Source organism: Aotus nancymaae, unplaced genomic scaffold (genome assembly GCF_030222135.1).
Source record: "Aotus nancymaae isolate 86718 unplaced genomic scaffold, 86718_ANA_hifiasm-v0.15.2.pri h1tg000020l, whole genome shotgun sequence".
Classification (NCBI taxonomy): Eukaryota; Metazoa; Chordata; class Mammalia; order Primates; family Aotidae; genus Aotus; species Aotus nancymaae.
The window spans coordinates 63,026,986-63,267,266 of NW_026988432.1; the positions used below are offsets into that span (position 1 = coordinate 63,026,986).

At 40.1% G+C, this 240,281-nt stretch overlaps 1 protein-coding gene and 2 long non-coding RNA genes across 6 annotated transcripts; 1 reads left to right on the plus strand and 2 right to left on the minus strand.

Annotated features, from left to right (window-relative positions):
- Positions 1-17,679: 17,679 nt before the first annotated feature.
- LOC110568623 (uncharacterized) lies at positions 17,680-18,541 on the minus strand. The gene is made up of 2 exons (XR_002478864.2): positions 18,399-18,541; positions 17,680-17,920 (listed from the first exon to the last, which is right to left on the minus strand). It is a non-coding gene; the product is annotated as an uncharacterized LOC110568623 (long non-coding RNA).
- An 8,588-nt stretch (positions 18,542-27,129) lies between these two features.
- On the plus strand, positions 27,130-200,430 carry ARHGAP28 (Rho GTPase activating protein 28). 4 transcript variants are annotated; one of them, XM_021672424.2, is made up of 18 exons: positions 27,130-27,181; positions 117,205-117,407; positions 126,811-127,028; positions 138,356-138,448; positions 147,457-147,546; positions 154,992-155,076; positions 157,430-157,572; positions 159,903-160,068; positions 160,177-160,268; positions 162,645-162,722; positions 168,151-168,313; positions 172,831-172,913; positions 175,626-175,823; positions 176,170-176,283; positions 180,426-180,482; positions 182,036-182,160; positions 194,958-195,022; positions 197,582-200,430. In XM_021672424.2, the coding sequence occupies exons 2-18, from the start codon at positions 117,239-117,241 to the stop codon at positions 197,674-197,676; spliced, it is 2,034 nt and encodes a 677-aa protein (XP_021528099.1). In that variant the 5' UTR covers positions 27,130-27,181; positions 117,205-117,238; the 3' UTR covers positions 197,677-200,430. The 4 variants fall into 4 exon arrangements, with proteins under 4 accessions (XP_021528099.1, XP_064235486.1, XP_021528097.1 ...); XM_064379416.1 differs by lacking the exon at positions 27,130-27,181 and adding an exon at positions 43,453-43,662; XM_021672422.2 differs by lacking the exon at positions 27,130-27,181 and adding an exon at positions 115,437-115,497.
- A 7,485-nt stretch (positions 200,431-207,915) lies between these two features.
- LOC105713190 (uncharacterized) lies at positions 207,916-211,150 on the minus strand. The gene is made up of 3 exons (XR_001106500.2): positions 211,061-211,150; positions 210,755-210,855; positions 207,916-210,220 (listed from the first exon to the last, which is right to left on the minus strand). It is a non-coding gene; the product is annotated as an uncharacterized LOC105713190 (long non-coding RNA).
- Between the last annotated feature and the right edge of the window lie 29,131 nt (positions 211,151-240,281).

The following is a 240,281-nucleotide window of genomic DNA, read 5'->3' on the forward strand; positions in this document are numbered from 1 at the left end:
CCATAGTTCTGAGGATATTAGAGAAGCTATAGTAAGATGTGTCTAATACAAGCATATAAATCATCTCTACCTTTGTTTTAATGCATTGGCCAGGACATCCAGTTAGATGTTGAATCTGTGTTTAATATCTCATTCAAAAAAATTAAGGCTGGGCATGGTGGCTCACACATGTAATCCCAACACTTTGGGAGGCCAAGGTGAGTGGATCACAAGGTCAGGAATTCGAGACCAACCTGGCCAACATGGTGAAACTCTGTCTCTACTAAAGCTACAAAAATTAGCCAGGGGTGGGTGCCTGTAATCCCAGCTACTTGGGAAGCTGAGGCAGGAGAATCGCTTGAACCTGGGAGGCAAAGGTTGCAGTGAGCCAAGATTGCGCCAGTGCACTCTAGCCAGGGTGATAGAGTGAGAGTTTGTCTAAAAAAAAAAAAAAACCCAAATTACTAATGAGTTAGTACATAGAAGAAGTGATCATTTCATGCCACCGTTTGGATCTTCCTCTTCATTCTGTTATTCGCCAACCCCCATTGCAACCCAGCACCCAATAAAATATGCATACTTAAGAATTTCTTTATATCACTTCAAAAGACAGTGTATAAAAGGAGATGAGATGAAGCTGATAAGTAATCACTGTCCAAGCTGGGGAGTGGGAAGGCTGGTGTGTTATACTAGTGATCTTGGTAATAAGGACCAATGGAAGGGCTTTTCCTGGTGGAGTGGCATGATGACTTGTGTTTTAGATATATTACTCTAGCAGAAATGTAGGGGTAGGATTTGGGGGAGCCAATACTGGTACCTAAGAAGACTAGTGTGAAGGCTTTTGTCCTATCTGCATCGGAACAGTGAGGCCTGCACTGGTAGAAGAGATGGAGACAGATAGATTTGAAAATGAGTCAACTATTATTGAATGGGGAATACAGGAAGAGGGAAAGTCAGTAACACCTTTCAGGTTTTTGGCTTGGAAGACTAGATGGGTGATAGTGCCCCTAACTGAGGCAAAGAACACTTCTAGACTCATTAAATGAAACGATGTTTTCAGCTTTCAAAGTTGGACATGAAGATTTGTTTTGTATAAAGCAGCTCTGTCCAATAGAAATATAATGCAAGCCACATACATAATTTTAAGTTTTCTAGAAACATTAAAATAAGTAAAAAGAAACTGGTGAAATTAATTTTAATATTTTATTCAACTCAATATATCTAAAATGTTATAATTTAAACTTCTAACCAATGGAAAATTATTAATGGGGCATTTTATGTTTTATTTTCAAATGAAATCTTCCACATCTGGCATGTGTTTTGACATTTACAGCATATCTCAATATGCACTAGTTACACGTCAAATGCTCAATAAACACGTGGCTGGTGGCTGCCATATTGCATTTTGGACAATACACCTGTAGTAGGAGAAAATATTCTTTCTTCTTCTTCTTTTTTTTTTTTTCTTTCTTAGAGAGAGAGACAGGGACTCTGTCACCCAGGCTGGAGTGTACTGGCACGATCATAGCTCACTGTGGCCTCAAACTCCTGGGCTCAAGCCATCCTCTTGCCTTGGCCTCCCAAGTAGCTGCAACTACAGGTATGCGCCACCAGGCCTGGCTGACTGTTTTACAGACAGGGTCTCACTATGTTACCCAGGCTGGTCTTGAACTGGCCTCAAGCAATCCTCCTGCTTTGGCTTCCCACAGCACTGGGATTACAGGCCACCGTGCTCTTGTGAAAAGTGCTTTCTTTTATGAAAAAGCATTCTTTTTCATAAAGAACCATATGGCTTCTGGAAATTGATTGACTAATTAACTAAGATATGTATTCAAGTATAATTCAAGTTCAGAAAGAAGCCATTTAACTTAACAATAGAATATATCACAGGAGATGTAACGTCTGCTTTGAATTTTAACAGGGAAGTTATGTAATCTCTGGTAAGTTAATTTTTTCTGCAACAGAGTGAATGACTCTAAGGTGAGGATTCTTTTCGGGTTTACTTTTACTAACTCTAGGTCAATGAATTCACTACTTTATGCAGATGCTGCAGCAGCAGCAATGGTAGTGGTGGCGGCAGTGATGGTAGCATAGAAGTCATGAAAATGGCAAACCTAGCCAGGTGCGGTGGCTCACGCCTGTAATCCCAGCACTTTGGGAGGCTGAGGCGGGTGGATCACGAGGTCAAGAGATCGAGAGCATCCCGGTCAACATGGTGAAACCCTGTCTCTACTTAAAAAAAAAATACAAAAATTAGCTGGGCATGGCGGCGTGTGCCTGTAATCCCAGCTACTCAGGAGGCTGAGGCAGGAGAATTGCCTGAACCCAGGAGGCAGAGGTTGCGGTGAGCTGAGATCATGCCATTACACTCCAGCCTGGGTAACAAGAGCAAAACTCTGTCTCAGGAAAAAAAAAAAAAAAAGAAAGAAAATGGCAAACCTTATACAGCACTCACCATTTGCCAAGCACTGTTTTAAATACTTTACATATATTAACCAGTCTAATTATCACAACAACTCAATGCAGTAGATTCAATTATGACGCTCATTTCACAGATGAGGAAACTAAGTGCAGAGAGGTTATCTAAACAACTAACAGAGCTGGTAGGTTGCAGTTTGCAGTTTTAAATGCAGGTACTCTGATTCTCCCATCTGTGCCCTTAACCACTGAGCTATATTGTTCTCTTAAAAAGTTAAAAAAAAAAAAAAGGTATTATTTTCTTGCAAACATCACAAACTTAAATCCTTTTCAAATGTGTGAAAATAATTTTAAACTCACTGCTAGTAAGTTTTGGATCAACACACTGATTTTCTTGATTAGCACAGATAATGCGATACGTGCATATTCATCCTTAAAAACACTTTCAATTGTAAAAAAATTAAAGTGATTATTACTGCTTTCTCTTTCCTGTAGCAGTCTTTAAGCTAAGCTCTCTTTAAACTATGAAAAGCAACAAAGGGCCAATAGGCAGAGTCCTGAAAGTACATATTTCTTCAACAAACAGATAAATGTCCTCTCTAAGAGTGAAAACAAACAGCTCTTCAGAGCCTGAATAACCCAGCTTCAGCACAGCACTGGCACAACTATGGGGAGTTTCTACGCTGACTTGCACAGGAGCAGTACGTGGAGGAAGCCACATACCCCAGCCTAGGTACATAGGAGATTCAGGACCACCATGAGATTGCACACTTGGAAAAATGATAGGGAACGGGAGTGTTAGAGGCATAAACATAGTCCATTTAGTGTACTCATCAAAAAGAGAAGAATCCTGCAAGTGCTTCCTTACCAGACATTTGATTTTAACAACCAGTCAGAATACATGCAGAGAGGGATATTTAACTTGGATTTTTATGGAAGCATCAAAAGCATTTATTGAGAATGACTAAACCCACACTCTATAATAAGATCTCCATATGATTTAGTACATGGAAAATTAACTATAAAGGAGGCAGAGCATGTTTTATGCAGGTGTCTGTTTCTTCTTCACTGAGGAAGTGATGACAATGCTTTATTCATTGTGATTTATTGCTGCCTCCAGCCACTTTTTCTGCTGCATGTCCCACATTGCTGCCATAACTCAGAATCTGCCCTGTCCTGAGACATCTGCTTCTTGGTTCAAAGTCCCTGGTACAAAATTAATCCATTTCTTAAACATTCACCCAAAGCCTACTCTGAGGCCTGAGCCTTGTCTGTCCAAGTTTGTGCGAGTTTGTAGCTCTTTGAGTCTTTTCTATGAAAGCTCCACGTGGACAGTTTCCCAATACTGTGGTTTCACTGGGGAATGAGTATTTTTCTACAATTGCATCCGGGTTCTCTCAGTATCTTGTTTTAAAATGTTTTGAAGGAAAACCTCATCTTGACTGATGTCTGTTCTGAAAACAGATGCCCTATTGCTGGGACATTTCTTGGGTAACACCAGTAAACAAAAACCCTGCCCACCCCCTAGCACGTACAATACATACACATACCTGGGATTGTGCCACTTCTGAAATCATGTGGGGTTTATTGGGTCAAAAAAAAAAAATTGGCACAACGAATCAAACCTCTGAGTCATCCAACTCACTTTTTAATTTTTCTCAAGTGGGATTGAATAATGGCTGATGACTCTTTTAATATATATTTTAACGGATAGAGTTCAATCTGTAGCCTGTTAAAATCTGCATTTCTCAATTGATTTATCGTCTTAATATTTCTTTTCATAAAGCCTCATTCTCCACTTAATTAGATTGCCCTTTACTGGGCTTTCATCCAACTCTATTCTGTTTTTCTCAATTGGCATCACATTTCTGAAGTAGGACATTAGCACCTCTGGCCCTAGGCTTCATCTATTTTCATTTCAGCCCCATAAGCCCAATTTACAAGCAGGAAATGTATTTATTCATTAAAATGTCAATACCAATCATAGGCAAAATTGTAATATAGAAAACTTCTGACTTCCATGGCCCCCCTTGTAACACACTGCTATATCTTATCCTTTTTAAAAATTTCTCTCATTTTATGTATCTTATTCATCTTCACCCAATAGGTTTTACCTTTCTAATAGAGTCACTAATCAGATATATAAAAAATATAGCTTTATTCATATATCCTTGAACTCAACTTAGCTCTGTGACTACCACTTCAAGGATGCTCAGTCTCTTCTGATTTAAAGCAGGCCTTTTCAGGAAGTCATTCAGTTTGCATTTAAGCTCATCAAAGTTCCAAGTTCCTATCATAGTTGTTCTCCCCTGTGATGAGTTCTTGTCTTCTACTCTATCTCGTGAGATTGTACCTGGGCACAGGGGACATTATGTTACATTGTGAAGATGATGCTGTCCTCCAAACTTTGCACATCTGCTTTAGCTTTTGGTGGGGTAGTAGGCTCTGTTCACATGGCCCCCACTGCTGGTGGAGCTCCTGTTCCCTCTATTAGCATAAGCAATGCTCCTTAGGAACCCCAACATTTCCCACTGCTCATTAGTCCCCACTAGGGATCTCCCATTGGCCTGGCTAGAACTACTCTTTGACTCCTGGCTTGGGCAATGAAACCCTGAGACCCTTGGCTACAAGGTCATTTCATCTTGGACAATAGTGATTCCTCAAAGAGTTTGTCAGTCAGTTCTTGCTGGCAATCATGGGAAATTCTGGATCCCGTCTGTATGTTTATAAAGGATTCCAGGAGGTGTAGGCCATCTTAAGGTCTCTGCAGGGTTGCCTCATCCCAGAGTTTCAGGTGGGGATGACACATAAGCTTCTCTAACCTCAGGCCCTCAAATCTATTGCTCAAGTGCTGAGCTCTGATCATTGAAAGCCTGATTTTCTTGACTAATGTTTCTGGAATGTTCTTCAAGAGCTAATCTCAGAAGTCGAAATCTGAACATCAAAGGTTTAGTCATTTCTCCATTCCACCTGTGACAACTTTATCAATTTCGATACCTGTAAATGTAAAATGTAACTACAGTCCTGTAGTTACTAGAAACTGAAACTATAGGACTGATATCGTACTATGGCTTTCTCAAAAAGTGTGAGGACTCAAAAGTCTTAGGAGAGCAGTGCCAGTGGGCTTCAAAACTAGAGAATGTGATGCTGTGTAACTTGTGCCCATGGATTTGTACAGTGCAGCCTGGTGAGAATGACTTTGAAGTCACGAGTGTAAGGCTAAATTGGCCTGTGGCTATAGTAATACAACTTCTGTTGGAGGGAAAGGACAATTCCGATTTGTGCTGTTACCTACTAGCCATGAGACCACATATATGTTTGGTCTTTATCTGATCTCTCCTTTTGGGGCATCACCCTGAGAGCCTTTATACAGGCACTGTCCTCAGGCTGTGTGGTTTGGATTGGGCAAACCCAGCCTTTCTGTCTCAGAGCTTATCACATGACCCAGACCTGGCCTGGCTTATAGCCTAGGTTCAGGAATGGGTAAGAGACCAAAGCTGGGCCACTTCCCTGGGACCTCTGCCATAACTTCATAACAAGAACTTTTTCTTTCTCTGTAAATATAATGCATTGCTGGGGCTGCAGGTGGCCACCTCGTGACCACACAGCCTATCTGATATATCTGGAAGCCAAGGGGAAATAAGGCTGAGATACTGGGGAAGTTCCTAAGAGCATCATTGGAACCTCTGTTGTAAAGCGTGTCTGAAGCAAATACTGCCGCCACCTCTTCTTTTGCTGCTTAAGCTAGTGTGAGTTGCATTCTCATTACTTGCCACCACGAGAATAATACCAATAGCTTAATGTGTGGCATTTTTAGGTGCCACTGTATTGTTTTAAGCACTTGACTCACCCAGTCCTCACAACAGCCTCATGAGGTAGGTCCCCTTATTACTGTCTTCTTACCATCCTCTCCACTTTGCACAGGGAAAATGGAAGCCCAGAGATGTTAGATTGCCCAAGGTTACAGTCCTAGAAAGAGCTATAGGTGGGATTCAGCCCAGGTAGTCTGGCACCAGAATCTAGGGACTTAACTACTCCAGGCTGCCTCTTTTTTTTTTTGAGACAGAGTTTCGCTCTTGTTACCCAGGCTGGAGTGCAATGGCGTGATCTCGGCTCACTGCAACCTCTGCCTCCTGGGTTCAGGCAATTCTCCTGCCTCAGCCTCCTGAGTAGCTGGGATTACAGGCACGCGCCACCATGCCCAGCTAATTTTTTGTATTTTTAGTAGAGACGGGGTTTCACCATGTTGACCAGGATGGTCTCGATCTCTTGACCTCGTGATCCACCCGCCTCGGGCTCCCAAAGTGCTGGCATTACAGGCGTGAGCCACCGCGCCTGGCCCAGGATGCCTCTTAATCCTCTAGACTAGTACTGTGAACCTGGACAGGTAACTTAACATCTCTGAGTCTCCAATGTAAGGAGTAAATGATATAATACTTACAGTGTTATATAATTTACTCCAATACTTATAGTGGATTCTCAGTAAATAGTTGTGATTGCAATATTTGTAATTATTACACAACTTCATCCCATCAGAATTCCTTCTGAGTGGTGCTTTGTAGGTGGGAATAAATGAGTTTATGTTCACAAACAGCTCTGAGGATTTGGAATGAAAGTTAGATACTAAGAATCATGATAGTTTGTTCCCTAAAAACAAGTAACACTTTGTTTCTTGACACAAAGAAATAATGAATCATTGTTTGGATCTGATGACTTGATTGTGTCTCTCTCTTTCATAATCATATGTAGGATTAAATGGTCACTTGAGGCTTCGCTGTTTCTAAAAAATTCTCTCAGTGACTGAAAAGAGGCTTAAGATGATGAGATACTTGAGAAAGAATTATTATACCCTTTACCACAGTACTTCAAATAATATAAAATCTCTTTGTTCTGAATTTATTTCAATAGCCAATGGTAGAAAGGGTACATTTCCTAAATTATATGAATACCTGTTATCTACAGATCACAAATCTGATCCAAATGAAATATAAATCAAAAAGTAATTTGATTGGTAGCAATTTACCTAGGGAACTTCAAATATTTAGAGTCTACTTCTTTCATGATTTTTTACTTCTGCACCTGACCCATTCTTTTGATTCTATTATCCTCTACAGACATGGGACAAACAAGTCAATTCCCCCTACTTTTCTAATTTTCACCTCCAGGTTCCCTGGCAAAGAGGAATGTGCTCCGTGCTGGGGCATTCCTGAGAAGAGTCATTTGGTTGCAGCCATTGAATGGAAAACCCACCCTAATTACTTCCCTAACTATAAAACTACAGTATTGGGGGTGGGGAGGATACTATATGCAGCTCTTTACCCATTGATTGATTGATTGATTGATTTACATATTAAACATAAGTTTATACATGATACAATTCTTGAGAGCACATATAACAGACACTATTATGGGTTCTTGGGATATAAATGCAGTGAAATAACATTACCAAGTTTACTCACATGCTTTCCTTTTTGTATTTCTTGATATTATATTATTCCTACTCACTCAGAGGTTAAATTGCTTTAATGTGAATTCCCCAAAAGAAGGGATTATGAACAGACAAATTTAGTGTATGATCTCTTGGCTAGCAGGTGCCAGAGCAGTGATCAGACTTGTCCTCTCCCTTCAACAGAAGTTTTATTACTACAGCAACTGTCTAATTTCGTCTTACACTCCTGTCTTCAAAGCCATTCCAATTGGCTGCACTGCACAACTCCAGGGGGCACAATTTACACATCATCACATTCTCTAGTTTTGAGGCCCATTAGCACGCTCTCCTGTGATTTTTGAGTTCTCATACATTTTGAGAAAGCCACAGTAAAGTATCAGTCCTGTACTTCCATTTTCTAGTATCAGTCCTGTAGTTTCATTTTCTAGTACCTACAGTATTGTACCTACAGTACTGTAGCTGCGTTTTACATTTACAGAGGTAGAAATCGAGGATTAAGTCAGAGAGGGCTCCTTCATTCATGAAGTGGTTATTTAAGCCTACTATGTACCAGATGCTATACTGCATGTGCCTGTAGCCTGCTCAGATCCCACCCAGAAATGCCTCATCTGGAATGCCAGTGCAGTGAGAGGAGACGTCCTCTTCAGGGCCGTGCCAATGTCCTAGTGACATTGAGACATTCAGGCTTTCCAGGACTTTTTTGAGCCGAATGATAGTCAGTAACAACTAGGTACATCACTGAATAATGTTTCAACTGACAAACAAACATCCTTTTCTGGTATCTACCTGATTCTGCTCAGTTTCAGAATAATGACTTATGCTAATACAGTCATGACTTTTTCCGTAGAAATATTTATAGTCTTTGGAGTGTATTAAAATATTTACTGGCTGACTAATGGTGGCTAGAATTTCTTGAATTCTCCTGGAATCTCTTCCAATAGGTATTGCTAACAAAGTAGAAGATAAAATAATAATGTCTTGAATGCATAGCATAATAAAAAGAACTTATGCTTGTTTAGCATTATATACACAGCAGTTTTACAACTTAGCCTTTTCAAATCATGGCCAACAACTCTGTGTGATAGGTATTACCATATCATTTTACAGATGAGAAAACTCAGGTTCCAGAGAGATTAAGTAACTGCTCACAGTCACACAGCACGACTCCTATATCTGTCCTGCTCCAAACCCTGCCTTTCACCATTTTAACCACCCTTGTATAAGCTTACTTTAAAATTGTACTTACAACATCTTCAGATCCAGGTGACTCAGTTCAGGTCACGTAAGTCTTATTGAATGATGCAGTCTGAGCCATATCTGAGGCCGGAGTTAGCTGATGTGGATTTGAACCTTCCTATTTTCATCATGAAATCCCAGGTCTGTTTGATTTATCAACTTTGTCAGGTAGTTACCCCTCCTTATTCAGGGCCATGTGGAGGCAAAACTGCAAAATAGGCATGTGTATTATCTCTCCCTGTGCATCACTTCATCGCATCCTCTAAGTACGTCTTCCCTTTCCAGATCTTGGAAATCTTTACCATCTATGTCCTGATTATGCCTTTTTTCAGTGCTTCCAGGTGAGCCCTGCCTCCCTGAGGCTTCACCAAATCCTGCTCTAATAAATACTGTTAATTTGCTGTCATCCATTCCTGCTATCTGAAATCTCCAAGGTGTCAACTTAGGGACTTTCTCCCTCATAGTATGTGATCTTGGGGCCCGTCTTATCGTTACAGCAGGCAATGCAGTCCCTGAAGACCACATCTCTTAAGATTCAGTGACTGCCAAGTGGAGGCCTAACCATAGACAATCTGATGCAATTCTGAAACCCCGTTTCCTGAGAAGAGGGAAGCAAGGATAGAAGAAAAAGTTAAAATTTGTTAAGTTTTTAGGAAGCACCCTGGCAAGATTGTGTTCTCATTCCTGCTCCAAGAGTTGTCTTTCAGCTTTAATCTTTAATCCTGTGCTATTCCTCAGATCTTTCTAAAACATTCTTCTTTGTTTTGGTTAATCAGAAATGTTTCTTTGGTTTACAACCCAAGAATTATCATAATAAACCTTCCCTCTGTGTTGGTAGACCTGCATACTGAATGTCCCCAAGCCTCTGACTGTCCTCTTCTTCCTTCACTGTCTCCTACTGTGTTCACCCCATCACTTGCCAGGTCAGGTGGTCTGTCCCTCCCCGGGTGACCCAGAACAAAACAGGCAGCTGCTATGAGATAATGAGCTAGTGACAGAGAGAGGGGATTGCCGGGGTCCTTTCCCCAGCTTCCCCTCTGAGAGACCTATGTGATTCTTTAAGCTACATTTATTTTCAACAACTATTTAAATTCCATTTATCCCATCTTGGACTTTGACTTAGGGTTCAATTTGGGACTTAGCATGTGGCCATTTATAGCCAGTTTTCTTCTGTCTCAGATTCTAGTGTATGCTCTTCTCCCAAAAAGGTTAGGAAGCCTAGGAGATGTAGGTCAGAAATGCTGAGTGAAGAAGATCAGGTGGTGCGGAGCCAGAAGGATACCTAAAAGCATAAGTTGATTCTAGTGCTACCTTGTTTGACACCTTCAGTGGATTCCCCATCTGAACTCTTGACAAAGTTTAAACTTCTTCAAGGCATTCAGATGCACCAAGGCCTGGCCTCTGCCTGTCTCCAGCTTTGTCTCCAGAGTTTACTCCCTTACACTTCACTCTTCAGCAAAGCTACACTAAAAAGTCTTCCCTGTACCTGCTTCATTTCCTTTCCTTCTCTGTGCCTTTTTTCAGTCTATTACCTGCCTCTGGAATGCCCTTCCTCACATAGCCTCAACCACCCATACCTACTTATGAGCTAGCCAACTGTCATTCATCTTTTAAGAGCATCTCTAACATAACCTCTTAGGGAATTGTGTTCTTTGGTGACCTTCTACACCAACCCCTTCCCCACTTGCAGAGACCCAGTTAGTCTGTGCTTTCATATTCCTATTCATCTTCATATTCCTGGTACTTAGCATTGTGAGTATGAGTAACAATTGTAAATTATTGGGGTAGGTTGGTGTGTGGATGGATGGATGGATACGTGGAAGAGTGAATGAATGAAGCCCTTATATAATTGCAAAACATGGCATTGCAGGAAATATTCCATAATTAAGTTTTATTTTTTAGACTAAAACTTTATGCTATGGTTGGTCTGTTCCTTTCCTCTACCCTGTTTGGGTCTATTAGTAGTGATTCATTTCCAATCAATAATGATTCAATTTATTTGGAGAAGTCACTTAAGTAACTCAGTTATGTCTACCACATAAATAACACAAGTCTTGACCTGGCTGGCTGGCTCTCGTGGTGACATAATCTACTTAACCCAATTACCAAATTGATCAAAGATCCCAAAACAGTTAATGAAGAAAAATAAGCGCTAATTTATCTTTAAAAATAGATGCTAAGAAAGCAAGAGGAAAATCAAAGTAGTCTAGAAATTCTGTCATCATCAGAGCACCCAGAAAATAAATTTGTTTAACTCAAGTAGTGTCAATACTCTGAAAAATATTTCAGGGTAGCAGATCAAGATTTACCAATTGACCTGACGATGAAAGATTTACACACTACCTTCTAAAATGCTTGTCTCATTAAAGTATTTTCTCTTTATATCAAATAAATGCAACTTTATATTCATTCCCTCTAATTCAAACCAGTCTTTCCATTTGAGGGCACTGATAGTGTATGTAAGACGGAGGTTTTTTCGTTTGTTTTGTTTGTTCTTTGAGACAGGATCTTGCTCTCTCTCCCTGGCTAGAGTGCAGTGTGCGATCACGGCTCATTGCAGCCTCAACCTCCCAGGCTCAAGCAATCTCCCCACTTCAGCCTCCTGTGTGGCTAGGACTAAGGGTACACACCAACACATCCAGCTAATTTTAAAATTTTTTTGTAGAGATGGGGGTCTCCATATGTTGCCCAGGCTGGTCTTGAACTCCTGGGCTCAAGTGATCCTCCTGCCACTGCCTCCCAAATTGCTGGGATTATAGACATGAGTCACCCCACCCTGGCAGGTGGATTTCTAAAAGCAGAATTACCGTGTTCTCTTTGGTGCGTAAGAATTGTGCCTTCATTTCCTGCAAGATAGGGCCAGTGACTATGTTCCCTCAAACCCTTTTGCTAAGAGAATGTCAGTCAGCGGCTGCGAGGACTCATGAGGCTGCAGCTGTTTTCCTGTTCTGGTATGAAATGATTATCCCAGCAGCAATTTTGCCAGATAAGCAGGCAAGGCCACAGGAGGCACTTTTCTTTTGTCCATATTAAAGTTTTGCATAAATGTTTTGTTTTCTTGCCTTTCCCGATGGGGTTGAATATGTTGGAATATCTCCATACTTCATAACCCATGCAGCTGGTAGCACCTGGGGGTCAGTGTTTGCAAGGCCTCCCCAGGTAGGTTTCATCATGTAAATTGAGTCTGACTCATCTCTCAGCAAAGGTTGTGAAACACCTTTGGAATTCCTGGGTCCAAATTCTTTACTCTTGAGGGCTGAACTCAAATCAGACTTCCAGAAGGGCTGAGACAGAGGATAGGTGACAGGGAAGAGTGAAAGAGAGAGAAGGGAACCAACATCTACTGAGCATCTAGGGTATGCTTAGTACTGGGGTAGGTGTCTTGAAGATGTGATTTCATTTTAACTTCCCATCAACTCTTTGAGAAGATATTATTGGTCTCTATTTTTCAAATTAGGAAGTGGAAACAGAGAAATCAAGGTGACACAGCCAGTGAGTGGTAAATCATAATCAAGCTCAAACTCAACTCTGCCTTACTCTCTTTTGGCCATCACTCTGCTTCCCGTTCATTTAGAAAGTGCAGTCTTTGTGCACTTGTGGTTACATATTTCGCTACTCTCTAATGCCTTATTTATGTGTATCCACTGACACATTTACAAGGCAGAATGAAAAACTGAATTATCCTTCAACACATTCTAAGAGTAGTTAATGACAATAATTATACACACATATATAAAGAGACAATAATTTTGGAACTGCCTTAGTAATTTTGAACTACCTTAGTATTGTGCCTTGAAAATACATGTGACTCCCTTCCCTATTATTGTCATGATCATCATTACATGCTAGTGATAGTTACCCTCCAATATGCCAAATAGGTTTATGAAAAGCTACCATAAAGAAACATAAATCAAATCCTGCCCATTTGATTACATTTTACAAGGGGGAATATATTTTGAATCTCATCAAACCTTTCATAAAAGACAAATATAATACTTAAGGGCCTAAATTCAGGAGCCAGATTCCCTGGTTTGAAGCCCAGCTTTGTCACATCCTAGCCTGGGTAACCTTGGGAAGTTACTACAGCCAGTTTCTTCAACTGTAACATGGAGCTGCCAGCAGTGATACTTATCTCACATCAGAGGCTGCTGCGAGCCTCTCATGAGTTGATGTTCTGATGTCTTAAACAGAACTAGGCACATGATCAGTATTCAATACATGTAGGCTGTTTTATTTCTTATACATGTGAAAAAACAGGTCTACAGTTCAGCTACTTTCTTGGGGTGTCATGTTGGTGGCAGAGTTGGTACTGCCATCCACGTCTCTCGATTCTCAGTCCAGTGCTGAGCACTGTATGGCATCCAAAGGTGGGCAGCACAGGAAACCATAAGTTTCCCTCTATCTTTGCCCTTACTCCAGATAAACTGAAAATGCTGTTTCTGTGCCCCGCATGTCCACTGTCCAGTGTTGGGAGCTTAGCTTCCCCAGGGCCACCACTGACTCCACTGCCTGGCCAGCTGTCACAGCCCTGTGCTGTCATCCCCTAACACAGTGGATCCCAGCATTGTTTGGAATGCTAAGAATGTTAACAGACTCTATTAAGTCTGAATGTTGAAATTCAGAAACTCTCAAATTTGATTCCCTTTTTTTATAACTCATTTGACTACAAATCCTATTAAGACCTGAACTTTTTCTGTGACAAAACATCTGAACTGACATGAGGCTATTTATAGTTTGCATTTGACCCTCATAGTGTGAGGGACACTGCCCTACATCCTGGGGCAGCAGGATGCATATCAATTAGGGTCTTGGCAGAAAGAGATGGGGCATTCAGCCCAGGTGAATAAAGAAAGTTTATTAAAGGGACTGTTCACCAAGGCATGGCTGGAGTGAAGGAATCCTTCATAAGGGATGCTGGAGGACAGCAGAAGGAGTGAGTACTACATGCACCAGGAGCTGTTACCACCCCTAGATCAGGAGGGCCAGGTAGAGGCAGGAGTTACCTTAATTTGGAGAAAGCAGCATAGCAGAGGGTTGCAGTCAGGAGTAGTAGGTGGAAGGATCTCACCTGTAGCAAAATAGGAAAGAAACCTGGGAAGTCAGTACCTAACCTTACTTCCCCCTCCCTCTAGATCTTCTGCTGGTGCCTCTCTTTAACGAACCCTCACCGAAACCAGAGGCAAGGGAGTTCACAGATGTAGACCACATGGCGAGCCACCCAGGGTACAAGCAGGGTAGTGATGTTGGCCAGTAGATCTGGAGGGCTAATGGAAATAGCTTGCACAGCATATTCTATAACGTCCAATGTGTGAACTCTACTGTCTTTCTAAAAGCCAAAACTCAAGAATGCTTAAAAGACTTGCATTTTATTAAGTCAACAGCATAAAGATTCATTGGAAAATATTAATATATACATGTCAACTTTTTTTTGGTTTGCAGTTTTAGTGCCATAGAGACTTATGAGTCATTTATAATAACGTTTTGATATTGGAGTTCAGAAAACACTAGCCCAAAATGAAGGTCTTAGGAGTAGTCTTGGAAGCAAAAGGTTTTTTTCTGACCTTTTTAGCTCCCAGTCTCTCAGTCTCATCTTCTAGCCATAGAAACTAGAATCTCTCTTTTGAAGGTGGGTCGTAGAAACCAGAACCTCTTTTCCCCAAAGACAGCCATAAACCGTGAAAACATTACCCCGCATTTTCCTCCAATGTTCTGTGTAAAAATTGGCCATAAAGAAGTTATCTGACATACTTGGTTTGACTGTAGATTATAAGACCCCCCCATTCCAGAGAGAGTCCTGCCCCATACCCTAAAGGAAAAAATGCATGCTCAGAGAGGCCAAGAATCAAGACAGACAGGCTTTGCTGGGTTTCTCCACTTAGTCTTTGGCATTAGATAATATTCTTTTTGTCCAATCACATTTCTGCATGGCTGTCCATACTGTGTTCAAACTAAGCATAGTTTCGACAATTTCCCCTATACTTTTGGGTCCTCATTCTGAAGGCTTCTGAGTTTACACACTAAATACATTTTTATGCCTTTTCTCCAATTAATCTACCTTTTGTGAGTTAAATTTTCAGAGAAACTTCAGAGGACAATGAAGTTTCCCTTTGACCCCTACACTTGGCCACTCTGCGAGGCTGAAACTACCACACTAAAAAGTATTATTTCATTCACTGATGCACTCATTGACTCATATGTTCATTCTTTCAAAAAATAATCCTTATTGAATGCCTGCTCTGCAAAACACTACAGGCTCTGGGCTATAAACGCAAAAACATGACACTAGCCCTTCCACTAGCTTACAATTTAGTAAAAGACACTAATTTGTTGGAAAATAGTAATACAATCTCGGGTAAGCAAGTAGTTTCATCTCAAAGCTATCTTGCTGGTTTGGGTTTCTATTTTGAGGTGGGTTTCATGGCCATATCTGGGCTCAGTGGAAAAAAGTATTAAGATCTATTAGCAATATCTGACATGGGTGCAGTCAGGGAAAATGCACACAGCACACTGATTGGCTGATCGTGCTTTAATTACGTGGCAGAAATTATTAAATGAAATTATTTATTATAATGAAAGTAAGAGCAATTTCCACAGAAGGGCAGAAGGAGGGATTACTTTGAATTAGGAACATCTGAGAGGCTTTACAGTGGTATATAGAGGGTTTTTCAGCATTTCCAGACAAGAAATAATAGGTAGGGGCAAAGACAAAGTAAGCACAGGACAGGCTGGTGTAAGTGGGCCACAGGCCTTGGGAGCGATGAAGTATTAGGTGATCAAAATAGATTAAAGAGAGGCCATACTAAGGCGTTTGGACTTCAATTTGTAGCAAGTGGGTTACAATCGAGGGCTTTTGAGAAGAGGATGTTCTGCATTTTAGGAAAATCACCCTGCTAGAATTTTGAAAGGAGGAGGGGCTTAAGAGGAAACTGATGGAAAGTAATCTTTGTGAAGGAAGGACTGCGGTCACCTGGTAAGGAGATGGTGACGAGAGGACAAAGACATTAGCAGTAGGAATTCACAGAATGGTGGGCAGACATTTTGAGGAAGAAATGACAGATTTGATCATCGATTGGAGGGAGGAGTCCCAAGTGAAGCCAGGGTGTCTACAAGGTGAATTCACAAGAGGAGGAGGGCTCTGTAACCGGCAGGATGGGGCACTACTGCAATGCGGGGCATCTAGAGTTCGTGTTATGGTCAAAATGTTTACAAGCAAAGATCCTGCAGGTATTTCATATTGTGAGTCTGTAGTTCAGAAAAATAAAAGAAGAATGTTCCACGCCCAGAAAAAGTTCCACTACTATAATTCCTTATGGTAATTCTAAAATTCTAAAAGATAAAAATTACAAGTTTTTACGAAGTTTGGTGCCCAAACTTATTAGGTGATAAACCTGACCTGAACAAATGTGAAGCTATCTATAGACTTTATCCTACTCAAAGTCAATATTCATTTATCTTTGTTGCAGAAATAATACATTTAAATATACAATACTGTCCCAAATTTACCGGGCTGAGGGTTTTTTTAATTAAATGGGGCATGCATCAAATTATCATTTAAAAATAAAAAGTAAATATAATTTTTGAAATGTATCTGTTCCCAAGATTTTAGATGAAGAAGTGTGGATATAGATCAATATCTACAGTGGTTTTTAAATTTCACATTTTAAGAAGATATTATCTTAGTTTTATGCATTGGCATAAAGCACAGTAAGTAAGCAGATACCTCTTTTTATCTGAAAATTTTGGAGAATAAGCATTCTTTGTATGTGTCTTTACCCCACACTCATGCTTAGTAAGTTCCTTTATCCATAAAATTGGGATGATAATACTACCTACCTCATAGAGTTGTTTAAAGAGCAGATGTACACCATCTAACACGTAGTATGTTAGCAAATTTAGTCATTATTATCTCACCCCTTTAATCAACAAAACATTTTTTAAAAAGCATTTGGGATGAAAAACTTATGTTTTCCCAAACTCTGAAAGTGCAATGAAAATAAACATGTCCCTTTTTGATGAATGTAAGGGGCAAAGAGTACCCCCACTCCTTGAGAACCTAACATATACTTGGTCCTTTCGTCCCACAAGATGTTATTTTCCCCGTTTCACAGATGTGGAAACAGAGAGATGTTAAGCAGCATGATCAAGTCGCCCTCCAGTAAGGGATTAGATTAACTCTTCTTTCCACTCCACCTAGTTCCCAGAGATGTATGGAAGAGACAGCAGATAAAACATATTGTCGGTGTGAGTAAAACATTCACGTGGGCCTCTTCCTAGGCATACTCCTGGTTTTTAATCAGCTGTAAGAACGTTGTTTTTCCATTTGTGTTATTAGTCCTATGTTGGTAAGGACACACTTCAGACTCAAGATTTCTAAATATGCCCCTTTTTATCTACTTTGCACCAGTACTTCTGGAAATAACAGCCATTTGGCCTATAATAATAAAGTCTAATTTTCAGACAAGCTGCAGACGGTATCTGTTAACTTGATCATGATTGAGAGGAGGAAAGGGATGTGAGAGTGAGGTAAGAGTCTAGTAGTGGCGTATTGTGGGTGTGGGAGGGAAGTGTTCCCTTGCTGTAAGAGGGAATTACTTGATCCGAAAGGAAATCAAGTTTACTGTAACTTGACTAAGTAAACAGCAATGTAATCCAGTACTTCAATTTTTAATGTGGATACTTAAAATGGGAGAGTGCCACATTTTCTCCTTTTCTTCCCCAGAGCACACATTTCGAACCCGGCCTCTCTCCTCAGCCTGAGGCATGGTTTCTCAGTCTCACTCCTCGCAGCCAGGCAGGAAATGTTCCCAGCCACAGGATAAGCCTCCTGTTGGAAGGGGGCTGGGAGGGGGAGTGAGAAAAGGAAAAAAAAGAAACAAAGAAAAACAAACTTTACTAGGCCGCTAGCAGGAGCCCCGAAGGATCCCAGCCGGTTTCCAGTTTCCTAGAAGCAGGGATCACGCCTCCCCACCGCACTCCCGACACCGGCGCGCACACGCACACACAGGCGCTCACACGGACACGCACAGGCGCACACACATACACACACAGTCACACACATACACAGGCACATCAACAGGCACTCATCCACACGCACACCCTGATACAGGCACACACGCACAGACGCGCGCGCACACACACACACAGGAACTCACACACAGGCACACACGCGCACTTACACACGCACACAACGCCCGCCCCCACTCCAGCCCGTGGGCGTGGTTCCCCGCGTCTGCGAATTCGCCGGCCGGGGGCGGGGCGGGGCGGGGCTGCCTGCCCCGGGGCCCTGACAGCCGCGGGAGAGAGCGGCTGGGCGCACCTCCGGCCCCGCCGCTTCGCTGCTGACAGCCTCCCGGCGCGCCGGTCCATGCTGGTCCCGGTCTTTGTTCTGGGGCCGGCGCCGAGACATGCGCTGCTGACGATGGAGGTGGAGGACTCGGGCGGCGTGGTGCTGACCGCCTACCACTCGTACGCCCGCGCCCAGCCCCCCAGCGCCGAGTCGCGCTGCGCGCCCCGGGCCGCCGCCAGCCACCCGCTCAGCAGGTACCCCGAGCCGCTCCCGCGAGGGCGGCGCAGTCGCGCTGGGCTTGGGGGGGTTCGCCGTGCAGCTGCGCCTTCTGCCGGGGCGCACCACCGCCGTCCCTTGGTTGTTTCAAGTTTTGGTGGACTAGATGAGTGAGCCTGGGGTTCTTTGCATTGTCTTTGACTGGAGGTGGAAAACGCTCGAAGGCTCCACCAGCCGGAGCTGAAGTCGTTGGCTAGCAGAGATTAGCAGCGGGATTGCATTCTTGATATGTTGAGGCTAGACATATATATATAGAGAGAGAGAGAGAGCCCTCATTTCGGCCAAAGTTGCCTATAAAATATCGGGAAATTAAAAAATATTCCAAATGAAACACAAGCAGCACCTTAAAAGAAAACATTGAAATACATAACCCTAAATCCTTAGAATACTCCTTTTGAGAGCCTGTTCAGTAATTGCATGCCTGAGTTAAAATGTAGGTTGAGAAATTCTCTAAAAAGTACACCTCAGTAGACTTTTAAAGACACTTACTTCTACATGTTAAAACCTTTCAATTGTATAGATGCATGGGTGTCATTTGATTACTGCTAATGTCAACTCCATGCTGTCAATGCAAATATATTTCCTTTTTGTCAAAAGAAGTCTGTAAGCACCTCATCTTGTACATTTCAGATTTACTCAGGGATCTATGTTAAATTACCCTATCTGATCATCCATTTGATACAAGATCAAGGCCAAAGAAACTTTCATTAACTAAAACAAAAATGTTTTCGTGGGTAGACAAAGGTATCATAAAAGTATTATAATATCAAATATTATTAAAATATTTGATACATATTTGGGGAAGTTTCATTTGTGTAAATGTGACTGATCCATCGATGAGTGCTTTTCTTTACAAGTGGGCAGTTTGAGTGGTGTGTTTTCATCATGATTATTTTTAATCATTTCTTTTTTTCTCATACTTTTAACTTTAGTTGTGTGATAATGATTACTTCTGTTTCCTGATTTAATTGATTTGTGAGGCTTTCAACAGACTGTAACTTTATTTCAGGGAATATCTTTTTGGCTAGTATCCATGAGAAAAACAAACTACATTGGCAAGAGATCTATGTTGGGCTTGGCTAACAAAGAAAATGTTGTTTCTTTCAAAAATAGCAGGTTGAATGAAATCTCATTTTTATATAAAGACAGTGAGAAAACAACATTGTTTCCAGCTTTAGGAGTTGTGCATATTATTTTAAAAGCTCCTTGAAGATATAAACTGGCATTTATCTTTGGGGTATTTTCTTTTCTGAACATAATCATTGACTGTAAGTACTCAGATTATGACTAACTAAATGTATATATGTGTGTGTATATATGTATGTGTGTGTTTTGATAAAAAGCATGGGCCAAGTTTGTTCATTTTTTAAACGGTTCTAGTGTAGCTGTCCTGTCTATAATTCCCAGCAGCTGTCTCAGAACGCCAGCCAGATTGTGCCATTTGGGCAATTTGAAACTACATCCGTTTCCAAAGCAAACTAGAAGCAGAAGTTCTATTAACTCAGCATGTGGTCTTGTGGAATGATAATACATAAGAGCAAGCGTTACATGTCAGAGCTAGTATTTTACCTTAGGGTTGCCAATTAGATTCCTGTTCCAAGTTTGCATTTTTGGTAACTGCCCTGCACTCTGTCTATGGGAGCTTTGGTACCATTGTCCCTCTGTTGCAGGATCCCCAGCCCCTTGCAACCCAGTCACAAGAGAATAGCTTAATTCCTTGGTTCCCAGTAAAAAGCAATCAAAAAGAGGTTCCTGTATTTACAAAGAGCCAGAGGACACCATTAATCATGAGTCTGATAACAGAAATAATCAGGCCCAAGTTATTAACCTTTGACTCACTAATGATCAATACTTCCTTTCAAGCCAAGAAGCAAGATCGTATTGTTCCACTTCTCAAGAAAGCACTCTCTCTTTCAAGAATACCCTTTCCTTTAAATTGCTTACACATTTGTAACATATTTGTGGAGCAGTGAACAGTATGGCACTAGAAAGCATGGACTTTTGTATCTAACTATCATATTTTTTAGCTCTTGGAGGCATTGGTTCAATTCAAAGCAATCTATTCTTTTTTATTTTCCAGACCTCCTCTACACCTGAGTTTATATGTTTTTAAGGGTTTTTTTTTTTTAACCTTCTGGCCTTTTCCCAGTAAAATGGAATAGAATTTTTCTGTATTTTGTTCATTTTTTCGACTGTTGTATCCCTTGAACAGTAACTGGTACATCGTAGTAGCCCAGTAAATATTTGTTGAATAAATTAATGAATTCCTGCCAGGATTACAAAATAGCCAAGATTAAATGGGATTTTTAACTGCCAACCTCAACCTGTTTGTACCTACTAGGTGCCAGCACCGTGCTAGGCATTTGGGTTACAAAGGTAAATGAGACACAGTCCCTGTCCCAAGAATGTGGCCCTTTACCTTTCAAACCATCAAGACTGCAAAAAAAGATGAAATAAGTGACAATAATTGTACATCAAGAGGCTTCAGATGTAAATCTGGACTTTTAGCTAACCATTAAAAAAAAAATTGTGGGCCGGGCGCGGTGGCTCAAGCCTGTAATCCCAGCACTTTGGGAGGCCGAGGCGGGTGGATCACGAGGTCGAGAGATCGAGACCATCCTGGTCAACATTGTGAAACCCCGTCTCTATTAATACAAAAAAATTAGCTGGGCACGGTGGCGCGTGCCTGTAATCCCAGCTACTCAGGAGGCTGAGGCAGGAGAATTGCCTGAACCCAGGAGGCGGAGGTTGCGGTGAGCCGAGATCGCGCCATTGCACTCCAGCCTGGGTAACAAGAGCGAGACTCCGTCTCAAAAAAAAAAAAAAAAAAAAAAAAAAAAAAAAAAAAAAATTGTGAAGGACCCAGCAGCTCAGGCCTGCTCTGCTGCCTACCATCCCACTGAGCCAAGGCTGCTCCATCACAGGGGCCACTATGCTACTGTGCCACACTCTCCCTGTTTCCCTTCAACACCGAAGAAATTTCTTTTAGGGCCTGCTCATTTTATTTTACTAAATTTATTTTGCTTTCCCAAATTAAGTAGCCAGTGAAATGTACTTATCAGTTTTTCAGGTTTGAGTTCAGACTGGCAGACCCTGACTCTACACCAATTACTACGATGTGGCCTTGGGCAATTTACTTCCACTGCTTAGGATATTGACTAACACAAAGGAAGCACCAGATACGTTAGCTGTATTCCTACTGTTACCACTTTTAATCAGGCGCTTTTGATGTACAGGGGAGAGTCAAACATTTTTGGTACTTGGATCACTATCAGAAGTAGACAAACAAAACAAGGTCAAGAAAAAAAAGGGGGCCATTTAAAACTCAAATATCTGAGTGTTATAGCTCTGATGTTGCAATTCAGAAGAATTAAAGGGATCACTCATTCTTACCTCGTTTTATAAATTAGTTAAAACTATGTATGAAACATAATAAATGAAACCACCTGAAGTCATATGTTGCACTGGCCTTTAGAGAGAGTTATGTGTACCTAAAAGATTCTAGCCTGGGATATATTGACAGTAAGTCATCCTCAGATTTAAGTTCTCTTTTTAAAATCAATATTCAGAATATATAAATTAGTATGTTGATCTTTAATATACATATTATCCTTTGTCCATCTTGTCCTGTTCTGTTTTTGCTCTTTGAATTTGCATAGGGAAATCTGCTGTGGCATTTAAAATACTGTTAGACATATTTCCTTTAGAGCCTTTGGGATTCCTTTCCACATCCCCCGTTTCTTTAAGAATTATTTCTTATTTTTTATACAATTTCTATCACCATATTCCTTGACTCTATTAATAGAGTATGGGGATGGATAGTCTTGGTTGTTAATTCTCATAATTAATTCTATTTTCTCAGGTTACTTTTATCTTTTAAAGTTTTCTTAGGAATTAATTTCAAGGACTCCACAAAGTCTACTTTGGCTATGACTTTTCTGTAGCATGGCATACTTGTAACATGAATTTCAATTTGTTTCTTTGGAGCTAAAAGGCAAGAAAATCATCAAGGTACAACATCCTCATGTCTCCAGTAGGCACACAAACTTTTCAGTAGTTTAAAGCAAGAGCATAATTCCCTCAGAGGAAGTTTTAGCAAACATATTTCAGTCTCACTTATGTTCCATTTTGGTCAACTGATTTGATATTACAACAAAAAAACATTCTCAGTTTGCATTTCTGGACAGTTTAGGCTTATTCCTGAAGAGGAACACCTATTACCTTCTGTGTTGACCACTTGTATATGCTCAACAGTGACAGGGAGTCCTAGTTGGTGTCTACAGTGCATCTTGCGATCGTGGGGAATTCAAACCACTACAGAATTTATTCATGCAGCAAAGAGACTCACAAGTCATAAGTATTTGTTGGGCGGAAGAGATGTAATTATTCATTTCACAAAATTGTATATCCACATCCTATTGTAAAGGAAGAAAGAATAAAATAACTATAAATTATCAGGCCTGTTATATGGTTGAAATTATCTTTAGAATCATGATTTTTACAGAGGCTAAGCTTCTATTCAGAATCCAGAGTGAGATTATTGACAAACATACAAAATAACATCACTGATAAAATGAAAGGTACTGAGGATAAAGCTAGATATTTTGTTTTTCAAGGATATCCTAAGTATATACAAATAATGAAGCAAAATTTTTTTAGTGAAGGTATAGTATAAAATGGTCATGATTATTTCTGATATTTATCTAGTTATTCCATAAACTTCCCAAGAGAGGACAAAAATAGAGGAGGGAAACAGGCAATTCTTCCTCAAAAACAAACACAAAAGCTAACCAAGGTTATTCTAGCAATTCTCATTCGACAGCAATGTTTAAACTTTTGTGAGGGGGCCATTATTTCTTAACTATTCTTTATAATAAGAATAATTTGATTAAAATGGAATTGATGATCAGAAAGACAGTATTTTATATTGAGGAAAAACTACATTTAGGAACTTTTAGTGATGGATTTATTGGTACCTTTCTGGACTGAAATTAATTCATTAAGAAGACATTTCTTTCCAGATGCTAACTCACAGTAAGCATTTATGTAGGTCTGTATGAGCTTATGTACAGATGCACAGGGACACCAAATTCTGGGGGATACTAGGTATACCTTCTTGAAAGGATTCAAAAATAGTAGTGGAAATAAGACTCTTACTAGACAATAGGTATTTATAGGCCATTCTTTATGTTATGGTTGAAAGCAGAGTTGGTGTCTCTGGTTTCCTTTTACAGTGGGATCCCTGCTGAGCGTAGGTGCCTCCATATGCAGAGCTGTTGGAAAACATCTGGTACATTTCCTTTGATGGTGTCATATGGCTAAACATTTGGCCAGTTGCTCTATCCATTTTTAAGCTGCTGACTTCTCCCTGATCATTAATCTCTACTGTATGCACAAAAAATTAGTGAATTTAGGGCATTATAGAATCACCTTCATGTGATGACTAAAAAGTCATAACTTTTAACTTTTTATTTTGATGTAATTTTGGGCTTAAGAAACTTGCAAAAGTAGTCCAGAAAGTTTCTGCGTAACCTTTATGCAGATTCCCCAAATGTTAACATCTTGCAAAACCAGAATACTATTGTGAAAACTAAAAAAAGTAATACTGGTACAATACCGTAAACTAAACTACAATCTGTGTTCTGATTTCACCAGTTTTTCCACTAGAATTGGAACTATCCTGCTATAGAATTGAATGTAGGAGTCCACACTGAATTTAGTTGTATCTCCCGAGTCTCCTCCAATCTGACAGTCTGTCCTTGTCTTTCATGACACTTTTTGAGAACTGGTTGGTGATTATAGGAAGTCCTTCAAATTGGGTTGGTCTGATGTTTTCTAATGATTAGATTAAGGTTATATATGGTGTTTTTGTTTGTTTGTTTGTTTGAGTCAAGGTCTTACACTGTCACCCAGGCTGGAGTGTAGTGGTCTAATTACGTCTCACTGTAACCTTGACCTCCTGGACCTAAGCAATCCTCCCATCTCAGCCTCCTGAGTCACTGAGGCTACAGGCACATGCCACCATGCCTGGCTAATTTTTGTATTTTTTGTAGAGATGGAGTTTTGCCATGTTGCTCAAGCTGGTCTCGAACTTCTGGGCTCAAGTGATCTGGCCACCTCGACCTCCTAAAGTGCTGGGATTACAGATGTGAGCCTTCACGTCTGATTAAGGTTATACATTTTTGGTGAGAAATCTGTGGAAGTAACGTTAGGTCCCTCTGAGGGCATCATACAATGGGTATGTGATGTTGACGTCTTAATAATGTTGGTGTTAGGTTTGATGACTTAGATAAGGTAGTGTCTGCCAGATTTCTCTACTATGAAGTTACTGTTTTCCTCTTTATAATTAATAGCTACCTTTGGAGAGATACTTTGAGACTATGCAAATATCCTGTTTCTCCTTAAACTTTCCTTTTGGTATTAACTGTGGATCTTGCCAGTAAAATTCACTACTGTGGTATTCTAAAGGTGACTTTTCTATTTCTCTCATTTCTACATTTGACTTATTTTACGTAGTGTGAAATAGACATTTAGTATTCTTGTGATTTTGTTTTTACCTCATTCCCTTTTAAAAAGTCAACCAAATATAAATATGCATCAACAGTCATTTAATCTACTGGTTTTACTTTTTTTCGTTGTGACACAAAGTATAAAAAATGGTTTAATTTTACCTGGTCTAAGTTTATGAAAGCTCTAAAGATATATTTTCTAATTTTTAAATTTCTGTGATTTTTTTGGAAGCAAATGTTTATTATAGGCTTAAAGAAAAAAAAAAATTGGCCAGGCACAGTGGCTCATGCCTGTAATCTCAGCATCCTGGGAGGCTGAGGCAGATGGATCACCTGAGGTCGAGAGTTCGAGACCAGCCCCACCAACATGGTGAAACCCCCATCTCTTCTTTAAAAAAAAATACAAAATTAGCTGGGTGTTGTGGCAGACGCCTATAATCCCAGCTACTCAGGAGGCTGAGGCAGGAGAATCACTTGAACCCAGGAGGAGGAGGTTGCGGTGAGCAGAGATCGAGCCATTACACTCCAGCCTTGGCAACAAGAGGGAAACTCCTCAAAAAAAGGAAAAAGAAAAAAATCAGAAAGTTGCTAAATTAAATGCTATGTTAAGAGAGTGTAGTTGTTCTTAAATCCCACTTTGCCTAGAGAGTATTACTGAGACTATCTTTAATTCTTTTAGAATTATCTTTGTACCTGATAGGAAACATTTTCCTCTTACCAGCATTCCGGAGATGTTATGTGAACATCTGCAATTGTATTTTAACTAAAGTAAACACTCTAATTTGCATGTAATCAGAATTTTTCTCATTCTGTCCTCAAACTAAACAATTTCATTTCTAAGGTAATCGCCATGTTCTTATTTCTCAACCATATGGTCTCTAGATATCAGTTCTAGCCAAGAATAAAAGTAAAATGTTATATAGCAAAGCAAAAGAGGTAAATGGTAAGTTTTTCAGGAGAAAATTTTGGAAATAAATTCCATCTATTTAAGCAATACACTTTGCTTTGTTTTTAAGCCTCTTTGGATGAAAATAAAAAGTCAGGCATACAAAGTCAGGCATACCTTTAAATAGTGTTAGCAATTAACCTTTTCTTAATGACTGTTGTCATTAAGACAGCATAATTGAATATGTTTACTAAAGAAAAGGTACTTACTGAGATATGTAAGTTTTCTTGCTTTAATAATAAATAGTCTTTATTGGTATATTGTTTTATTAACTATAAATTGAAATTATTACTTATTATTTCTTCAGGCAGCTCTGAAAGTCTCCAGCAATACTTTTATTTCTAATATCGTTACTTTTAACATGTTTTGTAATTACTTTTGATTAGATAATCAAGATAATCTGCTTGTTACAACTATGTAAAGGAAAGGCTGTTCAAAAGACTAAAGTGTATACTCTTTCATTAAAGAATTTGATAGCATTTATTTTGGTTTCTTTGAGAGTTTTTTTTTTTAGCTTGTTTGCTTTTTGTTTCTTGCTGTGCTCTGGTTGAGTTAGTGAGTTTTTCATAATGTATAATTCTTTATCATGTGAAGTTTCAGACATCATTTGTGATTACTGTAGGCTGTGCATCAAAAAAAAAAAAAAGTGTACAAAAACTTCAAGTTGCTTTAGTCTCTAAAGTGGGAAGTAAAGAAAGTAGATCGTTTTGCTATATATCCATCTTCTCAAATATCTTGGGTTTATGACACATTCTTTGAGTATCTATGTGTTATGTCACTCTTCAATAAACGAATAACATAGATAAACTGTCTATCTGACAGTTAGTACATGTAATTCCAAGGATGGGAGAACATATACAAAGTATCTCTCAGAGAACCAGCTGCCTGTCTCATGTTACTCTTAAAAACTAATTAAATCTATGCATTCCTTTTCTGATCCCTCAGATGAATAGATGATGACTGCATACAAACACACAATACAAAGAACAGGAAGGAGAAACTGGAAACCAAGGACAAAAGTAGTGGGTAGTATTTCTAAAACTGTCAAACACTTGAGATTTATTCGTGCTATTTTAGCAACGGTAAGTTTGGGTACTGATTATCTTTTATGTACCAGAGATAAATCTTTGGATCTTTGTTAAACTTTGTGGTTAGCCACAACATTTACTTATATACATTTATAATGCACAGGGAAAAGAATCCCTTTGAAATTTCCTATTGAATATTCTTTTATGAAAATCAATTTAGAAAATACTGATTATGCATTTGCCTTTAAAAAACCATTTATTAGTGTATTTATTTTTATATAAAAGTCCATTTTATGCTTTTGAAGATCAGTGGAGAAATCTGACAGTGGCTAGAAAAAATTTTCAACTTCCTAAAATGGCATTACAACTCATACTATGATATTTGATTTTTTTCCTTTTCTCTACACTTTTCCTCTCACCCTCACTACAACACAAAAATTTATGTAGTAGCCAAAGTTATGTGTAAGTGGTTGGGATGAAATCTATATTTAAGTGGCAAGAGACAAAAAGCAGAAAAGAGAGAAAATAAATAAATGCAGTCAAAGAAGTGAGGGCCAAACTTCTCTGAAGGTTTCCTTGACAACTGTAGCCAGAAGAGTTCTGATCTACCATAACAAGCTGCCATCTACCACCGTAATGCTCATTTGGTAATCAATCATGCACTAATCCTCCACTATGGTTCTGTGATGTTGATTCTTTAAAAATAAGTCCTAGCTTTAATCAGAGCTTACAAACGAGGCAAGCACTATGCCAAAAGCTTGACATGTATTATCCAGCTATTCTTCACAACTGTTCTATGACACAGGAAGAAACGGAAGCATAGAGAAGTAACCCAAAATCACACAGCAAGGAGAACCAAGATTCCAACCCAGTCTCTTCTAGAACTGGTGCTTTTAACCTGCTATTTAAATCTTGTAACATTATTAATATATTATGGATTTATTGTTTCTCTGCCTTAATACGGTTATTGAGAGCAGGGACAGTACTGGTGTAGCCCTCTTAGCAACCTACAAGAGCAACTTCCAAATAGTAGAGGTTATAAATATTAAGTTTTGATTTAGTCTTTCATTTTGCAAACATTTCTATTCTGTTTTAATGGAATAAGCATAGAAGTGGATATGAATGGATATATTAAATTGATTTAAATATAATAATGTATTTGAGAACTCTTGTTATCACTTGAAGGAAGTTCAATAATAGGATTTTTTTTTTCATTTATAATCTTACCCTTCACCTAGTCTTATTTAAGACTATATATAACAGTATTTACAACTAGACAAAATGTTCTAGAGAAAAGATTCAAATTGACTAAGAAGGTAAGATCTAGGCAATCAGTAACAGGAAATCTTCCTATGGGTCTTTTCATTCTGTCTCTCTCTCTTTCTTTCTTTTTGAGGAATGAAGGAGGGCAGGTTTTAATCCTTTAATCTTTAGGTTTATGTTCTTAGAAACTAGATCTTAAAATTTTTCACTTTACTTTTATTAATTGCTTTTTAACTACTAAAATAGATTTCTATGCTTAAAAATTTTTTTGCTTAATTCCTGGCAGTATGATTTATATCATAAGAATTCTTAATGAACATTGAGAAACAACACTCCATGAGAATGAATAGGTTCTTCCTCTATTCTCTCCCAATTTCCAGTCAAGTTTTCACCTTGTCTTGAGTTGAAGGCAACCAAGGGACTAAGTCAGGTCCTAGACTGTGACATTGTAGAGCTCAGTTCTGTTCTAAGTCTTGCTCAAAAATTTAGGATCAGATAAAGATAGGCTGTGGAAATTCAGACCCCTAAGCCATCCCGAGTCTCCTGTAAGCCTGAGTGCAGCCCTTGTCCATCGGTGATCTTGGAGCCATGGATGATGCCAATCTCAGATGGGCCTCAGATATTTCCATTTAGAAAATGAATCCTAGGCCCATCTGAGTCTGGACCTGAATCCTCCACAGAGGTCAGAATCAGAATGGCCCTCAGGCTCTGTGCCCTTGTGTTTATTTTTCAAGTTATTCATTTTAATAAACTTTAGTTCTTAGGACACCAGAACTACAGAGATAGAACAGTCGTTTTCATTATATATAAACAGTTGTCTGGGCTTTTCTGCTAACTGCCATGCCTTTAAGAGTGTCTTCTCAGTATTTTTAACCAGCTAGGGGAGTTCAGAGTATGTTGCTAATGAGAACTGTTTCATGAAGGCCAGTCCTGAGTAAGAACAGCCAGGAACAATGTCTGTGCTACAACTGGAAAGCAAAGTATGGAAACGCATCTTCCCTAGAGCCTCAGAGGGAATTACCAACCTGTTGAGCCAGGTTAGATCACCTGTTTCCCATCACCACAGCATTCGCTCAGGCCCACAACGTGGTCTCCTGGGTTCACGGAAGCAGGCAGGCCAACAGCAAGGAAAACACGGAGGAGGGGAGAACGTGCTCCCTGACTGGGTACGGAGCTAGAGAAAAGGTGGTGTCGATTATGAGAATGGCATTTCCTTAGCTTCCTTTCAAACTCTATTGCAACCACCCATGCACATTGTCTTAGTGAGTGTAACTTGGAGAGTTTTGAAAACATATTGCTGTGACTTTTCATTTGAATCTTAAAAAAGAAAAATTTACTGGTCTCAATAGAGTAAGCAATTAATGAGGAAAAGAGCTGACTATAAGTTTCCGCAGATTCTGCTTTGAAAAACAGAGGATGCTTGGCCCTGTGATTTTTAACATACCACAACTTGACTCCTCTCCCTCCTCATTTATAAGGCTCTGTGATTACAAGGTCGATTTGGCAACTGTTTTCATAAAATCTGAATTGTGCTTAGTTGCAGAAAGCTGCGGGCTAGAGGACTCCCACCTCTTCCAGCTGCTGTGTCATCCTTCATGAGGCAATGATCCCACACCAGCTAAAACAACATGAGTCATTGCTTATAAGAAGCCCAAGTGAAGCTGATTTCGATTATACCAATCCTAAACAAACACGATGCTCCTCTTATCCAGATGATAAAAAAGTTCTTATTGTGGGAGTTAAGAAAAAATTAGCACCAATTCTCTTTAGAGTTCACGGAAGTGCTTGGCCATTCAGTGGACTTTTAAAGTGTCTCTTCAACAGGAATTCTTCATTTAGCCAAATCTTACTCTAGGCTATTCTTGCTTTTGTGTCTTTCACTCCCCTATCCCCAACCCTGCCCACGTCCAGTTTGGCTTATTAGTATTTTAATCTGGTTTGAAAGCTACTGGATCAAAATTCATAAAATCAAAATTGTAATCTTGTAGCTCTTTACTTTTATTCTTTTCTGGGATCCCCCAATCGCTTTTTTCCTCTAGACTCTAAAAGATGGTTTTAAAGTAGACACAAAGAGCTGGAGAAAGGGTTTCGAAGGGTAATGAGGTAGCTCAAGTGAAGCTGATGAAGGCCTAGGCTGGAGCTGTGGGAATGTGGATGAAAGAGACTGAAGGATTCCATGGGGAAAACAAAGAAGTTGGTATGTTTTGGTGATGAAATGCATGCTGAGAACTAGGAACACATGACTTGGTTTTCTTTCTTTTAGATGGTGTTTTGCTCTTGTTTCCCAGGCTGGAGTGCAGTGGCATGATCTCGGCTCACTGCAACCTCTACTTCCTAGTTTCAAATGATTCTTCTGCCTCAGCCTCCTGAGTAACTGGGATTACAGGCACCCACCACCATGCCTGGCTAATTTTTTTGTTTGTTTTTTGTACTTTTACATAAAATGCATCATGTTGGCCAGGTTGGTTTCGAACTCCTGACCTTAGGTGATCTACCTGCTTCGGCCTCCCAAAGTGCAGGGATTACAAGCGTGAGTCACCGCACCCAACTATGACTTGGTTTTCTGTCTAGGAGGAGTGTTAGGAACTGAAGTTGGGAATTGTAGTGGATGAGCAGATTGTGGGTGGGGAGATAGTGAGTTTCACATGTGAAATTTCAATCTTTAGGTTCTTGTGGGATAAGCGTATACACTCAGCAGACAGGTGGCTATACAAGTTGGAAGCCTAGGAGGGAGATCAAGGCTGAAAGTTCTGAGCTATTTATTCATGGGAGTCTTCAGCATTTCAGGGATAGTTAAAACTGGGCTTGGATGAGATATGGCAGGAGAGAGTAAAGTCTCTACAGAGACAGCAGTGGAACAAGGATGGAAACTTGAGTAATGCCAGCTAGGGAAGGGCCTGGCTTGGGAGCCTGTGATGGAGACCAGCAGATGAGAGCATTCCCAGAAACAGAGATATCAGGCTCAGAATGATCAGACAGCCACATCAAGAGTAGCTAAATGACCAATATGGTAAAGAAAATCATCCACCAGATTAAGTAGTCTGGATATTAGTGATGATATTTGCTATTGTGGATTTAACGGAGATGTAGAGGTGGAAGCCAGTTTGCTGCAGGTTGAAGTGTGATTATGAGATAAGGAAATACAGGCAGAAAGTAGATATGATTCCTTCTAAAAGCTTAGCTTGTAAGAAGGAAGGAAGAGAGAGAAGAGGGAGACCGAAGAGGGGAGCTTTAAAAAAATGTATCCAGAAGAACTAAAATTCTGATAAAAGTCAAGAAGAAAACTAGCATTTCTAAAATGCAGGACTTAAAAACACATTTCTTATCAAAGGATTACTTAAAATCCTTTGATAACACATTTTTCTTATGGGATAAAACTTTAGTCTTAGCCTCAAAATAATATGGAAGCATTTCTAGAGCAAGAGGATTGTCTATTCTCTTCATTACTGGATCCTTAACTGCTTCCCCTCTCCCTCATCAGAGGGCCTGGCACTTAGTAGAGTCTTAACAAATGGTTAACAGTGGAGGCTGAAATGTGGAAATGTGACTTCTCCTTTGTTGGAAGCTACCAGGGAAATCTTCCAAAATCTGAGCATCTCTTCCTTTACAAAGTCTTCCCTGAGAGAGAAAATACACTAAATTAACCTTTATTCATAGGATGATATATACTATTGATAATATGCTATAGAAAGAAGAATAATGAATAAAAACCAAACTGGCAACAATTATAAATAATAATAGCTTCATACATAAAACTGAGTGCAGCATGGTTAGATAATTCATAGAAAGTAAATATAATTGTTTTAGAAGATTAAATTTTACTTGAGTCATTTCACTCATTAAAACAAGAAGAATTTAAGCTCTGATTTTTGCAATATAAAGTGAAATTGAACAACTATTTATTGAATCTCTCTATGCCGTATGTGATATTGAATGCTGGGGCTATAAAAATGGTTAATAGCTGGTCCTTAAGTGAGAAATGTGTTAATGATCAGTTTCAACTTTAACCAAAGTTCCGCTGCTTGAGGACAGAAAACTGTCTCTTATCTCTGCATCCTTAGCATTTTAGCCTACTGGCCAGAATTGACACTCAATATATGAATGGTTCAATGAATGAATGACTGAAAAAAATGCATAAGATACTCTGGGAGAGCAGAGAAGACGTAACTAACACTTAGGGCTCACTCGGGATTGATGAGAGAGGGGTTAAGGAAAACTTCTTGGAGGAGTTGATAACTCAATGAAGTCTGAAGAATGAGCATGAGTTAGTAAGGGGAATTTTAAGAGTTGGAAGAGTGTTTTTGGCCAAAGAACCAGAGTAAGGAAGAGGCATTGCAGCATGTAACCACAGATACTGGTATTGCTGAGATCATGAAATACGAGATAAGAGAGGGAGAGTAGAGACCATTTAATGTGCACTTTGAATGAAATGATTAGGGTCAGACTGTACTCAGTGCCATACCCAGTTTCTTCATTTGCATTATGAAGGGGTTCCATTAGTTGACCTCGAGGGTCTATTTTTCTCTATTATTAAGTTGGAAGTGAGGGTAATTAGATAATCCTAGATTTTTAACTAAAACATGGTTTTAGACCTGTGCTAATTTTATAACACCTTTCTCCCCTCTCGTTGAACTTTATTTAATTGATCTCTCAGGTACTTTTGCTGTCTATACAGTCACATGAATTGTTACCTAATTTTAGTACATTCAATTACTCAAAGTACAGCTTGGTTTATTTCAACTAAGCCGCCTTAGCCCAGATAATATATTAGTAAGATGCTTGTGTTTAAGATTTTCTTTGAAAAATATAGCTTATCCAATAAGCAGAACAGATTTTTGTTTTACAGATGATTGTAAATTGACAACTCAATTACTAGGAATGTTAGGTAGTGTTTAAGAATGCTGTGGCACTTTATTTTATTTATTTTTTGTTCAAAGTTAAGAGTATTCACTAATAACTTCTTTTTTGAAAGATATATTTTATTAATATTTTATGTGCTACATTTAATACTTCGATTATACTTTTTAATTTAATTTAACTATGTTTATATTTCATTTAATTAAAATATTTTAGTTTATACTCTTTTTTGGTACAAAATTAGAAAAATTTGATAGAATTTAAATTAAAATAGAGACTTCCAAGAAACATGGGAGCATATTGTTGAATATTTTCCCTGTGTTTTTAATCATTCAATAAAACACACATACATACAATTTAAGAAGAAAAATCTATTTTTTCCTCCCACCCCCACTTCCACTTCCACCCCCACCCCCAGTTTAAAAGGGAAAAAAAAAACTTTTATCCTCATTTTCCACTTTTGAGTGTCCTCTTCCGTGCTAGGTCCTAAAATTGATATCTGTTGACATATTGCAAGAATGTGCCTGGGAAGGAAATGGGCTTAGAGGCATGACAGGAATTTCCCTTCACCAAGGAACCCTTCTTCACCTTTCTATCTTCACTTCATCTTCTTGTCCATTACCATAGAGGGAAAATTATATAATGGTCATGAATCTAAAGACCTCCAGGATTTCTGACGCCATACCCACAAACAAATAAAAATAAATCCTTTATTTAGTGAGAACAGTCAGTTTAAAAATTGAGGTATATTTCCTCTACGGTTAAGTGTACTGTTTTCGATTTTCAGTTTCGTGATTTTTGACCCATGTAACTACCATCCAAAACAAGATATAGAAATCTCCCTCACCCCAGACATTTTCTTCATGCACTTTTTTTCCTTCAGTTACTCCTTCCTGCCAGGCAACCTGTTTCTGACTTCTATCACCACAGATTAGCATTGCCCGTTCGTGAAAGCCATCTATACAGAGCATCACAGAATATATGATTTGTGTCTGGTTCCTCTGCTCATTGTAATGGTTTCTGAGGTTCAGACACATTATTTCATTGGTACCTGAAAGTGTCAATAATATGTACAGACCATTTGGTGGTTTTATTCTATTATTGTACCTGACTGTCATCAAGCTGTCTGGCAGCTATTGGCTGTTGGGTTAAGAGGGGCTGGGCAAGGAAGCAGGTATAGAGTAAAACCCATCATCACACTGTGAGAAAACAGAACTCAAGATTCTGTTCTTGGGACACTGCATCTGATGACTCATTCCTCCATTGTAGACCCAACCAAGATTGGGATATAAGCAAGTTATTTCTGTGCCTGATCAATTTACTTTGGCTTCCTGGAGCCCTTCTGTTTCCCCTGTAGTGCTCCATGAAGGGATCATTTTGTTTGTGCTAAGGAACAGGCTTCTTAGCATTTAAGTTGTTTTATCTTCCCAAAGCATATATACATTTTTCAGACCTCTAGCAGTGAGACTTCACGTCTCATTCAGGGAATGGAATGTTCTTTAGGCAGGAAGTCACGCACCTCAATGCACATAATTTAGACTAGGGGTTGGCATAGTTTTTCTGCAAGGGTCAATATTTTAGGCTTTGCTGGTTTTATTTTCTCTGTGGGAACTCTACTGTTGTTATTGAGAAAGCAACCATCAACATTACATGAACCAATAGATTTGATTGTGTTCTAATAAAACTTTATTTAGAGAAACAGGTAGTAGCCCGGATTTGGCCTGTGGGCCATAGTTTCCGACTGCTGATTTAGACAGCTTTCTGCTCTGCCTACTCATGAGGCTTGAATAGCAAGCCTGTCCTAGCATAATACAGAGAATTAGTTTTCCAGAATACAGCAAGCTGAAAGGAACCTGAGGTTGCACCCGTTACAATCTCACATTTTTAAGTGAGGACACTGAATCTCAAAGTAGTAACTTTTCAAGGTCATAAGGAGTCAGTGAAGAGTCCAGACAATTCAGTCTCCTAAGTCTTTAACTGTTTGTGATGGATATATGAGTCACATTACTTCAAACATAATATCATGTCAACGTTTGGAGAAATTGTCTTAGCTAATGTATTTTAAAGGAATAAAAGAGAGAGAGAGAGAAGCTAATGTAGGAATTCGGGTGGTAGGGTTCTGAAAACTTAACCAGGGGTCAGCCAAGAAAGGATGAGAGTTATACATTTAGCAAGCAACTTGATTAATCAAACAAAAAACAGCACTGTATACTGAGCACTTTGTCCAAACCAATTTTATCTGTATGATGACTGAATAGTAAATACCTTTAACTGAGAAAATAGAGACCTCTAGATTCTCTGATATTCAGTTCATTCATCCATTTATTCTTTCTTTGGATTTTTTTTTTTTTTTTTTTTTTGAGACAGAGTCTCGTTCTGTTGCCCAGGCTGGAGTGAAATGGCATGATCTTGGCTCACTGCAACCTCCACCTCCCAGGTTCAAGTGATTCTCCTGCCTCAGCCTCCCAAGTAGCTGGGACTACGAGTACGTGCCACCATGCACGGCTAATTTTTTGTATTTTTAGTAGAGATGGGTTTCACTGTGTTAGCCAAGATGGTCTCGATCTCTTGACCTTGTGATCCAACCGTCTCTGCCTCCCAGAGTGCTGGGGTTACAGGCATGAGCCACTGCACCCGGCCTCTTGGATTTTTTTTAGCAAACATTCACCACATTTCTTCTCTTGAAGGCACCATGAAAGAGCAAAGCTAATCAAGATGGAGTTCCTGTGCTTGAGCAGCTTATACTGGAGCCCAGGAGAATTGGGAACCATTTCTTGTTTAGTACTGTAGCCTCTAAAGAGGAAAGAGGGTTTGCTTCATGGAGGACATGATATTTGAGTTGGGCATGTGGATATGGTGTGATGTGTGTATATTGGTGTATAGATGAAGGTAGAGGGTAGGGAGAGGGAATCAGTAATTCAGGTTGGATGTATTTATGGATTGGCAAGGGAAGTAGTGATCGTTTTTGTAGATATGTTTGGCAGGGTTTAATTTGTGAAGTGGGGTTGGCTCAACAGACCAGTCGTCAAAGAGACGTCATTTGTTTCAGCCAAAGCAATTAAAATAAGTTAATAAAAGTACCTCACTTTGGGAGGATGTCTTCAACTCTGTAGATGCCATATAGTCTATTGAAGTAATTAAAACATTGAATTTAATATTAAAACATTAATTTTGAAAGAATCAGACTCAAGCAAAAATTCTTTTAGAGCTGTTGCAGAGTTCATGCTTCCCCACACAAAAAAATTACCTAAATGACTGGTAGAAACTACACATTGGAAGTAGTAATAGCTGCTAATCATAAACATATGCTGGAATTGTAGTGGTTCAGCCAGAGTGCCAGTATTCAGACTTCACATTTGGTGGAGACATACATAGCTCTTACCCCCAGTGACTCATGCTTTCTGTGTTTACCTTGGCTGTGGCTGGATGACCCAGCTGAGTACCCAGTGTTGCGCACCAAAGGCACATGAGGCAAGCAGAGGGGGAAGGCTTTAACTCAACACTGATGAAACACTGGACTGCCTTAGGCATTTTGGTAATTATGTGAATACAAAAATATTACTAATAACAGAGCATATTTTGGAGGCCATCTCAAACCTGGTCAGCTGCAGTTAAGCCCATAGCCACTGGTGCTGTGGAATGCACCCCCGTTTGCTTTGAAAGTGGTGAAGGAGATCCAGTTAGAGATTTTCTGCCTTCCTGGAATGACACCACCCCTGGAATAGAATCTCCACATTCCCTAACAAGATTCAACCTAAATCAGCAAATACTCAATTCAGTGAACCAGTTACTGCATCAATACCTATTTTGGGAAACTTTTACATCCAGGATATCTTTACATTTATAGATACCATGACTATGTTATATACCTGGAGAGAGCTTTCACAGTATTAAGAGTGTTTCTCTAGTACCGGGAGATTAGCTTTGAACAAGTGTAGGGCAAGATCAATATAAAAATAGCACATGGCTGAAATAGGGCCCGCTCTAGTGACTGCTATGTTGGAGGCTGCCATCTGTGTTGTCTCCTTGAATCAGGACACTTATGGGCAGCATTGCCATGATGGGCAAGTCACTTCTGTGACTTGGATGTTTCTGGCTGAGGTGAGAAAGCTGCTGGAGCAGAGGCTGGGAGGACTCTGGGCATAGCAGAAAATACCATATGAATAGGGTGTTTTTGTTCTCAGAACTGGAAAATGTTGGCAATCAACATTTAACAAGGTCAGGGCTCAAGAAGGTACTGCATTCTAGTCATTTCTTAAGCAAGGTATAGAGGAAACAGAAGCTTTTCAGTATTTCCCACGTTTACTGGAAATTATACAAATTGTTGCCTAATAAGAAACAAGGGAAATTAATCCTTTTTTTTTTTTGACCTTCATACCCAGAGTTTGTGGCCCATTTCCTAACTGGGAGTTTGCTCTGTGTTTCTAGTGCTTTTCCTGCATTCCCATGTGGGTAGGTGATCTGCACAGGAGACCATCAGTTCCTAGTCTTGTGAGCCAAGATGGAGGCAAAACATATTTGTTTATGTAAATATTTATGCATGCAATTTGTTTATGCGTATTTGTTTATCCTCATTCTGAGGTTGGGGATAAAGCTTCTAGCACATCCCTGACAATATAATCATAACAACATTAGACAAAAATGTTTGAGCTAAAAGTCAAAATCATAACATTAGACAAAAATGTTTGAGCTAAAAGTCAATCAGTGCAAACAAGTGATCTGATCTGTTTGTATATTATCCGTTTAGTAGGCCATAGTATACTAAAAATAGAAATTCAAGAAAGGCCAGCTAAAGTTATAGATAGCAAAGTAGTAGCATGTATTTAAAGGAAAGTTAGAAATGCAAAAGGCAGATATTACTCTCTCTCCTACAAATATTCCTTGGTAGTATTGTCTGACAAAATGCTGAACTGGAGAGATATTTTTCTTTACCTAGGGTTTTATAGTCTGCTTTGATTGCATATAGCCTGTCTAGCAATCAGTTAGTTTATAGGACATGTGAGCCCCAAGGATCCTTAGAAAACATCTAACCTTATTTTTCAAATGAAGAAGCTGAGATGTTAATCAACTTAAGTCTCCAATGTTCTAACATTTCTGTACCCCTTTTTTTAGATGGAAGAACTCATCATCATGCTTTTTCATACTGTCTTCTTGTCATTCCTTCCTATATAATATGTGGCATCAGAGTATAGCATTACTCTGTCCACAGAGTGAAAGATAGCTTATATATAACCAAAAACTGATTTTGGGGGAATGTTGAGCATCCATAGATTCAGGACTGTACTCTTTCTCAGGCATTGGTATAGATGACATATTTAGAGTACTAATATAATCAGTCTGCCCTTTGAAAAGGAGTTTTTTAATGAAAATGAGTGTTTTATTTTAAAATTTAAAATTAAGACATAATTAACCTTCATTGACAGGTTTTTCTCAAGTAATAAAGTGTAGGTAGCTTCAAAAATATACCCTCAGTGCACATTGAAAGTTCAGTGAAGATTCCAGGAAGGAAAAAGGGATATCTTCAAAATGGCATTTGTGATTATCTCTAACTCAGTTTTCTTTTCTGGTTTCTTTCCTTCTGTCCATTGGACTTTTCCTTTTGGAGAAGGCAACTTAAACTCCCATGCCTTACTGGGTTCCTGGTCTCACATGTCTCTGGGTCTGTGTGCATGGTATTAGTTGCTAACATCTATTGAGTGCTTCCTAAAAAGCAAGCACTATTCCAAATGCTTTACATGTATTAAAGCCCCTAAGGTTTACTCCTATGAGGTGGGTATTTTTTTGCTTCTGATTTTACAGATTTAGAAATGGAGATAACAGGGTAACTAATTGGCCCAAGTATGGTAATGTCAGCCTAAAACCCATGCTGCTGCTGCTGCTGTTTTTAAAAATTGTGGTAAAATATACATTCCACAATACAGCTCATGCCTCTTAGCCATCACACTCTGTTCCCTTTTTATACATTCTACTTGCTTTGCCTGAAGATTCTTATCCCTAGTCTTCATATGATAAGTACTATAGTCCTTGGAGATTGGATCGTATGTTACTGTCTTAGTTTTCTGTTTCTATAAATGAATATCAAAGACTGGATACTGCATAAAGAAAATAAGTTTGCTCAGCTCATGGATATAGAGGCTGGGAAATCCAAGAACTTGGTGCTGCATATGGCCAGGGCCTTTGTGCTGTGTCACAGCATTGTAGAGGACATCACATGGTGAGAGGGAAAGAGTGTGCCAGCTCAGGTCTGTTTTCTTCTTATAAAGTCACCAGTGCCATCGTGGAGGCCCCACCCTGATTACCTTACCTAATCCTAGTTACCTTTCAAAGTCTCTATCTCCAAATATCCTCAGCATATGAACTTGGGGATTAACTTTTCAACATATAAAATTTGAGGGGCTTATTTAAAGCATAGTACTTACATTATCTAGAAAGCCTTCCTTAATACCTTTTCCTATTTTCTTCCAACTCGGGTATAGATTATTTCCTTTATGCTTTCAGTGAACAAATTCCAGTGAATAAATTTATGCAGCCATAAATTTATTATTTCCAAAGGTAATTATGATGTTACTTCTCTGTAGCTGACCCTTACCCCTGCACTGGACTACAGCCTTCCTGAGAGCAGAAGTCAGGGTTTATCTTTCTGATCTCAGTATCTAGCAACATGCCCTAGAAATATTTACGGATTGGAGCAAGGGAGGCAATGTGTGATTTTTTTTTTTTTTGAAAATTGAAAAAATAATTGAGTGGTTAAAATTTGGCAGAGAAGACAATTTTTTTAAATTTTGCAATGAGAAATAGAAAATGATAGACCAAAGAAACACACAGAAATGTTCATCTAGGTCAGGTTCCACATAGCCGGCTGCTTATATTTTCACTTTGTCAGATTTTATCTCTTGTAAAGAAAAAAAAAATCCCAGGAGGTGAAAGAGAAAGGAAATGCTTTTGTTTTTCAATTGTGAAACTGGAGTTTCCATGACCTCATTGTGAGGCCATCGCTCTTCTTGGAGGTATTAATAATTTGTCTCTTGTTAAAGTGCAGCATCTAATTTAGGGCTCAGTGACTTAGGATGATTCAGAATGGATCAGAAAACATAATTTTAAAGACTGGAAAATGATGGCCATGAGGAATATACATGAAAATTGAGATTGTTGGAGCTGGAGTATAGAAAGGCAAAATTTTCCATGCCAACTATGTCAATAAGAAGAAAATATTGTCCCACTGGTGGGCACACACGAACTGGGTTTCTATTGGGGTGTCTACCCATAGAGAGAACTGGCAGCCCCAGCAACAGCAGTTACGGCCCCTAGCAGCATCATAGATTACAAAATTAAAAAGTACTGTCTCTTTGTAATTGTGTAAGCCATACCATTTGCTAATAATTTTCTTTTCTGATTTTAGCTTGATTTTCTGTCCTTGAAATTTCCTAGGGTTATAAACATAATTGGCAGTTGCTAAGACAAAAAGCCAATTTTTCTATTGTAAGAAATAGCAAAGTACCTTCCTTTTTTGAAGCCTTGCTTACAAACTTACAAACAAAATTCCAGGCATCTGGGAAATTCAACATCATAAAATAATGTTTAATTAGAAAGAAAAGGAAGCCACATTTGTAGAACAGAGGAATTTGATTTTATTTTAACTTTTGAATAGCTTAATTTTCAAGGTGGTCATTCTTTATTCTATGAACTTAATTGACATTAGATTATATTAAGAATTTAATTTTAGCTCTCTTTACAAATTGACAAATGCCCATCCACCCTTGGTAGACTAATAAGGTTTCTACTGAGCCCTGTTTTTTTTTTGTTGATCATCATTACTACTCTCAGAGAAAAGACACCAGCAAAACCAAATGGAATTCTTTCCCCTATTGAGTTCTATAAACACAGTTTCTGGAGCTGTTTCAACAGAATGTGAGCGCTATCATAAATTATTGGGAACTCAGACCCAATCAAAACAATGAAGCAAAACAGACCTGCCTGCCTGTTCTGATTGCATCATTGGCGTCACAAGTCAATAAATGTCTAGTGCTTGACTTTAAAATTTCTTATGAACTTTTTCTTGGTCCTCTTTCTCTAACTTGGTCTGTCACAATCTTTTTGTGTCTACATTCGAGGCCATTTGTGTCTTCAGTGTAAACTTCATGCAGAATAACAAAGATTCCAGGCTCAGCAAAACCACCAAGTGCTAAATCCACCCCAGCCTCTGCGTGAGAAAGACCATGTCTAAGGACTGCTGTGAAATGGACTCTGGAAGCTTCTCGTGAGCTCAAAGTCAGTTCTTAGCCTGGGAGTGCTGTGTGGTGACACAGCAGGTTTTTCCTCCTCTCAGCTTAAGAGCATGGGCTGGTGACAGTGAGGCCTTTTGTTCCTCTCAGCACTCCCTGACCATCCCTGGTCACAGTTCAGGAATGCAGAAGTTAGACTTCTAAGAAATGAAGCTAGTATCATTGCACCAAGTTATGGGTTTATGTTTTTGCTTTCTATGTTCATAAGCATTTTATTTGCTTTAGTTTTTGACCTACTAATTGACAATACCTTTTTTCTTCTGTTGTTGCTATAAATACTATGTAGGGGTTTTAATGAAGTATTAATAGACCCTCAAGCTTTTCCTAATGAATCACTAGCTTTTGTGTCTTATAGAAATGTTGCTTAGTTGAGTGATTCTGGGTCTAGACTGTATGTCATTTGGGAGGAGAGAGAGAATAAAGGGATTTGTAATACTTAGGGGCCCAGTTTGAAATGGTACCAATAGATTTGTTTTTTGTTTTTTGGTTTTTTTAAGGGAGGAGTCCTTGAAAGAGACTATTAAATAATGTCTGCTTATTGTCAGGACAATACTGTAATTGCAAAAGCTTAAAGTAGGAAAATTAGTTTGAGATGAGTGCCACTGCTCTTGTCTAAAAAGAAATTTCTTCAAATTAGTCTTTAATTTTTTTTGATATTCCTATTTTATCAAATGCAAAGTGACAATAAGAACAGATAATGTGTTTTATAAAACCGAATTGGAGATCAACTATATTTTTTCTTCTTTGTCCCCTGTGTGTGTGATTCACGGAGTTAATGCAATCTTATAATTTACTCTGTAGCATACAAGAAAGTTTCAGTTTATTCTATAAATGAAGTCCACACTTTGAAGAACATAATATGTACAACCTCGCATAGTGCGAGGTTTGAGATTGATGTTTAGAGATTATTCCTAATAAAGTGGGTATTTTCCAAGGTAAATGAAAAGATAATATTTGGAGAAATTAGACTGAATTTGTTGCGGCATCTTATTTTTGCTGCTGTTCTTAAAGTTTGAGTTCTGATGGTCTTCCAGAGGCAGAGCGTGTTTGGATTCTCTAGTAGCGTTTCATCTTCAAACATTTTACCCCTAGCATACCAATTTTTGTCTTAGTAAATATTGTTTCTACCCATAAGAGATGGAAGAAGTTGCTGAAATTCTTAAAGGAATCTAATTGTAAAGCTGACACAGAGCCATGCTCACTTTTTGTGACTAGGATTTGGTCAAATTCTGGTCTACACTAGCACATCTGTTCTTCAGTATTACATCAGTAGCTCTAAAATATACAGTTGATCTCTGCAATGATTTCATTTGTTCTAGATGTCTGCTTATCTCAAATACAACCATTTGCATGAAAGAACAAGGTAGCAGGTAATTAGGGAGAATGACTGTTGATAACATTATCACAGAGTAGAATATGTAATATATTGTTGGCCATGTGACTCTGAAGCTGTAATTACTTTCCTTAAATCTTTAATGATATTTACTTCTTTCTATTAAGTGTGATCTTCAGTCCTTATTGCAGTTTCTTCCAAAAGGTACGACATATCCAACAACTTTTATAGCAAACCCATTAATGATACGTCATTATCATCATGAGAGTAAACTATATTTGGATAAGTAGGGCCATTTAATATTGCTAAATCACACTAGGAGAAGGAAGTAAGTACAGCTCTGTACTGGGTGTCATAAGCAGGACAAATTTAATTACTAAGATTTTAAGAGTGCTTGCTGGCTAAGAAAGGGAAAGCATTGTCAAAATTCTCAAATCACTGAGTGGGATAGAGTTGGCAGTTGTCTCCCTGATACTAATTCACCGATGGCATAGAGCAGCTTTCCAGGACTAGTGATCAACTGTGCCCTCCAACATCCATAATTTGGTGGACTGTGATAAGGGTAAAGGAATGAGACTTAATGCTTCAGGGCATATGTAAACTGTTCTTCTGCAGAGGTAGGACAGGAATTTTTCTCCCTTCTTTCTGCAGGTCAGTTTCCCAAAGATCTTCATAAGTAATATTGTGAAATGAAGCCCTGGAGCTGGGAACCTTAATTCGCCAGCTAAGTTTCCCAAGTTCGCCGGCTAAGTTTCCCAAGCAGACTGTATGTCTGAGTGAATACGTGAATTGATCCAAGGGTAAGGAGGTCAGGGGGGTTGTGTAAGGGGACTAAAAGAAAGTAAATTGGCTGCGCGTGGTGGCTCACACCTGTAATCCCAGCACTTTGAGAGGGCAAGGCGGGTGGATCACCTGAGGTCAGAAGTTTGAGACCAGCCTGGCCAACATGGTGAAACCTCATCTCTACCAAAAATACAAAAACATTAGCCAAGCCCTATGGTGCACATCTGTAGTCCCAGCTACTTGGGAAGCTGAGCCACTAGAATCACTTGAACCCAGGAGGCAGAGGCTGCCGTGAGCTGAGATTGCACCACTGCACTCCAGCCTGGGTGACAGAGTGAGACTCTGTCTCAAAGGAATAAAAGAAAATAAATTTTTGGAAGAATTTTAAGAGATATGGAAAAAACCTAGATCTCTTAAGGCAAGTGATGAGTCAAAGACAATATGGGAAACATAATGTGAGAGAGTGAAGTTGAGTAGTGGCGCCTTTCCAAAAAGTGATAATGGAATCCTTAAGGATAAAAATGCCATTGGGGGTTATAATAGACTGGAAGGCACCGAAGTAGGAGAGGCAGTGATCTGGCAAAAGAACTAGAAGGAAATGAAGAGTTTAAAGGCAGGAAGAGGCAGCAAAAAGAGAAACGGGGAAAAGCATTGTCGAGCTTATAATGGTAAGAGCAATTGATTTTAGGATGACGAAATGAAAGCATCGGAATTATTAAAAGCAAATGCAGCACTTGTCAGCTTTTATGCAGATATTGATTCTAAGAGGATGAATAAACATCATTTAAAATTCATGTAGTGATGTACCAAATCCTGTAAAATGCTTGAAAAGAAAAGGTCAGTTGACACTCCCTTTTTATGAGCGTTATCTGATTATAAACTGACATTTGTGGAGATAAGTTTATATAGGCTTGGGTGCACTGAAAGTTTTTCATTATTTACTTTTTAGGGTGGGGAGGGTAGGTGTTTGTTTTATTTTGATTTTTGCCATTTAGAAGTATTAGAGTTAATTAGTAGTCAAAAGGAATTTTATAGATAGAAAAAACAAAGTAAAAGGAAGGAACTGGGAAGTAGGAAGATTGGAGATGGGACCACCAAGAAAAATGCATGTGAATATAAGAATAAATGCTGAATAGACATTGATTGTTGTTGGCATAGACCAACGAATGGCTTCCGGAATGGCTGTGAAAAATGACCTGAAAAAGAGATTGGATCTCAAATCTTAGGCAATTTGACTTGTGCCAGTGGCACAGGTTGTGCCTAATTAAGTAAGAGAACTGCATATTTTATTATTCAAAATGAGACAGTTTTGAGAGTGAACTTAACAATTATGTCTGGACAGAAGGTATAACCTGGGATTTTCTGAGCAAACCAGAACATGTGGTTGTCTTATGCCTGAGTCCAAATACCATAAAATATAGTATTCCATGTTTTCTAATGAGTATTGTTGCTGACCAGCACTTGAGCAATTTCTTTTATATCAATCAACACCAAAAATATAAGTTAAATCAATATGTAGGTGTCAAATATTTTGGTTCATATATAGAATCACATAAGAATCAGGGCAATTTGGTTATAAGTCACTGTTAATTTCACTGTCAGTCTCATCGGTATTGAAATAATCCACTCTGTTAGCTTTGGAAGAAGCAAATCTATGGGGAAGGGTAGGAGTCCTTAGAGCCAGACTGTTGGATTGGGATCCTGGTTCTTCTACTGACTGTGGGAACTTGGGTAGGTTTTTAGCCTCAGTAGCTCAGTTTCCTCCCTGTGGATAGTAGTAAGTATTAATCTCACAGATTTATTGTGAGAATTAAAAACATTAAGTAAAGACCTTAGAAAGATGACTGCAACGTAGATCTATGGAAGAACTAATTATTCTTTTATTATATTCTCAGGATGTAGTGTTCTTTTTTTGCCACAGTCCTTTGAATAATCATTTCCTTTCCTATTTCTCTTCAGTCTCTTCCTGCTCCGTCTCCATTACTTTAAGGTGTTAAAAATTCAAATTGAATAAGGAAAATAACTCTCACAGAAATAATGTATCAGAAAATATCCTTTCTACTTCAGCTTATGTTAGAAGAATAAGATACCACATAGAAGGAGATCTTCCAAACCTAATAAGTGTATAGGTTGATTTCTTAATATACACATTATTGATCATGATGATTTAATCAAAACTGAAGGATTAATTTAAATTGAAAAATGTTCTTTACTTGGTGTATTAGTCAGGGTTCTCTAGAAGGACAGAACTAATAGGATATATGTATATGTGAAAGGGAGTTTATTAAGGAGAATTGACTCACACAATCACAAGGTGAAGTACCATGAGGATTAAGGAAGCCAGTAGTGGCTTAGTCTGAGCCCAAAATCTCAAAAGTAGGGAAGCCCACAGTGCAGCCTTCAGTCTGTGGCCAAAGGCCGGGAGCCACTGGTGTAAGTCCAAGAGTCCAAAAGCCAAAGAACGTGGAGTCTAACGTTTGTAGGCAGGATGCATCCCACGTGGGAGAAAGACGAAGACCACAAGACTCTGCAAGTCCACTGCTCCCACCTTCTTCTGCCTGCTTTATTCTAGCTGAGCTGGCAGTTGATTGGATGGCACCCACCCACGTTGAGGGTGGGTCTGCCTCTCCCAGTCCACTGACTCAAATGTTAATTTTCTTTGGCAACACCCTCACAGGCACACCAGGAAAAATACTTTGCATCCTTCAATCCAATCAAGTTGACATTTGATATTAACCATCACACTGGGTCTTGACAATAAAAAGCATTACTTAAAAGATCAAGAAAATATCCTTTCTAACCCTTCGCAACAAATATCTGCTTAATAGTTATCACAAATGGTAAATAGCAGTGTTTTTTGGAAACATGGAAACTGGTTAGTGAAATAAGCCATTCTTTCACATGGTGAAGTTCAGAAAACAGGAGAAAACCCAATTACACATTCATAGAGATCTGTAGGAAAATGGGGGACAGGGCAGTGTTTTAAAAGAAGGGAAATAAATGAAATAAAGCAAAAGAAGCAAAATGTCTCTAGAAAGATGGGTCAAAGGCAGAGACAAATGAGAACAGAAGCTTGATCAACTTTACATATTGGGAGGGCTATATCTGAAGTAGGAATTATAGGAACATACTGACGATTAATATAACGCCAGGATTTTATGGTCATTATGATGTTACTTTCTTAGGGAAATAAAATCCATACAGATTTGGAAAAAGGAGCATTTGAAGTCATGGTCAATGTTCTGTCTTACCTATCCTACTGAATTAAGAATTAAGCAATGACAAGTATATATATGTTTCTAAAATTTTGTGATCTTCTCCCTATGTCCTCCTCTCCATCATTGCAAAGTTAATGAGAGCTGTGACATCAAAGACACAGAAACAGACCAAATATCCAATGTTCTCAGCAACTTTGGTAAGTTCTTTAAAAATTGGTGAAGCCAAGGGTCTTTCCAGCATCCAGTAGAATAAAGCATTGAACACAGAATTGGTTGTTCAAGCCACACAACGAGTATGGATCAAGCTCACACAGCACTGTCCCAGAAGATAAATGAGCTCTGCCCTTAGATTATCTGCCAAGTTGGAAGACTTATCATGGGTTCCCTGGGACTTGACCTCAGCATTCCTAAGTCAAGGTATAAACTTTTGACTCTGAGAGGCATTTTCCAAGTACCACTGAGTCCTTTTTTTGTGCTGTATTAAATAGTTATTTACTAAGTTTATTGGGGAAGGGTTTGGGAAACAAACTGATGCCTGAGGAATTCTTCTTTTGATGTATGTCGCTGCTTGGAGTTGTAGGTTTGCCAGCAATATTATTTAGGATAATCAGAGTGAGAAATTCCTGTGGTGGACATACTATACTAAAACCATCAGATAAGCAATGGATGAGGGGCTGGAGAACTTATTAAAAGCCATAAAGCATAACTAAAGATTAGTTTTGCTTTGGCTTAGGGCATAGATTCTGCTTTGGAGTCTGGTGCTTGCTTTTTTTTTTTTTTTTTTTTTGAGACAAAGTCTTACTTTGTTGCCCAGGCTGGAGTGCAGTGGCACAATCTTGGCTCACTGCAACCTCCGCCTCCTGAATTCGTGATTCTCCTCTCTCAGCCTCCCGAGTAGCTGGGATTACAGGCACATGCCACCACGCCTGGCTAATTTTTGTATTTTTAGTAGAGATGGGGTTTCACCATGTTAGCCAGGCTGGTCTCAAACTCCTGACCTCAGGTGATCCGCCCACCTCGGCCTCCCAAAGTACTGGGATTACAGATGTGAGCCACCACGTTCAGCTGATTGCTCGTCTTTTAACATTGCACCAGAAAGCCAGAAGGGAAAGGATGAACAATACAGATTGTCCAGTTTTACTCCTAGCTGGTTGGTCTAGTTAAACATTTGTAGGTAGACAGACCTGAAAATAAGGTTTTATGGTTTTTATGATTTTTTCTCTATCTATTCACTTATTATCTCGGATAAATGAGAACTATGGTCTTCAATTAGGGAAGATCAAAGGCAAATCAGGAAATAGTGATTTATTTATTGTATTTATTGTAAGAGTCAGGTAAGGACATAGTACTGCTTTAGATGTGTTCTGAAACAATATGGAACTTGTTGCTCTATTAAATAAATTTTTATTAATGAGCTTTAGAAGTCATACTTAATTCACATATGATACAGTAAAATTAAGTTTGAATAAAATGGTTGAAATCAATTTAATATATGTATGGAGTGGGCTTTTCGTTTTAGATGCTTACTGTTTTTGCTTATAGTCATCATTTCACCAATGATACCTTACACATAATTTGAAAGGAGGCAAATTCAGATATACTGGCAGATGGGGATTTAGTTCCTAATTTCAAATCCTTTTAGACACAGTTACTCAAATTTCAGAATGTTTTATTGAAGAGTTGGTAGGAAAATTTGGGAAAAAATGAGGCTTTTCAAAAAGCAAAGTTTAAAAATTAAAGTCTGCTTTTCAGGTAGAACAGTCTATTAATGATCAATAAAAGCCTATGTTTAGATATAGTTTGTGTTATTTTATATCTTTTCTGTAGTATACAAAGTTACAGGGACTTACCTTAATTTTGGTGATCCTCTAATTTGTTTTTAAATGCTACTAATTTATTCAGAATTATGATGCATAAAATATGATTGGTTTGTTTTCAAATGTATATTTAGAGCTTGAGCCCTGCACCTAATAGGTTTAAAATTTTTAAATATGCTGGATATGTTTATGGAACATTAGTATTAAATGAGTGAAGAAACTGAAATCTACAACACATCTATATGGAAATTACAATAGCAAAAAAAAAAAGTAAATAGTAGCTAAAATTGGAACACGTTCAGATTCCTATCTTATCTTGAAAAAATATGAAAGAATAACAGAGAAACTAGTCTCCTGTACCCAGCTGTGGCGTTCCCCTGCTAAAGAACAACCTGACTTTAAATTTCACCCACAAGTCGCCACTTCCCACTGTGTTTAGAAACTGGGGTCACAGGTGGTTGATTCCTTTTTCAGAAGGTAATTCATTTAGATTGGTATCAGAATCTTGTTTGGCTCAACCAGAAGGCTATGTTAATTGTTGGCTATTTTCTTGGAGAGGGACATCAAACCGTAATCAGGAATTGTAGGAGTTTAAGAGAAACATGTTATCAAAACATTTTCCAGTAGGAGTTCAAACAAAGAATTCAATGTGCTAAAATAATGAAGGGAATCTTCTCTCTCATGGAATTATATCCTAACTATGCCTGCCTATGTAAGTTCAAACACACACACAAACTACATGTTTTGGAGAACTGCAGTGAACAGATAGTTTTTTTTCTTTCAGAAACATTGGGTCACTTTAAAAGTTTGGTGACAGTAAATTTGCAAATATGATTATTTTCATTTTCCAAGTAAAAAAAGAAACCGTAAGTTTTTAATGCTGTGATTTAAAGCAAAATAAGTGTAATTTGTAAGAGAACTCTTCAAAGTCAAGATCCTCTTAGCCTAAAAATAAGACTACAATCCCCATCATACCAAGAATTCTTAGGTCCAGGTAAGAAACAAACTCAGAATTCAGCAAGTACACTGTGAAATTATACAGTATAGTATAATGAACATACAGTAAAATAATGAAATTTAAATGCATGACTTCTGTGAAATTATTTTAAAAGAATTTCTAAACTAGTAGAAAAGTTTATTTTTTGCTGACAGTTCTGTTTTTGTACAACACATTCACAACACTTTCTACAGAAGCTTTTAGTTCCTTAGCAATGTAAAAGATTTCTCACTAAGAAAATGGATTGCTTTGATAAAGTAAAAATTAGCATCGATATCAAATTTATTATTATCCAAAGCTTATCTCAATTGAGCTATTGCAATAGAGCTTTCCCTTTAAAACCTCCGTCACCATTACTATTACTTTACATTCTGATCTTTAATTCATATGAAGGGATTTGTTACAGTTAGTCTGGGTCAGTGACTCAATCTCTCCAAGAGGACGCAACACCGAAATGGGCCTTGTACTATCCTGGATTCATTTCATGTTACTGATTTTACCTGGGTGTAATTCAGAATACAAATGTAGAAGTTGTATATATCCATATCAGGGGTCCTTCAAATATGGGAAGATGAGATAGTGGGCTTATAACTTAGATCTCTGTATACAACAACCTTTTTTATTTTTCCAAGTTAAATATCAGTCTTTAAAATACACATAAACATACACAAAACAGCATATATATAGTATGATTTCATTTCTATAGCGTACATAATAAGCAACACTAATTGGTGGTATCAGAAATAAGGTTAGTAATGTCCTAGAGATGGGGGTGGGGTGAGGGCAGGGACTGGTAGTAAGTGCAAGGGACATGGGGCGAGCTTCTGAGTTACTATTCTTTTCTTGATTTCAATGATGTTTCATAGGTGTATTCTGAATGTGAAAACTCATCAGGTGATCTCCTTATGGTTCATTCTGTTTTCTGCATGTATATTATATTAAAATGTTTTTAAAGGCATGTGCATTAGTAAACACGGAATTTTGGTTCCTCAGCTTGGGTCTTGGATATTACCCAAATACAAGTTGGAGAAGCTGCTTATGTGCTCATGTATCTCACAGATGTTGGAGTCCAACCCACAGTATAAAATAAAGGAAACAGTATTGATGGAGGCAGGTATTGCCATTGCTTAACGTGCAGCATGAATCTGAGCTCCTGGGCCCTACGCTTGGACCATCAGCCACCCAGCCATATTATAATCTGTTAACAGATGTGGATGAGGACCAAGGATCAGAATCAGGAAGGGCCGGTGGTCAGTGAGGGAACTGGGAAGTAAAGCCAGCAAGCTAAGCATTCTTTATGATTGACTGACCTCTAAATATGTACCTCCACCCAGCCTCCTTCCTGAATAGTGGTTTTCAGCTTGGGCTCTGCAGTTAGGAAGAGTCAATTCCTCTTTTAGCTTTGCCATTCTGTAGCTTTGAGCCTTTGGCCAAGTTATGTTATCTCATTAAGGTTGAGCTTCCTCATTTGTAAGAAGACGTATGATAATACAGAGTTGTTGGCACCCTGTGGTATATAGGAAAGTTTAAGAAGGGTAGTTACTGTCAATAACCAGTGGTCTATGGGCAGTTCCACAGGTTTCTCAATTTCAAGGGGTCCAGTTTTTACTTTGTCATCTCTGCTCACCGTTATCTACCCATTTGCTGGTAGCCTAGGAATCATTCTCCTTTTCTCCTGCCCTCTACCAATCACCCCATTGATTAGCTTTCCTGTGTGTCAGTTTCTTTCATCTCCATGGCATGACTCAAGCTGTCAGCCTTTCTAGCTTGTCTTACTTCAAATGCCTTCCAGGTGCACATCCCGCTCCAAAAGTTTCTTATAATGCAGACAGTGATTTTTCTAAAATGCAGGTTCAGCCATGCCACACACACACACCCTGCTTAAAATTCTACAATGGTTTTCATTTCCCTCAGGGTAACCTGAACTGCTTAATATTTTATACCACCTTGTAAGGCCTTACATGGCCTGATTTGCCGCCACTTTCCTCTCTAGCTTCAAATCTTGTTCTCTTTTTCAGTCTATACTGCAAAAGGATGTAATTTCATTCAGTTTCTCCTTCAACATGCTACGCATCCTCTTTCAATTCATGCATGCTGTTCCTTCTGTTAGAATAGTCCACTGTGCCCCCCATTGTTATGAAATGAACTGTGTGTCCCCAGAATCCATATGTTGAAGTCTAATCCACAGTACCTCAGAATGTGACCGTATTTAGAGATAGGGCCTTTAAAGAGTTAATTAAGTGAAAATAGGGCCTAATCTGGTATCCCGTACTGGTGTCCTTACATGAAGAGGACATTGGGACAGAGGGAAGACTGGGTGAGAATGCAGGGAGAAGACAGCCATCTGTGCAGCAACGAGAGAGGCCTCAGGAGAAACCAGCACCGTCAGTACCTTGATCTTAGACTTTTTACTTCCAGAAATGTGAGGAAAAAAATCTGCTTAAGCCATCCAGTCTGTGACATTTTGGTATGGCAGCTCGAGCAGGTAATATACCCACAATGAATTCACTTCCCTGCTTCAGGACTGAGTGTAGAAATAATGTTTTCTAGGGTACCCTCTGGGTTAGGCCAGGTGTCCTCTGATTGGCATAACAACACCAAAACTATATTGACCATGCACCACGCCTTGAGTCATCCCATTTAATTTTCACAATAACTTTATGAGAGAGATGGTTGATTGTTTGTATGTTTTGAAACAGAGTCTTGCTCTGTCTCCCAGGCTGGAGTGTAGTGGTGTGATCTCGGCTCACTGCAACCTCTGCCTCAAGCGATTCTCCTGCTTCAGCCGACCAAGTAGCTGGGATTTCAGGCAGGTGCCACCACACCCACCTAATTTTTGTATTTTTAGTAAAGATGAGGTTTCACCACATTGGACAGGCTGGTCTCAAACTCCTGATCTCAATTGATCAGCCTGCCTTGGCTTCCCAAAGTCCTGGGATTACAGGCATGAGCCACCACTCCTAGCCAAGACAGATGATTTTATCATCCTAAATTTACCAATTAGAAACCTGGGGAAAAGAGGAATTGCCAGACATGCACAGGTGACCCAATCTCTTTCCGTAGTTCTTGTCTGTCAGGGAAGACTATTCCTGCACACTTTTTAGAGTTTGACTCCAGACTAGCCTTATTACTGTGTCATAGCAGTCGTCCTACTTTACTGCAGACACTTGTTTAATTTTCCTCTCTGCTAGTCTTGAAGCTCCAGGAACGCAAAGCCTACGTTGTAAGGTATATTGCCGAGTTAAAATGAGGAAACTGAGGCCAGTGTGAGAAATGAGAATCCAATTTATTCAGCTCCTGGGCAAGGTTCTGTGGTCCGGGAAGGGGCCAGAGAAGTCACGCTGGGCTTCTCAGGGTGTGGGATTTTATAGGGAGTGGAGGTAATTGATTGGTCTTTAGGGAAACAAAGAGCAGACAGTTTCATTGGTGAGGAGGATTGATTGATTATTAGGGAAACAAAGAGAAGACAGTTTCATTGGTGAGTTTTATTGGTGAGGGGGTTTGATTGATTACTAGGGAAACAAAGAGCAGAGAGTTTCATTGGTGAGGGGAAGTCAAGGTGCTGATGGGGCAAGCTGCCATTGGTTGCCAGGCGGGACTACTGGTGGGCTGACCGGCTGGGGAGGTCAATGTTAAGCTGCTGTTGGACAAATCTTTGGTGGGCTTTTTAAATTTTGAAGGGGTTGAGTGAGGAATGCAGGAGTGGGTGTGTGGAGCCTGCATAGAGAGAACAGATAGGAGTGGGTGTGGGGAGCCAGCATAGAGACGCCAGCACGGGGAGAGATAAGTGTGTCCATTTAACTCCTGGTGAGGCAGCCGGCCTTACATACGTCTGGATTTTTTTTCGCTGACCTGTCAGCCAGTGTCCAGTACACTGTGTGTCTCACAAATAACGTGCTGGGTGCTTCCACCTCCAGTGCCAAGACAAGTGAGCCACCAGGAGCAGTCTCGTCTGGCCCGTGGCTGGGGAAGGAGACACAGTGTTCTGAGCTTCTCCCTCTTCTCTTTCCACGGTTTTTGCAGTTCTCTTTATTTGGGGTTAGAAAAATAAAGTATTAAAGCGGAGAAATAATTATCAAGAATATGCTATATTCAATCTTTATTCGTACAATCTAGTTGGCTGTTTTCTTCTTTCAAACTAAAGAAAAACAGCTTTCTTTAGAAATTTGGAATATGGATGATAAAATCTAATTCCACACACTTTAAGTCGTCTATGGAAGGAGTCCTCATAGACATGAAAGAATGACATAGTAATTTCAGTGAAATGAAGGGCAAATAGTTCAATTATTGAGTTGCTTGGTATTAGAAAAAGGAACATGAATTGGTACCTTTTCTAGAATTTCACAGGCACTTCCTGCACTCCAGGGTCCATGGATACTGGTGTACAAGCCCACATCCAAAGAGATCAAAGGAAATATTAGCATATCAACACTGTTTATACCACCTGCGCATTAGTCGCTTTAGTAGCTCTCTTGATGATCAGATTGAAAAACCATAGTGTACTCAGGGTTTGGCATTATCGAGGTTTCAGGCATCCCCTACGGGTCTTGGAGCTTGTCCCCTGAGGAAAAGGAGGGACCACCCCCTGTCTTAAGGGAGACTTAAAATGTGAGAGTTCAGAGGAAGATGGCTCCTTCCTAGAATCAGGGAAGACATCAGCCAGAGACTAAGTTGGCCCTGACATTATTATAGTAACCCCTCTTCAGGAGCTGAAATCCTGCCAGCCTCCCTGCAGCAGCAGTCAGTTATCTGACTGATTGGATCTGACCTGTATGTTAGGCCAGTGAACTAGCTAAGAGAGATTCCAGTTTTAAGCCTGCCTTAGAATTCAAATCAATCAAAACTCTTGTAAGGTTATTCTGCGTCTTATTCCTATGATTAATCAATTGAAGCCTGAAAACAATGACTGGACTTTCTGCATGTTATACTCTGACCTTGGTGCTAAAAATGCTAATGTTAGAAATTGTGGGCCGTTGCTGTGGACCAGCCATTTTATTGCATTACTTTACAATGTGCTTAACCAAAAAGGCCGATACCAAATGACCAATACAATTTAAGTGTTTATCTCTAACAGAGGACTTAGAGTAGAAAAAAAAAAAGACTCAACAGTAACTATTGCTACAGACTTTAGCAGTCGGACACAAGATGTTACCAGCTAGTACTAGATTTGATTTGCTAAGGTTTTGCTGAGAATTTCCATGTCTATGTTTGTAACATTGTTGGTCTGTGGGTTTTTGGCAGTGTCTTTGTACGAATGGTTTTGGTATCATTATAATCCTGCCTTCTTACAATGAATTGAGAAGAGTTCCTTTTACCTCTGTTTTCTGTGCAAGTTTGGTATTACTTCCTTAATGTCAGTGAAGCCACCTGGCTTTGTGGAAAGGTTTTAAATTATGAATTCAGTTTCTTTAATAAATATGGATAGATCACATTTCTTCTTCTCTCAGTTCTAATAAATTATCTTTCAAGGCATCTGTCCATTTCATATAAGCAGTTGAATTTCTTGGCATAGGATTCTTCATAATAGTCCCTTATTTTCTGTTTGCAATCTATAGGATTTTTGGGCACAATCTTCTTTTTTTCCTTTCCAGCACTGCTAATTTTTGACTTTTCCCCTCTAGCTGTATATCTATTAATATTAATTTATTCATTTTACTTATCTTTTCCAAACTCTGCTTTTTTAAACATTTATTTTTTTCTATTGTTTGCCTGCTTACTGTTTGCCTGATTTTTGCTCTTGTCTTAATTATTTCTTTGCTTCTGTTTAATTTTGACTTAATTTAATCCTCTTCTTTTAATAGCTTCCCTAAGGTGGAAGCTTAGATAATTGATTTTTTATCTCTCTTCTATTTTAATGTAACCATTTATTGCTATAAAATTCCCTCTGAGGATTGCTTTAGCTGCGTCCCACATATATTGGTTTGTTGTGGTTTTCTTACTATTCAGTTCAAAATATTTTCTAATTTCTCTTGGGATTTCTTCTTTGACTTTTCAGGTTATTTAAAAGCGTGTTGCTTAATTTCCAATCTTTGGGGATTTTCTAGGTATTAAAATATCAATTTCTAATTTAATTCCACTGTGGTCAAAGAACATACTGTGCATATGAAGTAAGTCCTTTAAAATTTCTTGAGACTTGTTTTATGGTTTGGCATATGCTTTATCTTGGGAATGTTCCCTGTGAATCTAAAAAGAATGTGTAGTCCACTCTTTAGTATGAAAGTAGTCTATAAAGCTCCATTACGTTAATTTGGCTGATGCTATTGGTTGTTTTCTTTATTTTTCCTGATTTTCTGTCTACTTGTTCTATCCCTTACTGAGGGGAGAGTGTTGAAATCTCTTAACTATAATTGCGCGTGTGTCTCTCTTTTCAGTTCTGAAGGGTTTTTACTTCAAATATTTTGAAGCGCTGTGTTTCAGGGCATACCCTTTAGGGTTGTTAGGTTTTCTTTATGAATGCAGTCATTCATCATAAATAAATATCCCTCTTTGTCCTTAATCCTAGTTCTTGTTCTGAAGTTGTAACAGCCTTGGAGTGGTGCTGCTAGATCTCCTTTCCAAAGAGTGGAATACTTAGCCCACAGCCTTGGTTTTCACACTTCAGGACCTGCCAGTCTTCCTGTAGTGGCTCTGCTCTCCACAAGATGCCACTGGCCCGTGACTGAGCACAGCATGGTACTAGACTGGGCTGATTCAGCCCAATGCCAACTCTTCTGTTGGCAGTTACTGCTGCGGGATCTCCGCAGGCCTGACTGAGACTTTTGGGGACCTACACCTCAGTCCCAGACTCTTCCTACTCAAGTCTTTTTCCCCTTCTCTGATCAAGGGTTTCAGATCTTCATTCATGTTTGAAGGCTTTTCTGTGCCCAGTCTGGCTCTCATTTACCTTAATCTTTCATGACTTTCTCCCAGTAAATCTCCTGAGCCTCTGACTCAGTATTGACATCTGCTTTATGAAGGACCCAAGCTGCCGTACAAGGCTACCTGTCTGAATGATGTGGCCATCCCAGCTTTCTTGTGATTAGCGTTTGCATGGCATACCTTGGTCCGTCCTATACTTTTCCTATGATATGTCTTTATGAAGTGTGTAGACAGCATATATGCTTGGGTTTTGCTCTATGTTTACTATTTATTCCATCCGCTTTCTTCCCTTCTTCTCACTCATTTCTGCCCCTCGTTTAGATTACTTGAGTTTTGCTTTTTTTTTAGAATTTTATTTTATCTCTACTCTTTTAGCTCTTTGTTCATTATTTTTAGGGATTGCTGCAGAGTTTATAACGACACTTTATCTTATCACATTCTACCTTTGAGTAATGTTATCATTTCATGTATAAGAGTCTTATGATTTTTGCTTTCATTTTTTTCTTCTCCTTTTTGCTGTTATTATCGTGTATTTTATTTATTACATATTTCATAAACCTTAAAATACATTACTAGTTTTGTTTTACACAGTCAATTTTATCTTAAGGAAATCAAAATAAGAAAATAGTTTCTTTTGTATGTACCCACATATTTACAGTTTCCCACATTTTTATTCTTTTGTAGAGGTCCAGATTTCCATCTGGCATTATTTTCTTTCTGCTTGAAAAACTTGTTCTAGTATTTTTTCTAGTGCAGATTGGCTGGCTCTGTGCTTTTGTTTGTCTAAAAAAGTATTTACCTAATCTTCCTTTATGAAGGATGACGTCACTGGATATGGAATTCTAGGTTGATCATGATTTTCTTTTAATGCTTTAAAGATGTTGCTCTACTGCTTTTAGCTTGTGTTGTTTCTGACAAGAAGTTTGCAGTTATTCTTATCTTTGTTCTTCTGTATGTAATATGTCTGTTTTTTTCTACTCTGCTGCTGTCAATATTTTCTCTTTATCTCTGTTTTTCAGCAATTACATCATTGTGTGCCTGTTTGTGGTTTTGTGTTATCTTTCTTGGAGTTCATTGAGTTTCTTGAATCTGTGATCTATAGTTTTCAACAACCTTGGAAAATTTTCAGCCACTATTTCTTTAAATCGATTCCCCCTCCCAATCCCCATCCTAGCACTCCAGTGGCACATATGCAGTATCATCGCACAGGCCACTCAGGCTCTATTCAGTTTTTCCAGACTTTTGTTCCCTGTGTGTTTCAGTTTGAGTATTTTCCGTATTTTGTCTCCAAATTTATTGGTCTCTTATTCTGCATTTAATTAATGTGCTGATAATTCTATCTGGTATGTTTTTCATTTCAGATATTTTGTTCATTTCCAGAAAGTTTGATTTTCTTATCTTCCATGTCTCCCCTCTTATTTTTCTTTTTAATTCCTAAAATTATTGAGCATAGTCATGATTTCTCTTTAATGTCCTTGTGTGCTAATTCCTCCACTCTCAACTCTGTAATTTCTGAGTCTATTTTGGTGTCTCATTTTCTGCTTCTTTGCAGATACGTAGTTTTTTAGTGAATGCCGGACTTGTTATTTTGTTATTGTTCAGTGCAAGGTTTTATTGTCTTTCTTTATAAGTTTCAGGTAGGTCTAGAGTAGCCTTTACTTGGGCTGATTTAGTTTCACTAAATTGAGAAACTTCTGGGGTTTTGACTAAAACCCCAGGTTCTCAACAAAGACTTTCTGTTCTGATTGGTCCCGAGTCAAATGCCTCCCAGCCCTTTGGGAGCTCTGCGAATTACTTAACTTATTGAAGATATTTTTTGGAGGGTGGGGGGCTGCTCTATGAAGTTGACCCTGCACATGAGTGACTTAATATTTAGCGAAAAACTCAAGGAGACCCCATATGGATTAATTGAGCTCTTTGTCTCTATAACTTCTTTCTGTCAGATACTTTTTCTACCAAATTCCATTTGCCGTAGCCTCCTTGAACTCTGTTCTATGTCCTCTTAAGTCGGTGAGACCCCCGTGTTCTTGGCTTACCCTTGCTGTACTGCTGGTCTGCACGGTTCATCCAGGTGGAAAGCTGGGGTGCCCGTAGGACCCACTCAGTGTTCCTTTTCTCTCAGGCATCACATCTTCTGTTGTGCTTCCTCTTACCTGATGTCTTATAAACAGTTTTTTATGTAGTTTATGCACTTTCCTAGTTGTTGATGGTGGCAAGGCTAATCTAATATCAGTTAATCCTTTGTGGCCAGAAACAATTTCAGCTTTTATAAATATTCTGTGTGTTTCCTCTTAGACATTAAGGTAGCCTTTTAGAGCCTCCTTAGAGTTGAGAAAGAAGCAACTTTTTGGTAGGGGGAGAAGAGACTCCAGGGCCACTGACTGTGCCCTGGACTGGCACAAGCTGATATTAGACACAGGACCATAGTTGGGCATCCCAGAAAGAAAGGGAGTCTGACAACTGGGAGACGAGGGGGTGCTGTGGCTCCGGCTCTTCCCAGGTCCTGTTTCCCAGTCACCTTTCACACATAAGGAATGTAAGTCAGGGACAGCCTGTACATCTAAACTATTCCAAGAAAGTGATTTCTTCACTGGGGCTTCATATCTATCATTTCATTTATGGATGTGAATTTTCCTTCTCCTTTGAATGTCCGTGGCAATTTAAATATTTCTTTAATCGTTTTCTTCTGCATCAATGCTATTTATTGAGGCCTTCCAAAAGCCAGGAACTCTGTTAAGGGATTTGCATTCATAAACTCACTTAATTTTCACTTGGACCCAATGAGATAGGTACTGGTGTGGTCTCTGTTTTATTCACGAGGAAAGCGAGACTTGGAAAGATTAAGAAATTTGCTGAAGATCATGCACCTGCAATGTGCCAAAGCCAGGATTTGCACCCATGTCCTTTTCATTTCATGCTCTGCATTCGTGATATTAGGCTATCTTTCTCTCTATACTACACACTACCTTTGTACTATAGTTGTTTCTGTGTCTGTCTTTGTAGTTTATAAATTGATTGAGAATAGGAACCCTGTACTTACATGTCTTGTGTTCTCATAGCATCTAGCAGGGTCCTTCCCCACAGCAATTGGAAGAGAGAAAAGGAGAAAGAAACGTCTCCTTTATTATTTACTTGGAAAACAAATAGTCCTAAACTCTTAGAATTAACTTGCCTTCAAAATATTTCTTTATCAAGAATATTTTCCTCTCAAGTTAACTTTGTCTTATTTATTTTATGCCACCTCTCAAGGTAACTTTGTCTTATTTATTTTATTCCTAACGAATCATAGTTACTGGAGTCAGCTGATAGAAAATTAGCTATCCTTCTATAAAACAACAAATGGCAACAAGGAAAGATGCATTTTTACTCTGTTGCAAAGTGTACTAAGCAGTAATTGCAGGCTTTGGGATAATGTGTTCTGTGATATTTGTTCCTTTTAGTTGTGGACGTAAATGATCTCTTACAAGATTGATCTTTGTGTTTTCTGTAGCATTAGATAAATATTTATTAAAATATGGGCTCAAATAAGGATAGAAATAGTACAATCAGTAATTAGAAGTTATCTTTTTATTTGTGAACCAAATATGTAGTGCTGTCTTGATTAAATCTGTCAGTAATCTGGGCAATAAAGCTATTCTACAGGAAAAAGCTGGCCCGAGCATTGACATCCCCAGGGTAGGATTTCAGAGCTTCTGGGTGCTTCCAAAGTGTTCTTACATTTGATGAAGAAAAAAGACTTGAATATTGGATGGCAGTTTCCACACTTCACTCCACCCTCCCCTGGGGTCAAACATGCTTGTCACAGGCAGCATTTAAGCCATATGTGATAACCTTCTAGAGTTTAGCTCTCCTGTTCCACATAGACTGATGTTTGTCAGGCCAGAGGCTACTTGTAAGTGAGAAAGCCTGGCTGCTGGAAACTGTTAAAAAATCAATACCAAACTTCTTTAGAATCTTTCATTATTCAATTAAAAGATGCCTCTAGACCTTGGGTGAGTGAGGGGAGAGGGAGGCGGAGGGAGGTGGGGAGCCACATTGCCCCAGTGTCTGAAACCTTGAATTCAGAAAAACTTAAAAGAAGAGTGGAGATTTGTGAAAGGCAGTCGATTTTGTTTTTATTTGACCACACTCTGTTCTTAGTGATTCTTTCTCGTTGGCCCAAACCTATAACTTTCAGATTCGATAATCATGAAATTCTTCTCTATATTTTGGAACTACAATGACTTCATTCAGAGTGAGCAACTTTAAATCTTTTTTGTGTGTGTGAGACAGAGTTTTGCTCTGTTGCCCAGGCTAGAGTGCAGCGGTGTGATCATGGCTCACTACAGCCTTGTTCTCCTGGGCTCAAGCAATCCTCCCGTCCCAGCCTCCTGGATAGCTGGGACTATGGGTGTGCACCACCACCACACCTGGCTAATTTTTAGATTTTTTGTAGAGATGAGGGGGATATCTCACTAGGTTGTCCAGACTGGTCTCAAACTCCTGATTTCAAGCAGTCTCCCTGCCTCAGCCTCCTAAAGTGCTGGGAATACAGGTATCAGCCACTGTGCCCAACCTAAGTCTTTATTTTCAATTATTAATGCTCACAAAAAGATCTGTAGTAAGATAGTTCTTGTCCTCTCTAAAGAGTGGGAGCCAAGAGACAGTAAAGAGGAAATGAAAAGAGATGGGGAGGTTTGTATTTCACAAGCAAAGCAAGAGAGCTCCTTAGAAGTGAGAGGGAATTATGTTTCACATGATCTTTTGAGATTCGGGATCTTTCATCTCTTGGTAATTTTATAAAATAGACAACCACTAAAGTCACTTTCTTCCTTAGACATAATCGATTCATGAACATTCATCAAGGAATTGATTTGTGGTCCCCGGTGAACTGAACCAGATTCAAGCAAGAATGTGAAGGCCCATCACTAAATGCCATATGATGTTTCTGATCCTTGAGACTCTCCTGTTGCCCAGTACAATGTTATGATTAGTAGTTGGATCATAAGAACCACAAGGGAACACACGTCATTTTCCTTGTCTGGGTAATGTTCTTTATGTAGTTAGATAAAAGATTAGGACTGTTAGGTAACAGCATATTAGGATGACTAGCTGGAAGAGAGGAAACATAGACATGATCAAATTCAAAGTAGTAGATACCTCAGATGCCCTGACCTGATCATTACACAGTCTATGCATGTAACCAGATATCACATGTACCCCATAAATATGTAAAATATTATATATCAGTAAAATATCCTCTCAAATCCGAAAAGCCCCACAGTACCATTAATGAATCCCACTGCCACCAAGCTAGGACTTAAAGGGTAATGGGGAGTTTTCACTTTTAAGAGAAACAAGCCCAAGAAAGGACTTTAGGTATACTCTAAACTAAGCTAAAATTTTTTCAGTGAATTAATTCATATTAAATATTGTACCTAATAGTCACACTCCATGAAGTTCATTTGTACATTAACCATCTTAATAGTATGTTTCAACTGGGTGCTCTAACAGAATATAAGTTCATATTTATTACACTTGTTTTCAGGAGTTACAACTTCAAGTGTACTACATTGCATTTTCCTCGGGATGTTTCTCTATAGAAAAACGGTACAGACGGTCCCTGGCTTAGGATGGTTCAACTTACGATCTTTTGGCTTTACAATAGTGCAAAACTGTATGTGTTCAGTAGAGATCGTACTTTGAGTACCCATTCAAGCATTCTGTTTTTCACTTTCAGTACAGTATTCAATACAGTTTCAGTACAGTATCAATACATTACATGAGATATTCAATATGTCTTATAAAATAAGTTTGTGTTAGAGGATTTTACCCAACTGTATGCTAATGTAAGTGTTCTGAGCACATTTATGGTAGACTGGGCTGAGCTGTGATGGTTGGTAGGTTGGGTGTATTAATTGCATTTTCGACTTATTTGACTTATTTCAGCAGTATTTTCAAATTGTGATGGTTTTTTGTTTGTTTGGTTGTTTGTTTCGTTTTTTTGAGACAGAGTCTTGCTCTGCTGCCCAAGCTGGAGTGCAATGGCATGATCTTGGCTTACTGCAAACTCTGCCTCCCAGGGCCAAGTGATTCTCCTGCCTCAGCCTCCTGAGTAGCTGGGATTATAGGTGTATGCCACCACACTCGGCTAAATTTTGTATTATTAGTAGACATGGGGTTTCATCACACTGGCCAGGCTGATCTCAAACTCCTGTTGTCAGGTGATCCACCCACTTTGGCCTCCCAAAGTACTGGGATTGTGATGGTTTTATCTGGACATAACTCCATCATAAGTAGAGAAGCATCTGTATTCATTGACTAATTAAATACATACTTGTTTGAGGTTCACTGTGTGTAGAATGCTATACTTGACTTTGTCTGAAATTATGCATTTATCCATTTATTCATTTAGCAAATATTTATTGTATGTTAATATATTCCAGGAACAGCTCTAGGCACTGGAAATGTTAAATCAGAATAGCAAATGAAATTTCTGTTCCACCTGCGACCTAGGGGCCAATGAGGAAGTCAGACAGTACACAAGCAACAGATGCATACATAATATAATTTTGGAAAGAAAACAGGAATTATATTAGCTCCTTTTAGTAATGTCTGATATTATGTGACAGCAGCTGGGAAATCAAATACTGCGATATAATGATAGCATGATCTGACTTTTATAGAGAGCCAAGTCTTTTACAGATATCTTATGTAGCTCTCATAATAGCTTTGTAAAGTACATATTATTAATGCCATTTATTCAGATGGAAAAACTGAGGCCCAAAGAGAATCTGTGAATTTCTGAAGGGCTCAAAGCTAGTAAATGGCAAAGTTTTTTTAATCGGACCCTTGCCTTCTGACCATAAGTTGCGTGATTTTTCTCTATATTGCTGCTTGATATATACTGAATTAATCATCCGTGAATTCTTTCCTTTCTACATTTCAGGTTAAAAAAATCTTTCAGGAATAGGAAAACTTTTTGCAATCACAGCAGTTATGGTTTTTGCTTTTGACTTTTGCATAAAGCTCCACGTTTGTTAAGTAGAGGAAAGAAGGAGGAGAAAACTGTAAAAATTGTCCTCACACACTGTGTGGGTTTCTGTTAATCTCAGCCTTCTTGAGGCTGATTACACTTTGCAGTCTTCCTTAGGAAATGGATGGAAGTTTGAGCTGAGACACAAACAGGAAGGCTCCAGGCAGCATTTGTCCCACAGGCACCACCTCCTTAAATAGCTACTGTGCGATGGAATTGGTTCTCCACTTAGAGAAGAAACTCCATTGCCCTTTGTTTCTGGCCCTGCAGGGCTAGAGGTGGTTAGCACTGTCCTGCCCTGGTTGAAGCAGATTTAATGGGTGTGAGGTGCTGAATGTGGACTAGGGATGGCTTCCCTGCCTTTGGGCCATGGGGAGACATCCTTGCAGAGGAGTTTTGTGGGTCTTCCTTAAGAACATCATAATCCCTGAGACTTTTAACCTGCTAAAAGGTAAGGTTTTAAGCACTTCTTAATAACTTCAGCCGCAGACTTCTTTCTGCAGACTGGTTCTTTCTTTGATTTAAAAGAGAAAGGAAGGCACAGATAGTCGTGATAGCTTTTTTTTTAAAAAAAATCTATTTTTAGGGGCTTATAGTTTTATTAGTAATTTATAGGTGCGTCAAATTGATAGCAAATTGCCATTTTTTAACCTTTCAAAGCAGATTTTTGTTGTGGTATGGATATGAGTTTTTAAAACTCAAATATAGAAGAGAAGTCCTATTGCCAATTTGAGAGGACTAGTTAAAATGTGTTTTTTATAGATGTGTAAAAATGAATGGCTTAAAAGTCTTTTCATTCCTATTGCTGTTTGTGTGCTGGAGACTTTAAACTATCTAACCCAATCTTTCCAGTTAATTACTTAATTTTAGAAAAATCTACTGAGGTAGATAGAGTTCGTTAGCCAAGCAAGCTATTCTATTCTTTAATGGAATTAATGCACGTCTGTGGTCAGGCGTATCAAGTCTTTCCTCTTGCTCTCAGCACTGGGACACAGGGCACCCACCAGAAGTGGCTGTGTGTTGCCCTGGTCCTACAGGAGAGAGGTGGGTGGGGAAGGAGTTCTGCAGGAAAGAGGTTTGCTGGCGGATTTTTGTGACCTGCATCTGTCCATTTCTTCTGATCTTTCCGTGGCCTCTGTCTACCCCTCCCTTAAGCACCTTCTTAGAGATTAATTAGTACCTGTGTTAGTGTAGTCTCAAAGCCAAGGACCTAATTAGTCTGATCAATAGCACGCAGAGGCTCTTCTTCGGGAAACACAAATGTGTGCTCCTCCCAGAAAGGCTTCCATGATATCGATTAACCTCTTTTCGTGTTTAATTTGTAAAACATTGTCGTGCACACAACTGCCTTGTCAAAGACTCCTTGGTTGTCTTTTATTTCATTTTTGTTCTTGTTCTCGTCCTTTGTTTTGGGTTTGGTTGGGGAAGAGGAGCATTAAGAGAGGTGGTCTTGCTGTTTATTTGAGTTTCCTTTTATTTAAAATTAGATTCCAGTCATCTGCATCAGAGCATTATGGATTCGTTTTACTTGAGCAGTGTCATCTTTATATTTACAAAGCTGTGTTTATAGTTTCCTTATTGTTCTAAGTGTTTTTACCAGAGCATTTTGTAATCAAAAAGTCAAGTCTTCTTTGACCCTATTGAGCTTGATTTTTAGATTGGTTTAGAGTGTGTAAAGGAAGCCTTCGATGAAATATTGCTTGTTTTTATAGTGTGTGGAGGAAGGGGTAAGAGTTTTTTGTTTGTTTTACCTTCGATTATAGGTAGTGTAAGCAAAACCAAGCAATGATAGGACCATTCCCTGGTGATGCTTTGGATATGGCATTTGCTGGATGTGTTCAGTTGTAAAAATAATAAAAGTTTACACATGCTTTGATGATGATGATTACTAAACAGAGAGTTTCCTTAACTTTAAATCTAAGTAATAATGAATTTGCATTATATTTAGAATTTGCAGTATATTTCACATTCTGTGGTGTCTTTCTAAGAGCCCCTATGTATGATTACCATACCCCTCCCCTGCCCACTTTGCACGTGTGCCTGTCTTTTACCAGCAAATGTTGTGAGGCTCCTGTTAAACTCTAAAGGGATTAATTGTGTATCAGTGGCACTAATTAAAGACAAGTTTAAGAAGATACGACTTATGTTTAGATTTGAAAATCTCAACAAAGGATTTCATTTTTATGATCTTAAAGCCAAAGTGGGGAAAACAGTGGGAAAATGAACAATACTTAGCCACCCAAGCTAGTAGAATCCTTTTACAGAAAAGGAATCCTGAAAACAATTGGCACAGTAATACAAGGTTCTAAGGACAAGTTTCTGGCTGAAATTTTAGGAAAAAAATAACAATATAGCCCCTGAGATGAGCTAAAAGGAAATCAGTGCCTTTCTACGATAAGTAGAATGACAAAGTGAAGTATGGATTTACTGGAAGGCCTCCTCCTGACTCCAGATGAGCTGAGTGCAGGAATGTGTTTTAATAATGCCTTTTTCAAACCCAGCAGTGGTGTTTTGACTCAGTGTTGCTGACGTAAACACAGACCGAATGTGGAAATTTTCCAAAAGTAGAGAGTGGAAACAGTGCAGCCAGGATGTACAGTATTAATACAGTAAAGGCTTGGAGCAGCAGCTGGCCACCGCCTTGAGTATCACAGCCATTCAACTCTCTCTGAAGGTTCAGTGCTGCTGGCATTTAAGACCATTCTTATATAGAAGATTGCACCAAGAAGATTGCAACAATCACCCCAGGCGCTCACCTAAACAGATGAAAGAAGAGACTGAGAATAAGGGAATTGTTTCTTAGTGATGTAGAAGCCTGTGGATTAAGAGAAAAAAAAGGGGCTGAGCGCAATGGCTCACGCCTGTATTCCCAGCACTTTGGGAGGCTGAGATGGGCAGATCACCTGAGGTCAGGAGTTCAAGACCAGCCTGGCCAACATGGTGAAACCCTATCTCTGCTAAAAATACTGGGGGTAGTGGTGCACACCTGTAATCCCAGCTACTCAGGAGGCTGAGGCAGGAGAATAGCTTGAACCCAGGAGGTAGAGGTTGCAGTGAGCTGAGATCGTGCCATTGTACTCCAGCCTGGGTGACAGAATGAGACTCCATCCCAAAAAACAAAAAAAGAGGAAAAAGGGTATTGAGGGGGGTGTTTGGGCAAGGTAAATGCTGATTAGATGGGTATTCATTGTTGGGAGACTTCAGTGACAAACAAATGATAGGGTTACAAAGCTCATTTGCCAAATAAACTCAGGGAAGTAAGCAGAGTAAACATAGGTGTCTCTGTTAGCTATGAAGATTAGCTTAAGCAATTCTCTACTTGTCAGATATATTTAAAAAAATGAACATGAAGGTGTAAACATTTTTTCTTTTTTATTTAATGAAGATACATGGTAAAATTGGGGCCAGACATGGAAAGGATATTTCTTGCTCAGCTACAAATCACACTAGCTTAGGCCTCCCGAGAGTCCAACTGAGCGCTGCACCAAAATCACCATTGGGATATGAACATCTTTGTTTTTCCTGCTTAAAAAGATGTCTAGAAGGCATACTATTTCAGTTATTTATATACTAAAGTGGTATTTAGCTATCTGGAACTTCCAGAGTAAGAAGATGGTGATCAAGGCTTTTTTGCCTTGTTTTTCTTGCTGCTCCACAGTTTGCAGAGCTCATTCCAAATAGTGCATCCATAAACTTGGAAAGGAATGCTGAAGATGTGGAGGCAGTAACCACATGGCAGTTTGCAGGAGAGCCCCCAAGAGCTGACCAGAGTCTGCAGAGCTTTGTAGAACATCTACAGTAACTTAGAAATAGTCAAGGCAGGTGCTTTAGAGCAAATGTAACTAAAATAGAGGCCCATAAGTGTGTTCATGTCGAACGACTCTTTAAAATATTAGCAAATTATGTATTGTCTTCCAGTTCATGCTTTGCCAATTATTCAAAAGGTATGAACCTTCTAGTATCTTTTTGTTAAAAAAATACTACAAGATTTATCATTTGTTCCATCTCTCATAGCTGCTGTTGCTTTTTTTTTTTTTTTTTTAAAAACAAAGCACCATAAAGCCTACTCTCTTTTTTAATTGGACGAGTCTGTGGATATCCTTTACCATTAAGAAGTTTCAGTTGCTTCACCCTGCTTTGTAATCTATAATACAGAAGTAAGCAGAAATCAACGTTATACAAAGGCAGCCAGGAGCGGTGGCTAATGCCTCTAATCCCAGCACTCTGGGAGGCTGAAGTGGGTGGATGGCATGAGCCCAGGAGTTCAAGACCAGCCTGGCAACATGGTGAAACCTCATCTCTACAAAAATATACAAAAATTAGCAACGCATGATGGTGTGCCACTGTGGTCCCAGCTACTCAAGAGGCTGAGGTGGGAAGATTACTTGAGCCTGGGAGGACGAGGATGCAGTGAGCCATTATCACACCACTGCACTCCATCCTGGGCAACAGCGTGAGACCCTGTCTCCAAAAAGAAGAGAGAGAGAGAGAAAGGAACAGCCATGATACAATTTTAAAAAATATTATACAAACCCATCTTAACACTTTTCAAGAAGTGATGTAATTTTCAAAGCATCAGAGGTGCCTGAGGTTTCAAGGCATCGATGACCGGAAAGCTATAGGTTTTTGCGGCAATGGTAGAAGTGGAATTATAAATGCTGGAGGTAAGACAGGACCTTCGGGATAAAACACTTAGTATGGGAGTTTTCTCACTTGACTCAGGGAAGCACAGGAGGTGGGGATGAGGGTTCTGGGTTAGAAGATGGAGGAGAATCCGAGTAACCTCTGGATCTCCATCCATGATTCAACCAGAGCTGCTCTGCATTTATCCCTCTGAAATCCTGGTCTTCCATTCACATTTTTCTTTGAACAAATGTCATAATTCAACCAAGTTTGAAACTGCTGAACAAATCCATTTGCTTGTACCTTGCTGGCTGTGCCTGAGAGCTGAAATCTTGGTCCCCTCCAAGGAAAGGAGGCCAGGCACGGTGGCTCACACCTGTAATCCTAGCACTTTGGGAGGCCAAGACGGGCAGATCACTTGAGGTCAGGAGTTCGAGACCAGCTGACCAATGCTTGATTACATTCATTTAGAGTCAGCTCCTGCCTTACTCACAAGGCAGAGCATGCATTTTGGGGCCCATTTCAAAATAAAGCATTCCTCTAGATATGTACCCTAAGTGCTGCTATTTATTCAACACCCTTCAGTGTGCAGACATTTTACAAATATAGCTTCATTCATCTTCAAAAAACTCCATGCAGAAGTGATTATCCATAACATACAGATGCGGAAACCGATGCACAGTGAGGTTAAGTGTTTTGCCCAAGTTTATACAGCTAAGCCTCAGGGCAAGAATGAGAACTAGAGTTTGTTTGACTCCAGGACCTGGGCACTTTCCCAGACAGTGCGAAATGAATGACAAAATGTGTTGTCTGTGTTTTTCAGTCAAGAGGTAGTAGAAAAACTCTGAGGTTTTGGTAGAAGTAGCTGCAGAACTTGGCACAGTCTAGGGAGGCTGTTTCTCCTCATTGATGGGGCTCTTGTGTGCTCTATTCTCAAAGGATATTTACTTCTTTTCGAACTTCTCTCTCAAAGGATAAGATGGTACTTACTCTTCTCTTCTACTAATATGTAAATATTGTGGGGGGAATGTGTGTGTGTGTGTGTGTGTGTGTTTGTGTGTGCTGGGTGCGTGCTGGGTGGACTGTAGTGATTAAAGAAAGGAAAGGAGGCCAGGCATGGTGGCTCACACCTGAAATCCCAGCACTTTGGGAGGCCAAGGCGGGTGGATCATCTGAGGTCAGGAGTTTGAGACCAGCCTGACCAATATGATGAAACACTGTCTCTACTAAAAATACAAAAATTAGCCAGGCATGGTGGCATGCATCTGTAATCTCAGCTACTCAGGAGGCTGAGACAGGAGAATCTCTTGAACCTGGGAGGGAGAGGTTGCAGTGAGCCGAGATCAGGCCATTGCACTCTAGCCTGGGTAACAAAAGCGAAACTCCCATCTCAAAAAGAAAAAAATAGCAAGGAAAGGAATCACACACATTACTTCTTATGAACTGCAAAGGTTTGAGAAAGAATGTATTATAGAGAATTATTGTATGTTCTTAAGACCTAAGTGGATTCCCAGTAATCTTGGCTTTGGCTTTTTGGCTGTTACATGACCACTTTGGATTTGTAAACTGATACATCTGTCAAAGTCCAGCTCAATTTCCACACCCCACCCCTTCCCTTAAAGCACTCTCACCACCCCTCACCCGAAAGACTACGTTGGCAATATGCTTCCTTTAATATTTGCACACTCCCATACTCAGCAAGGTGAGGATTCTTTTTAGATGCATTCTTCTGTCTCCTTGGCTAGCCTGTAGGCCCTATTGGGTAACATACCTCTAATAGAGAGCTGGCCTTTAGAATTAGTTGATTCATTCATTATGTTATCCTCCCATTGGTTCTATTTCTGAATTTTGAGCCTATATAGATTGTTCTTCCCCAAGATAGTTCTTGAAATATTTGAAGATAGTGATCATGCATCCCTGGAGCCTTCTAAATTTCTCCAGTGCTTTCAACATTTTCCCACATAGCATGGCTTCTTGACGGTCTGACTTTGACCATGCGCTCTGAAGTCATTCCTATTAACATTCTCCTTTACATGTGGTGCCTAGAGCTGAATTCCAGTTTTGCTGGATTTAGGACAATTGTCTCCCCTTTTTGTGTCATATACTTGTATACTTCTATGCCACTTACGATCCAATTAGTTTTATTGGCATTTATGTAATGCTATTGGCTTGTACTGACCTAGTTGGCCCAAATCTCTATTTCTTTTCAAATGACCTGTACTCGGGCCAGGAAAAAAAATCATCCTAAACATATACTGAAGTTTCTGCACTTCATACTTCTTCCTATTAAATTTCATCCTGCTAGTTTTAGTCCATTAGTTCTCCCAATTGAGAATTTCTTGATTTGTAGATTCATATCCATAGTAGTCTATTTGAATAGTAAGGAAAATGATCTGAGAAAAAAAATTTCTAAGGTTGTAGAAAAAATTTAATATTTCCAAAGAATGTACTCATGGTATCGTGTTGAGAAAGTTCAAGGGCATTTTACAACCTAGCGGTTAAGGTCCAAAAGCATTTCCCATGGCATCTGAAGAATCTATAGCTATATCTTCTCCTATATCGCTGGTTACATGAAACTCCTCATCCATTTCACCCCATTCTCTGACCTTCCCTGGCTGTGTAGCTTTGCTCGCCAAGGGCTTCTGCCTAGAATGCATGTCGTGCCTGTACCATCTCTGCCATTCAGAGTCCCGCCACTCTTCTCCTTGAGATCTTTCCTGAACCTCTAATAGAAAAACACTTTCTCCTTCCTTTGCATTGTCTAAAACTCTTAGCACTAATTGTATCCATAAGTGCTAAGCCTGTCTGTATAGTATCATGGTTGAGAGCAGAGATTCTGGAAATGGACAGCATCCATGAAAATTCTAGCTGTATCCCCTCATTATGGTATAATTGGGAGCAAGTGAATTTTTCTCTCCAAACTTCAGTTGTCATGTCTGTAAAATGGAATAGTAGCACCTACCTTATGGGGTCACTGTAAGGATTAAAAGAGTTAGTATGTGTAAGTGCTTAGAATTGTGGATGGCATGAGAAACTGCTAATAGTTGTTAGCTATATTTACAGGCGCTTAATAAATGTTTGTGAATCTTACTGAAGAAGCTGAGTAACTTTGGGTCATAATTTCTTAAATCCTCAAAGCTTGGCTATCAGAGGAAACATTTTCAAATTTATAGATACAGGCTATTGGATGGGAACAATATTTTCCCAAAGAGCCGTTGTGAGACGTTCTCCAACTAGAGGTCATACTCACAGACTTTTTCACTTGCAGTCAGCTGGGAAGGTAAATATTAGTCACATTTTTATAAGCACTGTGCATATCCATTGGTATCAACTAATGCAGGTAGTTTGGAGAAATAAGGCCTCTATGTTATGAACTGTGATTATTAACATTATAATTAAAATGCTTAATTGTTCTAAGACCACTTTTAACTTGTATGACCATGGTCTCATACTAATTTGCATTTTGTTTTGTGTAGCATGAGAAAAGAAATTGTAAAATGATTTTCCTTTTATAAAGTATAATCCTTATTCTTTAAAAAAAAAAAAAAGCATCACAATTAAAGAGCATCACAAACACATCCCTCTATCATTTGGCATTTATCTTGGGGATTAGCTGTCTTTAGGCTATTGACTGACTCTGACCTCAATATTTATTGAAGGTCTACCAAGAATCTTATGTTGGGCTAGGTAACATAGAGATGTTAAGAAGGATAAGGTTAAATTTCTGTACTCAAAAGCTTATTTGGAGATACAACACATAGTAACTAAAATAATAAAAGATATGTTATAAGAAAGTTCTGTAGTCCATTGATTACTAAGTCCCTGGTGTGTAATTGGGTACCATGAAAGCCTAAAAAAGACATTTCTTAATTGCTATACACCTGTTTCAATTGTATTCCTAAACTGTCATTTCAAGAAGTCCAGAGAGTAATGGATACAAGATTTGAGGATATTACCAAAACTAACAATAATAGATTTCTGTAAAACATTTCTTTCTTTCCTTTGTGTTTTTTCAGACAGGGTCTGGCTCTGTATCCCAGGATGGAGTGCAGCAATGTGATCTCAACTCACTGCAACCTCTGCCTCCCGGGCCCAAGCCATCCTCCCACCTCAGCCTCCCCAGTAGCTGGGACTACAGGCACACGTCACCAGGCCCAGCTAATTTTTTGTATTTTGTGTAGAGATGGGATTTCACCATGTTGCTTAGGCTGGTCTTGAGCTCAAGTTATCTGCCTGCCTCTGCCTTGGCCTCCCAAAGTGCTGGGATTATAGGCGTGGGCTGCCATGCCTGGCCCAAAAGTGTTTCTTTGACAATTTGCTCTATATTAAGTAGTGAATATAAGTACACCTGATGAGGAGATAATTATAATAGCTAATACATTTTATTTAGTTATGATGGTGACCTTTTGGAGACAAGGAGAAATTGGGTTTCAGAATGGTACATAGGTTACTCCATCAGTAAGTAGTAGATCAGGGATTCAATTCACATTGGTTTGACTGCAAAGCCCTCTTTCTTGACCGCTGTTGTATCTTGTCCCCATTGAGTCCTATTCAGCAGCCCAACTTAAAAGTTCCATGATTAGATCATTATGGATGAATTTTAGCATATATGATTGGAGTGGAGGATTGTGGTGGTTTGAAAAGGTAAGCTAAGGCAGGTTATGAAGAAATCCCTTTTATACAACCCAACAAGTTTGGAACATCCTCCCAACAATTGGAAAATATTCATCCAATGATTGTTAATAAGAGAATGACATAGAAAATTTTTGTTTTACCAACATGACTCTTGCAAGGATATTTAAAGTGTTAAAATGAGAGGAGTTGGGAGACCAGTGAGGTGGTGCAATAGTCTAGATATATTATAAACTTGCACACTGGATGTACAACAGAACAGAAAAAGATGTATTTGAGAGATAATGTTCAAGGGAGACTCACCTGGATTTGTGAATCTATCCAGTAGGGAGGGCAAAGAAGAGGGAGTAGTAAAAAATGACAAGTATATAGTGATGCCATTACTAAGACTGGGAAAAGGGATTGCAGTTAGGAGTGGGGTGAGCTTTGGACAAGATGGATTTCAAGTGAAGGAGAACATGCAGAACACAATTTGACATCCTGAGGAGTCAGAGCTCAAGAGCAATTAGCCCAAAGATTTGCAAGGCTGGGCACAGTGGCTCATGCCTGTAATCCCATCACTTTGGGAGGCTGAGGTGGGAGGATCACTTGAGATAAGGAGTTCAAGATTAGCCTGGGTAACACAGTAAGGCCTCATGTCAACAAAATTTTTTTAAAATTAGCAGGTCGGCTGGGCACAGTGGCTTATGCCTGTAATCCCAGCACTTTGGGAAGCCGAGGCGGGTGGATCACAAGGTCAAGAGATCAAGACCATCCTGGTCAACATGGTGAAACTCCATCTCTACTAAAAATACAAAAAATTAGCTGGGCATGGTGGCGTGTGCCTGTAATCCCAGCTACTCAGGAGGCTGAGGCAGGAGAACTGCCTGAACCCAGGAGGCGGAGGTTGCGGTGAGCCAAGATCGTGCCGTTGCACTCCAGCCTGGGTAACAAAAGCGAAACTCTGTCTCAAAAAAAAAAAAAAAAAAATTAGCAGGTCATGGTGGTGTTCACCTGTAGTTACAGTTGCTCAGAAAGCTGAGGTGGGAGAATCACTTGAGCCCAGGAGGTCAAGGCTACAGTGAGCTATGATTGCACTACTGCATTCCGGCCTGGGCAACAGAGCAAGACCCTGTCTAAATAAATAAAAGCCCTCAGCCTGTAAGTGAAGAGAATGGACAAGGTTGTGGCAACAGAACAAGACCCTGTCTAAATAAATAAATAAATAAGTTGTGAACCCTTAGCCTGTAAGTAAAGAGAAGAAGAGACTGGACAAGGATGTGGGGAGAAGCTAGGGCTGCGGCAAGTAGAAAGATATTGACAGAGTATGAAGGACAGTACCCAAGAAAGCCATCGGTTTTAGATCTCTGACCCTCCTTAGCATTTTTCCAATCTGGTGGCTACACTAGGAACTCTGATTGGACATAGGTATTTCCCAAGCCTTTGTCAATATGATTACCAGCCATTCTTTAGGGTGGTTCCCTTAGGCATTAGCTAAGTCATTAGCTCTCAGTTTTTCAAATATTCTCAGAAGATTAACTCTAAACTTGGGAAAGTTTTGCCCTTTAGAAATCGACTAAGGATTGGTGTAGTCTGGAAATGTGTATAACTCATTCATAATCATTTGTTTGATTAGATGTATCAACCTTTCTCTAAGATGTTTTCATGAAGTTGGCATGTTACATTTCTAGTTTTGAAATAAATTAGTGCAGTGATGAGTCCACATGAAATGATTGACAATTTCTTAATGAGCTGCAAGTTTCATGTAAAATCCCCTGGAAACTTTACTGGCAGCCTCCTATGTCCTAAAAATGTATGAGTTTCTTCATTCTCTTGTGGTGCCCTCTTTCAGTAATGAAGAGAAGAAATTGGTCATATTGTCCATTCATAAGCAGCTTTTTAGCAGTGGTCACTGCATCAGAAATAATACTGCATCAGAAACAATACTGCAAGTAGCTTATGGGAAAATACCCAAGGCACAGGGCAGAGTCCTGGCTCTGAATCTGACTGCCTGAGTTAGAATCCTAGCTCTTCCTCTTAATCAGCAATCTGTCTTCAGACCAGTGGCAAATGCTCTTTAAGCCTTTGTTTCCTTATCTATAAATAATGCCTATAGGATTTCTCATGGAATTGCTGAGGATTTCCTACAGGTATTTTACTTAACATTGGCCACTAGGGAGTGTTACATGTAACTAATGAGCATTAGTGCATCTTGATTAGAGTTGATTTTGCTCTTTTATTGTTCTTTAAATACCTTTATGAGTGACTGTCTGGAAATGTTTTTTCTTTTTCTCTTTTTTTTTTTCTGAGACGGAGTTTCGCTCTTGTTACCCAGGCTGGAGTGCAATAGCGCGATCACGGCTCACCGCAACCTCCGCCTCCTGAGTTCAGGCAATTCTCCTGCCTCAGCCTCCTGAGTAGCTGGGATTACAGGCACGCGCCACCGCGCCCAGCTAATTTTTTGTATTTTTAGTAGAGACGGGGTTTCACCATGTTGACCAGGATGGTCTCGATCTCATGACCTCGTGATCCACCCGCCTCAGCCTCCCAAAGTGCTGGGATTACAGGCGTAAGCCACCGCGCCCAGCCTGGAAATGTTTTTATCTGACTTTCCTGAATACCTAGGTGGTACTGTGAATAATAGATTATCTGATATTAGCAATTATTGGGCTATCACAGCATTTCATTCTATTGGATTTGGAAGACTATACTTTTTCAGGGTATTCCTCCCTTCCTCTTACAGAATCACCACTTCACATCTGTAAGCAGAGCACTGGCTAACTCTGTGGCTTAAGCAGGGGTCAGAACATCTGAAGTGAAATGCAGATATTCTGGTATGTTCATATTCTTTGTTCTCCAAACCAGGTCACAAGAATGCTTGCCTGAGTGAGTATTGTAGTAGAAGTGTTTACTTTAATGTCCATTACATAGACTCATGCAGAGCCTAGGCCTTTTTGTAGGCCGTTATACATATCAAACTTAGTTTGGATCCAGATATTATTGAAGGGTGCACTGTGTACTGCATATGAAAATAATCCTGGATCATGTTATCTGGAAAATTACCCCAAATTGCAGTACTAAGATAGATATTGAAGCTCTGCAAAGTAAGCAGTGAAATCTTACATCTGCTGATTAGGGTTGTGGAATTTACCTGGTAGAGAAAGGAATAATAAGCTGGGCAAAATAGACGTTATCAGGAACTGCATACGTTTATCACATTTCCTTGGGTGGAACAAAATTGCAGGAGACTTTATCATTGCATCTACTTGGCTTTCACAAACTGAATATGCAAACTGTTTATATTATAGGCTTTCCATTTTGTTTTCATCAGAATTCTATAAAGTTTCAATATATAGCTTCCAAGGTACAGGTATACCATGATCTCCTAAACAGCCATTGTATGACCACTGTCTGCCCGAGTTCTAGGGTGGAGGTCACATTCAAGTGCTTGCCCGTCCTTATAGACAGTAGAAACATCTGCCTATTTTTGTATAGCATTTTAAACATCTTCCTCATTATCAGAGAAGCTATATTAGGTAATGGTGCAAATTCATTTGTCAAGACTCACGCAGGCATCTGACAATTCCTTACTGCTTTAAAATTACTCTGACCTGCGTGCATCTTTCTAACAAGCTGCTGGCAGAAATTCAACCATCTTGCCACAAAAGTAAATCATCAACAACTCGAAATGTCACTAACTTTGAACCTGAGAGTCCCTAGCTTATATAAGAATGATCCCTATGAACTAGAACAGTTAGGAGAACTTCATGGGAAATACGAGGCTTGCAGCAGGACATTGGAAAGGAGAGGAGAGAGGAAGCCAGGTGCTTCCAGGCAGAGTTGCTGCTTGTTGAGCATGAGCTGGACCTACAGGGCCACCCCAGCTCAGTGACTAGGCCATATGGCTGCCCAGAAGCAGTTGGTGGTATGCAGAAGCCAGACTGCTGAGCTGCTGCTTCTGGATAGAATTGGATCTTAACCAAGCATTCCCATAAAGTCAGCCCTTGGTATCTGCAGGTTCTGCATGGGCAGATTCAACCAACCTTGGATCAAAAATATTGGGGATAAAAAAATATAATAATATGACAAAAACACAAATTAAAAAACCAATACAGTATTAACAACTCTTTACATAGTATTTATGTTGTGTTAGGTATTACAAGTGACCTAGAGATGACTTAAAGTGTTGGGAGGATGTGCTTAAGTTATATGCAAACACTACGCCATTTTATATAACGGACTTGAGCATTGGCGGAATTTGGTGTTAGCTGGGAGACGGCGGTATAGAACCAATCCCCCTCAGATGCTGAGGGATGCCTGTGTAATGTTTAAGCAATGGAAGCTGAGAAAAAAAAATCAATCAGTCTTGTAATACCCATGAATTTCACAGTCACCGAATGTACTTTTCTTTATTTCTGGTAATAAAATTTATATTCTAACTCTGAGCCCCTACTTCTGACAGCAGAAAAACTCCATCTAGTCACTTGATCCAATTTAGCACTCTTTAAGGTGCTTCTGGTTAAAATTCAGGAATATTCAGAGTATTTCCCCTTGATCCCCCTCCTTTCCTTGTATTGCTGCTGGAAGCCATTGCATCTGGAGAGGCAGTCAGGACAGTCAGGGGCACCTGTGTTCTTGACTCAGCCTTCCTCTGCTGTCTGAGCTTTGACCCCATGGGATTGGACAAGTGCTGCTGGGATGGAAATGTGGATCTGTGTGGTGCTCCTACTTGTCTCTCTGGTATGAGCTGAGCCTTCAGCCTGTTTAAGTTTCTGGAAGGAAGTGTTCACTCTGCAGCCCTTGCCATGGGGACCCTTATTTCCAGCCAGGCATGTCTGTCAGACTCTGAGAATCAATCAATCTCTGTCTGCTTCTTTTTCTCTCTCAGATAAAGTGGACACCCCTGAGGCTGTGCAGGGAACTCCTGAACCCATCACTCCCTAGCAGGAGCAGGAGCTGCTGTCTCTGCCCATTCTTCTTGCCCTAGTGACATGGGATGTGTCTCTGAGGCTGCTTCCTTAATCATAAAAGAAGGAAAGCCGGAAGCAAGTGGCTTTCTAGATCCTCCGAGACTTCGTGAGGAAGCCTGTGAGGGCCCCATTTCCCAGCTGACACATTGTGGCCTTGTTCTGGGGGCGGGGCACCGAACACATGGCCTCTGATTACTCATAATGATTTTTTCCTCTCCAAATCCTTTCCTTCTCCCTAGTTTGGATGGAGTGGTGAAAAAAACTTGTTTTGCCAGTTGATATCTCTTCAAAACTGTTTTTGTCTCTCATTTGAACTAGAGCCAAGATTCTGGAATCTGTTTGCTGTTTTTATTTTTCTTCCTGACAATTCTCCCTGGGGCAAGTGGTAAACTGGCCAGCCTATATCTCTTGGAATATGGGTTTAGGGATGGGGCAGGGCGCATATCAATCAACAAGCTATCGTTTTATCCTGACAGAGAGCACCCAGATCTGACTCATCAGTCAAGGCCCAAGCCAAGTTCTCACTTCCTGGAGATTCCAGCTGTTTTTTTTTTAGCTGCCTCCCCAGCCTTGGGAAAGTCTGCTGTGCTTAGCCACTGCAACCGATGAGGAGTAAAGCATGTCCTTGGTTGTGAGAGTCGGGGCTCGGGGGGGTGAGATAACCTTGTGTTGTTGTTGTTGTTGTTGTTTTTTGAGACAGAGTTTCGCTCTTGTTACCCAGGCTGGAGTGCAATGGCACAATCTTGGCTCACCGCAACCTCTGCCTCCTGGGTTCAGGCAATTTTCCTGCCTCAGCCTCCTGAATAGCTGGGATTACAGGCACGTGCCACCATGCCCAGCTAATTTTTTGTATTTTTAGTAGAGACGGGTTTCACCCTGTTGGCCAGGATGGTCTCGATCTCTTGACCTCGTGATCCACCGACCTCGTGATCCACCGGCCTCGGCCTCCCAAAGGATAACCTTGTTTTTCAGGGCAAATGGGTAAAAGAGTGTTCACTGTTTTTAACACATTGAAAATCAAAATAGGAGGATATTACTCTGCTAATGTTATTCCTAACAGCCTCAGTTAGAGTATTAACGAGGAATCCCTTGAAATATACATATATATCACTATCTGAGATTATATATCATATTTTATATACAATTATGTATTTGTATATAATGTGTGCCCATATAGATTTCTCAAACTTCTGATTTGATCTTTTTTAGGAGCTGGCTATTTGGTCTTGGTGCTTACTGTGTCTTATTTTCTTTGGGTCTACCTTTTTTTCCAAATCTTGGAAATCTACCAGTAACATTGTATCTAAATTCTAAAAAGGAGCAGGAGGGTTTCAGGTTAGGTGCCCCTGAGACCAGTGTGAAAGCTGGTCTTCCCACACTGCTGCAGCCAGCCCCAACCCGCCAGTCCTGTTTCTCCAAGAGAACCTGTTGAGGCCGCTATATTCTTCACTTCCTGAGCTGGGCTTTGGATGGCTTCCCAGCACTTTGCCTCAGGCATTCAGCTTTTTTATTTTTAAATCTTGAATGTTGCCCCTACTTACCTCCTCGGGGTTCTTTTCTTCCTAAAGATTACCTATAGAAATAAACAGGGGGAGGCCGAGGCGGGTGGATCACGAGGTCAAGAGATCGAGACCATACTGGTCAACATGGTGAAACCCCGTCTCTACTAAAAATACAAAAAATTAGCTGGGCATGGTGGCGCGTGCCTGTAATCCCAGCTACTCAGGAGGCTGAGGCAGGAGAATTGCCTGAACCAAGGAGGCGGAGGTTGCGGTGAGCCGAGATCGCGCTATTGCACTCCAGCCTGGGTAACAAGAGCGAAACTCTGTCTCAAAAAAAAAAAAGAAATAAACAGGGACTCTGTAGTTTTTGTTCATGTCGTCCCCTAGAGAAGTCCAGACTCTTTGTGTTTTAAAGGCATTTACTTTTAACCACAGGACATAATACATTGCTGAATTAGTCACAAGTTCACTGTGACTCTCCTCTACCTCTGTGCTCTGAGAGGCTCTGGGGAAGCCTATCCACAAGTCCCCTTGCCCACTGGTTCCCAGCTGGGTTTGGCCAATGGGAGGCCTAAGAGGCAGTGAGAGACTGGGAAGAGAGTGAAACTGGGCTGCTTATTCTCCTTTCCCAGCCCTAGGGAAGGCCTGTGTTCCTCTATTCTGTACCCAAGACCACAGCTCTTTTCATGACCCTGGCCTACTGCTCCTGTTCCAGCTTTAAAGCTCTTTGGTTCTGGCAACCACTTCCTCCCTTTGGGCTTCCAGTCTAGGGCTGGTGATGCCTCATCCTCCTGGTTGCTAACTGTTAAGTTCCTTAATTTTTTCTTCCCCTCATGCTGCTCAATTTTGCAAATAGCCAAGCAGACTCTTATTAAAGCCTCTTGAGTTAGTTACCTCTTTGAGTTTACTATCTACTTCCTCCCGGGACCCCAGTCAAATCCATGCAGTTGAAGATCCCTAGAGCACAGGTCCCTGGGGTGGCTTGCTCCTGGAGGTGTGTCAAAACTGTAGCCCAGCAGTATTTGTAACCCCTGGGAGCTTTATTGGAAATGCAGAATGTTAGATTCTGCCCCAGGCTTCTTGAATTAGAGTCTGCATTGTAACCAGACTGCCAGGTGATTTATATGCACCTAGATTAAGAAGAACTTCTTTAAGGAGCAAGTAGCCAGGAGCCTGGTTGAGTTTATGCGTTCTGAATGTAATCTCTTTCATTTCTGGGGAAAGCCCTCAACTATTCTTGCTTCTCCCACCCTGCCTCCAACTGCTTTCCTACCTCCTCACACACACACAGCGCAAAGCTCACGCTCCTCTTACCTCTTTTCTTATTTATTCCACAAAGTGTTATTGAATCCACGCAAAACTCCAGGCAAGGTGGTAGATGTTAGGGATACAAAGAATAAGAAAACATGTTCCTGCCCTCAATTTGATTTAGTGAAGGAATGAAGACATGATCGTAGTCAGTTTCAGCTCAGTAGGAAATACATAACAGAGATGGGAGCAAAATGAAGTGAAAACAAAGGTCAAAGTTATCTAAAGTTACTTTGCCTGATGAATGTTAAGTCCCTCTGTAAAATCCTTTGGAATGTGTTTTCTAATTTTAGTTACATGTGAAAATATTGAGTAAAGATATCTGGGTTTAATCTCCTGTCCTCAAGCTTTATTCAAATGTCACATTGGACAAATAGCAGTGTCTCTCCCAAGAACAGCTAGTAGTAGTCCATGGAGTCAGAGCTGTTTGTAGTGAGGCAGCTGCTGAGCAGCAAATGCCTGTGGGCAGCCAGAGCCTGAAGAAATTAAGGAACTGATTTTTTTTTCCCAAAAGGAAATTTGTGGAGAAAACACCAAATGATTCCCTCATAAGCTGTCTTTGGAATTAATTTCATATCTTGTTAAAACACCTAAATCCCTCTTTCAGAAGGGTTCTCCCGTGACTCCTTAATTGGGTCCTCTTCTTTTATCGCCTATAAGGAACACTCCCCATTCAAGGCCCTGCATAGTTCACATAAGTGAAATAACACAGATTCCAGATTACCTAAGCAAGAGTGGTGGAACGCTTTTTCATATCATTATAACTTTAAAAAAAGAAATATTGGCTTAGGGCTTTGAATACTGATTTAACCCATTCATTCATTCATTGAAGAGGACCAGGTGTGTCACCCAAAACTTAACTCTTTCCTCACCCCTTCCTGGCCCTATAACTCAGTGGTAAAGATAGGTCCATCACTCTGGGTTCCTGAACCTTCTTTCTACCTCCAATGCTTCCTTCTTTGGCCCAGCGATCTCTTAGACCAGCACAGTTGCTTCCTACTCTTTGCTTCCTTAGTTTGTAAGCACCTGAAACTTGGATTGGCATCTGTGCATACTTGCAGGAATTGATGCCCTGATTGTGGTCCTGCACCCCTGGTATGTTGTAACTCTTATTGTATGATAAATGACTAAACCAACCAGCAGGTTTTGAGAATTCCAAGGAAGTGGGTGCAGTTGAGAAACTGAGAACCGGATTCCCGTGCCTGTGATGTGTAAATGAGCTTCTATGTAGATGTGAGCATTAGACTGAGTGAGATGGACCTTTTCAGGCTTGGTTTTCCAGTGACAAATACCACCCAGTAATAGTGCATGAAATTAGTTTAGTTGGTCAGTATCTCCATTTGAAAAAATGAAAGAGAAAAGGAAATAGGTCAGAGTATATCACACATAATGAGATTGTTTCATGAAATTTTAGTTACATATAGGAGGTATGTGTATGTACTGGATAGAGATCTAAATTGTGTTTTTTAATATGGATTGACATTAAACATTTTTTGAAAAACACTCCCTGAGGAGATGTCTGTTTGAAATTAGGAGAAGTTTCACTGGGAGGAATAATTGGGAGGGAGGTTTATGTCTTTAAATGGGAGAAGAAATGTCATTTGAACAAAACAGTATTTTGACACGGAGTGACTAAGGTAGTGATTTCCAGAGTTATTAATTTGTACAAACTAAACTGCAACTAGACATTAGTCCTATTGGGTCATAAGCTTATATATTACACTTTTTCATTTTTTTTCTATTTTATTCCCCCCGCCTTTTTCTTAGCTTTTAGTAAAGAATTTTTTGACTCTGTCATATCTACTTTAAAAAAATTTAAGAGAATTTTCCTAACTATGCCAGTCTAAAAGGGATATAGGTGTACACCCAGATCAAGATAAGTTGGTGTCAGTGAGGATTAAAATGTGATAATCCGACGCAGAAGAGCAGTTCTCAGGAAGGAAAAGTTGGTGCCCAGTTTCTCTCACCACTAACTTCTCCCACCACTGGGGGACCCCACCATTGTCCCATTGTCACCTTCCAACCACACACCACCCAGCATGCCTTTTTGGGGTATACTGACCACTTCATTATTTGAAATTATTATTCCAATGTCCTTGCTATTTTGATAGGTGAATCCCTGAAAAAATGATAGAAGATTGTACCATTTAAAATTTGATTAAAAGGATCAAAACAAATTATCCTCACAACAAGAAATGCCATTCAAAGCATTTAAAGCTATTTGCTATGGCTATTGATATATAAATATTAATAGCTATGAAAGCTATTTTCTATGGCTATTGATATATAAATATTAATAGCTATGAAAGCTATTTGTTGTGGGAAAAACATCCCTAAAATAGCAAGTTTTCTTTTCAGAGCTCAGCTTCTTATGATCAAAGTTTTTTATTCTCTAGGCTTTTTCCTATGACCTAAAAATATTGAAATGTTCTCATGTGATCATTTATTCAGAATTGAAGTTGGGGTTGTGCGTGGTGGCTCATGCTTGTAATCCCAGCACTTTGGGAGGCCAACACGGGCGGATCACATGAGGTCAGGAGTTGGAGACCAGCTTGGCCAACGTGATGAAACCCGTCCCTACTAAAAACACAAAAATTAGCTGGGCATGGTGGTGGATACCTGTAATTTCAGCTACTGGGAAGGCTGAGGCAGGAGAATCGCTTGAACCCAGGAGGCAGAGGTTGCAGTGAATTGAGATCACACCACTGCACCCAAGCCTGGGTGACAAGAGCAATATTTCATATCAAAAAGAAAAAAAAAAGAATTGAAGTTGACCTTGTAAATGTATTTTGAGGATGGGAGAAAAAAAAAAACAGCTGAAATAAGAATCAGCATCTCTTGAATGAAGAAAGTTCTTTAAGCTACATTGTTATTATTTACTTTTCCTTTATACTAATAATATATCATTTGCTTTCATGTTTTAGGTAGAGATCATCAGTGAGAATGATTAAAGATATTTTTTTTTTTTTTCAAGGGATGTAGTTTGCAACTGGGGAAAACTTCTTTCATGTAGTTTGGTGGTTTCAACGATGGAAGGAATTTTAAAAAGTTACTTCTACCTGGGCCCCACCTCTTGAGATTCTGATTCTTTTTATCTAAGACAATATAACATAATGTCTGTGCACAGAGAGTAAGACTTTACAAAGTTGTGATGTGTGATGTGCAGGCAAAGTGATGGCACTTTGAATTTTAATCTGGTGGGTTAGCTTTCCATAGGTGTCCCCATGGGTGTTTGTTTCACTGTTCAAAAACACAGTTTTAACCAATGTTATCATTCCTTATTAAAAGTGTTAGACACAAATCTCAAAGACAACTTATTTTAAATATACAGGCACAAGAGATTTCTTAATGTAAAAGCATAATTCCAACTTTTTAAATAATCTAACTGCTATCTGTAATGGTTGGACTGACAGTTGATTACTCCGTCATTTGAGTAGTTCTGCTTTGTTCTGCATATTCTAGTTCATTCTGCCTTTTGTCTAGTCAGAAACTACAGCTTGGCTTCAGTTTCTCCTGGTCTTGCGGCATCTGCATGTCCATAGTTGATAAGGTCTGGATCTGTGTCCCTGCCCAAATCTCATGTTGAATTGTAATGCAGTGCTGGTGGTGGGACCTGGTGGGAGGTGATTAGATCTTGGAGGTAGAGTGCTCATGAATAGTTTAGCACCACCCTCCATGGTACTGTATAGTGAGTGAGCTCTCGCGAGATCTGGTTGTTCAGATGTGTGTAGCACCTCCCTCAGCCCCTTCCTCCTGGTCCGGGCAGGTGAAGTGCTGGCTCCCCCTTTGCCTTCTGCCATGATTGTAAGTTTCCTGAGGCCTCCCCAGAAGCCAAGCAGATGGCAGCATCATGCTTCCTGTACAGCCTGTGCAACTGTGAACAATTAAACCTCTTTATGTAATAAATTGCCCAGTCTCAGGCATTTCTTCAGAGCAATGCCAGAACGGTGTGTCAAACGATCAGAGACAAGCGATGCAAAGATGACCAAGATACAGTAGTTGCCTAGGAAGAATAATTCCTATGGCCACCTCTGTTTTATATCAAGAGATAAGTGTGAAACAGAGTGTCCACAACAGTGTTTGGGAAGACAGTGTGAGTGGTTCCCAACTCTACCAGCAAAGGCTTCAAAGGAGTAATGACATTTGAATTGAGTCTTAAAGGATAAATATATTACTTGGCCTGACAACACAGGGGAAAAGGACATTCTTGTCAAAGAAATCAGCCTTGTAAAAATGCCACAGTTCATGACTTGCACCAGTGAAGGTAGCAAGGTCTGTGTGTTAGTGAGGAATTTGAAGGGGTTGAGGCTGAAGAAACAGCCTTGGAAGAGAGGGTGTGAGACCTTTTTATGAAATGCATAGAGTTGGTACCTCAGCCTTTGCATGATAGGGAGCCAGCTGAAGGCTACCTCCATGAACAGATCTATGCTTTGAAAAGATGGGCCAGGTGCAGTGGCTCTCGCCTATAATCCCAGCACTTTGGGAGGCCTAGGAAGGCGGATCACTTGAGGTCAGGAGTTCGAGACCAGCCTGGCCAACACAGCGAGACTCCGTCTCTACCAAAAAACAAAAAAATTAGCCAGGAATGGTGGCACATAACTGTAATCCCAGCTACTTGGGAGGCTGAGGCAGGAGAATTGCTTGAACATGGGAGGTGAAGGTTGCAGTGAGCTGAGATCACACCACTGCACTCCAGTCTGGGTGACAGAGCAAGAATTTATCTCAAAATAAAAAGAAAGATACAACTAATGTATAGTCCTTTCACCAGACATCACCATCAGTAACAATTCATTCCCGTCATTTTTCCCTGCATGTTTTATATACATAGGAAAATTTTACATCCTGATTTTTAATTTAACACTATGAAAAGTATTTCTTATTATAATAAAAACGCTCTATTAGTATACTTTTGATGGCTTCAAAATTACTTTCGTATTGATGCAAAATTAAAATATCAAATGGTTTCATTTTTTTTTTTAGATGAAGTCTCACTCTGTCGCCCAGGCTAAAGTGCAGTAGCATGATCTCAGCTCACTGCAACCTCTTCCTCCCTGGTTAGAGTGATTCTTGTGCCTCAGCCTCCCCAATAGCTGGGACTATAGGTGCGTGCCACCACACCTGGCTAATTTTTTTGTATTTTTAATAGAGATGGGATTTCACCATGTTGGCCAGGCGGGTCTTGAACTCCTGACTTCAGCCCTCCTCGACCTCTCAAAGTGCTGGGATTACAGGTGTGAGCCACCATTCCTGCCCTCAGATTGTTTAATGATTGCTTCCAAATTTTCATAAATACCTTATTATGTAACATTTTTGGGCATAAATTTGTCTAAAATTATTATTTTTTTAGGCTAGATACCTCAAGTAGACTTAATGAGTTAAATCATACTTAACATTAAGACTTTAACGTTACCATATTGATTTTTAGTGAAAGCACAAAACTTGTGCTTTAGAGTTTAGAAATATTCAGGATATAGGATAGTTCTGTTTGATTTGGTGAAAACTTGCCCTAAGATAATAAAAAATGATGAGTTAGTCCAAAACATTCCAGTTTTCTAATTGAAACTGCAGACTTCGTAAATGGTATCATCACCAACCAAGAAAAACAAGATACAAGGAGAGCAGATTTTGCAGAGAAGATAAGGAGTTCTGTTTGTGACTTGCTGCCTTTGATATACTGCACTGGGAGAAAATCCAAGTAGAACAGAGTGGAGAAATGAAAATGTGCTATGGAATCAACCAAAGGGGTGGAGAGTCTACCTACCTCGACTTGAGAGCAATTTGGCAAATAGTTGTTAGTAAATGTCATAGAAATTCACGGGAGAGAAAAGTTGATAAGAACAGAGGAGTAGAGGATGCAACAGAGGAACACTGCCGCTTCTCAGGGTTGGGTACAAGAGGAGCCAGGGAAACAGACTAAGAAAGAGTGATCAGGGAAACCGGGAGATAGTGTTATCTCAGAAGCCTGGAGTGTGAGATTTTCCAGAAAAGAAAGAATGAACGGTCTGTAGATCTATTACTCAACACTATCAGACACTGTTCCCTTTTGCCATCCCATAATGAAATTTATAGATAATATAATCTCTTGTGCACACAATTTTAGAAATGAATATAATGCCCCAACTATAATATAAAGTGAATTGGAGTTCTCTAGAGGGTCAGAACTAATAGGAGATATATATAGAGAGATATATCTATATGTATATCTATCTAGCTAGCTAGCTATCTGGGAGTTTATTAAGTATTAACTTACAGGATTACATGGTCCCACAATAAGCTGCCTGCAAGCTGAGGAGCAAGGAGAGTCATCTGAGTCTCAGCACTGAAAAACCTGGAGTCTGATGTTCGAGAGCAGGGAAAATCTAGCACAGGAGAAAGATGTAGGCTGGGAGGCTAGGCCAGTCTCTCCACTTCACATTTTACTTCCTGCTTTATATTACCTGGCAGCTGATTAGACTGTGCCCACCTGATTAAGGGTGGATCTGCCTTCCCCAGCCCACTGACTCAAATATTAATCTCTATTGGCAACACTCTTACAGAGACACCCAGGATCAATACGTTGTATCCCCAGTCCAATCAAGTTGACCCTCAATATTAACCATCACATAAAGGAAAAAATCAGAGAAAAATATATTTTATATAATAAGTACTTAAATATGTAAACATTGGGACATGACTAAAACTGACTGAACACATTGAAAAAGTCAAGTGGTTGATTGATCCGATGTGTAGCATTACCGTGCGTACTACAAATGGAGAGGGGTCTATGTGAGCTGTATTGCTGTGATGCTGCAGATGACTTGAATTTCCAAAATGGTGAGTGCTCGAACACAACAAAGTATAGTTTTCCCTCAAATTACACTATGGTTGTACTGCTGGAAAATTCTATGTATAAAAACATATTTTATGAGTACTTATTGTATGATTCCAGTTATTTGGAATTCTATAAAATGCAAGGTTTTTTTTTTCTTCTTTGAAATGAAATCTCACTCTGTCACCCAAGCTGGATTCTCCTGCCTCAGCCTCCAGAGGAGCTGGGATTACAGGCACCCACCACCACGCCCAGCTAACTTTTGTATTTTTAGTAGAGACGAGATTTCGCCATGTTGGCCAGACTGGTCTTGAACTCCTGACCTCAGATAATCAGCCCGCCTCTGCCTCCCAAAGTACTGGGATTATAGGTGTGAGCCACTTGGCCTGGCCTAAAGTGTAAATTAATTTGTAGTTTCAGAAAACAAGTCATGGTTACCTGGAGATGGATGTAGAGGAAGGGATGGAATTACAAGTGGGCATGAGAAGACTTGGGGCTGATAGAAGTGTATGTGTCCTCGATTGTCATGATGGTTTCATGAGTGCATACAAACATCAAAACTCATCAGATTGTGCATTTAATACATGTGCAGTTTGTTGTTCATCAGCTATGTTCAATAATTTTTTAATAATGTTTAATAAAACTGAGCAAAAAAAAAGAAAACATCATATATCTGTCTAAAACGGAATTAAGCTCTGATGGTTATAAACAGGTTTTTCTCCTGTCGTGAATGTCCAGCAGGGATTTGAAAGTCCTATGTGACACAGGACTTTCTTATGCAGGACTGTCCATGCATTTTAGGACTCCTAGCATTCCTGGCCCTGCCAGTTAAATGCTACTCATTGCAACAATCAGAAAGCTCTCCCACAGCATTCCAGAACACTCCCTATGGAGTGATACAGTCCAAGGGGGAAGCAAGGGTTCACAGCATCAAGTGCCCTCCTTCACTCTTAGAGTTCTGGCTAAGCAAGAAATTGGGGAAAATAACACAATGGTGTGGTAATCATGACCTCTGTGGAACTCTGTAGTTCTCCCTGCTGTCAGTTGATATGGTTGTTCCACTGTGTCTACATAAATTGCTCATCCAGCTGGTTTCCAACCCACTTACAAATGAAATCTGTTCCTAAAGCTACTTCCAGCCTGAGGCTCACATTTACCTGGTTCAAACTGTGTTTCAAACATTAAGCAAAACATAGTGAAATCCTTGAAAGAAACACTTTTATTGTTCTGCATGATTTGTTGTGGTTTTTATACCAGTTACATTGGGTCCAAAAGTTTTCTACATTTCTTCCCAAAAGACTATTTTACTTTAAGTCAGGACTTGGGCAAGTGATTTGACATCTACAGCTTCTATTTCTATTATGAAATTAACACACTTATGAGACACGATGAATATGGAACCCTAAAATACTGTACAAGTATAAGATCCATCATTGCAATGGGACTTAATTGACTACAAGAGGCCTTGGTATATAACAGTAAGTAAGGTTTTTTAATGCTCGAAATAAGGACAGATGAGAAACATTACTCCTCTAATAATTCTCTGACCTGTTGGTTAAGGATTCAGGCCATCGATGCTCCTCTTATATATACCTCATACCTCTATTTTGTTTCATGTTTATTCTTTCTTCTGCTGCATTCTGTCTTCCCACAGCCAAAGGGAGTGGACAGCTTTGAGGTGGACAGAGAAAGGGTGGAAGAGGAGAGTTAAATTTAGGGCTCTAAGGTTCTAAGTGGAAGAGAACTAAATAATTACAATTGATTTTCAGGAAACTGTTTGAATGTCTTTCCCTATTCACCCTTTTCCCTCCACCTTTATACATATGTAAAGACATAACGCAAATTATAAAGTGTTTCTTGATAGTGACATTTAAAAGATTGTTGGTTACTCTCTGCGTTTGTCAGTAATAGATGTATATTGGCTTCCAATATGCTGAGGACTTGATTTAGATTTGTCATTCATTCAGAGGGACCGAGAAGGCTAAGGGTAGTCAAAAGGGATACTAGATGATTTGCAATGTAAATGGAAAAGATTCTACTCAAACTCATTTATCAATGTGGGAGTATGCTAGATTACTTGCCAAAGGCTCTGTTAGATCATTCATGCAGTGGGTATGAGGAGGAGAGAGAGGTTATACTTTGTAAATTCTATATGTTAATAAAACGAGTGCTTTATTCATTTTCAATCAGAAAAAAATAAAAATGTTAGATAACAAACACTGTTAAACGTTTTTCCCATTTAAAACAAATAATATTTCTCGTTAAGAAAAAGTGTATGGCGTGCAGTTCAAGACTTACGGTGTTGCAAAATAGATGCACAGAAAATCGATTGTGCTTAAAATAACTGCCAGATTTGTTCAGTTTTCTACTACATACCTCACTAAACATGATAAATCCTTCTTTCCCAATCCCTTCCGATCCTCCCCACAAGTTAAGTTTCATAATAGACTACCAAATTTTGTTCTAGTTCACATTCTTTTTTCTTTCCTTCATAATGCAATAAGTAAGTTGTAGTGGCTTTGATTTATGTTTTTGCCTGACTTCAAAAAGAGAAACTGTCAGTTCTTTTTTTTAGACGGAGTTTCGCTCTTGTTACCCAGACTGGAGTGCAATGGCACGATCTCGGCTCACCGCAACCTCCGCCTCCTGGGTTCAGGCAATTCTCCTGCCCCAGCCTCCTGAGTAGCTGGGATTACAGGCACATGCCACCATGCCCAGCTAATTTTTTTTATTTTTAGTAGAGACTGGGTTTCACCGTGTTGACCAGGATGGTCTCGATCTCTTGACCTTGTGGAGAAACTGTCGGTTCTAAAAATGGGCTCACGGATCTTGAGTATGTAACAGGAAAATGGGGCGACAGTCCTATGAATGGTAGAGGAACCTTGGAACTGCCCGTCCTCACCAGGAGGAACTGGGCCTCCGCTGGCAGGTAACCATGTGGTTACTGCTCTACCCCTCGCAGAACACTGCATTGTCTCCCTTGATCTGTGATTTTAAAAACTCCCAGTGGTTTTCAGTTTTTCTTATAAATTCTTTTATATTTGCTTTTAGGGTCTAAACCATTTATTTCTGGTCTTGCCTTTTGTTTGCTCAATAGAACTTGAGCTTCTGAATTCTAAACTCACATGATCAATTTAATTTTTTTAAATGTTTGAGACAGGGTCTTGCTTGTTGTCCAGGCTGCAGTGCAGTGGCACAGATCATAGCTCACTGCAGCCTCAAGTTCCTGGGCTCAAGCAATCCTCCCACCTCAGCCTCCAAAATAGCTGGGATGACAGGCGCAAGCCACTAATCCTGGCTAATTTTTAAATTTTTTGTAGAGACAGGGTTTCACCATGTTGTTGGTCTCGAACTCCTGGTCTCAAGTGATCCATGTGCCTTGGCCTCCCAAAGTGTTGAGATTACAGGTGTAAGCCACCATGCCTGGCCCAAATTTTCAATTGCAATTTTTCTTAGATGCATGAAGAAAAATTAAACAGATTTAAGCAGAGTTTCTGGAGAAATCAACTGAAGCACTGAAGTTTTATTTTCACAGATTATCGTTAGAGTATTTTCCTGGGTATTCATTTTATTCAACACTAACTTTCTAAATCCAGAGCGGATCTTAGAGCGGTTTCTCTCTGAGGGAGTGGATCTTTACACAAAGATTCAGAATCAGAGTATGAAAACCCATGTTTTCATTGATTCTCCTATTCTGCCTGAGATCCAGCAAGGAAGAGAATGGAAGAGCTCCCCGTGAGAAAGAAGACTGCTCCAGGAGGGCACAGACTGTGTTGGTGGTGACAAGATGGGAGGGTGTTCTCATAGTCACCGGTCCTCGGGGAATAGAGTATTCCCCTAGGCTGGGGAAGAGAGAGGATTTCTGTGTGTGTCCCAGGCAGGCACACAGCTGCAGCCTGGGTCCCACACACCTTCTTTTGCTCTAAGCCAGGGATTGGCAAACTTTTTCTGTAAAAGGCCAGATGTAACTATTTTCTGTTTTGCAGGCCGTATGATTTCCGTTGTAACTACTAACTCTACACTGGCAGCAGGCATGCAGCCACGGACTATACATAAGCAAGTAGGAGGAGCTCTATGTCACTATGGCTGTTTTCAGAGAGCCTGCAGCACTCCAGATTTATCTATGGGTTGTAGTTCACTGATCCCTGCTCTAAGTTATACTTGACATTCTCACTGGGCTAGCTGAGTATAGCCCCTATGTGAATAGCCAAGTTCCCATTCACAGAAAGAGTCACCAAATATTTAGAGGCTGGGCTTCCTTAAGTGCCTGTGTTATCTAGGATATGGCCTGGGACATCCCAATTAAGTTTTAAAACATACAGCCAGGTAGGAGGTAGATTCTTGCATTTCATATGTAGCATTGGAGCCTAAATTCAAACTACAGCATAAGACAAAAGCCAGACCATCATATCTAAAGCCTACAAGGCTTCTTCTGCGTTTAAGCAAGTCTGGCCAATGGATGGATGAATGAACGTGCTTAACAAAATGTATAGTAACGTACAGGGGTAATATTCCAAATATTTAGTAACTCTTAAGAAGGCCCAGGTACCTACCAAGAGAAACAGGCCTTAGCGGTAGACAACCAGCATGATTTCTGTACTGGTGAGCACTCGCTGAAAAGTGGTTGTCAATAAATGGTAGCAGAGTGCATGCACACACACATTCGTGTATTTATAAACATATATACACATACATACATAAATACATTTTTTTCAGAGCATATTGAGACCACTTGAGCTCCTCAACATGCATTTGTACATTACAGATCTTCAACTTCTCTCCCCTGCCTCCCCCAGCAGCCTTGCTAGACTCCCCCTCCTTCCCACACATCAACTTCTCCATTTCTACAAGCTTCCTTACCCCTGGCTTCAAAGATGCCCAGATCTTCTTCATTCTATATCAATAGCCATTTTATTGAATACACGATTTTCTATTTGACGTGTAGGCTATTTTCTTCAGAAAAAGTGGATTATCATGCAGGCTATAAGATTCGGTAACCAATAAACTGCAGTCATTCTAAAGTTAATCTCGCTCTCTTTTCTTTTTCCTCTGAATTGTAAGTTCAGCTTTGTTGTTACTTTCCAAAAATACATTATTGCAACATCCTATAAGTCTTATAACTAATGAGATTGGCAAGTGAACCTATCTGGCAAATTCCCATAGGACCTTTGGTGATTTAAAAGAGCAAGATTCCCTATTAGTCTAAAATGACCTACTTGTTTTTCTTTCTCTTCTTTTGTGTGTATACACACACACACACACACACACACACACACACACTTCTGTGGTTTTATATTTTATTCAAAAATAATTGAAAAATTTTAAATGATTCTTAAATTAAGAAATAACAAGTGGAAAATTAGAAGCAGACATTAGCCAGGTGTCTGGTAGGAGGAGGGGTCTATAGACTGGGGATGGCAATGAAATTAGGTTAATGTAGACAAACTTCAGAACTCACTAGAGGGAGAAATTTATATGTATATAACCAATAAATATTTATTGAAAGTCAATAGACTTTGGAGCCCTATTTGTTTCCTACCTGTTCTTGTCATCAGTTGTTTTATAAGGTTAACTTTCTGGAGTCAGGTATATCCACTTACAAAACCTGCCCTGGCTTGTGGAAGAGTGTTTTTTTGTTGTTGTTTGTGTGTTTGTTTTTTAATTTATTTTTTGTGTGTGTGGTATCAGTAACTCCCCACCTGAAGTAAGACTTCCGAAATGGAAAAACCCTGGATCACTTTGTTGCTTTTGGAGTTTTTTCCTCTGTCACTTGGAGACTGGAAAAGACTAGATGGCTGCCAACTCAAGGGTTTCTGCCTTCTGGAGGCCGCGTAGCCGGACATCTGTCTTGGCTTCAGAACATTGTCTGAGGCTAGAATTGTCCCGGCAGTTGTCTCTTGGACAATACTTACAACTTAAGGACTCTAGATTTTCATGAAACTCTATATGATGTTTCTCCACCACCTCCCTCTGCCCAGTCTTCTGTTTCCTTTTCTCTTCTGTAATAGCAGAGCTTTGTTATCTTCTTAGAACTAGCAGAGCCTGGAACAGGTTTCTACAATTTGGAAGCCCATGAGAAGGGAAACTAGAGAACAGTGATTAACTTTAGATGATGTTTTTAGAAACACATTTTTTAAAACACTTAGTTTAAAGGAAAAGCATACATTTTAAAAGAAGATTTATTTTAGTAAAATTCAATTTTTTCGAATGCTAATGATAAAAATAGGAAATAAAAAGGAAAAGATTCTTTTCATTAAATAGAGTGGAACAACTGGAGATTCATATGCACACACACAAAAAAGCCATCCATCCACATGTAATCAGAAAAGGAAACAAATTATAAAAGAGTGTGTGTGTGTGTGTGTGTGTGTGTGTGTGTTTGACATGGAGTTTTGTTCTTATCGCCCAGGCCGTAGTGCAATGGCTCAGTCTCAGCCCACTGCAACCTCTGCCTCTCAGGTTCAAGTGATTCTCCCTGCCTCAGCCTCCCAAGTAGCTGGGATTATAAGCACCTGCCATCATGCCTGGCTAATTTTTGTATTTGTAGTAGAGATGGGGTTTATCCATGTTGGCCAGGCTGGTCTCGAACTCCTGACCTCAGGCGATCCACCCACCTCGGCCTCCCAAAGTGCTGGAATTACAGGTTTGAGCCACCGCACCCGGCTTATAAATTACTAAACTTATAAAATAACTTTCTGAAATATGTTTCTTCAATACAGCATTTACTTTAAAGAGCTCATTATTCTAAGTGAAGTAACTCAGGAATGGAAAACCAAATACTGTACTTTCTCACTGGGAGCTAAGCAATGAGGATGCAAAAACATACGGAGTAATATAATGGACTTTGGGGACTCCGAGGGAGGGTAAGGAATAAAAGACTAGATATCTGGTACAGTGCTCACTGCTTAGTTGACCAGTACACTAAAATCTCAGAATTCACCACTATGGAATTCAGCCGTGTAACAAAAACCACTCATACCCCCAAAGCGATTGAAATGAAAATAAAAAGCATTTCCATATATACCTACACTTCTTCAGTGTTTGTGCATTTAATATTTATTCATGTGAAGCATGCATCATGCTAGATCCTGTGACAGACTGAGGGACATCAGAATTAATCTAATGTCATTTCTAATTCCATGTAGTTTAAAATGGAATAGTTGCGATGAGTCATGTCCAGTGAACTACAAGGTGACAAGTGGTATGTGTTGGCAGATTCTTTTTATCTGGTAGGATCAGGGACGATATCCTAGAGAAAGTACTACTGACTTGAGTTCTTGGTTTATAACAATGCCTCATTTTTCTCTTAACAATGTATTTACTTCTTTGGTGACTTGTCTGTTCAAATCGTTAACCCATTAAAAAATACAGTGATTTTATTACTACAGAGTTTTGAAAGTTCTTTATGTATTCTGGATACAAGTACTTTATCAGATATATGATTTGCCAGTATTTTCTTGAAGTGTGTGGCTTATCTTTTCATTCTTTTATCAATGTCTTTCGAAGAGCAGAAGAATTGTAAGTCATGGATCGTGCTTTTCATGTCCTATCTTTGAAATATGCCTAAACCAAGGTCACAAAGGTTTTTATTTTCTTTTATGTTTTCTTCTAGAAGTTTTAAGAAGTTCTAGATTTTACATTTAGGTCCATGATCCATTTTGTGTTAATTTTTGTATATGTTGTAGTATGAGGTATGGATGGAAGGCCTTTAAATTTTTTTTTGCATGTGACTGTCTAGTTGTTCCAGTACTATTTATTGAAAAGATGATCTTTTCCCCAGTGAGCTGCCCTTGCACCTTTGTTGAAAATTAATTAACAACATATGTGTTAGTGTATTTTTGGACTTTATTCTGTTCTAATCTGAGTCTATTTGATGGTAACACCACATTGCTTTCTTACTGTAGTTTTATAACAAGTCTTGATGCAGATAGTATAAGTGTGCTGACTTTCTTCTTTTTCACAGTAATTTTGGCTAGTTCAGGTTCTTTGCATTTTCCATATGAGCTTTAGAAAGCTCATCAATTTCTTTGAAGAAAGCCTGCTGGGATTTTGGTTGGGATTGCATTTGAATCATTGAATGTATTGATCAACTTGGGAAAAATTGACATCTTTTTTTTAATGTGAGTTTTTAAACATTGTAACATAATAGATGTACATATTTTGGGAGTACATAAAATAATTTAATACATTCATGTAATTTGTAAAGATCAACTCAGTGTAATTGAGATATCTATAACCTTAAATATTTTTCTTTTCTTTATTCCAGAAACATTCAAATTATTCCCTTCTCAGTTATATTGAAATGTATGATAAATTATTATAAATAGACCACTGGTCACCTTACTGATCTATCAATGAACACTAGATCTTATTTCCTCTAACTGTAAATTTGTACCCATTAATTAACCTCTGTCCATCCTCTACCCTTTCCAGCCTCTGGTAACTACCAATCTACATTTTATCATAATGAGATTCATGGTTTTAGTTCCCACATCTGAGTGAAAACATGAGACATTTGTCTTTCTGTGCGTGGTTTATTTCATTTAATATGACCTCCAGTTCCATCCATGTTGCTGCAAATGACCAGCTTTCATTCTTTTTTTATGGCTGAGTAATACTCCGTTGCGTGGGTATACCATATTTTCTTTATCCATTTATCCATCCATTGATGGGCATTTAGGTTGATTTCCATATTTTGGCTATTGTGCTACAATAAATATGAGAGAATTACAATAAACATGAGAGTGCAGATATCTCTTTGATATACTGATTTTGTCTTATTATGTGCAGTAGCAGAATTGCTGGATCATATGGCAGTTCTTTTTTTTTCTTTTTTTTTTGAGACAGAGTCTCGCTCTGTCACCGAGGCTGGAGTCCAGCAGCGTGATCTCAGCTCACTGCAACCTCTCCCTCCTGGATTCAAGCAATTCTCCTGTCTTGGCCTCCAGAGTAGCTGGGATTACAGGTGCCTGCTGCTCTGTCTGGCTAATTTTTGTATTTTTAGTAGAGATGGGGTTTCATCATGTTGGCCAAGCTGCTTTCGAATTCCTGACCTCAAGTGATCCACACGTCTTGACCTCCCAAAGTGCTAGAATTACAGGCTATGGCCACTGCACCTGGCCTATTTTTTGTTTTATGAGGAACTTCATATATTTTTTCATAGTTACTGTTCTAATTTATATCACATCTTAAAATACTAAATCTTCTAATCTATGAACAAGTTATATCTCTTCAATAATTTAGATCTTCCTTAATTTCTTAGCAAAGTTTGCAGGGTTCAGTGTACAGATCTTGCACGTCTTTTGTTAGAATATTTTACGCTGTTGTAAATGGAATTGTTTTTAAAGTTTTCTAATTGCTCACTGTTAATATACAGAAATGCAGTTGCTGTTTGTATATTACTAATGTATCATAACTTTGCTAAATTCGCTTATTAATTTCAGTTGCTTTTAATGTATTCAATAAGATTTTCTAAATATGAATTTTTCATGATATCTACATATAAAGATAGTTTATTTCTTTCTTTCCAATCTGGATACCTTTTCTGTCTTTTTCTTGCCTGATTGCATTGGTTAGAACTTTTAGTACAATGTTGAATAGAAGTGGTGAGAGCAATTACGCAGGTGTTATTTTTGACCCTAGGAAGAAAACATTTAGTCTTTCATCATTAAATATTACTGTTTTTTCTAGATTTCCTTTACAGGTTGAGGTAGTGCCCTTTTATTCCTAATTTGCTAAGAATTTTTTTTACAGGAATGGATGCTAGATTTTATCAAGTACTTTTTTCCCATATATTGCAACGGATCATGTGGTTTTTATTTTTTCATCTGTTGATATGATGAATTCCACTGATTATTTTTCAAATGTTAAATCATCCTGTAGTCTCAGGATGAACTTCATTTGGTTATGATGTATTATCATTTTTTATATATAATTAGATTCATTTGCTAAAATTTTGTTAATAGTACTTGTGTCTATGTGCATGGGGGACATTGGCTGATGGCTTCCTTTTCATGTTACATCTGTTTTGTTTGGTGTTTGGATAATGCTGGTCTCATAGAATGAGTTAGTGCGTGTTCCCTCCTTTTCCATTGTCTGAAAGAGTTTGTGAAGAACTTATTTTTTTAGAAGAAAAGTAATAAATTATTTTTTTCTTAAATGTTTGTTGGAATTCTCTGATGAAGCCATCTGGACTTGGAGTTTTCTTGGTAGAAAAGTTTTAAATTACAAATTGAATTTCTTTATAGATAAAGGGATATTGAGGTTATCTGTTTCTTCACAAGTGAGCTTTGGTAGATTGTGTTTTACAAGGAATTTATCTTTTACACTAAGTTGGTGAGCTTATTGGCATAAAGTTATTTGTAATATACCAATATTTTACATTTAATATCAGTACAATTTATAATCATGTCACCTCTCTCATTCCTGAGATTGCTAATTTGTGTCTTCTCTTTTTCCTGATCCATCTGGATAAAGGTTTATTGATTTTATTGATATTTTCTAAAAACAAGCATTTGGTTTCATTGGTTTATTCTTTTTTTCTGTTTTCTGCTTCATTGTTTTTGGTCTGGTACTTGTTATTTCCTATTTTTTCTGCTTATTTGGGGTTTAATTTGCTGTTTTTCTCTTTAAGATCAAAACTGAAGTCATTGCTTGGACATTATAGTTGTTCAATGTTACAAATTTCCCTCCAACTTTAACTGTGTACCACAAATTTTGTTATACTACATTTTTAATACTTTTATGCTTTCCGATATTTTTATTTCTCTTTTGACCCATTGGGTAATTAGAAGTATGTTATTTAGTTTCAAAATATTCCAGGATTTTCCAGATATCTTTCTATTATAGATTTGTAATTTAATTTGATTGTAGTCAAAAAACTTTTTTTTTTTGAGATGGAGTTTCACTCTTGTTGCCCAGGCTGGAGTGCAATGGCACAATCTTGGCTCACCACAACCTCCGCCTCCCAGGTTCACGCAATTCTCCTGTCTCAGCCTCCTGAGAAGCTGGGATTACAGGCATGTGCCACCACGCCCAGCTAATTTTGTATTTCTAGTGTAGATGGGGTTTCTCCATGTTGGTGAGGCTGGTCTCGAACTCTCAACCTCAGGTGACCCTCCCACCTTGGCCTCCCAAAGTGCTGGGATTACAGGCATAAGCCACTATGCCCAGCCCAAAGTACATATTTCTATGCTATGGATCCTTTTAAATTTATTGACACTTTTTGTATAGACTAAATAGTATCTATATTGGTAAATGTTCTATGTGTACTTGAAAAGAATGTGTATTCTGCTATTAATGGGTGAAATGTTTTATAAATGTCAAATAAGTTGTCTTTTATGTACTTATTGATTTAGTATCTACTTGTTCTATAGATTATTGAAAGAGGGTTTTTTAGAAAACTTTATTTATTTATTTATTTATTTAGAGACATGGTCTTGCTATGTTGCCCAGGCTGGCCTTGAACCTCTGGGCTAACACTGTCTTCCTGTCTCAGACTCCTGAATAGCCAGAACTACATGCCACCATGCCCAGCTGAAAGAGGGGTTTTGAAATCTTTTACAGTAAAAGATTTTTGTGGTTTTTATCTATTTTTCCTTGCTGTTCTCGGAGTTATTTGCCGTATTTGTTTTGCAGCTCTCGTTAGTTGGTATGTAAACTTTGAAGATTGTTATTTCTTCTTTGTTGATCATATTGATTATCATAAAATGATTGGCTTAATCTACCTTAGTCTTTTTGCTCTGTAATAAAATTTTTCTTCTATTAATATAGCCACTACAACTTTCATTTGATTTGTTTTGGCATGGTATCTTTTTAACCTTTAATTTTAAGCTATTTGTGTCTTTATATTTAAAGTGGGTTTCTTGTCAGCAGCATATAGTTGTGTCTTGCTTTTTTATCTTTTCTGATAACTTTTGCCTTTTTTTTTTTTTTTTTGAGATGGAGTTTTACTCTTGTTGTCCAGGCTGGAGTGCAGTGGCACGATCTCGGCTCACTGCAACCTTCGTCTCCCGGGTTCAAGTGATTCTCCTTCTCAGCCTCCTCAGCATCTGAGACTACAGGTGCCCACCACCATGTCTGGCTAATTTTTGTATTTTTAGTAGAGATGGGGTTTCATCTCTACTAAAGATGAAACCATGTGGGCCAGGCTGGTCTTGAACTCTTGACCTTAGGTGATCCATCTGCCTTGGCCTCTCAAAGTGCTGGGATTATAGGCATGAGCCACTGCACCTGGCCACCTGTTCTTTTTAAGATAAATTTAAACCATTTATATTTTAATGTGATTACTGATATGGTTATGTTTAAGTATTGTTTGTGTTTGCTTTATATTTTTCCTTTTTTCATTCTTTGTTTTCTTTTTTTGGCTTCTTTTGGTTTGAGTATTATTTGCTTGACATCTCTTTGTAGTGAGAACACAAACTATTCCTGGCCCTTAGTGACTACTAGGATCCTGTTATCTGATTTTTCCAGTGACTTTTCCCTGACTGAGTGTAGTTTCCATATATGAATTTGCTGATTTTACTCAGCTGAAGACTAGAAAGGGCCCCTCTGAGGAGCTCCAGAGTTCTCTATCTTTGGTGATCTCTCTTCACCAGTATCCTGTTCTGTGAGCTCCAGGGCTTCTTTGATTCCCAGCTTCGTTTCCTAAACTCAGACCATGAGGCTCAGCTGGGTTCCCTGCTTCTGCACCATGGCCTGGAAGCTCTCCCTAAGCAATAAACTGGGGCTATTGTAGGGCTCAACTTGTTTATTCCCTGTCCTTCCAGGATCACTGTTCTTAGCTTCCTGACATTCAATATCTTGAGAATCATATATTTTGTGTATGTATGTGTGTGGTTTTTTTTTTTATTTCAAGTAGGAAGTAAGTCTGGTTCCTGTTACTCAATCTTGGCTGGAAGCTGACACATTTATGAGGCCATCTGACATCCTCTTATTGGTCACAGGGGCTCTGTTTATTTATTTTTTCACTCTTTTTTTCTCTGTGTCTTTCTGTTTATGTTACTTTGAATGTTTTTTCACCAGTATCTAATCTATTGTCAATTCCATTCATTGGAGGTTTTACTTCACATATTGTATTTTTTATGCATAGAAATTTCATCATTTATGTCTTCTTTTACCCTATTATATTCGTGTTGTATTTTAAAGCTTTAAATGTTTTGAGTATTTTTATTACAGCCGTTCTAACATTTTTTCTGCTAACTCCATCATCTCTGTGTCTTTCTATTGACTGGTTTTTCTTCTCATTATTTGTTGCTTTTCCTTTCTTCTTCATTTATTAAGTAATTTTCATTGGATTTTGGAAGTTGTTAATTTCAAGTGGTTGAGTATTGGATTTTGTTCTATTTCCTTAAAGAGTATACAGCTGTATTTGGGCAGCTAGCTCAGTTTCTTGTGGATATTTTTTTCAGGGGTTACATTCTAGAGCAGCCTCTAGCTAGGGCAAATTTAGCCTTCTTAGTAAGGCATGAGACTTCTAAGGTTTCCACTGTATATCTTGTGTATCTGACCATGTTTCTTTACTCTGGCAGGTGTGAAGTCAGGTGTGAAGTCTGTTACTCTGTCATGGTTGAAAACAGAAGTCCACTTCGTATATCTATTTTTAGTATACACACCAGTGTACTTACATTTTCCAACTCTGTGCGAGCACTGGGAACTTTTGGATTATAGCTCCCTGGTTCTTTGTGTAGAAGTTAATTTTTGCCTATCTTGAGAAGGTTCAACTAATGCAGCACAGATGAGCATTCAGCCAGAGTCAAGGGGACCCCCACGCCAATTCCTGAAGCAATGTCTTTTCATTGATTGTACTTTTCTGGTGCTCCGACCAGCAGATTCTAGCTGACTCAGCCTTCGTGAGCTTCCATCTCTGCTCCTTCACCTCAGTGAGACTGCTGGGCTCTGTGCAGGAACTCCTTCCCTGTGCTCTAATTTGGAAATTCCTCCAAGTAGAAAACCACGTTGATTGGAAGGCTCACTTAATTTGTTTCCTTTCTCCCTGGCATCATAGTCTTGTCTTGCCTCTTGTCAAATCTTAAAACAGTTGCATCCTCTATTTGTCCAGTTTCTAGTTGTTTACAGTGGGAGAGTAATTTCGATCCCCATTGCTCTGTCATGGTTGGAAATGGAAGTTCACTTGATATATTTTTAACCTACTACCTGCACAAATGACCATGTAAAGTATTTATTTTGGCTCTATTTGCCTTTAATAGAATGAAAGCTTAATGAGGGTGTATTAGTCTGTTCTCTCATTGCTATAAAGACATATCTGAGACTGGGTAATTTATAAAGGAAAAAAGTTTAACCACCCCATGGTTCTGTGGGCTGTACAGGCTTCTGCTTCTGGGGAGGCCTCATGAAACCACAATCATGGCAGAAGGTGATTGGGAAACAGGCAGATATTTACATGGCCGGCAGGAGAGAGAGAAAGAGAAAACAAGCAAGCAAAGCGGGAGGTGCTACATACTTTTAACCACCAGATCTTATGAGAACTCTGCCATGAAACAGCACCAGGGGGACGGTGCTGAGCCATTAGAAACCACCCCCATGATCCAATCACCTTCCACCAGGCCCCACGTCCAATACTGGGGATTACAATTCAACATGAGATTTGAGTGGGCCCACAGAGCCAAACTGTATAAGAGGGCTAGGCCTTTTTGTTCACTGCTAGATTTGCAGTACCTAGAACAATGTCTGGCATCTTGTACCTAATATTTTTAGATAGTAAGTGTTTGTTAAACTAATCATTGCCATTATCATATTATAGTCAGTAAATTTCTTCAGAAATAAATTTTTAGTCTTCACATGTGTTTCCTAACTCACCTTCACCTCTAAATTAGTGGATACTTTGCAGAACTCTAATTTTTTCTTTTTTGCTACCAAGCCAAAATTTTAGCTGATTATTGAGAAAGTTTGATCTAGGTTTCTGCCTTTATCTCTATATGAATTCCAGAGCATCTACATACATATTATTTTTACTTTTTTTATGAGATACCAGTAAATGTATTAATAGAAAGTATGTTTAGAATTTCATCAGCCCATGTATAGAGGAATGCAGGATGGGTTTGAGAAGTTCTTTCCTTCAGGAAAGGGCACCTAAAATGAAACTTAAATTAAGTCAGATAGCAGTGGGAGGAAAGATTCCAAGCCCAGGGAAAGCACGAACAAAGGCACCCAGTCATCAGTCTGTAGGATGTATGGTTGAGTGACTACATGCCATTGTCTTGAGCCGTCTCACTGCTACATCCAGATAAAGATGTCCAGTGGGCTTTTTTTTTTCCTTTTTGTAGAGACAGGGTTTCACCATGTTGCCCAGGTTGGTCTCAAACTCTGGTACTCAAGAAATCATCCCACCTTGACCTCCCAAAGTATTGGGATTACAGGCATGGTCCCAGACCAGTGGGTTACTAGGTGTGAGTCTGAGGGAGTAGTTAAGGATGGGGTTAAAGCCTGGAAAGGTACCAGCATGTAGGTTAAAGCTAAACTCTAAGGTAGGAAAAGCTTTGGGGAGAGGGTGTTATACAGAGTATAACTGTGTGCTAGAGGCAGAACTTTATGAGGCACCAATAGATAAAGATTGGTAGATAAAGAGCTTTTGGAAAGTAGACAGAGGGGCCGGGCACCGTGGCTCCTGCCTGTAATCCCAGCACTTTGAGAGGCCAAGGCGGGCGGATCACCTGAGATTGGGAGTTCAAGACCAGCCTAACCAACATGGAGAAACCTCGTCTCTACTAAAAATACAAAAAATTAGCCAGGTGTGGTGGCACATGTAATCCCAGCTACTCGAGAGACTGAGGCAGGAGAATTGCTTGAACCTGGGAGGTGGTGGTCGCAATGAGCCGAGAATGTGCCATTGCACTCCAGGCTAGGCAACAAAAGAAAAACTCCATCTCAAAAACAAAAAGAAAGAAAGAAAGAAAGTAGACAGAGGAGCACTATTCAGAGAGTTTTAGAGAATCAGGAGAGAATGTTCTCCTGCTAGGAGACAGATTTGTGTTTCTCGAAGTCTGACTCACAAATAAGGGGCACTAGCATTGCATAGTGGTCGTGGGAGTGGAGTGCTAATAAAAATACATTTATTTTGGCCTCTCCCCACATCTTCTGAATTGAAATTTCTGTGTGATTAGGGCCCAAAGATCTGTGTTTTACAAAGTTCTATGAGAAATTTTTAGCAAAATAAATACTCTGAGCCACCGTACCAGAGTTTAAAGAAGGAGGGCCTATCAGCTGAGTCAAATATAGAATAGAGTTCTAGTCCAATTGACTGTAAAAGTATCTACAGTATCTGGCCATTTGGAGGATATTCCTGGATTCTTAATCTTCTTGCTGCTGCAACTGGGGTCACCATTGCCAAGTTTATACAAACTTATTGATATGTTAATATAATAAATGTCCATTGACTAAAAGTATTGATGTGAACATTATTAATAAGTAATTTGGTAGAGTAGACAGAAGAAAAGGCTGAAGGACAAGAATTGTCATCGAACCAGCATTGAATTTGCTGATTGTCATGCATTCACTTTTCAAAGTTGGAAATGGACCTAGCCACTCTTCCTTTTCAAAGTCTGTTCACTTCTTTCAGTAAACAGTTTGAGGGTTTGCTATGTATAAGTTACCTATTATGCGTCTATTAAGTACAATCAAACATACTTCCAAGTACAATGGCCCTTAACTAGTTGTGTTCACTATGTTCAGAAGTGCAGAGGGCTGAGGGAAGGCTCTAGAACTTTTGCTTACCTTCCTCCTGGAGTTTTTAACAGTGCACATCTTTTTTTTTAATATACAACAATGTATTTATTTTTGTGCCTCCTTCAGAGAAATACGTAGTGCTGCTTTTTCTTTTCTTTTATTCTTCTTGGGATAATAAAACAAAAAATTGTTTGTAAAAGAACATATTTCTCAAAAGTTTGCTCAAATAGCCATAACTAATATTCACAATCTTTCCCATTAATTATTCATTTTCATCAGTGAATTAATATCAATCCACATTTATTATTCATTTAATAAAACTTTTTTTCTGAACTATATGATTCTAAAAGTTTGGCTAGAGACAGACATTTTTCTAGAAGAATTCTATAATGGAAATAAATGGGAAACTATGAGTCACTGAGCAGAATTCAGGGTGAATGAATAGTTTCCCAGGTTGTTTTCTGACTAAGAATGCAGCCTTCCTCCAATAGCCAGACCATATTTTCCCACAGAGGCTAGTCTTTATTTAATTCATACAGAGAAGCTGTTTAGACTAGCAGGAGCCTTGGTAGAATTTTGTTTTACAACTCTACTGAAATATGGATATTCTATTAAGCAGCATATGGATAATTTTTGTTTTAAAGAAGGAGCTTTAGAATGGCAAAGGGAAGCAAAAAGGGAAACCCTTTTCCAACATCACTTGGCTATCCATCAAAACCAAAATATTACAAGGCAGCTTCTGTTTTAAATAATTGGAAGTGAATGGAGTGAAATGCAAGACCTTACTTCTCTATGTCATTAATGTTTTTTAAAAACTGGATGGGCCAGGCTCGGTGGCTCATGCCTGTAATCCCAGTACTTTGGGAGGCCAAAGCCGGTAGATCACCTGAGGTCCAGAGAAACCCCGTCTCTACTAAAAATACAAAATTAGCTGAGCGTGGTGGCACATGCCTGTAATCCCAGCTACATAGGAGATCGAAGCAGGAGAATCGCTTGAACCTGGGAGGCGAAGGTTGTGGTGAGCGAGGTCACGCCATTGCACTCCAGCCTGGGCAACAAGAGCGGAACTCCATCTCAAAAAAAAAAGAAAGAGCTTCACCTGACTAAGATGTCAGAAAATAAATTACTCTCCATCCCTGTGACATCACCTATTGATCCAGGGATTTATAGTTTTCTGTCTGCTGTCAGGGATTAGATACTGAGCTCCTTAAAATCATTCACCTTGACTGTGGAAGAGCTTCAGAAATATTGATGACAGAACCCCCACCACGCTAAGTGTCAGCCAGCATAAAATTATTTATTTGATTCTCTTTTGATGGAAATTGCAGCTCTTGTCTTTCTAATGTTCATGTTGACCATGGGCATTCAGATGACTGATCTGCGCCTTTCTTTGTCATGCAGTCAGAGGGATTTTGAGGCCCCTAATTCTGACTGTTGTTTTCATGGCATTTTTAGAGAGCATGAGGTGCTCTGACTGCGGGCTTTGTGGTTTTCTCAAGGAATTTATATGATCTACAGTGTTTTGTGTGAACTGGAGGGGGTGAGGTAGAGAACTAATGTCAGATGCTTTCAGTTGGATAACAATGATTATTATCAATGATGTCAATAATCAGAATGTGGATTTAGAATTTATTATGTTTTAACCTGGTATGATACTTTGGGAATGTCTCTACCTATCACAGGGAAAGCTGAGTAAAATGGAAGTCTTAGCTTCTTCTTTCTTGCATGATTTTACAATAGAAGACATGAATTATTGACACTATTTCGAGAATCTCCCATGCATTCTAATAGGTCAACCAATGGGTAAATTTAAAATGCTATTAATGTTTAATAGTGAATAGTGCTGATACATTCCTTATAGAGCATATATACAGCAGTTGCTTTTTAATGTGTAGTATTTCTCTGTATACAACTTACATATCCAGTGTATTTGGTCTGCTACACCTGCCAATTTTATTGGTTCACTTTCAGATTTTTAGAGAGCTTTATATATATTTTTAAATAGCCGTATCTTTTATGATACTTTTTCTATAGCTCTCTTTGATCTTTAGTAAAACTTTTGACTGGGGATATATTTCTTAACATATTTTTTGGTAAAAAATATACTCAATTTGATAACTTTATTTTGTCATATGCTTTTCAGAAATACATTAAGGGAACAGAGAGGATAATCTCTAATATAAATGTGTGAAGCCTCATATTTTTTAAGTGAGCGAAGAATATAAAGCATAAATAGGCAGGAGATGGGTGATGGGGGAAAGAGCATGGAATTAGGCACCAGGAGACCAAATCTGTAGTTCCATTTCTCAATAATTAGTTATGTGATTTTGGACAACTTACCACCCCTCTGTGCTTCATTTTTCATATTTATAAAATGTGGTGGTTTATTCTGAAATTTCCTCTCAATCAGAGAATCTCCCTCTCCAACAGAGCTAGGATCCTCTGTTTCATTGGAAACCCTAGTTATGGCTTTCCCATTCAGAGCTGTCTACGTGGAACTTAGGAAGCAGCCTTCTCAAAGTCAGCCAGTGACAACTGATGGAGCACAGGATGGTTATCCTCAAGGGGACTCTACAGAGTTAAAACCAGCATGGAGTGAGTCTATGTGTGAAAAAAGCATACTGTGAAAGAGGAAAAATAAGGAAGGTTGATATACCTTTATTCAAATTGTCAACTCACCCCTCATAGAATTTAATAAGTTGTATTTGTGTTTCACTGTGGACTTTGTACAGAATAGTTGGAAGCTGAGCTGAAGTGAGTGCCCATGAGGAGGAAAGCCAGTCCCATTCAGGGAAAGCCTTGTGAAGGTGGACCAAGCTCTGTAAAGCCCATCCACCCAAGAATACCCACATGGGACCCCAAGCAGGTAGAGAGATTGCCGGATAATACCCTTGACCTTGTGATTCTGTTCTGCTATTATTCAATTTTTGGAGCTGAAGAGAGAAACAGATAAACTGAAAAGCAATACAAGGATGCAATCAAGCAGAGTTTACACATTTTCTGACAGAACGTTAATGACTAGGTAACAACGGCACTAAATGGAAACCAGAGATTTAGAAGAAACAGAGGCTAAGTGGCTGCATTCTGGCAAATATATACAGTGTCAGAGAGGCAGAGGGGGAGCTAGAAAGTCAAGGTAAATTCTTAGATGATGCTGGAACAGGGGACTCATCTTTTAAGTGCTCTGAAAGCCATACATAGTAGTGCTAGCTGCAGCAGACCCCTTAAAACTACATAATCAAAATACATACTGCAATTTGGCATTAATCAATAGAGAGAATATGTAACTTACTTTTGAAATTAAAAGGCAATTTTTAAAAAGATGTTTATCCAAATTTCTTGGTGATGTATAATGTCAGAAGCACATATCACTGAATGGACAACGGGTGGAATGTTGGTGAAGAGCCATAGAAAGCTTCTTTTTGCTCATACTCTGTTTTATGGATTCCTTCCTGAGTAGCCCCTAATTGGATAAAAAATACGAGCCTCTGAGCAATGATTAGATGGCACCAAACTAGTTCTGTACTCATAACCTCAATTTATCTTTGAGGATAACGTGTTAAGAGTCACTTGTGGGATTGACTGAGCGTTACCAAAATCAATATATATGTCAAGTTTATAAATTGCATATTACTTTTAACGCAGAACATAAAACGTTCACATTTAGTGATTTACTTTGCCTGCAAAGCAGACATTTTAGCCTGTCTTTATGTAGATGATTATTAACTCAGCCATTTCCTACCTGTGACTGTTATCCTTTGCTAAAGGCAACCTGTAAGTAACCTTTCATAGAAGTGTCTAAATCTTTCTCAACCCATGTCCTTTTTTGAAAATTTTGTTTCTTTTTGCCTTTTCTTAAAAATATTTGAAATCTCAAAGCACTTTTAATTATCAAAATGAAAAAAATTAATGCAGGGATAATTCTCATGCATTTTAAAATTGAGATATAATTCATATTTTATAACATAAAATCTGCCCATTTAAAGTGTACAATTCAGTGGTTTTTAGTATATTCACAAAGTTGGGATATCACCACTGACTAACATTAGAACATAGTTATCACCCTTCTAGCTATTAGCAGTCATTCTCCATCTCTCCCTCCCTCCCTTAGATAAAGATGGGGAAATGTAAGAAACAGATTATATTTCATTTTGTCGTATATAACACATGCACACACACACACACACACACACACACACACACACATGTACAGGCATACCTCAATGTATTGGATTTGGTTTCAGACCTCTGCAATAAAGCTAATGTCACAATAAAGCATATCATGTGAATTTTTGGTTTGAAGTTGTTCATTCTTCCATTGCCACCATTCCCATTCCTAACGTAGTGCTGTACCCGGAGGTGATCCATGAATGCCTAACAACTTAATTACTGATGTGAATGTCATTGGTTTAAAAAAAATCCAACCCTTCATATTCCCTGCTGTGTAAGTAAAGATTTGTTTGCTGTTTTAAGCCTTCCCAACCTACAAACACATTTTTCTGTATCCTTTGCTGTCGACAGAGGTTCAGGCAGACCTGTTTACCTCCTGATGAATAACTTTGTTGGCTTTCTTCTTTTTCTCCTAAGAGGAATGAGGCCAGCCAGGCAAGTAACAGACAGACAAAAACTGATGGGATGGTAGAATGATAGAGAAAGAGAGTTGGGGAGCCTGAGAAAGAAAGCAGAAACCTCCTCTGTGTTCTTGGTCCTGTTAGTCTCAAACTGTGGCTTCTTTTGATCATTATTGCCTTTCAAATGCTTTTGCGCAGGACATCCAAGTTAAGTTGTTTATAAACATGTTAGAATCCAAAGATTACTGAGAAGCCAGAACATAAGAAACAAGGGATTTGTCCTCTTACTCTATCTGAATGGCCGCCTGAGGAAGCTAAGAGGGCAGACAGCTATGGAACTGGACTATGCCAGGGTCTATTCCAGAGAGTCAGTGGTTTCTTTTGCAAGAGCCCTGTTGCGAAGGCTCACTGCAGTCAGTATCCACGGGAATTTCTCTAGATGTCCACACTGTGCTGCCACCAGCATCCTTCAACAGCAGTGACGAATAATGGAGAGCTCAGTCCTCCTCTACTAGAGATGAGGCAGAATCTTAGGTTTTAGTATATTCTTCCTGGAACTCTTGGAATCTGTTCAGTTTGAGAGCAATGTGAAGATATTCCCTGTACATGTGGGTGGGGATATTTTCAGCAGGAAGTTTAACTTCATCATGTAGTGATCAAAGCCAAACCAAGACACGGGGTTAGGCTGATAATTTGGTAGCCCTTACAATTGACAATCATTGTGTGAAGGCCAGGTGTGGTGGCTCACACTTGTAATCCCAACACTTTGGGAGGGCAAGGCTGGAGAATCGCTTGAGCTTGGGAGTTCAAGATTAGTCTTGGTAACGTAACAAGACCTCATCTGTACTAAAAACAAAAAAATTAGCCAGGCATGGTGGTGCACACCTGTAGTCTCAGCTACTTGGGAGGCCAAGGTGGGAGGATCGCTTGAGTCCGGGAGATTGAGGCTGCAGAGAGCTATGATTATATCACTGTACTCTAGCCTGGGTGACAGAGACCCTGCCTCCAGAAAAAAAAAAAAAAAACAGAAACAAAACGAGAGAGAATTGTTATTAGGTACCACCCACCTTCCTTAGGAAGCAGGTTGTGTTGGCTGTAAATTGTTACTTGAATATTCCCCTTAGTGGGGTACAGAGGGTGCCTCACCTCACCCCACCCAAATGACTTGTTAGAAGATTCCTTCCAATTATCAGTTTAAAGTTATTTTGGCTGCAAATAGCAAACACAACAAAGTCAAGAGTCATTTTTAAAAATAGGCATTTCTATTTCTCACATTTCTGGAAGTCCAGAGATAGGCCGCATCTGGTGGTGTTTCCAAAACTCAGAAGTATCCAGGCCAACTGCTACCATTTCTTGGCTTTTCTCTCATATTGGGCAAGGTGGCTGCTGCAGCACCAGTCATCTTGTCCACATTCCAAGGAGGGAGAAGGAGAAAGAGAAAGGGGTGGAACCTATATCAGGAAAACAAAGGATTTCACTGAAACCCTGGATAAGACTTTTACTTATGTGACTTTGGCCAGAATTGTGCCAGTTGCCACTTCTGGACCAAGAGAGTTGAGACAACAGGGTTGGAATGGAATTGGGACAGAGAGCAATTTTTTTTTATTGCATTTTAGGTTTTGGGGTACATGTGAAGAACATGCAAGATTGTTGCATAGGTACACACATGGCAGTGTGATTTGCTGCCTTCCTCCCCATCACCTATATCTGGCATTTCTCCCCATGCTGTCTCTCCTCAACTCCCCACCCCCCGCTGTTCCTCCCCTATTTCCACCCAACAGACCCCAGTGTGTGATGTTCACCTCCCTGTATCCATGTGTTCTCATTGTTCAACACCCGCCTGTGAGTGAGAACATGCGGTGTTTGATTTTGTGTTCTTGTGTCAGTTTGCTGAGAATGATGGTTTCCAGGTTCATCCATGTCCCTATAAAGGATGCGAACTCATCATTTTTGATGGCTGCATAATATTCCATGGTGTATATGTGCCACATTTTCCCTGTCCACCCTATCATCGATGGGCATTTGGGTTGGTTCCAGGTCTTTGCTATTGTAAACAGTGCTGCAATGAACATTCATATGCATGGGACAGAGAGCAATTCTGATAAATACAGGTTTATTTATCTCATAATATTTCTAAGGATATTTTTGTGTAACTGTTATATTTTGGCACCCATCATAGTCAGACCCTAAATCTAGCTCTGAACACACTATCAAATTATTGGAATTGCAGCAGTCACTAACACATGGGTTGACTATGTGCCAGGGATTTTACGTATATTAACTCACTCCTCATAACAGCCCCTTGAAGTGCATATGATTAGTACCCCCCTTTTGTGATTAGGAAACAGAGGCACAGAGGTTCAGTAGTTTGTTGAAGATTATAGAACTGTAGCCTGCATTCAAACCTGTGCTAGCTGGCTTGAGCGTTTTTGTCTAAATCACCACACCCTATCACTTCTCTGCTATAAAAATATTTACAGCTATAAGCAGTTACCTGAGGGGGCTTTTGAAATTAAAAACAATTACAGGAGGCAGAGTGTTTGGAAAGGATGGGGAAAGGTTGAATTCCTGTTCTGGCTCCACTGATGCTAGTCATTCATTCGGCAAACATTTCTACGTTATTTCCCTTTGCCACACACTGTGTTAATAAGACAAACATGGTTCCTCTATTCTGTAGTAGAGAACATAGACCCCAAAAAACAGAGTGAGCCAATGAATACATGAAGTGTTGATTATTGATGAATAAGAAGCAGGGAACACCAAGCGCTGAGAACGTGAATAATAACTGAAGGAATACTACATTAGAGTGGCCCGGAAAGGGATCCCCCAAGAGGTGGCATTTACGTCGAGAGCTGAATTTTGAGACGTATCTTGCTGCAGAAATTGCTAGGGGAGAAAGAAGGTTCCAGGAAGAAAGAGCAGAAAGGAAATTTCCTAAGGGAAGAAAGAACTTGGCTTTTTAGAGAAACTGAGGAAAGATGAGCATGCCCAGTGCTTATGCCATGGGAGAGTGATGTAAGGTAAGACTAGCAAAGAAGTCTGAGGACAGAAGGTACTGAGCCTTGAAGTCATAGAACAGAATTTACATTTACTTATAACTGCAAAAGAAAGCTGTGTGTTCCCACTTTACTCTCAGTAACTCTTTCTATTGCTGTGCAATGAGACATACAATAGTGGCTCTAGTTACATCGTGGGGTACATATCAAATGATGTAATGTGTGTGATAGTAACTCATTGTGTATAAACCTCTCCATAAAATAACAGATAATAAAGGCCCACAGAGTATTTCATAGTAAGAAGTATGTCTTTTGAAATTTTTTTTGAGATTTATTCAACAACGAAACTTGTGGTTACGCAAAGCAAGCTGTGCATAAACAAATGCAATTTCTAAAAATATCTGTTAATGTTTACAGTGTTTTGTGGGAGTTCCACTACCAGTTAGGGTGTGAACTAATTTGTGACAGACTATCATTCCCACTGTAGCAGCTAGAGGAAAAAATATATATATATAAATCTATATATTTAAAAACTATATTTTAAAGAGCTGTGGATACAAAGAAGTCTAAAGGAGCCAAGTTCCAGGGAAGAAGAACTTTTGTGACATGAGCAGAGCCCAGTGGTCATTACTGCCCTGGGCATGTCTGCTCCCTGAGTTTTTGCACTTCTGGGCCGAAGGTCACACCTGTCTAGGTGGAGGGACTCCACTGGGGTGAGAAGAACTATGGAGCTGTTAATGGCTGCCTGCACTAGCACAAGAAATTGGAATTTGTAGAAGCTCCAAATGCAGAGCTAGTTCTCTCTCCACTCAACAACTCTCCCCCTTGGGATTTTTGCTGGGAGCCCTGGCAATACAGGATCCCAGCAACACAGGGTGTCAGGCTGTAAAGCAGAGAGAGATCTCTGTAGTCCCATGGTGTTTCTCCCAAATCCCTTTTAGCAGGAAGGACCCATAGTACACACAGGACAGATTTCCCCCTTGAAGCATTTGAAACCAGAGATAAATGAAAACTAATGTAAATTGCAACCCAGCCGAGACCCAGCTCAACTCCTGATTGGATTGACGTGATCTGCCCCTCACTCCATCTACTAGATAAAGGAAAAGCCTTGCCCTTTCTGGGGGAAACCTTTATTTACTTCAGTTTCAAGAGTTCTTTTAAAAACAACATCTGCTATATAATAAAAAGTTATGAAATATGTGAAGAAAAAGGAAAATGTGACCTATAAGCAATTGGTTGTTTTAAAATCAGTTAACTCATTATGTTAATTGATTAATTAAGATGTTGATTGATTGATTGATTAATTAATGTGTTAAACACATTAACAGCACAGATATTGGCCTTAAGAGATCTTTCAAATAACAATTACAATATGTTACAGAAATTAGAGGACAGATGGACAAAAATGGATAAAAACATGGATAATGTCAACAGAGAAATTGAATCTCTAAAAAGAAATAATTGGATATTTTGATATAAAAAAATACAGTATTGGAAGTGCAGCATTCATTGGAAGACTTAGCACACTGAACACAGTAGAAGTAAGGAAAAATGAAGACGGGCGGTAAAAATTTTGTAACTGAAGCACAGAGAGAGTTGGAGAGGGAAGCAAAGCAGATTGTGAAGGACATTTGGGGCAACATCAAACAGCCCGACAGCCATGTTATTGGAGTTCCAGGAGAAGAGAGAGGAAATGTAACAGAAGAAATATTGGAAGAAAAATGGATACGGATATTCCAAAGTTGATAAAAAACATTAGCCCACAGATTGAAGCTCAGTAAACCTCAATCAGAATTGAGAACTACACTCAATTTTTTGCTAAAAGCAAAAGATAAAGATATAATCTATTATGAACAGATAGAGAAAACAGATACTATATTTAAAAGAACATCAATAAGAATTGTAACTGACTTTCATCAGAATCAGTAGACTCAATAAGACAATGGAATGACCTCTTTGAAAGAATTTAAACAAAAACTGCCAGCCTAGAGGTCTATGCCCAGTAAAAAATATTTGTCAAAAATGAAAATAAATTAAAGAGATATTCAGAAATAAAGCTGAGGAAAGTTTTTGTCAGCAGATCCACAGTACAAGAAATCTAAGGAACGAGAGAAAAATGCTCAAGGAAGTTCTCAAAACTGAAGAGAAAGGACCTGTTGTGGAAACACAGATATGTAGGGAGGAGTGAAAAACTCTAGAAAAGATAAATCTAAAAGACCATGCATTTAGTTTTTTAAAAAACTTACTATTTTAAAGCAACAACAATAAGTATTGGGGGGTGTAAACACGTGAGGAAGCAGCATAGATGACAACAGAAACATAAAGGGTAGAGGGAGAATTATATTCTGTAAGATATGTACACTGCTGTGAAGTTGTAAAATACTAATTTCATCTCAATAGAAATAAAGATCTCTCCTATCTACTAAAACACAGTATAAGTTATGACTAAGAAGACAATAGAAGAAAGAATAATAAAATCTTTCCTTTTCTTATTGCCACTTTGAATTTATGGTAATTATCATACACTTAAAATTTAATTTTAAACCTAGTGGTGCTTTTACAACAAAAGTTTCTGTGTAACACAATTGCGTTCAATTTGTCATGTAATATTTTCCTGGTACTATTTGGGAATAAAAAGGCACAAACAGCTGATGAAGCCTAAACTCCATTTTCTCCTAATATGGTGAGGTATGAAGCTGCCCATTAAGGCTCATCAAACTGTTGGATGGGCCTGAGGATCAAAAATTACATAATGTTTCAAGAGTGGAAGTTCATGGTTTCTACTCCACCCTGGGGTGAAGGAGAAATATTTGTATATCTACCAAAAATGTGAGAGCTCTTCCAAGTGCTCTTATCCCCAAAAATGCTGTCTAACTTCTTTGCCAAAAAAAAAAAGTTGATCATTGCGATTAAAGGATTCTTGGGTGAATTGTTTCAGAGGGAACCAGTGTGTTACTCAGCTGCTCATGACCAATAATATTTCACATCTGTTCTCCCTGCCCCCAGCAGAGTTTTATGAATGTCTCTTCCCTGAGATTCCATTAGTATATCCTTTGCATGAATAAGAAACTACGTCCCATAATTGAAATGTTATTAGCCCTAAATATATCTTCCCCTTGTCTTCTGTGATTTACCTATTGTTTCCCAAATTTCTTACTTCTTCAAATATTTTCAGTGTTTGGGTATATCTGTTTGTTTGCTTAATTTCTAAGATCAGTTATAATATACAGGTGCAGCCATTGAGGTTGTATTACTGTATTGGCATGAAAAAAATGTCTATGCATGTTTTTGAGTCAGGAAGACAAAGCAGTTTATAGAACAATATTGGTGTGATACAGATGGGAGGAAAAGACTTTCCATTTTTGCTTTATGCAATTTTATATTGGACATATACACTTACACTGCATTATAATTTTTAAAATATGGTCCATATTTACTGTTAAGCCTTTTATATTTTTAAAAGTCAAGCATATTTATTTTTTAAAGGAATTAATGTAAAAATCTAGAACTCAAAAAAGTCTTAGATATCCATATACTCTGAGTCTTGTACATGGAGGGCAGGAGGCTGTGTGAGCAGTGGTAATTGATTTCAGTTTTAAAAGAAGTAGATGTTGGCTGGGCGCAGTGGCTCACACTTGTAATCTCAGCACTTTGTGAAGCTGAGGCGCGTGGATCACCTGAGTCAGGAGCTCAAGACCAGCCTGGCCAACTTGGCAAAATCCCACCTCTACTATAAATACAAAAATTAGCCGGACGTGGTGGCTCATGCCTGTAATCCCAGCTACTCTGGCGGCTGAGGCAGGAGAATTGCTGAGATCGCGCCATTGCACTTCGGCCTGGGCAACAAGAGAGAAACTCCATCTCAAAAACAAAAAGTAGATGTTTATATACTAGTATTCTAAGAATTTGTTAGTGGTTTTCAATATTAGTCTTATTGCAAAAGGAAAAAAGCCTTCAAAGCCTAAAAATAATAAAGTTAGTAATAACTGTCTTAATATCTTGTCAATTTCATAGGCATTTCAACTGGTAGAATGTGTTGAACTATAAAGAATTCAGTGAGAATTATCACTCAGTTATCAAACAAAACTGCCTAAAATTCTTATCATACAACACATAAAAATAAAGTAGATATTTTATATTTTCCTGAAATGTTTTTGGTTTAAAAAAATAAATTGACTAGCTTGCTGTCAATTAATGTTCAGAACTAGAACTACATACAGGCAGATACTATGAAAAGATCAAAGATAAAATTCCAGAAATCTCTACTAAAATTAGATGCGATTTAGAAATCCAGGAGGATTCTTAGGTGTGTACAGCATATGAGCAAATGGAAACTTTTTGATCTTGTTATGGGAACATTATTTTGCCTCTCTTTACGTATTCTCATGAATATAATGTGCTTTACACTAGCCATGGCTAAATTTGGTAACAATCTGCTGCTGCTCTACATGTGAAGATGAAATTGTCCCAAGTCGTTATAAAACCCACAGTGGACACTACTGTGCCATTGGTCCAGTTACGTTTTTCCACCTGGGAGCTCTTGTTTGAGTGAAACAGCTCAGACCATACATTGCTTAAGAGTTAGTCTTTTTGTCCAGTTCCACCTGAACCAAAGGAGAAGAAGGCAAGCTTGGAGAAGGTTCTTTGAAGGGAGTTGCAAACCCATACCAACACGCACTCCTCATTCCTCCCCACTCCATCCCACTCCTATGCCTTGGAAATAGCCATTCCACTTTCTGTCTATGAATTTGACTACCCAGCACCACAAATAAATGGAATCATATAGTATTTGTCATTTTGTGAGTGGCTTTTTCACTCAAGTTTTGTCCATATTGATTCTTGTGTCAGAATTTCCTTCCTTTTTAAGGGTGGATACTATTTCATTGTATAAAGATACCACATTTTGCTTGTCCATTCATCCCTTGATAGCACTTGAGTTGCTTCTGACTTTTGACTATTGTAAATAGCCGATAGCCAAAAGCTATTGCATGGATGCTGTTAGCATGGATGTACAAACATTACTTTGAGTCCCTGCTCTCAATTCTTTTGCGTATACACCCAGAAGTGGAATTGCTGGGTCTTATGGTGTTCTATTTTTAATTTTTTGAGGAACTGCCATACTGTTTTCCATAGACTGTCTCATTTTGCATTTCTGCCAACAGTGCACAAGGGTTGCAGTTTCTCTACATGCTCACCAACACTTGTTATTTTCTGTTTATTTATTTGTTTTCTTAATAGTAACCACCCTAATGGGTGTAAGCAGCAACTCTTATGCCCTTCTCTGCTGTCACCATAGATAGTTTACAGAAACAGACTTTTACTATGCATATTTTGACTACTATAAGTAACTTTGCATTTTACAAGTTCTTGAAAATTATTAAAAACATTTTCATGTGAATTCCTATATGGCCACAGAGTCATTAAGTACAGAGAATTTTTTAGCCAGGCGTGGTGGTTCACACGTAATCCCAGCACTTTGGGAGGCTGAAGCGGGTGGATCACAAGGTCAGAAGTTTAATTTTGTGACTTTATAACATAAAAACATAACCAGTGTTTATTCATCAATACTATTCTTTTCTCAGAAAATCCATTCCTCACTGCCGAAGAATTAACAGGATGCTCTCCAACGAATCCCTCCACCCTCCTGCCTTCAGCCGCTCCAACTCAGAAGCCTCCGTAGACAGCGCCTCCATGGAGGATTTCTGGCGGGAAATAGAAAGTATTAAAGAAAGCAGCATGGGAGGGCAAGAAGAGCCACCGCCAGCTGAGGTCACACCTGTGGATGGTAAGATGCTGGATTTGTCTTCTTGTGTGCTGACTGGCTTTCTTTCTCTGCCCTCTCTTACTCTGTTCATAGGCAGAAATCATCCCACCAGTAGTGAATCAGTAGAATCTGACATATTAATGACCTACTCCCACTGATTGATTTATATCTACTGGCTCCGGGTGGCTTTTATCCAAGGTGACATGACCTGAGGAGGGCTGGACCTCAACAAAAGTACAAATTGATGCCCTACAGTCCGCTACTTAGGATGCTGTGCCTATCTATTGGTTCGATTCATTATCATCAAGCAGATTGAGTATTGTAATTCTGACAGCCTTTTTATTTGTCTACTTACTTATTATTAGAGTAATTAATACTTAACTATTAGTTACTACTAATTAGAGAGAGAGAGAAATTTTAGCAGTGTAATTTTGAAGAAGAAAAATTTGAATTTAAAGCATTTACTGGTATTACTATATTAGATTATCTTGTATTCCACCAAATAAAAACCATGTTGCTGTTGTTTTTTCCAGCTTTTATTTTACATATACAAGGGGTACATGTGCAGGTTTCTTACATGGGTATAGTGCACTCAGGTAGTGAGCACAGTACCCTGTAGGTAGTTTCTGACCCACTCCCCTCTCCATGCTTCCCCGCTCTCGTAGTCCGCAGTGTGTGTTGTTCCCATGTTTGTGTTCGTGGATGCTTAGTGTTTAGCTCCCACTTGTAAATGAGAACATGCAGTGTTTGATTTTCTCTTTCTGTGTTAATTTGTTTAGAATTATGGCCTCTAGCTGCATTCTCATTGCTGCAAAGGACCTGATTTTATTCTTTTTATGGCTGCATAGTATCCCATCTTATATATGTACCCCATTTTCTTTATCTAGTCCTCCAGTGATGGGCAGCTAGGTTGATTCCATGTCTTTGCAGTTGTGAATAGCATGGCATGTGTCTTTTTAGTATAATAACTTATTTTGCTTTGGGTTTATACCCAGTAATGGGATTGCTGGGTTAAATGGTAGCTCTGCTTTAAGTTCTTGGAGACATCTCCAAACTGCTTTCCACAGTGGCTGAACTAATTTACACTCCCACCAACAAAAGTACCTAAGCATTCTCTTTTCTCTGCAGCATTTCCAGTGTCTGTTTTTTTTGTTTTTTGTGTTTTTTCTTTGACTTTTTGATAGTAGTTATTCTGACTGGTGTGAGACGATATCTCATTATGATTTTGATTTGCATTTCTCTGATAATTAGTGATGATGAGCATTTTTCATATATTTGTTATTTGTTGTCTGTCTATATGTCTTTTTGTTGAAAAGTATATGTTCATATCCTTTGCCCATTTTTTAATGGAGTTATTTGCTTTTTGCTTGTTGATTTCTTTAAATTTCTTATAGATTCTGGATATTAGGCCTTTGTTAGATGCATAGTTTGTGAGTATTTTCTCCCATTTCTAGGTTGTCTGTTTACTCTGTTAATGGTTTCTTTTGCTGTGTAGAAGCTCTTTAGTTTAATTAGGTCCCACTTGTCAATTTTTGTTTTTGTTTTTATAGAACTTGCTTTTGGGGACTTGGCCAAAAAATGTGCCAAGACTGATGTCAGGAAGGATATTTCCTAGCTTTCCTTCTAGCGTTTTTATAGTTTGAGGTCTTACATTTAAATTTTTAATCCACTCTGAGTTAACTTTTGTATATGGTGAAAGGTGAGGGTCCTGTTTCATTCTTCTGCATATGATTAGTCAGTCATCCCAGCACCATTTATTGAATGGGGAGTCTTTTACCCATTGCTTGTGAAACTAAACAGAAAAAGATGGAAGAGTGGGGGAAAAGCACCAATAAACAGTATAATTGTCCTTAGTTCTCAAAAAGAGCAAAACTACTCTCAGTGATTAAAAGCATAGGTCAGTCATCTCGTCCAGGCCCTAACTGTCTATCAGCAAGCAAAGATGTAGGACATCTAAGAAAGACTAAAGGTAGTTTAGTAAAGTATACACCTTAGAGTGTGTTCATTAGCCAGTGATTAACCTCAAGACAACTGCCAGGATAAACTGAAACTTCAGAAAGTATTTTCATTCTTCATTCCCATTTCTATGAGTCTGTTTCTCAGAACTAAGAAATCATTGAGATGTACCACCATTAACATCCATCTGATATTACTTGAAATAAAAAGCCTTGCCACACATTTAATGAGAATCCATTCAAGGGAACCATCCTCCACAGTGAAATGTATTCTTATTCCTATTACTTGTTTGCTTAGATTTTTGCCTTTTCAGATCCAGAAAGACAGGAAGACACATAAAGGAAAATACCTATTATCCCCTACCCGTTTTTCTTTCTATCTACCCAGCTAGTTCATGTTCAACACCAAGAGTTCACAATGACAACCTCCAGTTTCAATCCAGCACCACAAGGCTTGTTGCTATCTTCCCTTTTTCTGTATTTTTAACTCTCTTCTCCAGTAAACCTGGCTCCCACTCTGTACTATGTATTTACTCATTTGCTCAAACCTAGAATACAGGAAATATTTTCAGGTTTGCTAACCTAACTGCTACAAAAGCAGACCTACTAACTACAGTTTGTTATTTATTTGCAGATTTTCTTCCTTGAAGCATTTGCACAGATCTTAAATGTATAATTCAAAGAGCTTTGACAAAGGCATGCCCTCTTGTAATCTTATGCCAATCAAGATAGATAACATTTCAATCAACTCAGAAAATTTCCTCATGCTTTTTCCCAGTCAGTCTCATGCCTCCCAGTGACTTGCCATCCCTGGCCAGAGACAACCGTGGTTCCCATGTTTTTGCATCATAGATTACTTTGGGGTTTGGCTTCTTTCACTAAGCAAGTTTTTGAGATTCATCTAGGATATCAGTAGTTTTTCTTTTTACTAGGGCTGCTGTAATAAAGTACCACAAAACTTGTGACTTAAAACAGCAGGACTAGCAGCCAAGGTGTCAAGCTGGCTCATGCTGTCTTGAAAAGTTCTAGGGGAGAATGCGTTCCATGTCTTTCTCTTAGCTTCTGGTGTTGCTGGCAATCCTGGCTGTTCCTTGGCTGTTGATACCACCGTGTGCCACTCTCTGTCTCCGTAGTCCGTAGCATACTCCCTATTTTTGTCTGTGTTTCTTCTCCTCTTCTTACAAAGCTACCAGTTACGTTGGATTAAGGGCCTACCCTACTCTAGTGTGACCTCATCTCAATTTATATCTTAATTACATCTGCAAAAGCTTTGTTTCCAAATAAGGTTATATTCATAGATACCAGGATTTAAGACTTCAACATATCTTTTTGGGAGATATAATTCAACCCATAACAGTAATATTCCATTGTATAAATATGCCACAATTTGTTTATCCATCTACTTTTAAATTTGAGCATTGTTTACAATTTTGCTTATGATGAATAATGCTGTTATGGGCAATCTTGTGAAAGTCTTTTTGGGTAAATATGTTTTTATTTCTCTTGGATATATGCAGTTTTCATAGAGTGTTTAACCACGTAAGAAACTGCCAGCATTTTTCCAAAGTAGCTGTACTATTTTACGCCCCTTCCAGCAATGTATGAAGACAGTTCCATTTCACACCATTGCAACACCTGATGCTTTCAGTCTTCGTGTTATGAGTGATTCTAGTGGATGTGTGGAGTATCTCATTATGGTTGTAATTACGTTTCGCTGATGACTAACAGTGTTGAACATTTTCTCCTGTGCTTGTTGTCTTTTCATATCTCTTGCTTTGTGAAAACTTTTGACTGATTTTTAAAACTTTTTATTACTTTTTATTAAAACTTTTTATTACTATATATTCTTGATACAAGTCCCTTGTTAAATATATGTATTGTAAATATTTTCTCACTGCCTGTGACTTGTCTATTCATATTCTTAATGGGGTCTTTTAATTGGGTTTGTAAAATCTGTCTTTTCAGTTGTTTATTGCTGGCATATAGAAATACAGTTGATTTTTGCATCTTGTTGTTATATATCATTACCTTCCTAAATTCATTTTCTACTAGTTGTCTACTAGATTTCTTAGGATTATATATGTAAGCAAAGAGGTCATCTATGAGTAGAGACAATTTTCCTTTCGGATTTTTTGTGCTTTAATTTTTGATCTTGCCTTATTGTACTGGCTAGGGCCTCTAGTACAAGTTGAATGGAAGTGGTGACAGCACATACATATCCTTGTTATGTTCCCAGTCTTACATTCGGACTTTCTTAGGGTTATAAGGTTATTCTTTGCAAGATTTATCTTTTTTCATCCTCTTACTCTCTACCTGTCTGTTGTTGTTTTTTTTTTTCACTATTTTCTATGCTTACATTTCAGCTATATCACTTTAATTTGTTTAGTTGCTGTTCAGGCATTTTAATCTTCATCCCTAACTTATCACAGTCTACTTAGATAAATACCATGCTTCACTATATCAAATATAAGAACCTTGCAGCACTTTAATTCCATTCTTCTTCCTGCCCGGTGCTTTGTACCATTGTCTTACGTATAGCATCTGCATACGTTGTACATACATCAATGCAGTGTTGTCATTTTTGCTTTAAGTTGTCATATGTACCCATATATTTTTTATTTTGAAATAATTCCAAACATATAGAGAAGCCACAAGTGTGATTTTAAAGACTGGTTTTTTTCAGGGACCATTTGAGTGCAATTGCCAGCCTGATGTTCTATCACTCCCAAGTACGTTAGGTGTTGTATGTATTTGTACATACACGTCTATAGAGCGAGAAAGCCATTCCCTGTATAATCACAGCATACTATGAAAATGAACACGTTATTTTTAATATATTACTATCATCTAGTCCTCAGACTGCTATCATTTCTATATTACCTTTTATGACAAAAGAAAAACACTCCAATTTAGAATCACTTGTTATGTTTAACTGAAAAACGTGCTTCTCTTTCTCTCTCCCCGCCCCACCTTTTTTTTTTTTTTTTTTTTTACAGTCTGGAAGAGTTTCTTAGCCTTTCTCAGATTTTTATGACCTTGACACTTGAAAATTATAGGTAATTTTATAGAATGTTTCTCTACATCAGACGACTTGGGATTGTCTGATGTTTCCCAATGACTTAGATTCAGGTTATACGTCTTGGGCAAGTTGTGATGTTGTGTTCTTCTCATGGCATCCTGTCAGGTGGCTCACAATTTTCATTTGTTTCTGTCACTGATGTCCACTTTAATCACTTACTTAAGCGGGTATATGCAAGGTTTCTCCACTGTGAAGTTAGTCATTTCATTTTTCTAATTACTGTTTTCTTGGGAGGTACCGTCAAACTGTATAAACATCCCACTGTACACCAAATTATTTATTTATATCAGAATAGACTCCTGGTTTATTTAGTGGGTTTATCTTTTACTATCATTTATTTTGATGCTCAGATTGCCCCACATTTCATTTGGGAGTCAGCTAAGGAATATATATGGAGACCCCAAGCATCCTATTTGAAAACAACTGCTGAAGGCTGTTTTTAACCAACCAAGATTACAGATGTTGCACAGAGTGGGGCAAACAGTGGAAGGCATGAGTCCAGTCAAGGTAACTGCAGGAACTAAAATGAACTCCCTTAAGAGCAGGATAAGGAATACAGTGTCTCTAATAGAACACTCTGGCAGGTGTTGGTATTAGAGTTATAAAAAAAAAAAAGCAGATATGTTTCTTTCTCTTCCACGAGAGTTGATAATCTAGTGGAAGAGAAGGTAATTAATGAAATCATATAAATAGATATATTTGGAGGAGAGAATTATTTGAAGGAAGAAGAAACAGCAGTGTTAGGATTCATAGCAGTAGGACATGACCTTATCTGATGGGTTCAGGGAAAAAGAGACTTTCCTAAGAAAGGGATGTAGAAACTGAGACCGGAAAGATGGGTGGTCAGTAATTATGAGGTCACGCAGAAGGACTGGCATGTCCAAAGACCTTGTGACAAAATAGAATGTTGGGTTTTTGAGGAATCCAAAGTAGGCCAGTATTGCCCAAAAACAGGAGAGGAGGAGAGCATGGTATAAGCGTGTCCAGAAATGTAAGCGGTTGTTGACTTACATTTAACATCTTGTTGGCTATGGTAAGGGTTTTCTTAATCATAAGAGCAAAGACAAACTGTAGAATTATTTTTGTTTTCATTTGAAAGGGCTCATTTAGTTATAATATGGATAGTAGATTAGAAGGGGATCAAGAATGGCCTAGGAAGAACTGTCGGGAGTCTATCACAGCAGTCCATGTGAGAGGATGTAGCACTGACCAGGGTCATGGCAGGAGAGATAAAGGAAGGTGGACATTTTGAGCAATAATGAGGTAACATGAAAAGACCTTGGGGATGTGTCGCAGTTGATATGTGAAAGAGAGGGAGAGGTCAAGAATGCCTCTTGGGTTACTTTCTTGCCTAATTACATGGGAGGGTGGGTTTCATTTGTTGAAATATGGAATCCTGAAAAAGGCCTAGAGTTGGGAGTGAGAAATATGAGTTTAGGTTTGAACACAGTGAATATGACATATGAGTGACAGAACCAAGTAGATATTGAATAGGCAGTCAGATATATGGAACTGAAATTCACAGGAGTGCTCTGTTGAAGTTCTACATTTGGCAGCTGGAGTGAACAGCCAACAGGAGTAACACTGATACCTGCCCTGGACATTTCTTACCCATGGAAAACGTATATTCTACTTACGCTGCAGTTTAAGGACTTAGACCATCCTCACCCTTGATTTATGTCAACTCCAGTCCTACCAAGTACTCTTTCCTCCACTCTTTCATTATTCCTTACATAGGTGGAGGGGGGAAATTCAACTTTAAAAATTTTTTAATTTTTAAAAATTATTTATTTATTTATTTTGAGATGGAGTCTCGCTCTGTCACCAGGCTGGAATGCAGAGGCGAGATCTTGGCTCACTGCAACCTCTGCTTCCAGGGTTCAAGCGATTCTCCTGCCTCAGCCTCCTAAGTAGCTGGGACTACAGGCACGTGCCACCGTGCCCAGCTAATTTTTGTAGTTTTAGTAGAGCCAGGGTTTCACCATGTTGGCCAGGATGGTCTTGATCCGCCCAACTCAGCCTCCCAAAGTGCTGGGATTGTAAATGTGAGCTACCTACCACACCCGACCTAAAATTGTAATATTAAAATATTAAATTGTAAATTGTAAATTTTGTCTTCAGAAATTAAAATCTTATCCATAACTTAAGGAAGAGTTCCACGTCGTAACTCACTAACTTAAAAGGCTTATTATTTAGGTTAGGGCTACCAATCGTAAATTTGCCTTTCATTTTTCGTTAAAGGGACAGTTTACAAAGCACATGAACAATTAAAATAAGATAGCAAATTAAATATTCACCTAGCTAAGAAACTGGGCCTGTAAGACACGTCAAAGGCTTTGTTTGTACACCAGTGACGCAATAATGTAAGCAGAATCCAGGACTCCTAGACTAATGCTTTGGCATGCTAATCTGCTCTTTAAACAACCCTCATTTGGGTAATGCCTCTTTGGCATAGTTCCCAGAAACATACATTTAGTAGATTTTCTGTTACAGGACACTGTTATTCTGATTTCCTTAGATTTCTATATATTGAGGAATTACAGGTTTTTGAATTTTTTTCTGAGAAAAGAGGTTAATGTTCAGAATAAGGAGAAAGGTAGTAGAATAAACATCAATTGAATACTGACTTTGTTCCAGATTGTTTGCTACCTGTCACAAATACATTGATTAAAAAAAAAAATCCTCACAGGCACCTAATCCCTTGTGGTTACTACCCTCACTGTTGTATTTTTCTCTAATTCAGTCTTGAGGTCTCTCTCTGGTGAGTGGCTCTAAACTAACCCTGCTCTGATGGAGCTACAGGGGATTTGGTCACTGATGTTTGCCTTTCACAGGATACCTCCTTATCCTGGTGGGTGGCCTAATACCTTCTCGTTCAACCCATGACCTGGTGTCCCTCTCACAGGAAACTCGTTTGTACTGGCAGATGCTATAGAAGAGCCCTGACTGGAAAGAAGCTAGGTTCAGGTGTGTTGGCCAGGTGAGACGCAGAGGAGGCAACTCAGCAAAACACAAGAAATAAGAGAAAGGACAGATCCCAGGGAGAAGATGGCAGCTCCTCTCCGAGGGCCATTGGGAAGGGGCAGCCGTCTGGGACACTTACAATCAACAGGCAGGCAGGGAACAGGAAAGAGAGAGTGACTGAGGGACCTGGGGACCACAGCCTCAATTAGGATCCAAGCATTGCCGAAGCAGATTTCTTACCGGGAGTCCTAATCGGCGGGTTTAGAGTCCTAATAGGCGGGCATGAGTTCCAGGGAGTCGCACTGTGAGAGGTGGTCACTGCACTGTATCTGCGCAGTTCATGTAGGGGGTGTGGGTTGGTGGGATGAGTATGGCAGGTTGTATCCAGCTGTCTCATAGGAAGTCATCACCAAGAGGTGATTGTATAAGGTAGATAACAGGATCCATCATATTGAGGAATTGGGAGGAGGCAGACACCTAGAAACCACATCAAGCGTGACTAAGCCCTGCCTCTGGTGTGAGAAAGTTAAACCCATATTCAAAAGGGATACCAAGACAATATAAAATTATTCTTATAATAATCCATAATCCCAGCCCATTCTTATAATTCTTTCCCATAGTTATTGTAGAAAAAAATACAAATATTCATTTCACCATACTCATTTTGCCAAGAGGACACTGAGGCCTCGAGGTATCTTAAGACTTAGGAATCAGGCAGCTGGTGAATGGTGGCCCTGGCATTTGAACCTCCACATGAGTGATTGAAAAACCGATTTGTATTTCATTAAATCATGGTTTTTTCTATTATAGTTTTAATTTAAATATTCATATTTTATCACTTTCTGAAATTAGTAGGCCAGATATGGCTCATATTTAACTCTCTAGCAGGAAAATTTACCTTACCAAGTCTGCCAATTACCTTACTTCATTAGAAAATACTTCAAAATTTGACTTATTTTTAAAATACAATGCAGACATTCATTCATTCTTATAGGTTTTTTTTGGAGGTGTAGTCTTGCTCTGTCACCAGTCTTGAGTGCAGTGGCATGATCTCAGCTCACTGCAACCTCTGCCTCCCAGGTTCAAGCGATTCTCCTGCCTCAGCCTCCCAAGTAGCTAGGACTACAGGCGTGTACCACTATGCCCAGCTAATTTTTGTATTTTTAGTAGAGACAGGGTTTCACCATGTTGGCCAGGATGGTCTCAATCTCTTGACCTCATGATCTGCCCGCCTCGGCCTCCCAAAGTGCTGGATTACGGGCGAGAGCCACCACACCCAGCCCATTCTTATAATTCTTTCTCATAATTGCTGTAGAAAAAAAATACAAATATTATATTATTTACTGATACTTCTTGTCTGATATTCACATGGCATCCAATCATCCAGAAAAAGTTCTAACCTTCTCTTGGTAATGTTCTTTTACAGAAGGAGAACTTGAAGCAGAATGGCTGCAAGATGTGGGTTTATCAACTCTGATCTCAGGTGATGAAGAGGAAGATGGTAAAGCCTTGCTCTCTACATTGACTCGAACCCAAGCAGCTGCAGTGAAAAAAAGATACAATACCTATACCCAAACCATGAGGAAAAGGAATAAGCAGTCTGTCAGGGATGTCAGAGACATTTTTGGAGTCAGTGAATCTCCTGTAAGTAATAGCTCAAACATGGCTCAAAAGGTGCTTGGTTTGATTGGGAATGGGGATAGGGTGGGGCTGGGGTAGAAAAAATATCAGAAATGTTGGTTGAGTGGTTCCTTTGTAACTTTTCGAGAAAACTAAAGCAGACAACACCGTGCAAATTTTTACAAGTCTGAACTTAAGTGATCATTTCTTGTCTCCTGTACTGCAATCTCCCTCAATACTAAATTTATTCCCTTCTTTGTTGAAATCAGAAAGTGACTTTTTCAGCAGTGGAACAAGTCTTTATGGGTAGGATCCACCGACCCTTTACTTAAATTTAAGCACTGAATAGAAACTCTGTGGTTGGGCAAAGGAGTACCAGGGAAGTGGCCTTCAGTGTTGTAAGCAAGACTAGGTGGTTTGATTTGGATAGGGGTTGGCGATGAGAGATTCGGTAGGGTGCCCTTTATGTTCTGATAAATTTAAATGGTCAAAAAATGAAAGATACTAGAGTTAATTAAGTGGGTGAGAAAATGATTCAGAAAACCATAAGGGAAGCACCACATGTTTTATGAGAAATGGCTGGTTGAAGTTCTAGCTCACCCTTAGCAATTTTATGTCCACAATTTTACATCTAAGGCTGTTACTCATGTTCTCCTATGTATACATGTGTTTTACAGCTAGCTCTGTCTTATAGCTTACTTGTTCATTGATTCACTGCACAATCATAATGTTACATTGCAATTATTGCCTCACAGATGTGACAAATGCTTACTGAATACATTATCTGTGCAAGATTCTAGGTTAGGTTCTATGCAGATGGGATTCTTGAAACATTTGGGATAATTAGTATATAGAAAAAAGGAAATTTGATATTCAGCTGCAGTTAGAGATAAGTTGCCTGGGCGAGTTAATCACTCTGATTTAGGTTTCTTCTCCAATTAATTATAGTATTAATAATGGCATACATTAAAACTTCAGGGGTATTGAGTAGCAATCATGGTTTAAGACAGTCTCCAACTTGAATTGCTTAAGGTTGTCTGTAAGTCGTATCTTCTCTTAAAGTAATCACATTGGATAGTTGCCAAGACAGCTCATACAGGCCCAGTTAACCTTTGTATTTGTGCTAACAGTGTCCTAGAACGGCACTATCCTTTAGAACTTTCTGTAGTGATAGAAATGTTCTACTTCTGTCCAGTACGGTAGCTCTAGTTACGTATGACTGCCAACACTTTAAATGTGGCTAGTGTGAGTAACAAATTGAATTTTTAATTTTTCTTAATCTTAATTGATTTAAATATGAACAGTCACATGTAGCTTGTAGCTTATGTATTGAATAACATAGTTCTAGAATCTTCTGCCATATATAATGATATAACTTATGGTAAGTGCATTTTGAGTTCTGAGCTATTTGGATTTTCAACCTAGTGTAAACCTGTGTCATTCTGGATGGTGGGATATTCTACAGCTGTAACTGAGTAAAGGTGAATTCCACAATGTGAGGCAAGAACATTAGCTATAGGTGTCCTGACCAAGATGCCTACTGTAGTAAAGGTTTGCCTTGCTGGCTTTAATTCCTTGGGCTTGACATTTTGGCATTTTTTATCTGACTATACATATCAGATGTCCGTCTTCAGACATCACCCAACAGCATCTTGGTTTATGATCAGAAACTGTGATCCTTAATGTCTAGTGGCACTTAGAGTCCTTTATGCTATGATATTGCAGCAGTACCAGGGGACTATTTTTTTAAATTTATTTTTATTTTCGAACAATAGAGATGGGGTGTCACCATGTTGGCCAGGCTGGTCTTGAACTCCTGACCTCAGGTGATCCACCCATCTCGGCCTCCCAACATGCTGGGATTACAGGCATGAGCCACTGTGCCCGGTTAATTGTTTTTAGAGATGGGGTTTCACCACGTTGGCCAGCTGGTATTGAACTCCTGACCTCAGGTGATCCACCCACCTCAGCCTCCCAAAATGCTGGGATTATAGGCGAGCCACCATGCCCAGCCTCCAAGGGATGATTTTATGGGAAATTGGGATAGACTCCATAACAACAACCTAATAAATGAAGAACAAGTAACCTGTCTTGCAGGATTTGAAAAGGTTATTATACTTCCTAACAATTTTTTTTTCAGGGACTTTCTACTTGAAAGTACTGAGAAGCAGTATTCAAATGCTTTGTTTTAGTTAGATTCACATTAACCAATGTAATTTTTTTAGATTAAGAGTGAATGTAAGTTTCTAAGTCAGTCTCACCCATCACTTGCATTCTATTTGGTGTTTGAAGAAAGGAAAGAGGAAAGCAGTTATGAATTGTACTATTTGTACTAAATCTTCGGGATTTATTGGCAAATTTGTTTCAGGTGATGTATTAGAAAAAGGAAAACTCCGTCTCCTAGGCTGAAGGTCTGATTGATTAATACATTTGATTTATGATGGCTGTTCATGTTCATTTGACTTATGATGTTACATTTGACTTATGACCATTCATGTTCATTTGAAATTCATCTTTCAAATGAATTTTCTTTCAAAATAAATGAAGAGCATCTCTCCTTTCCTCTTTTGAGCATTCAAGTATGGCAATCTCAGATGTTCTGCTGGGTTCCAGCTGGAACAGGGGGATGCCCTTTGGTTCTGTTGATGTCTTTCTTCCTTTCTTGTATCCAGCAAAGTAGATCCCAAAGATATACAGTACCTAGTTGATTCCAGCTGATGGGAGACTAGAAAAATTACAAGTGGGTGATTTGCTATTACTGTAAATAAAAAGAGGGCCTGAGCCTGGGAATTCTTCTTAAAAAAAAAAAATTCCCTGGGCCATTTTTCAGTTGTCACCAGGATCATCTTGAGAGGGTCTTAAAATCTTTGCATCCATGATGTCTTTCTCACTTCTATTGCCAGATACTCCAGACTTTGAATTTTGCTTTTCCCTAGGAAACTGCGAAATTAAAAAGGCTTTCTAGGCTTTTCCCAAATCCTCCATTTACTCAAATATCTAGAGTATGCATAACTATTCTCTTCAGATTTCCATAACTATTCTCTTCAGATTTCCATAACTATTCTCTTCAGATTTCCTAAGACTTTGGACTTCTAGTAATGTAAAAACAGCAAGATAAAGTGTAGTTTTTGTGCTTTCTTCTTCTTTCTTTAGACCCCAAAAGGAAAGATAAAGTGCTCACTTCCTCAAAATAAAATGTCTTTGTTTTCACTGAGACAGGCAAATGGTCTCAGTGAATAATAAACTGGTGTCTAACTCTTGGAAAGACCAAAAAAGGGCCTATGAGGGTGCATTTGTGGTGGGGAGTGAGGAATGGCCCAGAGCTCTTCCTTCTGTCTGCCTTCCTCTTTCTCTCCTGCCAGTCCTGCTGCGGAAGCCTCAGTTCTAGAGAGAATTCAGAATGGGGACTAAGGAAGTGGGTGGGCACAGGAGAAAGAAAGACCATATATTCTAGGGAGTCAAAAGGTCTTGTGCTATCTTAGGAAATAGGACAGTCAATGAAATGAAATCAGTATAAGCTTGGCATTGTATGAGCTATTTAAAAAATTCAGATCGTTCCTTATCAGAGATATAAAAAGCTGTATAAACCTAGCCTTTTAAAAAATATTCATAATATATATGGCCTAAGAAATATTGTCACAGATTTTTTTTCTAAAAAATTCAGTATCTGTTTCTGCAAGAAATTTGGAAGCTTCTAGAAAATGTGTCTGAACTTTTTCAGTTTTCTATTTGAATGTGACAACATAAACACCAATTCCTCTGTTCCTTCTTCTCCTGTTGTGTGTCTCTGGGGTCCTTTCTCTCTCTCTCTCTCTCTCTCTCTCTCTCCCTCTCTCCCCCCCCACCTTTCCCCTCCACCCTGTCTCTCCTCTTCCCTCCCCTCCCCCCACTGTCTGTCTCTCTCCCTATCCCGTACTCTTTCTTTGGCATCATTTACCTACATTGATTGAATAATTAACTAAAATTTTCCATTTTACTTTCTTAGTGAAGTCTTATAATCAGTTTCATAAGGAGATTTTACATTAATCTTAAATATATAAATTTGACCCAGTATGCTTAACTAGTAAGGATATAAGTAAGATAGGTAAGTATAAGATAAATACTTATATCTTTATATTGTACAAAATACTTAAAAAGATATAAGGATTTATCTTATACTTACCTATAAATTCAATAATTTAGAAAATAAATATATAGGTTATACTGGCTCTTCTCTCAATTTTTTTTTTTCACATAGAATTCCATGTTCAAAATCACTTGACTTCAGAGTTTGGAAGATATGTGTCCATTATCTTTTCTCATATTCTATTCCTATGGGGAAGTACAATGTCTGCGTCAATCCCATTCCTTTACATAACAGATGGGGAAGCTTTTGAAATTTATTTTTATTGCTGGAAACTTGAAATTTCACCAGTTTTATCTTTTTAAAAAAATCATCCTGGTCAGTACTAAGTGAGTCCTTACAATCTGAGAACTAGTTCATTCTTCAGGTTCTACATATTTTCATCTAGCATTTAAAACAAGTGTTTGTTCATTTTATTTTCTCAATTATCTCCTTCTGAAACTCCAGTTAGATGATTGTGGCACTGTGTGAATTGAACCTCTGTGTCTCTTAAATGTTACTTTTTCCAAGCTTATTTTGCCCACGGTGGTTTTAACACTTATGCCTTTCATTATTCTTTTTTAAAATTTGGCCAGGCATGGTGGCTGACACCTGTAATTCCAGCACTTTGGGAGGCCAAGGCAAGAGGATGCCTTGAGCCCAGAAGTTTGAGACCAACCTGTGCAGCATATCGAGAAAAAAAATTTTTTTTAATTAGCCGGTTGTGATGGCACACACCTGCTGTCCCAGCCTGTTGTTTCAGCTACTCAGCAGGCTGAGGTGGGAGAATCACTTGAGCCTGGGGGTCAAGGCTGCAGTGAGCCATGATTGGGCCACTTAACTCCAGCCTGGAAGACAGAGTGATAGATCCTGTCTCAAAAAGAAAAAAAAATTAATGGACATACTGCTAATTTACCGAAGCCCCTCCCCTTGCTCTGAGTTCTCTTTCGTTATAGCATCTGTTCTTGTTTCTTGACTGCAGTAGCCTCTCAGCACTCTGCAGGTAATAATCGAATTAAACCTTAAATTTCAGAATTCTCTTCCTTTCCTTGAATTTTCTGCTTCCTTCAGAGTCATGTGTTTATTTTAGCATCATTGTTTTTCTCTTCCATTGTTGTTGCTCAGTTGACTTTGATCCTTGGGTGTTGATTTGTATTTACTAAGAAAGGACTAGATTGATTGATTGATTAGTATAGGTAATGGGAGTTGTATGGTCCTCTTTTCTCCCAGAACTCTCCTGTGAATAGGAGTTTGGGCCTTTGTGAATGGTGAAGTGTGTTGATTGTCATCCTTCATTTAAGACACATACATATGGGATTATTACGCCTTGTATGTCTGAATCAAAATATCCCATATACTCCGTAAATATATATACCTACTATGTACCCACAAAAATTAGAAATTAAAAAATAACAATACATAACATTTGACATGTGCTCATTTTACATTTGTATGAATCATATTTTTAAGTTTAAAAATTCTATGGTGACAATATAAAAATTAAAAATATGTAAAATATATTTTTTAAAGACACATACATAATGGCATCAGTGCCAAAGTCATGAGAGTCCTGAAGAACTGTAATTTATTTCCTTTTCAGGAAACAGAACTTCTCTATACTCCTGTCCATATTCTTTTAGAAGGCTCCAAGTGAAATGCAATTCAGCCTTGTGTCTACAACCACCACACCCCGCCACTGCCACTGAGGCAGGTGTCACTTGTCACTGAGAGATAGCTACTGCCTGCTCTTCAGTGTCTGGGAGGGAAGGGTCTGCCTGGCCTCTTTGTTCAGAAAACTAATTTGCAGTTACTTTGGTCCTTCTGAGTTAGGGGTGCCTCCCTGATCTTTTTATTTTGGTTCTGGAAATGAGCTTTTTCTGAATCAGCCTTTACCTTCTACGCATTTTTCTCTTGTGCCTTTTTACAGGCTGAGGTTTTTCCTCTACTCCTATCAAACCATTCCTGCCTGATTTTTATCTGCCAGGAACTTCCAACAATTTCTGTTCTGATAATGGAAATGTTCAGTAGTTTTTAGAACTACAGGTTTAAAAAGACTATCTTTTGACACTTGGAGTAATTTGCAGGGACAGGATAAAGTAGTCTGTGCGTTTTGCTATCTTGATTGAATTTTCTTGTAATATTTTTCAGTAGTATTTATTCAGTAGTATTTTTTATTCAGTATTTTAATTTTATATTTTATTCAGTATTTTTACTTTATATTTATATTCAGCTGATTTTTCAGTAGTATTTATTCCTTTCAAAAAATAAACATTTTTTTTCTTACTATGAAAGTAATACACAATTGTTATGGGAAACTTAGAAAGTATGAACAGGCAAGGTGAAGAATTACAATTTCTATGAGTCCAAAGAAATTTCATTATTTCACTAAATAGCTATCAAATTTAGTTTTTCAATGGAGTTTTCATAACAAAGGAATAGGCATTTAACCCTTGTTTTAGTAAAGCCATCGTATAGTAAATCAAAATGTTAAATCAGTCTCCAGATACATCATGCATTGTTTACAGTCCTGTTCATCATGAGCAGAATTCCAGTACCTAAATACAGTTTCCAACATTCAGAAGATCTGAATTAAATATTCCTTTCAGTAACACATTTAATTGGGCAAAATAGTCAATCTAATTTATCTCCAACTTTATAATTGATAAGCAACTAGCTAAAAGTGGGATTGATTTACAATTGACTATGCAAATATACGGTATACTGTAAAAAATGATTCTATAACTTATGTATATACATTTGGCTGCATGTAACAGAAAACGCAAGAAATCATGTGTTATACAAATATGAGTTTGTTTTTCTCTCTGAAGAAAACAACGTAGGTGGTGTTTTTCCCTACCATCAATCCAGTTTCCTTTTGACTTTATTTTTTGTCTTTCATAAAAACAATCAGGAAACTTAAGGAAGACAGCAGACTGGATTTGGGGTGTATAGTTGATGGAGTCTTCCACCAAGAATAGTGTCTATTAATGTGCCTGGCATTTAGTGATCACTCAGTATGGGTTGATAAATTGCTAAATGCAGTGACCATTGCATAGGTAATCATAGCTATGGTTATCTCCACAAATTTGTATGAAGCTACACATATTGTACATAACAAGTGATTTATTACACAATTAAATTTGGGAAACTACAAATAAAATAAAATGCACTTTAATTTTTCTCAATAGAGGATTTTTTGTATCCCAACTCCTCTTTGGATGTGACCCTGGATAAAGAAGAGGTATTATCAATTCTGTGTAGAAATAGTCAACGGGTAAGATAAAGCAAGGGAAGCTGAGTGTAAGGAGGTTAGAAAAAATAATCATTTCAAGACAGTTAGAAAAACTCATGGAAAAAATGCCCACTTACATTGAAACCATGAAGAAAGAAAGGAGACTCTTGAAAATAAACTCAGGAATAAATAATTAAATAGCTAAATTGACAAATAACTATATGCCCTACCTATAATAACAAAAATAACAACACCCGCGGCAATAGCTGCAGCCAGAAGTCAAAATGTGTCTCATACCACACAGACACCCCCGCCCCTAACTAGGAATTCTCATTATTCTGGGCTTATTTTATTTTTCTCTTGTATGTTTTTTATCCTTATGTTCCATCTTTTACCTTCTTCCAAACTAGAGGAAAAATATAGTGAGTTTTCACAGACCTTCTTCTCTCTCAGTATATTACAGAGGGACTTCTATTTTAGAAAGGTTTGTTGCGACCTCTATGAGTACATTTTTAAATTGAACTGCAGACATTGCATCAGGCAAGCAGAGGCCGATAAGGTTTGAAAAATGTATTTCTTATCTTTTCCAAATCTAACCATGTGAAGCAGAAGATAACAATGTAGATAACGATGAAAGGATGAGTGTGTGTGTGTGTGTGTGTGTGTGTGTAGGTTACACAAGTGCTAGTCTTCAAACACCTATATATGGAATTGTAAAATATATTAGTTTAAATATCAAAATATATATTCTGGGTGAGGGGTTCCCAAGACCATGTCCAGGGTCAGTGATTCAGAAGGACTCACAGGATGCAACAAATAGTCCTACCCATGGCTGGAATTCTTACTGCAAAGGAATACAGAGCAAAATCTCCAAAGAGAAAGGTGCATGAATCGAAGTCCAGGGAATCTATTCAAGCTTCCAGGAGTCCTCTCTTAGGGGAGGGACATAGGACAAGATTAATTCCTCCCCCAACAAACTGCTGTCTGCCAGGAAAGTTCATTTACACCAACGAGCCCCAGGTTTTTACCGGAAGTTGATCACATAGGCACCCTCTACCTAGTACGCAGCGGAATTCCAGACTCCCAGAAGGAAAGCATGTATTCAGTATAAGCCGTATTGTTTGCACAAACAGTTTAGGATCCATGAGCCAGTCCTAACATTTAGGAAACAGTGAGAACCTCCTGAAACGCAGGTTCTCAATTGCCAGCCAAGGGGCCTGCCTTGCAAAACAGGCCTTTCTAGTGTGTCAGGCCTGCTATGGTGACTCTTTTCTCGAGAGTGCTCAATATAATATATTTCTAGGTGTATGGGGAGTAAAACTTCTTTCATTTGCCTTTATCCTCTCTTCTTCCCTTAAAAAGTGATAATCAGAGTCAGGTTTGTAGGGTAATCACAATGAAGCAATAGTAGGTATCTAGTGAACACTCACTAAATGCCTAACACTCTAGACAACAGCAGTAAAATAGGGAGACATGGTCCCTGCACACAGGATTTTTATATGTTAGCTTAGAAATGAAGGTAGAGTGCGAACGAAAGCAGTGGCGATGGTTAGAAGATGAGACACGGTAATTCACAGTCACCAGGTAGGATAACAGTTGGCCTTTGGATGGAATGTTTATGAAATGATTTTACATCGGCCAAAGGGGAACACGAACCCACCCTGTGTTTGTCTCTCTTTGGCTGCCACCCACCCCAACCCAGCCAAGCTATGCCAACCCCACTGGCTGTCACTTTGGGGTAAGTGAAACCGTTCTGTCTTGAGCTCCATGTGAAAGAGTGAATAATCAAAGTGCCAAAAGGATCTCAGGCATCCTTGGGATGTGCAGATAGAAGCAGAATTACAGCGGCCTCCTCTGTCCCTCTCCTTCCCAGTCTCCCCACGACCAAAACAGTCTCTCATTTGGCTTTCTCTAAGCCTTTTGTTTCAAATCATTGAAGGTCTTATCACCTTTGAAAGATTCATCAGGGCCAGGTGTGGTGGCTCACACCTGTAATCCTAGCATTTAGGGAGGCCAAGGCAGGAAGATCTCTTGATCCCAGGAGTTTGAGACCAGCCTGGACAACAAAGCCAGACCCCGTCTCTACAAAAATAAAATAAAATAAAAATTAACCAGATGCAATGGCATGTTCCTATAGTCCCAGCTGTTCAGGAGGATCCCTTGAGCCCAGATGTTCAAGGTTGCAGTGAGCTAGGATCTCACTACTACATTCCAGACTGGATGACAGAGCAAGACCCTGTCTCAAAAGAAAGAAAGAAAAGTTAACCAGGGTAAGCATGGTGCCAAACACATGAAGAAACTTCTCACTGAGATGGAAGAGAAGGTTGAAGTTATTCTAGCCATACCCATGAGCTGCTGGGCAGTTTATGGAATGAGGTGGCAGGCATTGTCCCCGTCCTGCCGGAGGATGATGAAGGAGAGCATAATGAAATGACTACGTAGAACAGTAAAAATACCAACTTACATAATCTCATACATTACAGAACGTTACATCTTCTTAGCAGATTGTGCCTTTTACTCTTTGAGCAAATCTGGCAAGAAATGCCTCTGGATACTAAATTTTTATAATCCAAAAAACTTAAATCCTAAATTGGTGAGTATCAAGATGCTAGGCCCTAAATCGGTTTCCTGCAGTAATGTATTGCTATTGGCCCATCTGCTTTTTCATACTGTGTTATTGTTGAGAAGTCTGATGCCTCTCTAAAACTTATTCCTTTATTTATATCCTGCTTTCATTTTTATATTTCTGGAAACTTTGTAGGTGTAGTTTTATTGTTGGGGAACTGAATATCATTGGGATATGAAATCCTTTTTTTTCATCATCAGCACTCAGCTTTTTGTTTCTCATAACTCTTCCTTTCCTTTGAATTCTAAACATTCTCTTCCCAGTATTTCTGTAATTATTTCTTTCTTGTCATTTTTTCTCTTCTTCTTTTCCCTGCTTGAATTAACTCGCATACATTAAATTGTCACTTATTTTCCATATCTTTTTTCTGTTTAGTCTGTATGCTGGTATTTTTTGTCTGCATTATTCTTGTAGAGACTTAATTTTAATTTTTGCCATGAGTAATTGTAACTTGGCACCTGTTGAATTTATAATTCAACAAATATACTGTTAATTTACGAGAATGTCTCTTTTTTCACCGATTCCTCTTTATTGTTATACTTAGCTTCTGACTTATTGTTGCAACTACCTCTCAAATCTCTCTAAAATTATTAAATAATTATAAGTGTTCTTCTCTTTCCTCAATTATCTGCTTTTTGTAGAATGTTTGTCACTGTATTTCTTTTTTCTGTTGTTGGTTTTCTCTTGATATTGGTTTACAAACCATTGCCAAATACAATCACAAAGTCTGGCTTTAAAATAGCATGGTTTTATTAGTAAGTATCAGCATAGATAATTAAGAGGTTTACTTTTCTTACAACAAGAAGCTTAAGGAGGAAGGCCAAGGCTGGTATGGCTACCCTGGCATGGATCTATCAATTTTTTCATCTTTCCATTCTGCTTCCCTTAGTGTGGGGGCCGATCGTTAATACTTACAGGATGTCCAGACATCACAGGCTCCATGTCCTCACTTCTGAAAGAAGCACTGGTCAGCTGACTTCATCCACTTTCACAAGAAAACTTTAGCTTTCCTGGACACTCCACCAAGTAGAATTACATTTATATCTTACTGGATGTAACCATCACGTGATCACACTCAGTCTTTTTAGTTAGACACACAGCATCTTGAAGCAAAATCATGATATTTATAAGTTAAGAAAGAAAAGAAAGTGGGTTTTGGCAGGAAGCTAGCAGAGTCTGCTTCTGAGACCAATTCTGTTACAGTGCATGGCATTTATGAGGATCAATATAATTATGAATGAATTGGTAAGTGCTGCCATCAATGCCCTGTTAGTCACTAATTGTATAAATCTCCAGGCAGCAGTACATATATATAAAAACTCTAGTGTAATGCATATGTGAATATGCAATCACATTTGGAAAGTAAACGTGGCTTTCATTTCTTCTATTAGCCACGCGAGACCTGTGACAACCACACTAATCAGTTGGATGGCACCCAGGAAGAAAGAGAGCTTCCAAGAGTTATCAAGACAAGTGGTTCCATGGTAAGTTATAGTTGCGGGGGGATGGTGGTAGGCATGAAACAAGCTGTTTCTTCAAGATGGTTGAGCAAAACTTGAAAAAAGTGCAACATAATTAAGACATTTGGACAACCACAGATTTCAACATACTTATCTACCTTTAAATAATTTTTAAGAAAAATATTCAACAGTAAATGAGCTCAAGTTGAATAGGTAAGCTCATTAAAAGGTGCTCAATATTGTTAATGAATATGGAAATGCAAAGAAAGCCACGATAAGCTATTTCTAGATACCCTGTAGATGGCTAAAAGTAAAACGACTGACCGTACCAACCAGTGCCAAAGATTCAGCGCAATTAGAACTTTCCCATGTTGTTAGGAGTGTAAAATGTTTTATCCACTTGGCAGCATCTTAAAATATTAAAGATAATACCTCCTATGAGACCCAGCCATTCTACTCATAAGTAATATATATACACTACAAACACTTATCCACAATGTTTATAGCAGCTTTATTTGTAATAGCCCTAAACTAAAAATATCCAGATTTGCAGGTAAACAGATTAAAAAATTGTAGTATATCCACAAAATAGAATATTACTCAGCAATAAAAAGCAACAAACTGTTTATACACATAACACAGTTAGATTTCAAAATAATTATACTGTGTGGAAGAAGCCAGACCTAAATATATGTGATTCATACAAAATGATAGAAAATGTAAACTAACCTATAGTGGGGGGAAGATGATCAGTGATTTCCTCCTGGGGACAAGAGGGAGGGCAAGGAGGGGAGGAAGCAAGAGATTCAAAAAAAGCATGAGGCCATTTTTAGGGGCTCCTTGTTTTGTTCATTATCTTGACTGTGGTGATGGTTTCATAAGTCTATATAGTTGTCAAAACTCATCAAATTGTATGTTGTATATACTTTATTTACAGTTAATTACATGTATGCTGTATCTCAATAAACCTGTTTTTAAAAGTCCATTGAATGTTATATAATCTAATTAATAGCCAACATACTTATTTTTCAGTAAGCTACTTACAATCAACAGTCTATTCATGTATTACATATGAATGACCCTTGACTCTACACATGCCACTAAACCCAAGCGCTTGCAAAATGTTTGCAATCCAATCTACAATAATCGGAAACCTACCTTACAAATCAATTCCTATATAAAAAGACATTTTCCTTATGTGTAGTCAACATAAATGAAATAATCTGTCAAGATTATTGTTAGTTTATTGAAAATGTAAAGTAATCCTTCTAATTTATTTCCAGTGTCTTAAATGATAACCAAATAGCTATAGTTGCTATTGATTCATAATTTACTGTAAAATCCAATCGTACCATTTGTTAAAAATCATGAGTTGTATGTGTTTTCTTCATATAAAAGAAAATCAAAGGAACTTAAATTTAAGCAAGTAGAAAGGTTGCTTGTTTGTTTTGAGACTGAGTCTTGCTCTGTCACCCAGGCTGGCGTGCAGTGGCACCATCTCGGCTCACTGCAACCTCCACCTCCTGGGTTCAAGGGATTCCCCTGCCTCAGCCTCCGGAGTAGCTGGGAATACGGGTGCATGCCACCATGCCTAGCTAGTTTTTTGTATTTTAGTAGAGACGGGGTTTCACCATGTTAGCCAGGATGGACTCGATCTCCTGACCTCGGGTTTTTTTAAATCACAAAACTAAGAAATTAATAGGGAGTTAACCAAGGCTGGTACAGCTGCAAAACAATGTAGTAGTAACCTTAGCATGGACTAACAACCTTTTCCTTTCGTGTTGCTGCCTTAGCTTGTGCACTTAATCCTCATACTTACAGGATGCTTAGGAGGCTCCGATACCTTGTTGTTATCCGTTAATGTCACCAAACCAAACTGGGTCAGTTTGTCCATGCAAAACGAAAAACCAAACTGAAGCACCAAGTTTTGCAGTGGAAAGGTTTATTTCAATTTGAATGGCAGGGAGACAGGAGGAAATGCTCAAATCTGTCTCCCTGAGCTGGGAGTTGGAGCAAGTTTTGTAGTCAGAGGGTAATGAGGTGTGATCTGATTGGATCTTGAAGTAGGTGATGCCAGGAGGCCTGCTCTGACTGGATCCTGCCATGGGGTGATGCCAGGGCTCAATCTGATTGGATCCTAGATCCTGCCATATGATGTCTGCTTCTTACTTCAGTCCCTGTTCCTCAGTCTGAGCACTTAGGTTCCACCTATGGTTGTATGCTTGGTTCATCAGGTCATGCTCAGGTTGTGTGACCTTCAACCTGAGGCCGAGGGTCCGTGGCGTAAACCAAACATAAAACTCTAAGGTCTCCAACTATCTGAATGGACCCCTTCTTTTGGCCAAGGGTATTCCGGAGTAATCTGAAAATCTAGTTCAGGCCATGATGGAAGAGGGAGTTGGGCATGCCTCATTTTACCTGCTAACATTAACAACAACACAGACCTGAAGTCTGATAAACATTTACATTCTATTATCCTAAGGCCTGCTACTCAGAGGCTTCATCTGCTTGACAGAACCTAGGTCTCTGCAACCTCATTTTAACTCAGACATTCCTTTCTACTAATAACTCCACGAATTGCCAATCAAAAAAAAATTTTTTTTAGTGGGGGGATGGACTTTCACTCTTGTTACACAGGCTGGAGTGCAATGGCACAATCTCGGCTCACTGCACCCTCCGCCTCCCAGGTTCAAGCAATTCTCCTGAATCAGCTTCCCAAGTAGCTGCGATTACAGGCATGTGCCACCATGCCTGGCTAATTTTTTTGTATTTTTAGTAGAGACAGGGTTTCACTATGTTGGTCAGGCTGGTCTCAGACTACTGATCTCAGGTGATCTGCCCACCTCAGCCTCCCAATGTACCAGAATTATAGGCATGAGCCGCCACGCCCACCCCATTCAGAAAATTTTTAAATCTACCCGTGACCTGAAAGCCCCTGCTTCAAGTTGTTCCACATTTCCGGATCGAACCAATGTAAACTTTACATGTATTGATTGATGTATTATGTCTGTCTAAATGTATAAAAGCAGGCTATATCCTGACCACCTTGGGCACATGTTGCCAGGTCCCCCTGAGGCTGTATCATGGGTACGTCCTTACCCTTGGCAAAATAAGCTTTCTAAACTGCCTGAGACCTGTCTCAGATACTTTGGGTTCACAATGACAACTGAAAAACAACTCGCCACTTGGTTACAGGAAAGTTGAGCCAGATTGGTCTGGGTGTGGGGGGTTATATTAGGCACATGTTACAACTGACTATTTTTAACAGCAAACCCTCACTATCCTGGAAAACCTGTACAGTAGAATATCTCTCTCTCTCTCTCTCTCTCTCTCTCTCTCTCTCTCTCTCTCTCTCTCTTCTCTTATTTATTTACTTATTTGACAAACTGTTAAACCCTTAGTGTCACAGTATGTTTTTTTTCTTCTTCTTTTAGTTGCCTGGACCCTCATTCCCTTATAAATAAACATCTCTAGGTTTTTGTGTTTGTTCTCTCTGCAACGTTTTAAATTTTACAAATTTTGAATTTATTTTGAACTTATTGCTGGAATTCTGAACTTTCACAAAGATCTTCTTTCTATTTTATTCATCCTGGTCAGCACTTAGTGAGTCTTTTCTAAGATCAGTTTTCTTTCTTCAGTTGCTGGACATTTTCTTCTATTATGCCTTAAATTCTTTTTCTACCCATTCCCACCTTCCAAGAGCACATATTAGATGCTTTGCTTCAGTTGAATTTGCATAGCTCCTAAATTTTATTTAAGGCAGTAGTGGCTCCTCTGGAGCTGCCGCTGTAAAGACGCCAGCTGCAGCAAGGGAGGTGTAGCCAGGGTTGTGCCCTCCACGGGGCCAGCAGGAGCCAGGAGCAGGCAGGAACCCTGCCCTCTACTGAGTTGGGAGGGCTGGAACCCTATGCTTCCAGGCACAGCTGCAGCCGCCCACCAACAGCTCAGCACACAGGCATCCCTGCACTCTCAGGGGCCTGAGAAACCCCTCCTCTCACAGGCTTGGAAGTGCCTGCCCACGCTTCCTGGCCTCTCTTCACTCCTGGTGCCTGCTCAATGTGGAGCAAAGTTGTGGCCCAGCCCAGGCACTGTTGAAACTCCACCAGGTGTGCACAAGCTCAGGGCAGTGCTTACACTCCAGCACTCCTGCCACCTTGGCCCCCTCTGAACTTTAGGCACCCACAAGCATGGGAGGGAGGCCAAGGTGGGTGCTGAGGGCAGCTCAGCACAGGCCTGCAGGTGTCCCTCAGCAGCAACAGCCTGGGCACTGTGGATGGCATGTTGCTGGTGGGAGGCAGATAGGTGATTGAGCAGAAAGGGGCAGGTACCCAGTAAAACCCCTCCTTCAAGCCAGGAACAGCCTGAAGCCTGGGGACTGGGCTGCCATTTCTGGGTGAAGTCTGCTGACTGGAGTGGGGACTTCATTGAAGACCATTCGGCCAATTGGACAGTGCTTTTTCCAGGCCCACCCATGGCCACCCATGGACAACTCAGCATGCACTTCCTCCCTTCTGGGCCCATAAAAGCCCCTGGACTCAGCCAGACACACAGAAGTCAGGGGCTACCAACTGGAGGAAAGAGCTACCCATTTCATTTCAGGTCTCCTTAGGATGACTTGCCTGCAAAAGGGGCTACCCACTGCAGGTCTCCTGAGAGCTGTCTGTCACTCAGTGAAGCGCCACTCTGCCTTGCTCACCCTCCAGTTGTCCGTGTACCTCATTCTTCCTGGACGTGGGACTAGAACTTGGAACCCACCGAATGGTGGGACTGAAAGAGCTGTAACACAAACAGGACTGAAACACGCTTCCCACTTGCCACATTGTGGGGGATGAGAAGGAGAGAAGAGCTGTGGCCCTTTGGGGACCTCAGACCTGGGGGATCTCTGAGCCATGGCTGTGACACCCTCTTTTGGGCTCTGCAGTTCCTGGTATCTCTAAGCTTCCAGGCACCACCACATTCCCTGGTGTCCACAGTGGAAGCCCATGGAAGCCACCTTTGGTACACCTGGTCCAGCCATAGCCTCGCACAGAGCTAGTGCCTGTACTGGCACCTGGAGCTGCCTGCCCCACTGCAGCTGGCATGCCTGGCTGTGTGCAGTGGCTGGACCCTGTGCTTGCTCACACACCCCTTGCCCTTCCACACCTGGCTTACCCTTGGCAGGGGTGGGACCTGGGCCAGTAGCATGAGCGGAATACATGCTGGGCCAAGTGGGTGGAATGAACCCAGTGGGCTCGAGCAAAACTCAGACAAAGGCACCACCAGTTACACACATTTCCAGCTAGAAAAGTAACACCCTAAGGATTCTGTGGAATTCTCTCATATTACTTTGCTTGCTCTGCTTTCTAGGTTTCTTCAACTTTATGCTCCAGATTTGAAAATTTTTCTTGGTCATTTTTGCATTTTTATTTAGCTTGTCTCACTCTTTTAATAAATTTTGGGAAACATATTCTTATTTCCCAAAGCAATTTTTTAATCTCTAATGTGCCCATTATTACAGCAATATAAACTCAATTCAAAGCAGCAATGGCCCTTTTAAGTTTCTCAGAAGGTAAGAATCACATTATTTTTAGGGAATCAAATAATTTTTATGTTTTCTTAAATTGAGGTATAACTTACAAACTATAATTGCTTTCATTTTAGTTGTATAATTCAATAGTTTGGGTTGTGTGTTTGGCTTTGGATTTCTACAGACAGGGTCCCAGTCTGTTGCCCAGCCTGGAGAGCACTGGCGCAATCCTAGCTCACTGCAGCCTTGAACTCCTGGGCTCCAGTGATCCTCCCTCCTCAGCCTCTCAAGTAGCTGGGACTACAGGTGTGCACCACCACACTCAGCTTCAGTTATTTTTAACAAATGTTATCACCCATGTAATTACAGCTAATCAAAATGTAGAACATCTCCATCACCCAGAAGTTTGTCCCGGGTCCTTTCAATCAGCAGTCCCTCCTCCTAGAAAAGCAAGACCAGCCGTGATTTCTCACACCTTAGCTTGGTTTCCCGTTTCACAGAAGTCTAATTATAGTATGTTCTTTTATGTCTGGCTTCTTTAATTTATAATACATTTTGAGATTCATCCATTTGTTGCATGTTTTAGGAATCTGGTCCATTACTAAATAATATTCCATTGTGTAAATATAGCACTATTGATATTCACCCAATGATGGACATTTGGATTGTGTACAGTTTGGATTTATGAATAATGCTGCCCAGAACATTTATGAGTACAAATGTAGAATAAAGGATATGGATTCTCACTTCCCTTAGGTAAAGATGCTACATAATTCAGATTGTCAGCAAACGCAGCCACACCTCTCTATCACCCATAGCTCTTAAACTTAGTAAGGAATAATTTAATAGGTAAATCTAAAATAACTAAATTCTATCATTAAAAAAGATCTACAGGCAGAAACAGCAACAAAAAATCATTTTCTATTACGTATCCTGTGTGGAGGATGTTGTCAATGAAAGCTAGGACTTCATGGGTGAACTCACACAGAAAAAATAACAGACTGTTGTATAAATATTTTTTTCAGTATCAACATAGATATAAACGCTTAGTTTTTTCCAGTTACTTTGGAAATGTAAACATCGCGTGTAGAGAACGCGTTAGCTTTTGGAATATGTGGCCATCCGTGATGCGCGGTGAACTGTCTCCCCTGAGTGTGAGTACCATCTGGTCAGGGAACTGCACACCTCCCTCTGGACGGCAGCGAGTGTTTCCAGGTTTTAGGTTGTGCCTCCGGTGGAGGGAGAGCTTTCCACCATGGCTATCAATCCAAGGTGTTTTTTCCTGTCCTCCTCCCCAGCCACTCCCCCAGCCCTGTCTATCAGAATCTATTACAGCAGGAGGGCGATAGGATATACCCTACGCCTTCACCTAAGGACACATAGTGTGAAAGGCGTTCTGCAAGGCAGAAGCTATCGGCACATTGCAGATAGAAGGAACTACAGCTCTCTGGGCCTCTAAAGTGTTCCGCAGAGGCATAGAGAGGGACATTATTGATTTTCCAATTGATTTGTGTAGGAAATTGTTGTATATTTCCTTTGCAGTTGAGTAGATCTGTTTTCCAGAACGGCCAAAATTGTTGATTGTGTGTTCGTGTGAGTAGGGCATGCTTAACTTTAACGTGTGTAAAGGGGATAGGCTGGTTAGTATGCATGCTCCCCAAATGCAAAACCAAACCAATGAAGGAGATAAAGAACTTTATTATTTCCAGGCAAAGCTGATTTCATTTCTTGTTCTCCCCTCCATGTCTTCTGTTGTGGCATCTGGAGTTCCTTCTCCCTCAGGCTTCTATATCAAACTAGAAACTCATCCCCAAGGCAATAAGTTCATTTAATTTAGTTTGCGTTTTTTGGTGTTTTTTGTGGGGTTATGTTTAGGAGCTGTCTACTTATTTACAGCAAAAGAGGTCTACTTGGCTCCTACTTTTCTAAACATGTCTTTTATATTTGTCTGCAACACTTTCTTACTCTTTGTTCATTCCACATTATTTGTTTTTCTCTTCCCTTCCTAGAAATTTTATTTGATGCTGCTTTTAGGAAGAGGTTTTTATCTTACCGAACCAGTCCCACTGGCTTTACACCTACAAATTTCTCGTTTGGCCTGCTGTGGAATTCTTTGCTGTTTTCCAGTGCTATTCAAAATCTGTTCCTTTAAAAAATATGTATGTTTTTCTGCCATTTGTAGTTATTTGGGTAGCAAGGGAAGTAGATTGTCAGTTCACCATCTTGACTTAAATTTCCTTTTTCTTTCTTTTCTTTCTTTCTTTTTTTTTTTTTTGAGACAGACTTTTGCTCTTGCCACCCAGTCTGGAGTGCAATGGCACGATCTCGGCTCACTGCAACCTCCGCCTCCTGTGTTCAAGCAATTCTTCTGCCTCAGCTTCCCGAGTAGCTGGGATTATAGGCGCACACCACCATGCCCAACTAAATTTGTACTTTTAGTAGAGATGGAATTTTGCCGTGTTGGCCAAGTTGGTCTCATATTTCTGATCTCAGGTGATCCTCCCGCCTCAGCCTCCCAAAGTGCTGGGATTACAGGCGTGAGCCACCATGCCTGGCCGACTAAATTTCTTGTTCTAGTTCTTGTTTTTTATTTGCTTCTTTAAAAAAAAATCTTTGCTCATTTTGTAAAGCAATGTATACTGTCTCCAGAAAGTTGAGAAAATACAGTCAAGCAAAATAAAGAATGGCATTTCATCAAATGCATTAAATTTTGCAATAAGTTTCCTTTGCTAAGTAATATTCGCATCTTAATTTCAGTGGCATCATATTACACTACAGCAAAAATCTCTTAGTTTCAGCTTTATGAATAAAAAATAAAAACTTCATACTGTTGCTAGTAAATTCTATTCACTACAAAAAACAGTCATTGGATCTGCTAAAAAAAATTATGAGATTAGTCCAGTTAAGTTTGTGTTTGGATGCATATAATCAAAAAGTTAGAGTTGTTTTGCTTCACATGGAGACCCTTCAGATGGATGGCCCAACTCTGATAGAGCAGCTGCATGGACACGGCCAGGCTCGCTCTTCTGTCCCTGACTTCTTCCTGGTGCCCATTGTCCTCATTTGTACTAGACACCTGGCAGCTTCACACTGTCATCTACGGCCCTGTCATGAGCATGTATCGGCTGAACCTATTCTTTTTCTTAGTAAATATACTTGGTAAAATTTCACGTACACCTTGTTGGCCACACTTGTCACATGACCCCTCTTAACTTACAAATGAGCCTGGAAATCAGGTTTTTTGATTTACTCTAATTCCCTGGAAGAAAACCAAGATACTGTTAAGGCAAATGGAGTTTGTAGCAATCACATCAGCATCTGCCACAGGCCCGTGTCCTGAGAGGGCTGGGCACTTAAGTGGCTCATAGTAATGCTGCACTACCAGTTGGATGTAGTTGTCCATGCACAGGCAGTCATAATTGCATATATTGCCACACATATCTCAGTATGAACACAGAGCAGAATACACAAGCACATTGGAAAGTGTTTCCCTGAATAAGAACGGTACTTTTATTTCTCCATTTAGCCAGATGATGCTTCCCCCAGCAGTACTACCCTGTCTGACGCATCCCAGGATAAAGAAGGGAGTTTTGCAGTTCCCAGAAGTGACTCTGTGGTAAGTCATCACATGTCAGCACAGTTACATGTCAAGGTACAGTTGGAAGTCAAAGCAACTAACGTAGGAAGGTAAGAAGAAGCAATTCTTTAAAACGTTAAAAAAATACTTGAACTAAGATTGCAAGGAAGCCACTGCTGGTAGAAGTAGCCGCTGGTGGAACTACTAACTTTGTAAAAATTAGGAAGTAACAGGCTCAAAATAAAAGAGGACTCCATGAATTAATATCACTGCAGCCGGAAATCAAAGGATGTTTTTTATGTGTATCAATTTGGAGGCATTTCTTACCTTTGGTCTTCTCAGCTGAGTTCACTCAGACAAATCGTGGCTTAACTGTCATCTTAACCCAGAAGTTCCTTTTACCCACAGGATAAATTCAAAACCTGCATCTTGATATTGAAGGCTCTCTACTGTACCTACATTTCCAGACTGAGTTCTCAAGACTCACTCATGTAAACTCTGTCTTCAGATGAATTTATCACTTGGTCTTAAGTAACAGAACTTGTACTTTTGTTTGGTCAAAAATTTTGGTCATTCCCCCTCCTGTCACCCCCACTGCGACTCCCCACTCAGTGTCTCTGAGCAGGTGCTCTGCAGGGAGTGATGTGATGGACCCTCCAAGAAGAGAGTGAGAGACCCCATTAGATGAGGCAATGGTTTTCCAGTGGCAGGTTGATGGAAGGCAGCAGTTAGCACAATAGCCTCTCAGATGGAGCTGGCACGTTCAAAGATTGTGCTGGGGCAGTTGTTTCTCAGTCCCTGTCCATTTCCAGAAGCAAGTTAGCTGGTGACATCTGCATGCATGACACATTCCCAGAAATTCCTACTGTTTAGGAAGATAATGCTGTTAGCCCCATATAAATTAGCTTTGCTGTTGTGTTTTTAGATTTTTGTTTGTAGTATCATTTTGTTTTGTTTCTCAGTGATCATGTAAGAGGAATAAAATAATGTGAATGACTTTTATCATTGATTAACTTACTGATAACTCTGTAGGTTATGGCATAAATAGGCTGAGGGATATCCACAATATGTGACCCACTGACTGTAAATCAGCTGTTACTTTCCCATTCAAGACCAGGCACTGGAGTGCAAATGAGTGACAGTGTCTCTATTTTAGACATCATCTCAAATTCACCCCACTTAATAATGAAAACGAAGTCTGGTGACTGTTGGAATAAGGAGTGACCTGCAGTAGCTCTTACACAGTTGTGCTGTTCCCTTGTGACTGGGGACTCGGGCTCTGAGGACTTGCCCAGGATCCTTTATCTTCCATCGCAGTTTGTGGCACCCATGTCCCCTAGAGTCACGTCTGCGTGGCACCCTCAACTCTGCCTACCTTCTCCCCTCTTCATGCCCATCTCTGAGACATGTGAATTTCATCACGTGAATGCTTGTAAAATCTTTCTGCTCTCCTGTCTTAGTACAGAAACTTATTGTCATCTTCTGTACTGCCGAAGTAGCCTCCTAAGTGATCTCCAGACTTCAGCTTTATTCCCTTCAAATCCATCCCTCCCACAAGTCATTGGTTTAAAATACAAGTTGCTTAAACCCTGCGGTGGTTCTCCAACACTTTCTTGTTAACATGGAAGCTCCTGACATGGTCGGACCCCAAGTTGGCCTCTCTAGTTGGCTTTGACAACCCCCGCATTTTGTACAAGCAGCAACACAGGACTGCGTGTGGTTCCATGCACACACCAGCAGAACTAGAAGGAGAATGATTGTATGAATGAGTTGCCAAGGAAGAGGATGGAAGACATGCCTTCCTTTCTAGGTGTTTCCATGACAGTTTCATGGCCCCAGTTTTATTTCTGATAAGACTGCTGGTCGTGTTTTTCTGTTTCTTTATTCTTCGCTGCTAACTTCTTCACATCATTGGTTCATTCAGTCATTTACTCAGCAAATTCTTATTGAGCACATGTTGTCTACAAATAGGGTTCTTGAAAGTTTGAGGGCATAAGAGAAAGAAAATGTTCTTGTGTGGCAGTTATAGAGCTGTCCAGGGTAAGTTAATCACCCAGATTTTGTTTTTATTTTCAAATTGAATGCCGGTAATGACATAAATAAAAGTTTCAGCAGTATTGGATCTAAAAAAGACCCAACTGGCCTTCAACTTATGTTGGATTGTTTGTTACTCAGAGTATCTTTATTTAGAAAATTTAAACAACATGGTTATTTGCTAGAGTGGCTCACAGATCCCAAGTGAGTGCTTTGGTAACTACATTTCGAGTCCTGTGCTTTTTGGTTATAAGGAACTACAGGCACTCAGTTTGGTTTCCCAGTCTCTTCTAGATGGAGGGATATCCAGTAATCAAGTGAAGCAGGGGCCAGGGCCTCAGGGGTCCTATCTGTGACACCTGTAAAAATAAACCTATCCTGCCAGGCTAACTTCCCAGGGGCAATTTACTGTCATCCCCAAGACTTCGGGGGCCCCAACAACTTGGCCTACTGGAATGTATGTTGTAAAATGGTATAAAGAAGGTAACCTAAATTTATCTTTTCCAAAAGATAGCCAGGACCAAGTCGTATCTTTCCCCCAGTCTTTCATCTTTTCTGCATGTTTGAAATGCCAACTTTGTGATAAGTAAAACTGCCAGGTTTGCAGATGTTTGTCTCTATGCTTTGTTTTTGAAACCTGATAGGGTAAGTTCCCTCTCATCAAAGTCTACATTAAAATTTCCTTTTGCCCTTCTTAAAAATTTTTTCTTCCAGATGAACGTACAAAAAGGCTATGACTACCCCACCAAAAATCTTGTTATGCCTTTATTAAGAATTTCATTAAATTTAAAGATTAATGGAAAGAGAATTCACATCTTAAAACATTGAGTCTTTCCATTGAGGAATAATAATTATGTCTTTCCATTTTTCTATTCTTCAGTGAGGTTTTATAATTTATTCCTTTAAGTCTTACATGCATTTTCACACATATTAGTTAGCACTGGTATTGTAAATTGTATAATTTTTGATGACATTTTCTAACTTGTTTTGCAGATATATCAGGAAAGGTTTTTGTTTCTTATAACAGTGTCTCCCTTAGCTTCCTTCCTGAAGCTTTTTTACTTCTAAAATTTTTCATTTAATGTTATAATTTTCCTCAGAAATCATCTGCATATGCTGAATATTTTATTGACTCAATATGTAAAATAATTATTCATCTCATTCTTTTCCCTGTGTTAGAAGACTGACCACCATCACTTATAACACTGATTAATAATTATGGGAATCCTTTGATAAGTTCTTGATTTTTCTTATGAATTCTTCTAATGTTTCATCATTAAGGAGAGTATTTATTCTAGGGTTCTGAACCTCATAAATTTAATCAGTAATGGAGTTTGAATTATATCAAATGATTGTCCAACATCTCTTAAGATGAATGTATTTTTTTCCTTCTTTAATCAATTACTTTAGAAATTACACTGATAGGTTTTTCTTATATTAAACTATAATTATATTTCTTGTCTGAACCCAACTTACCATATTGTTATTCTTTTATTACACTGTAGAATTTGATTCGCTACTATTTTAGCATTTTAACCTCTATTCTAGTAAATGGGATTAGTCCACGTATATAATTTATTAAAATTTGTTTACCAGGGTTATGCTAATCTTTGTACAAATACATCGAAAACTCTGGATATTTTTCAGTATCTTGGAGCCATTTATTGAACTGTGATGTAAACATATATAAATCTACACATATTTATAATTTATATATATAATTGATATATTTAATTATTTGTTTATGAAACCTCCAAAGCCTGGTATCATTATAGGCGTAAAGCTTTGTTTAATTGTTTAATGGATATAATTTAAGGGTTAGATTATTTTCTTTCCCAATTTGTATGAATTTTGTCTTAGCAAGATATACAATTTATTTTGAATTTCAAGATACGTTGTTATAAATTTATTTTGTGTGTGTGTATATATATGTATACACACAAACATTTATTAACATTATAATTTTTAAATTGTCTGTGATGGTAAATACTATTCACTTTTTGTTTCTAAAATTTGTGTCTTATATCTTAATCAGACTGTAGATAGTTGCCCATATCAGCAATATATTTTAAATTCATAAACTTTATTATTGATTTATTTATTCATTTATTTATTTATTTTTGAGAGAAAGTCTTGCTCTGTCACTCAGGCTAGAGTGCAATGGCGTGATCATGGCTCACTGCAGCCTTGAACAAGTGGGCTCAAGCTGTCTGCCTACTTCAGCCTCCTGAGTAACTGGGATTACAGGTGTGCACCACCATGCCCAGCTATTTTTATTTTTTACTAGAGATGAGGTCTTTCTATGTTGCCCAGACTGAGTGAGCTTTGTTTTTTAGAGCAGTTTTAAGTTCACAGCAAAATTGAGTGGAAAACTACAGCGATTTCCCACATACCCTCATTCCCATGCATGCCTAATCTTTCCAGCAGCAATATTTTTAAAGAAATAGCTAACTTTATTTAATTGTGCCTATTTTTTTCCTATTACAGTAATTTATTCAAACCTTATTTTTTTTACATTGTTTTTTAGCTCTACTTGGATAATTTTTTCTCGTCTCTTAGAGTATGAAGATATTTCACTTAATTTTAGTCATTTGCATTAAAGTTAAGAATCTCTGAATAATACTTTGGCTATTCTCATGGATATTTGGTATTTAATATTCTCATTGTCTTGATATTTAGGTTATAATTACAGATGTGAATTATATTTTAATTCAAGATATCATCAGAATACCTTTCAATTCATGTTGAATAGATTTTGCAAGTGTTATATCTTCTACTTTAAAATGATATTGCATATTTGTCAGTGAATGTGGCTTCCTTAAGTTGGTCTCTGGGGAATTTGACACAGTGTTTTCAAGTTGTAGATTTGTCCGTTCTGGTCTTGGTTGCAGAACAAGAAGATGAGGAACCTTACTGTCTTCATTTAATCAAGCTCAGGTGGCTTTAGTACGTGGAGTCATATAGCACAGAAACTCCAACCATGGGCAGGAATCAAACAGCCTGTCAGAGAGATCAGAAACATCTTCTGAGTCAATGAATTTTAAGTAGTGAACAGAGCATTGAGAATGTTTTGTATGGTGTTTATTGAATATGGAGGACATACCAGATAATGTTAGTCAAAGCCTAGTTTTAAGATAAAACTACAACAGATAGCACCAGGCTCCTACAATTTAAAATTTAACAACATAACCCCTCATACTCTACTTTCCAATCCTAGATTAGTGTAACTAGGGCAGCAGAGCAACCTTCAGCAGAGGGAAAGCACCTGTCGTGATTGACCTGTTGTGATTCTGTCACTTCCCTTAGCAGTAAAAGCCCTGATGAGAAACACGTGTGCTTGGGCATATTAGGGAAATGTTGTGCTCAGTTATGAAGAAGCCAGGGAAGGTTGCTTTAAAATGGGGGTTGCCTTTGTATTTAAAATACGTTAAAATCACTAGTACAAATAAAAAACGATGCTAGTCATAATATGATCCTTAATGAGGAATGGATGTTTTAAAATGATATATGTTAAGCGTCTCGCCTTCCTGCTAAACCTACATCCCAACTCAGGTACCATTTATTGGCTGCCACTGTTCCTTCATCTCGCTCATGAATCATTCTCTGGCTGTAACACAAAGATGAGCATTTGTTTGTCTTGCTCTGTTCTGTTTCTAACCCCATAGAATTCTAAGTCTCAACTCCTTGACCTGGCTTTCAAAACCTTCCATAATTTGTACTGATTCTCCCAATGAATTTATTTCTTATGTTTCTGTAATATCATGACATGACTCCTGGTACCCCAGTCTCTTCATGGTCCCTGGTGCTGAAATGCTTCAGATACTTCCATGCCTGAAATTTCTGCTTCCATCTCTGTCTGGCCTGAATGCTTCACCTCTGCCTTTGGAAGTCCTGTTCATTATTCCTTAAGTTCCAGCTCAAGTCCAACCACCTTAGCAGTGAGAACCTTCTGGATGGCACCTCTTCGCTCTAGATTGCTCTCCAATAACACTTGCAGTTGGTATTACAGAAATTAGCTCTTGACGGTGGCTTGTCTTTTCATAATGCTTCATAAGTGTTATTCTTTTCTCTTCATTGTAAGTAGCTCAAGAGCAGGAATTATGACTCAAATTTCTGCTTCCCCCAAGAAAGTCCCACAACTATTTACATTTCAAAGAGCAGGCACTCCTTAAGTAAAATTAAGAGGCTAGAGGCCAGTTTAACCGGCAGAGAAAATTAAGAAAATGACATTCACTAGGTTTAAGTATCCTAAACCATCAGTTTCAAGCCCTAAATAAACAAAAAAGTGTTATCAATTTTCAAGAGCCTTCTCTCCCATAAGTAAGTTATTTCAAAGTCTGAGAAAGCATTTCTTTGTTGGAAAACTTAAGGAAAGGGAAAGTTGTCCATATCTCTTTAAGGATTTGAGTGTGTGGGTGATCTTTATTCTGTAGTGTTACTTGTGGAGCCACCAAAGATCTGCCAGACAATGAACCTACATGACCCTAGACCTTTATTGAGTTTGTCATTCCTCCACCAATTACAGTAATTGGGCATCTATGTTTTAATAATTGGACATCAATTCATACATCATTTACACAATTATAATTGTGTCAACTTTTTCAAAATAAATGGGAATAAAAGGAGATCATGAGGCTCAGAATTCAAGACTCCTTTGTGCAACTTGTAGTACATGATAAAAGTTCTTTCATGAAGCAGGTGTTCAGTTATTGCTAAATAAATACAAGAATAGAAAAAATAAGGCTCTGGGGGAAAACATTTTATGTGTGAATAGCATATAAAAGATTCTTGATGGAGTAGCAGATTTCACTATCACACATATTCACAGACAACTCTCATATTACAATTTGTAGGATCCAGACCTAGGCAGTAGCTTGCTTCACAGGCCTTTGCAAGAATAGATTCTCAACTTCTGATAATACTGCAGGGGAGTTCAGTGCTCTGGCAGGATTCAATTTAAAAAGTACCAAATTAATTAAGAGGGGAAATTGAATTAGAAAAGATACTTAATATTTTGTTAGTTACTATCGCTCTGTATTTTGCTGTGAGGGGAATTGATATGTTAATGTTATATTAACATAATATAATTAATATAAGTAAGGCCAAAATGCATGAAGATTAATTAACAAGTGATATTATAATTATCAAATTATGTGACATCAGGCATCATAATTTCTACCTCTTAGCAAAGGTATAAGCAGCAAATATTTGAGAGCTAAGAAAGCAGTTATGTGGACCTTACATTGTACCCTTTTGTGAAACCAGTGTAAGCTGCACACGTCTGAACTGAATGCAGAAACAGGCAATCAGATGCAGGACCTTTGCCAAATCAAGAATGACTTTTTTGTGAATATAACTCTTGTATACTGCAGCACATAAGTTAGACTGAAATGTGGGGTGGACTGTATTTATGGTAAAATGTTTTGTGTTCATCTTCCTTGGCTTGGCAGGCTCTACTTGAGACCATTCCGGACCTACCAGTTCATTCCAATGGATCACCGGAGCCTGGACAGCCAGTTCAGAATGCGATGAATGGTGAGCGGCATGCCTCCCGTTGAACTTCAGCTGTGTCTTCTCACTTTTGTTCTGGCATTCAGTACAGTTAGCAGTGAATTTCTAAAAGCAAAATAGAAGTGTGCTTTTCTCCCCATTGTGATTCTGTCACTTCCAACACTCACTCCTCCCACCCACCTCCAAACACTCCATTCTGTCACACAAGACAAAATTAATTGAGCCAGATTGGAAGCAGAATCTTTTCCTCCTTCACGACCACCTCATCATTTAGAAACTCCTCACGTGGGTAGTGTCTCTGCTTTAAAGGCTCTTTCGCAAGTGATGTGGTCTGCTCCACCATTTCAGGTAGGCCAGGAAGTAGGCACTTCTGAGGATCCCTAATTACTGCTCAGGCCTAGGCAGCACCAGAGCGGGTTGCCCCTGACACGGCTGCCAGGGAGGCTTTTACCTGGACCTCTTCCATTTGAGACATGAGCTCCCTAGATGGGCTCAGTATGGAATCTTGGATCCTCCTGGTAGGAAATAGGCCCCCTTTTGGACATACTTTTGTGATTTCTCAGTTTTTCCCAAAATATGTGCATTCTTTCTGTAAATAATGGATCCTGTGCTTTTTTCAGCATTGGCTTCAAAAATCAAAGATGTTGAGGTGCTGAAAATGTTCTAAAATTGATCATTATGATGGTTGTACCATTCTGAACGTGCTAAAAACCATTGGCAGGTATACTTTAAATGGGTGAATCGAATGACATGTGAAGTGTATCTCAATAAAACTGATAAGAAAAAAATAAAAATAAAAGTGAAGGGACTTGCTAGACAGTAGTATTCTACATCATTCTATTGGCTGCCATACTGTGACTTAGTTGAAATCACGCCACGAAGAGCTAGCCATCTACGAGGAGTGGTCCTGCGGTTGGAGCATTGGCCTATTTAATTGCTGCTCTCCAAAGAGTCTCTTCATAGATCCTTAGGAAGTTAGAGTTCTATTTGTGTCTTCCTCTGTTTTGAATGCAAGCCCCTGTATAACAAGTGAGCATCATAGCTCTCCCTTTGCCATTTTCTTTTTTTTTTTTTTTTTTTTTTGAGACAGAGTTTCACTCTCATCACTCAAGCTGGAGTGCAGTGGTGTGATCTCAGCTCACTGCAACCTCTGCCTCCCAGGTACAAGTGATTCTCCTGCCTCAGCCTCTCCAGTAGCTGGAATTACAGGTGCCTGCTCCCACGCCCAGCTAATTTTTGTATTTTTAGTAGAGATAGGGTTTCTTCATGTTGGCCAGGCTGGTCTCGAACTCCTGACCTCAGGTGATCTGCCTCCCTCAGCTTCCCAAAGTGTTGGGATTACAGGCGTGAGCCCCGGCACCTGGCTCCCCTTTGCCATTTTCTAAGTTCTTGCTGCACTCATTTATTACTGTGTTTTCAATTAGCATCACTACTCGGAATTTTTATATCTGTTGAGTTATAAATTTTCCCACCTAATTTTAATGTAAAATTAACTAAGTTTTCTTTATTCTGCCTTTTGTTCCTTTTGTTCCACTTGGTAGTCCTCTAGTCAGTGCCTACCGCAGAGGGCAAAAGAGAATGAGTTCATTTTATAATAAAATAATTATTCACTTAGCATATGAACAGTTTTGCCAGGCAATGAAAGCAGATGACAGGCTGAACTCTTAATCAGAAATCAGGTTAGGATTGCTCAAATGATTTATGGATTCACTTGTTTTTACTCAATGAATCTTTTGTCTTAAATTTCAAATTAGCTTGAGAAAAGCATTTTTAAGGGGTACTACTTATAACGCATTCAGCCTTTTTCTTAATGTATGTCATACAAAGTCAGGTAACCAATATTAAATAACAGAAATTCTAATTAATTCGCCTAAACACATTTAGCTGTGAAATACAAATTGAATTTGAACAAACCTCAATAGGCAGATATTCCACGGGTGAGGAGAGAAATAAGAGGAGTAAAAGTAGAGAAGAATTCTAGCACTTTCCACCCTTTCTTCCTCTTCCTCTCCTTTAAGCTTCTGGTTACCTGTAACAGTGACATTGGGTCTAGATGAGCTTAATTTTAATATCATAAGAATATGCATAAATACCCTATTTTGGACTTCTTAAAATAATCCTCAGCAACTTTCATGAGACGTACAAATCTAAAATTTGAAAACTCCTATTAAGTAGTTTGTTTGGACAATGATGATAGACATGTGTCCATATGGAGGTCTGTGATGCTACATTATTGTTTAACTGAACTCATCGGGGTGAGTCTGCTGCTTTATCTTGCATATAAACACTCTAACATGCTTATGGGTTTACTTGTAAATATTTTGAATTTATTTTATAGCAAATAGTATTGATTGATTAAATGGCATTTTATCTTTAGATGATGATTATCTGGTAAAGAACATTCCGCCAGAGGCTGAAGAGCTGTCATTTGAAGTGTCTTATTCGGAAATGGTTACAGAGGCTCTAAAAAGAAAGAAACTCAAGAAAACAGAGATTAAGAAAGAAGACTATGTTTTAACTGTAAGCAGAACCTTTCATGATTATTCCAGGAATTTCCTGTGACTTCTTCATGGGACAAAACTAAGATTTTGCTTTTTAAATATCTCTGTATGTGCACAGGGGTTTCGGGAGGCCAGGCATCAGTGTTCATACCACCATTTGGGGTATCATTTGGGCACCATTTGTTGTGCAGTGCACAGCCTGCCTGGCTGTACCTGGCACCCCTGTGTTGAGGAAGAGTTGTGAGGCTGTGTGCTTGAATACTACTTTACAAATGAAATAGGATTCTACCTGGCTTGTGAGTTTTCTTGCACTTGATATTCTTTCTTTACTTATGCATCAATGCAGACCCTAACTTTACACACTTCTGCTTCTATAAGCCACATATCAGAAAAGGGTACTGCAAAAAGTCACAGTCATAAGAAGTGAAAGCTCATGGGACAGACAACAAAAACATATCAAAACCAATTCAAGACTTCTATTATTACACGATGGGCAAAGACAGCTGCATACTTTGTTACCCTCAAAGTCTTTTTATTTACATCCAGAATGCTATATCTAGGAAGCCTGATAGAGAACTAAGTTACATTGGTCTATTTGCCATTCAACTACTGCATGTGAAAAAGTTCATCATGTGGAGTCCCAAATACTCTGTGCTGATCAGGGTCGGAGGCATGATGAGCAGGGCCCAGGCAGTTTCAGAGCTAAAGGAATGAGTCATCCGGAAACAGACTTTTTGTACCAGGTGACTTGGAACATTCCCAAACAGCCATCCCATGACAGAGGAGAGAAAGAGGAAGGGAAGAACTCTAGGACTCACTGAGTGCCTTCTGTGGGCCTGACACTGTACTAGGTATTCTATTAATAATGTAAGGTAGACCCTGGTGATTATACAGCTGAGGAAAGAGGCCCAGAGAAGCTAAGTAACATGTCCAAAGCCCACAGCTAGTGGGAAGCAGAAATAAGATTTGAAAGTAAATGTGTCCTACTTCACAACCCTTCCTGGTCCCCAAGCAATCTCCAGGTTAGAGAGCAACTTGTAGTGATCTAGGGAAAAGAGAAGCCTACAGGACTCTGGTTTCACAGGGAGCCCCTCCTTATCTTAAAGAGAGGCAGCCAAGAGAGGATGCTGGCTCAGCATCTCCTCATCGAAGCCAGCTCCTTCTGAGGTTTGGCTCTTCCCATGATGAACTTTGCATAGGATTTAGCACATAGTAGTTGCTCAATTTTTGTTTATATTGTTGTTGTGTGTTACTGTTATATGAGGACTTAGCCTCAGAAAGAAGGTAAACTAGCTAAGCATTTAATAGCACAAGGCATTCATCAAACCACATCCTACATTTTGTCTTATTTTTAAATATTTGGGGTTCCAAGGAGCAATTATTGAATGAATAATGAATGAATGAGTAGATTGTTTGAATACCCCAAGGAAGCTTCAATTTAGGCAATTCTTATGGAAAATGTGAACTTAAAGCTTTATAATTTAAATTTAAGTGTTTATAATTTGACCTATGGGATTTTTTGTTTTACTTTGGCATTTTTTCAATACCACTGTTTCTGAGGGCAAAGTGAACCTGTGGATATTATATAAGAACAATCTTTTGCTTCTAAAAGGTCTTGCTGCTTACATTCCTCACGGTATTTCTGGATTGTTAAAGGATTTGCTGCTGTTGTTGTTTTAGTGTCTTTTGTTTCTTAGTGTGAAAATAGAGAATGTGTCATTATCTCTGTGTTCAAAATGATAGTAGAATTATTTGCACTTTCTCTGAATTTTGCTTTAAGAATTTGGAATCATTTAAATTTGATTTTTATGGTAGAATAACTGTTGTCTCAGCAAGCAGGTGTAATCATTTAAACTGGGAGATTACTAAGAATCTCTTAAGTGTGCAGTATGGGATAGATAAACCCTGATTTAAAGATTGACTTTCCAAGAAGAAAAAGAAAACATACGTTTAGAGCTCTCCTGGAATATACCCAGGTGTACTGCCTGGTATGTGTGTGTCACATGTAATTCCAATTAAGGGCCATGGTGTGTGCATTCCATGTGGTGCCTGACATGTATGTTGCTTGACAATATCGGGTGTTCCTTATAAAGAAGGCAGTTTCCACAGTTGCAATAGCAATGTTATCATATACTTTAGACAGCTGTTTTGTTTCTAATTAGCATAGTAGTGTTCTGCAAATGTTCTGAATCACATATTCATATTTCCAGGATGCAGCATGCTCCTTAGAGATGTTTTGCAAATAACATGTTCTGCTGCATAGATTTAGAGTGTCCAGGTGGCATTTGAGTGAAGGTATAATAATTTTCCTTTGCCATAAAAAATAAATATCTTCACTGTATGTTTTAGAAATTCATTGTTCAGAAAACCAGATTTGGCTTAACTGAAGCAGGAGATCTGTCTGCTGAAGACATGAAGAAAATCCGCCATCTCTCTCTGATTGAATTGACTGCCTTTTTTGATGCCTTTGGAATTCAACTGAAAAGAAACAAAACAGAGAAAGTAAAAGGACGAGGTAACTAACAAGACCGATTGCTTCTGGCTTTAACACGTTGACACAGTGGAATAAGACAGTGCTTTGCTGATTCTTTTTTATTTTCCCCTTTACTGTCTCACCATGAAGACAATGGGATTTTTGGAGTTCCGCTTGCAGTCCTCCTGGACAGTGACCGAAAGAAAGACCCTGGAGTGAAAGTTCCCCTGGTGTTACAAAAAGTGAGTAGCAGGCAAATGAAAGGAGGATTCACAGAGCCTCGTGCTTATGGTTTGGTACTTTGTAAGCACACAAATGCATTTTCTTTTAGATTTAAAGACACTAATGCTTTATTAGGACTCAGGCCCCTGGTGATTTTCAGCTTTATTCCATGTACCGCACAACGGCCCACGGTGCCTGGACTGTGGTGATGGACACAGATACTCTGACCCAAGGCACAAACAGTTACATTTTTTCCAATATTTTTTCAAATGTTATTTGTGCATATGAATGTGTTTGTGTATTTATTTGATTATTCTGTCTAAAGTTGAGCATTAATTATTAACGATGCATATATAAATATAAAAGTATTTTTTGAAATATAGGCTGGGTTTTAAACACATGTATGTGTGTAATTATTTTATCAATTTTCCAAACAAAGTTTAATAAAGTCTAAAAACCAGCATGTTCTGGTCACTTTCCATTGTGACTAGGCAGATAGGATACATTTAGACAAAGAGCATAATTTTGTGGAAGGGGTTTTGGAAATGCTATTATCTGAACTATAAAATGCTGATATCTCTGTGACTATTGTTGCTGAATACCTGATTTGCTTTTAAGTCGTGTTGCTTTATGGCCAACAATTTACACCGGTTTTTACCTGAGTGTGCATTTATTCAACAGTGACATCCAGTGGCACAATTAAAATTCCTAGTCCCTAACACAAATCTTGTTGAATTTTAAATCAAGGTTTTTTTTTTTTTGAGACGGAGTTTTGCTCTTGTTACCCAGGCTGGAGTTAAACCAAGTTTTTAAATGATATTTTAAAATATTGTCTAAGGAAACACGTATTTACCTGACACTGACAATTGTACATCATTTGTTGAGCTTCCTATATTTTACTACCAGTGCCTCAAATTGAGATACTTCTTGAGTCAGGTGACTGACTGGAGATAGGAGCTGGGAGGATGGCATCCAGATGGCCAGAGGATACAGGCAGCACCTTTGTGCACAGGGGCCCTCTGTGGGTGACTTCCCTAGGCAGGGCTGTGCCGGTCCTGTCCACGGAGTATCACCTCTACTCAGCACTGAGCAGCCCAAGGAGGCTGGTGTTACCATCGCCCTTTTACTGATGAGGCAGCTGAGGAATAGAAGAGTGAGATAACTTACCCAAGACACACAGTCAGCAAGAGGTGGAGTGGGAAAAGGAGCACAGCATATAGCAAAGTCCAGAGTCCGTGGCGACTCTGAGATGCTCTTTCCTTCATTGAGTTAAAACCAGAATTTTCTTTGTCCTGTATGTAAAAGATAGAGTTTGAAATATTCATCAAAATCAAAGACAGACATTTCGGCACATAGGTTTATAATACTGTGTAAGTACAAAAATTTAGCATAGAACTTAGCACATAGGAAGTACTCAATAAATGCTAGTTAAACTAGATCTGGATTTCTATCATGTTAGCAGCATGTTAGCTGTAGTACTACTGGATGTTAAGTGTTCCTCATTATAACACCTCAAGATACTGTTCTCCCACTCCTGCAAGAGAGGCTTTTCTTACAGACATGTTTCTTCTTCCTAAATCTATTTATCTTCATATCTAAAAGAATTACCTTAGTTCCAGGCACCATCCACCGTCATTTCTTGAAAGGAAAATAGCAGAGATGCTGGATCCCCTTCTTACTGGGCAAACTTGGCCAAGTTATTATCCTTTCCAGAGATGCACTATGAGCTGCTTTCTTACAGTGAATTGAACTGTTTCACTTAGTCTCCTCAGCGGTAGAATAAGGGTAATGATCCTACCTATTTCATAGGGTTATTGTGATGATTAAATGAGTTAATGTAGGTAAAGGACTGAGAATAGGATTTTACACATAATAAATGCACAATAAATGATAGTGTTTATTACTTTTTTTAACACCCATCCCCATCGCAAGAACTCATAAAAGCCATTAATCATTACCTCAATTAAACTCTTTGGTCAGACATCTAGAATTCCTATAGTTTCCTAGTCAGAGTGATTACAACCAATGACAGTAGATTTAGAATATTTTGTTACTGATCAATCTGCAGAAAGAGTTATAGGAATCAGATCTTAAAGATGGTTAAGAGGCATATATAATTTTAGAGCTGTTAACAGCATGAACTTGAGTTGTTGCCATTACTTACGAAGCTGATCTTAAGAGAGCTGCATAACTACTATAAATCTGTATTTTCTCATTTGCATATTGGAGAATAATGTTGACATCATAGGATGCCTGTGAACATTTAACAAAGCATTCAAGTGCCAGGCACATATATATGCTTGGTAACTTATCGATTCATGTCATCGTTGTTATTATTTTAGATGTTTGTAATCACATAGAGGTACTTACTCTTGTATTATATCATTGCTTTCTAGTTTTTTGAGAAAGTCGAGGAATCGGGTCTGGAATCTGAAGGAATTTTTCGACTTTCGGGATGTACTGCTAAAGTCAAGGTATTGAACATGTCGTCTCTTCCTAGGCAGCGTTCTAAGCTAGCTAGATCCAGTTCGCACAAGCACTGGGCATCCAGCGCTTTGTTGTTGTTTATTAGATATTATCGCTTGGTCCTTCCTAGTATTCCTTGGTACCTGTGGTAAAACGTTTGTTCCAGAGTTTTTTCATGATCCAGAATTTAAAAAATCCAAACAGCAACATTAAAAAACCAAAAACAACAATGAAGCAGCACATCAATTCACCTCCAGAAACCGCTGCTTGTCTTTAGTTTGGAAAAGTTGAACCGTCTCCCCGCTGTTCTGCAGGTTAAACACGTTAGTTTGTTGTGTCCTCTCAGTCATGGAATTCACTAAGCCAGTGTTATATGAGCCTTTATTTCCATCATTCGTTGCTTTAAACATTGTTTGGCTGTCCCTTTAGTGAAGGTTGTTACAGTAATTTGTAGCAATGGCTATAACCACTAGATTACTCACTCAGCAGTTCCAAAACCCAGTTCCACTTATGATAATGTTCACATCCGCATCTAAAACCAGCTGTTCAGTGTGAATCTTGTTCCTCTGCTTTCTTAATTCCATGAGGTGGCAAACTCTACAGTACAATAAAGAATTATTAGAGAAGACAAGCTTTTGTCATAAAAATGCACCTAAACATCACACTGTGCCTGCGGGTAGGCGTACACCATGGAGTTCATTCCTGCAGTTGGATCACTCCCTGGCTTACAGACCTGAAAACCTGAGCAGTTTTAAAAGATGGATCCCTGAGCAAATAATCTCAGGGGAAGGGGAAAACAAATGTGGTAATGTTTATCAGAAGGAAATTTTTAGAGGCAAAGCAGCATCTCTTCATTAATTCATTTTAGTACATGTTTTGGGAAATTCTATTTGTATCAGTCTCGGAGTTTTTATATAGAGGTGTGATGAGAGGTTTTTCTAAAAGGAAACTGAGAATAGATAGGCTACGTCTATTGGACTCTCCAGAAAGCTGATGTTGAGATGGGTGAGGAGCAGAGGTGGGTCATGGCAGTAGTGCTTCTGAAGGATGAAAGGGGCAGGAATCAGAATTGACCAGGGTGAGGCCCCGACCACAGTGCAGGTCTGACAATTCCTCACCATGGAGGAGCCACGTGCTGTGCAGAATCGGCCAGGCCCCAATACCCCTGCTTCACCCCATCCTAGGCTGGGGCATCCTGTGGAAAATACGGCTGTGCCACAGCCAGAAGGGGCCAGCAGCTGCGAGAGTCCGCTACCTGGGCTTTTGCAGAAGAGGGCAAGGTTTCCCATGAAGGGAGTCAGAGCAGGGCACAGGGCGTCAGGGCTCTGGGCATGCTGAGGAGTTACAACTTCCCTGAGAGTGGAGTTGGCTGAATGCTGGCACAAGCTCTTGTGGAAGGCAGGGAAATGCCCAACGATTCCTTAAGGTTTACGCTTTCTAAATTCAGTCTGCCTTTTATCTCCGTTTCTCATGTGTTTGGTTCTTACATACACTTCTAAACAAGAAACAAATGTCTACTACATCTAAGGATGAAAACCATTACTTATTTTGGTTAAATCTTTGGTTATATCTAAAGAGTCAGAGAACCAAAATGAAAGAAACAAATTTCCTAAACAGAAACAGATTCCATCTCTTGAAACCTCCCTCCATGTTTGGGAAACTGTATTTGCACATATTCTTACTGGTTCCTCTGTGTGTGTGTGTGCACGTGTGTGCATGCATGCGTGTGCATGCAGGTGCACACATGTGCATGGGTGTATAAAATGCATAATGGATATGATTTAAATGTCCTATTTTTAAATCACCCAAAGGAGAAAACATTACAGGACATTTCTTGTGTGCACAGAGTTTAACATTATAGCAGCAGTTACTTTTCTTTGGCTAATACTCCACTGAAAAATGCTTCTCAAAGGCAAATCATTCCTTCAGAATGTTCTTATAGGCACATGCATTTCTGAACCACATATAGGTCAAAGCCTTTTCTCCCCTAACCAGTTTTATGTAGTTTCAGTCTATTTATTCCATCACCTATTAGTGGAAAATGTAATCCAGATGTTTTCACAGTTTGAGCCCCAGGAAGGTCAATGTGAAAGAAATCTGGGCAAGTGAACAGAAACTGGGCAACACTGCCATTAGAAAGGCATTGAAATGTGATGCATTAAAGTGATCTTCATTCCTCTCCTTTATTCAAACTTTTTATTTAAACTACCTCCTTTTTTGTAATTCATCCACTGAACTACTAAAAACTCCATGATAATTATCCTCGAATTGGGCCAAGTTGATGATACCAGCCCTGTGGTCTGCTAGTGTATCATTACTGTGAACAGTCTGGCCTGGCTTTGTGCTTTAAACACTCGGGGAGGCTGACGGGGGAAGCAGCCTGGAGGAAGCTGCTGGTTTCAGCCAAACAGGGAACACGCAGCTGCAGAGCCAAGTCCCAGACTTGAGGCCTCGGCTCATTTGGAACCAATTTAATGCTTTGGTTGGTGTTTGCAATGATTTTCTTTTCAAAAATGACAGAAATTTGAGCCAAACACCAGGGAATATATTTTATGGAAAGAGGCAGACCGTTTGACATGCGAGATTTTCTTTTTTGACTAGTTTGAATCATTCCAAGGCTGTTCTAAATGTTTTATAATTACCTCACCTGGCTTATTTAGGCTGGTTATTTGCATTTGTATAAAACTACCTCAGATGTAGAAGCAGGTTGCATTTTTGCTGAAGAGAGATTTAATGACAAGACTTCTTACCCTTGCCTAGTGCTCTCAGTAACAGGGGTCAGAAAAACCTGACTTCTGAACCTCTAAGTGCTCCCTGTCTTCTCCAAGGTAAAGTCACACCTGGTTGACTTGGCTTCACATTGGGACCACCACTGAAATGTCAGCTCTGTTCAGAACCAAAAAAAGACATTCTTTCTCTCAGTGTTGCTTTATACCAGCCATCCAGACAAGATGACACGGTATTATTCCCCAAATAGTCACACCGCATTCGTGTAGGGTTCCCATAGCAATGACAGTGCAGGTTAGAATAGACCTGAGAGTGGGGGAGGGGCAAGCAGCCCGTGCGGTGTTTATTGAGTGCTGTCAGCATGGCAGGCCCTGTCCTGTGAGCTCTACGTGATATTATTTGTTTTGATCTTGGGAATGTCATTTCAACACTCCATTGTACAGTGAGAAGCTTGAGGCACAGACCATATATCCTAGTCAGTTGCGGAGTTGTGATAAAAGCCTAAAGGACCTCGTTGTGGCACCTCCTCTTGACCCTGGTGCCCTGTTGCCCCTTAGGTGACTGGGAACCACTCACATGTTAGGACGGCCACATTCCTGATTCAGATAGATCCCTTTGGCAGAGGTATGTGGAAAACAAATTTGAATTCTTCTCCTCTTGCTGGGGCTTCCTGTGCATTTGGAAAACAATGTCTCCTTTGCTTTACTGCAGTAGTACCAGGCAATTGATGGGAAATGCTTACTCCTCCTCCTGTATTTTTCCTATTAACAGCACTGCCATCTGCCCATTACAAATGAGTGGAAATCATCTTGGATGATTATTTCTCCCTCTGAGTCTCATGTTCAATCCGTCACTGACTCTTGAGAATTTTCCCTCCTGGGCGTTTCTTAAATGCCTCCTCTCCTTTCTATCCTGCAACTGTTTATCCAGATTAGTCCCTAGTTATCTGTCCCTGGAAATGGTGCCATGGCCTGATAACTGGGTTCTTTGCCCATCACTTGCTTCCACCCACCCGACCTGTGCCAAGCTCCACACTCCCCCAAATCATTTTTCCATCTGGCTGTCAGAAAAGATCAATCTACCCTTGCCATTCCCTTGCTTAGAGATGTTCCAAGCTCCCTCACTGCCTACAGGGTGAAGGCTGGTCCCCTTAGCGCTGGCGGTGGCTGCTCTCCAGTCTCATTCCTTGCTCTAGATGTGCCAGCAACACTGAATGAACTGGAGTTTCCCAGACATACTGGATCTGCTGGCATTTGTATCACTGCTTGAGCAGGATGCCCTTCTATTTCCTCTTCCCTGTAACCCTCAAGACTTGGCCCTAGCAGAGTTTGACTTCTCTCTTTCCTGGCTACATAGCACCAATACGTGACTTTTTTTATAGCATGTACACTCTGAATTAGTAGTACCAACTCATGCAATAGTCCCACCCACTAGACTACAGGACACCTGAAGGCAAAGAATGGATCTCATGCATCCTCCTCTTTCCAGAGCCCCCTCTATCTCTTTCATTCTAGGAGGAAGTTTATGCTTAAGATTTTGTGAAGTGTATTTATTACCAAAGGGTTTCTTCATTAGCTGAAGTATTCCTGTAAGATTGAAAGCTTCTCCAGGAAAAGAAGAAAATCTCCTTTTGATGTTATCAGTAGGGGTGAGAGGGTACATCAGAATCACATATGTCTCTGTAAGAAACTTGTGCTGCCAGGGTCCTCCAGTTTGCAGGCTCTGGGAGCCGAGAGAGTGATTATCTGGCTGGTTAATGAGCTGATCCTTGTTAGGAAAAGGTCAGATGTGCACACTGACTCTGGCTGTGTATGCTCAAGGCCAGAAGAATTAGGCTTCTCATGAGAATAAAGCAGAGGCCTTAAAGAAACAGAGCTTTTAGAGTTCCCTTTCTAAGTATCCTTTCTGGAGCAGTTAGTGTCAGCCGGGAGACTGACTGTAACTGGCTGGCATTATAGGTAAACCTTGTAGTTCAAAGGAGCCATAAAAAATGAGTTTGCCTGTGAAAAGAATCACGAAGCCTGAGTGGCATTGATAATCAGATGAGTTAATAATGTAAAATTTGTAAGTCAAGTAGAACTTATGGAGGCTTAGAGATTTTTTAAAAGGTATTTGTACAGTGTTCCAAACCTTACGAAGGACTGGGCAAGCATGCAAACATGTGGAAGACATGTGTCTGTCTTGGAATAAAGCTTTGCTGTCACTGCTCCAGGAAGATGTCATAGGTTTGCATGTTGCAGCAAGGTCAGAGTTACTTTATTGGGTTATTTCTCATTCTGTATGTGAAGCGGCTGAGAGGCAAACCTTCTTGATCTAATTTAGAGATGGAAGAGAAGATGGCAGAAGGGATTATGAAAAGAGGGGGAACGGAGGCTTTGTCAGAATCTAGCAATGCATTTATCATGTGGCAATAGTGGTATTCTGCCAAAACCACAGAAATGAAACTGTGATCAGAGTAGAGAACTTCTATATTTGTGTAGAATTAGAAAATTATTTCAAGATTAACAGTATTTTAGAAATATTTTAGAAAATGTTTTTAAAAATTCATCCTCAACTAGCTATTTCCCTTAATCATGTTGAAAAAAATGACTCTTAGTAGACATTACCTTACCAGTCTGTTTACAAAAATAGAAGAACAGTTTTTGAAGGGGAAAATGGGATCGGGTGGTAAAAATGCATTGCATACTGACTGTTTTCCTTGATTTACAGCAATACCGTGAAGAACTTGATGCCAAGTTTAATGCTGATAAATTTAAATGGGACAAAATGTGCCATAGAGAAGCTGCAGTAATGTTGAAAGCATTTTTCAGAGAACTACCCACCTCTCTCTTCCCTGTGGAATACATACCTGCCTTCATCAGTCTAATGGAAAGTAGGTAGAAGATTTTAAATGTGAATGCACTAAGATATAAGGTCAATAATGTGAGAGCAGAAGAGAGATGCTGAATCAAATGTGCTCATGCATAGATTTGCTGTGCCCTGACAGTGCTTGGTGAAATATTAAGTTTGATGGTAAACAGTCATCTACTTACATACTTATATACTGAAGCCTGGTTTAGAGGGTTTTATCATCATTAAAAGGCAGAGGGGTTTGCAGAAAGACCAGGCTCTTGAGATTTAAATTCCTGTGCAACCATCTGTTAGCCATGCAGTCAAACCTTCTGAGGCTCAGTTACTACATCTGTAAATTGCAGATAATAATTACTTGTCAGTGTTGCCGTGGGTATTGAATGAAGTCATTTAGAATAGAGCCTGGTGTGTGATAATCCATTAAAAATACGAGATCACTTCTTTTCTTAAATCTGAGGTTCTGGGACTGATGATGCAGCATGCAATAAATACTACACAGAAGATAATCTGTCTCTGAAAATTACAACGTCACATCATGTTTCTGAAAATTACTAAGTCATATAGATTAGGTCTTTAAGTGAAGTATATGGGTAAAAGCACAAAAACTGTAAAGTGTGTGTTGTAATTGACAGGGAATTATTTGGCATGGTTTGAGCATAAAGGTTGAATATTGTGGAGGATGTAACAAGAGAAAAGTTTGGAAAAGTAGAATGGGGGTACATAGTGGGGGCTTTAACTATTAACCTGGGGAGTTCAGGGGTCACAAGTCTAAATATCTATCAGCCTGCTAAGTAAACGTTGATTCTACGTGGACCAAAAAGGGCTGTGTCCAAACCGAGAGGACGTAGCCCATCTAGAGACATTGGCCACTGCTTGGTTCTCGATAATGATTGCTGTGCCAGATTGAGAGCGAAATCCAGGCTTTCATGGGGAAACTCTTAATGTGAGAATGTCAACCACTGTTTTGTTGTTGTTGTTGTTGTTGTTTTCAGACAGAGTCTTGCACTGTTGCCCGGGCTGGAGTGCAGTGGTGCAATCTTGGCTCACTGTAACCTCTGCCCCCAGGGTTCAAGCTGTTCTCCTGACTCAGCCTCCCAAGTAACGGAATTACAGGCGCCTGCCACCACGCCTGGCTGATTTTTGTACTTTTAGTAGAGACGGGGTTTCACCATGTTGGCCAGGCTGGTCTCAAACTCCTACCGTCGAGTTATCTGCCCACCTCAGCCTCCCAAAGTGCTATGACTACAGGTGTGAGCCACCACGATCGGCCCAGACACTAATTTAAATTTTAAAATGTTGTGTGAACTTAACAAGTTATGTCTGTATCTGCCAATTTACAACCTTCTGCAGGTTGGCCAGAACTACAAAATCATAAAAATTACAATGAAAGAAAATAATAGATCCTAACTTGTAAGACAAAATTTGTCCTAAAAATTATGTAGGTTATAAATCTTTGAATTTTCTCACTAAACCAGATTCATAAAATAATCTTTCATGTCTTAAGAGAATATGGCAGGCAAGGCTGTCGTTTCCTGAGCTTTAATGCACATGCTGTCCACTACCAGTATCTCTTTTCTTCGTAAGATTACTGTTTTTATGTTATGAGAAAAACTTGCTGAGAAAGAGAGAAGAGCTACTAATCTCCTTCGTCCTTTTTTTATTTTAGATATTGTATTTTTTTCAGTTCTAGAATTTTCAATTGGTGCTTTTAAAATACTTTCTGTTTTTCTGTTGAAGTGACCTATCTTTTCATTCATTATATTTTTCTTCACATCATTGAGCACCGTTACAACAGCTGCTTCAATATCCCTGCTGGCTAGTTCAAACATCTGGGTTATCTCAGGGTTGGGCTCTGTCTTCTTTGAGAATGGATTACACTTTCATGTTACTTTGTATGTCAAGTAAGTTTAAAGCCTATTCTGAACATTATGAATATAGTGTTTGGAGACTGTGGATTCTGAAATATTTCTCCAAAAAATGTTGTTTGGTTTCTTTTCCAATTGTTGCTCTTTTAAACAGGTAGTTTGCTTGGCTGGACTCGAATTGCCAGTGGTCTTTTGGGCAGGAGCTCAACTCTCTGTTGAGTTGTTCAGTCCTTTGCTGTGTTATCCTACTCACGCATGGGGGAGTTAGTGGGTCACCCAGAGATTTGAGTGTTTATACCAGAATTAGGGCCTTTTATCTCTGGATCACTCATTTGTTTTTTTTTGTTTTTTGTTTTGCTTTGTTTTTTTGGTATTCTGAATTATGCAAGGACGATTCAAACCTCTAATTCCAGATCTATTCAGAGAATCATATTTAAGAAAGATAAATAAATGTATTAGTTTTCATCCTCTGAAATATTCAGTCCTTATGTTCAAACCATGCCAAATGATTCCCTGTCAGTTACAAAATACACTTTATGGTTTTTTTGTGCTTTTACCCAAATACTTCACTTAAGACCTAATCTGTATAACTTTGTAACTTTCAAAAGCACTGTGTGACGTAATTTTCAGAGACAAATTATCTTCTGCGTAGCATTTACTGCATGCGGGATCATCATTGCTGCCTATCTGACTGCAGCCAGTACATTTCACTGAAGGGAGAGGTTCTGAGAAATATCCTGAAAGGGTTCACAAAGGAGTCCACATTTCTTCATATGACTTTGAAAGTGAAAAATACTATAGTGCAGGTAGTTGATTTGATACCAGCGAACCCTGCAGGAAGCCCAAAGTTCTGGCCTGCTACCAGCAGGCAATAATGGCCTTTTTTGCCACCTAAGTAAGCTCTAGTTGTAACAAGATTTTCTGAAGGGGAGGATTGTGAATGTGTGTGTGTGTGTGTGTGTGTGTGTGTGTGTGTTTTAAGCTGTCCCTCTCAATACCCTCAAATGGAGCTCGGAACACAGAGCTTTTTCCATTAATATCATTACTTTCTCTTTTCAAACTTGGCCCCAAACTTGCCCATAAAATTAAAGGACTAGTAGTTCATCAATCAAGCCTCAGATGCTTTCATTACATGCTTAATAACTTTCTGGGGGAAGTAATGACCTGAGGAGAGAGAATACTCTTGACTGGGATGTATTAAATGAATTAACTACAAAACTATTAACCACAAAACAGTGTTGGGCCAGGCTTCCTAAGTAAAATGAAAATGGATTATTTGCCAAATTAAACTTAATCTTAAAGGAGCTTCATAGTTTCTCTGAAGTTAATGGAAACACAGTAGTCTCAATCCTACAACTGCATCTCTTGGTTTTTTCCCCAGAAGTTTTTTTGTTTTTTTAAATTGCATTGGAAAATTAGAGACAGTCCTCAGCCTGCAGTTTATGCACTAACATAATGTCTTATCTGCCCCTAAATGCTTTGCACCAAGACTTGCTCTTAAAGTTTCTATTATTCAGGCAAACCCACATCAATGTATATTTGCCATTTTCAGTAACATTCTGGACCTGTGTTATTATAAATTTGAAACAAGCATCTACAAATCCACACGTGGATTTTGCTTCAACAATATGATCCTCTCTCTCCCCCCATATTACTTGGTTGTATACACTTGTCATTGGTAACCTAGTAGCTTGTCACAAGTGTTTCCACTGCTGAACAGCTCAGTTAACTTCACCGGCAGCTGACTGCCTTCCAGCCATTGAATAGACATAGATAGATTTTCCTTCAACTTGAGAACTCCCCAGGGATTCCAGAACATAATGCTTTCCTCCAGGAACTCCCCACCAAGACACCATTTTCAAGAGAATACAGAGAGCCAAAGGAGAGCCTAGATTCCCTGGTGTACTCTAAATTTTCAGCACAGCTGGTCGTGGATTATCCAGCTGTGGATGGAATCCCTGAGTCTAAATGCCAACCCTCTGGCGCCATCTTGTGTCACTATTGAGGAGTAAAGTCACCTTCCCTAAGTGTCCATGGAAGATCCAGCCTAAGTGTCATAGATCATAAAAACAAGAGCAAACATGCAGAAAGATAACTATGTACAGGTACTGATTTAAACACTCTACATATATTAACTCACTTAATCCTCATAACAGCCTGTGAGTAAGTACGATGGCTATTCTCATTCTACAGTTAATAAAGTAAATGTGGCAGGGATTAAATAACCTGCCCAAGGTCACATGGCAACTAAATGGTAGACGAGGATTGGAACCTTGTTCTAAATCTGTGTTCCTAATACTTATACTCTTCTACCTTATTTTATGGAAGCAAGGTTTATTTTCTCTTGTATTGAGCTTAACTTCTATTTGTAGTATTAAAGGAAGGGAAGGTCTGCTAAAGTACTTTGAAAGGGAAGTGCTATACAAATCCAGAATTATTCAGAGGCTCTCCTGGGCCACCTGCCTCGACATTGGCATCGTGGGATGGGAAAAGAGAGTTGATGGACGGAGGCTCCTGTCCAAGTGAACAAATTTACATTGCTGGGCACAAAACCTGAGTCTTTACCAACAAAAGCTGTCAGGAGCCCTCCTGCGTTGCCAGATGCTAGCAAGAAATGCTGTCAGGATGCATCAGTGTTATTGAAGATGTATGACTATTTCTGTTTTCTTGTTAGGAGGGACTCATGTCAAAGTACAGTTTCAAGCCTTACACCTCATGGTCATGGCGCTGCCTGATGCCAACAGAGATACAGCTCAGGTACGTCCCGTCCACCTCCCGGTCTGTCATGAGGCTCTTATTGCTCAGAGGACATGGGTCATATAGGAAAATGAAAATGGAGATGACAGCTCACTGAGCCACTGGAGTGTGCTGCAAACACACGGCCTTTCTGTGTCTCTGCTGCCTTTCTCCTAAAGAAGACAAGAAGGAGTGGGGATCTTGGTATTTCTTTTTCTTTTCTTTTCTTTTTTGAGAGACAGAGTTTTGCTTTGTCACCAGGCTAGAGTGCAATGGCATGATTACAACTCACTGCAGCATTGACTTCCCAGGGCCAGGTGATTCTCCCATCTCAGCCTTCCAAGTAGCTGGAACTACAGGCATGTGCCACCATACTCAGCTGATTTTTTGTAGAGACAGGCTTTCGCCATGTTGCTCAGGCTGGTCTCAAACTCCAGGGCTCAAGTGATCCTCCTGCCTCAGCCTCCCAAAGTACTGGGATTACAAGTGTGAGCCACCATGCCTGGGTGGTATATTCTTAAACATTTAAGTTTCATTCACTCTTCATCCCAGAGATATTGACTATCTTGTGTCAGGCACTGGGCAAGGTGTTAGGAGTAGGAGAAGAGGCAAAGATGAAGGCTTGAATGGAACAGTGTCAGAAGTCAATAAGACCATTATGTAACTTGTAAAATAGACTCTATAATTGCTGGTCCTCAGCTACTCATGTTAGTCTGGTGTACTGAAGTGGAAAGAAAACTCTGATGAGTGTCCTGGGGGAGGAATTTGAAATCACTGGTTTAAATTATATTTCCAACATGTTCACATTTTTAAATTTGTGAAAGTAATTCAATTTAAATAGTTCTACAATTTCAGAATTTTAGAGATCATCTGATAGAATTTGGTCATTTTACATATTAGGAAAATGAAACTCAGAAAAGTGATTTCTCCACTAATATATAATAGAACATTTGATAGAATCGTATTCTATACTTCCTCATCCCCATTTTTTCTCCTTTTATTTCACATTCATCCTTTGCTGTATTTTGGTAAAAATCAAAGTTTCTCTTGCTCTCTGGACAATCATTCTACATACAATAGAAATTTGTTTTAAGCACAACAGGTATTTGGAATCTTTGAAATGAAATTGAGATAATGATGAGTTGAAAAGAGACTGCAGTTTGAGGCCAGTAAACATAATTCTGAAAACAAAGATGGTTCTTAGTGCTGCCTCTCATCAGGCATTTCAGCATGGTGAGAACCTTCCTCCTACACAGTGAAAATATCTATGTCAGTCATATTACATCCTCAAGGCAAGGAGGGGGATCAGCTTTGACATAAAAATGTCCTTTTCTAATATAATTTGGTAATTTTTCAAAAGCTGAAAAATTTATTAGCTTTTTTTTTGGTTTTGTCTACACAGTGTTCTTTTATTAGAAAAATCCATCTGGTATCAAATATCTGAGTCAAAATGTCCTCTACCCTTTCATACAACTGAGGATACAGCAATTATCAAATAATTCAACACATTTCTAACAAAAGGTTCCCCCAGAACATGGACATGAGGATGTTATACACATGTGTCATCTCTCTCTCTCTCCTCTCACTCTCTCTCTCTCTCTCTCTCTCTCACACACACACACACACACACACTCTCCTCCTCCTCCTTCTCTTCTCTCATTTTTTATTCTAAATTGTGACTGGAACTAAGATTGTAGCTGGTGCGGGTTAGAGGTCAAAAACTCTAGCTGAAGAATTGGTTCCCTTGGTTCAGATCCTGGCTCTGCTACTTAATTAACTGATGCTGGGCAAAGCTGCTCAGCCCCTCTCCACCTCCATCCCTTCATCTGTAAAATAATAATAGTACCTACCTCACAGGATTTGGAATGATGACAAGTGAATATATATAAAGTACTAAGTATAACGCCTGGATCACAGCAAACCCTCAAATGAATGTTAACTATTATTACTATTCAGTGCTGTTTTTCTCATTGCAAATACTGTATAGTGGAATTCAAACTTAGAAAACCGAAGAGCACTTCTTTTGGGGATTTCAGTTGTCTTGGTGAATTTCAGAAGGTTCTGATAAGTATTTATACTTTGGTAGCTCAGCAAATTAAGTTTTATCAATTCTTTATTTTTTTAATGCTTAAAAGAACTGCACACAAACATTTACTTTTGGACAGCTGAATATTTCAAAGCTGAAAAGCAATAGAAAAATAGCACCCAAAAAGTAAATGGTTTTTTTTTATTTTTCACTTGAGTTTACATTTGGGCTGAGGAATGAGATACTCATGTTGTTTAAGTGGGTTTTCCTTTCCCTAGGAAATGGAAAATAGTTTTCAACAGCAATGCTTTAAGTTAAGGATATTTTTCAGAATTGCTTTTCTTCCTTCACAACAAAACTACCTTTTGTGTGAACTGCCGCATTTTCTCTTCCTGGTTTATACTTAATTTTAACATTTTTCAAACTCATTTAGGATAAAAGAAAAGAAAATGCAAACCATAGTTACAGAAACTGCAATATAAATCCATTAAAATGGAGCTATTTTTATGAAGCAGACAGTTGAATATACTGGTCACATTTCTTCTCAGTACTTTTAACCAATTACAGGGGAAACATGGTACATTTAACCATTCTATGCTTCCAACAGTTCTCTGGCAGCCAAGTGAATGGGAATAGAGTGAATGACAGCAATCGGGGGCACCTTTTCACAGTTTACAATTGTGTGACACAATGCTGTTTCTTCTTAGGCCCTCATGACATTCTTCAATAAAGTGATCGCCAATGAATCAAAAAACCGAATGAGTATGTGGAATATTTCTACGGTGATGGCACCAAACCTTTTCTTTAGTAGAAGCAAGCACTCTGATTATGAAGAATTACTGTTAGCAAATACCGCAGCCCACATCATCCGCCTAATGCTTAAATACCAGAAAATTCTGTGGAAGGTGAGTGACGTTGTGATGACAGGTCCCCCTCGGAAGTCCATGACCGCAGGAAACATAAAGGCTCCATGACTGGGTGACTCCCTTGGTCGTAGGGAAGAAATATGAGAAGATAAGCCCAGGTTGCTGTGACATCCTTACACCTTCTGGAAGGGCTGCTCTTTAACATGATTTCCCTTTGAAACAAGGATCCACATAACTTTTTCTAAACTTTATAAGGACGGTGCCACCATTCCTGGCTCCAAGATACCAAGTGACTGGGAGGAGTTGCCATACCTGAAGACAGAATCTGCCGGGGAGGTTGAATTCAAGTGTTTTTCATCCAGTCCAAGCTATTTTTCTTCTCCAGGTTCCATCTTTCTTAATCACTCAAGTAAGAAGAATGAATGAAGCCACGATGCTGTTGAAGAAGCAGCTCCCAAGTGTCAGGAAGCTGCTCAGGAGGAAGACCCTCGAGCGGGAGGTAAGACCAGAAACGAGGCTCTGCGATTGTCCACTGCCTAGGTTTGTACTCCTTTAAGGAAGGCACAAAGTAGCTTGTCATTTAGAACCAAGTGTTTTATATTCTCTAGGACCAAGGAGTGTGGTAACTATAAATGTCGTGGAAAGAGGGTCTGTAACAGAGTACCGTGGTCTTTGCATCGTGTTGAGTTATGTGCTTTTTGGTTAAAGTTCTTTAAATATCTCACTTGGGAAGGTTGTTTGATATCCCACCAGAAGGGCTAGAATGGTTCTTGCAAAAGCTGAAAGTCAACATTATAGTCCCTGTCAACTCGATGTAAGGGCAATCCAGTATTCGAATGTCTAATACTTGGGAAAAGAGATTTCTTCATTGATTGGATAGTTAATGAATAGCTAATCCTCAAATTATTTTGTGTAAATTCTTTGCATTCCAAGGAATTTGGAGTTTTAACACAGTTATTTGTATGGAGGCATGTAATGGCAACAAGTTTTAGAAGAATTATTTTTATTGCTTTTATTTAACTTGAGGGTGATCACGAGTAGCAGATACTGCATTTAACCTTGAGAAGGATGTGAAGATACTTGAAATTTACTTTGCCCTTAGAAGAACGTATACCTAATGTGGGAAACAAATGTATATGAGAGCCCCAAGGGCCCAGCTGTACCAGGGCCGTGCAGAGGACCAGGAAATGTGCTCTAGTGTGGGAGACTGGATGGTGCCACAGAGGATGCAGCATTGCAGCTACATTTCTTTTTCTTTCTTTTCTTTTTTTTTGAGATAGAGTCTTGCTTTGTCACCCAGGCTGGAGTGCAGTGATACGATCTCGGCTCACTACAACTGCAACCTCTGCCTCCCGAATTCAAGTGATTTTCCTACCTCAGCCTCCTGAATAGCTGGGATTACAGGCATGCACCACCACACCCAGCTAATTTTTGTATTTTTAGTAGAGTAAGGGTTTCACCATGTTGGCCAGGCTGATCTCAAACTCCTGACCTCAGGTGATCCACCTGCCTCAGCCTCCCAAAGTGCTAAGATTACAGGCCCGGGCCCCTGTGCCCTGCCTGGAGCTACACTTCTTTTTATAGATTTGGAGTCTTGCTCTGTCATCCAGGCTGGAGTGCAATGGCACCATCATTGCTCTCACTGCAACCTCGAACTCCTGGGCTCAAGTGATCCTCCTGCCTCAGCCTCTCCAGTAGCTAGGACTACAGGTGTATATCACCACACCTGGCTAATTTTTTAAAAAAATTGTAGAGACAGGGTCTTGCTACATTGCCTAGGCTGGTCTTGAACTCCCTGTCTCAAACGACCCTCCCGCATAGGCCTCCCAAATTGCTAGGATTACAGATGTGAGCCACTGTGCCCGGCTGGAGTTGGATCTTGAAGGATGGATATCACTGTGAAAGGAGAAAGGAGAGAAGCTTCATCCAGGGAAAAGGACAGTAAATGCCAAGGCAGTGGGGTGGGAGGGAGTGTTGTTAATTGGTTTATCATAATCGTGATGAAAAACTGTATTCGCTGACTGATGATAGGCAAAGTGACTTCATATCAAGTAGAACCAGTACTTTTATTTAGAAATGAAATTTAAAAAAACTTGTTTTGAATAAATAATCACATAATTAAAATTCATGATTCTAAGCATTTTAAATTGTGCCAATTCAATGTATTTTAGTATATTCATAAAGTCCTTCAACCATCACAGTAGACATGGTTTTCATTCACTCTTTGAACATATTTAAAATAGCTTCTTTGAAGCCTTTCTCTTCTTTCTGGTTTTGGGATGGAGTTGCATTCTTGTTGCCCAGACTGGAGTACAATGGCATGATCTCGGCTCACTGCAACCTCCACTTCCCGGGCTCAAGCAATTCTCCTGCCTCAGCCTCCTGAGTAGCTGGGACTGCAGGTGCCCACCACCATGCCCGGCTAATTTTTTTAATATATTTTTTGTAGAGACAGGGTTTCACAATGTTGGCCAGCCTGGTTTCAACCTCCTGACCCTCAAGTGATCTGCCTGCCTCGGCCTCCCAAAGCGTTAGGATTACAGGCGTGAGCCACCACACCCAGCCTGAAGACTTTTTCTAGTAAGTCCAATGTCTGGACTTCCTTAGACAGTTTCTTTAGAAACTATTGTTTTTTCTCCTTGTGTATGAGCAATATTTCCCTGACTTTTTTACCTAACAGCTGTTTGTTAAAGACTGGACATTTTGAATACTGTAATGCGTCAGCTTTGGAAATCAGATTCTTCTCCCTCCTCAGGGTTTGTTACTTCTGCTCTTTTACCTGTTGTTTGTTTGCTTCATGACTTTTCTCCTGAACTGATTTCGTAAAGTCTGTATTCTTTGTTTTGTGTGGTTATGGAAGTCTATGTTCCGCTAGGTCAATGATAACTAATGATTAGACAGAGATTCTCTTAAATGTCTGGAACTAAAAAGCTTCCTACTCTTTGCAGATGAGCAGTGTGTGTGCTGGGGCACACCTTTAGCACTCAGCCAAGCAGTTTCTTCTAACTCTGCCTGAGCCCTCGCTTCCTGCTTGCACAGAGCCTGAGGATCAGCCAGAAGTTTATGTTTTCAGCTCTTTCTCTATCATATGGCCTTCTATATTCTCAGGATTACGTTAAAACTTTTTATAGCCTTTATTTTCCAGAGCTTCTCAACCTCCGGCCTTGCCTCCCAAGCTTGTTCATTATCTCTTGTTTTCCTCAACTCCGATCCACTGCATCAAGCAGCTGTGACAAAAACATTTGCCTGTAAACGTTTTTGACATTACGCCCCTTTAGTACCCATCAAGTTCCAAGTTAGGCAAGGTAAGGGCAAGCCTTTTGAGCCAGTCCTCAAGGGAGCCACCAGACAGATGAGAACAAGTCATTCTTGAGTGAGGTCCATTCTGCTCCCTGCAGTACCCGGGCCAGAAATGCAGGCTGTTATTTTCAAGGCTATCCCTGAACTGGAGAGCAGGGATGGAAAAGCGTAAGTTAAAATGACATACAGCTTTCTCTTACTTAAGCACTCCCCGAGTTGATGCCTTTGAATTTGTATCCAGAATTCTAAAAGAGTCAATACTGACAGTTTTTGCCAGTTCGTCCATTACTTTTATGGAGGGGCAGACTTTTTGAGTTTGTCACTGCCATTTTCACTCTGGAAAACCATAACAGTATAATTAAATGTGTGGAACAGAGGTCAGGTCAGGCCTTGCCAGTTACTACCCATATGAGCCTGGACAAACGACATTCTTTCTTTGAGCCTCAATGTTCTTATCTTATAAATTGGAGGAAGAGCAGAAATGATCTATGTGTTTCACAGAGCTGTCATCAGGATGGACTCACATGATGTGTATGTGTGTGTGTAAACTGTACATTGCTATACAAATGTCACTTTAATATTGTAAATAGAACCAAGATAGAATATAAAGATTATAAATACCATAGAAGCAAACACTTAAAGACACAGTCTTTCTTTCATATTATTGTACTATATTGTGTCTTTAATTCTTAATTTTGATTGGAATGGACAGTTCATTAACAAGTTATAAATTTAGAAATCAGGGAAGACCATAGAATAAAAATTAGTCACCTCTGACTTCCCCTCCTGGAGACAAATAGTATCACCAATGGCAGGGGGTGTGCGCAGGAAGATGCAGGTATATAAACCTTCTGAGATGCTGTATCCGCTTACCAGCAAATGTGAATGTATGTTCCTTCCCCTTTAACAGGAATGTGGCTTACGGGAAACACTGTCCTGCGTCCTGCTTTACTGACTTAACAAATCATGGGGGATTATTTTATATCAGTCCACAAAGCCCGCACCTTTGCCTCTCTGCTTCTTTTGCGTGCTATTCCACAGATACACAATAAGTTATTTCAGTAATCTCATATTGGTAAACAGTTTGTGTCTACTCTTCTGCTGTTACAATCTGTGCATCAGAGAACAAACATCTATATACATCATTGTTCACAAATGAGGTATATTTATAGGATAAATGTGTAGCTGTGGAATTGTTGGATTAAAGTGCATGTACATTTTTTTAATTTTATAAATATTGCCAAAATGTTTTCCATAAAGATTGTACCAGTTTACACTTCCAAAAGCAGCATATGCTTGTTTTCTCAACATTACTCATATAAAGACTGTGCTTCCTCTTAGACTACAAGCCCCAAGACTTCAAAGGTACTGCAAAAATCGCCTTCAGCAAGAAGAATGGTAAGCAAAATAATTTCCCTTCTCTTCCATTAAATCCCTATATAGTCTTCTGTGGCTACATGCACCATGTTTGTGTCTAATTTTGGTCATGATCTATCCTTCAAATTTGACATTCTTAATGTGCCACATAAAGGAATCATAGAGGGACCTGACTAGCTGATGATTCAGAATGCATGCCTGGGTCTCCTATAGACAGCTACAATGCTGTGGAAAGTTATAGGAGGAATGAGATTATCATGATCATTGGTCAATAATGTCAGAGGGTGCAATGTATTGTCTGGGGAGCTGGATGAAATAGGACATAGAAGATCAAGGCGTTCTTTAGGAGTACAGTCTTGGCTGCAGTGAGCCTGGGACTTTGCCCCCACCCAGATCCAAAGCCCTCAGCACCTTTTCCTGTACTGCTGCTCTCTTGGTCCTTGCTGATAATATTAGGAGAATTCTGTAAGGACTGACTCTGTTCTAAAATATTTTGTGTTAGTTCCCTAGGGCTACCAAGGTACCACAAATGAGGTGGCATAAAACAGTAGACATGTATGATTCTTTCACAGTTCTTGAGGCTGAAAGTCCAAAATCAAGGTGTCAGCAAGCTTGGCGCCTTCTGAGGGCTGTAAGAGAAGCACCTGCTTCTTGCCCCTCTTCTTCGCTTTTGGGATGCCCATCTCATCCGGTCTCAGCCTCCATCTTCACATGGCATTCTTTCTTGCGTCTCCATGTCTCTTCTCCTCTTATAAGGATGCCAGTCACTTGGATTAAGGACACATCCTACTGCAGTTTAGACCTCATATGTAATGGCCTCATCTTAACTAATTACATCTGCAATGACCTATTTCCAAGTAAGGCCATGTTTTGAGGTACCAGGGGGTTAGGGCTTCAATTTTTCTTTTGGGGAGACACAATTCAACCCATAGCATATTTATTCTAGGGTATCAATAGAATATTGATAGAATATGAGTCTAGGGAGTCCATTTATATAAACCTTCTACATCAACAGCACCATCCTTTGAGAAGGTACAGATTTAAGAGACTCCATCTTTCCCATTGCCATCTACACTGCTCTGCACAGTGTTTTCAGCACACTTTGAGGGGTCCCATTTCAAATGCCCACAGGGAATTGAATTTGGGCCAGCCATTCATGGCTGCTAACTAAAGAAAGAGAGTATTGGAGAAGCCATATTTTTAAATTGACTCTTAAATTTTTCAGAAGGTTGATATTCTTAAAATATATTCAAGTACAGAATTCTGCTTAAAGCAGGGTCAGTTAGGACTTTGTTCAAGAAATGCATTGATAGAAATGTTTGATTTTTGTCATAACCCAGTTTTTCCCCCTCATGATTTGAAGGCATTATAGCAAGACCTGACCAGGTACAGTAAAAATAAAATACCAGTTTAGTCATGAGTGAGTCTCCAGGTGAGAAAGAAGGCAGAGTTCCATTCTCGTTACGTGTTTTCCTAATTCAGAGTAGCACTGACTTTCATATATCTTAAGTACATCATTGAGCTGATATTCATCCCAGTTTGACAGAATGTACTGAATTTCTCCTCCTTGGCAGTCTGACGTGCCGGAAGGAGTCATACGAGTCCATGCTCCACTTCTCTCCAAGGTGTCCATGGCCATTCAACTCAACAATCAAACCAAAGCCAAAGACATATTGGCAAAATTTCAATATGAAAACAGGTGAGTCAACGTGAGTGAAAGTCTCTGCACGAAAAGGAAAACCTTTATCAGATGAATAACTTTCTAGGCATTTACAAATTTGACCTTTCGTAAAATATAGAATCTGTTGCTTTAGGGAGTTTACCAGTGGATTACTAGAATAAAAAGCAGAGAATGAAGTTAGTAGACATAGGATTGCTAACAACAAAAGTTGTTTTTCTTTTTTTTTCTTTTTTTTTGAGACAGAGTCTCACTCTGTCACCCAGGCTGGAGTACAATGTCACAATCTTGACTCCCTTCAACCTCCACCTCCCGGGTTCAAGTGATTTTCCTGCCTCAGCCTCCCAACTAGCTGGGACTACAGGCATACACCACCACGCCCAGCTGATTTTTGTATTTTTAGTAGAGATAGGGTTTCACCATGTTGCCCAGAATGGTCTCAATCTCTTGACCTTAGGATCCACCTGCTTTGGCCTCCCAAAGTGCTGGGATTACAGGTATGAGCCACTGTGCCCAGTGAAAGTTGTTTTTCATAGGAATTTCTACAAATGGAATTCTTAATAAGTATTGTCTATCTTGGAAGCTTCATTTATTCAGTGAGTTTTTACCTTTTATTTATTTATTTTTTTGATAGAGTTTCGCTCTTTTTGCCCAGGCTGGAGTGCAATCCTGTGATCTTGGCTCACTGCAGCCTCTGCCTCCTGGGTTCAACTCAGGAGGCTGCATGCCTCCCAAGTAGCTGGGATTATAGGCACGCGCCACCAGAACTGGCTAATTTTTTTTTTTTTTTTTTTTGCATTTTTATTAGAGACAAGGTTTCACCATGTTGGCCAGGCTGGTCTTGAACTCCTGACCTCAGGTGATCCGCCCACCACGGCCTTCCAAACTGCTGGGATTACAGTTGTGAGTCACTGCGCCTGACCGAGTTTTACCTTTTATTAGAATGAAAATATAGCAAGTTAGTTTTGTAGATAACTTGATAGTCCTTCAGGAATAACATTTTCCTAGGCCTGCATTGGCTTTAACATGCCTCTATCAGATAGAGTTTATGTAGTTAAGTGGATACCATAGCTATTACTTTCCTTAAAACATACTACTAATAATTCTTAGAATCAGAATAATACTTACAAAAATTCTTTTTGCAAATCTGCCATGGTCACCTTAAAGGGGCACACAGATGATGATAATTTTTGTCTGGACATGCTTACTCAAGAATAAACATTTGTCTTGTGGTTTTTGAAGGGTGAGAAACACTCGTTTATCCATTGTAGAGCATGTATGATTTGCTGCCTTAAAATGAAGCATTCCAATCGTGTTGAAAAGAAGTGGCCTTGTTGAGCAAAAAAGCCAATTGTAAAAGTTCACATACTGCATGATTCCATTTATTTAACATTTTTGAGATTAAATTTTACTGATGGAGGATAGATTAGTTGCCAGCGGTTGGGAGGGATGATTTGGAAGGGAGACGGTTTTGGTTATTAAAGGTCAACATGAAGGACCCTTGGTGTTGGAACTTGTGGTGTTGGGATCTTGACTGTGGTGAGGGATAACTGACCCTCTATAAAATTCTATTGAAATTAATACACACACACACACACACACACACACACACGAGTACAAGTAAAACTGGGAAATCTAAATAAGATAGGTAGATTGTATCAATATCAGTATCCTGATTGTGGCATTATGCTGTAGTTCTGTGAAGTGTTACCATTGGGAAAAATGACAGAATACAAAGAATCGCTCTGTATTATGTCTTACAACCACACGTGAATCTACAGTTATCTCAATAAAAATTTAAATTAAAAGAAAAACAAGTAGCTAGTAAAAGTCATCTACGGTGTGAGGTCAGGATGGTAGTTTTTCTACCATCAGGGGTAACAAAAAGCAGGGTCTGGTGGAAGGCATAGTGACTGGTAAGCCATGCTGATGACCTCCAGAAGTTTTTTTTTTTCTTTTGGTACTGGCGCAGACTATATAATGTGTTAGTTTTGTGAACATTCATCAAGTTGTATACTTATGACTTGTGTATTTTATGTATAATATATACACACACATGAACTCGTTTCCCACTTGCCCTAAGAGTACTGCACTGGCAGTTAGCTCTACTTTCTTTCCTAAATGGAAAATGGGTTGAAAAAGAAAAAGAAAAGTAGACAGAGGCCAACAGGAGCCCCAAACATGTATTCCTCTTTGCTATTGGACTGGACACCTCCATGTAGGCAGTCATACAGAGACTTGAAATATCATTCAATGGATTTGGACACCCAATAGACTTCTAGTTACATATATTACAAAACTGACTTTTACTCCCAAGTAGACCTTTTGTAGAGAGAAAATATTTCTAATAAAAATAAATTAGAACCAATAACTCAAATCTTTTATAACAACTTCTTCAAAAAATCTTGGTAACTCAGGAATGGGAAACCAAATATCATATGCTCTCACTCATAGCTCATAGCTAAGCTATGAGGATGCAAAGGCATAAGAATGACACAGTGGACTTTGGGGACGTGGGGGAAATGGGGAAGGGGTGAAGGATAAAAGACTACAAATTGGGTTCAGTGTATACTTCTCAGGAGATGGGCTTACCAAAATCTCAGGGATTACCACTAAAGAAATTTACCACTAAAGAATTTACTCATGTAACCAAATACCTTTTCCCAAAAAAACCTATGGCAATAAAAAAACTTTAAAAATAATAATAATTTTTTAAAAATCTTGCCCTATCCATTCTCTTTGCTTGTTAGAACTATGGCCTACTTCAGTTTAAGTGTTGTAAACTGGCCCTGATTTTGCACCTTTCACTAGAGGCTCATTTCTGACTGCCTACTCACAGCCCTGTGTGTTTAAGTTAAAAAAGGAAGGAGAAGTCCCATTCCTTCCAGGTACTCTCCCTTACAACTGGAACACCTTGGATAGTAACACAACAAAAAGCAGAGAAAGACTCTGAAAGGTGGAGAGAAGAGGCCTTGAGAAATGACACGGTGAGTTCTGGGAGTTTCCTTGTTACCTCCCACGTATCCAGACAGGGCACTGCGGAAACTTCCAACCAGGAACTGACAACAGGCACAGGCAAAAAAGAGCGCTAAGAAAAGCCTAGCCAAAGGATTAGCGAAAGGGGTGGCCTAACCACAGAAAACCTTTCTCGCAGTGTCTGCCCTACTCCAACCAAACACCAGTAGGAAAAACACGGCACCACCCCCATGGTTTCAGTGGATGCAAGCAGGGCATGGATCTGCCATCCACCACCTGCCACCTAACAGCCTGATGGGTGGTCTGATTCCAAACCAGGGTCATGTCTGCAGAGTCCTGCAGTGAGCTAAGCTTCCGCCTTCACCCAGCAGCAATCAAACTTAGCAGCAGCAAAGCAGTGCAAGGCAGACCATTTAGCACAAGTGTCAGTAAGGCCCTGTGGGAGCTAAGCCTCTTCCCCAACCATATGAACAAAACTGAACAAGGCAGGCACAGCAGAGCTTCCCTTGTACCCTTACTAGTATCATCAGGCCCAGTGGGGAAATGAGCCTCCACCTGACACCTGGTGGAAAAGGGTAAGATGCTGGAACAGTTGACACTCTGCTTCCTCTCCTCCTCTTTTCTGGGGTCATTGGGACCCAGTGAGGAGCTGAGCTTCACCCTCAGCCTGCAGCAACAAGGCGGTGTTAGCTTCTATTTCCCCCACCCTGGTGGCAGCAGTGCCCAGGAGGAAGCTGATCCTATACTCCCAATGGGAGGCAATGGGGCAGAGCCGGTTGGTGTCCCGCTTTCAGTGGGGTCCAACAAGAAGCTGAACATACATGCCCACCCTGGCCTTGTGCTAAACCTCAGCAGGAAGGCTACATGCCAAAAAGGGAAGATTAAGTAAGCCCTGGAGTCTCATAATATCATATCCAAAATGTTCACAATACAACCCACAATCACTCATTAAAGCAAAATCACATGAATGAGAAAAAACAAGCCATGATATCAACACTAAACTCAATCAAATATTAGAATTTTCTGACAAGAATTTTGTAACAACTATCACAAAAAATACTTCCACAAGCAATTATAAATTCTCCTGAAACAAACAAAAAAATAGAAAACAGCAAAGAAATACAACAACAAATGGAAATTACAGAACTGGAAAATGCAAAAACTGAGGTAAAAAAACTTGCTGAGTGGGCTCAGTAGTAGGGTGAAGATAACAGAGGATAGAATTAGCAAACTTGAGGATATATCAATAGAGTTTATTGATTATGAACAACAGAGAGGAAATAAACCGGAAAAAAAAATCAACATGGAAGTCTAACAAATGAGCTAAATGTCATACAATCAAAGTCCCAAAAGGAGAGGAAACACAGAGTGAGACTGAAAGAATATTTGAATGAATAAATGACAAAATACATCCCCAATTAGGAAAAGACAGAAAACTACCTCTTTGAGAAACTGAGTGAAACCAAATGGGATAAACCAAATAAATCTAAGCCAAAATAGTATGATTAAACTTGTAAAAATCAAAGACAAAGAAAAATTCTTGAAAGCATCCAGCGAGAAATGATGTTTTTAATATGAGGACACCAATTCAAATTACAGGAGATTTCTCATCTGAAGCCATGAAGGCTGGAAGGAAGTGACATAACATTTGACAAGTACTTAAAGGCAAGAACTGTCAACTATGAATTTCATATTCACCAAAAATGTCCTTCTGGAAATGAGAGAGAAATAAAGACACTCTCAGATGAAGGAAAACTAAAAGATTCGTTGCTAACAAACTGACAAAGGATGGCTGAAGGAAGTTCTTTAAACAGAAAGGAAATTATAACAAATTATAACAAGGCTTAGAACATCAAAAAGGCTAGGAGAACATCGAATGGGTAAAAACAGGGCTATAAACTATCCTACTTCTTATGCATTTTTAAAATCACATTTGGTGATAGAAGCAAAAATTACATCACCTGATACATTGCTCAGTGTATGTAGAGGACACACTTAAGACAATTACATTTTAAAATGGTGGCACACCCCCACTCCCTAAATGTGGTCTGTGCAGAATGACTTCCTTCCAAGAAAATACAGTGTGTAAACAGGGAAAAGGCAACTTTACAGTCAAGAAATCTGACCTCAATTAGGTGATCAGGTTAACATTAACAGTGATGAGTCATGTTGATAGTATGTTGATAGCATCAAGGTACACCGTTGATAAGATACGATAAAAACATCCTTTTATCTCTGTGGTCTTTCTCCCAAGAACACATAATTCCAATCTGAACATGAGAAAAACATCAGAAAAATCCTAATTGAGGAACATTCTACAAAATGCCTGAGCAGTACTCCTTGAAACTGTTCAGGTCATCAAAACTAAGGCAACTATGAGAAACTATTAGAGCAGTCAAAGGACACAAGACTACTATATTAGTTTCCCAGTGCTGCCATAACAAATCACCACAAATCAGTAGCTTAAAAGGTGGAAATGTATTCTCTCACAGTTCAGGAGTCCAGAAGTCTGAAATAAAGATGTCAGCAGGGTTAATTCCTTCTAAAAGCTCAGGGGGAGAAACTCTTGCCATGCCTCCCTCATGACTTTGGTAGTTGCCAGCAATCTTGGAATTCCATGGCTTCAGACACATCATTTCCATCTCTTCTCCCATCGTCACATCATCTTTACTCATTTTAGGTGCCCCTAAATCCAGGATGATTTAATCTCACAATCTTTAACTAATTACATCTGCAAATACCCTATTTCCAAATAAGGTCAAATTATGAACTTGAGGGTGGGCATGAATTTTGGGGGACACTGTTCAATCCCCCCATAGTTACTAAATGTAATGTGAAATTCTGGATAGGATCCTTGAACAGAAAATGAACATTAGGTTAAAATGAAGGTAATCTGAATAAAGTATGGACTTTTGTTAATAATAAGGTATCAATATTGGTTCATTAATTGTAACAAATATACTATATTAATATTAGATGTTTATAACGGGGCCATAACATCTTCATAGTTTTTCTGCAAATCTAAAAGAGTTCTAAAATTAAATATTTATTTTAAAATTGTTTCCAGGATTCTACCAGTTTTTTAAAAGCTACCACTTTTCAATGGTAAAGTCATTTCAGAGTAAAATGGGTAAAATTTAGTTGTGCCAGAATATCAGGATTATCTTCTATTTTAAAAATGAAATCTGTGCATGCATCAGTGGGCCTCCTTTAACTTAGGTGATTTTGAATTCAAATAACTGACAATGAATAGAATTATCACACTCATTTGAATGGCTACTATCTTAAAAAAAAAAAAAAAGAAAGAAAGAAAACTGCTGGTAAGGATGGGAAGAAACTGGAAATTTTGTGCACCACTGGTGGGAATATTAAGTGGTACAGCCACTGTAGAAAACAGTATGATGACTGCTCAAAAAATTACAAATAGAATTACCATATGATCCAGCAATTCCACCTCTGAGTTCATGGCCAAAAAATTGAAAGCAGGAGCTCATGGAGACATTTGACTCTCATGTTCACAGCATTACTCACAATAGTTAAGACATGGAAGCAACCCAAGTTGCTATCCAACAGATGAATGAATAAGCAAAATATGGTATATACATATAATGAAATATGATTCAGCCATAAAAAGAAAATAAATTTTGACATATGCTTCAAAATGGATGAGCCTCAAGAACACTATGCTGATGAAATAAGCCAATCACAGAAGGATAAACACTATGTGATTCCACTTAAGTTATGGTCAGAATCATAGAGATAGAATAGAATGGTGGTTACTAGGGGCTAAGAGGAAGAGGAAAATGGGGAATTATTGTTTAATAGGCATATAGTTTCAGTTTTACAGATGAAAAGTTCTGAAAACAGATGCTGGTTATAGTTGTACAACATTACAAATATATTTAATATCACTGAACTATACATCTAAAAATTGCTAATATGATACATTTTATGTTGTATGTATTTTGCCATGATAGAAATATAAAAACTTTTAAAGGAATAAATCTAATTAATGTTTTCAGTGTAGGATTAAGGGAACTAATGAAAGTATGCATCATTTATTGGTAAAACATCAATACCAGTAAACTGCAATAAGTTACACGTGTATTGTAATATTCAGAGAAACCACACGCAAAAGGCATACAAAGCAATATACTAAAAAATTGTATAAATAAAACAAAATAGAATCCAGAAAGATGGATCAAATCGTGGGCCATAAAACAAATCTCAATAAATTTAAAATAATTGAAATCATACAAAGCGTCTTCTCTGACTATAAAGGTATCATAAACTAGATATCAGTAACAGGAAGAGAACATGAAAACCTCTAAACACTTTAAAACTAAATCAAACACTTCTAAACAATCTGCAGGTCAAAGAGGAAGTCTTAAGCAAAATTTAAAAAAAATACCTAGAATGAAAGTAAAACTGGTAACGTAAAGTCATGTGGTGGCCAGGCACGGTGGCTCACACCTGTAATCCTGCACTTTGGGAGACCAAGGAGGGCAGATCACCTGAGGTCAGGGGTTCAAGACCAGCCTGATCAACATGGCGAAACCAATCTCCACTTAAAATACAAAAATTAGCCAAGCATCGTGGCATGCACCTGTAATCTCAGCTTCTCAGGAGGCTGAGGCAGGAGATCACTTGAACCTGGGAGGTGGAGATTGCAGTGTGTTGAAACCATGCCACTACACTCTAGCCTGAGTGACAGTGTGAGTCTCCATTTCAAAAGTAAATTAATTAATTTATTTATTAAATTTAAAAAGTAAAATTATGTGGGATACAGCTAAAGCAGTGCTGAGAGAAAAAGTTTTAGCAATAAATGCTTATGATAGAAATGAAAGATCTCAAATCAACTCTTCAAGTTCCTACCTCTAAAAACTACAAAAATAGGAGCAAAATAATCCTAAAGCAAGCAGAAGGACAAATTAATAAAGATAAGCAGAAATAAATGAAATTTAAAACAGGAAAATGATAAAGAAGATCAGTGAAACAAAAAATTGGTTCTTTTAAAAAGCATTAAGATTGATAAACTCCTAGGAAGACTAACTAAGATAAAATGAGAGATGACACAAATCAAGAATATCAAAAATAAAATGAGGTATCACTAGTATAGTACTTCCATTAAAGGGATCAAAAGGATTACTGTAACAACTTTATAGCTCATAAATTCAAAAACTTAGCATGGACCAATTCCTCAAAAACCACTAATTACCAAAATACAGCCAAAATGAAATTAACTAGCCAGATAGTGCTATAGCCATTAAAGAAATTGAATCTATAATTTTAAAGTTTTTAAAAGCTCTCCAAGCCCAGATGGTTTTGCTGGAGAATTCTAGTATTTAAAGAATTAACACTAATCTAGAACAATCTTTTCCAGAAAATAGAATAGGGAAAAACACTCCCTAACTCATTTTATGAAGCTTGTATTAATACCCCGATACCAAGAAAAAAAACCCTCAAAGATTTTATAAAAAAACAAACGAAAGCCCTACAGACCAGTATCTCATAAATGCAGAATTTTAAAATTATCATCAAAATAGCAAATCTAACAGCATTTATTAAAAGAATTATACACCATAAACCAACTGGGATTTTTTTTGGGCATGCAAGGGTGACTTAACATTAAAAAATCAGTCAGTGTAATTAGCCATGTCAACAGGAGAAAAATCATACAGTCATCTCAATTGATACAGAAAAAAGCCTTTGACAAAATCCAACAACAAGTCATGATAAAAACTTTCAGAAAACTAGGAAAAGAGGAGAACTTACTCAACTTGATAAAAATTATCTACAAAACCTACAGCTAACATCATGCTTTAACAATGAAGGATTGAATGCTTTCCCTCTAAGAGCAAGAATAAGGATGTCCACTTTCATTAGTCTCATTCACCATACTACTGGCAGATTAAGTCACTGTAGTAAGGCAAAGAGAAGAAATAAGAGGCATACAGATTATAAAGGAAGAAAGAAAACTCTATTTGCAGATAACCTAATTGTCTACATACAAAATTTTTTAAAATAAAAATTTGAAAAAGACCTAGAACTAACAAGTTAGTTCAGTAAGATCACAGGATACAAGATTAATACACAAGAGTCAATCACATTGGAACATGTGGAAACCAAATTTAAATCCAGAAGTAAAAACGCAATACCCTTTACAGTCACTCCAAAATAAATACTTAAGTATAAACCTAAGTAAACCTTTACAGGATCTGTGTGCTGAAAATTACAAAATGCTGGTGAAAGAAAGTAAAGAAGACCTAAAGAAATGGAGAGACATATCATTTTCATGGATTGGAAGACAACACAGTAAAGATGTCAATTCTTCACAAATTGACCTATGAGTTTAATGCAATTCCTGTCAAAATCCCAGCAAGATACTTTATGAACATGCACAAGCTTATTCTAAAAATATATCTGGAAAAGCACAGGCCCTAGGATAACTAAAATCATCTTGAAAAAGAATAATAAAGTAGGAGGAATCACTTTACTAGATATCAAGGCTGGCTATATAAAAGCTAGAGTAATCAAGATAGTATGGTATTGGTACAGGGATAGACACTTGGATCAATGGAATAGAGAACCCAGAAACTGACCCACACAAATATGCCCATCTGATTTTAAAAAAGATTTTTATTATAAACTGTACATAACATAAAAGTATGTTTTAGACCAGGTGCAGTGGCTCACACCTGTAATCCTAGCACTTTGGGAGGCCGAGGTGGGCAGATTACCTGAGCTCAGGAGTTTGAGGCCAGCCTGGGCAACATGGTGAAACCCTGTCTCTATTAAAATACAAAAAATTATCCAGGTGTGGTGGCGTACACCTCTAGTCCCAGCTATCCCAGAGACTGAGGCAGGAGAATTGCTTGAACCCAGGAAGCGGAGGTTGCAGGGAGCTGAGATCGTTCCATTGCACTGCAGCCTGGGCAACAGAGTGAGACTCCATCTCAAGGAAAAAAAAAAAAAGTATGTTTTAACCATTTCAAGGGGACAGTTCAGTGGCACTAAATACATTCACATTGTTGTATGACCATCACCATCATTCATACCAAGAATGTTTTTCTCATCCCACGCTGAAACTCTATACCTATTCTCACTGTCTTCAGCCACTGGTAACCATTCTTCTCCTTTCTGTCTCTATGAATTTGACTATTCTAGCAACTGATTTTAAGAAAAGTACAAAAGCAATTCGCTGGAAAAAGCATTTTCAGTAAATGGTGTTGTAGCAATGGATGTCCGTAGTGTCCATAGGCAAAAGTAAATAAATAAACCTTGATCTAAACCTCACAGCTATTCAAAAACTAACTCAAACTAGATCACAGACTTAGGTGTGTAGTGTAACACCATAAACCCCTTAGAAAATAATGTAGGAGAAAATCTTTGTGATCTAAAACTAAAGAGTTCTTCGACATCAAAAGTGTGACCTATAAGAAATAAAACTGATAAATTAGACCTCATCAAAATGGAAAACTTATATTGTAAAAGACCCTGTGAATAGGATGAAAAGAGAAACTAAGGACTGGGCTAAAATATTTGCAAAGGACCAGTATCTAGAATATATAAAGAAAACACTCAAAAAAAAAAAATCCAATTTGAAACAATCCAATTTGAAAGTGGGCAAAAGACATGAACAGACATTTTACCAAAGAGATAGAGATTACATTTCATCAGAGAGATAAACAATTGCAAATATGCCCATGGAAAGATATTCAACATTGGCCTTTATCGAAATGCTAATTAAAACCACAGTTACATGTTACTACACACCTGTGAGAATGGCTAAACTAAAAAATACTGCCAAAGATACAGAGAAACGGGATCACTCATGCGTTTCTCATGGGAATGTCGATAGTGCAGTCACTCCATAAAATAGTTTGGCAGTTTCTTAAAAGACTAAATCTCCAACTGCTATGTGACCCAGCATTCACACTCCTGGGCATTTATCCCAAAGAAATGAAGATGATGTTCACACAAAAACCTGTACACAAATGCTTATAGCGCTTTATTTATACAGTCAAAAACTGGAAGGAAAAAAAAACCAAGGTGTCCTTCAACAGGTGAATGACTAAAGAAACTGGTTAATATATACCATGGAATACTACTCAGCATTGAAAGTGTAGCAACAGGCCGGGCATGGTAGCTCACACCTGTAATTGCAGCACTTTGGGAGGCCAAGGTGGGCACATCACCTGAGGTCAGGATATCGAGACCATTCTGGCCAACATGGTAAAACCCCATCTCTACTAAAAATACAAAAATTATCTGGGCGTGGTGGCGCGTGCCTTAATCCCAGCTACTCAGGAGGCTGCGACAGGAGAGTCACTTGAACCAGGGAGTCAGAGGTTGCAGTGAGCCAAGATCGCGCCACTGCACTCCAGCCTGGCAACAGAGCAAGACTCTGTCTCAAAAAGAAAAAAAAGTGCAGCAACCTGGGTGGATCTCTAGGGATTTATGCCAAGTGGGAGAAAAAGCCAATACAAAACTGTTTCATACGATATGTTTCCATTTGTTTAACCTTTATGAAATGACAAATTTATAGAAGCATAGAATAGGGTAGTGCTGCTGGGGTAAGGGATGTGGCTAGGGTAGGATGGGGGAAGGAGTGAATGTGAATAAAGGGACAACAGGAGGTTCCTTGTGGGACTGGAAATGTTCTGCATCTTCCCTAGATCAGTGTCAACATTCTGGTCATGATACTGCACTAGAGTTTTGTGAGATGTTACTATCGAGAGAAACCCGTATAGGGTGCACAGGATCCGCATGTATTATTTCTTACAACTACATGTGAATCTACAGCCTCTCAAATGAAAGTTCAATTAAACCAAAAAAAAAAAAGAGGACACACATGCATCTTCCTCACAGTGGAGAGGCCAGGACAATCATTTGAAGTAACCAAGCTGAAGGTCACTCCTAGATAGGGATGGAGGTCAGCGATGGTCATTCAGACGCTTCTAACCCAGCATTCTAGTCTGGGGTGGAAAAATTAAATTGGGCAATAGTTTCTTGTGATTTGCTTTTATTTTATTTTATTTCATTTTATTTTTGAGACGGAGTTTTACTCTGTCGTCCAGGAGTGCAGTGGTGCAATCTCTGCCCACGGCAACTTCCGCCTCCCAGGTTCAAGCAATTCTCCTGCCTCAGCCTCCCAGATAGCTGGAACTACAGGCATGCATCACCACACCCGGCTAATTTTTTGTATTTCTAGTAGAGATGAGATTTCGCCATGTTAGCTAGGCTGGTCTCAAACTCCTGACCTCAGGTGATCCACCCACCTCAGCCTCCCAAACTGCTGGGATTACCGGCGTGAGCCACCGCACCCCAGCCATTACTTGCTTTTATTAAGGGGCAGAGACTTGCAATATAGTCAGTCTTAGACACCTTGCAAAGCATGAGTCAAACTGAGAAATGTGACTTGGGCTGAGAATTCCATTTAATTTTTTGGCAAATGCAGAAATGAAACCTGACTTCTTTTGGATTGAGAGTAATGTGGCCAACGACAAGGCAGTATTAAACATGCAGCTGCTCCGTGGCCAGCCTTGATGTGTCAGTAACAGTAACTACCCTAACATGGAGCTAGCAGCTGTGGCCTAAATGGGCTGTATGTGGTGCAGCGCGGCGGCTTCCCATCCTGCTGGGGAGCAGTCCTGTCCTCTCTGGGCCTCGGCTTCTTGTCTGTATCAGACAGAAGAACAAGTGTTCTTATCATAACTTCTGTCATAATAGTTTTGTGGGCCATATTTCATTAAGGCAGAATGAATTATTTGTTGCTTAGTTGTTTAACATGCATTCTTAGATCAGGAAAGAGTATTAAATTACTTTCTCATTTTTTTCAGTCATGGTTCATCAGAATGTATTAAGATTCAGAACCAAAGGTTATATGAAATTGGAGGAAATATAGGTAAGCATTCTTTAATAATTTCTACTGCTAAGTTCTCTGATTACTCTAAAAGAAATATGTTGCTATTATCATAAAGGTATATTTTATAAATTTCTCAGATAAAAACTAAAAATCATTAGGTTTCCGATATTTTTATATCATGTAAGAAAAGTTGCACAGCTTTTCTAAAATATTTTCAAAATTTAAATGAGAATATTTTAGTGTTGATATGGAGTAGACTTGGGTCTTTTTTGTTTGTTTGTTTTTTTGAGACGGAATCTCGCTGTGTCACCCAGGCTGCAGTGCAGTGGTGAAATCTCGGCTACTACAACCTCCACCTCCCAGGTTCAAGCAATTCTCCTGCCTCAGCCTTCCTAGTAACTGGGATTATAGATGCCTGCCACCATACCCAGCCAATTATTTTATTTTTAGTAGAGACGAGGTTTCACCTTGTTGGCCAGGGTGGTCTCAAACTGTGACCTCAAGTAATCCGCCTGCCTCGGCCTCCCAAAGGCTGGGATTACAGGCTTGAGCCATCACGCCTAGGTGGCTTGGGTCTTCTCAGTGTGACTTAAAGTTGGAAAGTCTCTCTGGAGACTCAGTGCAAAATAAAGCAGACAATACTGTAAGAACTTTCAGAAGCATGGCACCGTTCTGATTAACTTCCCTATTTTCTCTCTCCTCCCAAATTCATTCTGTTTCCCTGGGGGAACAGGCGAGGAATTAACAGAACTTCTCCCCTTGGTCTGTGAATGCCCTCACAGCCCTGTGCGCGCTCCGTGCTCCTGCTAAGGGCAGCGCCTCGCCTCGCCAGCACCCTCCACTCTCCCACACCATCAGCCTTTCCCTCCCAACTGCAGCATTTTCCATCTGCATTTAAAAAATCGGCAGTTTCTCTCATCTTTACAAAATTCTTTCTTGATTCCCTTTAAGTCCACTCCCATTTCTCTGTTCTACTTTACAGCAAAAACTTCTTGAATCACTGTCTACACTCCAATTTCTTCCTCCTTGTTTTCTCTTGAAGCCACTCCAGGCACGCTCTGCCCCTCAGCACTTCGCCAGAATCACCCTCTTGTCATGGCCACCAGACAGCTCGTCCATTTTTAGAACTGCCAGAGTTGATCTTTCCCTCCTTTGAAGAACCCTTTCTTCACCTGACTTCAAGGACACACTAAGCTTCTGACTTTCTTCCCACTCTTCCTGGCTGCTCTGCTGGAGTCCCCGTGCCCCTCACTTCTTGTCCTCTCAGCCTCTCAAAGTTGGAGAGCCGTAGGGTTCAGTCCTCGGAACTCTCCTTTATTTCGACTTACCCTCCTTGGCGAGCTCAATCCATCTCACCACGTTAAAAATACACCTGTATATGGATGCCCCTGAAGTTGTTATCCCAGGTGTCCCTTTAAACACTGAACCTGTCAATCCAGTCACCCGGCAGGTTTGGATCTGGGGCCTCTGCATTTGCTCTGACTTTTCCCCAGATGCTCTCCCTCCAGACAGCCTAATTTCTCACTCCCTCGCCTCCGCCAGGCCTTTGCCAATAAATCACCTTCTGGGCGAGACCCTCCTTCCTCGCACCCTCCCAAACATGCCTTCCATGCTTGGTCTTTCTCTCATGTTCTCACCACCAGTGGACTTACTTGATACTATATCTGTTTGTTTGTTGCCTTGTGTTGCTGTTAGAATGTTTTTGACTGCTACATGGCTGTAACCCCAGCTCCTGGAATAGTGCCTGGCACATAATGACTTAAATATTTGATAAGTGAATGCATCAAGCAACGGAGCACGCAGGCAGTTCTTGGTGCTTTTGTTTGAGACTTCAGCATACATTTGAAGTGCACTGCACATAAAGGCTTTCAAATATATTGGCCCCAGGGAATGATCTTTCAGTTGTTACCATTTTTGGATTTCCTGCCTATAGGCTTTACATCCATAGTAAAGAAACAAAATGACCATTCCTAAAATGGACTTGACTTGAATCATCCCTAGCTCTGGTCAAGTACCTAATAAATCCATTAGAGGACATGTATTAGCATGTAAATGATGAATTTATACTTGAAACAAGTTCTTGTTATATTTTTCTTTGCTTTGCTTTGGTTTGCTTTTTTTTTTTGAGACAGGGTCTCACTCTGTCACTCAGGCTGGAGTACAGTGGCATGATCTTGGTTCACTGCAATCTCACTTCCCAAGATCAAGTGATTCTCCTGCCTCAGCCTCCCAAGTAGCTGGGATTACATGTGCCTGCCACCACACCCGGCTAATTTTTGTATTTTTAGTAGACACAGGGTTCCACCATGTTGGCCAGGCTGGTCTCCCTCAAGTGATCTGCCCGCCTCAGCTTCCCAAAGTGCTGGGATTACAAGCCTAAGCCACCACACCCAGCCCTTGCCATATTTTTCTAATCGATGCCATGAAGCAAGGGAACAATTTGCCTGTGGTGGTATGTCTGCTTTCTTCCACAATTTCATGTGAGATTTGTTTGAAGTACCCATACTTCATAGTCTTAAAGAAAGAAAAAAAAAAGGAAGGGAGAGAGGGAGAAGACATACATGTACACTAATTCTTTGATCTTTCTATTTCTTTTAGGAGAGCATTGCTTGGATCCAGATGCTTATATATTGGATGTATATCATATAAATCCTCAAGCAGAATGGGTGATTAAACCCCAACAAAGTTCTTAAAATATCCTCAAGATAGCTGCTATCATGCATTATATGCCAAAAAGATCCTACATTTTGGTAGGGAAAAACCACACTCTTTGACATGTTTGTTCCTATGGCCTTCTCAGTATTTCTGGCCTTCAGCAGCGGGCATTGTCTATGCATGAACTACGGAAGAGGCGCTGGTTCACCAATTCAACTGAAGCTTTCTCGTGACTTTTTTTTTTTTTAAAAGCAAAGGAAAGATGATATGGTCCTTCCAGAAGAAAGACCAATTTAGAATATGGAACTCTAATTACTTCTAGTATTTCAACTTCCTAGCAGAAATGAACTTGGCCCTAGACCTGGGGATAAGCAACAGTTCGTTATGTTGCCAACGCTGCCAAACAGAAGAGGGGGAAGAGACCCTTTTTTATACTTAATGTACATATATTGACTTTTTGAGCAAGAATGCCAGAAATAGCCTTCATTTCTACCCTGCAAAATCATCCTGATCTGCTTTCCAAAGAGAATAAGTTTCTGAAGTGAAACGTACAATATTTATGCTCTGACTCCCTCCTGAATTGGAGGAGGAAGAACTTCATCTAAAGAAAACTGTATTGTTATGTACATCAGACTGTGTATTGTGACTATCAGCATTCTGGTGCAAATGAACTTTTCTCTATCATCGACTGTGGAAAACTGATACTTTTAAAGCCTATTCTGTGAGCACAGGTCCTCCTAGTGAAGCTTAGTTTGACAAAGGGTGTCTTATGCTTTCCTAACCTTATTTGTAGTTAACATCCACAGAGCGTCTATTTTCTCATTATGGTTATGGTGCTCAGTATCTTTCCAAGTAACAGGCACAGGCTTCCTTTTCTCATCAAACACACCATTTGTTATATTTCACAACTATACACAGTCACTTTTCCAGTCCCAATTTAAAAATGCAGAACTGCTTTATCCAAGAATGCTGAAAAATACTGTTATGTCCAGGGTTTTTAAACTATAAAAGCAGATTATGCTTTTGTTTGTTATTCACAGGCATGGCCGAGCCCTGTGGATTAATTAGCCTGAGGCTTAAAATCAGGTGCGTGTCTGGTAAGATGAACACTCTCACTATCAAGAGCCTGCAGAGCCATTTTACAGACCTGCAATTGGCCAGAACACAGTCTCCACATTTCTAACTCGGAGCAGATCTAAAATGTGCTGAGGGATTAGACAACTCTGCCTCTCTGCTTGAGATTGTGGATATAGCCCTTCTGGGGTTAGCTGGAAAGGGAGCAGAGTTCTCATGTATCCCAGATGTATACTTTGGCTTGGGATCTACAGATTGAGATTTTAATGAATTATATTGGATTTTAATGAGGTCCAAATGACTGACTCTCTCTGACAATTCAAGCAGTAGACAAAGTTGCTCACAAATGCAGGAAACATCTTTTTGTCTACTTAGCAAAACGTGATAGTATTTTAAACCTATTTGTAGAAGAAATCTCAAAACATGATAATATTTTAAGCCCATTTGTAGAAGAAATCTTTTATACGATATACCTTGATGTCTATGCAAAACATTGCTTATATTAAACATGTAGATAACATTTCTGGCATTTGGGATTCTGTTATATTTTTATAGAAAACACAAGATCCATTCATTTGATTTGTTCATTTGAGAATTTTCATTTCCTTTGCCTGAAAACCCACTAAAAGGAAACATGCCTTCTATATAAGTTTATATTTATTCCTACATTTTATTCATTTTTAATGTATGTGTAATTCGTGGCATGTGACTTTACATAATGAATTTCTAGAGTCTGAAAAAAATGCTTCATCATTTTTGCAATTCAGACAAGGATAAACATTTTGCTTTATGTAATTGCTGAATCCCAAGACATAAAATGGCAGTGATTTATGACCACATATGGAAGAAATTCTTCAAATAGCTACCTTAGGTTTCTGCATTATATGTGAAAACTGAGTGATATTTCTCAGTGTATTTCCTCTCATTCAAATAGTTCAATTCTGTTGTTTTTATATAGAAAATTCACAAATCTGTTCATTTAATTTTTTATTTGACAATTTGTATTTCTTTTGACTGAAATACATTAGAACCTATGGGTAAATTCTGAAGGTTTTAAGATTTACTTCAGCTTGTCACCAGTTTCAAATAAATGCCTAATAGATAACAAGTAAAATACAATTTCTTATCCACTTTCATGTGGTTTAAAATGGCAGAGACTTAGCTGAGTCAATAACTGTAATCACTCTAGTTTATTCAAGGATATTCAACTTCCATATATATATATATATGGAAGGCCATGTCAATACTAGTATCATTGAATATAACTTTTATTCTTAATCAGAGGTCTAATTGATTAGAGAAGAATTTTTAATAGATACACAGACCAATATTTGTGTGGTTAAAGAGGTTTTTTTGACCAATTTTATTCTTAAGAATAAACAAACCCCTACAGTTAAAATGCAAAGATGCCTGTCATCTAAGTATTGAAAGAATTCTTGCCTTATCAAGATTTGTTTTTAAAAAGTTTAATGAATTCATATAAACGAATCAATCCTTGCAAACAAAAAAAGAGCAGATACTGGGCTTCTGTGTGCTATCCCTAAGAGCTTCTCATCTCCACCCATTCCTAGAGCTCTTGATATACGCCTGGGAAAACAATGTCCTCCAGGAGAAAGCACTAGAGGGAACTAACATTTTAGGACCGCTTATTCAGAAAAAAACCCGAGAGTCGATTCATTTCTTCCCTCTGTCCTGCAAAAGAAGATCCCTTTGTTAAGCAGCTCATTTGGGAATGTGATTCTTGGAGTCAGTGATCTTTAACTGGATTATCAATTATTTACAACGTCTATACAGTATAAACTACCTCACTTGCCTTTCATAGGAAAAACAATGAGTGGACTTTAACCATTGTTGTTACAAAACTGTGCCTGAATCTTGTTATTTAAATCACTTCAGTTAGCTTTTAGTATGTGTTTAATAATATACATTTAATGATGCAAAAAAATTTCAGCAAAGCTTTAAAACCAGAAATACTCTGTAACTGTGATCTATGTGGGTATATGCTGAGAGAATTCCTGTGCCCTGGTCAGGGTCTTGTGTTTCTAACCATGTGCAGATACAAGTGTTCAGGAGTAGGAATTAATGTCCTTCTTTTCTTTCAGGCATTTTCATCTGTTGTCCACGTATTTCACTTGACTGAAAGGTCGCATGAGTTAAAATGGGCCTTTTTCTTAGAGAGCATATTTTAACTGTTCTTCATAAACATTTATTTGCCTTAAAAGACTTTATGTTAAGGGATTAAATAGTTTCTCTGACAGGCAGTTTTTAACTGTTTTCCATAAATAAAAATAATATGACATGGAATTAAAATGTTTGTTTTCAAGCATTTGTAACAGTTTTACACACTTACATACACCTTAAATATTTTTTCTGTCAGGCATTTACCAACTTTTCTAAAACGAATTTGATTGACAAATCGTGACACTAGAAAATGCCAATGTTTTATGTCTTTGCCCATCTCAAAAGTTAATGTTGATTCTTCTGTTCCATCAGCTTTCATTGTTAAGTAGAATATGTATGTTGCATTTTATCCATAAGAAATAAAGAGAAAAAAACTAAAAACATTGTATGAGAATTCTTCTACTTGACTTGTTCAAGGGCACAGTGACTCTAGGAATGATTTTGCCTTAAGGAAATATTTGGCAATACCTGGAAACAGATGTTGTTTCCAAATGATCTTCACCCGCCAAGGCGGGTGGATCATGAGGTCAGGAAATCAAGACTATCTGGGTCAACATGGTGAAACCCCATCTCTTCTAAAAATACAGAAAAATTAGCTGGGCGTGGCGGTGCACGCCTGTAGTCCCACCTACTCGGGAGGCTGAGGCAGGAGTATTGCTTGAACCCAGGAGGCAGAGATTGCAGTGAGCCGAGATTGTGCCACTGCACTACAGCCTGGGCAACAGTGGGAGACTCTTAAAAAAAAAAAAAAAGACAGTGCTGTGATTCCTGGGTGTGATGCTTAGGTGTCAACTTGACTGGATTGAGGAATGCCTAGATGCTTGGTGAAACATTGTCTCTGGGTGTTTCTGTTAGGCTGTTTCTAGAGGAGACTGGCCTGTGAGGCAGTGGACTGAGAGAAGCCCCCCAATATGGGTGGGCACCACTCAGTGGACTGGGGGATTGGCTGGGACTAACAGGCAGAAGAAGGGAATTCCCTGCTCTCTGTTCTCTCTCCCTTCTGGAGACGGATGCCTTTTTTCCTTCTGCCCTTAGATAACAGATTCCAGGTTCTTCAGCTTTGGACTCTGGGAGTCTTGCATCACAAGACTCCTGAGGGGCTCTCAGACTTTAGGTTTCAGACTGGGGGCTGCTTCCAGAATGAGCCACGCTATGGGTTTCTTTGGTCTTCAGCTTGCAGACCCCCTATGGCAGGAATTTTCCACCTCTCCTTGATTTTGTGAGCTAATTCCCCCTAATAAATCATTTCCCATATATCTGATTGGTTCTCTCTGGAGAACTCTAATACACCGAGACACCCCTTTGGGACAAAAATATGATGAACCTTGACTTCTATTTCACAAAAGTACAAAATATGCAAGTTAGATCACAGAGGTTAATGTGAAAGCTAAAAGTAGTCTTCCAGAACACTTTGGGAAGGTTATCTTTATGACTTTGGAGTAAGTAATATTCCTCAGACAACGTTGCAAGACACCTTCTCAATTCCAAAGTTCTCTTCAAAATATTATCTCTTTGACGAAAACACGTACAGTCATGGAAGAGAATCAGGAGTTGGGGCAATGCAGGGCTCCCTGTGAATGTTTCTTTTATCTCTGCCATCATAAATCACACCTTCTCTCAATGCCTTCAGACGGGGTAAGGAGGGAGGAGAATTGGTGGGTGTAAGATTTTACCGTATGTGTATTCTTACAATGTTTTTATGAACTTGTACATATAATAATTCATTATGAGCTTTGCTCTGCAATCTCATAACATATTTATCACTGTGCAGGTGCAAGTCTGTGCTAGAGTGCAGACTCCACCGCCCCAGGGCACCAATCCAATCACGTAACAATCTGCATGTGTAAGTACCAAAATCAGGACTGCCATACCCATCAGTAATAGTCCATCAGTTCACCAGTTTAAAACTCTATTGCCCAACAGGGCTGTGGAAGCTATTTTCTACTTCCATAAGTCTTTCAATGCTGCAAATTTTTGTTTTCGAACAGTAACGGTTCGTTTTCAACAACAGCTATTTTGCAAATGGTTACCAATGCGATCCAGTTCTAACAAGGAATCTGAAGTTATTCTATTCTCAATTACATTATCAGTTACAGTATTTCTAAACCTACAGCTCCTGACTCAGTAATGAAATCGTTCAAGAAGTATTAAATCATACTTCTTGAAGGGGACACTTGCTAACCTGGATACCGCATAATTATTGTTCAGTCTAGCAAGTATCCCCTTTTAAATATTCCAGACTTAGCATGTTTCAAACTGGATTTTTAAATCTTTATGCCCAAATCCGTTCCACCCACATTTAAAAAAAATAAATAAATCTCAATTAACAGCGGCTTTATCTTTTCAGTTTCTCAAGTCAAAAATCTTGGGAGTCCCCTTGACGACTTTCTTCTTATCACATCCCATACCAGCCCCTTAGCAAGTGTGGAGTGACCCAGTTCAAGGCACAGTCACGAACACAGGATGCCCAGGTTCTTCTGGTTTGCACTTTTAAACATTTAGACGATCACCTTTTGCCTCTTAAACAGCTTCTTCTTATTATATTCTGCTTTCCTGGTATTTGTCGCTAGACGGCAGCAGAGGATTTTGATTGGATTCCAAATCGGTTGGTTAAAGCAGCCTGAGCTCCTCAGAGGGAGGTTGTGGTTGTGGTGGTGTGTGGTGTGTGGTTGTGTGTGGTTGTGTCGTCCTTGCTGTTGCCTTAGTTGACTTGGAGCTCGCCAGTGGGCAGAGGGGACAGAGGTTCTTCAGACAGTCTTTATACCTGGGGACTGGTGGGTGGCTATGGGGGCCCTTTAAAGCTTTGTCCTGTACCCCGGGGCCGCGCTGGAGGTCGGGTGCCCGCAAACCCGCGCCAGGCTGGCCTGGGCTTCCCCGCGCTCGGCCCCTGCAGCTCGGTCCGCCCGCGGGCTGCCTTTGCTTTGCCTCCCTGTGTGGCTGGGAATCAGCGGGGCGGGCCCCGTCGTCCTCACCCCCTACATAAGTCCTGTGTGCTTCTGGGTCACCTCTGCCTTTGGAGCGCAGAGGGCCCAGCGGTCTTCGTCAACGTTCTGTCAAATTGAGCTGGTCAGGCCGTCTCTTTTTGAGTCTCTTCCTCTCTCGCACCTGTAAACAAAGGTGAACCCGAAAGAGCCACTCCAAGAGGCATCCGGATGGCCCACTGGGCCTACATTTTGAATAGAGCCATGCGTCATTTGCAGCTGACTAGGGTCACCCTGGGTCCCCAGACCACCCGCACTTCTGTCTACTTTGCCAAGTGCTGCGCTCACCCGAACCAGCCAAGGAGAGCTCAGCTGTATCAACCAATGAGCCAGAGCTCTGCTGTATTGACCAATCAGAACTAAGCAAGTTTGAATAAAGAGTCAAACTTGTTTAGTACCAGAGCCCTCTTTTTATACTCTGGAATGTACCTTCCTTTAAGTCTGCAACTCCCAGGTTTGAAAACTGTTTCACTGGAATAAAGCCTCTTTCCTCCAAATTCCTTTACAGACGACTTTTGTTCACCAACTCCACACAAACGTAGCTTTATCTCGTAGGGTTAATTTACTTCCCTGGATATAGCTCCTGACTTCTGGCAGAGAATGGCCCTGAACAACAGCTAAACCCATGCATGTCTCTATCCGTTCTCTTTCTTGGTGGATCCAAATGCTAGATTTGGAAGCGTGATGAAAGTTGTCATCCTATGGTAATATTTCGTGCCCTGATAGTGGTATTTTTTCTGTTCCATAGCTAAGAAAGCTGCCATTGGTAGTTAATTGATGGCTTCAAGGGCATATTTAGGAGTTTATCTACTCCTATGTTCTTGACTAGGAAACGCCTGCTGTCCCCTTCTGGCCATCCTGAAAGGTTCTGACCCTGAGCTGGGTTGCCATCTCTTCCACTAGATCAACTTGGAGCCCTGCTTGCTGGGTACCAAGTGATGCAAGGCATTATCTCAGTTCCAAAGACATCTACAAAATGTTGTTTGTCAGTAAAGCATACAAGCAGATGGAAAATAATCAGGAGCTCCAGAGAAGCTAGAGGCCCTATTAGACATATCTCTCTTCTTCCCAGCAGTAAATTACACCTACTCTGACCAGACAGAAGTTGGAAAGGGATACATGGGAAGAAGGAGGCACCCTTGAAATATTCATCTGAATTTTGCCAACTAATAATCACTTGCATACTCTTACAAGCAATGACTTCTTATTTAGTACCTTTTATGTTACGTCACACATATACCTCATTATCGGTAGTTGCTCTGCGTTTGCATAACATTTTTGTCGCTGCATATCAGTGGACTTTGTTCCATTTCCCTAGACATTGGAAACAGGCTTCTCTACCACACTGTTCTCACGGTGTCACTACAACAGGACAACAACCGTAGCCATAGAAGGAAATAATTGATAAATTGCATCCATACCATTTAATATTTCTGCTCAGCAAATAAACTGTTAAAGGCAAGCTAAGAGAAGAATGTGTATGTTTGTGTGTGATGTTTGTGTGTGTGTAACTCACAGAATATGTAAAGAACTCTAACAAATCAGTGATTTTAAAAGATAATTTTTTAATGGGCAAAAGACTTGAACACTTCACAAAAATGCAGAAATAGTCAACATGCATAAAAAGGTACTCAATGTCATCAGTCACCAGAGAAATGCATATTAAACCACCATGTGATAGCACTATGCAACCACAAGAATACTCAACATTAAAAATAGACATCATACCAACTGTTGGCAAAGACATGCAACAACTGGCATTCTCATATGTTGCTGTTGGGACGCTAAAACAGTAGAACCAATTTGGAAAACTGGCAATATAGTATAAAGATAACCATGTACCTACACTATAACCTAGAAATCAACTCCTAAGATATTACCCAAGAGAAATTAAAACACATACAAATACTTGTGAACTTATGAAGTTTTATTCATAACAGGCAAAACCTGGAAAAGGGTTAAATACATTTGGTTAATTCCTAGAATGGAGTACTACTCAACGATTTAAAAAATGAATGTAGTGCACATGCAACAATATGAATTTCAAAAACATCTTGCATACAAAAAGTCAAACATGAGTCCCCGACAAAGGCTGTCTTTGGCCTAACTCCAGTGAGGCTCCTCTAAGCCCTCAATGCATAAAATTTAGACTGTCCTTGGTTTGTTTAGTTGAGTTAGAATCCTGTGGGGTCAGTTTATTGAAAATCCCCCACCATTGTTACCTGATCAAATTTCACACCCCCCACGCTTCATATCTTCCCATCCTGGTCTGTCTTGAGCAAAAATACTGTTGAGCTCCTCTAATAAAAACCTCCCTAGCCTTGATGTTTCCTCTTAGGAATTTTCCATACACTGAGCCCCACCCTGCTTTTTGGCTAGAAACTCCCACTTGTCCTGGTTGTATTCAGAGTGGAGCCAAATCTTTCTCCCCTACTGCAAAACCTCATTACAGAGGGCTCGCATGATAACGTCTGACTTATCATCTTTAATGAGTGTCATGAATAATTTTTCTTTAACAATACATGATTCCACTTACATGAAATTCAACAGCAGGAAAAGCTAATCTGTGGAGATAGACATTAGAAAAGTGGGTTGCTTGGAGAAGAGACCAGCTGGAAATGGTCATAGGGTAATTCCCCTGGGATCTCCATGATCAGGCCCAACCTATTTTGTCTGTTTTCCCCTCCCACTGCTGCACAGCAGGGTCCCTCTGCTTCAGTCAGGAGGTTAGATCTGCCATGTCCGTACCACCCACCCATCCCCACTGACAGCACTTTGTGAACTGGGCTATTCTACCACAAAGGTTGCCCCTACACATCCTGCAGAGCCTGGTTACACATATCATCCTAACAGATGCCCAAATTATTCACTCCAACCCATTTTACAAGTTAGCCCTTCATCTTATAGTGTTTTAAAGTTAAAAGCATATATGCCTATTGATCCTCACAATTTTAATAAAGCACTCTCTCCATTTTCACTTCAATATCCAGTCCAGGTAAAAGGTAACAACTGATAAATATTTGTTGATGAATGTTCAACATTTAATCATGTATCACTCCTAAATACCATGAATCATGTTAGAGACAGCTACATGGAAAGACCAAACGAGAAATGAATGCCTTATTGTAGAGGGCCTATTTGTTTGACCATATTCTCCAGGTCCAAGAAGTCTTTGTCTTTCACACAAAATGAAGTCACTCCTGGCCCACCTGTGGTACTTCATCTATGGACTTATTCAAGGAGTTGACAAATTTTAGAAAGGCCTGAGAAAACTGTAATTGAATACAACTTGTTTCATTGTTCTGCTCCTTCTGAATTGTAGGGGACTGCCACTCACTGGCATCCTTTGTCCAGAACACATTTCACTCTGGGAACTTATGAGGAAACAGACACGCTGCATGTAATGTCAGGGTATACTGAGAATATCACTGTCTTAGTCCATATGTGTTGCTATAAAGGAATACCTGAGGCTGGATAATTTACAAAAATGGGTTTATGTGGCTCATGGTTCTGCAGGTTGTACAAGAAGCCTGACAACAGCACCTACTTCTGGTGAGGGCTTCAAGGAGTTTCCACTCATGGCAGAAGAGTGTGTGCAGACATTACATGATGAGACAGGAAGCAAGAGGGGTGGCAGATGCCAGGCTCTTTAATGACCGGCTCTGGAGGGAACTGATCATGTGAGAACCCACTCATTGCCATGAGGACAGCACCAATCATAAGTGATCCACCCTCAGAACCCAAACACCTCCCACCAGGCCCCACCTCCAACACTGGGGAATGCATTTCAACATGAGGTTTGGAAGGTCAAATATTCAAATTATAGCATCAACCAAAGTTAAAGCTGCAGGGAAATTAGAAGAAAAACTGGAAAGGTGAACAAAGATTTAGTGAAACATAGCACATTATAGAATAGAGAGGGGAGTCTATAGGGTGCAACTGTAGTTGACCATATGTTCTTCCATAACTGGTTAGTTTAACTGTTACAGGTATTTTACTGAAGACTTTCCCATCTGAATACAATAGTTAAAAGTATTCTCTAATTGTCTTATAATTTCCTTACCTTGTTTGGGAGTCAGATTATACCAGCCTTGCTAAATGTGTAGGGGAGCGTTCTAACTTCTTGCCTTTTGGGAAAAAGTGCATTAAGTGTTTGAGGGGTGGAAGGGAGGGGCTGCAAAGGGCATGAGGAAACTTTCAGGAGTGATGGGTATATTCATTCTCTTGAATGTGGTGATGGTGTATACAAATGCCCAAACTCATCAAATTGTACATTTTAAATATTCAAGTTTATTGCATATCAATTATACTTCAATAAAGTTGTTTTTTTGTTTTGTTTTTGAAACCCTCACAATTTAGTTCTGGCCTCCGTGTGCGGGCTCTGAAATTCGCTGGCAGTGGCCTGAATCCCCATGCCCACTGTGACAAAGTAGGAGCACCGTCATCCTGGACAAACACTGCCACTTTAAGTTATACCTCCTCTTCTAGCCTCTTGCATTTCAAGGAAATCACTTCTAACTACAAGCAGCCAGAAAGAGCAGACAGTAAAATACAGATAAGACAGCTCGGGCACAGAGGGAGATGGGGGAAAAGTCTCTTGGGTAACTGCCAAACTTCACCTTCATACAACGGACCGCAGTAAAACAGTGGGCCTTAATAAGCACATTCCTTTCCCTTCAGGTGCACTAAGATAGGAAAGCTAAAAGCACACTCGGGGGATATGCCTGCACTGCAGAAAGATGTATGGGAACAGACACACAACTCTCCCAGATAAGCACAACTAAAGAGACACAGAAGCAGTTTAAGTCTCTGATAAACACTCCCACCCTGAATCCTTAAAAATGGTAAGAGAGCGTGACTCTGACCTAACTCAGCCAGAAGTCCCTCTCAGGTTTGTTTTCTCTAAAATATCCTTGACCATCAAGCCACCGTTTGTGTTTCTTTCCTTTTTCTTTAATTCTTACACACTGGGGCCTAGGGAAAAGATCATTCTCTACCCACTTTGATTACCTGAGAAAAGAACACCAGAAAGGGAAACCACAGGGAAAACATTAAGATTTGTAGCCAGGCATGACAGCTGATACCCATAATGCCAGCACTTAGGGAGCTTGAGGCAGAAGATTATTTGAGACCAGGAGTTTGAGACCAGCCTGGGCAATATAGTGAGACCCTGTCTCTAAAAAAAAAATAATAAATTATCTGGGCCTTGTGGCAAGTGCCTGTAGTCCTAGCTACTCAGGAGGCTGAGGTGGGAAGACCCCTTGAGCTCAGGAGTTCGAGGCTATAGTGAGCTATGATGGTACCACTGCACTCCAGCCTGGGTGACAGAGCAAGACCCTGTCTCAAAAAAAAAAAAAAAAAAAGATTTGTAGACTATCAAGAAAGACATTAAGAATGTCTCCTGTGAGGCCAGGCATGGTAGCTCATATCTGTAATCCCAAGCACTTTGAGAAGCCATGGCAGGAGGATTACTTGAGCCCAGGAGTTTGAGACCAGCCTAGGTAAGATAGAGAGACCTTGTCTCTACAAATAAAAATAATTAACTGGGCGTGGAGGTGCAGGCCTGTGGCTCCAGCTACTCAGGTGACTGAGGTGGGAGGATTGCTTGGGCAATCCTCAGGCAATGGAGGCAGCAGTGGCCTGAGGTAGCAACACTGTACTCCAGCCTGGGCGACAGAGCGAGACCCTGTCTCAAAAGAAAATAAATAAAACAGAATGTCTCCTGTGGAAAATGACAACTTCTAGTAGAACAATTGTGGGAAACAGACAGGATCTTTCTGTTCTTTCCACAGTGTTTCAGATTTCAGACAGCCCAAGATTCCTCTAGCTAATGACTTCACAATTGGTAACAGCAAGTTACCATCACAATGTTTCTTCAACATGTATTATGACAGTTCTTGGGAGTGTGCCAGATTACAGTTCACACCTGAGTGACAATGGTAATGGCTTTAGAGGCTTGCAGATCCCTTGGACCCAGGAAATACAACTTTTTGAGACATTTGGGAGAAAATAAAGGGTTTTACGTCAGCCTTCTCTGGGGATTCCATGAACACTACACAGATCTGAAGACACATATTCCACATTCTTAAGGAACCATGGAAGTCAACCTTAAATCATTTAAAGAGAGAATGAAACTTGAAGCAATGGTCAAGAAGAGCCCTTATCTGATCTGCTCTGCAACTACTGGAAATGTTAAAGGAGACAGTTTATATTATAGTGGCTGGGAGTAGTGGCTTAGGCCTGTAATGCTAGTGCTTTGAAAGGCAGAGCAGGGCGGATTGCTTGAGGGAGAATTCAAGGTTGTAGTGAGCTGTGAACCAGCCTTGGCAACAGAGTGAGATCCTGTCTGTAAAAAAAGAAAAGAAAAAGTTTACATTACATTTGGAGACTGGAGAGGAGCTTTTGAATATTGCTATGATTCTTCAGATAGTCTCCTAATTAAGTAGGTAGTATCATTTGATAAATGCCTTACAACCATCAGAAAATAATGTTCCCATTACAGTAAGTAGAGCAAAAGCACAATCTTCTTCTCAGGTGGCTCAGCATTCAACGCAGGCTCTGTAGAAAACTCATCCAGTAACTCTGGTCGGGAAATAAGGCTGGGTTAAACCACCTGCACAACTTTCCTGCCCACGAAGGAGAAGTTTCTTAAAAATGATTCCCTGACGAAAATCAGCATTTGTAATTAAAAGAGGCCCAAAATGAGAAAAAAAGGAAAAAATGTCTTCCTGTTTTGTGTTCTCCTCCATCTCTCTTTATGCAGTTGTGAGAAAGAGACCTCGGCCTTCCACTTGATCAGGGATGACATTGCTGAGACCATGACGGCAGTGATGTCTGCATTCTGTTTCTTTGCAAACAAACAGGGGACTCCAGTGCTCACCTGCTTCAGAAGAGCGCCCAGCAGCTGTCCACCTCCTGGCTGGCCCGTGGCTGCACAGCTCTGATGGACCATGAAGACCTGTGTGTATTGTGCCTTCCAAACTGTGATATAGGAGTTAAAAAGAAATTATTTAGGCAGATAGAATAAGGAAGTCCTTGGTAAGGTCTTCCTTTTAATGAAAAGCAGCCCCAAATCATTTTCTTTTCTAACATAGAGCAGCCTGTAAAATCGAGCAGCAGACATAAACAAGCGAGCAGGAAGCTTGCACAGAGGAATGCTGGCAGTTGTGCCAATAGAAAAAGTTACCTGGGAATAGACATGTTCAAAACGATGGCTCCATCTTCTCTTTGCCAGCCACATGTACAGTAAGGAGCAGATAAGATGGCGCTGGCCAAGTAGAAAACCTATTTGCATAATAAGATTAGGGTGGATTGACCAGCCTTCCCAGCACACCATATAAATGTCACACCTGATCAAATCAATCTGTTGTCCCTGGGTAAATCAGACACCGTCTCGTCAAGACTGCCTATAAAATCTGCTGCAGTCCACCTCAGGACGTCTTTTTCCCTTTTGGATGACTCTCTCTCAAAAGAGAGAGAAAGCTGCTCTCCTCTCTCCTTTCTTCTGCCTATTAAACTTTATGCTCCTTAACCCACTCACATGTCCATGTCTTTAATCTTCTTGGTGCAAGATGACGAACCCAGGGCATTTGTCCCAAACAGCAATGCAGCTGGACAGCTCTTGCATACCTCCATAGAAAAGACGTGGTTGCTGCCTCCTCTGGTGGGGAAAAACATTCTGCTGATTAATAACTCCTCAAGATAAAAATGGTAAAAACCAATCAACAGAGGCAGACATACCAGAGAAAAGAGCCAACTGATGCTCTCAGAACCCTCCATCATATGCCATTCCTCTCTCATCTAAGGATCCCACATAGAGGTATATGCACCACATGCAGAAATATTGTCTTATGAGGAAAGACATGCCAGACGGGCAGAGGCTTTCAGAAAACCCTCAATTCAGCAAACTAACTCTCTAGGCCCAGACTGGGAAAATCTCCAAACTCTCTTAACTATAGGAATTATTTCAGCCCGTGTCAGCTACACCGAGCTCGCCCCTAGTTCTGAATAAACTATTATTGATTTCTATCAAGGACAATTATATGAAGTCAGTAAAATCCACATGCAGAGCAGAATTGGAGGTCACATTCAACAACTGAATATGACCTCGGTGTACTGAAAACAAGCTTCCAGGAAGGACCTCCACATTGGTTTGTGGATAAAGTAAAATAATTTGTGAAAGAGACAGATCCTCAGACTTTGGCATTACTGGAAAAGCTCTTCAGGAGACATGAAGTTGGTAGGAGTTTCTGCTGTGTCTGAGGGGCTGACATGAGGATGTAATATGTGAGACTAACCAAGTCCAGCATGAAAGCTAGGCCACTACCCTGAAAGACTTAACAAAAATGTTTTGTGTATGTTCAGACTGTACTCACTTCACAGGTGTACTGATGCCTTAAAAAATATTTTTGCTACCCTAGGCAGTCTTTAGCAAAGGGTTGCCCTGAAGATTGCAGGACTTAATACTGGCTTCTCTAAACACTATTAAAGGTGGGAGAAATCACACATTTAACTAGGGAGTTCTTTTAATTTTTTTTTAAATTGTACAGCTTATAAGTATACTTTAAATCAGAAATCAGAAAATTTTATTGATTTTAGTAAATATTTATATATAGAACAGCTAAACCCCAGTAGGTAAAACACCAGGGACTGACTATATACATAAACCCACAACAATTTTACTTTAGAACTTAAAGATGCAACTAAATCATGGTTTCTCAACTTGACATGATTTTTTGGACAATTCTTTGTGGTTGGGACTGTTCTGTGTGTGGTGGGATATTTAACAGTATATCTAGCCTCCATCCACTAGAAGCCAGTAGTCTCTCTCTCTCTCACACGCACACACACACACACACACACACACACCCATTGTCACAATCAAAAGTGTTTCCAAACAAATATCCCCTGGGGTGGTGGAAAACGTCCCTTGGTTAAGAATCACTGAACTAGATATATTATCTCTTTCATGAATGTCTTATGTCTAGTGCTATCATGTTCTGTTCATGTTCTTACTCTTTCCAGAAAGGGAACAGCCATATAGATTGATTTCCTTTCTGTTATTATTTTGTATATATTTTCTGAAGAAAAATTTATAAACTTTAAAAAGAAAAATAAGAAAAGAGACTTGCTCTGTCTGAGTGCAGAGCCCCCATGATTAGGCTGCCAAATCTCAAGGCAGGTCATTCTCCCACTTCCTGAAAGTATAAAGGTGAAAGAACTGGATTTTCATTTGCAAAGGATTTTTCTCAAGAGGTCTTGTGACCAACTGTAATAATAAAAACCCCAGATGTTATCAGATGAAAGGAAGATCTTACAGATCAGTCTGTCACACTCAAAGGGGAAATATAATCTGTTTTAGAAAAAAAATTCTCTGGTGTCAAGAGACCACATAGATTTAATGACCATCTTGCCAGTCACTGTATTAAACAAGTAAAAAGAAATAGACTTCTTTCCACCCAAGAGCCTGGAGTCCCATGGCGAGGTCACATACATCTAGTTTCTGTATGTCCACTTTCTGCCTTTGCTGACGTCAATAGAATTATTGAAAGAGTTCATTGACGTTAACCCTTGACAGCCTGTTCTACCCAGGGGAGTAATTTGGAAGTCTCCTTCCACCCTCACCCATTCAGGGGTTGAATGCCTCATTGGTACTGTCAAAGCAGGGAAAGAATGCCTCATTGGTACTGTCAAAGTAATTAAAAGGTATTTCGTTATCAGCCCCTTAATGTTATGCCTTTTTCCACTCCATTATAGCAGATAATTGGAGGTGGTGCTAGGGATGTTCCATGTTTTCCAACTACTCTGCTACTGACCCCAGGAAGAAAAACGTTTTGAATATCAAGCACCTACCTTGCTGTTTACAAGCTATATCCAATGGCATCCACTTTGGCAGGGCTGATCCCCAGAAGGATGCCATTTCCTGAGGAGGTACAAAATTCAAGTGTGATGTTAACATCTGACCAGACTTTGTAGCCCTCTTTGACTGAAACACACAAGGATAGCCCCAAGTCAACCTCAGAGAGGCGTGGGCTGGGCTGGTTGGCTGTGCATTTGGGCTCCTGGCTGGGGTTCAGAGTACCTGGATCTCACTCTTCCTCTGAATCCAGCTGCATCCCCCCAACATGTCACTCCTGCCCTCTGAACCTCAGCTTCCACACCTATGTGATGAGGCAGAGCTTTTAAAGAAGACTCAAGCAATCAGCTGGGATAAGCCAGACCAGAGCAATAATGGGTATATCCCTTCATCTACTGCTGGACAAGCATTTGGTACTTGGCATAGGTTTACATTCTGGACAGCTGCCAATCTTGAATCTATGACAATGCTATTCAAAGTGTAGTCTGTGGTCTGGTGCCAGTTGGCAAACTGTTACTGGTCAAGACAAGATAAGCAGAACAAATGGGAGAAAGTTTTGGGAAAGTACGTAACAGTCTGACATGTCCCTTGAAGCCCTGAATTTATCAATGAATCTTCCTCACTAATCAAGGGATAGACAACTTGGGTGTGGTTGCACCAGCACTGCAAGGTGGCAGGGCCATGTGGCAAGAGCTGTGTACTTGTCATGCCCAGAAGGTCCTCTTTACAATGTGTGATGCTTTAAGGTTTGTCAACTGTAATCCAATGCTGTATAATCTATGAATTTACAATTTCTAATTTGTTTTTATTGTCATTCTTCTGGGCTCCTGGTCAGCCGGCACATCTGCCGGGGACTCTTGGCCAGCAAGAGGGTTCCAACCTGAATAGGGGAGTGTGTGGAAAGAAAAGAGAGAGAGATAGCGAGGTCCGGAGGGTCAAGTGAGCAATTGCTCAAATGACAAATTTATTTTGCACACAGTATATATATCTTTGTCCTACTTCGTTTGCAGGAACAGACACCATTATCTTATACATCAAAGGGAACAGAAAGTCCTCGGGATACAAGCTTAGGCAATAGTAAAATCACATCCATAATCAGATACAATCAAGTTGTCCAGGTCAGGTTGGGGAAACCTAAAGTTAAAAAGTTAACTATCTATGCAAGGCACCAGAGAGGCAGTAAGCCTGTTATCTATGCAAACAGCAGTCACAAGAACAAGCACAGGACCCAGCAAATGGGTAGACAAAGTCATAAAATGCAGAAACAGAAAATAAACACAATGTCTTCTCAGACCACATAGGTATCACCTTATCATCCAGCAAAGTTGTTTTTAGATATCCTTTGATCTCAGTTTAACTTTCCCAGATCTCGACTGCCTCCAACGGGAAACTGTGTCCGGGCTCAAGCTCACCATATGGTGAGGCCCAATTCCAAGGGGCTTCACATGGGAGCGATCCCCACAGCTCTCCCTTCTTTATTCTTTAGACGCAATTCAAATATTTTGAGTTGCAGCTGTTGGAGGGAGGAGAACACAAGGTGAAAGAGAACTGGTAAAAGGATAATTAAAAGGAGTACACACACTCCTATGCCAATTAGAGATGAAAAAGAAGGGATACGAAACCCACTAGTCCAAGAAGACAGAGTATTTACTATATCACAAGCAATTGAATCATCTAATGGCAATTCTTTACGAGAGATGTCAATAGCATGAATTTGATGTTGTAGTCTTATGACATCTAAAGACAAATTATTATGAGTCCAAGTGCCTTGTAAATGTGCCTTAATTAAAGGCCACTGCCACTCAGTGTCATTGTAAGGAGTATTGGTTACACATATATACTTAAAGTTTACATGGCATCGCAATGCCATGCGGTTTTGTATATTATAAACCTTATCACCTAGAATACTCACTGTTTCTTCCAGGGCATTTAACTTCGCTTCTAATTTCTTGTCAATATCCATTTGAGTGCCCATAGAAACAGAAATATTCTTTGCAAGATGGTTTACATAAGTTGCTGTTTGGACACTATGAGCAAGGCCTACTGCCGCTGTGGCAGCTGAAGCAACAATAGTTACAATAGCTAAAATGCTGGCAATTAAAATTCCTATAAAACGTTTAGGTCTAATCATTAACTCTCTCATTTGATGCAGTACTTGAAGTCCTCTTTCATTACACCAATAACAAGAGATATTAACAGGAAGCATGATATAGGGAGGTTGATGTACGATCATAATAACAGGAGTAGGAAATACAGTTGAATCAATACAGTTAGTAAGAACACAGTTGGGACAAGTTATAAAATAATGTCCACTTTCCTCATCTATAGATATATTCCCAACTAGAATAGCATAAGGAGAGGCTACACAAGCCTGTTCATGAATGATTTGTAGGTCAAAATAGCCAACATGGCTATGAACATGACAGCCAGAGTTTTTGAAATTCCCTGTGAGTTCACAATTTGGGCTGCTTCAATGCAAAGATGCTTCATCTGGCCCCAGGTAGGCAAGGGAAGACGTTGGGTGTTCTGTGTCTGGCGACGCTTTCCTTCGGCAGTGTCAAAGAGGTGGAGGTGTTGGTGGTGGTGTTAGATGCAGCCGTCTGAAGCTCGGGATCAAGGTTCCAGTTTTTCCCATCGACAGGAGTCCATGTTTCATCAACCGCTCCAGTACCCACAATGGACTTTCAGCAGATCTAGGGAAAACACAAACATGTCCTCGCCCCCATATTAGGAAGGGATCAGGTCCATGCCACTTGTTAGTTAAGACATCCCTCCACAGCACCTCAGCATGTGCTCTGGGACTAGGGTGCCAAAAATGCTCAGCAGCAAAACATCCTTCTGCATCAAAAATCAAAAAATTTAAAATATATGGAGCATGTCTAAGCCAAGTATGAGGAGTCTTATGTAAATCAGCTCCTGACTCCCCCTGTTTTATTTTTTGTAAAGTTAATTTTAAAGTTGCATGAGCGTGTTCTACAATTCCTTGTCCTTGTGGATTGTAGGGTATACCTGTACTATGTTGAATATGAAACTGAAAGCAAAAATGATTAAATCCTTTGCTGGTGTAAGCAGAAGCATTATCTGTTTTAAGGATTTTAGGAGCGCCTAAAATAGAAAAGACCAATAAGCAATGGGCTATAATATCTTTAACAGTTTCACCTGTATGAGCAGAAGCCACTAAAAAAATGAGGAAAAGTATCAATAGCTACATGTATATATTGAAATTTACCAAAAGATGTAAAATGAGTGACATCCATTTGATATACATGGCCACTCTGTAGTCCTCGAGGATTAACTCCATAATGAAAAGGAACTGGCAAGTGAGGAAGACATGCAGAGCATTGTTTAACAATTTGTTAAGCCTGTTCTCAAGTAATTTTAAACTGTAAACAAAGACTGCGAGCATTTTGATGATGCAAAGCATGAGATGCCTGTGACTGTTGAAGAGGAGTTAACACTGGAAAAATAGAATCAGTGAGAAGATCAGCCTGTTGATTTCCTTTACTAAGAGGTCCTGGTAGATTAGAATAAGCTTGAATGTAACCTATAAAAAAGGGATGAGAGTGCCATTGAAGAGATTCCTGCAGGAGGGATTAAAAGGTGAACGATAAAGGAGGAATCAGTTGAGCACAAGGGAGCTGTCTCCAAGTGCTGAACAAGTTGAACAGCATATTGGCTATCAGAGTAAATGTTAAGAGGAACATTCCAATGATATAAAACAAATTGCACTACAAGGAGTTTAACTCATTGAGCTGAGGTTTCCTGAGTCTGAAAAGAAAAAGGTTGATTATTAACTGAACCAGCAGCAATGCCAGATGAAGATCCGTCCGTGAAAACCAGGTGTGCTTGTGTTAAAGGTGTCTTGACACAGATCTGAGGAAAAATGAGTGAATTAAGAGTGTAAAATTGTAAACTTTTATCAGCGGGAAGATGACAACTAATGTTTCCTGGAAATCCAGCAAAAGCAATTTGCCAAGTTTCTGAGAATTGCCAAAGCCAATTTTGTTGAGGGCCTGTATAAGGAACAACTTCTGGAGGCTCGTATCCAAACAAAGCAAGGGCACGAGTCCTGCCTTTAGCAACCAAAACTGCAACTAAATCATAAGAAGTCACTACCTTTCCACAACTAGCAGGGAGGTGTAGCCATTCTAATATCCCCTGCTGCCAGAAAACACCTGTGGGTGTGTACTGTATATATAGCACACAAAAGTTCCAGGGCGTCTTGTCTTGAATTCTATTTAATTTTTGTTCTGTCAAGGCTTTTTGAACAATCTGGAGTGTTTGCATGGTTTCAGGAGTAAGCTGGTGTGGGAAAGCAGGGTTGGAAGGTCCCTTTAAAATATCAAATAAGGGTTTTAAGTCTTCAGTGATAAGTTTGAGACTAGGTCTGATCCAATTTAAATCACCTAAAAATTTCTGAAAATCATTGAGAGTTTTTAATTGAGAGGTATTTAATTTTGGAATTTCATAAGATATTTTTTGTGACTCAATTACTCATCCTAAATAGTGATAAGGAGCAGAAGATTGGATTTCCTCTGGAGCAACCTCAAGGCCAGCATTAGTCAAACATTTCTGCAATTGCTCAAAAGTGGATTGCAGAAGAACATCAGTGGAAGCAGCAATTAAAATATCATCCACATACTGAATAAGAAGAATGTCAGGATATTGTTATCAGACTGGAAGAATAGCCTTTGCACAAAAGTCTGACAAAGGGTAGGGCTGTTAGCCATGCCCTGAGGCAATACTATCCATACATATCTATCCCAAGGTTGTTCATAATTAGTAGATGTAATACTAAAAGCAAACCTTTTACAGTCTTGCGTGGAAAGAGGTATGGTAAAAAAACAGTCTTTTAAATCAATAACAATTAATTTCCATTCTTGAGGTATTACCACATTGAAAACATTTTTGGTTGCTGCGCTTGTAGTGAGCATTACTCATTTGATTTTTAACATAAGCTGCTACAGACATACCAGCTTGAGCTGTGGCCATAGCCAACCCTTGTTGATAAGAGGACCCAATATCAGCACAAAGCCGAATATAATCAGCGATAGCGCCTTTTTTCTTCCATGGCCGTATGGCTGCTTGACAGGCTGGATTAGCATTTTCAAACGCCAATTGTTTAACTAACAAAGTGCCAGCCTTTCCATCCTGAACCACTCGGCCTATTGCCTGTAAAAGGCAGGACACAAAATCTTGATATGGCTCATCAGGTCCCTGCTTAATTTTTGCCAACTCCTCAGTCTTAACCCCAGTTGCCGGGAGCTGCCTCCAAGCCTGCAAGGCTAACATGTTAATCTGCCCATAGGCTATCTGGAGGAGTTGTGCTTGTAAATTAAGATCTTCAAACTGACCTTTGCCGGTAACCTTTGCCAGTAAGCATATCAAAAGAAACTGGAATTTGATGAGTACAATTTCTTTGTGCCTGATCAAAAGCACGATTATCATAATTAGCTCTCCAAAGGAGATAATCTCCACCTGAGAGACAAGCTTTTGTAAGGCAGCCCCAATCATGCAGGGGTAAGGCTTCTTTAGCCAAACTTTCTAATAAAGAAATAGTATACGGGGCAGTAGGGTCATATTGAGCAACAGCCTCTTTTAATTCTTTCAAAGTTTCAGGTGGGATAGGCTGATATTTACGGACTATTTGTCCCTGAGCATTTTGAACTTCTATAACAGGGAAAAGGGAAGGGAACATACTATTTACATTAGCAAATCCTTTCTTATTAAATAATAAAGCATGAGTTAGGGGAGTCATTGAAGCAGCATCTGTGGCTCATTAAGTTATGGGCACACTCCCAGCAGAATAGCTTCCTGCACCCATTTCATTTCCTTGTACTACAGGAAAGCACTGCTGATTAGCGACAGCACACGAGCACAGCGAAAGTAAATCCTGAAACTGTCGAGCAAGATCAGGAGACAAAGTAAAAGTTACCGGGCCAGGGACCCATTGTGGAGTAGTATGGGGAGTCCTGGCTGAATCAACAACCTCTGTCAAAGTTTCCAATGGATCAGGCTGGTATTTGGTATGAGAGTCGACTGAGTGTCACTCTGACTCTTCCTCCTGCACCACCGGAGGTAGTGCAGTGTATGTATGTAGCACTGCAGGGGAGAGAGCAGCTGTAGAAGTATAAGGAGGTGCAGAAGAGGGAGAAGGGCAAACATAGCCACGGAGTTTATAACAAACGGAAAGCAAAACATTAGATTGAGGTAACTCTTTGTTATAAAGGCAAAATTGTTCAATTTTTTCCCCAATAACATTCCAAGTGGGTTCATCCAATACACCACCTTCAGGTACCCAAGGACAAATTTCTGTAACTATGTGCAAAAATTCCTCTATCATTTTTAACTTTACATCATGACCTTGATAATTTATCATAGACTGTAATAAATGTACAAACAACTTGTGCTCCTTCGATTCGAGCTGCCTCATTTTACTCCTGATGAACTTTAATAACCTTCAAAGACAAACTTAATAAAAATTATATAAAATATTTACAAGATTATAGCAAAACAACCTTAAGCAAAGAACATACACTTTCAAACTTACTACCGTGGTCTCACTTCAAATTAGCGTCACTGTCGTCCCCTGTTTTCAGGTCCCTTCGTGGTCACCAGATCTGGGCTCCTGGTCGGCCGGCACATCTGCCGGGGACTCTTGGCCAGCAAGAGGGTTCCAACCTGAATAGTGGAGTGCACGGGAAGAAAAGAGAGAGAGATAGTGAGGTCCAGAGGGTCAAGTGAGCGATTGCTCAAATGACAAATTTATTTTGCACACAGTTAGTATATATATCTTTGTCCTACTTCGCTTGCAGGAACAGACACCATTATCTCATACATCAAAGGGAACAGAAAGTCCTCTGGATACAAGCTTAGGCAATAGTAAAATCACAACCATAATCAGATACAATCAAGTTGTCCAGGTCAGGTTGGGGAAACCTAAAGTTAAAAAGTTAACTATCTATGCAAGGCACCAGAGAGGCAGTAAGCCTGTTATCTATGCAAACAGCAGTCACAAGAACAAGTACAGGACCCAGCAAATGGGTAGACAAAGTCATAAAATACAGAAACAGAAAATAAACACAATGTCTTCTCAGACCACATAGGTATCACCTCATCATCTAGCAAAGTTGTTTTTAGATATCCTTTGATCTCAGTTTAACTTTCCCAGATCTCGACTGCCTCCAACGGGAAACTGTGTCCGGGCTCAAGCTCACCATATGGTGAGGCCCAATTCTGAGGGGCTTCACATGGGAGCATCCCCACAATTCTGAATTTTAATGACATTTAATATAAATATACATAAACATATATATTTGGTAGCTGCATTAGGCAAGTATATTTACTGTAGATGGCAAAGTGCTAAAATCATAATGTTATTTAGGGAAAAGCACTAATAAAACCATAAATGAAACTGGTACGTAAGTGATGTTTACTTATCAAACAAATTCAAAACAAAGAATTCTTGATTTGAAAGGCAGATAGAAACAAATGTTCAGTATTTCACATGTAAACAAAGTTTTGGGGAGCTTCACATAGACTTGCTTTTCAGGTTGCTAAAACAAAAAACATTTATAATTGCTGAAAGATTAGCAGAAGATTGTATTGGAGCTGTCTGCTTACACCTAAGCACCCACAAAAGTGTAAAATAATAATTTAAAAATTATTAAAACAAATGAAGTCTAAATCGGCCTTCCAGGTGTAAGGTCTGTTTTCGCCGAAACGGAGAAACTGAGGCCAGCACGCAAATAATCCAATGCAAGGGAATTTATTCAGGCTCCCGGATGAGGTTCTGCGGTCCAGACAGGAAGGGCCGGAGAAGTCGCGCAGACTCCTCTCAGGCACGGAGTTTTATAGGGAGAGGAGGCATCCGATTGGCTGTGGCCAAGGTGGGTGGGACAAAATGGAGGGGAGTGGGACCCGGATGGAAGGAGGCATGTCTGAGCTCCCGGCGAGGGGAGGGGGCGTGTCCGAACTCTCCACGACGCAGCCAACCTTACATTCCGACCTTTTGATGATAGATAGAGGGCGCCGCTCTTTCTGACTACTTCCTGCTGAATAGGGGCCAAGTAAGGGGGACAGGTCAGTCAGCTGGCACCTCGACTGAAGAGTCGGACACGTCCAACTTCTCGCATACTAGCTGGTAGCGTTGTATTGGGTTCTAGTGGTGGGGCCTTTTTTCCAGGATTCCTGCAAGTAGAATTGCCAGGCATAGTAGGGGCTGGCTTTAAGGGGAGATATTAGAAGAAATGTTATGAGGAGAATTTGAAGGATCAGGAGTTGATGGGCAGGGGCAGCGGGTGAGGCGAAGGCGAGTGGGGCCCAGGGATTTGGATTTCCACTGGTCCTTTTGCGGTGCTGGTTTAAGGCGGGACACGTGATACCATGGGGTGTGACCCAGGAGCTTGGCAGCCGTGGGGGTGGTCAGGATAACGATGTGGGGTCCTGACCACCTGGGCTGCAGAGATCCTGGCTGGAGCTCCCGGAGGAGAACACTGTCACCTGGCTGAAGGGGTGCTGCCAGGTGCGTGTCTCCAGGCCCTGGAACAACGGGGAGAGCACGATCTGCATGCTCCCTGAGTAAGTGGCGGAGGAGAGACAGATAGGGAAGGTAAGTGGCTAGGGGAGGTGGTTGCACCAGGAAGTTATGAGAGACCAGGAAGGGTCGGCCATACAGCAACTCAAAGGGACTAAGGCCCGTTGGTTCCCGTGGGGTGGCTCGGATCCGGGCTAGAGCAAGAGGTAGGAGAGTAGGCCAAGAAAGTTTTACCTCAATGGTCAATTTGGCCAAATGGTCTTTGAGAATGCCGTGGGCCCGTTCGACCTTACCCGATGACTGAGAGTGGTAGGGGATGTGTAGTTTCCAGGAGATGTTGAGAGACTTGATGACCAGCTGGACTACCTGGGCTATGAATGCTGGACCATTGTCTGACTGGATGGTGGCAGGTAGGCCAAAGCGGGGGATGATCTCTTGAATAAGAATGGATGCTACCGTATCTGCTGTTTCACGAGAGGTAGGGAAGGCTTCAATCCAACCTGAAAAGGTATCTACAAAGGTTAGGAGGTAGCGAAGTTTTTTGTGAGTGGGCATATGGGTGAAATCAATTTGCCAATCCTGAGCCGGCAGATTGCCACGCATTTGGTGGGTGGGAAACTGCAGTCTCAAGCTTCCCTGAGATGAGACCTTAGAGCAAGTAACGCATGTTTTGTGCACCTGCTCAATTGTCTGTTGCAAACCTGGTGAATAAAAGAGGGGTTGCACAAAGCGGTGTAACGCTTTGGGCCCTATATGTAAGGATTGGTGGATTTCGGCAATAATTTTAGGAGCCTGTTCCCGTGGAAGGGCGATCTTATTATTTAGGAAGATCCAGCCCTGGTCAGACTTGGTTCCACCCCTTAACATAAGGTCCTGTCTTTCCGATGGCAAGTACACCGGCAACGTGGCTGTGGTAAGGAACAGGACCGGAGCGGGAGCTGGCCTGGTACTGGTTAGAGCCTTCGCTACTGCATCTGCCCTTGCATTGCCCCAAGAAATGGGATCCTGCTGGGTCCGGTGCCCCCAACAGTGGATAACAGCAACCTCTTTGGGGAGTAACAGAGCCTGCAAGAGGTTTGAGATATGGGTGGCATTGACTATGGGGGTCCCCTTTATGGTAAGGAATCCTCGCTCTTTCCAAAGGGCAGAGTGACAATGAGTAATAAGGAAAGCATACTTGGAGTCTGTATAGATATTTGCCCGTTTCCCTTTTGCCAGTGTGAGAGCTCGGGTTAAGGCAATGAGCTCTGCCTTTTGGGATGTTGTCCCATCAGGGAGTTGGCGTGCCTCGAGGGTGGCTGAATCTGTAACTACAGCATAGGCTGCTTTTCGCCGTCCCTCGGCCGTTATTACTGAACTCCCATCTACATATAAGGTAAAGTCGGGGCTGGGGAGTGGAAGGCTAGATAGACCCTCTCGTGGTTTAGCAAATGCCTCTATTAGTTCAGGACAGGAATGAATTGGGGAAGGGGAGTGGGATGGAAGGGGAAGTAAAGTAGCAGGGTTGAGTGGAGAAGAAGGATGAAGACTAACTGAAGGATTTTCAATGAAAAGTAAATGAAACTCTTGTAACCGGGAAGGTCCTAGGTGTGCGAGAGACTTATGGGAGAGAAGGTCAGTGAGCTGATGGGGAGAAAATACCAAGATGGACTGGCCTAAAGTAAGTTTTAGGGATTCCTTAGTGAGTTCTGTTGCTGCTCCCAAAGCCCGCAGGCAAGGCTGCCACCCCCTGACTGTGGGGTCAAGTTGCTTTGATAAATAGGCTACTGGACGATATACAGGGCCTAGGGGCTGGGTTAAGACTCCAACTGCGATTCCCTGTCTTTCATCAGTGAACAAATGGAAGGGGCGGTTCAGATCGGGTAATTGGAGTGGAGGTGACGTGGACAAGGCAGTTTGTAGGGTTTTAAAAGCCTGTTTTACTACCCCAGGGTGGGAGAGGGGTCCTGTGGGTGTGTCTTTAGCCGCTACATACAGAGGTTTAGCCAGGGAGGCAAAATTAGGTATCCAATGGCGGAAAAATCCTACAAACCCTAAAAAGGAGAGAATTTGGTCTGCTGTCTCTGGAGGCTGTAGTGAAAGGAGTGCCTTTTTCCTGTCTGTCGTTAGGCTCTTGGTTGTAGGGGTGAGGCGTATGCCTAAGTAAACTATTGAGGCGACTGACAACTGCGCCTTGGAAAGGGATACTCGGTATCCTTTAGATCCCAGAAAGTTAAGAAGAGTGGCTGTATGCTGTTGAGACAGGGAGAGGGAAGGACTACAGAGTAAAAGGTCGTCCACATATTGTAGGAGGAAACTGGGTTGGAGAGGGCAGGAGCTGAGGTCAGTTGCTAAGGCCTGCCCAAAAATATGGGGACTGTCTCTGAATCCTTGGGGCAAAACTGTCCAGGTAAGCTGTTGTGACAGATTAGTGTCTGGATCAGTCCAGGTGAAAGCAAAGAGAAAATACGACTCAGGATGTAGAGGGATGGTAAAGAAGGCATCCTTGAGGTCCAGAACTGTGAAGTGGGAGGTATTGGAGGGAATGTTAGATAATAAAGTATATGGGTTGGGGACTACTGGGTGCAGGGGTACTACTGCCTCGTTGATAAGGCGTAGGTCCTGAACTAAGTGATAGTCGCCGGATGGCTTTTGGACTGGTAATATAGGAGTGTTACAAGGGGAACTGGTAGGAATAAGGAGTCCCTGGGCTAGGAGTCGAGCGATGATAGGCTTCAGGCCCTGACAGTGGGTCTTTGAAATAGGAAACTGAGGACGTGAGGGAAAATGAGTAGCATTTTTGAGAAGTATTTTAACTGGTGTGTGATGTCTTGCCACTACAGGCTTGGAAGTATCCCACACCAAGGGATTGACTACATCCGGAGGGATAGGGAGTTGGGTTGTAGGGTTGGGACAGGGTGTAGCCTCCGTTAGAAGAGACAGTAGGAGGTGTGTATGTGAGGGGTTTGACTTCATGTATGTGAGATTAGTGAGTTGGAGGGTGGCCCCTACAATCTGGAGAATATCTCATCCTAGCAAGGGAACTGGGCATGAGGGTATAATTAAAAAGGAGTGAGAGAAGAGGTGTCCCTCGAGGAGACAGGTTAGGGGAGGGGTTTGGTTGGGATAGGAAAGCCTTCCATCAACTCCCATGACCGAGACCTGGGAAGGTATGCTAGGACCTGAGTAGGAAGGTAATACAGAGTAGGTAGCCCCCGTGTCCACTAAGAAGGAAATGGACTTACCCGCTACCTGCAGCGTTACCCTGGGCTTGGCAAGGGTGATGGGGGTCCTCGAGTCCGGGCTGCATCGGTCATCCAGAAGGCCAAGAAATTCAGGTGAAGGGATTGCTTCCTGTGGACCGGCCTGCTCCTCACATAGAGGTGCGGGGAGTGGGCCTTTGGTCCGGGATGGGCAATCAACCTTCCAGTGTCCAGTCTGTTTGCAATCTGGGCAAGGTCCAGGGGGTGGTCGAGGACAGGGGCACTCCTGGGCCCAATGTCCTTCTCGACCACATTTATAACAGGACCCGGGTGGGACCTTTAAAACATTTCGGAAGTGTTTCGCTGGACCTCCCTCACCAGATGTTTGGTGTGCTGCCGGCCTCAGGGCTGCTACAAGAGCTTGGGTTTGGAGGCCAACCTTTCACCTTAAGTGGGCCTGTCAGGTGGCCTCAGCTTTATCCTCTCGGCCATTAAAAACTTTAAATGCCATGTTTACCAGGTCTCGCATGGGAGTCTGGGGGCCCTCCTCAGCCTTTTTAAGTTTCCTCCTTATATCAGCCGCCGACTGGGAGATGAAGTGGGTGGCTAGGACCGTAGCTCCTATTGAGGAGGCCGGATCCAGCCGTGTATGGAGGATCATAGCATTAGTTAAGCGGTCAAGAAAGATGGCTGGGTTTTCATCAGGTCCCTGAGTTATTTCCCTTAACTTATCGTAATTGACTACCTTTTGAGCTGCGTTTTGCATGCCCACCAGGAGGCACTGTAACATCTGGTCTCGGCGGCGGCGGCCAACTCGACCGTCCTGATAGTCCCAATTAGGGTCGGCCTCTGGGACTGCTGCCGCACCTACTGGCATCTGGTTATCAGTAAGATGTTCCTGATTAGCGTGTTCCCGGGCTGCTGTAAAAATCCGGTCACGCTCGTCTGGGGTGAGGGTGGAGGATAGGATGACAAACGTGTCATGCCAGGTTAAATCATATGCCTGAGTAAGGTAACGGAATTCCTTGGTGTAAGCAGCAGGGTTGGTGGAAAAGGAACCTAGGCGTTTCTCAATGGCTGATAGGTCAGAGAGGGAGAAGGGAACATGCACTCGGACAATGCCCTCTGCTCCGGCCACCTCACGGAGGGGGCAAAGGAGGGAGGCCTTGTTGTTGGGAGCACCGCGTGAGCGGGTGTGAGCACTAACAGGTGAGGCCAGGTTGTAATCAGGAGGTGGAGGAGCTGAAGGGGTTTGAGGTTTATCATAAGGTGGAGGATCATTGGGTCGGGCCAGTGGAAAGGAGAGCTCCTCAGGCGCATTAGGGTCAGAAAAAGAAGAGGAAGGTGGAGGGGCTAAGGGCAGAGAGGAGGTTTCTTTGGCTAGAAGTACCTTGGTGGTGGTGCAAGAGGAACAGAGGTTGGGTTGGGAATGAAGATACCAGAAAGCCTGCACGTTTATAATAATCATAATTAGGCAAAAACCAAGAAAAGACATGGCCAGGGCTATGTGCCACATGGCTACAATAAACAGTACTACATGCAAGACTGACAAACAAAGGGTTAGTGCCCCCCAGATGGGAGGCCAGTTTGATGCTTTCCTGGTCACGTCCCTGTGGAACCGCGGGTTGAGGCCCACACAAGCCCTGCAGCTGTTACGCTGTGGGACTACACATAAACTCACTCACTCACTTGCATTGGAATTAGGCAGAAAGAAAGAAGGATAGGATTAAAAGTGTCTTAAGGGCAAGGCACAGGATAGGACTAAAAGTGTAAGGCGGCCACCACCTTAAGGGCGAGGCACAGGATAGAATTAAAAGTGTAAAGCGGCCACCATCTTAAGGGCGTGGCACAGGATAAGACTAAAAGTATAAGGCGGCCACCACCTTAAGGGCGAGGCACAGGATAGGACTAAAAGTGTTAGGCAGCCACCACCTAAGGGCGTGGCACAGGATAGAATTAAAAGTGTAAAGCGGCCACCATCTTAAGGGTGTGGTACAGCCACCATTTTGAAAGGGAGAAATAGAGAAAGCTAAGAGAGACAGAAAAAGAAAAAAAAGACCGAAAATACAGCTTTTTTAGAAAACGGGAGCCTTTTATGCCAAATGGGCTAATTTACAACAACAAATTTGGTATGAGCCAGGGGTTTGGCTCTGCCGTGAGGCAGGGCTGCTTAAACAGGGCTTCTGAGTACCCACACCTCGGTTGCTGGTGAGGGTTCAGGAAAGTGGGGACGTCTCCCTCAAATTCCTGACCCTAAATATACCCCTCACGGGGAGAGAACAAGAGTGTAGGGACGTCTCCTCTTACACTCAGGTCCTAAACTGGAGTCACGGACTCGTGGGGAAGGAAGGGAGGGAAGCCGGAGCCACGGACTCGCAGCGGGAGGCCTGCCGGGGTCACGGACCCGTGGGGAGGGAAGCTGGGGGTCACGGACCCCACAGCAGGGAAGCCGGGGTTCACGGACCCCGCGGCTGTGGGAATCCCTGACGCTGCACAGCGGTTTCCTGACAGGGACTCCCTGAAAGCAGCAGGTGAGGTAGTGGGTACCAGAAGTCTTACCTTGTGGTGAAACAAACAGCAGCTTCCCGGTCCGGCTCTGCATGGAGGAGTCAGTTTCCCCGGGGAGGGGTCTTACAACTCCCTCCTGGCTGGCTCACCATCTGTAAGGTCTGTTTTCGCCGAAACGGAGAAACTGAGGCCAGTACGCAAATAATCCAATGCAAGGGAATTTATTCAGGCTCCCGGACGAGGTTCTGTGGTCCGGACAGGAAGGGCCGGAGAAGTCACGCAGACTCCTCTCAGGCACGGAGTTTTATAGGGAGAGGAGGCATCCGATTGGCTGTGGCCAAGGTGGGTGGGACAAAATGGAGGGGAGTGGGACCCGGATGGAAGGAGGCATGTCTGAGCTCCTGGCGAGGGGAGGGGGGCGTGTCCGAACTCTCCACGACGCAGCCAACCTTACACCAGGAATTTCCATCTGTTGGGTCCAGGCATACTCTCTGAAGCAAGAAAATCAAAGAGGTGCCTGACATTCTCAAATCCAAGAAGAGAGTCCGCCGGCCCTCAACTCCACATTGAACAGCTGGGGCGTCCCTCCCGGGGCCACAGCCGGGCCCCCACCCTTCTCAGAGCTGCCCTCATCTGAAGATCACAAACCTAGGACCTGGGCTTCCTCCCACTGCCCGTGACCTCCAGCCTGCATTCCAGAGACTCAGAAGTCAAGGCCAGACTCCACGTGAGCAGAGACCCCTAGAGTCCCCACCCAGCATGCCCACACAGGGCTCCCACCCAGCGTCCCCACCCAGGTCCCCGCCCAGCCTCCCTGGGGCTATACCAGGCCACCTGAACTCCTTGACAGCACAGCTCCTTCCATCTTGACAGCCTCCTCCCTATCCACCCTGCTTGAATACAATTATTTCCCTCTGCCTTCCACTCAGAGAGGGCAGCCAGGATGCCAACTGGCTTCACTGGAAACACCTGGGCTCCCCAGCCCTCCTGGTGCATCTCTAAGTGACACCCCACAAGGCCCGAGGCCTTTACTCCTTCTCTCCCATCGGCAGTGACCTGGCCTCGCCCCTGTCATGTGGGTCCAGCCATACTGTCCCAGCAGATGCTCACTTCAGTCTGGGGCTGGACTGGATGCTTCCAACAGTGCTGGGCACAGCTTTTAAATGACTGACTCCTGCCTCCAAGTTCCAGGCCACACGGTCCAACCGCCCAAAGGCCCAACCGCCCAACGGCCTAACCGCCCTGTGGCCCAACCACCACTCCAAAGATTCTTCACCAACTACCGCTCCAGGCCACAGGCTGCCCCGCCCCAATGCTCTGAGACCCCATCCCCAGGCTGACTCCACCCACCTCACCAACAGCCACGCCCACTGCTAGTCTGGCCCCACTCCCATTTGCTCTCTTCCCGCTCCACGACCCCACCCCTTCATAGCAGGTTGACTCTGCCCACCCCAAGAACCACGACTTCCACCGCCAGGCACACCTGCTCAGGCTGAGGTCCTCTTTGGCTCCTGGCAGCTGTTACACCCACAGCCATCTGTACCAGATGTCTGCTGTGTTTTGTCCCCCACATATGGTTTTGATATATTTTTAAAACTTAATCTATCTCTCACTTACTCCACTCCCTGCATACTGGATAGTAAGCTCTGTGAGAGTGGGCAAATGCCTGTTTAGCTTAGGATCAGATCCTTAGCAGCTGACACAGGTCTTGGTGCTCTATGGTGGGACATCCACACCTGCTCTGCTGGCTGCATAGGATCATCATGGCAAAATGAGATGGTCTATGTAAGAGCACTTGTGAAAATTCTAGAACTCTTTCTATACCCCTGAAACTCCAGAAACGTAAAGAATTATTTTCATTACTATTGCTTTTCAGTACATTGAGCCAGGCCCCACATTTCCAGCTTATGGTTTGGTTACGGCTCTGAATGACCCAAATGGAAACACAAAAATTCCCTCCTTTGCTCATCTCCCTTTTAAACATGAATTCTTCTTAAAGGTGCTTAAAGGAATTTCATATACAATTAGTCCTTTTCTCATCTGTCTCTAATGTTTTATCTGGATCCTTTATTGGCTGTCATGCAGCAATGTCAAGAACATAAGTCATTTGTGGATTGTAGGTACGAAATGTGTCATACTTGCCTGGTTGAAAGAATGGAGGACCTTCAAGTGAGGGCTGGATTTTTTTTGAACCGGCGTGGAAGAGGGAGAGGAGAAAGAGAAGAGGAAAACACAGGGGCACTTTAGGGTAGCTGCTCAGAAGATGAGAGAAATTGCACCCAGTGGCACTTTGGCTGAGACCTGGCTGGGGAAAAACAGGTGGCAATATTTTCCTAACAAAACATCAGAACTTATAAACAAGTACAAAGAAACTTTTGTGGGCACTGGTACTAAATATTTCCAATTGGAATTGTTGAATAAGAGGCAATATTTATGGTATAGGAATGATGACTGATTTTGTGTGTTTGGATGTTTGTCCTTTGTAAATCTCATGTTGAAACGTGATTCCCAGTGTTGGAGGTGGGGCCTGGTGGGAGGGGGTGATGGGATTTTGGGGGCAGATCCCTCATGAATGGTTTCTTGCCATTCCCTTGGTGACGAGAGAGTTCTTGCTCAGTTCATTCACGGTTTAGATCTGGTTATTTGAAAGAGTTGGATGTCCCCTGTCTCTATCTCTTTTTCTCCTGTTCTCATCATGTGCTGCGCCTGCCCCCTTCACCTTCCACCACTATTGTAAGCTTCTGGAGGCCCTCATCAGAAGCCAAGCAGATGTGGTGCCATGTTTGCAGAACTGTGTGCCAATTCGAACTCTTTTCTTTATAAATTACCCAGGCTCAAGTATTCTTTATAGCAATGCAAGAACAGCCTAATAAAAGTAGCATCAGCCTGAGATGGTGTTTCACATCTGTCAATGTCTTTCATCTCTTCATCTCTGGAAATCTACAAGTCTGATCCTCCTCTCTTTCCATGTATGCTCTCTTTCTAGATAGCTTCAGTAAGGCCCTAAAGAAGTGGGAAATTGAACATTTTACATTTCTCTTTAAGTGTCAACTAAGTTATTGGCTGTGCACCAATGAGTATTTTCCTCTGATCGTAATCCACCACGCTGCATTTTTTTCTAACAAATGTAAACACCTGTAGCTGTTTCCTAAGACCAAAGCATGGACATCCCCTGTGTCTAACTTAATGGTTCATGGAATTTGTCTCATCTTTTCCTTCAATCTTATAATGTTTAATGAAGTAGGACTTGGCATAATATTGTGTTACCAGCTGAAAAGCACACTAGCCCCAAAACACCTAAGTTAGAATAATATTCATGAATGAATACATTTTCATTCTCAGGCAGCAGTTGATAGGAATGGCAATGATAGGCTGGGAGGGTGAAGTTTGAGAGCAAATTCACCTGCAAAGAAATACAAGACACCATCCCAGGACTGACCACAAACAGGACTTTGTTTTAAGATACTGTCCTAGAATTTATAGTATTAGGGCACGTTAAACATCACAGAATTTTTGTTATGTTACAAAAACTCACTTTAATGTCTCTCCTAGGAGCACATATTCACAATATGACTTTGTATTTCTACCTACATGTTTCTACAATTCCACTTCTGGACACAGATCTTTTTTTTTTTTTTCATTTGAGATGGAATCTCAATCTGTCACCCAGTCTAGAGTGCAGTGGCACAATTCTGCTCACTGCAACCTCCTCCTCCCAGGCTCAAGAGGTTCTTCTACCTCAGCTTCCCAAGAAGCTGGGATTACAGGCATGTGCCACCATGCCCAGCTAATTTTTGTATTTTTAGTAGAGACAGAGTTTCACCATGTTGGTCAGGCTGGTCTCAAACTCTTGACCTCAGGTGATCCATCCACCTTGGCCTTCCAAAGTGCTGGGATTACAGGCTTGAGCTACCACACCTGGCCTGAACATGGATCCTTTAAACATCAGCCTGTTTGTGGGATTTATTCAGTGTGGGTGACTTTGCCGAGACAAAACACGTTCTGTCATCTTTTTATGTTTTCATAATTACCTTATGGTGATTAAGCATACATAACAAAATTCACTATTTTAACCACTTTTAAACGTGGTTCTATAGCATTAAGTAAGTACATTCACATTGTTGTGTAACCATCACCAGAACTTTCCATCTTCCCCATTTTCCCCAAGCCCCCAATCCTGGCAGCCACTATTCTCATCATTCTACTTTCTATCTCTATAAACATGAAAGTGTGTGACTTTCTGTGTTGTTCTTCATTTTTGTTTGTTTGTTTGTTTTTTGAGATGGAGTCTTGCTTGTTGCCCAGGCTGGAGTGCAATGGCAGGATCTCAGCTCACTGCAATCTCCACCTCCCAGGTTCAAGCAATTCTCCTGCCTCAGCCTCCCAAGTAGCTGGGATTACAGGCACCTGCCACCATGCTCAGCTAATTTTTGTATTTTTAGTAGAGACGGGGTTTCACTTTGTTGGCCAGGCTGGTCGCGAACTCTTGACCTTAGGCGATCCACCTTCCTCAGCCTCCTATAGTGCTGGTGTGACCAAATTGCAGATGGTGGGCTCAGGTCGCTCCCCAATAGGATATGTTCTTCCAAGCCCTTGGTCCCTCACTCACCCAAGAATGGGAGAGAGGATGCTGCCAGGTGTAGTGAGCTCATTTTAAGTAAATATTGGACCCAAAAGAGTTTTATAGAAAGTGATTTATTTAGGCAGAGAGAGAGAAAAAGGAGAAAGAAAAGAAGCTCCCATAATGTCACAGAAGGGGATCCAAAAATGGAGTCCGCTCGTGTGTGTGTGTGTGTGTGTGTGAGTGTGTGTGAGAGAGAGAGAGAGAGAGAGAGAGAGAAAGAGAGAGAGAGAGAGAGAGAGAGCACAAAGGAAGTTCACCTGACCAGTCTATCTTCCCGCATGTGTGAAAGTTAAATAAAGACCTCTAAGCTCCTGGATGGAGAAGTGGGTGGAGATATGTGCTGAGAAGTTCTTGCCTTTGAAACCACACCCCCTTGTGGACCTGGAAAGAGAATACATTCCCTCAGTCTCCCCTCTGAACAGGAAAGTCCAACTGCTGTTGGGACATGGGCGTAGATCACTCTAGCTACTTCCTGCTGAAATGGGGCATAGAAGGGGCCCTGCAGTTGAGGTTTCCTCCAGAGAGGAGACTTTCAGGGGTGCAAATGGATCCTGAGGTCCATGATAGAGCTCATGAGCCAAGGACATCTGGGGTTCCAGTGGCAGGATTATTTATGACCTTATGGTTCTAGAAGAAATTAATGTGACAAGAAGGTTACAGATGAAAAGCAAAGAAGCCAACAATTGCAGAATGGTTATAAACAGGCCTGGGAGAGTATATAACCAGGATGGCCAGTTGTTAAGCTCCAAAATACTATTTCTTGAAGGTTTTTAGCCCTGTGTTCAATTGATTCCTGAGTTCTTTAACTTTGTTTAAGACAACGCTTAATTGGTTTACAAAGCAGCAGCATTTCTTCCTAGAAAGAGACAGGCTCCCTCTCTCTCCATTGTTAGCAGATTTAGGGCTCTTCTACTTCGAAGAGCTATGGCAGCCAAAGAGTTAAGCTGTTTTGCAAAGTGAGCTGCCATTGCAGAGAGAATTGGCAACTTTTTATGCTATTAGTTAACTCCTGAGATAGCTTATAGTACCTGAATAGAGGTAGTAACTTTTCTAATGCCAGCACCAAGTTTTCCTATTTTTTTGACCCGCCCCCCACCCTCTTCATGAAAGGAATAACTGGAGTTTGAGAGATAGCAAAGTTAAGAGTTATAGTCCTGTTAATGCCAGGATGTAAATTAGACTTATGAGTAGTTCCTTTCCCGGGGATTTTGCTGGAAGAGCAGATGTAGATCCTCTAACATCTCACAGGTGTATGAAGGGTCACCTCCTGGAACTTCAGGCTCTGGAGTAGAGGGCCTATGATTTTTTTCAGGAGGTGTTCAAGGCTTCAGTCGAGTGTGATGAATCCATGAGTCAGTTCCCACCACCTTAACTGCCATTGGGGTAGACAGAATAACCAAAAATCGTCCTTCCCAAGGTGGGCCTAGAGGGGGAGAGTCTGAGGGGAGGGACTTAACAAGCACTAAGTCTCCAGGGCAGAACAACTCTTTCCCTTTTCCCTAGGGTGTCCTTCAGGTAAAGTGTTAAGAGCCTGTCGGTACTTAGTCAAGGAGGTTATATCTTTTATTAGATCTCCTGTTTCCTTGTCTAATACAAGATCATTAGTAAGAAAGGGCCATCCATAAAACATCTCCTAGGGGCGGAGAGAAATACTGGGAGACTGCTTGTCCTAGGACTCCTCGGACAGTTACAGACTTGAAGGGCAACTGTTTAGGACAGAAGAGTAATACTGAGAAGGCCATGCCAGTGTCCAGGGGGAGATCAACTTCCTCACCCTCTTTGGTCAGCTTTACCCGGGGCTCTGTGAGGGTGATGACAAGTGCTGGCACTTGCCCCGGCCACCTCTCAGTCCTGCAGTTGGGTCATCTGGTTAGACACCTCAGGCCCTGGGAACCTTCATCCCCTGGGACAGTGTACTTTCCAGTGATCTTGGAATAGTGGACAAGGATGAGGTGGTGGTCCATTCCTCTGGGGACAATTTCTTATAACATGTCCCTTCAGACCACACTGGCAACAAGCTCTGCCAGACTAGCAGCTAACCTGAGCCTGTCCCTCATTTGAGCACCTGGGGTCTGCTTACCTGAGGGCCATGACTAGGGCTGTGGCTTTTCTCTGGTCTCTCCTATTCCTTTCAGCCTGTTCCTCTGGGTCTCTATTATAAAACACCGAGGTTGCCAGGTTCAGTAATGATTCTAGACTTTGTTCTGGCCCCACGGCCAGCTTCTGGAGCTTCTTCCTAATATCTGCTGCTGACTGCATAATAAACCTGTCCTTTGACCCTCGATGGAGTCTGGTGACAGGGGAGTATACTTTCTTAAGGCCTCCTGCAATCGCTCAATGAAAGCTGTTAGCTTTTTTTCTTTCCCTGAGTTACGGTGGATAACACTGCATAGTTCATGGGCTTCTGCCTAACTCACCTCAATCTCTCAAGTATGCAGGTCAAGAAATGCCTACAGCTCCAGTCTCCCTATTCTGAATCAGGATCCCAGCGAGGGTCTGTGCCAGGGACTGCTTGTCTTCCTGTAGGAAATCTATCTTTTTCCTCGGCATCATTAGGTCACGTACTTGACTAAGGTACCAGGTGTCCCCAAACTCTTGAGCCGCTGCTAGAGCAGCCTCTCTCTCATTGCTAATTAGGGTTTGATTAAGCAATAGCATGATATCTTTCCAGTCTGATTTGAAGGACTGACCCAGGCCCTGCAGAACTTCTATGTACTTGTCCGGGTCATCTGACAACTTTCCTAAGTCCACCTTGATTTAAGTCAGAAAGTGAGAATGGGGTATGCACCTTGGTTGGGCCAAATTCTCCTCCTACTGCCTGTAGGGGGCAGAATCTGGGCATCCTGGTAGCCTGAGATGCCTTGACCATCTCAGCCTTCCCTAGCTCCTGTTGGGGTATAGGGGCTGAGGAGCCGTGGTTGGCATTGGTGGATGTAGAAGCCACAGGGAGTCCCAAATGTGGAGGTAGTCCTGAGGAGGGTTGAGTAGGGTATGGGGAATAGGCCTGACAGAGCTGAGGCTTATTCCTTAGAGAAAAGAAAAGTTGCACATAGGGGACCTCAAATCATTTACCCTCACTTTTACAAAACAGGTCTAATTGTAAAATAGTGTCATAATCTATACTTCCCTTAGGAGGCCAGGTTTTTCCACTCGGCAGGGGGTATTACAGCCATGCTGTTTGGCAGAGAAAAAAGATCGTGTGTTAAGTTGGTCCCAATTCTCTAGGATACATTTTAATGGGGACCTTATCTTGGGAATAGTAGCACCCACCTGGAGTTGAATGCAGGAATGCTTACATCCTGGCTATTAATTTGCGATCACTAGCACTGGGGCATTCCCCAATCATGTTGCCAGATCTGGGGCATCCCCCAGTCATGGTGCCTCATAATTTCCGTATGCCCAAAATGGGTGATCATCTTTGAGCCTCTCATGCACTGGACTTAATCACGCTACCAGCACCATGGGTACTCACGTTCACTGCCTGCATGCCTTTAGTGACCACCATAAAGACATGTGGACTGCTGCAATGGGTGGTTTGTACCAGCGTGTCCTTGAACCAAGCCAGTGAGGGATGGGAGGTGGGTACTAATATTTCCTAGCAAAAGTCCAATTAATATAGGCCTGATTATAAAACTGCCCTAGGAGGGTAAACTTCTAGGGAGGGACCTCAGAGCACACAATTCAAAGAAGGTGAGAAGGCAGGGCGTGTCTGAGACTGAAACAGTGCCCTCAGGACCCAGGCCTCCTCCTTCACCCCATTTTCCATCATAGGAAAATGCCCTAGGGGTTGTGGGGCCTGAAATCAACTATTTGGGCCTAGGACCTGGTTTAACTATGGTCTTTTAGGTGGAGAAGTTCTGCCGTATGAAGAGCCAGTCCTAAGCAAGACAAATTGTACGTTAGATTCTGGCACTATTTAGTTGCATTGGGAAATGTACAGGTGACACAAAACTCAATGTCCCATAGCCTTTAGCTTCTGGATTCCTCAAAAGGTTTCCCCACTCAAGCCTGGGTCTACCAGGGATTTGAAGCAGTAACCTCAGGGCTACTGGCCCTATGCCTTAACCATTGTGCTAGCAAGCCATTCTTCCCAAAACTTTGCTGGGGAGCTCCCGTAGGCCTCCCCTGAATGAAAACACTGCTCCCTGTGGCACGGCAGGTGGAAGCCCTGCGGTGTCCACCAAGTGCACACTGGGCCCCCTCCCTGCACCACTGCCTCCCTACAAAAGTGGACCTTGGGCCACTCCCTTAATGCACTGGCTCTGATTCCCCTAAGAGTTGCCTGAAAATAAATGCTGTATCTTTAAATCTTGGCAGCCAGCCTATGCTATGGAAAAACTAGGTGGGACTTGGGTCCAGACCATGAGTGTCTGCCCCAGCCGTGCCTGTGGCTCACAGCACAGTGGATCCCACAATCCCACACAGGCCCAGTCCATACTTTGCCTCCTCCTCCCCCACAGCTCCAGCCAGCAACTGCAGCCACTGTGCGCTCAGTTCCCTTAGGTAACTTAGCCCAGAGAAGCAGCCGAAAAGGGGAAGAGCAGGTTTGGAAAAAAAGCTACACCTTTAAATCTGGCTGGCATGTGCCACTTAAAGATGGGCTGGGGCCTGGATCAGTGACCAGGCCCTGCTGGGCCCTGCCCCCGTGGCCTCCCAGTGTTTCCTTAAAGCAATAGGACAGATTGCAAGTGAGAGGGGTCTAATATACTCACTCACTGCTCCGAAGTAACAGGTTCTTAGCTGTAGCTCCTGGCTGGCTCGCCAAAGATGTGACCGAATTGCAGACAGTGGGCTAAGGTTGTTCCCAGATAGGATGTGTTCTTCCAGGCCTTTGGTCCCTCACTTACTGGGATTACAGGTGAGAGACACTATGCCAGGCCCCCTTGTCTTGCTTCTGATCTCAGAGGAAAATCTTTCAAACTTTCATTATTCAGCACAATGTTAGCTATTGACTAAAAAGAGAGGATTTTAGTCAATAGCTATTGACTAAAGAAACAAGATTGGGGTAATCCCAGCACTTTGGGAGGCAGAGGTGGGCTAATCACCCGAGATCAAGAGTTCGAGACCAACCTGGCCAACATGGTGAAACCCCATCTTTACTAAAAATACAAAAATTAGCTGGGCATGGTTGTGGGTGCCTATAATCCCAGCTAGTCAGAAGGCTAAGGCAGGAGAATTGCTTGAACCTGGGAGGCAGAGGTTGCAGTGAGCCAAAATCGTGCCACTGTACTCCAGGCTGGGAAACAGAATGAGACTCCATCTCCATAAAAAAAAAAAAAAGAAGAAAGAGGATATTTGGGGAAGCCACATTTTTAATTGATTAGTTTTTATAATTTTATGGAGGTATAATTAAGTACTATTGAACAGCACTGTTTAAAATGATTGGTTTTGATACATGTTTACACCCACGAAGCCATCATCATAATCAACATAGTAAACAGTTCCATTACCCAACAAGTTTTCTCATGCCAGTTTGTAACCTATTCCTCCCTCCATCCTATCCCCTGGCATTTTCTAAAAATTTTAGAAACAAATATGATAAGTATGTATTTTTATGTAAGCCTTTTAAAAATTCATCATATTTGAGATTCATTCACATTGTTGCATGTATCATCGTACTCCCTTATATGAGTATGCTACAGTTCATCTATTCTACTGATGGACACCTGGGATAGTTCCAGAGTTTGGCTAGTATAAATAAAGCTCTGACATTTAGCCATAAATTTTTGCATAGACATATATTTTTATTTCTCTTTAATAAATAGCCAAGAATAGCTTACCTGGGACATATGGTAAGTCTATTTAAGTTCTAAAGAAATTATCAAACTTTTTCCAAAGTGGTTTTAGCATATTTTACATTCCCACCCATCAACGATGTACAAGAATTCTGGTTGCTCCACATCCTCCCAACACTTTTAGCTATCCTAGAAGGTATGTAGTTAGAGCTCCCTGTGCTTTTAATTTGCATTTCCCTAATGACTGATGGTGCTGAGCCTGTTTTCTTATGTGTGTTGGCCATTCATATTTGTAAAATATCTGTCCAAATCTTTTGATCTTTTTTTTTTTTTTTTTGAGACGGAGTTTCACTCTTGTTACCCAGGCTGGAGTGCAATGGCACAATCTCAGCTCACCGCAACCTCCGCCTCCTGGGTTTAGGTAATTCTCCTCCCTCAGCCTCTTGAGTAGCTGGGATTACAGGCAAGCGCCACAATGCCCAGCTAATTTTGTATTTTTAGTAGAGACGGGGTTTCACCATGTTGACCAGGATGGTCTCAATCTCTTGACCTCGTGATCCACCTGCCTCGGCCTCCCAAAGTGCTGGGATTACAGGCATGAGCCACCGCGCCCAGCCTTGATCATTTTTAATTGGGTTGTTCATCTCATGCTGGGTTATGAGAGTTCTTTCCATGGGCACAAGAGTAGGAACTGGTAATGACTTCTTTTTGTTGTGTTTCTGGTGAGAATGTCTTTATTTCACATTTATTGCTCAAAGATATTTGTAATAGATATAAAATTATGGGTTCAGAAGCTCTTTTCTTTCAGTACGTTTAAGATGTAGTTCTGTTGTCTTCTGGACTTCATGGTTTCTATGAGAAATCACGGACATTAAGTCATGATTCTCCTCTATGTAATGTGTGCTTTTTTTTTTTATAGCTGCTTCCAAGAATTTTTCAATAATCTTAGGATTCAGAAGTTTGATTATTAGTGTTAATAGGCATTGTTTCCTTTGAGTTTGCTAAGTGTCTTGAATCTACACATTCATGTCGTTCACTAAATTGAGGAGTTTCTGGGCGTTCTTGCTAATTTTTTTTTTCTATTTTAATCTCTTTCTCCTTGCCTTCTGAGACTCCATTTATACTATGTTAGATCTTTAGATGGTAATCCATAGATACCTGACACTCTGAGTTTGTTTTCTTTAAACTCTTTATCTCTCTTCATAGCTTGGATAATTTTCATTGTTCTGCCTTCTACTTAATTTTCCTTTTATCATCTTTACTGCAGAGATTCTATTTTTCATCTCAATATTTTTTATTTGCTTCCTTTTTATATTTTCCATTTTTTGTTGAGAATTTCTATCATATCATTCAATTGAAGTGTGCTTTCCCTGACCTTAACGAACATAGAAAAAATAGCTGCTTTAAAGTCTGATGATTTTCTCTTGAGGTTGGTATTTGTTTGATTGTCTTTCTGCTTTGAGAATTGGTACCATTTTCCTGGTTGTTTGTATATCAAGAGATTTTGAGTTGTATCCTGGACATTGCGAATGTTGTGTATTGCAGACTCTGGATCTATTGTAGGCCTCTGGAAAATGTTGATGTCTGTTTTAGTAAAAAATTAACTAGGTTATGTTCAGACTACAAGTTCTATCCCACCTTCTGTGGTTATATTAATTTAAATACACACACACACACACACACACACACACCCACACCCACACACCCCTTTCCACTTAACTTTGGGAAGTGCTGTAAGAATCAGCAGTAAATCAATGATTGCCTGGTGATTTTAACATTTTAGGATTTAGGATTCCTTCCTTCTAATTCACTCAATTCCAATGTAATACCTATTTAAAAAAATGTGTTTCCTTTTAGCTTAGTGTACTAAAAGAGGTTTTCTTTAGTTTACTTCCAATCCTACCTAGATCAAAGGTTTTCCACTGAGTCTCCTTCCAAGCTTGAACATTTTTCCTAGCAAGACTTA

Coding starts and splice junctions, on each gene's coding strand:
- ARHGAP28 (XM_021672424.2), top strand. CDS start 117,239: ATGCTCTCCAACGAATCCCTCCACCCTCCTGCCTTCAGCCGCTCCAAC. Junction 160,269..162,644: donor TTCCCCTGGTGTTACAAAAA/GTGAGTAGCAGG, acceptor ATTGCTTTCTAG/TTTTTTGAGAAAGTCGAGGA. Junction 195,023..197,581: donor TGAAATTGGAGGAAATATAG/GTAAGCATTCTT, acceptor TATTTCTTTTAG/GAGAGCATTGCTTGGATCCA.